The sequence below is a fragment of the Myotis yumanensis genome, unplaced genomic scaffold (assembly GCF_028538775.1).
Source record: "Myotis yumanensis isolate MYYU_CA2020_CCGP unplaced genomic scaffold, mMyoYum1.0.hap1 SCAF_2, whole genome shotgun sequence".
In the NCBI taxonomy this organism is placed as follows: Eukaryota; Metazoa; Chordata; class Mammalia; order Chiroptera; family Vespertilionidae; genus Myotis; species Myotis yumanensis.
The window spans coordinates 48,978,708-49,267,065 of record NW_027223753.1 but is presented as its reverse complement, the minus strand read 5'-3'; the positions used below and the strand labels follow the sequence as shown (position 1 = coordinate 49,267,065).

Here is a 288,358-nt window from a genome sequence, read left to right as displayed (position 1 = left end):
GAATCAATTTACATTCCTACCAACAGGGTACAAAGGGTTCCCTTTTCTCCGAATCTCTGCCATCTTATTTCTTGCCTTTTTCATAACAGCCATTCTAACAGGTGTGAGGTGATATTTCACTGTGTGTTTGATTTATATTTCCCTGATGATTAGTTATGCTAGACAGTGAACCTTGAATTTGACCAGAACTTTGGAACTCAAGGATGTAAAGAGACCTATTCTTTGAGGAGTCACTCAAAGGAGTTCAACCCTTGCAGGTTCTAAGGAGCTGCTCTCTTATGGAACCTACAGCAAATCTGTTAGGAAGGCAGTGACCTTGGGACCATGGCTTTGCCCACATCGGGCCCTATCCTTCTTGTTGCCCTCCATTTTGCTTGCTTCTAGTTTATAGATGAAGAAACTGAGGCATGGTGGGTTTTTAACATCTGTTTAAAGTCACACAACTAATAAAAGGTGGAGCCAGGATGCAAAGCCAGGTCTGTGGAATTCAGCTCCTTCTCATCATTCATTTTGCCAAGACTAAGTGTGTAGGAGGGGAAAGGCCAGCAAGGGGAGCAGAGAACATGTGAGGTCTCCCTCTACCCCTCTCCCTCGCCTCATCCTCACCTCTGGGAAGGCCTGTTGGGTCCTGGCCAGGACTGTAGGAGAAGGTGTACCTGGCATCCCAGCCAGAGCATCGTGACGTGGGGAAGCCCCAGTCTCTCTCTGATACAGAGATTTCAGGCATCTTTCCAGGGAATAGTCACCAAGACTCAGAGGCCACCCTGATGTCATGCTTAATTACAATAGCAAATGCGCATGGAGTGCTTCCTGCATGCTGGGCCCTGAGTGCTCCGCGGGCACTCACCTGCACATCCTCTGGCAGTTCTGTGAGGGTGGCAGTGCTGTCATTATCCCCATGATTACAGATGGGGAAACGGAGGTACAGAAAGAACGACGAACTTACTGCTCAAGCCATAAGTGGAGGATCCAGGTTTCGCACTGCGGTCATTCATCTGCAAGGCCCCGCTCTCTTCATCCGGCCTCTCCACCCTGAGGGGCACACCCTCGGCAGTTACCCTGATAGGTTCAAATCCTGGCTTTGCTGCGCATCTCCAAGCATCTTACTCAAGTTCTCTGGACATGTTTTCTCCATCACAATAAAGAAGCACTTCCTAGAATTGCTAGGGCACTGATGACATAAAGCATCTGAGGCACCTGCCGAGATTCCTGACACTTAGTAAATATCCAATACATGCGGGTAGGTTTTGGTATTGGATGGACTGAAGCACCCAGTAAGCCCATAGCTGATGGCTTCTTCCATGGCGTATAGACTCAACCCAAGTGCCCATGTGTGACCTAGAGAGTGACTGGGTAGGGTGAAAGGAAAGGGTGTAAGGATAGGGAGGAGGTGCAGGGGTGGGAGGGAGAAGGAAGCTTCCACTTGGAGCTTTGAAGCTTGACGCTGGTGAGCCGCCAGAGGATGAAAGAGGCCAGCAGACCCCACCTCTCAGCTTCTTCATAAACAAATGGGGTGCTTGATTTGGAAGGGAGGGAAGGAGAGAGAAACGGGACTGAGTTTGCAGAGGGGAGAAGCCAGCTGCTTTCATGCACCCATGGCTGGGCAATCCTGAACTCTCCACGCCTGGCTGCTTCCTTCCAGAGCCTGGCCCTGCTTACCAATGAGGCTACTTTCTACTCCCATCACGCTGGCCTGATGGCTGGAACCTCCTGAGTCTGGGCCAGGCTGATCTGAGCCCTTCCTTCCCCCTCCCTGTCAGGTCCCCGGCCTTAGGAACCTCTCTAGGCTCTGCCTTTTGCTCTCCCTCCATGTCCCTCTGCCTCTGGAAGCCTCGGGCACCTGTAACTATTGACGGGAACCCACAGATGGCCTGGGAGAGTGTGCAGGTCTGTGGTCTGTGCACACCTGCCCCTGGACCTGAGAGAGAGAGAACGTCTTCTGCAGGTTAGAAATCTGGAAGCAGGTGCCCGACCTCGCAGCACTGGGGATGGAGCCCAGTGAAAACCTGGGAGAGTGTTGTAGTCACAGCCAGAGCGTTAGCAGCCAGCTGAGCACACCAGCGGGCCTTTACCTGCACCCCCTCTGGTAACCCTCATAAGCAGCCCAGGAAGCAGGTCTGATTATTGAGGACAATGAAAGTGGCTGGGGAAGTGGTCTCTGACCCCCAAGTCACACAAGGAGTTGGGTGCAGACCCAGGATGAAACACGGGTCCGACCAAGTCCTGAGCCCTTGCTCTCCACCCCGTCTGTGCACTAGGTTCCTGGCAGCAGCCTCTGTCCTCTGCTCGCACCCCTCAGTCTGCTGCAGCTGCCACTCAAACATCGGAGCTTGCAGCTGTAATCAACTCTGCCCTCCCAGCGAAATTAATTGTCAGTGCTTTTTAAAATCAGAAGCAAACATGAAAACAGAATATCTCCAAAGGTTAACTGACTCAACTCCACCTGATAAATACTTTTAGAGCATCAGCTCAGTGACACACAGGTTTAAATGCTATGGGGAATGTCAGGGGCGAGGGAAGAAGGGGAGAGGCTAGGAAGATGAAATAAAATGGGGAAATGCTTAGTCCTTGTTCTCCAAGAGTCTTTTATCTGAAGGTGAAAACACCCAGTGATTAGAACGGGACCTAAACAAGTTTTGAGTGTTTTTTAATGACTTAGCTGGAAGGAGAAAAAAAGTGGATAAAAATATTGTCAACATGAACACAAGCCAGGCTGACATTGCGCTGGGCTCAAGTATCAGACAGGGACACACACCCCAGTCTCCGGCTCTGCTCCACGTCACCATGGTAACCGCCAGAGCTCTTGCTGCCAGATGGTTTTTTATATCTTCTGTGTGTAGCTGGAAAGGAGAATATGCAGAGATGGCTGGCTGAAGTACCTTCATTCTCAGCAGCCCAGAGACCCTCAGCTTCTTCATAAACAGCATGCCTCTCAAAATGCATCTCCTTAGCAGCAGCATCTTGAGGAAATCCTACTGTGTCTGAGGAGACAGGTGTCTGAAACCAGTGCAGACCGAATCCCAAGTACTCCAGCCTGCGGATGGCGTATCTGTTTGCCATGACAAAGCATCACAAATTGATGGCGTAAACAACTCTTTCTTTTCTCACAGTTCTGGAGGCTGGGAGTCCAAGATCAAAGCATCCAGCAGGTTTAAATTCTCCTGACCTCTCTCTTTTGCTTTCAGATGTCCACCTTCATGTTATGACCTCAGTTGGCCCTCTCTCTGTCATGCATCCATGATGTCCCTTCATGGGTCCAAATTTCCTTCTCTTCTAAGAACACCAGTCAGATTGGATCAGGGCCCACCCCATTGGCCTCGTTTGAACATAGTCACCTCTTTAAAGGCCATATCTTCAAATACAGTCACATCCTGAGGTACAGATGATGAGGCCTCCAACACATGAATGTGGGGGGAGGGGACACAATTCAAACATTGCTCTAATCACTTCATTTCTATTCCTTCAGTTATTCCTCACAATGAGCCAAGGGTTAAGTACTATTATTATTATGAATTGAGGAAACCTGTTCAGAGAGTCTAAGGAACTAACTTTAAGGCTCTATGGCTAGAAAGGGGTTGTGTTCATTTTCCATTGCTGCTGTGACAAATGACCACAAACCCCGTTGCTTAAAACTGCACGTGTGTATCGCTGGGTTCGAGTCAAGGTGTCAATGGGCTGCATTCCTTGCTGGAGGCTCCAGGAGAGAATGTTGCCAGGGACTATATCTTTTATCCCTACCTTCCCAGTGCCTAGCACAGTGCTTGCATATTGTAGGAGCTTGAAAATTAGATGAGAAAATAAATATTAAAGGATGAATGAAGAAAGCAGGCAGAGGTCAAGAAACTTAGGTTCTTTCTGCTCAACCACCATGGCTTGGAGAATGAGCTTCAACCTATGAACCAGGAGGTCACGTTTCGATTCCCAGTCAGGGCACATACCTGGGTTGTGGGCTCAGTCCCCATTGTGGGGTCTTTGAAAGGCAGTCAATCAATGATTTTCTCTCATCATTGTTTCTATCTCTCTCTCCCCCTCCCTTCCCCTCTGAAATCAATAAAAATATTTTTAAAAGAAACTTAGGTTCTTCCTGGTTCTACCACTATTCTACCATGGGAGCTGGAGAGATTTATCTGAGGACTCTGGAGTCCATCTTTTTCATCTGCATTATGAAGGCGTTTGCCTAATATTGAATGTCCATGTCAAGTCTAACATCTCATGATTCTCAGCCAGGGCACCAGCAGCTCCTGGTTTGTTTTTATTTTTTGTTTTCCTATTTCACAAAGCCTCCAGCTTCCCACAACTCCAGGGAGCCTAATCCTTATCATTTGTCAGTCATGTCTGTCATCACATTGCCACAGTCCATCCCATACTTTCTCGTCTTTCCCAGATTGCCTCCTGGCCTGTTCTCAAGCCATTAGCTCTGCCTTTCTCAATAAGCCTTTTTCATCCTCAGAGCCTCACAGCAATTTTCTTCCTTTGTGAAATGCTCCCAGGCACTCCAGCCCCAGAGCTCCCGCCTGTCTTTGACATCATCACTGATCACAGTAGGGCTCAGAGCAAAAAGCTTTAATGTCACTGCTTCTGGAGGAAAGGAACAAAGGGGTGATTCATTCATTGAACACATATTTGGGGAGCACCTCCTGGTTTTCCTGTAGTCCTCCAGTTGCTGGAGTATAATCATGAGCAAGACACACATAGTCCCTGCCCTGAGGGAACCCGTGTGTCTACATATTCTGGATAACAAAAAATGCCGAATATGGGGACATCTCAAACATCATATAGTTAGAGGTTAGGGTTGACCCCTTTGGCGGTCGAACAACCCTTTCACAGGGGTCGCCTAAGGACCATCCTGCATATCAGATATTTACATTACGATTCATAACAGTAGCAACATTACAGTTATGAAGTAGCAACGAAAATAATTTTATGGTTGGGTCACAACATGAGGAACTGTATTTAAAGGGCCAGAAGGTTGAGAACTACTGGGTTAGGAGGATAGGAGAGAAGATTATAAAGGGGCAACAGGAAACTTTTGAGGATACAGCAGCATCCTGATCATGGTGAAGATTTCAGGAGTGTATACATAGGTCAAAACGTATCAAACTGTACACTTAAAATATGTGCAGTTTATTGCACATATTTGTGTAGTTTATTGCCCAACCACTGTGGCTTGGAGAATGAGCTTCAACCTATGAACCAGGAGGTCACATTTCGATTCCCAGTTAAGGCACATACCTGGGTTGTGGGCTCAGTCCCCATTGTGGGGTCTTTGAAAGGCAGCCAATCAATGATTTCTCTCATCATTGTTTCTATCTCTCTCTCCTCCTCCCTTCCTGTCTGAAATCAATAAAAATATTTTTTAAAGAAACTTAGGTTCTTCCTGGTTCTACCACTATTCTACCATGCCTCAATAAAGCTGTTAACAATTAACTTTTTCTGATCAAGATGAGAAATTCAATATGTGTGTGTCCAGGTGAGAAGGAAAGTGGCAGGTTTTAAAGAGGGGGAAGAAGGATAGATCGCTTAAATATTTGTCATCTTACAGATCAGAGCTTAGAAATTATTCAGACCCACAATTAAAGTTTCCACCTGGGAGGCTGAGGCTCTGAGGGTTATGATAATTTTCCTAAGGTCCTATAGCTCTTGTCTGATCATTAATACTCTGAATAACAACCACCATCATTTAGGCAACCGCTGAGAACCATGCCCTATAAGAGGTGCTTGAAGTCCATTATGGCACCCATCCTCATAGTTTCCCCTCTAAGTAGACATCATTCTTCCCTTTGTGATGAATGAGGAAACAGGCTCAGTTAAATGCCTTTCTGAAGCCCGCCTGGCTAGAAAATCGATGGGCTGTGATTTAAGTTCAGGTCAGTCTGAGTCCAAAGACAGAGCAGTTTTCATTTTGATAAAGCCTAGCATTACCTACAGAGCACTTTGATTTCAAGTATAAGGAAAAATGATCATATAAATAGTAAATTATAAAACACAGGGCCCGGAAAATGTTTTGGGGACTGGATAGAGGAGATGGTTGTACAACGTTTTGAATATACTAAATGCCACCAAATTGTATACTTCAAAATGGTTACTTTTATGTAATGTGAATTTCACCTCAATAAAAAAATTAACAAATATTTAACGTTAGTTAAGGTAAAACACAGAACTTGCTGCATCATTAAATTTGATAAAATTGAGCTTTTTCCAGCCCAGTATTTTAACAGAGCTATTAGTTTGAAAGCCTTGGAAAATGTTTTTAAGCTGCAGAATAATAATATATGAAAAATGAGAGCACATTAACAGTGCAGGGGGCACGGCAGAAAAAGCTGTTGACGTGGGCAGGGGCTGTGTGGGGTTGGGTGGGCCGGGAGTTTACCCGCCCTAGATCTTGGGTGAGCCTCTTTGCTTCTTGAAAGCTTTGTTTCTTAAAACCAGGATAGTACAATCTGCACCTGCTTACCTCCAAGCCTTATTGTGAGGCTCAACTAAGAGATTCAGTGGAGGCTTTTTTGTAAAATCTAAAGAGCTAATCAAAATGGAGGCCTGATGATCACCGTGTCATTAGGGGAGCGAGCTCCTCTGTTGCACAGCTGCCGGTCAGGAGCAGAGATGATGTGCGCGAAGCATCTAATGAGGTGGCGGTGAGTCTGCACAGGCTCGGTGACTCACGGGGCTGGTATATTATGGCAGAAGTCACACCGAGTCAGTTTCTGGGCTTAACGCTTAAAGACCCGGCAGCTTCTATTTCCTGTCTCTTCCTGTCGTTCTCTGAGAAGCCAGTCACGTATAAAAAGTGTGACTATCCCGACACTGACATGCTATGTGGAAGGCTGAGCCAGCCACACGGAGAGGCTGGCTGGAGAGGGATAGGCAATCCACTGATGCCCAGCCGTCTAAACCCAAGCACCAGATCTGTGAGTGAAGACACTATTTTCGACGTTAGTAGATGTGGAGAAAGGCCAAGGGACCCACTGGAAAGTCAGGGCTAAGGCCCCAAAAATACAAGGGACCCACTGGAAAGTCAGGGCTAAGGCCTCCATAGAGCCATCTGAGCTCTCTCCTGTTCTTGGGGTCACCCCAGCTGAGACCTTAGTCAGTGAGGGGCAGAGATGAGCCATTCCTACTGTGCCCTGAGTGCTTCCCCACAGAATCATATCTGTGATAAAATGGTGGTGGTTTTTACTCCACTGCCTTGTGGGGTGGCTTGTTCTGCGGCAAAAGATAACAGGAGCGTCAAGAGAGGGGAAAGATCGTGGGCCATGGAAACAGGCTGAACTTGATTCCGGGTCCCCCCACTTACCTCCACGTGGTGTGATCTTGGACATTTTGATGAGCATCTCTGAGCCTAAGTTTCCTTATCTATCCAGAGGGAACAGTCACACCTACATTGTGGGGTTATTGTAAGGAGTGTACACATGGCATGCAGACTTGCAGGCATGGATTGGCCTTCATGAATGGTGCCTGCAATAGTTATTTTAATTCTTGCTGGGCTTTCAGTCCTCATACCTAAGAAAAATGGAAACATTTCTGCAATGAATCTGTAGTTTAATTCCGCTGAATCCAGATAAGCTACCAGATTGCTTTCCTCACCAGAGGCCCTTTCCCAGGGCTGTGCCGTCTGGGAGCTGCTTTTCCCCGGGGGGTGCCACCGCCCATCCTGCCCGCACCCCTTCCAAACGCCCATGTTTTGTTGCCCTTTGAACCTGGACCTCTGTGTTGGGTACCCAGGGGCTCAGTGCCACAAAAGGCTTCCAGAATTAGGAACTATAGGTCAGGATTACAGTGTGGGGCTTCTGTCCTTTAGACCTTTCAAGCTAGTTAAACTCCTGGCTGAGGGTCTGGCAGAGGGCACGAGTTTATGGTTTGCAGCCGACTTTAGAAGGGGCACACTGGGCAGTCAGTCCCTGAGCTGCCACAACCAGTCCTGGCCCGGGTCTGTTTGGGTCTTTGGCAGTGATGTGAATCCCAAATACCCCTCACTCTCCTGGCTCACCTCTTTCATTCGCTTTCTCCTATCATAGCCACTAGCAGGCGGGGGAGGGAGAGAGGGGTGTGCTGACAGCCCCCCTCCCCACGCTATTTAATTTCCTGTCCCTCCAAATCTAAGCAGCCTCCCTTCGGACCTGTTTAGAAAGGCTGATTTATCAGTTGCAAATCCCAACAGTGGGATTGCAGGGGATCATGAGCAGCCGGGCTAGCGTTCAGAAACATGACTTCTTTATAAATGTTTCCATTAACGAGGCAATTTTCCCTGCTCCTTTTTTCTCCCTCCCATAACAAAGTACATGTGAGGGAAAGATGAGGGGCTGAGAGGACGGAGATCGAGAGAGACCGCCCCCTTGGGCACCAGGCCCTGTATGCCTTGGCCACATGAGGAGCCTGGATGGCCCTGAGCAGCAGGCAAACCACCTCTCAGATAAAAGGTGTCAGAGTTGCCTCTGTCCTATGAAACAGCAGCCAGAACACGTGGAAGTCTTGACATTTATTTTCTCATCTTCCTGGAAACAGTAATCAGTGCCCAGCGGTCTCTGACGTCAGACGGCAGCCCTCCTGTGGGCAGCAGCTCACTGATCACCAGCTGAAACCAGTCTGGCTTCCAGGAGCAATTAATTGGTGCCCCCAGTTTCCTCTGCCTGGAAAGAAAGAGCCAGAAGGGAGTCCCGGCCATGAAAAGAGGAAAGTGCTCCCACCAACCCGATCAGAGCTGGTTTTCTCAGGAGCTGCTGACTGCTCACACGGTCTCCATAGCAGCCGAGGGTTGCCATGGCAACTCTTCCCTCAGTATCTTCCGGATGAGAACTCACATATACTGAGCCTGGGGCTTTAGAAAACCCTATTGTATATGCCTGCTCTTATCCCCGGTTCCTAGAGGAAGAAACTAAAGCTCCTTGAAGTTTTAATCACATCGTTGTTCATTTCAGTATAAAAACTACCCTAAAACAATTCCCTCAGACTTTGTGGCTGAAAACAACGGGAATTATTCTCTCACAGTTTTGAAAGCTAGACGTTCAAAACCAAGGTGTCAGCAGGGCCATGCTCTCTGTGAAGGCTATAAGGCAAAATCAGTAAATATGTAACAGGTGCTGTTGGTACCCCCACCACTTCAATGCACTTCAGCCTGACTTCCTCCCACCAGCACCTGGCTTCCTCCTGCTGCTGGAGCCTCCATTGCTACCCAGGAGGCAAGTCTGGAGAGCCAGGGAATGAATACTCCCTAGGGGTAGCTGTCAGGGGGTAGCTGCTCTCTTGTCCCCTGGGAGGAATGGCTTTGAGCTGCATGCTTTGCATTGCTTCCAGAAGTTCCCCAGCCTGATTAATCTCCAGTTGTCCACAGTGGTGGGTGGCTTGATAAAATGCCCTTTCGTGGCTACCTATAACCTCTGTCACACTTCCCTACCTCTCTCCCCATGATCCCCCTTTACTTCCCAAATAAACTACGGGCACCCAAATCCTTGCCTCAGAGTTGGCTTCTGGGGAACTTCAAACTAAGACAAAAGTAAAGCTGTTATTATTATAATGATACACATCATGTCGGTAAGACTCTGTAATTGCTAAAAAGACTTATTATATTGAGCTGAAATCTGCATCCAAGTAGGTTTCTACCGTTGGTCTTGATCTTGCCTCCTAAGCAATATGAATTGCTTTCTTTTCTGTTTCTACTCCAGAGATCTTCCCATCAGCCACCCATCTTGCCTTTTCCCCATCATTAAGTCTTTCATTCTCCATTGTTAAATTTCCTGTGTTGTACCCTCATTCTTTCATTAGAAGTCTTTTATCATTAGTCTCCTGGTCTAGCTCCCTCCTCCTTCTGCAGGAACCAGATCTATCTCCTTTTGGGACATTCTCCACCTTGTTTCCAAGAATTTTATTTGCTTAATCCATTATCCAGACCTACTTTTGTCATTGGAGCCAATGAAAGATGGTACTCCTTACACACCCGAGGTTATAAACTGAGTTTTGTTCTTACACAACACTGGAGTGTTGTGGGTTTGAATTCATCTCCTCCGCTTACTATTTGCCTTATATTATTATAGCCACTCAGCTTTCTTGTGCTTAGTATTTGCATTACATACCTTTTCCCACTCTTAATGCTTTTTACAAAAATGAATCATATTTTTTCGTGCTTAGAAATGTCAGTCATTTCCCACTGTCAACTCGCTGTCTAAAACCCTCAGCATTGTAGAAAAGACTTTGTTATTCAACTGCAACCTTCCCAGCGTCATCTGGGATTTTTGACATCCTTATGTGATGTTATACGGAGTAAAAGACTAAGGGAAAAAGTGGATGTAGGAAAAGTTTTCTAAGTCCTAGTGAGGCCATGAACTATTATTAAACTTAAGTCAAACAAACAAGCAAACAAACAAAAACTACTTCATATTTTTTGTTCTCAACTTCATAAAGAGAAGGTTGTAATAAATGGTCTCTAATGTATACATCACACATCACTAGAACACGTCAACTGCTATATCCTGTGATTCTAGCAGAAACAACTTTAGTTTTACAAGTTACCAACATGATATTCCAGTACCTTAGTTGGATCTTAAAAAAATTAAAAAAAAGTGCTTCACTTTCTACCCCTCTGAAATTTGCAGGAACTTATTACTCTGAAAAGAGACCCATGATCTAATAATCAGTTGGTCCCTCTCAAGGTCTCTCCAATCTTTGACCTAACCTCCTTCCTCTGCCCCTCTCCATTCCTATAATCTCTCAGCTAGAGTAGTTGGATTGTCATCCAAGCACTGGTCATGAGCTTTGCTGCATGGAAACAACTCATGAGTATCTTTCTTGACTGAACCCCTTCGTCTAAAAATATAAGGTTAACTTTAGATTCGCCTGGAGCCACGTTTCTCTGCTCTCCCTAACATTTTACTTGTTTTAAAAGAGACCTTCCGGTAAGCCAAGCATATGATTATTTTTAAATTGAAAAAAGCTAAATAACAAGAAACCCATTAAAAAAAGTCTTGTAAGATTTCCAGTCTCTTAGATTTTAGCTTTAAATAAGTCAAAAGTCAAAGAAGTCTGCAAAAGTAGTTCCTACGTGGACACATTCCTCTTCTGCTTAATTTAGACCAGCATCACCAATTCCAATGGTTTCAGAAGCCCCCCAGATTGACATTTCACAAAGAATATTCCATGAAACACTAATAAAAGAGTTATTTGATGAAAGGCTTCTGAGGTTAAAACAGTCTGGGAAACATTAAGTCAAATAGGTTTCTTTATTGCAAAGACTGGAGATAGGAATGCGCTAATGAGGAACATGGATCTCTAAGAGAAGGGACAGTGTGTGGACAGCTCAGGCCTGGTTTTCTGTTAAAGACACTGGGAAATCTTCCAGATGATTCTTTGACCTTGGCCAGGATCACCTGTCAATACATAGATCAATGGTGGAGGGTGGGGATATAAAAGTGGCATTAAGTAAACTGGTCCCTCGGGGAAAAAGTAAACTTGAACTTTATTGTATTCTGTGGCACTGACTTTCAAAGCCGATGAGTAAGCCCAGACACAGAGCTCCCTGATGGCAAGGATCAGGTCCACCTCCTCGGTGTCTGGGGCAATACCCAGCATTGGTATTCAAGAAGTGTTTGTTGAAATAAATTTAATGTGCAGGTTTGCATACACATTGCTGCCTTCCCATGGGTATGTATGGGTTTATATGCGTGAGCAACTGCATTCACTTAATTCACCATAAACGTTTTGCTTCCCACTAGTATTCCCAGCACTGCATATATGAAAAACAACACAAAGAATATTGTACTCTTTGGTTCTAATTTCCTCTGGAAGCCAGTAACACTGAAATTAGAAGAAAATCGGCACTGCTGCTGCGGCTGAGAGCCACTTTCAGGTGACCTTTCAGCATGGAAATTGTTGCCCTCTTAGCTCTGCCTCCCAGAAACTTCCCGGCACCACAAAACAGAGTGGCAGTAATGTCCTCTTCACCCTGGCTGATTGTGGAGTAGCCTGCAGCAGCCCCAGAAGCAAGTAACTATCACTTCCCCTATCCCTTTAGGAAGACAACTCAGCAGCCATGTTGTGCTGTGGGTCACATTTCCCCCAGACGATCTTCTTTTGCTTCTGGATTTTTTTAAAAAAAATATATTTTATTGATTTTTTTACAGAGAGGAAGGGAGAGGGATAGAGAGTTAGAAACATCGATGAGAGAGAAACATCGATCAGCTGCCTCTTGCACACCCCCTCCTGGGGATGTGCCCACAACCAAGGTACATGCCCTTGACCAGAATCGAACCCCGGACCCTTCAGTCCACAGGCCGACGCTCTATCCACTGAGCCAAACCGGTTAGGGCTTGCTTCTGGATTTTAGATAATTTCCATTTCTAAGGAGAAAGGAGAAGCACCTCCCAGAGAAAGCTATGCCTGAGTTTTCCTGACTCTCTGTGTGCCAACAACATGTCCAGCAGGATAAGTATTTTGAGGGGCCATTTCCCCCTAGAACACCGGAAAGAAGAACCATGCCCCCGGGGAGCATTTGGAGAGAGGCTTAGTATAAGGACACGGTACTGATTTTACCCACCATCTCCTGAGCTCTGCGAGGACCTGGGACTTACTTATCACCTCTACCTTTAGACTGAAATCTTTCCACTGACAGGGCTGAGCTAGTTGGGGCGGGCGGGGGAAGGAGGGTAATTCTCTTACTGTAAAAAAAAAAAATAATATACCTCAAAGTCAGATAATTCAATAACCATCAAGGCTTTGTCAGGTTGTTTCTTCTTTCCCCGCTCCCTTCTCTCACTGGAGTAGTTTAAAGCAAATCCCGAACGTCATGTCATTTAATGCCTACATACTTGAAGATGTATCTCTGAAAAAGAATAATAATAACTGAAATACTATTATCCCATCCAAGTATGACATCATAACTCATGTGGGTTATCATATTTGCAATATCAGGATATTTCCAATTCCCCAGCTGTCCTCTTTATGGTTGTTTTATTCAAATAAGGATCTAAAGAAAATCACACATTTCGTTTAGTTGTATGCCTCTTATATTTCTTTTAATTTAGAGCAGTTACCCTCTCCCCTGATTTTTTCATGCCAGGAAAAGGGGTGCTTTAATATCCATGGAAGAGACCACTAATTACCAGTTTGTTTCTCTACTTTTTCAAAGGAATGAAATTTTAAGTTGGGTCCATGACTGCCCAATATAAAGACCATACATCCCAGTCACCTTAGACATAGCCATGTGTGCAACAGTGACAGTGAACTTTACAAGTGCCAGGTGGTATCCTTCAAGGAGAGGCACGCTCTCTCCTTACTCATTCTTCCTCCCCACTGCCTGCACTGTAGGCATGGTGTGACCCGCCCTGGACCAGCAAACATCACAGTGCCTGGGACTGGCAGAGCGCAGAGTGGAAGGCATCCGGGCCCCTGCCGGTTCTGTGGAGCTTCTCTTCTGGCTCTGTCTGTTACATGAGAGATGTATGTCTACCTCCCTTAAGCCACTGTTGCTTTGGGATTTCGTCACGTGCAGCTACACACTTATGCTTACAAATTTAGTATCTAAATTTCATATGTCTTCAACCTAATTTTCTGTTCCTGTACTTTTGGGAAAATGTTTCATCACAGAAATTCTGGGTTTCTTCAATTATTAAACGGCATGATATTGATACCGATATCATAGCGTTGTTGTAAGAATTAATTCATCCATATCAACAGATAGATATTACCACGTGTCAGTTAATGTACTGTGTGCTTACTGGGTATGTGTAGTGTCACATAAGACACTTTTCCTAACAATCTATCAAGGGAGGTAACAAAGAAACAGATAATCACCTTAAAGTGCAATAATTTTTACAGTAAGAAATTAGGCAGAGTGTGCTATGGAAACACAAGTGAGGAGCACCCAGCTCTGCCGGGTGGGGGCTATCTGAGGCAGAATGAGATCAAAGGAGCTGATGTTCGATCAAGAACTCCCACACTGCCAGGAGCTTGTACACCACTGGGAGCGATGCAAACCATCTGTTGTCTTTCCTACTTACTCAGTTGATAACGTATGTTGGTGTCCTGCTTTGTATGAGGCACTGTGCTGATGGCTACACATACAGCAGTGACTCAAACATGGTCTGTGCTCTGCGTGGGGGAAGTACACGGTCTAGTAAGGGAGACAGACATTACGAGGTAAATTATAAAACACAGTGAGAAGTACTTCAAGGGAACCCTGAAAGCATCAGTAGAAAAACAGAGCACAAGTAAAAATAATAGTAATGAACTCTTACTGAGCTCTCCCCATGAGCTCAGCACTATGCTCAACATTTTATACACATAGGTGATTTTTAATGATGAGAGCAATGGCACAGGGTTTGAGCCAGGTGCTCTTCAACATGCTTTGTACGCATTAATTTATTTATTCTTTCCAATAATAACCCTAAAAGGTAAATAATGTTATCCTCATTTTCAGGTGAGAAAACTCAGGCACAGAGAGCTTAAAGGACTTAATTGCTCAAGGTCATGTGGCTGATGAGTGGTACAACCAGGACATGAACTTTGGGCTTCAACCCTGCATTCTCAGTCACTCTGCTGGAGCTGCCCCAGAGCAACTAAGACATGTGGAGACAAAGAGAAGGCTTTGGGGGAGATGAAAGTTGATATGGCCCCGAGCTAAAGTAGATCAATAATTACAGTAAGAAGATTGTAGCTATCTGAGGGAGACTTGACAGGATTTGGTTTACTATATATTAGTGATGGGTGGAGGAGAGGCAGAGAGAGCTAGAAAGCTGATGAGAGACCTTGGGACGCTCTAGCATAAAAGGATGGGGAAATGTTAATGCCATTCATCAAGAAAATGAGAGGAGGACAGATAAAGGGAAATATAAAGAACCTTGTTTTGATTATGTTCTTGAAAGGCCTGATGGATGTCCAAAGGCAGGTTAGGAGCTGGAGCTCAGGGAAGAGGAGAAGGCCAGAAATAGATTGCTCAATTATCAACATGTTGTGGCTGGTCATAGAAGCCATGAGATGGTATCACACATGGAGTGTATGTGTATGACAAGAATATAAGATAACCAAGAAGAGAACCAGGGTAAACCCTAATGTTTAAGGGTGGACTGAGTTGGTGAGACAATAAAAAAGATGGTGTCAGGTGAAAGTTTTCCCCTTCTTATTGCCATGAACAAGGAAATAAATTCTGGAGCCTTAGCAGCCATCTTGTAACAGTGAGGTAACAAGAGGAGGAAAAATCAAGAGAATCACTGATTTGGCTTCCTAAGACTTCTGAGTAGGTATTCATGAAACAGTAGAGATTATTCTGAGCTATAAAGTGAGAATAGCTGTCACAAAGGACAACTGTGAAAGCTAAGCCTAGAACAGCGTTTGTTGCATATTCTACACTTTTTAAGTAGATGTGGCGCAAAAGATATGTGGTGGCAACATTTTCTTAAGTGTTTTTCTGACAATCTGGGAGCAAAGTCAAGGAAAGCAAAAGGTTGAATATCTCTAGAGTTGGGGACCAATTGCAAGGGGTAAAGAGAATGGGTTACAGAGAGTAGATGGTGGAAATATGTTGCTATGACCATTGAGTTTGAGTTGGGTAAAGAAGAAGATAAATCCAGGTACCTGTTGACATCTTGGATCTTCCCATCTTGTGGAGAGGTTGAGTCTTCAGTGAGGACTAACTGCAAGACTAGTAGTTGAAAAGAGATAAAGGGATAGATATGGCGATCAGAGAAAGGGATTCCCAGAATTTAATATTTCAGAGTAAAGTGATTTCAAGTAGTGACAAGTATAAAAGTAAAAAGTTGTAATGCAGCGGAAGTGAAGTCTATTGTCAAAATAATTAATATTTATAGTCAACATTGTATTTTAGTCCTTGTCTATTAGATTCCAGATGTATTGTTTTACCAAGGCTGCCATAACAAATCACCACAGACTGGGTGGCTTAAACAACAGAAATTTGTTTCTCATGATTCTGGAGGCTAGGTCTTCAAGATCAAGGTGCTGCCAGCCTCAGTCTCTTCTGAGGCCTCTTTCCTGGGCTTATAGATAACTGTCTTCTCGCTGTGTCTTTACATGGTCTTCCTTCTATACCTCTGTGTCCTAATCTCTTCTTTTTATAAGGACACCAGACATATTGAATTAGGTCTCACCCTAATGATTTAATTTTACTGAATTAAGACCTTATCTTCAAATAGTCACATTCTGAGGTACTAGGGATTAGGACTTCAGTATATGAGTATGATAGGAGGAGAGACATAATTTAGCCCATAACACAAGCAATGTGCTAATTTTCCTATATCTGAGTGCTAAATGTCTCTATGTAGCATGTAATCCTCACAAAAGCCTTTTGAGAACAAAGGTACTTTTTTCAATTTTACAAATAAAAAAAAAACTAATACTCAAGAGATTAAGTAACTTGGCCAGTGTCTTATTTAGTTTGGGCTGCTATAACAAAATATCATAGTGGATGGCTTAAACATCAATTTATTTATCACAGTTCTGGAGGCTGGAAGTCCAAGATCCAGATTCAGTGTCCAGTGAGAACCCTCTTCCTGGTTTGCAGATGGTGACCTTCTCACATTATCCTCACACGGCAAGAGAAAGAGAACTCCTGCCTCTTCCTCTTTTTATAAGGACTTTTATCCCATCATAAGGATCCCACCCTCGTGGCCTAATCTAACCTTAATTACTTCCCAATGGCCCCACCTCTAATACTATCACACTGGAGATTAGAGCTTCAACATATGATTTGGGAGGGCAGAGTCACAAATGTTCAGTTTACAGTGTCCAAGTACACCCTGCTGTTATCTGGTGGTGCTTGTGTCCGAGCTCAGATCTGATTCCCAAGCCCAGGTGACTTCTTTATATCTTGCTTCTTCCTCTAAATTGCACACACTATCTTCTTCCACAATGTATTAGAAGAGGCATCTTACATCTAACATAGCTCAAAAATATTTTTTAGTCCCAAGTTCTGTACTGTGATAGGTAACAAAAATAAATAAATAAAAAGGAGGTACCAACAATCATGAAAGGAAATCATGAGGCAGTTTTGAAGGAGACCAGTATGGGGAGAAGAACTAAGTGACCTAAGGGTGGCTATGAATGAGGCATAACTCCAGGATGCTGATTTCTGTTTGTCTACAGTGTTAATTTCCTATTGTTATATCAAACTAGAGGCCCAGTGCATGAAAATTCATGCACTGGAGGGGGGTCCCTCAGCCTGGCCTGCCCCCTCTCACAGTCCGGCAGCCCTCAGGGGATGTACTCTGGGGAGCGGGCCTAAGCTGCAGTCTGGCCTCCCTCTGCAGGAGGCGACCAGGTGATCAGGGGAAGGCATGGCCCCCATCACCCACTGATGTAGCCACTGCTGGCTGCTGCCCCTACGAGGCCTGAGCTCCGGGCCTCGCAGTCGCCGGGGCTCACAGCTGCCTGAGCCATGAACCCTGGGCCTCGCAGCCATGAGGCTTTGTCTGGAAGGACATCCGGTCTAATTAGCATATTACCCTTTTATTAGTATAGATGACCACAAACTCAGTGGCTAAACATACCACAAATGCCTTACAGTCTTGGAAGTTTAAATCTGAAACAAGTCCTATGGAACTAAAATCAAGGTGTTGGCAGGGCTGTGTTCCTTCTGGAGGTCCCAGGAGGGAATTCATTTCCTTGACTTGTCCATCTTTGTCGGCATTCCTTGGCAAATGGGTCCTCCCTCCATCTCCAAAATGCATCCCTCCAAGCTCTGCTTCTTTTTTTTTCACTGTGACCCTTCTGCCTCCCTCTTATAAGGACCCTTGTGATTACATCAAACCTACCCAGATAACCCAGGATAATCTTCCCTAGTTGAGACCCTTAATCATATCTGCAAAGTCCCTTTTTCCATGCAAGCAACATATTCACAGGCTCCCCGGGGATTTAGGGCAAGGACATCTCTGAGGGGGGAGCATTACTGAGCCTACCATACCCACTAATGGTTGTCCATTAGTGAATAGTTGAACTAGGAGGGAAAGTACATTTCAAAGTATTATAAATTATAGGCACCTTCCCCTTCTCTTCCCAGAGGGGATGTGTTTACATCAGAGAGCAAGTCTTTCCCTCCCTCTCTGCAGAGGGAGGGTGGCCGCTGTGCAGCAGCTATGATGTAACTCTGACATTCATCATTTCAGGGTCCCCCTCCTGAGGACAGACTCCATCCGTACATGCAGGGTGAACATCTGTCCTTATTACATCCCCTAAGAGAAAATAGAGCCAGGGCACCTGATATTGCTTTGATCTTAGATCTAGAAACCGGGGGTTTGCTATCAAGATAGAATAACTGTAGACAGATTACAAACTCATCACCACCTGAGTGGGCGGGGGAGGGGCTGATTTATTTATGGTCACCCTTACATTAGAGCTGCAGAATTTTGAGATCCTAGGCTTATACATGGGATCTCCTATTATACTTACCAGTTTGGGCTTTTTCTCCTTTTCCCCTCACCCTGTGAGACTGTGCAAGAGAAACTCAAGATCACCAGTTTGGTGTATGCCCTCTGGGTAAAAACTATTTCACACCTAAAGTTTAAGTTTGAGATCCTGATATCATTTGTTTTTTGTTATTTAGTTAGGGATTTTTGGTTTTGTTTTGTTTTGTTTTACCTTCTATACAGGGATGGGCAAAAGTGGGCTTACAGTTGTGAGTACACAGAACAGTTTATTCTTATATTGTTATTTCTTAATTATTGTATTATTTTCCATATGAACAACTATAAGCCTACTTTTGCCCACCTTGTATAATTGAAGTGCCATAAACTACATATCTGATGAATTTTAGCAGTATGCACTCCTGTACCATCACTGTACCCAAGATAACGAACATTTTCGTCAGCCCCAGCATTTCCTCCTGCCCGTCTGTAACACATTCCCCCACCTACCCTCCAAGCAACCACTTTCTATCCCTATTCCATCACCATCACTATAGAACTACTTGCTATTTCTATAGATTCACTTGCACTTTCTGGAATTTTATTAAATTATACAGTATGCACTCTCTTTTGCCTGTCTCCTTTCACTTAGCATAATAGTGATGGAATCAAACCACTTTGCGCCGCCCCCCGCCCCACTTTTAGTTTTAGACTGTATTCTCTATGTTGTTTCTAACTTATGCTTACACTTAATTTTTAAAAAATATTTTATCCAGACTTTTCAATAGTTTTTCACAGGAAGGTCAGTTGGAGTATATAGTTTGCCATACTTCCAGAAGCAGATATTTCATCTTAATGTCCAACGGAAACGTCCCTTCTGAGGTCTTTTGATAGCCATTGCTGGGGAGTGAATGGGTTGTGCATAATAACATTCACTCCAGGATTCCTATCTTCCCAAGAATTTCATTTCTTTGGCTACATGATGCCAATGTGTTTCTAGCATCTCAGCTTCATATAGATAGCAGAAGCTACCTAAAGAAGGACTTACTACTGCGTAGTTTGAGGCAGGTTTTAGCTTCCTTCCAAGTTTCTGTCTGCCCTTTACACTTTGATGTGAACAGTCGGTATTTTCCATTCTTAGGTAGTGCCAGGCAAATGCAGTTTGCCATGCATCCTTTCCCTTCCAATGTGATTACACCTCGTAATTCCCTCCCACATTGACACTCTAAATTACATTTGTATGAAGGGGAAAGTTATGAGGCTATTTAATGAAAAATCAATGTGTATTGTGTCAGCAGACAGGATCCAGGACACTACACAAGCTACAGACATGACAGGGGGGGCTGAGAAATGTCAGAGGACAATGGCTACCTCTAAGGCAATGGGATAGCTATACACAGGGCAATCCCTAGGGGGCTGCAGTCCTACAGTTTATCCCATGAATTATACCTTTGCCACCTCCCAACATGTTTAGGAAGATAAAAGGAGGTTAAAATTAAGCCTATGGCAACTCAAAGGTGGGAAAAGAAGTCAAAGGCATCCTATGTCAAACTGTCTCCCAAGCCCAGCCCAGGTCTTAGCATACAGTAAGTGCATAAAAAAAGTATCAATTCAAGTGACCTATTCAGGTTAAATACTTCAAGTACTGAAGAGACCCTCTTTTTTTTACTATTTGCCAAATTTAATCCAAACTCAAAATAAATAATTTTATTGTTCAGCATGGGCTAGACAAGAAAGGGTTGCCAATATGGGTATTGTGGAGAGATGGGCACTGCGGATCTGGGTTCAAATCCAAGTTCTTCCACTTATTCACTGTATGGACATGTCACTTGGGAGGAAGGGAAGATGTGTCTCAGTCTCTTCATCTTTAAATGGAACAAAACAACAACCTGCCCTGACCTCCTTACCACTTGTTCCAATCCAGAAATGAGAGAATTAGAGATGGAATTTCTTTGGAAAATATATGGTGGTAAATCAGTAAAAAGAGCAATCGTCACCATTTTTGTTGTTGATAATAATACTAACAACTCAACCTACTTACTCTTCCATTTGAATGGGTGCTTTAGCACAGGAATCCTAGGCAGGAAAATCTGTTTATTGCTTTTTAAAAAATATATATATATAGTTTTTTAAAATCATTTCAGAGAGGAAGGGAGAGGGAGAGAGGGATAGAAACATCAATGATGAGAGAGAATCATTGGCTGCCTCCTGCATGACCCCTATTGGGGATTGAGCCCACAAGCTGGGCATGTGCCCTGACCAGGAATAGAACTGTGACCTCCTGGTTCATAAATCGATGCTCAACCATTGAGCCACACCGGCTGGGCATGTTTATTGCTTTTTCAAGCAACTACAGGCCACATTCATGAGGTTTGTCTGATTTCCCATTGCCTCATGAGTCACTTGAGTGCTGTGTTTACGTTCATCTGCTCAGTTACCATAACAACACCAGCTGTGCAGTGTTACGTATCTTGGGAGAAATGCCAACATGTGATGAATGAAGAGTTTATTATTTCAAATGCCTTGCTTCCTTCTCTCCAACTTCATGGCAGACTGGAAAAAATATTAAGTTGGATGAAGATAAAAACCTCATTCAATGGCAACCATGTGGGCCAGGCATTCGAAGGAGATTTTGCATAGGTTGCACCATGTAGGGCAGCGGTTCTCAACCTGTAGGTCGAGACCCCTTTGGGGGTTGAACGACCCTTTCACTATTATTAAATCCAATGGACAGACCTACCTAAGACCATCGGAAAACACATATATAATTACATATTGTTTTTGTGATTAATCACTATGCTTTAATTATGTTCAATTTGTAACAATGAAAATACATCCTGCACATCAGATATTTACATTACAATTCATAACAGTAGCAAAATTACAGTTATGAAGTAGCAACGAAAGTAATTTTATGGTTGGGTCACCACAACATGAGGAACTGTATTAAAGGGTCGCGGCATTAGGAAGGTTGAGAACCACTGATGTAGGGCATGATTCCCTCAGTGCCAAGAGTTGTGTTGACCCCCATTAAGATCGAGTCCACAGGAATTTATTTAGAGCCAGGAAGCTCCAAACATAGGCAACCACCTCATCCTGACTCACAAAGATGATTCTCCACTCCAGAGTCATCTCTCATCCTCCTGGCAAACAGGCCTTGCATTTTGTTCTAGTGTTTAATCCTAACTCAGAAGGAAAATCCTGATTACTTCAAGTTAGCCCTGGTGGTCCCAATTCCCTGCCATCATATATTTATTGAGCACCTACTACATGTCAGACACATTCTAGGTTCTGGGGAATCAGCAGTGAACAAAACATAATCCCTTTCCTCAATCTAGAGGTTAGATAAATTAAAAAAATAATAAAACAGTATAATGTTATACCATATGGAAAGAAGTGCTTTGAACAATAATGAAGTAGAATAAAGATTCAAAGAGAGTCACGGAGGGTACTATTTTAGAAAGCATGATCAGGGAAGAACTTTTGGAGATTATATTTTAGCAGAAACTTAAAGACAGGCGAAAATTTAATTATAAACACACCTTGGTATATCAGTACCTAAAGCACCTTTGAGTAGGTATACCGGCTATTTAAGCTTTTTTAGTAATACTAGTCGTTCAGTATTCAGAATGGTGTGGCCCAGGAGTAGACAAGCTCCACAGGTTACTGTTACAGACCACAGGACCAGCATGGAGAGCCATAGCCAGACATCAGCCCGTCGCTGGTTTCCCACTGCTTCATGAGTCACTGAGTGCTATGTTTACGTTCATCTGCTCAGTTACCATAACAACACCAGCCTTGCAGTGTTACGTATCTTCGGAGAAATGCCAACATGTGATGAATAAAGAGTTTATTATTTCAAATGCCTCTAAAGTAAAGGAAAAGCATCCTAAGGGCGGTCTTCACAGACATTACTTTTTGACAAATGGGGAGGCCAGTTCACCCTCCCATCATCACCAAAGCTGTGTTTCTGTAATTTGTCTGACCCCTGGCAAGTTTAGTAAGGAGCAAACATGTGACTTGGCTCTTCCCAGTGAGATGTGAGCAAAGGTATCTGGCCATGTTTTTCTTGGTCTTAAAAAGACACACTTACCTGAAAAGGCCACATACTGTGTGATTCCAATCATCACAGTCTGGAAAAAGCAAAACTATGGAGTAAGTAAAAAGATCAGTAGTTTCCAGGGGTTAGAGAGGAGGCAGGGATGAATAGGTGGAGCACCTATATGAATCCTAATGGAGGATTACTATTCTGTATTCTGTATGTATGATGGATACGTGTCATTATACATTTGTCAAAACCTGTAGAATGTACAACACCAAAAAAGAATCTTAATGTAAACTATGGACTTTGGGTGATAACGATGTGACAGGTAGATTCATCAGTTGTAACACATGTACTCCTCTGGTTAGGATGATAATAGTCAGGGAGAGGAAATAGCTATATGGGAGCTCTGTATTATTTGCTCAATTTTGCTGTGAATCTAAAACTACTCTTAAAAAATAGTCGAGAGAGAGAGAGAGAGAGCCATCTCTCTTCTCCATTAAGCTGTGTCATGGTAGCAGCCCATCTTATAAAATACAAAGGCAGCCAGATGAGGATAAATGAATAGGAAATTAGGAAGAACTTGAAGTTGTTGAATTTCTGAATTAACCAACTCTAGTGCCACCCTAAATTTCCTTATAGTTTAAGACTGTTGACTTGGGATTTTCTATAACTGGCAACCAAAAGCATACTAATTAATACAAAGTTATCTAGGGCTATCGACTTGTCTTGGTTTGCCCAGAATTCCCCTGGTTTTAGCACTGCGAAACCCACATCCTGGGAACCCCCTCAGCCCCAGGCATCACGACTTCATAGACTTTACTAGACAAACATCATCATGTCTTCTCTGTTATTAAATCCAATGGACACTTTTCAAACATTCTCTTATTTGAGGTTTCCGAATTTTGACACTGTTCACCACTCCCTGCTGGCTCAAAGTGCGCAACAAGTGGGTGAGGTTTTAGGTTAGTGGCAAGATTTACTGGGGGTAAAGGGAAATAATAAGGAGGTAGAGAGCAGGCAGGTAGAGAGCAGGCAGCTCTAGTAGCACCTGTTTCCTGAGACCCTTGATAATCCTCCATATGTTTTCTTGGTGTTTTGGGAATGAGCAGGCTTTCTTTCAAACTACCCAACCCATTTCCTGGGTTTTCCCAGGCTAGCCTCCGTGTCTTAATGTTGCCATTTGGGCTCCTACTGTGCTTGCCTTGAAGTTCTGCTTCCTCATCCGGTTTCTACTGCAGCACACACTTCCCTTCCCCCGTGCCATCTTGGTTTCTCCTGGGCGTGTGCCTAGCAAAAGAATTTCTCCTGCTGTTTTATCCCCCTCTCTCTAATCCCACTTGTCCCCAGGGGAGGTTGGAGAGTGATTCATTCCTTCCAGTTGAGGACTGCTAGGGAATTAAGTCCCTTCATGAGGCAGTCCCCTGGGGAGCCTGTGAATGTTACAGCTTCCTAGTAACTCAGGCGTGATGTCTAATTCAGCTCCCCAGTTTATTAGGCTTCGTGCCTGATCCCATTTGCTCCCTTCCTTAACTAACTAGCTACCTACACTATGAGCTACTCTATCCCAATTCTCCTTCTGAATCCTGGTTATGCCTTTTCAGAGGCTCCTCCTTTTCTTTTTTTCTCCTTAAATGTTTGCTTAAGGTTGTGTCCTCAGTCTGTTTCACTTCCTACTAATCCTCAGTCTCCCAAAATAATTTCATTCGCTCCTGACTTTATTTCTCATCTCTATGACTGCAGTTCACCCATCTTTATATTAGAACCTCCCGTGAGCCCTAAACCCCTGTAGTTAGCCCTTCTGGATGCCTCAAGACAAGACTGGGTGTGCAGAAGCTGTACACGTTCCTTTCCAGACTCTGTACAGCACACCTGACAACTAAGAAAATGAGAACTATAGCTGTTTTTTTACACAATGGGGAGCTCTCCACTTTAATCTTAAAAAACAACAAACAAGCAAATGAAATCATCACTTTCTTTTGTTCCATCCAACTAGTGACATCAATATTTGTGGCTGAAGCATCCACATGGATGAGCCAGCCCACACTCCGGCCTCTCAATTCCAATGTCATTTTCTTCACACCCCCTCAAACACCTACTCCATGGTGTTTTCTGCTCCTTGTCATCACCAGAAAGTGATTAAAGGTAGTAGAAAATGAATCACATTTTCAAATATTTTTTAAAGACTGACCCCAGCCCTTGTCAATATGGTTCAATGCATAAAGTGTCAGACTGCAGACTGAAGCGTCCCAGGTTCGATTCCAGTCAAGGGCACATGCCTGGGTTGCGGCACAATCCCCAGTACAGGAGGCAGCCAATCAATGATTCTCTCACATCATTGATGTTTCAGTTCTCTCTCCCTTTCCCTTCCTCTCTGAAATCAATAAAACAATTTTTTAAAGAAGGAACCCCAAATGATAAGCTTCTAGCCCCACAAAACCAAATCCACCTCTGCCAGGTGTTGAGTATTTTGAATATTACCCCTGGCTATCATCCAAGCAGCTGGACACTGCTGTGTAATGTGTGATCACACCTATCCATGGCTACTATGACCTGCTCCCTGCCCGTGTCCCCACCTGTATCTGCTCATCTGCCATGGTCCTCTTCACTCTGCCCTCAGCCACACTGGTCATCCTCCACTTCCTGGGTTGTGCCAAGTCTGTCCCCCTATGTCCTTCACACATGCCTTCTCTCTGCTGGAAATGCTCCTCTCTTACTTTCCCATCAGGTCTCCACTCCTGACCATCCTTGCTAAAGCAGGTGCCCCGTCCATCAATCTTTTTCTAGCCCTTCCTTCATAACACTGCAAAAGTAAATTATTATTATTTATTTTTGTGAATTTGCTGTTTTGTCCATATCCTCCATGCAACTATATTCTCCACAAGTACAAGGATGGGATCTGTTTGTCCACTGCTGTGTCCCCAGCACCTAGCATGTAAATATTTTGGATTAATTAGGAATGACACAGACTATCTGGGGTTGTTAGTGAGGGTCTACAGAGGAAAGAAAAGTCTGTCATGACCAGTAAAGGTGACAGAGCAGGTGCCTCTGTCTATCAATCTTTTTGTGTGAGAAGCAACCCATCAGACTTCTCCAAGTTCTTTCTGTGGTTAAGAATTGAGCTCTTCTCCCAGGCACATCGCCTTTTGCAGGCTGGCTTTCCATTTTCCTACCGAAAACCCTAAATGCTTCCAAACCCTCTGCAGGAAAGCAGGACAGTTTCATGATGCTCTAGGTAAGCCACAGTATTCCATTGACTCCTTTGCTGTAGCAAGAGTGAGGCCTCCCTTTTGGGCACCTGGGTGCCTCCTCTTTTGCCTGCAACTTCTCCTAGCTCCCTCCCTTTGGCCAGTATCTCTGGGCTGTGACAACTGTCCTCTGCATTAGGGGATGGCTCAGGGAAAAGGATATCCCCAGCATGACCACCACGGGGTATAAATTGAAGACTATTGAACACAGCATGCAAAATTATACAAATGTTCATGCATATTCATGTGAGTGGCAATTATATGAAATGTATGTTCTGACTGCCTGGGGCTGGAAATATGGTAACTTTAATCAATGATTTCCTGAGGGAGGGAACGCTGACAACTTGCCTGGGATGTGAGGGATTCCAGGTGTGCTTGTGAAGAAACTGTTCTGTGAGAGCAGCTGCTTTTTATTCCCACCATCACTGACTATTAACAAACATCCCCTGAACGCCTTTTATGAACAGGGCACTGTGTTAGGCACTATTACCTGTCTTTGCTGCCCACTCTCATCTTTCCCATTGGTACAATGTACATTTTCAAAAAACTTTGAATTGAGGTAATATGCAGTAGTTCATGCACTTCTCAGACTAACTCTGAAGTGAGGGAGATGAGGCATTATTATGCCCCTTTTATAGATAAGGAAACTGAGGACATTCAGAAGCAATAAGCCCTACAAGAAAGCATGTGATAGACGCCAGAGCCGAGGCCTGCGATATGTGCTCCAGGTGAGACCCTACACACCTAATGGTGTGTTGGCAGCACAGTGTGGAGGAAAGGCCAGGCCCAGGCTTCCAAACATCTGTGTCTGGTCCCAGCTTGCCCCATACTAGCTTGTGATGCTTTACGACCCTTTAGACATGTGTTTATCTGACTGCTAAATGAAGCCATTGGACTCACCAGTGGTTGTCCACCTGAGTTGTACATCAGGATATCAGAGGAGTTTTTAAAAATCCCATTCCAGACCAATAAAATCTAATCTCTGGGGCTGAGAGTCTCGGATTCACCCATGTTTGACTAATACTCGCCTGGTTATTCCAAAATGCAACCAAGGTTGAAAACATTAGCTTTGAACTAAACAATCCATTGGATTTTACAACACACTGCAAACTTCCATCTGAAGACAACCTGCAGCGTTGGTCAATATAACTGTTCACCAATTGAGTTGTCCCCAGAGAAACTGACTTAAATTGTTTAGCCAAGCCTCTCACAATCATACATGACCACAAAAAGCTTTCTTCATGTGATAATTATTAATACCCTATTACTGTCCCAGAGATATGTATTCTGGAAAACATGCCAAGGTCCATCTTGAATAAAAAACAAAACAATTTGGAAGAGTTTCATTCTCTGAGTTATTTGGGGTTGTACATATGTGCCTTAGGAAACACTTTTTTGCAGACTGCCAGCACATCCACTTCTACTTATTGCTCTTGTGCTTGGGTTCAGCTCTCTTCAGCATGTTCTGTGTTTAGAGCAATAAGAAGGAACCTTCTGCATTTATTTAATACTAGAGGCTCAGTGCACAAAAATTTGTGCACTCAGGGGGGGAGGGGGGGTCCCTAAGCCTGGCCTGTGCCCTCTTGCAGTCTGGGACCACTCGGGAGATAACGACCTGCTGGCTTAGGCCCGCTCCCGGGTGGCAGAGGGCACACCCAATACCTAGGTGCAGCCCCTGGTCAGGCTCAGAGCAGGGCCGATTGGGGAGTTGGGGCGCCGCCCCCTATCATGCACAGAGCAGGGCGGATCGGGAGGTTGCGATGCCACTCTCAGTCACGCTCAGGGTAGGGCCGATTGGGGGGTTGGGGCACCACCCCCTGTCACACTCAAGGCAGGGTCGATGGGGAGGTTGCGGCGCCACCCCCTGTCACACACAGAGCAGGGCCGATCAGGGGTTGGGGCGCTGCCCCCTGTCACTCACAGAGCAGGGCCCATCAGGGGGGTTGGGGCTCCGTACCCTGTCACACACAGAGCAGGGTCAATCAGGGGGTTGGGGAGCTCCCCCCTGTCACGCACAGAGCAGGGCCAATCAGGGGGTTGGGGCGCTGCCCCCTGTCACTCACAGAACAGGGCCGATCAGGGGGTTGGGGCGCTGCCCCCTCTCACTCACAGAGCAGGGTCGATCAGGGGTTGGGGCACTACCCCCTGTCATGCACAGAGCAGGGCCCATCAGTGGGGTTGGGGCTCCGTACCCTGTCACACACAGAGCAGGGTTGATCAGGTTGTTGGGGAGCTCCCCCCTGTCACGCACAGAGCAGGGCCCAACAGGGGGTTGAGGAGCTCCCCCCTGTTACTCACTGAGTAGGGGCAATAGGGGAGTTGGGGCACCGCCACCTGTCACCCACAGAGCAGGGCTGATCAGGGGGTTGGGGTGCCACCACTGTCACACTCAGGGCAGGGCCGATGGAGAGGTTATGGCTCTACCCCGTCTCACACAGAGCAAGGCCCGTGGGGCGGGGGGCTTGGGGCACTGCACCCTGTCACACACAGAGCTGCAGGGCGATCAGGGGATTGGGGAGCTCCCCCTATCAGGCACAGAGCAGGGCTGATCAGGGGTTTGGGGCACCTTCCCCTGTCAGGAACAGAGCAGGGCGGATAGGGAGGTTGTGGCCCCGCCCCCTGTCACACACAAAGCCGCAGGGCAAACAGGGGGCTTGGTCGCTGCCCCCTGTCACGCTGATCCCGGTCCCGGGAGGCCTCACTGCTCTGCTGATCCCGGTGCCAGGAGGCATATTACCCTTTTACTATATAGGATAGAGGCCTGGTGCATGGGTGGGGGCCGGCTGGTTTGCCCTGAAGGGTGTCTTGGATCAGGGTGGGGGTCCCCACTGGGGTGCCTGGCCAGGCTGGCTGAGGGGCTGAGGGCCATTTTCCGGCTGGCGGGTGACTGAAGCCCCTAACTGCTCCTTTTTTTCTTTTCTTTTTTTTAATTCTGGGCCAGCTTTAGCTCTGAGGCCTCGCTGCTGAAAACATTGATACAATGTTGCGGTCAGGCTGGCTGAAGCCCGGCTGACTGAAAGCTGGTTTCTGGGGTTTTGTTTAGCTTCTATATTTGCAACATAGTTGCTTAGAGTTGCAGCTGAGAGGCCGGCAAGTCAGGCGGGGAACGTTGGAGTCTGCTGTCACTGGAGCAAGCAAGCCTCCCTGTTCGCTTCAGTGCATGGCTGCCAGCCGCCATCTTGGCTGACAGTTAATTTGCATAAGGACATGCTGATTAGCCAATGGGAAGGGTAGCAGTCGTATGCTAATTACCATGTTTCTCTTTTATTAGTGTAGACTAGAGGCCCGGTGCACAAAAATTTGTGCACTCAGGGGGGAAGGGGGGTCCCTCAGCCCGGCCTGTGCCCTCTCGCAATCTGGGACCCCTCAGGAGATAACGACCTGCTGGCTTAGGCCTGCTCCTGGGTGGCAGAGGGCAGGCCCAATCCCTAGGTGCAGCCCCTGGTCGGGCTCAGAGCAGGGCTGATTGGGGAGTTGGGGCGCCGCCCCCTGTCATGCACAGAGCAGGGCGGATTGGGAGGTTGTGATGCCACCCTCAGTCACGCTCAGGGTAGGGCTGATTGGGGGGTTAGGGCACCGCCCCCTGTCACACTCAAGGCAGGGTCGATGGGGAGGTTGCGGCGCCACCCCCTGTCACGCACAGAGCAGGGCCCATCAGGGGGTAGGGCGCTGCCCCCTGTCACGCACAGAGCAGGGCCAATCAGGGGGTTGGGGAGCTCCCCCCTGTCATGCACAGAGCAGAGCCGATCAGGGGGTTGAGGAGCTCCCCCCTGTCACGCACAGAGCAGGGCCGATCAGGGGGTTGTGGAGCTCCCCCCTGTCACTCACAGAGTAGGGCTGATAGGGGAGTTAGGGCACCGCCCCCTGTCACACACAGAGCAGGGCGGATCAGGGGGTTGGGGCGTTGCCCTCTATCACCCACAGAGCAGGGCCGATCAGGGGGTTGGGGTGCCGCCACTGTCACACTCAGGGCAGGGCCGATGGAGAGGTTATGGCTCTACCCTGTCACACACAGAGCAAGGCCAATCAGGGGGTTGGTGCGCCGCACCCTGTCACACACAGAGCTGCAGGGCGATCAGGGGGTTGGGGAGCTCCCCCATATCAGGCACAGAGCAGGGCTGATCAGGGGTTTGGGGCACCTTCCCCTGTCAGGAACAGAGCAGGGCGGATAGGGAGGTTGTGGCCCCACCCCCTGTCACACACAGAGCCGCAGGGCGATCAGGGGGTTTGGGCACTGCCCCCTGTCATGCTGATCCCGGTGCCGGGAGGCATATTACCCTTTTACTATATAGGACAGAGGCCTGGTGCACGGGTGGGGGCCGGCTGGTTTGCCCTGAAGGGTGTATTGGATCAGGGTGGGGGTCCCCACTGGGGTGCCTGGCCAGGCTGGCTGAGGGGCTGAGGGCCGTTTTCCAGCTGGCGGGTGACTGAAGCTGCCAACCGCTCCTTTTTTTCTTTTCTTTTTTTTAATTCTGGGCCAGCTTTAGCTCTGAGGCCTCGCTGCTGAAAACATTGATACAATGTTGCGGTCAGGCTGGCTGAAGCCTGGCTGACTAAGGCAGGTTTCTGGGGTTTTGTTTAGCTTCTGTATTTGCAACATAGTTGCTTAGAGTTGCAGCTGAGAGGCCGGCAAGTCAGGCGGGGAACGTTGGAGTCTGCTGTCACTGGAGCAAGCAAGCCTCCCTGTTCGCTTCAGTGCATGGCTGCCAGCCGCCATCTTCGCTGGCAGTTAATTTGCATAAGGATATGCTGATTAGCCAATCGAAAGGGTAGCGGTTGTATGCTAATTACCATGTTTCTCTTTTATTAGTGTAGATTAGGGGCCCAGTGCACAAAATTCGGGCATAGGTAGGGTCCCTAGCGGCTGCTGGATGCAGGCCGGGGCCTTCCTTAATTCTACGCCCCCCCTGTTGGTCAGCGCACATCATAGCGCGCGATTGAACTCCCGGTGGGTCGAACTCCCAAGGGGATACTTTACATATTAGGCTTTTATATATATAGATGTTTCATATGGTTTGAAGAGCCAACTATGAAATCAAAACCATAAAAGTATAAACTACAGCAGAATACATGAAGAACAAAATGAAAAAGCAAGAAAGAAAAATAAAGTTGAGTATATCAGACTTTTAAGTGGCAGAGGAATTCACAGACTAAAAATGAAAGCAATTATAGACTGGGAGGAGATACCTTCCCCATACATAACAAACCACAGACCTGTGTACCTGTGTAATATGTAAGAGTGTTGGCCTGTAGACTGAAGGGTCCTGGGTTCAATAAAACAAAGACAGATAGCCCCAAATAAAAATACTTGAAGATATGTGGAGATAACCTGCAGAAGAAAGACAAATAGCCAAAGTGAAAAGATGCCCAGCCTCACTAGTGATCAAGGGAAAACAGACTGAAATCAGAACAGGACCTCATTTCTCACCCATGAGATTGGCACAAAATGTAGAAGATTGATAACAGCAGGTTTTCCTGAAGAATATCAGAAGGTATGTTCTTGCACACTGTTGGGGAGAAAATAAATCAAAAAGGCCTTTCTGGAGGACAATTTGGAGTAGCTAATAAATTTTTAAATTCTCATTCCCTCCCACCCGGCAATGCCACTTCTTGGTCTCTACCCTGAAGAATGACTTGCAAGTAGACAGGGTGACAGATACCGCTATGGCCAATGCCATGCTGTTTATAATGGGAAAACAACTGGGCAAAGTCTAAATAGCCATCACATATATTTACATCAAATATATGTAAATATTTGCATATATATATATATGTATATGTATATATATATATGCAAATATATTTACCTCTATGTAAATGCAAAGAAAAACATCTGGAGCTCCAGGGAAACTAGTATTGGTGGTCAGAGTGCACGGCTTTTATCTGCATTATTTCAACTTTCTTCCTTTCTCTCTCTCTTTCTTTTTGTCTTAATGACAGTGCTCAAATCATAAGTTTATAAGTACTAGTTAAGTGAATATATGTAAACATTCAGTGCCTGTCCCATAGTTAAGTATTCAAACATGTTAACACGGGAACCAGCAGGCAGGAATTTTTCCTGGGGTCCTGTCTCACCGAATGGAAGCATGAAGCCAGGGACCAGAGGAGTTCAAACAAGGCAGGAGTTTATTACAAACAAACACAGGCTCCCTGCTTGGGAGGTGATTCAAATGGGTTGCCCTCGAAGCATTCTCCTCTTCCTCTTGTATCTGCTAAAGGCTCGCTCTTTATCTGTGCCGCTCTCTGATTGGTTCCTGGCCTTTTGCAACATTTTATTTTGTACTTGCAAGAAAAACATCCTTGTTTCAAAACACCCTGTTTTTCTGCAAAACATGTTGTGGTTTCAGCTAGCTCTATGATTCCTCCTTATTCCACCCCTTACTCTACTTAATTCTGCTTTCACTCCTTGCAATGTCATTGGAAGTATTTTCATCATCTTTAGCAACAGAGAGTGATATTTAATAACTGCCTGTGACTCAGGAATGCCTTCTTGCCTCTGCTCTGCCAGTGCTGTGGACGGGCTTATGTCACCTAACCTGGCTTTGGGGAAGTTGTATCTTTAAAAGTCCCTTTCTCCTCCATTCATGCAGCGATCCCTGCAGTGATCAATAAATTTAGTGTTCCTGAGTGAAGATGACAGCACGCATTGCTTTCTCCAGCCTCTGAGGTGAAGCCTGCCACAGGCATCATGGGAAATACGCCCACACCGTGCTTAGTAATTGTGCTTGTTGACTGCCCACGCACTTCTCCCAAAAAGCCCGTTTTCCCTTTCTTCAGGGAAGATGCCCGCCTCCGCCTCCGCCTCCGCAGCATGTGGGAGGAGAGCTGGGAAGGCCAGAGGAAACAGGGAAAGGACATCACAAATCCTTAGTCAGACTCTGGAGACAAACTTGCGCAGCTTCTCTAAAACGCATGGACATTTAGCCCTGGGAGAATTTAACCAGTAACCGCAAAGAAAAGGCATTTCAATAAATTAATTTTTTCTCACAGCACTAATGAAGCAACAGCAGAGGGTGAGGGAAGGGCTCGTTTCAGAGCTTGTTAAGTTGGCGATGCTCCAAGAAAGAAATGAGCCTCGGGTGGTGAATCTGCTCAGGGAAGCATGACCAAGCAAAGAAGCCGACCAGGGAAAGTGCGGCGCCTTGCTGCAGATCTGTTTATTTCTGTCTGTTTCTCTTCAGTTGCTCCCACAAACATACTTCTTTCTTTTTTTAACTTTAGCTTTGCAAATAAGAAGACCAGACATTCCAAGTCAGCCCTACCAGCTTTCCTCCTGCTCACTTGAAAACCTGCTTCCTTTTTACCTCCTTAACCAGAGTACAGCCTGGGCCTGCATGAGGCTTTGTCCCACCCACCTCTTTCTGAAGTTGACTTGGTTGACTTCTCCTCACTTTATTTTTTATTTTTTGTAAATTTGTGTTGATTTCAGAGGAAAGGAGAGGGATAGAGAGATATAAACATCAATGATGAGAGAGAATCATTGATCGGCTGCCTCCTACACATCCCACACTGGGGATCAAACCTGCTACCCAGGCATGTGGCCCAACCGGAATTTGAACCATGACCCCCTGGTCCATAGGTCAACACTCAACCACTGAACCACGAGGTGACTTCTCTTCACTTTAGAGAGGTTTTATCCAGAGATGGGTCCTATTCCCTGCCTTTCTTCTCTTCCTCTTCTTGAGGGAATGTCTCCATGATCAAATTTCCATTTCCATTCAGAGGCAAATGGTCTTAAAGATATAGATTTCCTTGAAGACTCTCCAGTTCTGATGCACAGCTATTGCTTCCAAAGCTTTCATTCTGCTCCATCTCCCTGAGCTCCCACCAAAGTCCCAGCTACGTCTGCACCCTGGTTAGGGAACATCCTTGTTTCCTTACCCAATGTAAACTTCACCAAGTCTAATGCAAGTCCCACCTCTCCTAAGAAGCCTTTCAGGACCTCCCCAGCCACAAGAGATCTCCCCTAGTCTGAATTCCTATAACACAATGTCTCTCTCACTTAAACACCCCATCATCTATATAGTCTGTGAAGAACTGTGAGGAATATACAAGGTTCTGACAGGTGAAGCTGTGTGCGAATATTCAGAGAAACATCTCTACCTTCTGGGTATAGCACTGGGCATAGGGAATGCAGAGGTGATCAAAAAAGGGAACCTCCCTTCATCAACTCTTATAGCCTAGGAAGGACAACATATTTTCCCTGTATACAAACCCGCTGGTTGAATGAGAGGATTGAAAGTATTACCATTTGTCCTTTTTGGGGTCCATTGTGCCTATTCTTACACTCCTCAGTAGGACTCAGGATCTTTGATGGGACAATATGTACACAATACCTTAATAAGGAAAATTTTTTTATTAATTCCTTGAGGCAATTAGTTTTATGGCATTATTTCTCATTGGTTTATTTTTCTACTTTCTTTTCTTACCACTCTAGGAAATATCAGATATATAGGGCATACAGCCATTAAAAAATCATACAAAATGCATATATTTAAGAGGAAACGCTATATAAAAGACATATTTCACATCCTACATGCAGATTATGTCTATACCCTGAGAATCCCTGGGTGATCAAGTTTCTAATACTCATTCACGTTGCCGACACATCTGCTACCCTAACTCTCCTAACAGACTCATTTCCAAAACCTCAAATTTCCAATTTTCTTAGCTGTCCTACCTCAACTATAATTGGTAATTTAGATTCTATCCAAACCTGCTCTTAGAAGGAGCTAGATATGGTTTTATGCTGCCCTTTCCCATGGGATGCTCCAAATAGTAAGACTGAGCAGAAAATGCTCCCTGAATTTAGGAGCATTATTTCTCTGTACCTCCCAGATGTTACTGGCCACTTTTCAGGCTCTTTTACTTTGGCTCACAACTTTCAAAACCATGTATATTCTTTTTAAGAAGTTCATTTCACTGTCAGGAAACCTTCTATTTCTGTTCCCTCTCAGATATGTTCACTTTCTCTCTCTTTTTTTAAGTTACCTCTGTACTTGCTGCCCTAAGTCATTTCAGGACCCCCTTGGACCATTCCCTCAGCGAATTTCGAAGGTTTCTCTCTACACATAGAATTCCTATACTGTGGCTTCCTTCCATGCCAATCACTTCTTGTTAACATCCTTTATTACTTTGTCTCCTAGTGTTGTTATCTTCCTGCATCAGAACCCCTGTAGGACATTCTGATTCTATGTAGCTGATATACCTAGTGGATTATAAATTCCTTGAGAAGCTGACTCGTATTTCTATTTGCACAGTACCTGGTACAATGACTGGCTCATGATGGGCACTCAAAACTTTTTGTTGAATGAATTGATGATGAATGGTTGGAGGGATGAATGGATAGACATGGGATGAAATGGAAAACTCTGGCCTTCAGTTAAAGAGAATGGAGTTCAGTTCCAGTTCTTCCTCTCCTCCTTGTGTCCCTGGCCACACCATCACACCTCTTTGGGTCTTATATTCTCCAAGAGAAATGTGAACTGCCTTACCTGAGGTTGTTCTAAAAGTCAAATGAGATATTTTATGTGAAAGTGTTCTCTGAGCTATAAAGAACCTACAAAAGAGAAGGAGTCAAATGGTGATTTGAAGGCTTTCCATCTTGTATTTAAAGGCATCCAGATAATTTCTTTCTCTGGTACCATCACAAGAACACTAGCATTGTATAAATACAGTAAGATAGGCCCCCAAACCCAAAATACAAAGACAATTAAGTATATTGGCATCAACTAGCCTTTTATTTTTTTAAATATATTTTTATTGATTTCAGAGAGGAAGGGAGAAGGAGAGAGAAATAGAAACATTAATGATGAGAGAGAGTCATTGATCGGCTGCCTCCTGAACATGAGCCTGCAACCAGGGCATATGGCCTGACCAGGAATCAAACTATGACTTCCTGGTTCATAGGTGGATGCTCAACTACTGAGCCAGGCCAGCCAGCCTCAACCAGCCTTTTAAACTGTTCTCCCAGTAGTAAGTAGGAATGAATTTTGATAATTATGTGAGCTTTCAGCACTGTAATCTTCTATTACAAATAAATGACAAAACCTGACACAAATTTGTGTCAAAAGCATGAAATGTCTCCCATGTGTGTTATAAACACTGCATTGCTTTAATCCTTCCACCTCGGGGATAGTTGCACACTGTATTTCCCAGACCTTGGCTGCCGAGAGGGAAGGTAGGGGCCTGTAACCAAGCAGTAAGACTCTGGCTCTACCTGTGATTTCTGAGCAGAGGAGACTGCAGTAGTCACCCTGACCTGCTCAGACACTATTTCTGAAAAGTAGAACTCACAGACTGGAGGTCCTGAGGGGTGGGGAGCAGAGCCGGGGGGAGAAGAGGGGGAGTGATACTAGATGACTCACTGGTGTAGTTAGAGGACTGTGTCAGTTTTCCAGCTTGCTAAACAACTTGTACTGGGCTGGGACAGGGATTTTTTAAAAAATATATTTTATTGATTTCAGGGAGGAATTAAGAGGGAAAGAGAGATAGAAACATCAATGATGAGAGAGAATCATTGACTGGCTGCCTCCTGCACGGCCCCCACTGGGGATCAAGCCCGCAACCCAGGCATGTGCCCTTGACCAGAATCGAACCTGGGACCCTTCAGTCCACAGGCCGACGCTCTATCCACCAAGCCAAACCGGCTAGGGTGAGGGATATTTTGTGTTTGCACTCATGCCTAGTATTTCCATCAGCATATGTGCAAAGGTTATATTTCCCAGGAAATATGAGGGATTAATGATAAAAATGTGAATCATTATCCAGGGTTATGAATTAACCAATTCTATTTCCCTGAACAAATATTTGTGGAGCAACTACAGTTAGTTAGACACTGGGTAGGACAATAGTGCCACTAAAATGCGAACATCCAGATGGACTGGTTAGAGAGAAAGCATTGAATCTCAGTTCAGTTTCAGAAGGGCTGGTCTAAGAAATGAACAATGAACGGTGGGAGTTTTGTATCCTAGTCCTAACTCTGACCCCTTTTCACTGTGTGTCAGCAAGTGAGTGTATTAACCGTGCCTACTGTCACACAGCAAAGAAAGAGTTAATCAGTCACAAATAAGGCAAGGAAGGTGGAAGCTTCCATTTTTGTAAAAACAGAAAGAAAAAAAAAAACACATGCATGGACTGTTAGAGGCACAGACCACCTTTGGAGGTGTGCACAAAAACCAGTAATATCGCCCACCTCCGGGGAGGGTTACCGTGTGGATTGTTGAAAGGACCAAGAAGGAAAATTCTTAAGGTAAGGAAATCAAAACATGTAGAGGTTAAATAACTTTCCCAAGGACGCCTAGATAATATCTAAAAAAAACACTCAGGGGTTCAATCTTAGCCTAATCACAGCACTCACTCTGCCACCCTCAGGCCCCGCGGCCTCCTGATGCTCTGAGGAGGGGTGTCCATGCTGGAAAGCTTGATAACTGCTCTGACAGCACAGCTCACACACACAGCCATCATCTGGAGAATTCAGTCTATCGACCATTTTCCCCTCATTTCCAGGCTGATGTGCGACCCTGGCTGAGAACATTATGTATTTCATTCAATGCCTTTCTTTCTCTGGCACAAATCAATACAAAGCCACAATGATTTCTCAGAAAACATGCACAGATTTCCTTCCCCAGGTCTGTTCTCCAACATTAGGTCCCTGAGAGCTGGAGAAGAAGCCCTCATTTTATCAGGAAGGATCCTCCCCGTATGACACTAATTGAAATGTTGTTGTGTTCAGGAGATGTTTGAACAGAAAATGTCTCATTTAATATGTTGGTGCCTTTCCAAAAGTCACTGTCCACCTCAGGGATCTCTGGCCAGGCGTCCCTGGCTCTTTTCACCTAATTGGAGACGTATGCCTTGCATTCTGACTGCAGTCGTGGTTTTTGTAGGCTCCTCACATGCCTCTCCAGCTGCCCTGTTTTAATCACTCCTTGGCCCAGAGACTTTCAATGTGACCTGCCTGCTTTAAGACTGACACTGAAGCTGTTATTCCTCTTGGACTCGGATATGTTAGCAGACTTCAAACTGATAACCCGAGGGCTCACTTCAGTGAACAAAGTCGTTTCCCATTCACACAAGGCCCACATTTCCTGACCCTCCTTCAAGCTGGTAACTTGATTTCCATTCTGCTGCAGCAAACTCCTCAATTCCAGAGCCAGACCAGGCCTCAGCACTATCTTTCCCTTCCACTGCAGAAATATTAGACTTAGAAATCCCACTGCCTGATCACAGCTTCCTGAGCCTCTACCCTTCAAACCATCCCCAAATCCTCTCCAAGAATCCAGTACCCTCATCACCCATTCTCACCTGGCTTCACTTTCTCTCCTGTTCAATCTGGATGATCCCAAGGTCAAATGCTTCACACCCAATAGCAATATCCTCCTTTCCTCACCAGACTATTGTTCTGCTCTATCTGCTAGAATGGCTCCCAACTCTAGTAGAGTTTATCAAGTTTGTGCCTCTGCTTCTGCCCTCGGGCTTCCAGGCATAAAAAAAAGCAAGCACACAGCCTTGCAGGTTGATGACGCCCTCCACTGAGGCCCAGCTCCAGAACCCCTTTACTAGGCCCTTGTAAAGTCCCATTCCACTCACCATAAAACTATACTAAGGCTTTCATACCCTCCTCGTTCAGTTAGCATTGTATTTGGGTGTGTAAAACTAAAACACAAGATAACAGTGGCCTAAACTTGATACAAGTTTGTTTCTCAACTAAGTAAACAACAACAAAAATATCAGACATTGGCAAGCCAAGTGTGAGATGTGCAATGGACACACCACAGTCATGAAAACCTAGATATCTTTCTGCTCTGCCATCTTCAGCAGACAGCTTCTAGCCTCGAGATTGCCTCATGACCCAGAAGGGCTGCTGGAGCACCATTCATCATGTTCACATTCTAGAGAGCAGAAACGTGAAAGGAAGGAAGGGCAAAAGCATGTTCCTCAAAGCTGAGTTATCTCACTTTAAAAAACCTTCATAGACACCCCATACAACACTCTATTGATATCTTGCTGGCTATAACTTAATCAAATGAGCACGCTTAGTTGTAAGAGAAACTAAGAAATGCAGTCTTTTATTTTTTTAATATTCTTTTAAATTTTTCAGTTACAGTTGGCATTCAATATTATATTAGTTTCGGGTGTACAGCACAGTGGTCAGTTGTTTATATAATTTACAAAGTGATCCCACGAGTAACTCCAATACCCACCTAGCACCATATGTAGTTATTACAATATTATTGGCTATATTCCCTATGCTGTACTTTACGTCTCTGTGACTATTCTGTAACTACAAATTTGTACTTCTTAATCCCTTCATCATTTTCACCCCCACTTCCAACCCCAACTCCCATCTGGCAGCCATCAGTCTGTTCTCTGTTTCTATGAGTTCATTTCTGTTTTGTTTGTTTATTTATATTGTTCTTTAGATTTGTTTGTTCATTTATATTCTTCTTCACATATAGGTGAAATGATATGGTATTTCTTTTTCTCTGTCTTATTTCACTTAGCATAATACCCTCCATATCCATCCATGTTGTTGCAAATGGTAAGATGTTATTTTTTTAAGGCTGAGTAATATTCCATTGTTTATATGTATCACATTTTCTTTATTCAATCACCTATTAATGGGCCCTTAGGTTGCTTGCATATCTTTGCTTCTATAAGGCTGCAACGAACATAGGGATGCATATATCTTTTCTAATTAGTGTTCTGGATTTCTTCAAGTAAATACCCAAAAGTGGAATTGCTGGATCATAAGGTAGTTTTATTTTTAATTTTTAATTTTTAATTTTTTTAGCCATATTGTTTTCCATAGTGACTGCAGCAAATTGCAATCTCTCCAACAATGCACAAGGGTTCCCTTTTCTCCACATCCTTGCCAACTCTTGTCATTTGTTAATTTGTTGATGATAGCCATTCTGACAGGTGTGAGGTGATACCTCATTCTGGTTTTAATTTGTAGAGAAATGCAATCTTTTAGCTGTCTGTATCACCAACCTAAATAAAACCAAGGCTCCATTACTAAGAAAGAGGGGAGGATGGATTTTGGGTAAGCATTTAACTGTTACTATCACACTTCCTAACCCCTTTATTCCCACACTTACCTTTCTCATTTCAATAAGGCAACTCAACTCTTTTACTGGGGAAAGAGACCATCAGGTATCAAATACCTTAATATCTTTCCTCATCCATTTTTAACTTATTAGTTTATAAAACCCACTCTTATTTTATTCCTATCTCAGAGGAAGAAGGGCCCCTACTTCTCCTCAAGGCAAAAAACTGTGCTTTTAATATGTAAAGTTTATCATATGCCAAGCACACATCAATAAAGCTGTTCAAGATTTTTAAATTTTAAATTCATTCACTTCTTAATCTCTTACCATCTGTTTTTCACAGTCATTATTCTCCTGAACCTCTTCCAGCTAGGCTCAACAATTAATATCAAGTTGCCAAAACAAAAGTAAGTTTTCAAAACACAGTTTGGTGGTTCCTCAAAAAAGTTAATCATAGAATGATCATATAACCCCACTATTCTATTTCTACATATAAACTCTAAAAACTTGAAAACAGATATTTAAAAAGTACATGTACATGGTCACAGCAACACTATTCACAATAGCCAATAGGTAGAAACAGCTCAAACACCTATCAGAGGATAAATGGATATAATATTTGTAATATATATGGAATCCTATCCTATCTAATAATAGACAAACATGGTAATTGACTGTACCTTCGCTATGCCTTCCATTGGCTAATCAGCATGATATGCAAATTAACCGCCAACAAAGATGGCGGCTAATTTGCATACTGCAGGCAGGGCGGGACAGTGTGAGTGCGAGCCGCCATCCAGGCCCCCGTGTGCGACCCCAGAAGCTGCCTGCCTGCCGCCCGTGATGGATCCGATCCGGATTGCAGGCGGGCCCCAGAAGCCCCAGAAGCCACCTGCCTGCCGCCCGTGATGGATCCGATCTGGATCGCAGGCGGGCCCCAGAAACCCCAGAAGCTGCCTGCCTGCCGCCCATGATCGGATCTGATCCCAGGCCGCAGGCAGGCCCCAGAAGCCCCAGAAGCCACCTGATATGGCAGTAACTCTATCAGTAAGCACTCTGAAAGTCAGTGGCATAAATGCACCAATTAAAAGACATTGTGAGGGTGAATCAAAAACAAAACCCACTTTAAATATAAAGACACATATAGATTAAAAGTAAATTAACTAAGCTGCAGCCTGTTTTGCTCAGTGGATAGAGCATTAGCCCATGGACTGAAGGGTCCCAGGTTCGATTCCAGTCAAGGGCATGTACCTCAGTTGCTGGCTTGATACCCAGTCCCTATCAAAGCATGTGCAGGAGGCAACCAATCAATGTGTCTCTCCCTTTCCCTTCACTCTCTCTAAAATTCAATGGAAAAATATCCTTGGGTGAAGATTAACAAAAACAAAGTAAATGCAGTAAGTAACATTAAAGACATTATAAGAAAAATATATTCCAAATTTTGTTAGTTGTATAATGGTTATGTTTAAATTATTAACACCTAAGAAATTGGGTGAAGGGTGCATATAATATGCTGTAGTGTTTTATAGTTTTTTTACATGTATGAGATTATTTCAAATTAAAATATTAAAAAATTAAAACTTAATAAAATATTAATTGAAATGTATCTGCATTACATGAAAAATCTCCTAATTGCTTCTAGCATAATTTACTAAATTGTGCTAAAATTTACAAGGGTTCAATTAAAAAATATCTTAATTCTAAATGATATAATAGAAAATATATAATAGTGCAGTTATAAGCACTTATCTGAAAATAAAAATTTAAAGAAGTGAATTTAAAGAAGGGATTAGCCAAAGAAAATATATGCACAACCCATGGACACAGACAACAGTATGGTGATGGCCAGAGAGAAGTGGGGGGCAAGAGCTGGGTAGAGGGGGCAAAAGGGGGGAAATAGGGACATCCTATATAATACAGTAATAATAAAAGGCTAATATGCAAATTGACTGAACAGCAGAATGACCGGTTGCTATGATGCGCACTGGCCACCAGGGGGCAGACGCTCAATGCAGGAGCTGCCCCCTGGTGGTCAGTGCACTTCCATATGGGGAGTGCCACTCAGCCAGAAGCTGGCTCATGGCTGGCCAGCGCAGAGGTGGTGGCAGGAGCCTCTCCCACCTCCGTGGCAGCACTAAGAATGTCCAACTAATGGTTTAGACCCGATCCCTTGGGGGCCTAAGCCTTTAGTCAGACATCGCCCGAGGGCTCCCTGGCTGCCAGAAGGATGTGGGACTGCAAGCTTAGGTCTGATCCCCCAGGGAGTGGGCCTAAGTCAACAGGTGGACATCCCCCAAGGGGTCCTGGACTGCAAATGGGCGCAGGCTGGGCTGAGGGACCAACCCCCCCCCCCCCCCCCAGTGCATAAATTTTTGTGCACCAGGCCTCTAGTATTATTATAATAATACTAGAGGCCCGGTGCACAAAATCTATGCATGGACCTGCACCCTCTCACAATCAGGGATCTTTCGGGGGATGTCTGACTGCCGGTTTAGGCCCGATCCCGCTGCAGATCGGGCCTAAACTGGGAGTCAGACATCCCTCTTGCAATCTGGGACTGCTGGCTCCTAATTGCTCGCCTGCCTGCCTGATTGCCCCAACCACCTCTGCCTGCCTGCCTGATCACCCCTAACCACTCGCCTGTCTGCCTCATCGCCCCTAACCACTCTGCCAGCCTGCCTCATCACCCCTAACTACTCACCTGCCTGCCTCATTGCCCCTAACCACTCTGCTTGCCTGCCTGATTGCCCCTAACTGCTCCCTGGGGGGCGGGGCCAGCCGGGGCAAGGGGCTGTGGTGTTCTGGTCTCTGGTTGTTCTGGTTGTTCCACTGTTTCAGTCACTGGGCTTTTATTATATAGGATATGGAATATTATTCAGCCGTAAAAAGCAACAAAGTACTGATAAATGCTACACTATAGACAAACCTTGAAATCATTATTCTACATGAAAGAAGCCAGACTCACAAAAGGTCACATGTTGTATGTTCCATTTATATAAAATATTCAGAATAGGAGGCCTCCTGCCTCCTACTTATAATCACATTGGGGGTGTAGATTTCAATATATAAATTTTGGTGGGTGGAGACACAAATTTTGTCACTCTGACAAAAATCTGACACCCATTTTACACAGTCCTTCATAGGGAGACGTTAAGATGATGAAACCCATGGTTGCTGTTCAGAACACCACAATACTCTTCATTTGCTCCCTGTGGTGGACTAATGGCCTGACCGCCCACTGAGCCTCCTTTCTTTCCCGCTCCAGTGTGCCTGTTTACACTGTGAAAGCTGGAAGGCTTAAAAGCTGCCTTCCCAGACTCCTTTGCATCTAGGAGAAGGATACAGATTATGTCCCACCAATTAGATGCACTTGTGCAAGGCAGAAATGGGGCAGAGGACTTCCTTACCCTCTTTGGACTTTTTTTTTTTTTCTCCTGGAAAACATTATCTTGGATATAGGAGATCTTTCTAAGGCAGGGTTCCAGTGTCTATTGGAGAAGCAGTTGTGATGGAGGCAGTGGGAGGTAGTAACCTCCTTGTTCTGGCTTCCTGATCCTTTGAAAGTACCATGAAAATCATGCAATGCAGGGTCCTTGGCCACAGGGTGGTGAATTCTTCTACTCAAAATTTCTGCCTCTTAGGTGGTAACTCTCCAGGAGTTGGTCCTACTGTTACCTTTTTGTTCTTCCCACACTTCCAATGATTTTTACTAGCACCAGATTTTCTTCATTAAATCCCTTCTTCTGTAAAATAGCTAACATGGCTTCTCTTTCCTGTACTGGACCCTAATAAATACACTATTCTACTTTCTACTCCCAGGAGTTAGAGTGAAATATTAATGATTTTATGCCCCAGGAATGCCCAAATCCTACTATATATATATTCCCTTGCATTGGAGTTTCTGAAGGAGCCATCTAAAAATAGACTAATAAATTCAAATGAAAGTACCACTTTATTACAAGTTGTGCACAAGCTTCAAATGCAAATATGATGCCTCAGAAAAGGTTACAGTGGAGCTTGGGGCATCCTGCCCCAAGCCTTCATCTGGACATCCTAACACTTAGGCAGGAAGGAAGTTGAAGAGTGCGTCAACAGAGTCATCTAGAATCCACTTATTCATCCGCCTATGGAACTAGGAGAAGAAAAGAAGAGGTTTATGCATCTTAAAATATAGTAGCCTTGCCCACTAATCAGCATGGCCTAATCAATTGTCCTCAGCCCTGACCACTCAAACTAATAATTCTTCCCAGGGGAAAATTAGGGAAGGGACCGAGAAAACTGGGCAGGTCATGGGAAGAGGGGTGGGTGCACAGGAAGGGGCCGGCCAGGCAGAGCAGAGGGGCAAGGACTGTTGCACATCCCTTGGTGAGTGTTATGGTCTCCTCTTCTGCTCCATGCAAATGCTCTAATGTGTGTTTACATCTTGTCTGTCCCTCTGAAGTCACTTGCAGAACTAAACCCTTCCAAGTTGCCTGAACTTGTGATAGATGAGAGTGTTTGTGTGAAGGAAAAGAGGATAAGAGAGGTGGGGAAGATGGTGTGTGGGTTGTGGTATGAATAAGGTGGGAGGTGTTGATCACCATCATGAATTCTGAGTGAATTTTTAAGATTAATTGGCCTTAATGGAAATACTAGCAGAGACAGTACCAGAATATACTGATTTTCTGGGAGGGAGAGACCACCAGCAGAAATCCTGGATGCACCTCTAACAGGCTGTTGGACTTAACCAATCAGGGAGGGAATGGGTGATACGAACTTTAAAGTTCTTTCTAACTACTCTGTACTCCAGACTGGAAACACCTCAGAGTCTTTTCATTCTCCAAAAAGCTTCTCACTCAAATACATCAACAAACACTTCCCTCAATGCTGGTAATAACTAGCTTCTGAAAGACACCTACCCATTCCCTTTATTTTTGCTTATGCTAAAGAACAGAAATACAGCCTGGCTGATGTGGCCCAGTGGTTGAATGTTGACCCACAAGCCAGGAAGTCAGGGTTTGATTCCCTATCAGGGCACATGCCCAGGTTGTGGGCTCAATACCCAGTAGGGGACGTGCAGGAAGCAGCTGATCAATGATTCTCTCTCATCATTGATAGTTCTAGCTCTCTCTCCCTCTCCCTTCCTCTCTCTGAAATCAATAAAAACATATATTTTTAAAAAGAACAGAAATACATCTTTCTGAAAGCAAAAAAAGGAAGACTTCAGAATTTATTTTTTTTTAATTCAAATTGATCCTTTGTGAAAACAGGCCAGAGAAAGTCAGAAAAGTTAAAATATCTAGAAAACAAAATCCTATTTTGTTTGTATTGTTGAAAGTATTGTTTATATTGTTGAATAATCTGACCATGGATGACTCAAGTTTATAGCCATGTCCTTAGCTATTACTCTCACAAACTTTAGAGCTTTGTGTTAATACTGTCCTTGAGAATATATTCCAAGAATTATGTCATCTCCACCAGAGATGAAATTTCTTAGAGGCAAAAACTGCCTCATTAACACCTACATCCTTCATAGCATAGATGCTCCATAATGGATTCTAGGAAACATTGGATGAATGGAGAGATGGCAGGATGGGTGGTTAGACAGATGGTTGCACAGATGGCAGGATGGATAAATATGATGAGTTAGTTTTGTTATCTCAATCAATACACTCCTTTGGAAATGCTTCAAGATGACTCTGTGTAATGTTGAATTCTGTTGAAAGAGATTCAGGAGGAGCCAGAAATTATAGTAAAACCCAGACAAAACACAACAAAACTTAGTATTAAAGGTTTTTTAAAAAAATGTTACATTCTAAAGTCAATAGCCCTGATTAAATATTTTTCTTTTTCTATTTTAAGACCCTATTTTTCATTTCTTATATTTCAGTACTCTCAAAATAATGCTGTCTATATTAGCTCCAAGAAGGGTGTTAGAACACCACTATGCTCTAGTCTAGATCCTAACTACTCTAAGTATAGTCCGCCAAACAGCAGCATCCCCATCTCCTGGGACTGTGTTATAAACACAGAATCTCAGGCTCCTCCCTAGAGCATTAAACCAGAATGTGCATGGTAACAAGTTCCCCAGATGATTCGACACACCAGGGATTTTCAACTGGTGTGCAGCAAGAGGCACACAAGTGTGCCACAAGAATTTTTATAACATGCAATACCTGACTATTTGGTCAGGGGCACTGACCGCTTTACCCTTAGATTGTCAAATAAAAAGATGACAACAGCCAACATAACAATAAGCCATCTGGTGAGAATGTCTGATTGGCAAAAAATATACTTTCTGGCATTTGCTTTCTAATGAGTTTTCTAATTTCACTGACAGTGTCCTCCACTCTACATCAGGTCAGTCCCCACTGGCAGCTAAGCTGCTGGTTTTCTCAGGCAGCCCCACCCTGGTGGCAGTGTTGAGCTAAGGGATCTCGGGTAGGGATACTCAGCAGCCCCAGGCAAGAAAGCCATAGACTCCCATTGTTCTTACCCAAAGTTCAACAGCCTTTCATGAATAAATGTTTCTCAATTTTTCCTTTGCCTTTGTCAGTTCCCAGAGCCCTCTGGTAGGTTTTTGGATCATTTTCTCCAGTTGTTTTCTTTTGTTTTTTAAAAATATATTTTTATTGATTTCAGAGAGGAAGGGAGAGAGAGATATAGAAACATCAATGAAGAGAAAGAATCATTAATTGGCTGCCTCCTGTACACCCCCTACTGGGGATCAAGCCCACAACCCAGGCACATTGTGCCCTGATTAGGAATCGAACCATGGCCTCCTGGTTCATAGGTCGATGCTCAACCACTGAGCCACATCAGCTGGGCCCCAGTTGTTTTTGAGGGAGAGGATTTGTCATCTCCTCCACTCTGCATTGCCCGAAGTCCTGCCTCCTATTCGCTTCCATAGGTTTTGAGTTTCTCATCAGTAAACTAGGTCTTCCTCCAAAATCCTGTGCTATTTCCACTGGACCAGGATTTCCAATGGTCTCGAGGAAATAGAGGAGTGTTAGAAGATGATCCAGTATGTGTCACCTGAGGTTCGGGTATTAGCAACCTCACCCTACACTGAGTATTTTAGAAGGATATGGGGTGGCTCAGAGATAAAACTGCCACTAGCACAAATTTAAAAGGATGCTCCTTCCCCAAATAGAAAATTATTATGTTAATTATTGTACAACTAAGCACCATACTCAGGCCAGCCAGGGGAAGTAGGCAGGTAACTATCTCACCTGTACAGGAAGGAGAAAAGAAGGGGGAGAGTAAGGAGTGAAGGAATAAAATGAAGGGTAGGAGAGGTATTGACATAAGAAATGGTCAAACCTGTGGAGAATTTTTATGAGTTTATTTGAGCCAAACTGACAATTGCCAGGAAGCAAAATCTCAATGGATGAAGAAAATGCACTGGAGAATGGCAGTTTTGCAGCTTATTTTATACATTAAAATTAAAGGAAGAGACATAAGGAGGGTTACATCAACTCCATTGGTGGTAAATTAAGGGAGAGGGAGAAAGTAAAGTGGGAAAATCACTGGAATTGGATAGAAAGTAAAATGGAGAGACACATACTTCTTTCACAGTGGTGGGTGCAGGATACTTAATAATTAACATTTACAGCACCTAGGGATGGCATGGGGGATAAAATAATGAGTGGTTCTGTGTCTTATGCTCTGCTGCAGCCCTTGTATAGTGAGGGGTGTGGGAAACAATTATTCTGACATTTCAAGATATTTATCTTATATGTAAAGAGACAGTAGACAGGTTTACGTAAAATAAAGGTTGATATTTGTCAAGGAAACTACAGGCCTAGGATGTAACTACCTATAATTCCTTCTCTCTTTTCTCTGTCCAGTGCGGCTAGAGAGTGGTCCGGTTCCTGAGTAGGGGCCACAGGAGATTGAGAAAATGAAAGAGACAGACACAAATACAGTAGGGAAAGCTGGGACTGGGTGGGACCACTGTCCTCTGATGGAGAGACAGGGACCCAGAGCCAATACAGCGAGTTTATTTTATACAGCAAAAACCAGGAAGTTTTACTAAAGGTCAAGACAAAGGAAATTATGTGCATTCTTGGGTGGGCCCGTGTCGTATTCATTCCTGGTGTTTGGCTGGATTTAGATAACAAAACCCACTTCCTGGCGCCTGGGCTGAAGGTCAGGCTGACAACCCTCCTGCCTCTGGCAAGGTGTGTTTCCAGGATGTGGCTCTGCCAACACCACTGGATTCAGCTGACAATAATTAAAGAAATGCTCATGTTCCTTCCCAGGTGCTCTCTACAACTACTCACCATGAGTTTGTAGGGCCTGCCATGGAGCCTCCCCTGAGCTTGTCAGGATTAGCATGTGATCCCTTTTTCATCCACAAAGGAATGGATAGATTCCATAAATCAAGCTTATTTTTAAAATTGGTGGCTCAAGTATATGAGTCCCACTCAAAATGAATTAAAACTAAAGCTTCTTCCTTCACCTGACCAGCGTGGCTCAGTGGTTGAGCATCAACCTATGAACCAGGAAGTCATATTTCAATTCCTGGTCAGGGCACATGCCTTTGTTGAAGCTCAATCCCCAGTAGGGGGTGTGCAGGAGGCAGCTGATCAATGATTCTCTCTCATCATTGATGTTTCTATCTCCCTCCCTCTTCCTTCCTCTCTGAAATCAACAAACATATATATTTTTAAAAAATAAATAAAGCTTCTTGCTTCAATACTGTTATAGTCAGAATGTTTCTATCTCTCTCAAAATTCATATATTGGAATCCTACTGTACAATATGATGGTGTTAGGAAGTAGAATTTGGGGGGTGATTGGGTGATTAGGGTGAAGCTTTCATGAAGGGGATTAGTGTTCTTTTTCTTTTTTAATTTTGGACATTTTAATGAGTTAAAGGGAAATGGGAGAAACCACACTATTTTGTTGTTGTTGTTGTTCTCAAGATATTTCTCTTCTCAAGATCTTCTATTGTTTTTTTTATTGTTTAAAGTATTACATATGTCTCCTTTTCCCCCAATTGCCCCCCACCAGCGACTCCCACCCCCAAGGACAAGCCTCCACCGCTTCAGTGTCCATGTCCATTGGTTATGCTACTATGCATGCATACAAGTCCTTTAGTTGATCCCCCTCCCCTGCCTTCTCTCTGAGGTTGGATGGTCTGTTCAGTGTTTCTTTGTCTCTGGATCTATTTTTGTTCATCAGTATATGTTATTCATTATATGAGTGAGATCATGTGATATTTGTCTTTCTCCAACTGGCTTATTTTGCTTAGCATAATGCTCTCCAGTTCTATCCATGCTGTTGCAAATGGTAAAAGTTCCTTCTTTTTTATAGCAGTGTAGTATTCCATTGTGTAGATGCACCACAGTTTTTTAATCCACTCATCTGCTGATGGGCATTTAGGCTGTTTCCAAATCTTAGCTATGGTAAATTGTGCTGCTATGTGTGGACGAAAGCGACCACATGCTGACCTGACAAGCTCAGGGGAGGCCTGCATGGCAGTCTTGCAAACTCGGAGACCTAAAGTAACCACAAAGGATGGTCTGAAATTAAACTTTAACTAAAAACAGTTATGGTGGGCAGTTATGTCCTTGGCCAGTATCTTCACTGACAAGGTCAACTTTTACCTTAACTGAGCCTGTCTGTCTTTTTGCATCTATGATAACATACCCTTGAAATGTCTGGGTAACTTGTGACTCCCTTTTATCTGGAGCCCCTGGGGCACAACCAAATGTGCTGGGTCCCAGGACAGATACCACAAATTCCTTCATCATCATGTTAATTGTTCCTTCACCCACCTTAGTATGTGTCCATCATTTTACTTTTTATCCAATCCCAGGGTTTTCCCTGCTTTGCTTATCCCTCCTCCTTAATCTGTCACCAGTGAATTTCATGTAACCCACCTATGTTCCTCCTTTGATTGCAATGTATAAATACGGATGTAACCCCGCCATTCTCCGGAGCATTATCTCAGTTCGTTGAGGTTCTGCTTCCCGGCATAGGTCGACAGTTTGGCTCAAATAAACTCACAAAAATTCTTTACAGGTTTCAATGGGTTTTTTACCTTAAAATATGGGATTAGTGTTCTTATAAAAGAGACCTCACAGAAATCCCTCTCCACTCCACCACGTGAAGGCACAGAGAGAAGCTGGTAGTGTGCAATCTCTCAGAGGGCCTCCTCTGGAACCTGACTATGCTGGCACCCGGATCTTGGACTTCCAGCCTCCAGAACTGTAAGGATATATTTTTTGTTAATAAGCTGCCATGTTAAAGAGAAAATTGCAGGCCCAAATGGCATCACTTGTGCTAAAGCCCACGATAACAAACCTAGACATAACACTTGATCTAATTGCAGTTTTGGCCTTCAGCAGAAATGTAATCTCAAGCAACCAGTCAGGAATTCTCTGGTCAGCACCAAGGAGGTGATCTGTAATGTCGGCCCTCTCTACCCCAGCCTCCCACCCCCTATAGGAAGAAGAGGCAATCTGCAAGATAAAACCATTGCTCATCCCTTACCCTCCCATAAAGGAAGATGTCCTGGTCTAAAACTAATGCTTTCTTTTCCTTTGCTACTAATTCCCCTGCCACACCCTTCTTCCTGTAAAAAACTTCCATTTTGTAAAATCTCTCAGGGTCTCTCTCTGCTTGCAGATGAGATGCTGCTCAATTCATGAATCATTTAAGAAAGCCAATTAGATCTTTAATTTTTTTTTAAAAACCAGACGGTGGTGTTTTGTTACAGCAGCTGGAATGAACTAATACATAAACACACCTCCATCTTTTAGGTCCTTCTAAAGGAAGTTTGCAAAGGCTGTGGCTACATGCTCACATGTACCTACATTCCTGGCTGCTCAGCCACATCCTGATACTGGAGCATACACAACTTGGCAGTAGGCACACTTCTTGTCCTCAACCCTACTCCCCAGCCAAGGCGATTGTCTGGATGAGTTTTCTCTCAGACGCTCTCTCAGAAGCAGAAGAATGAAAGAAGCAACCTCAGCAAATACCTGGAGTTGCACAGAAACGGGACCAGGTTGTGCACGTGCAGGCATCAATGAGATAAAGTGCATGTGCATGCCAATCTCCAAAATGAATGTTTCTGGATGCTGATACAAGTCCGCTTCATCGAGAGCTTTCTGCCGCTTTAAGATGCAGCCAGAAGTCAGAGACTCTCCATGCTCTACCCCCATTTTCATAGGACTCAGGTACACAGCATGAATGCACCACCTGAACAGCTACACAAGGGAAAGCTTTAATCAGTGAAGCTCAAACTGCTCACTGCACAACAGCCAGTAAGTCATGTGACAAGGAGTTGGAACAAGGAAAGCAACTATATTCGGAAAGCCAGCAAGCCAAGAAGATGGCAGACTAGCACCTTAAAAAACCATCTTAAGAAAGTAAAGAATTCTGTCTTCTTTAGTGTCAGAGGAAAGAAGAAACAGAGGGGTTTGAGGTCAGGAGGGGATTGATGACTGCAGACATCTGGACATCAGCAAGGGCCCAAGGGGGATGGTGAAACTTTTTTTTAGTCAACAAACTCGGGTTACTGTGGTATCAGTCACGAGGCTCCTATAAATCCTTTTAATAAACAATCATTATTTTTGTACATACCTTTCTTATCTCCTTGGGGAGGTTGTTTCAGTAATTCCTAGGCTATAAGTTAGATTCCTTTAATGATTTGTGTATCAATGTGCAGGACTCAGCAAAAGTTGCTAAGCAACAGGTTATGGGAAACGAGTGGGCTCCAGCAAGAGGGAGTCTAGAAGACTGATTATTCTATTACAGCAGTGGTTCTCAACCTTCTGGCCCTTTAAATACAGTTCCTCATGTTGTGACCCCCCAACCATAAAATTATTTTCATTGCCACTTCATAACTGTAATGTTGCTACTGTTCTGAATCGTAATGTAAATATCTGATATGCAGGATGGTCTTAGGCGACCCCTGTGAAAGGGTCGTTCGCCCACCAAAGGGGTCGTGACCCACAGGTTGAGAACCGCTGTATTACAGGCTGGATAACCACAAATTTAAAGCACAGGAAAAAGAGCAGTTTGAAAGATAAGAGAAAGAGGGTACCCCTCTGGGATAAATGGACTTAACCCATATTTAATCACTGCAGTCATGGGAGGAAGAGGCAAATTTATTTCCAATTTCTTAGAAAGGTATCTGATTTCACATGTGTTAGGAGGAATGTAGGGGCCCTCCAGGATCCCTAAGAACATGATAAGAGTCATGTGTCAGGTGCGGGACCAGCAGTCTCCTTGCTTCCCCTTTTCATATGGACCATCCTGCAACATTAGAGCCGAATGTTTCGGCGCCCAGGCTCTGGGGCCAGAGCAGTGCAGGGAACCATCTCTCCCTGGCTCTGTCACCTACTGGTTGTGTCTTGCACACGTTTCTTAATTTCTCTGCAACTCAGCCTTCTCATCCATAAATGGGAGTTCATTCATGCCATCAAAATTTATTGAGCACTTACTATGTGCCAGATGATTCTAGGCACTGGGAATTCAGCCAGGACACACACGCACAGCATCACAGGTTATTAAGAAACTCACCCCCAACTTCATGTCTGCCCCAACCTTTACCTCAGGACCCTCTGCCACAACATAGCAACAAAGGGGGTGAAACCTGGCAGAGGAGGGGCCTCCGGAAGCCTGCCACAGTGCCCTGCCTGTGTCTGTGGGTGCCTGTGCTGAAACAATTGGTAATTGGGTTTTTATATGGCCTTTAGATACAATAAAAATAAACAGGCAAAAATCCCCTTTAGATCCTGATAAAGGAGACAGACAATAAACAATTATGCATTATGGATTTTACAGTGTAATAAATGCTACGGAGAGAAACAGGAAGGAGGACCTAGAGCAGTGGTTCTCAACCTTCTGGCTCTTTAAAAACAGTTCCTCATGTTGTGACCCAACCATAAAATTATTTTCGTTGCCACTTCATAACTGTAATGTTGCTACTGTTATGAATCGTAATGTAAATATCTGATATGCAGGATGGTCTTAGGCGACCCCTGTGAAAGGGTTGTTCGACCACCAAAGGGGTCGCCACCCACAGGTTGAGAACCGCTGACCTAGAGTGTCAGGTTTAAATAAGATGGTCAGAGAAGGCCCACTGAGAAGGAAACATTGGGGAAGAGACCTGAAGAAGGGGAGGGAACATGAGGGCGTGTCGGAGGAGCAGCAGAGCACAGACCTGGGAACCCCAAGGAGCATAAGTGAGCCTGGCGTGGAGGGAGATGATGAAACACAGTACTAGGACCTGCCTAGGACAGTTGTAAAGATGACATGGACTGCGTTTAGTTAATTGAATGATCCTAACTCTAACCTTTAGAATAAGGTCTGACTATGTTAAATTTTAAATTATATGTTTTTTAAAAATTTAGTATGTTAACCATTGCTTCAGAAGTATGCCCCATTGAACAAAGTTCAGATGTTTTCCCCAGGGCTATAATTTCATTCCTCAAAACACCCTCTGAGGATGCTTTGGTATCTCATGAGTTTCATCACGACCTGCGTGATCCAGCTCTTGGGGTAACAGGGCTCTTTCCATATCCCAGGACCCCGACCACATCACATCCTGTGTGCTTCTCCTCCAAGGAAAGATCCCATAATATTTAGAAGTGCAGAGTTTGAGTTGTAATCCTTAATAATCACTCTCCACATCTTGCCTTAGAGATTCAAGATAAAGTAACATCTCTTACCACTCTAATATTGTTGCCTTCATCCCTTCTTCCCTAAATATCTTTCCCACTCCTCTGTATTTGCCCAAGGGCTTTAAAGGCTGCCCTTGGGCTGTTTCTAGCCTGTGCTCAGCACATCTCCCTGGTATACCCCCAATCAGCAGTGACCTACCCATGACAAGGGTGGTGGCCCTTATATCCATCACTGAGGGTCTCCAATTCTAAGGGAGGGTGTAGTCTGTGAGGCAGATGTGGGTGTCCAAAGAGTTGTAAAATCCCAGATGAATACACACACACACACACACACACACACACACTGTAACCATTAAGTCCTGTCCCACAGATTCAGAGTACGAATGTACTTTCTTTTTTGCTTGAATACTCAAACACTCTTCATTAGCAAGAGATGGTATCTTGGCTTGTTTTCCATTCTAAGTAGTCCAGCCATCTCCCAAGACCTTATATGATCTTCAGACCTGCCCCTCTGCACCAAGCTGAAAAAGAAGTGGATGGATGGGTCCAGAACCACCATGTCTTCTACCTGGTGTCACTTTGGGGGCTTGTTTGGACAAGTCTTTGTTTCAGATGACACCGCATTCTCAGAAACTCTTCCTTTCATTCTTTTTACTGTGCCAGGATAGCTGGCCCAGAAGAGCAACTAGTATGAATGATGCAGGAACCAGCCCAAAATAATAAACTTTAAGGTCTTGACCCAGGTCATCAGCGTAGACATCCCTCATCTGTAAGTTGAGTTTATGATAGGAACTGCATAGTCCCTCCCTGCCTTGGGTCTACTGGGAGCCCTCACCCTCCCTCAGCCAGTCCAGGGAGCAGAGTTTGGAACCTTGGCCCCTTGGGTCTCAGGCAAATCATTTGTTATCTCCCCCGAAAATCAGTTTCCCCAGGTAGTAGCCTTGCTGGATGACAGAATTCAGGTATGCCCCAAGCCCAGAACAACAGGTGCCCATAAAGCCTACCTTAAATGACTAAAGGGACCCCTGAAGAAACAGCATGGCGGACAGATGAGCCTCTTTGATAGTACATATGCCCAGACATTTCAGACGAAAAACGAAAGGCTGGTGGCCAAAATCAGAGCCCTTTGCATCTGCCACATTTTTATTTGATCTGTTCAAACATCACAATACATTGCATTAATTCCCCTTTTTGGTCTGATTTGAGTGAGCCAAAGACTTGAGTAATGAAGAAGTGCAGCCCTTAGTACAGATAGTGTAACTCTTCTTTAAACATGTCAGTTACTGACAGCTTTCAGAAAGCTATTTTGATAGAGAAACTCCATTCTCTCCTCAGTTGAACATGTTTGTTAAAAGCAAATGGCTACCAGCTAGAAGCCGCCAAGACCCTGGGCTGCAAGAGGAAAGTGTGGCTGCTGTGCTAAGGGATGCCCACGGTGCACAGACATTAACTTGTTTCCCCTCCTGCGGAAGGGATAGAGGGATGCGTCCTTCACTCGTGATTGTGCATTCTAGCCTACAGACATAAGGCTCTCAGACGCATGGCGTGAATAAGCTGAGAGAAACACATTCTGCTCACCAGAATTGTTAAACAGCTTAGGAAACAGCCCTTGGGGAGGGGCTGATCCCTGGCCAGCAGCATCGGCAGTCATCTTAATCTCCAGATCCGCCTCCACACGTCTTTTTGTCTGCAGCTTATTGAAAACCTCAATTTCCTCTCCAAGGGAAAACTGATTAAAAGTCGGCTTTCTCAGACTCTGACTCATGCACTCCTAAACCAGGGATAACAAACAGATTTTCATCTTCAGGGCCAACTCTGATCAATAATGGATTCTGCATCTTCATGCGGCTGACAGCCAAGAATAATATCTGCTTAGTCACACAGGGGGGCGGGGGCGGAGTGAGGAGCTTGTCTCATTCGCCTGTGTTCTCAGCACCTCAAACAGTGCTCAGCTCACAGAAGGCACTCAGTCAACGTGGGTGGGATGAAGGAGTGAATGAATAAATGAGTCTATCACCTCCAGCTTATATCATTGAAAAAGTTCAGGGTTAATAGAAATCACACTAAACTAGGAGATGTTAGTCCCAGGGCTGCCAACTACCTGGTTAAGTCTCTTTACTATTGAGTCTCAATTTCCCTGTCTTTAAAATGAACACAGTAATATTCTCCCTGATCGATCAGGAGTTGAAACCCTGCATTTTACCGGAAATGGCCCAGTTTCATAATATTTTTCTGTACTGAGTCCATCAGTTCGACTTTCCCATCAGCCTTGCAGAATAAGCCTGCTTCCTGTAGCCTGTCAGACCCTCAGGACTTCCTAGAGACACACCTGTTCTTTTTCAGGTGCAGCCTTCTCCTAAAAGCAGCCTCAGAAGGACCAAGAAAGACCAACAGTCAGAATGTCAGAAAAGGTAGTTTGCAATGCATAGACTCTTCGGTAGTGAAATTGTTAACTCCTGAGTGAACTTTACAATAAGGTAACAAAAAGAAAGCATGAATAATCTGAGTCCTATGCAGTGACATTTAGATACAAGAGGTTTGCTGAGCTGTCTCCATGACAACCAGAGGCAGAGTGGCAGGAGCATAACCATCTGCAGCCCGTTTCTGTCAAAACAAGCTCTAGCTTCAGTACATCTGTTCTGGATGGGGCTCTCTGGGTTCCACAAAAAAAATCATATTTACTTTATTAGAGTCGTAAATGGCTTAAATGAATTCAAAAATAAAATAAAAATCCCAGGGACTTTAGAGAATCACATTCAAAATGGTCGAGCAGCATGCCAGCTCTTCAATGATCAGAGCCCATTCATCGCTTCATTCTCTGTCCTCGGCTCGGATCTTGCCAAAGGCTTTCCATTCACTTGGAATATCACACAGACAACGTCTGCACAACCTGGTCCCACATTAGCTCCCCCATGCATCTGCTACCACACTGCCCTCACCCCCTCTGCTGTAGGCATGTTATTCTCTTCTTAAAAAATATTTTTTTATTGATTTCAGAGAGGAAGGGAGAATGAGAGAGATAGAAACATCAATGATGAGAGAGAATCGTTGATCGGCTGCCTCCTGCACACCCCACACTAGGAACTGAGCACACAACCCTGGCATGTGCCCTTTACCGGAATCAAACCCGGGACCCTTCAGTCCACAGGCCGATGCTCTATCCCCTGAGCCAAACCAGCTAGGGCGGCATGTTATCCCTTGAACAGGGATCCCCCACTCCAGACCTTTGCACGTGCTGTGCCTCATCCTGGAACACTTTTCACTAGACATGCATGAGAATCTCTCCTTCCCTTCTGTCAGGGCCCTGCTGACATATTAGCTTATCAAAGAGGACTTCCCTGGCCATTCTGTTTGAATGGGTACCTCCAACCCCATCATTCTCAATTTTCTAAGCCTTTTAACATTTTTCTTCATTGATCTTATACCATCTGACATTTTTATATGTGTGTGAATATATATATATATGCACATATTTGTTTACTTACTTTTGGTGTATCTTTTCTTATCAGAATGTAAGCCCCTGAAGGCACGCACTTTGCTTGGATTTCACTGCTATACCCAATGCCTAGAGTAGTACCAGGTGTGTGCTGAATAAAAATGTGTTGAATAAATGACTAAACCTCTCTACCCAGCCACTCTCCCATCACGCTCATCCACTCTCATTCCCCACAAGCCATGACACACCACATCTCCAAACCTGGGCCCATTGTTGTCCCTCCACCGAGAACACCTTTTCCTTTGTTCATGGTTCCCAGAGGGAATCTGTCTACCACACACAAGAGTGGAACTGAATGGGAGGAAAGGAAAGGCGGGGGAAACGGGGAGCTTGCCAGAAAAAAAGGGTGCAGCAGAAAGGAACTATGGGACAAACAACAGGAGAATTGGATGAAAACGTTACTTCAGGGAATGAGAAGGGAAAGGATGAGGGGCGATCTGGAGCGACCGTCCTCACTACCCTCAGCCCTGCGCCTCAGACATGCATTTAAGTGTGTGCTTTGTTGCAGCATTGAGGACGAAGTCCTCACTTCTCTCTTCTCAGATTTTCAGCCATCAGAATGTTTCTTATCTATTAGATGCCCACCCAGAGGCCCCCCAGCCAAACCTTCTGAGTTCATGTCCCCCTGCAACCCTGGGGAGGTCCTCTGTCCAGCATTAGAGAGAAGTGGGTTCCCTCCCCACACTTTTTTCTCCCAACTCAATGTAAACTTTCTGGGGAACAAAGGTGTATAGACTTTTGAGACATAGCTGAATCCTCACTCCAATATTTAGTATTTTATTTCATTGAATATAATCTGATGGAAGACATAGCATTATTTTCTCCACCGCTAACACCAGAAAAATACTGCCAAGTAACTGAAGACACTATCAGTTGTTTAATGCATCCTGACTGCAGAGATCTGAGGATGTGAAAAAGGTGCCACAAAGAATTGGTGAAATATGGAAGGTGTGTGGACTCAGACGAGTGGCTAAAGCTCTTTGAACTTCAGACTTTCCGTTTGTAAAATGAAAAAACATACTTTTTAATTCACTGAACAAATATTTATTGGGTGTTAAAGTATCGGGTTGTTTTGTTTGTGTGTTTTCTTTTTTTCATTGAATGGAATAGGAACTGGTTCTGATTGACTTAAGCAGAATGATATTTACCAGAAGGATTTTGGGAGCTCAGAGAATTAAAAAGAGGCTAGAGAAGCTAGGAAACCATGGCAACAGTATCCCACCAGGAAGGATCCTGGCAAGACAGAGATGCTGGTATTCTAGGCTTCTCCTTGCTCCTGGGTGAACTCAGAAGCCTCTGATGGATGGAGTCTGCCCCCTGGTGTAGGGGTCTGGGTCAGCATCTGCCCCCTCTGGATTCCAAATTAGGAGTTCAGCACTTGAATTTGCCATCTATACATAACAAGAGAGAGATAATCCCCTAAGGCAGTGGTTCTCAATCTTCCTAATGCTGTGACCCTTTAATACAGTTCCTCATGTTGTGGTGACCCCCAACCATAAAATTATTTTTGTTGCTACTTCATAACTGTAATTTTGCTACTGTTATGAATCATCATGTAAATATCTGATCTGCAGGATGTATTTTCATTGTTACAAATTGAACATAATTAAAGCATAGTGATTAATCACAGAAACAATATGTAATTATAGATGTGTTTTCCGATGGTCTTAGGCGACCCCTGTGAAAGGGTCGTTCGACCCCCAAAGGGGGCTCGACCCGCAGGTTGAGAACCGCTGCCCTAAAGTGATTTGAGACACTTTTAGGAAGGTAAGAAAGGGAGATAGAATACTATATGGCAAAACAAAGATAGTTCTTAATAGGTGCCTGGCAATGCCCTCAAACAATCATGTTCCCTGCTTCCTTAGGTGTTACTCTCAGTGGAAAAGGCAGATATTGCAAAATAACGATGATAATAATAGTAACAACAACAATTGGATACTTTCCATGAAGAAAACGGACTGCTATGGGACAGAATAGCTGGGGAGACCTGCTACTTGGCTAAACTCAGTGACCTATTTCCAGCCTCATTTTTCACTCACTGTCAACAGCTTTTGACACAGTTGATCACCCCCTCTCTGCGAAACACCGTCTTCGTGGAGATCATGGCCTCGTGGTTTTCCTCCTCCTTCACTAGCTGTCCCTTTTCCTTTGCTGGATCCTTCATCTTCCCAACCGTTAAATGCTGGCAGACCTCAGGGCTCAGGCCCCTACTCTGTCTATACTCACTCCCCTGGTGGGGCCACCCAATTTTAAGGTTTTAAATAACACCTATCCTCTGAAGACTGACTAATTTATTTCTCATGCCAGAACCTCTGCACTGAACCCCAGACTCATATATCCAATGTCTAATCAGAGGTGCAAATTAATCATATCTAATTCTGACTCCTTGTTTTGCCTTTACCAAGCCTGCCCCATAGTCTTCCTTCCAGGCAAGGCAACGCCATCCTTCCACCAACCTGATGCCACCTTTGACTCCTGTCTTTTTCTCACACTGCACAGCTAATCCATTGGCAAACTCTGATGGCTCCAGATCTGACCAAACCTCACATCTCCAGCACCTTGGTCCACGCCCACCTCATCTAACCTGGGCTATGATACAGCCCCTAAACTGTTCCATCTATCTCTGCCCTTGTGCCCCATACATTTGAGGATCAGCACAATGCCTTAGGTAATCCTTTAAAAATCTAACTGGAATCATTCACCGCCTCCCCTCAAAACCTTGTGATGGCCCACAAGTCCTCTCACAGTCTTCCTCCTAACCTCTCCACACTTTGTCTCCTGGCTCTTTTATTCATTCACTCTGCCCTGGCATGGTTTCCTCTTTCAAGTTTTTGCAATCGCTCTTGACTCCTCCCAGAATGTTCTTTCCTCCAGGTTTCCACATGGTGTTCTCCCTCAGCTTTTCAGGTCTTTATCAAAATGTCATTGTCTCAGGTAGGCACTCTCTCACTGCCACATTTAAAATGGTGCCACCACCACCCCAAAAACACCCCCACTACTTTCTCCACACCACTCATCACTCGCTGGCATAGTATATATTTTACCTATCTGTGTGTTCCCCACTAGCATGTAAATTGCATGAGGTCAGGGCTTACAACAATGCCTGGCACAGACAACGCTCTCAATAAATGTTTGCTGACTGAACTAGGTTGTCTAATATTTCTGAATATCAGTAAAGAAGATGTGAGAAATAACCCATGCCTACCATATAAGATTCACATAGGGCGCCACTGAAGTACTGCGACTTACAGTCTGAGCTGCACTGTTTGCACGCGAGGAAGTATGAGAATCTTCACTCCACGGGGCATATTTTGACACTCTGCCCATTTAGCAATCATTTATATGGACTAAAAAAGAAAAAAAATTGTCTTGCTACCTGCAAAACAGGTTAAAGACCCAAAAATCTTTTCCTTCTCTCTATATCAAAGGTACATTTCCTATCCTCTTCTCACTCACCTCATTACCCACCCATCCCCAAATCCCACATGAAATAAAATCTGAAAACACCTATAAAGTAATGTCACTGAATAATATAGTAATTATTGGCAGCATTTCTGAAAACATGTTTTTAAAGCACCCAGATATTTTAGGAAAATGGAGCATCTGGTGAACTGAGCTAGTAGGAAGGAAGGAAGATAAATGTGGAGGTGGGGGGAGAGCTGGCTGACCCCTGCTGTAGCATCAAGCCCACCTCTTCCCAAGACAAAGCCGAGCTGTATCCACACTGCGTCAACCTCCAAACAAAGCAAGCTTGCACCTCTCCCACCTGGCAGGCTGGGAATATCTCATTATGAGCCCACAGACAGCAATTGCACATCTTTCAGCAGCTTAGGAAAGGCAACCAAACAGAAGGTAATTGGATTCAGTGCAGTGTGTTAGGCAGGGGCTGATTTTCCAGCATTTGCGTTTCATCAGGCGCTTCCTCTCTCTCCTGCTTCATGGCTTGCCTGTCCAATTAGACAAGTCAATTGCAGAAGGGCTCCATCTTCCTGAAAATGCAGTTGGGAGGAAGGACCATTACGGAGGAGCGCCTGCCATGAACCAAGGCTTTAGAGCAGTGGTTCTCACTGCACATTAGAATCACCTGGGAATCTTTTGAAAATCCTGATTTCTGGGCCTCATCCTCCGGAAATTCTGTTTCTTTGTTACTAATGTTGTGGCCCCACCCCATAACAAAGAAACAGAATTTCCGGAGGATGAGGCCCAGAAATCAGGATTTTCAAAAGATTCCCAGGTGATTCTAATGTGCAGCCAAGGTTGAGAACCATTGCGGTAGAGGACCAGGAAGAGAGTCTGCCATCTTGCTGCGACTTGTGTCCTTCAATCATGAGGTCATGCCTGGAACCCACAGCAACCAAGGCTGCCGTAGAATGAAGCCTTGAGGGAGGGAGCCTGGGCATCAGGGCCACTGTGGGGATAATGTGATAATGGAGGAAGTGCTTGCTTTGTACCAGGACTGTGCTAGGCACCTTATCGACATGCATTACCTAATTTTCTACTCACACTAACCCTGTGAGGTTGTACTAATATGCTTACCATTCTACAGGTGAAGAAAGAGGCTCAGAGAGGTTAGGTGAGGCTTTAGTGTTACTCATGTGCTCGCACTATCAGCACTTAGGATTAAGGGCTTTTCATGAAATGAAGCACCCAGATCCAACACACACACACACACACACACACACACACACACACCTTTGTCTCCTTGTAAAGAGCCGCAGAGGATCTTGCTCTTATAGCTATTGCTGCCTGTGCACATGACTAGAGGTCAGCCGGCTGGGTTGCACTTTCAGGGCTTTTGACTGCACTCTGGCTGTGTGCCCCACAAGAATCCATCTTGATGTAGCTGAGAAGGTATGGTTTCTAAATCTGGGCTTTTACAAAGAAATATTGCCATCTAGTGGACACCTGCCCACACTATTTAAAATCTCTGAAAAATCCAAAAAGCCAGGGGGAGATGTACTTTGGATTTTAGTTGTGTTCTTTTAGCCTCAACTCTTTCAGCCTTGGTTGGAGGTCCCTTGTATGTATTACACCACTAAATAGACTTACTTTTTTTGCCCTAGTCAGGTTGGCACAGTGGATAGAATATCAGCCTGGGGACTGACGGGTCCTGGGTTCGATTCCAGTCAAGGGCATAAGCCTGGGTTATGGCTTCAATCCTCAATAGGAGGCATGCAGGAGGCAGCCAATCAATGATTCTCTGTCAATCTCTCTCTTTCTCTCTAAAATATATTTTTTTAAAAAATAGAAATCTTTTTGTAGATACACATCAGTCCTCAAAATTTATATACATCTAAAAACATGACCACTGCCTACCACCCTCCTTACAAATCAAGACCTCTTCTTGTTTTCACCTTCTTGATAAAGTCACCTCCATCAACCCAGTTGTTCAATCAAGCAACTTGGGATTTATTTTTACTACCTTCTTCCTCACCTGCCCTCCCTGCCCCCAGCATACAGTCCCTCACCATATCTTGTCAATCTTAACTCCAAAGCATACCTTAAAACTACCCACTCCTCTCTTTATTGCCTTGGTTATAATGCCAATTAAAACTAGCTGGCTTTATACAGTAGCCTCCTGGCTGACTACCTTCTTCTTATCTGGGTCCTGCCTAGATCACTAAACTCATCTCACATCACTCTTCCACGTTGCTCTGCGTTCCTGCTACACTAGCCTGCTTTGGGATTTACAGGTCTCAAGCTCTTTTCTGCCTGGGACCTTTGATACATGCTGTTCCCATTGGCTGAGTTGCTCCTGGCCCTGCAGCGCCTGCATAGCACCTCTTCATTTTTCAGGTCTGAACTGAAAGTACTTGACTCTCAATGGAAATGAAGTCTCCAGTCTTCTTTTTCATGCCATTTGGTTTGGTCCTTTTGGGACACATCACTTTTTATAATTATACATATGTGTATTTGTTCTATAAAAATGTTTTTCGAATCCTCGCCTACCTCATGACTATAAGTTCCACGAGGGGAAGAGCCATATCTGTTGAGTTAACCTCTGTATCCCTGCTTCCTGGCACAGAGTTTTCTGTGCCAGAGATTAAAAAATTAGAAAGATTGAAAGCTTACTGTTACGGCACTTATTACTACCTTTGTTGATAATAATGCTCTACTTTCTTTTAACACTTGGTTTATTAGAAATGCTGCTGTCCTTTCACTAAAGAGGATATACCAAAGATGGTGCTATAGATTATATGTTTGTACCCCCACCCCCCCACCCCCGTATATGTTAAATCCTAAGGCCCAATGTGATGGTATCAGGAGGTTGGCCCTTTAGGGGGTAATTAGGTCATCAAGGGGGAGCCCCAATGATGAGTGTCCTTAGAAGAAGAAGAGGAGAGCTAGCCCTTTATCTCCCTCTGCCGCATGAGTCTTGAGAAGACAGGAGGTGGGTCTTCACCAAGCACCCAATCAGGGGCACCCTGATCCTAGACCTCCAGCCTCCAGAACTGTGAGAAATAAATGTTGTTGTCTGAGCCACCCCGGCCGTGTTAGTCTGGCCTAGCAGCTCACACTGACTAAGACAAATGGCAAATGAGCACATGAAAAGATGTTTGACCTTATCAGGTGTTCATCTCTCTACTCATTTTTACCATATTATTTTAATTATATTATCCTTCGCAGTTATACCAAATTGCTTGTCTTGGTTACCACTCCTGTCCAATTTAGTCCCTAATTCTCATTTCCTGCATTACCAAACAGTCCACTGAAGTGTTTTACAAACAAGAGCAGTTCTTTCCTCCAAACTTGTGGATAAGGTTTTCCACTCCTAGAATAAGGTTTTCAAGTTGAGGGTCCAGACTCATTAGTGAGTTAAGAAACCCATTGAGTGGGTTGCAACCAGCATTGATTTAAGTTAGAAAATAAAAGACGCTAGCTGCAAGCAGTGTTTAAAATATTGACATTTTTTATCTCCATGAAATAGAAATATGAAGAAGGGAAGTTGTGTTTTTCTTCTCCCCATGTTTCCATCTCAACTGAAAAGAGAGCGCGCCTGCCCAGCTTCCAGGAGGGAGACTATTCCTACCCACACTCTCAGCCCCTCTCTAGGCCCCTCCTCAGTTGCCCCAAGGAGGGAGCCAGCAGGCGCTAATCCAAGAAATTAGAGCCGAATTTGAATTGGGCCACTTCTTTTTTTTTTTTTTTAATTCTCACCAGAGGAGTTTTTATTGATTTGAGAGAGAGAAAGGGGGCGGGGATGGAGAGAGAGAAACATTGATGTGAGAGAGGAACATTGACTGGTTGCCTCCGGTACAAGCCCTGACCGGGAATCAAACCCGCAACCTTTTGGTATATGGGGTGACTCTCCAATCAACTGAGCCACTTCTAATGCCAGGTCAGTTATTTGCTTCCTCCTCTACTTCATGGTCCTGTCTCCCTTCTTGTCCCTTTATGGAGATCACACCCAGGGCACAGCTGTCTCTTGGAGCTAGGCTTAGCAATCCTCCTGCTCTCTGACCAGCTTTTTGGTCTACAAGGTGGGGGTGAGGTGGCTCGCCTTTCTCTCCGGCACAGCGGGTTGGGTGAGTGGATTAGAACCTGCTGCATAGACCTCGCCCTTCTAGACTCAGCCAGTCTCCACTTAAGGGAGCAGGAAACCCCATGTTGGCTTCCAGACCCAATCCTCAGGCACAGCTAGCCAGACCTCCCTGCTATTGGATCAAATAAATCTGGTTTATTTTCTAATTGGCTGTTGATCTTTAGATATGTGGCTCCCTCAGCAGGGAGCCTTGGAGGTTTGGGGAGCCAAAACCCTGCTTCAAAGTTCTAACAAAAAATATCGGTGACTTTGATAATATATAAAGCAGTTGCATTTCATGAATATTTTAAAACTTCACTCAATTGCTGTAAGACTTTAGGCAAGTTTTTAATCTTTCAGTGTTGCCCTTACTAAATAAGGTGATAGGACCTCATATCTCATCCATAAAGTGGATTGATAATAATACCTACCTCAGAGGAAGATAGTAGAATTTCGTAAGATAATGCATGCAAAGCTCTTAGGACAGTGTCTTGCACACAGTAAGTGCTTAATAAGTGTTAGCTACTAGTCCTACTATTTCTCTCCAACTTAAAACACAGACACTGTTTTACTGTATTTCAACACATGTATGCAATGACGAGGAATTTTAGTCTAAAATATTCTGTCATCATGGACATGAAAGCAAGGAAAACATGAAGGTCAATAATAGAAACAAAAGAAAAATAAGACTCAAGGGAGAAGCAAGTTAAGTAAAACATTCTCTAAGGTGCAAGAGAAAGAAAAGGCAAAGCCTTGATATCAGAGGCCTAGAAACATTAAGCTTATGTACCTTTTATGTGATCACATTTAAATTCAGGCAGCACAGCTTCACAGAGATGTGACTATCAGAAAATCAGAGCCTGCTGCCACCACCAACCAGCTGGCACCATTTTTACCTGGAAAGCCAGCAACTTTGTGCCTGTATAGAGAGTTACTGGTAGGTGATCAAACATAGTTGATTGAACACAAAATTATCTCTACCCTCCATCCCACTGAAATAATATTAAATGAAAACAACAAGGTGCACTAAGTCACACGAATAAGGACAATGGGAGAGAAGACTAAAGCAGGTCTGGAGTAGAAAGCGGATGAACAAGTGGCAAGGCAACTGACGGCAGAACCAAGGAAGCTGACATTCAAAGGTCTGGAAGGGTAGAGGGATGCTAACATAAAGCAAGCGGGTTCCTTCCGCCCTAACCCACAAAGGCTCTGGGATTGGAGGCGCTGAGCACTTTTGAAGATAGGATATGAGGTGGGGCTGAATATAGGAGGACTGAATGAAAGTCTGTTAGACCTCCAAACCCCTGCCACTTCCATTTTCTGTCAGCCATCTCATGGCACGCCCCGCCCCCCCCCACCCCCCACCCCCACCCCCGCCTGGGCTCGCCCCGACATATACTTTGGCTGAGGACAGGAAATGTATTCCTCTCAGAATGTAAAGCTCTGTGTGGGCAGGATTTCATCTGTTTGAATCACTGGCAGATTCCCAAGCTCCTAGAATTCTGCCTGGCATAAAATGCTAAGGGGAGACTGGTAAATATTTGTTGGCTAAATTTTTGAATGAATAGATGGTTCAGGTAGTATGGCCATGAGCCACAGTTTAAGTGTGGGGTACTCGAAAAACAAGATTAAGTGAGAATCTAGATTTTAAAAAAATAATAAAAAAATAAAAAACCACCATGGGACTTCCAGGCTGCTGGGATACAGGCAGCCAGACTTAAAGTTTCCCCACCTCCCAAGTAGAGTGCCTGACCCTTTTCTGCTATATCTGACTAGCCCAAGAAGAGACCTACAGAAGCCAACAGAGGTGTGCAGGCTGACAAAGAGCCAGATCTCTGCCACATCACCCACCCCCAGCATTCAAACCCTGCGCGCGCGCGCACACACACACACACACACACACACACACAGGCATCAATCAGTCAAAGATCAGTTGATAGTTGAGGACAGCTGCTAAGATGAAAAACACAGATTAAAAACAAGAAAACATATTTTTTAAAATATAAAGAAAAGAAACCCAAAGGAAATAGGGACAATAAAAAAGAGAAAAATATCTCCTATATACATTAATATATACATATTAAATATACATATATAATTAATACTCTTGAAGAGATGAGAAGAATCACATCCATATAGCCAGAACATTTGTTATTAAAAAATAAAGTGTGTATGCAGGGGAGAGAGGTGAGAAAAGAGGCATTTAGAGAATAAAAGAGGTTGTGTGTTTTGTTATTGCCAAGAAGACAAAAATAATTGTCAGTAACAATACATATCATTAGAATGTATATCTCTTAGAGGCAAAGTTTATAGCAAGTGATGCAGTTTTGGAGGAAAATGTGGACCACCATAATATTAACTTGAAAAATTCTTACGTATTTAAGAATACTTAAGAAGAGTATACCATTAATATAACACTAAAATACATGTGCACAAAGTAACAATATATATTTTATAGGGACACAAACAATTAAAAAGATACAGATCAGAATTATATTTGTCTATGAGTAGGAAGGGAATGAGAGAAGAAATAGGGTAAAAAGGTATGAATGAAAATCCAATCAATCAAACCAGAGAAGGTTCTTGCACCAATGAACAATGAGGGTAAGTGAGGAACTGAGAAGCGATTGGCTGGAGCTTTTGCGCCCAAGCTAAAAGAGTCTCACTGCATTCTTCACAACTCTTTTGGTTGGAAATGACAGAAACCCAACTTGCATGAGGAAAAACAGATACACGAAAAGGTATGTCCTGACCCACTGAAAAAGCCAGGGTAGTACTGCTTCAGGCAGTTAGATCCAGGTACTCAAATGACATCTACAACTCTCAGCTCTGCTATCCCAAAACTTAATGGTATGAAATAACCAGTTCACTTTGTTTGTGAACTTGTGTATCAGGAATTCAGGAAAAGTTCAACTGAATGTTCATTTTCAATTCACTTGGCACAGGTGGTATCTGGCCAGGGCCAAAGGTTCCTCTTTTACAATCGCTTCTACATTCACATGCCTGGTACCTTGGGTGCCCCTTGTCCCCACTCCTACACACACACACACACACACACACACACACACACTCACTGTGTGCTGTAGTTTAGTTTTTACTCAATTGCTATTTCTGTAAACTACCCTAATAACTTAGCACATGTAAAGTTCCTTATTTCCATAATTTCTTCAGTAATGCAGTCTGTTAACATGTGTACTGACGGAGCCCAGGCAAATATCCATGGCCTTGCAGTCCTTGTTCTGGGTCCATAGTTTAGCCTCTAAGTGGGCTAACAGGCTGCATAGAGTATCCTAAATACACACACAGCTTGGGAGAGAGCAGACCCGCGTTCTGAAACCAGAAGGCCTGTAGGCAGAGCTCAGTGCACTGTAGAAGTGTAACACGTCATAGAAATGTGGGGCTGATTGCCAGTTATGGAGCGAATACTGTGTCTGCATAGAAAAACTCCCTTCAACTTCAGCTTACTGCAAAAGTTGTTTTAGACCGAAACCTTAGGTTTGGGGTTTTGCTTTTTTGTTTGTTTTGGCAAGGGAAGGGGGCACACATAGAGATACCTTCTAGGAAGAGCAATCTGACCTCACTAAGGGGGGGTTGGGACAGAGCCTAGACCTGTGACCACTAAATATTTTTTATTGGGCATTTCGTCAGGAAAGACTGTGACAATGAAGCTCCAATATATGTGTTTTTATTTATAGATTATATACTGTACTAACAAAAGGAAGAGGCACAAAATAAATGAGGCTGTGGTTTCCAATATTTACTTCCTCATGTAATCTAATATTATACCCCAGAAGACTGCCGTGGAGACTAGAGTCAGACCGTGGAGAGGCTTTTGCAATGATCACATGAGGTTTTTAGGAAAATTACTCAATCATCAAGTTCACCAATAAAACACTAATTTACGAATGTCGGTAAAGATAACACACTAACCTTTCTGGTTTAGGAAGAAGGAATACACTTGCTATCATGGGACAGGAGTGCTGAACACTGGTCCCAGTGTTACGAGGCTAAGAAAAGAGGTCAGGGTGGCAACCCCACTGTGAGACATAATTAATATTTGTAAAGGGCTTAGAGCCAATCAGATTAAGATGCAGGGTCAAAGGCAAGATTCATTATTGCTGCCAGGTTTCTGAATTCCAAGCAGATTCCAAAAATGTGACCTAATCCACCAAGAGCTTGGCAGACACACCGGCAGAGGAGCTTGCATCCCACAACATTCTCAAATGGCAAATGGGTAGAATGTGACCTTCTAGTCTCTGAGCAGGAGGCTTTGCTCTCAGCAAAACTTGTTTAATTTCCTTGCTTGGCATTCAAGCCTCCCATGATCGGGCCCTGGTCTAGCTCTCATCCATCCATTCATTCATTCATTCATTCATCCATTCATCATTCCTTCATCCATTCCATATTTAATGAGCACTACTATGTGTCAAGCAATGTTATAAGAACTGAGGATACAACAGTAAGCCAAACAGACAGAGCAAGAGCCCTCATGGAGCTTCCAGCCTGAGAAGGGAGACGATATTTTTAAATGTACAAAATCATGTTAAGCATTGATAAGTGGGAAAGAATTGTAATAAATGATTTAGAGTGCTAGGGGAGACTGCTGCTGACAGTCAAGATGGAGAAAAGAAACTGGTTTTACCCTCCTGTGTGAAACAACCTAAAAACAGACAAAACATATGAAATAACAGTTTGCAAAGCACCATATATCAGGTGACAAAAGGATAGGGATCCCTGAGAGATGGGGAGAATCCTACAAGTCTCCGTTTACTGCCCTGAGGGAGCTTCCAGGCCACAGCAGAGAGAGGAGGGATTTACAAAGAGCCTGGGGGATTCCGAGAGGAAATGGGGATGAGAGTTCAGGAAGATCAAGGCAACTGGAAGTCACAGGACAGAGACCCAGAGAGAAGAGCGCCAAACAGAAAGAGAACCCTGAGACGAGCAGTAGGTCCCCCTCATGCAGGATGATGCCTGTGATGAGTAGGAGGAGGGATGATGAACTCATGCAGGCAACGCAGCTGCCCAAGGCCAGGGGAAGAAGCATCTGTCAGGGTTGGAGGTACCTGTGCCTGGTGTCACTCAGGGTCCAGAATGATGCCTCTTCCCACCAGACCACAAAACCTTAAGGTTTATGGAGCAGTGAGTAGACATGCGGGTCTTGCTTCAATAGGGGGGAAATTAGCCCTAGAGTGATAACTGTTCCAATTCTGCTGAATCAATCCTAAGAGCAAGATCTAAAAGGATAAATCTGTTTCCAAGTAACTTAACTATATTCCAGAACAGAGCTCAGGGCTATATATAGGAACACAAAAATATCCAGAACGACCCATTAGAGACCGCTGGAAGGAGATCCGTGCCCAGTTGGGTACAGAGACCACACATGACTAATAATTATATGAAAAGGTGCCCAACCTTCCTAGAAACCAAGGAAGTAGCAAAGAAAACAACTAGGCTGCTGGGGAGTGTTTACATGGGAGAGGAATGTGGTCAGAATACGCTAAAATAAGGCATCTCTTTTACCCCTGAACTTTTAAGGTGGTATCTAATCTCAGGGTAGTTTCAAGGCCGAAATAGGCCATGTTTTGATTTTTTTAAATGCTAAGATAATAGAGTAAAAGCAGCAAGAACAAGTCCTGGCATTGTTGTTGGTATCACTCTTATCTCAGTATTTCTAGGGTAATGCTGGAATACTAACACAAAACAAATCAAAACACATTTTAATCACATTTCCTGAGATTCCCTCACACTCTGGAAAAACATTTTAGATATTTTTGAGAGCCACGCAGTGTCAATTGCAGTCACAGAGGTTTCAGACTTGGCATTTTCCATTCTCACCAGATTATAGAGCTAAATGAGATTACTCTCAGAGGGCCAGAGAAAATATTTCCAACCTCTATCACAACTTAGCTCACAGGTCCTCCCCGTCTACCGGGCTGCTTTGCTTCCCTTCCTGTCACTGCAGGGGCCTTATATTTTCTTCAGGGAAGATCTGGGGTAAGTGGTTGACAAAGAGAACATTTCTGTTGAACCATTTAATTACGTAGCATCTGAGTGCATTCCACATCAGGGCCATCATCCAGCTCCTCTGGCCAAGTTCTGGACATGAGCACGGGCCTGGCATGGCTCGGGCTGGCATGGCTTATCCTTGCTTCAGTGGTTTCTGTAAGTGAGACCGTTCCTGGTACCACTGACAGTGAAGGAGAAATATCCCACCCCTATTCTGTGCACCTGGAGGCCAGGTGGATTATGCGGGAGGGGAAGCTTGAAGGAAAACTGGAGGAAAGTGTGATGGAGGAATGAGGGATGAGTAGGGATTTGTCCCACCCAGTTCCCGCCTTTTCCCCTGAGAACCTGACACCTTCCTTGTCTCCACAGCTCCCCTGGCTTTGGGACCTCTCCCTCCTGCCCCACGATGATTTATTTTGTCCAGGATTTCCTCAATCATTCTTTCTTAGAGAGACCGAGCCAGACGGAGAGAGAAACCTCAGTCTACCACCTGACCAGGGCATATACCTGGGTTGCGGGCTCAATCCCCAGTTTGAGGCGTGCAGGAGGCAGCCATATTTTAGGCTTTTCAGGCCATAAGAGCTCTGTCACAACTATTCCACTCAACCATTGTAAAGCAAAGGTTGCCAAACACAATAGATAAATGAATGGGTGTAGTTGTGTTCCAATAAAACTTTATTTATAAAAAACAAATGGCCAGTGGCACCAATTGCTTATCTACACAATGCCCTTTCCCCTCTTTATATAATATGAAAAAAAGACACTTATAATGTAAAAAAAAAACAACCATTATTCAGGGTAAAATTATACATTCACTGTAAAAAAATAAATAAATTTGTGCTGTATAAAAAAAAGTGTAGGTTACCCCAAATCCCGCCATCCTGAGAAATTCACTGTTAACATTTGACAAAAGAATTGCAGATAGCCCAGCCAGTGTGGCTCAGTGGTTGAGCGTCTACCATGAACCAAGAGGTTGCCAGTTTGGGTTCCATTCCTGGTCAGGGCACATACCTGGGTTGTGGGCTCGATCAGGAGGCAGCCAGTCGATATTTCTCTCTCATCAATGTTTCTATCTCTCTATTCTCTCTTCCTCTCTCTCTAAAATCAATAAAAACATATTTTTTAAATAAATCGCAGATATATGGACATTTGTGTATGTGTGTGTGTGCTTTTTTTGTACATGAGTAGGAAATTCTATACATGCTCTTTCATAACCTGAAATGCTCAAAAATACATTTAGAGCATCTTTAGATGGAGGTGCCATGTCTTGTTGGTAGATATTGGGTTACTTCCCCAGATATCCTCTACATCTCCACTTCCTAGTTGGCTACTGGTTGAACTCCTCCAATAATGGGAAATTCACTAATTCGGGAGCTCAAGTATTTGACTTCTAGGCAACAGTGTTTGGGGACATACCTTCTCTAAAATTAGAGGGCCTGGCTCTGTCACAAGCCAGAAAGCTCATATTGAGTTAGTAATCATCTAACTAGAGTTAGTGCCTCAGTTTGGGGCTAATCCCATCCAGACCGCCGAAGGCTCCCACACATTTGAGGATGGAACTGTGTTAAATCGCCTACTGATCTGTAGTCACTGTTTGGGCCATAGCTGCTGCCTGTGGGAATACACGTTTCAACAAGTCACTTGGGAATTTCCAGGATGTGGATACTTCTCTCTGACCTAACTTCTACATGAGAATATGGCAGCCTCTGACTGAGCAGAAAAACCAGTTTGTGAAACACTTACCCGGGTAATCTATTCAAAAGGACAGGTCCAGACAAAGAATGAATAAAACCCTGAAGAAGCAAAGCTGATATCCCAGAATATTGCTCTGAAGCCTGTGAAGACCTGGTCACCTACAGACAGACTGATTTGCCTAATTTTTCATCTTTTTCATGCATATCTGATTGATGCTTTAGTGTTGTTATTGCTTATTACAGTGGTTCTCAACCTTCTGGCCCTTTAAATACAGTTCCTCATGTTGTGACCCAACCATAAAATTATTTTCGTTGCTACTTCATAACTGTAATGTTGCTACTGTTATGAATTGTAATGTAAATATCTGATATGCATGATGGTCTTAGGCGACCCCTGTAAAAGGGTTGTTCAACCACCAAAGGGGTCGCGACCCACAGGTTGAGAACCGCTGGACTAGAAGTTCACAAAAGTAGAGCTTCGCATGTGAATTGCAGCTAATTTTAAAAATCTGTTGTCCTGAGTTAGAAAAGCATTTCTCTTGTTTGCTTTGTGAGGGATTGTGCAGCAAAGAACGCCATCTCTTTTAAAATTGTAATTTTCATAGAATTCAGACGTTAGAGACCATTCACAATCTCTTTATTTTAAAGACAAGAAAAGGCCCGGCTAAGTTATTAACGAGGGTAGGTAATTGCCCAAAATTCACAGAGTCTGTGAGTGGCCAAGTCAGAACCTAATTCCAAAAGCTACACCTCATAATGGGTAATATTTTACTTCATTTACTATACTGCTACTCTCTCATAGGCAACTGTTTTGTTTGTTTGTCTTGAGTGCCATTGGAGGGGTGGAAAATAGTTGGGCCAGGCATAAACAGAGAAGGAAAAATTTTTTAAGATAAGTCTGGGAGGGCAGGGGAAGGAAATTAAATAGGCTCAGGATGAGAAAAGTAAAAGTACAACCAAAAATTGCCCAGGTGCTACATGGAGGAGCAAGAGGTCAAGCCCTGGGCTAGGTTCCTGTTATGACTGACTGCAAACCCAAGAGAGATCTCAGAGATAACCAATAGAATGCACACTGTGGAGCTACTCCCAGACCCCCTGTTCAAGGCTAACAACATATTTCTGGGATGCTGGGAATATTAGTTCCTGGCCACTCACATCTGTGTCAATCAGCAGGCACTGCCCTCAGTGAACTGCTTTGAACATGACTACACCTCTTCCCAGGAATGCAGAATATGGAGATACAAAGGCCAAGTCCCCTGGAGTCAATTTGGTCTAACTCTGAAGAGCCACCCAACTTCAGTCCCCACTGACTACAGGGCCAGCTATAAGCTTGTTGAGTGGCAGCTTCTCCCTCTGCCCTTGCCAGTCTCACTTCCTTATGAGTTTATCTTTCTAACCACTTGCCCAAAAACTTTCCTCTTGCAGTCTGTTTCTAGGTAACTCAATCCAAGATACCATCCATATTCACATGTTGTGGGTATCACTCAGAATTGGGACTAAAACCCAGGTTTCCTACATCATCATCTCGTTAACCCAAACCATTCTCAACTGCTATACCTCTTTCTATGGCCAAAGCTCTTTTTACATACAACTTGACATAACCCAGCCCTCTACGAGGGGTGACCTCCCAAGATGTGGGATACTGACCATCAGTGTGTTATACAAGTTGATTTGATGGTACTTGGATGGGCTGGTGTTTACTCTACTAGTTATCTTAGCTTGGGATTTCCCAGAAGCAGACCCTGAGATAAGGACTCACGAGAAAATCATTTATTAGCATCCAGGCCAGCTTCATTGACGTACAGCCTATAGAGCAGTGGTTCTCAACCTTCCTAATGCCGAGACCCTTTAATACAATTCCTCATGTTGTGGTGACCCCCAACCATAAAATTATTTTTGTTGCTACTTCATAACTGTAATTTTGCTACTGTTATGAATCGTAATGTAAATATCTGATATGCAGGATGTATTTTCATTGTTACAAATTGAACATAATTAAAGCATAGTGATTAATCACAAAACAATATGTAATTATATATGTGTTTTCCGATGGTCTTAGGCGACCCCTGTGAAAGGGTCGTTCGACCCCCAAAGAGGTTGCGACCCACAGGTTGAGAAGCGCTGCTATAGAGTCTCCCACACACACCTGTGAGGTCACACAGAGCCCAGTACGTGTTTTAATACCCTTGAAATTCTTAATTTATTAAATTTTTAAAATCTTGTATTCGGCCCTGCAGATCATATAGTTGATCCTGATTAGGACATGTTCCTAGGAAACAGTGATAGGGGAGTGGGAAGTGGGACCGGGAAAGGTAAGAAAGGCAAGCAAGAATAGGTAAATGGAATCAAATATATGGTGACCCACGGATATTTAGTGGTGAACATGCTATAATGTATACAGTTATCTATATATTTAAAAGCCTAAGCAACAGGCAAACGGTCCGACCGTTTGACCGTCTGACTGGTAGCTATGATGTGCACTGACCACCAGAAGGCAGATGCTCAACTCAGGAGCTGCCGAGCTGCGGTGACTTGTCAGCTGTGGTTCTCAGGTGACGCACCTGGAACCAGAGAGGAGGGAGCCCGATTCTGGGGTGCATCACCTGAGAACCACCCTCTCATAATCTGGGACCCCTCGGGGTATGTTGGAGAGCCGATTTCAGCCTGATCCCCGCAGGCCAGGCCGAAGGACCCCACTGGGGCACGAATTCGTGCACCAGGCCTCTAGTTGAATTATAATGTTGCACACCTGAAACTTATATGTTGTTTATCAATGTTACCTTAATAATAATAAAAATAATGTGATATCCAGCCAGGTTTCATAAGGGAAGGGAGAGAATTTGGCCCAGTCTTGTAGGGAGCTCTGTAAACAGTGGAGATGCAACCTAGAGAATTGGAGTATTTATGCCCTCATGTCCCTTACTCATCGGAAAAAGGCTGGGCTAGCGGCAGGGACACATTACTTCCTAGTTACTTCCAGCTGTCCCATGAGCAGGCAAAGCAAACCCTGCAAGCTAAGGGTGGTGCTCTGACAAGGAGATGCAGGTCCTAGTGATGAGAATGAAAGCACACCTAAAACCAGTGTGCACAAAATCAACAAGGGTCAGAGGGAGGGAGTATGGCAGAACACTGACAGTAATTGCTAGAGTTAGGCTGTATTTTAATGTGATTCAGGGTAAGAGACACGCTTGCCTATCAAACTCAAGATTTCATGGGTGAAATTACTAATAGCAAGACAATATATGTAAGAAATAACAAAAGTAAGTCAATCAAAAATGTAAGTGAAAAAATCATATAGGAGGTACCATGATATGAAGGTGAAATATGAGAGGCTGAAGTTTGGACACATTGGCAGATTGGAAAGAACAGTGGATGCAGGGCCGTGGGTAAAAGCATAGAGTCTGGAGCCAGGTGCCTAGGGTTTGAATTCTGGTTCTGCTACTTTTGGATACATGTCCTACCATCCCTGTGTCTACCTGCTAGGGTTAGGAGGATTAAAAGAGTTAATATATATATATTTAAAGCAACATCTGCCAAGTAAGTATTAGCTCTTGTTACCCCTGCCTACTCCGTGCCTCTCAAACTATCTGTGGTATTTCTTTCATTTTAAATCTGTTACAGTTGATGCTTTTATACAACATGATAGATCACAAAATGGATAATGAGAAAATGAAATAAAAGACATACAAAACCCAAGGCCATATTTTTAGTTATTAAAGTCAACAGGCAGAAAATTACTCAGTCAAATTGCTATAAAAGTTTCTATTTGCTCATCTTCAACTCCTATGCTCATCCTATTACAGACAGGTAACAGGTCCCAGACTGTCCCTGTTCTATGGACCAGTGGACTTTGAATAGCACTGGATTAGAAAACCTTCAGTAAGCCACTTAAGTTTTTGATGTCTCAGTTTTTAGGTTTTTGCAAGAGATAAATGAGGTTATGCACTGATGAAACTATAAAGTGCCTCATAAATGGAAATTACTGGTAGGACTGTAGGAGTAGATTCTGTAATCTGTGGCCAAAATTCTGTATCTATACCCTGGATAGAAACTCCAGGGTATGATAGTATCAGTCCCTGTTGGCATCACACTGTTCTGTAGAGGTATATGCTTGGAAGTGTCGGTGTCTGTAAATCAGTCAAGCATTTTCTACCACTGTACGAAGCAGGAAATAAAGGGCTCTCCTGGCAGGCTGTGGCTTGCACCCCCACAACTACTGCCATCCACAGGTGGCTACAGCCACACTCCTGGGGCAAGGCATCCAAACAGAAACTTCCTCTACCTGCAGCATCCCTTCTGCAGCCTGGCCAAGTGATTTTACCAGAATGATATGTGAGTAACGATCAGAAAGAAAGAGTGAAGATAATGTCCTTACTACAGTAGGCCTCACTTCCCTTCAGTGGGTGCAACTCAACTCACAGACATCCCTCACCAACGCTCTGAGACTCCATTTCAAGCATGGACTCTGCCCACACTGGTTCTAAGTGACCTACTTTGGCCTCACCTTCTCTTTTACCTCCACCCTGTCAAATGAGAAAGCAGATATTTAGGTATATATGGGGAGTTGTCTGAGTAATAAGATTTCTGAACATCTGTCTTTTTTACTTTTTCTGGACACCCCATCTGATTCAACTTGGTTTCTCCCCATCATCTTTAAGGCAATGTGTGGCCCGTAGCAGGTGCTCAATGAATGTTCACGGAATGACTCTATGTACCAATCATTTGAAGTCTGTGCAAACAGAAGTGGCTCTTCAAACTACGGACCCTGAATCCATCCAGAAGAAAACCCAGCCAAATCCAATGAATCCATGACACAGAACTCTGCCAGGTGCTGGGCATTAGGAAACACATATTTCATGGGGGAGAGATGGAGGTGAAGCTCATAATGGGTGCATGTACTGCAAATACAACAATCCACAGTTGCATCTCCACTTTCTGGGAAACGAAATCTCTCCGTGGCCCCGGGGCCCTTTAAATTTTACTGTGACTGTTTTCTTAAGAAATTCCTGGAGCGGAGCCTAACTTTGGTGTAGGGGGTTGGCAGCGCGCATATTGGTGGCCCAGGGGACTGTTGGCATCGGGGTTGGCGAGGAGTTCGCACGCGAAAGAAACTCCCGAGAAGTCAGAGCAGCCCCCTGGAAGGCAGCGAAGTGGGGGGGCCCCGAGAATCCTTGAACTCCGGGGCTTCCGTGAATTCGGGAAAGGACAAAGGAGAACGGCCACAGCGGCCAGATGTTGGCGGAGTTTCACAGCTCCGGACCTACCCCCTCTGCCCGCCGGGACGCCACAGGGGTCGGAGTCCGAACCTGGAACGATCAGGGCGTCTGGGGCAGAGGGAGGGCTCGGGCCGCAGGAAGGAGTCCCGGCCGCCACCGCCCCGCCCGTCGGGCTGTCTGCCCCGCCTACCCCGAGCGAGGCGGGGCCAGGGCGGGAGAAGAAGACGGAGGAGGAGGAGAGGTCGGAGCCGTCTCCAGGAGCCCTTAGAGACCGAGTCCCGGCGGCGGCGGCGGGGCAGCCACCGGCAGACGAGGGAGCACCCGGCGGTGGACGCAGGTGGTGAGTAGGGCGCCCGCGGGGACAGGGGCGCAGCGCGGGGCGTCGGCTGGCCAGCTCGGGGGCCGCCTCCTGGTTCCCGGTGCTGGGAAGCGAGATGGAGGGAGGGGACGGAGGAAGGGAGGAAGGAGGGAAGAGTGTCCCGGAGGGCGGGGACTGGTCGGGGCCCTGGTCGCCAGAGAAGGGGATGGGGGAGGGAGGGCGAGGGACGCCTAGAGCGGGGACCGACGGCGCGCTCGCCTCGACCAGCGCAGCCGGAGGCGCGGGGAGCCAGTGGCCCTTCGGGGCTGGGGCTGGGGTAGCGGCGCCTCGGGGCGGGGTGGGGGGGGGAGGGGGGCGGGAGCCGGGGGAAGGTCTCCCGGCTCGCTTCCTCGCCCGCCCCGGGCCGTGCGCCCCGAGCCCGGTCGGGGCTGGGAGGCTCCCGTGTTCCCAGCACAGGCTTGGCGGTGGTGCCAGGTTTGGGAGGAGGGCCAGCGTCTGGGGGCGACCTGGCGCCACGCCCCTCTTCCCTACTTTCTTCCGCTCTTTCTGGGGAGTCGCCCGCGGGTGCGCAGCCCTAGAACCCGCTGGGCGCGGGGGGTCTGGCGGAGAGATAGCGGGTCACAGGGAGGAAGACTCGGAGCGCACACCTCCCGCCAGGGACCCCGAACAGGTGGCGACCCGAGAGGGTATTGGCAGGTGATAGATACATGGGGAAGGCAAGACTCGGACATGAATCTAGCGTGGTTAAAAATAAAAAATACAAGTATTGCGGGGACACTTATTGCGTGGATCAGGGCTACTTTTTTTCATTTTATGATTTTTTAAGTGTTAACTAGGGCATATCAATGAACGCTAATTTCCAAACGCTGTAGCTCACTTCTCGGACACTCACTTGTCCCTCGCCGTACGTTTGTGTCTGGTAAACTTGACTTACATCATTCATAACTTTCGAAAAGGAACTCGTGATTCTCGATAAATCACTGCCGTGGAGTCAGACTTGGGGCATCGGGGAATCTAAGGGGAGCAATTGACGAGGCCTGTCATCTTGTGGTCACCCCTGTCCCCGGGCGTGGTTGTCTGTATACAAACAAGTGCAGAGAGAAGGAAATGGACAAAACCGGAGAAAAGGGAGGTCCCCTGTACCCACGTGTCAGGGCACGTTTAATGGCTGCTCCGAGTGGAAACAAACCGGGAATTTATGAGACCTTGTGGAGTTGGAGAAACTTCACATGACCAGCTTCCTTCCCATCAGTTATCCGCCCCCCCCCCCCCAACCCCACCCCCGCCTATCCCCGTTGTCTTTGCGGACCGACGCTGTTTATATTTCCTGGGGCTGTTGTAGCTTCGTCTGAATAGATTGTCTATAATGAATCTTTCGGATGTTGTCAGAGGCAGGGTCTGTATCTGTGTGTTCTCTCCTTGAAAAACGGAGTTTGCTGTGGTTTTTAAAGCGCTAATCCTTGTACTGCACCGTCTCTGCTGCTTCTCAGCTCTCCCCACTCCAGGATGGCGGCCCTCACCTAGAACCAGGAAGGCAGGCAGCGCTGGAGTGAAGGGTTGGGTATTACTATTGCCAAAACAATCATATTCAAGTCTGGAGCTGGTGTGTTGTTTTTTGTTGTTGTTGTTTTTTCAAATCAAATTGTTTGTATTAGCAAGTCCCCTTCCCAATAAACACAAATGATTCACACATCTCATGATTTTTCACAGTAATCAAACGTTTTATAGAGACTTCAATGATAAAAGGACTTGAGGATCAAATGTTCAGTCCCTTTAAATTCCCTAACAGTTAACTAGCATCATAAAACCTTGGGTTAGATCCAAAAAAATACTGCACGGCCCATAAGAACTGCGACTTTAAACCTTATGAAAAATGCAGTCATATATTTTTTTTGCAGTCGTGTTTTTTACCGTGTTTAACGCAGGTAATTCACTAGGTATTGAACCCTGATAGCATTTAGATTTGTGTAGAAATACACAAATACGTGCATCTGTGCTTCCCAAGAGACTGGAAAGATTAATATTATAGAAATTTTCTGTGTAGCATGCTCCAGGCTGGTTTGAAAGACTAGGTCCCTAACAATAAAATTTGAGGTGTTAGGCTTGTGTTGTTGTCACTTGTTGAAGGAGGAGTGGTTTGTCAGGTGTGACAGCTAAGAGCTTCATAGTGAAAACACTTGAGGAAATGGTTAGCTAATTCAAGATTAGTTCTTGTTTTTTATGTTGAAAACCTCTGAGAAAAAGAACATTCATGGCCGGGGGGGGGGGGGGGGGGGGGAGGTAAATGGTGATGAAAGACTTGACTTGGGGTGGTGAATGCACAATACAATACACAGATGATGTGATGTATTATAGAATTGTACACCTGAAATCTATATAATGTTATTAACCAATGTTAGCCCAAATAAACTCAAGAAAAACGAAAGTTCACATTTAGAATTATGTCATTTATTGTGTTGGATTTGTAATTGGGTGTGTTGTTTTCTCTTTTAATTTTATATGTCAGTTTAAGCTTAGGCTTAAGCTAGGGAGGTAGATTGTGGAAGTCAAATAAAATTTTTCTGAGGCCTGATTCAGAAGAGAAGCAGTTTAACAGTGGTTTGTGGTGTGGGTTTTGGTTTATGCGGACAGACCTGGATCCAAATCTCAGTTATTTAACCTTTTTCAGTTTGCATTGTAAAATGGGGATGACCGTGGTCTCTATTTCTAGGGTTTTTATGAAAGTATATGAAACAATCTTTGGAAAACACTTTGCACCTAACACACAGTTAATGTCTGAAATTATTAGATATTTTCTGATCCAGCTGACTTTGGCAGCAGGCTCTTGGATAAATTATGAGATGGCAGCTAGAACCTTTAGGAAATGCTGGATAGTGTAATTTTAAATTTTAAAGAAGGTACCTGATGTTACAGATAGGTAGGTAGATAGATAGATGTAAGCTATTTGTGTACATATGTGTGTCATGTTTCTCCCACAGTGATATGAATAATTATGATTAATGGATTAACAGTTTCTGTATGCTTTTAGTGTTCAAGTTACAGATGTATAATATTTTTTAGAACTAGGCAGTCAGAAACATTTCATTAATCATATTTAAATTTAAAGAGAATTTATATTTCAAATAGTCCTGTGTATTAGCCCTGTATAGGAAATTAAACCAGGAACAGAAGTATTTGTCTTGAACCAAGTATGACTTTTAGTTAAAATATGAAGAAATGTGACCCAAGGGTATCCAGCTATTTACTTTCTCATGCACCGATGTCCAGTGCCAACAGATAAGCCACAAGTAGTGTTTAGGGTTGATTGGGAATGTTTAGTAAACGTTTTGTAAAAGCCTTAGGACTGATTATAAACTTCCAGGGGAATGCATGTTCAGTTAATTCAGGAAATCGACTCATCATTGAAACATTTGCAAAATTTTAAAAAATGCTTTCATCTTTAAAAACAAACCCTTTTATAAGCGCCTGTTGTTTTTCTTAATGTACATTGGGTGCAAAGGATTGCACTGACTGGGATCAGCTTATGCCACACATGGCTTCTCATTTTACTAATTGTTCCACAGGGACACAGAGATGGTGCTTTATAATATTTTAAAATAGCTGTAAAGGGTGTAATGTAGCTATGAATCATTTCTTGCCTATCACATTGTACTCTGAAGCAGTGGAGGACTTGACTGAATAAATTATTGATTCTTTTTACTCCTAGAACATCGTAGCATAGTGATGGATTCCTGGCTCCTGCCTCTAGGTGTGTAGAGTGTGGCAAGTTACTTAATATCTCTGGGCTTCAAGGAGGTGTTGTGAGGAAGTCATGAATCAATCTGTCTAAAGCACTCAGACCAGTGCCTGATACATAGACTATGTTCAACAAGTATTACTGTTAAACTATTACTTACTGAAATTTTCTTTCTAAATGTTATATAATGAGCATGTATTATTTTTGTAACAGAAAAACAACTGTACAAAATTTCAGTGTTTCCCAAAAATCTAACAAAGCTCAGTATTTTTAAAAAATCCTGCCAAGCAGTACTTATGAAGTAAGAGAATATACTTAGGCAATTGTCATTGCATCTTTTAAATGTGAAATGTGACACAATATAATCCTCCTAGACCTCAATCTTATTTTCCTTTCTTATTAGAAACTTAAAAGAAATCAATAATCCATGAAGTCCATGTTTTCTAGGTTAAGTAGGGAAAGGGCAGTGTGCACAGTTATAGTGCATTATTACAATTACAACCAGGTTTTAAAAAGCGTGTGCCCTCTCACAATCCGAAACCCCTTGGGGGATATCAGAGAGCCTGTTTTGGCCCAATCCCGCAGGCCAGGCCAAGGGACCACACTGGTGCAGGAATTTGTGCACCGGCCTCTAGTATATATTAAAAGTAATCCATTTGTGTAACAGTTACTTAGTGAAAGTTCTGATTTATTAGCTACAAATAGCAGGATTTTGTTACTGTTTTAGAAAAAAAACACCAGCCCACATAGCAGTTAAATGTCAAAACCTTGGTAGTGGGAACTGTTTAGCAGTACAAGAAAGGTTCTTTCAGAAGTTTGCAGGTTTATCTTTTACGAGATGTTTGCAATTAGGCTCCGTATACAGACCTAGTCCAACAACCTTGACTATGGAAGTTGTCACTGCATTAACGAGCTACATGCACACAGCACCTTCAGCGTGTCAGATGCCTGCCAGACAGTCACGAAGAAGACACAGTGCACTTAATTTAACAGGAAAGTTCGATAGCCAAAAAATACTTCCGGCAGAATTGTGTGACTCCGTTTATTGAGCTTTTCTACATTCTGGGCCCAGGTCTGAGCCCTTTACATGCATGGTCTTGCTCAGTCTTCTCAACTGAGAAGGAGGGAGCCAAGGCTCCCGCAGTGGCCAGACCAGAAGTCGACCCCGAGTTGTTCCACTCCACGCCCCACTCACTGAGCACTGTGCTAAGAGCTGAAGTGGAGGTGCGTCCAGCTTCTCTTAGGGTTGGGATGACCCGCTTGAGAATTATCATTGCCTTTTGTTGGTCTCACCCTTCTTCAGACGTAGATGTTGACATTTCTAGAATTGTGTCAGAGATCCAGCAGGCCTGAAGCGATCTGTGAAATCAGCCTCTCCCTCCCCTGCATTCCCAAAGAGGGCTTGAGAGTCCAGATGAAGGAACTGGCCTGCTAAGTCCTATTCTAGAACCAGCTCATACCAATAGGTCCTCACCCCTTTTACTCTTTTAGGAATGAAAGGTGAATAATGAGCAGTGGCTTGGATCCCGGGCAGAGAGTGGAGGTGATTTGACTGAGGGTTACTTCTGGCTGAATTATTCCACTTATTCTCTTGAAAATCATTTCTCGTGTCACTTAAATGTTTGGTTTATCATGTCAGGCTTTATTGGGTGTCGTAAAAGTGCTTAGCTGTGAATGTCTGGTTGCCATCCTCTGACAGGGAGGGTTTTTGTCTTCTTTTAATGGGCCTGCATTTCAAAGGATTACTGTATAATAAAAACCAGGGTGTTGCAAACTCTTAAGACTGTTCATACTTTCAACTCTGCTGGAGAATTAATAGCTGAAAGAAGAATTTCTTAGTAAATCAGTGGCTAACAATCTTTTGCAGTTTTCCTCCTTCACTGATTGTAAGCAGGTGGCTTTGGACCCGTGTGCTTTCTTACGGAGCAGACTACCATTCATTCCCCTTGCAGTCAGCGTCATGTAATTGATGAAGATCCCGTTTGGTTGACTCAGGAGAAAGGGTAACTTTTGATTTGACTTGGGTTGGCGTCCTCACAAATGCTCACTGAAGTGGGTTCTGAATCAGCCTTCCTCTCTGCGCTTGCATTCTGTATATAGAGAGTTGCCTTCATTCCGATAGCTCAGTGGTTCCCAACCTTCTGGCCCTTTAAATACAGTTCCTCATGTTGTGACCCAACCATAAAATTATTTTCGTTGCTACTTCAAAACTGTAATGTTGGTACTGTTATGAATCGTAATGTAAATATCTGATATGCAGGATGGTCTTAGGCGACCCCTGTGAAAGGGTCGTTCGACTGCCAAAGGGATCGCGACCCACGGGTTGAGAACCACTGCGGATAGCTGAATGCAAACCAGCATGAGCCCTGTGGGGTGGAATTTTGACTTTACTGGTGTGTGGGGAGCCTGCACGGCCATAGCATACTCATGCCAGCTCAGCCTGGTTCAGTGACCCTGAGTGGGGGCGATGAAAGGCTTAGAAAAGACAGACATGAGAATGAAAGCTGGGTCTCGGTGGGACACTGCCCCTATGATGGACAGCGCCAGCGCCCACAAGCCCTGTCTTTATTTTATAGCAGACGCCACGAGGCAAAGTAAGGGCGTGACCAAGATGTTTACAAACATTCTTCTGTGTTTCAATCCTTACTCAACTACATGCACCTGAACTATATCAAGCCCACATCACTCAGGCACGTGGGGCCACGTGTTCGGACCACAGGTTCAAGCTTACAACTATAGCTGTTGGCTATAATTGTGCTGGGAGGGCTCTGCCCTCCAAGCTGGGACTTGCACGTGGCAATGAGAGGACTGTGCCCTCTCCTCAGTCCAAGGCTTGAACCTGTCCAAAACACTGTAGCCGTGCCCCATACTTTTGTAGAATAATCAGGCTTTTATTTAGCTGCAGATTACCAGCCAAGATGTCCCTGAGCACTGGATAGTAAACCCTCAGCTCCACTGGGGACCCTTTGACTAAGGCCTCAACCTTGCAGGGACCTCAAATTTTGTCTGCTTTTCAGGGAGAAATTACTGCAGAGGAACATGGTTTAGCTCTCAACACGAGCTAAATAAACCTAAGGATGGAAAGAGGATTGATATAAAACCATCACACCAGTTTAGTCAACCCGAATCTCAGGCAAATTGGACAAGTGTTGAAACCAGCAGACTTGGTGCCTGACCTGTACCGAAACCTTTGAGTTATTAGTCTGTTGCTGGTACATGAGACCATCTTCACATGGGTGTATAAGGTCATGATCGGCTGCTTTGACAAATTGTTAGGGAGGGTTGGATGTCTGGCCAAGGAGCAGAAGGCTTGGATTGTGACTTCTTGACAGGACTGTCTTGAACCCATGTACAGGGTATTCACTGCCCAAGAGTGCTGGCCAAGGGAACAAGTGGTAACGCAAATCTTCTTAAGGAAGTCGTGTGTTCTGGCTCAGACTGCCTCTGCCAGAGGAAGGGACACTTCTTTCTGATGCCATCAAGCCTGCGAGGCCAGGTCCACTGGGAGGGGTTGCCTCTCTAACGCAACAAAGTTGTGATGTGGTCAGCAGTCGCATTGCCTCTCACAGCCCCTCCAGCCCTTGAATGCCATGAGCCAGCAGAGTCTGACACATGTGGATGCTTAATAAATACCAGTGGAACGAAGGAATAAAGCATGTTTTCTACAGCGTGTGCCAGCCACGTGCATGAGCCACTGTTCTTTTTAAATCAAAAAAGAAAAATTGATTGTATTGGCTAGGAATGCCCATTCAGTGGTTCATGGTCTCTGTGACAGGCTTCAATTCATCATTTCCTAAGACTTGCACTTGGGGTGGTGTTGACATTGCTGACTGTCGGTCTAATGCCAACAACATGCTTAGTGTTGCCTGACACATGCCTGGGTCCCCGCACCCCTTTTGTAGTCCACCTGATGAAAGGAATGCAGTCCTGGGAATGGGCACAGGGGTTCATGTTATTTATTGACCAGCGGCGGGCTCTCCCCTTTGGGACAGGATGCAAAGGACAGTGGCCTTAGGAGCCTTTGGAACTTACGAGCGCTGCTTCTTGTGTAAAAAGACTTTTCTGGGTTAGGGGGTAACAAGTAGGGAGCCTTGTTGCTAAAGCTACCAAAAACTAAGAAAGGGAGTGTGTTTGTGTGTGTGTCCGTCTAGGTCCATATCCCCAGTGCCAGCTGGTGCTTCTTGCGGGCCTTCTCTTTTAAGTTGATCCCTTAGAAAACCTACTCTCAGAATGAACTTCCCTCTCCTGGGAGGTGATCTGCACAGCAGGTAGGATCAGCCATGTTTAGTGGGTCAAACTGCTAAGACAGTGGTTCTGAGGATGAAGGTTTGTACTTCGGACCTTGGTCTTCTACTGTTTCATGGAGAGGCTGTACCTTGTGGGAAAAGCCCACAGGCATAGGAAGGTGAATGCCTTTCACATTTAATCTGGTTAAATGCAGCTTTCTTCAGGCAAACTCTGATTCCCAAAACAGAAATAGCAGAAGATAACAATCCCTAACGAGGATTCCCTATAGGTTTTTTTTTAGATTGCAAACTTAACCTGTTGCATTTATAGTATGATTTGATTTTACACAATTCCAGGAGTCTCAACTTTTCAGGAATATTTCTCTGTCGAATTAAGAAGAATATTCCTATTCCGGCACATGCTTTGCCCTCTTTTTTTTTTTTTTTAACATAAATATTTGATGAGCGGTGTGCTTCAGCCATTACTGTCCACATCCAGAGAGCAAATAAATGCTCCTGGCATGCTGCCTAGGAGGCAACCCCAGTGCCTCCCATTCACCCACCGGTCTCTGACTTCCTTCTGGCTGTAATGAACATCAGAGGGCCCAGGGACACCCACACCCAGCAGGTAACATAAAACAGGGCAGAGATCAACTCTCCATGTTCACTCTGCTCACCTCCTGAACTCTGGACCCAGCTTCCTCTGATTTGCTGACTTGAGAACTCACCTGCCTTCACCCAGGTTTCCCAGATCCCTGAGCTAATCTCCATAGCCTTGTTCTTTCAAGTTGGTCTTGTCTTGTTCTTCACACTCGTATGAAAAATGGCTTATACCACCTCTTCATTTTTTAAAATAGGCAATATATTTATATTGTCCCCAAGAACCTTACAACCCTATCGAAAGGTTCACACTGAGACAGCTTGCTCCCCTCTCAGCCACGCCTTTCCCACACTCTCTACATAGCAATCTGTAAGTACAATCAAATAAGAATATGTATTTTTATTCTCCCTCCTTTCACAAAAGACAGCGTATTATGTATACTCTTCCGACGTATTATAAATACTCTTCTGTGCCTTGCTTTCTAAAATTAGCCGTACGTCCTGGAAGTCTCAGCTCAGCACATAGAGGTCTCTCTCAGTCCCGCTCTCGCTCTGTTCTCTCTCTCTCTCTCTCAGCATAATAGTCTTCCATTGTGTGGATGGACCATAATTTATTTGGCCAATCTCTATTACTGGGCCTTTGGAGTATTTCCAGTCTTTTGCTATTACAAACTGTGCTGCAACAAATAAAGGTGTAATAAGTCATTTTGCCCTTGTGCAGGTGTACATAAAGCCGGATTCCCAGAAGTGGGCTGCTGAATCACAGGGCTCATTTATCCCCCTCTGGAAGGGCTGACTCATATTGCCCTCCCACAGGCGATGTGCTACTGGCTGCCCTGTCTCCCCACAGCCCCACCAGCAAGAAGCGTGTCATCTCATTTTTCTTAATCTGCTTAGGAGGAAATGGTAACTTTGGTAACATTTTCAAATTGATGAGTAGGTGGGGGTTGGGGGCCACTTGTACATCTTTTCTTGTGTGCTGTTCACACCTGTTGATCCTCCTGTGGGCATTTGTTGGCCTTTCTTCCTGAAGCAAGACTCTTGCCTACACTGCTGTCAAAATCTCTTAAATACTGACTTCAGAGTGTGATGGCTCTTTTGGGCCTAAGGGTAGGAGTTGGCTGCCGGATTGTCAGCGCAAAATTGAGAGAAGTGGAAAGCAGGGTTTTCTGCCAGTCGCTAATGTCTGATTTATAAATAGTTTTCAGCTAATGGTATTATTAAACTGAGGCTTCTCCAAAACCTTTCTGAGGATGATCTTCTAGTCTAGAATTTCTCCCTCTCCAACAAAAACAAGAGAGAGGGGTTGAGACTCTGTAAATGCCAATGGTACTTTCTGCAAAATCTCTTAAGAGATGTGGAGTTTTCCATTTCCATGCCTCTCCGGAAAGGTTACACACGCCGCAGTTTTAATCTGCTGGAGTGGGCTCCTCTCTCCCTTTGATCTCACAGAGAGCTTTTACTCCATTTCCAAGGTGAAAGAGAAGAGAAAGTAAAAGTACAATGTGAGGAGACCGGCCAAAGTTCAGGGTTTGAACAACAGGTGTGGCGTTGGAGTTGCACACAATCGTCTTTCTTTTTGAGATGTTCTTTCAGGCAGCTGTTGGGATGCTAGTGTAATGTACATTAATTTTCCTCTGTTTAAAAATGAAATCCATCGAGAGAGAACTTACAGGTTAGGACATAGACTGTGCTTTTGTTTGTTTGCATTCAGAAATTCATAAAGTTAGCTGACTTCTCCATCAAAACAAACAAACAACAAGAAAACTTCACAACAGTGATAACGAAAACCTCTCCTCAGAGTGCCTACACTTAGCTCCGGAAAGGAGGACCTGGTCTCCCAGGCCCAGTGCTCCCTTGCCAGCTTCTGAATATGTGGCTTCTGATTTTGGTGGAAGTTGCTTTTCAGCTCTCTGGAGGCTTATTGTTTTCTCCTGGTGCTTCTCTTTCCCTGTCACTGAGTGTTGCTCTCCCCGCTATAGTGTCAGCTCCATAGGACAGGCTCGTGGTCTGTTGCTCTGTCGCCAATATGTTGACCTAGTACCTTGAAGTGCTCCATTGATAGTGGATGGACGAATGCTACTACAGGTACCTAACGTGCCGTACTGTTTGTTTGTTTTTGTTTAACTGCTAAATTGGGCTCTTGGCCAGGTCTTCGTGATCAACATTTTAGAGATCTTATGTCGGACACAGACCTGATTGGGGCTGGGGTGGGGGGAGAATCATGTTAGCCTTTCCTTGGCCTGTCAGCAGGATTCTCTAGCCCAGTGGTCGGCAAACTGCGGCCCGTGAGCCACATGCAGCTCTTTGGTCCCTTGAGTGTGGCTCTTCCACAAAATACCACATGCGGGCGCGCACGTACAGTGCGATGGAAACATGCGCAGAAGTCGGTTTTTGGCCTGGGCGAGTCTATTTTGAAGAAGTACTGTTGATATTTGGCTCTGTTGACTAATGAGTTTGCCGACCACTGCTCTAGCCCAGTGGTTCTCAACCTTGGCTGCACATTAGAATCACCTGGGAATCTTTTTAAAATCCTGATTTCTGGGCCCCATCCTCCGGAAATTCTGTTTCTTTGTTACTAAATGTTGTGGCCTCACCCCATAACAAAGAAACAGAATTTCCGGAGGATGGGGCCCAGAAATCAGGATTTTAAAAAGATTCCCAGGTGATTCTAATGTGCAGCCAAGGTTGAGAACCACTGGTTTAGAGCTTATGCTTGCAGCCCGAATCACCTGGGCAAGTCACCTGACCTCTCGGATAATTTGGCCCATTTTCAAAATAGTTAATATCACCGTATTTCAACAAATCTAAGATGCCATCCATTATGAGACGTGACATTATTCTGTGTGCCACAAAAAGAAAAAATTGCCCATTCAGCTATAACCCACATCATCCCTAAGAGTGTGTTAGTTTTCTGTGGCTGCCGTAACGCATTACCAGAAATGTAGCAGCTTAAAACAAGACCTGTGTGTTATCTCACAGCCTTTAGAAGTCGGCATGGGTTCGGCCGGCTTCTCTGCTCTGGGTTTGGTTTTACACAGCCGAAATCACACTGGGAATCTTCGGGAAGAATCCTTTCGGGGGTCATTTAGGTTGTTGGAAGAATCCAGTTCCTTGCTTTGTGGGACTGAGGTCTGCCTCTTGGCTGGCTGTCAGCTTGAGGCCACCTTCAGCTCTTAGAAGCCTCTCCCTGGTCCTTGCACTTGGACCCTACAATCTCAGAGCCAACAGTAGCATAAGTCCTTCTCGTGCCTGGAATGTCTTTTGAGGGGCCCTTCTGCTCCTTTTCTCTGCCTCCAGCGCCAGAGAAAATTCTCTCCTGTAAAAAAAAAAAAAAAAAAAAAAACTCATTTGATTCGATTGGGCCCACCTGGATCATCCAGGCTACTCCCCCTGCGTTAAGATCTGTAACCTTAATTACACTGCGAAGTCCCTTTTGCCTCCTTACAGAACGTACGCACGGGTTCCAGGGATTAGAACATAGACATCTTGCGGGGGACATTCTGCCTATCACAAAGAATTGTCCCCATATCAGGGATGTTAAAATGTGAACAGAATATGCTTCTTAGAATTGATAAAATACCATCTTTGTCTTGGGTTTAGGAATAAAGGAGCTACTACTGTATATAAAGCATTCAGCCTGTTAATAGTAAGTGCTCAGGTGTTAACTATTATTATTGTAATTACTTATCATGGGGCTCACAGAATACCCATCACCTTGCATTTCGATCGAAGTTATCCTCACAGTTAAATGTGTTTGGCCAACCCTGAGAGAAAACAGTGTGGCAGCAGTTCATTTGATGACAAGCGAGGGTGATAGTTACTCCTTGAGTGACAGCTGCATACCACGTGCTAGGAGCTTCACATACACTTTCTCTCACCTTGCGGTAGTCCTCCAGGTAGGGAATACGTTTACAGGTGAGGAAGCAGGTTCTGAAAGGGTGTACACTGCTTCACAGCAGGCAGTAAACAGTGGTGGCACCTTTCTCTCAACCCAGGTCTGTCTGCCTCTGCAGTCATCAGTCTTCGTGGCGCCAGGTTACCTGTCCCACAGTCCCTGGGGGTACTGTGTGAGAAGTGCAGGAGGAAGAGGTGTCCACCAGGTGTATGGGCTGGAGGAGGTGGCCTCCTGGAAGGGGAAGGGACACAGAGAGCAGACATTGCTCTGTGAGGTGTCTCTCTTGTACTCTTATTTGTACTCTTTGCTAATAATTGTTTAGCTCATTGAATACTAAGGGCCTGTTTTGTCATCTTTTCTCCAGTTTAAATAAGCACAAAAATGATCTTTTTTTCATTGATATTATCAGTTATCTACGCTACGGGGAGACAGCTACGAACAGTGTTGTGATATTTTGATTTATACTAAGATATATATGTGTGTGTGTGTGTGTGTGTGTGTGTGTATGTGTGTATGTGTGAACTTCCTCCCTTTCCTGGCACAGAACTCCTAAAAACCTTGGAATTTCTTAAGTGATGAGATAAAGGTATCTTGCTTATGTTAATGAGGTGACTTTTGGACTTCACCTAAGGATGGGGGATGTTTGCGAGGAAAACCAACCCGGTGATTAGAAGGTTGGAACTTTCAGCCCCACTCTTCAGACTTCCTGGAAGCGGAGAAGGTGGGAGTTTGAATCAGTCAGCAGTGGCTGGTGGCTTAATCCATCATGCCTACATAATAAAGCCTCCGTGAAAACCCAAAAGGATGAGGTTCAGAAAGTTGCTGGGTTGGTGAACAGGTGGAGATGCGGGGACATGGAAACTCAGTGCCCTTTCCCCATTTTTTGCCCTCTGCATCTCTTCCATCTAGATGTTCATCTGTTTCATTTAACATCCTTTGCAATAAATCGGTAATCTAGTGAGTAAATGAGCCACTCTAGCAAATTAATCAAACACAGGGAGGGGGTCCTGGGAAGAACCTCTGATCTATGGCTGGTGGGTGAGAAGCACAGGTGAAGTTGTAGGGCTGATCCCTTAGCCTGTGGAATCTGATGGTATCTTTCGGTAGATAATGTCAGAATTGAGTTCAATTTTAGACACCCTGCTGGTGTCCATTCCTGAGGGTGTGGAAACACCCCCCTTTCTCTCCTCAATGAAAATTGGGATTGTTGACCAGACCCTTTTATATATTGTGTGTGATTTTTAGCAGTAGGGAATTTCTTCTTTTTAAACCATTGTAAGTGTAACCTGGACAAATGGTCAAGGAGAAACGGAGGAGAGCAGTTTAGCAGAACTGGAGTAAAAATAGTAGTTGTTGGAATTCAATAAACTACTCTAAGGTCACAGTTTCTAGAGTTTTCCTAAGACATAACTACAGATTGTCTGTCTTAGACTCTTCAAATTCAGACAGACATTGTTGGAAACCATCTAATTATCTTCCCCTCAAAACGTGCTTTTCTTCCTGCTTCTTCTGAAAAAGTCGGTGCAAAACATCTCCATCCCCCCCAGGAAGCCCAGCTCTGAACCCCTGAGTCATCTGGAACCCCTCCCTGCTCTCCACCGCCCTCCAGCTCAGACACCTCTCACTCCCCACCAATGCCTGCACATCTACTTCCGAACTAGCCCACATGCCTGCTCTTTACCCTTACTGCCTCTCACCTGTATTGTCGCCATGGCTTCCTAGCTGACCTCTGCCCTCCAAACTGCCACCAGGGTCATTTTTCTAAAACATAAATCTGAATGTCACTTCCTGTCTCCCAGCTGCCTGAAGGCATTATAGTTAGTGATGAGTTTCACACTGTCCGGGTTTAAGGCCCACCTATGCTTTTTATGAACTCTGAAATCTTGAAAGAGTTATTCAGTTGCTCTGTCTCAGTTTCCCCATCTGTAAAATGGGAGTGATAATAACACCTACCTCACAGGTTTTGGAATTTAAGTGAGTTAATATGCATGGAGCACTTAGGACAGTGCCTGGCACACAGAAAGCCCTGAGGAAACATTATTATCCCATAGTCCTTGAGAACACAACCAGAGCTCATCTTTCCTACTGCTTCCCACACCATCCCTCCCCCCTCCCGGTGCCGTGCAAAGCATGATCTACAGACAGAACTGTTTGTTAATGATCTGCAGCTAGGTAAGTGCACACACAGAGAGTCCATAGTGAGAGATTTTCATAGCAATTAAACAGTCATTTTACATCTCTTGAATCTAATAAAACACTAGACTTGCATTTTATATTTCATTTTTCTAACGGTTTGCTTTTATTGCATTTTATAAAAGTATTGGTCCATGATGAATTGGAAATAAAACCAGAAAGCTGACTGATCTTTCACCATGGATAGTTTGGGAAGCATTTCTGCTTTCCCACACACCTTTCTATTGATTCACACTGGCCAGGTTACCCATACTCACCATGTAACATTAAATCTCTCTGGATTTTTGTTACACCGTTTCCCCTGCCTAGAGATTATTTCATATTAAGCACCTGTAATAAGTGCCAGACTCTGGGGACATAGGCTGACTAAGGTACAACCTCACTTTTGAGAAAGTTTCACTCAAACTACCCAGCGAGTTCCTGATTGTCTTTTGAAACCTAGCATAATTTCATTCTTTCATCCATTAAGAAATCATTTATTAAATGCCAACTGTTTACTAAGTACTCGCTGCATTCTGTTCCTGCCTTTAAGGGCCACCAAGCTAATGGGGGTGACAGACACGTAATGATAGTAGACTAGAGTGTTAAACAGCAACGTGAGAAGGGAAGTGTGGCGGTACAGAGGAAGGTGTGCCTGGCTTTGCCTCGGCTGGGGCAAGGGCATGGGGAGGTCAGAATGGTTTCACAGTTAAAGTAGATGCAGTGTCATCAAAAGATGAAGACCCAGATATTGAGGGCAAGCCCAAGGCCAAAGCCCAGCTCTGTCACTTGCCAGCCATGTGACTTTGAGTGAGTGGCTGCCTCTCTGTTTTATTCCGTCCAGGCCACATAACAGAAGACCACAGACAGAGTGGCATATCAGTGATAGCAATTTGTGTCTCCACTTCTGGAGGCTGGGAAGTCCAAGATCATGACACTGTAGGTTCAGCGTCTGTGAGAGCCCCCTTTCTGGTTCCTAAACAACTGTCTTCTCTTCTCACTGAGTTCTTACCTGGGGAAGGTGAGGAGCTCTGTGCGGTCTCTTGTATAAAGGTACTAATCTTACTCATGAGGGCTCCACTCTCATGGCCTAATCACCTCCCAAAGGCCTCACCTCCTAGTACCATCACAGTTGGGTTTAGGATTTCAACATGAATTTTGAGAGGACACACACATTCAAGACCATAGTACTCTCTGAATTTCAGAGTCCTCCTCTGTAAAAACGGGGATAACTATCTCACAAGGCTATTTTGAGGCTCACCTGAAATTATTATATACACACTAGAGGCCCAGTGCACGAAATTCGTGCATGGGGGGGCGGGGGGGGAAGGGAGGCTCCCCTTAGCCCGGCCTGCACCCTCTCGCAATCCGGGACTGCTGGCTCCTAACTGCTCGCCTGCCTGGCTGATCACCCCTAATCACCTCTGCCTGCCGGCCTGATCACCCCCTAACTGATCTCCCTTGCCAGCTTGATCGCTCCCTAACCGCTCTCCCCTGCCAGCCTGATTGCCCCTAATCGTCTCTGCCTCAGCCCCACCACCATGGCTTTGTCTGAAAAGACGTCTGGAAGATGTCTGGTCTAATTAGCATATTACCCTTTTATTAGTATAGATGGGTCTAGAACAGTGCCTGACATCTACAGCTCCATAAATGTTAGGGGATATTACAGTTGCTGGCACCTTTTTAATCTCTTCTTTACCCCCATCACTGGACCTCTTTAGATTTCCCCTTGTCTGGGTTTCCAGGGGTATGCTGTTCAACCAATTATCACACCGAATTGTACAGTTTTACCTGCCATATTTCTGGCTGCCCTCCAGAATATATTGTGTCCCTTGGAGTCAGTGACCTTCTTTCATAGTTATATTGCCAGTGACGGGCAGTGTCCAGTGCAGAGAACACTCAATGACTGTTTAGAGAATTTATATTTTATTAAAGTAATCCAACTTTGAGCACTTTTGAGAAAGCTTTGTGAGGAGTCTGGTTGTCATGGACTGAATGTTTATGTTCCTCCAAATTCATGTGTTGAGGTGCTAACCTCGAATAGAAGGGTGTTAGGAGGTGAGGCCTTTGGGGAGTGAGTGGGGCTCTCATGAATAGGACGACTGTCCCTTATAACAGGACCCTTGAGACCGGTCTTGCCCCGTCCACCCTGTGAGGACACAGTGAGAAATCAGCCACCTCTGAACCGAGAAGCAGGCTCTCACTGAGTCTGCCGGTGCCTTGATCTTGGACTTCCAGCTCCGTGACTGTGAGAAATACCTGTTTGTTGTTTAAGTCACCCAGTCCATGGTATTTTTGTGATAGCAGCCCGAATGGACTAAAACGCTGGTCAAACATTTTTTTCCATTTTACAGATGGAGAAACTGAGGCTCTTTCTAGACAGTTTCTGTTACTTATCCAAGGGCATGGAGCTAGCAAATGGCAGAGGTGAGAGCAGAACCCCACGCCTCTTGTTTTCCTGTTTGGTGTAGCCTTGTCCAATGCACCCTGTGAGTTGGGGGTCTACCTGGGTGCCGGCCGGGCTCTGAACCTCTTATCACCCAGCCCCGCCTATACCAGAATGGCTGAGTGGGCAGGAACCAGACTTGGAGAAACCTTGCGACACACCCTCTCCCCACCCATCTCACCCTCTGCTGCCCCACTGGTATTTATAGGTCACACCCTCCTTGATGAGGGCCCACCTGGAAACCTGGGGTGCAGGTGGGGACAGAGGCGGCCTGAGCTGGAGGCAGGAGGCCTCAAGAGAATGGAGGGAGGAGAGTGGACCTTACCTCAGAGTGAATAATTTATAATGAAAACTATTGGGCTCAGTGAGTGGACGAGGAGCCACCCAGTGAAGGTTGGAGACTTAAGGAAGCTCTTGTAAAGAGATCCAAAGGGCAGTGAAGCTGTTCCTTGGACTTCTTTTCCCTCCAGAAATGTCTTGATGCATTTTCCCTCCCACCCTCTTTGAAAGGGGGTAGATAGCCTTTACATTCAGGAATATATTCTGTGTTCTTCTCACTTATTAAGGGGTAGGGCACACCAAGGACTCTGACCTCAAACTTTCTCCCTGAGAAAAGTTTAAAATTTAGGACTTTGTATCTTTTTAAAAATCTTTTATTAGAAAAACAAAACAAAACATTTCTTAAAGGGAATAGAATTTAGTGGCCCAGGCAGCCTTGATAACAGGAGGCCAAGGTAGTGGTTTGGAAACTCATCTGCACATTAGAGTCAGCTGGGGAGTGATATTTGAAAACCCCGAAGGCCTGGCTGCACCCCAGACCTGTGAAGTCAGCCCCTCTGGCGTGGGGCCCAGAGGGCAGCATCTCTCAGGAAGCTCCCAGGCCGTTGGAGATCCCAGCCAAGGGTTGGGCGTGCCGGGAGGGTGGCCTTCTTGCTGCCCAGTTACCTCGGAGTCTCTGCAGTGCAGATCTTGGCTGCCGATGAGTCTTAAGGATTCTGGCTCATTTTCCCCATGTGTTTATGGGGTCTGGGAGCAGCCTTTTGAGCACAAATCCTGTCTGCCTGCAGCTCACAGAGCCCCTTCCTTGAAAGACAGTGAACCCTACCTTTAGGCTGTCTAACCCAGCTCTTCTACTTGGGAACACATTATCGGTGTTTCCTGTAAGGTGAAAAAAACAAACAAAAAGGAGTGTCCTTGAAGGGAGTGTCACTGTTCATTCCATTTTGACACTCACCCATAGTGTAACTCTGGGGACAAGCTCCATGTGTGGGAAGGGGGCCCTGGCCGAGGCCCCTCTCGCTGTGGCAAGTCGTACCATCTCCTGGACAGTTTTCTTGAGAAAGCTGAATTGGGATTCTGTGACATAGTGTCACGTATGGCCAGGACAGTCCTGTGGAGCCTAAGAGCAAAGAATTGTTTTTGAGGGGTCTGTTAGGCTCTTGAATTTTTACTAGAAATGGTTTTAGTGGCCAGTGTTCATTTTGTTCTATGTCCAATAGAATATTTTATTTTTATCAGACAGTAAAGGAAACATTGTGAGGGAAGGTGACACGCAAAATTCACATTCGTGGAATTGATTATTTGTTTTGCTGGATACAAATACTTTTTTTTTTTTTTGGCAAGATTTTGTTTGGATTGAATGTCTGCTTCACCAGGATTTTCCCTTGAGAGCTAGAAGCCTTATGTATGGTAACACTTTCCAGAAACATCAGAAAGTGAGAGTCCCTGGGGAACTCTTATGGTCATAAACTGAATGAAAATGAAATGTCAAGAATGCAACCTGGTTTTCAAACTAGCTTTACTTTTTACAACTTTGATGATGAGGGTGAGAGGGAAGTAACTTCTTTGTGTGCCTGCTCTTCACTAGGCATTACGATCCCATAAAGTATATAATTAGTTCATGTTACCAAAGGGGAAACTACAACTCAGAGAGGCTTAGTCACTTGCCCAAGGCTGCACAGCTCATGAGTTGCAGAGGCAAAGTTGAAACCTGAGCCCTCTTGACTAGACCAAGCAGCCCTCTAGTTCTAAAACATACACACACACTTAACTCAATAACTGTTTGTTTTCTAGTCCCTTTAAGAGACTTTTATTGTCCTCAGAAGATTGTCCTAATAAGCATATAAAGCATAAAAGCACAGTAAAACCTGAGGTTTTACAGAGTCAGCATCTGTGTGAGGACAGAAAGTCCAGAGAAGAGGAAGTGGAACTGCTTCCTGGCAGGTACCCTGTTTCTAAAGAGCCGAGCAATTGCTCATGCAGATTTGTTAAACTGACTCACAACAGCTGCGACACTGGGATTATCAAGTTCCTTGCTCAATTGTCTGTGCCTTGCCCTTGCTCAGTATGGAGTTTTGTCATAGGTGGGAACCGTTTCGTTAGGAGTTAATATGCCTTCAGTTGATGGTTGCACGGAATGCAGGCTTTTTGGTTATTTCACCAGAAAACAGTGTTGAGGAACTTTTGAGCAATTGTTGGGAAAGTGACAGAATTAAAGGGTTGGTGCTCTCCAGAATTTCTAAACAGGAAGGGCTCAGGGTTGGCAGCCTGAAAGGGGTGTTTACTTAATTAGCAAATACAACATTTTTTAAAACTTTGCAAGTTTTTGTCATGTTTTCTAAAGGTGTTTTTAAATTTATACTTTATAAGGTGAAACAGTGCTCTGTCATGGCAGGAAGCAGGAGCCTGGCTGACAGAGACTAATCCCAGCTCTGCCACTTGCTGCTATGTGACCTTGAACAAGCTGGAACTTAACCTTTCAAGGCCTCAGTTCTGTCTCCTGGAAAATGGAGAAGATAATGCACCTTCTTCCTGGAGTTACTGTGGCGCATAAGTTACAATACATAAAGTGCTTAGAACTGTGCCTGACACGAAGGGAACTAAGGCACTCAATAAGTGTTTGCCTTTGTTGTTTTAATTAATTGGAATTTAATTGGAGAGGCCCATAGGTGGGGAGGAGGATGCCCAAGTCCCCCCAAGCCAGTCTTTTGCGAATTCTGCCAGGATCAGTAAGTGATTCTGTTCAGCTCGATGATCTGAGGTTCATGTTGTTTTTATTCTCACTGCACTCCACATTTATATTTCTGCAGTGTGGTGTACTGGGAAGGTCATTGAACTATTTAATTTTTAAACATGTTATCATTCTAGCGGTACTTTGAAAAAGTGTTAGATGTAGATGTGGCCTCTGCTGAAAATATATAGGGTGTCCCCCCGAATGTATACATACACTTTGAATAATTATAAAGGCAGTGTTTATTAAAATGCATCTCATTTTAAAAATTAAGCTGTCGGCTGTTAAAGTGTGTATACATTTTGGGGGAATGCCCTGTCTATTCAGTGGGGTGGAGCTCCAGCCTCGGAAGCCATCAGGAGCTCTGTAGGCGACCCATCCGTGTTCCGGGTGCGGGTGCGGTGGAGATGGGGCCTGCGCTTAGGCACTGACTGACGCATAGCCATCCCATCCTCTGGGAATCCAGTGCCCGCTCCCCACTCCAAATTCAGAGCGAACAATGAAGTTTCCTTCTGTGGTGAAGGGAAGTATATCAGCTTTCTGGAGAAATACACCGTTGTTCTGGCCCTAAACTCCAACCAAGTGGTCATGTAGGAGGTCCTTATGTGAAGGACACTGGGGACAGGTCCCTTAGTATCTTCAGAAGTTCTTCCTGGGGAATATTTGGAGAGATTGTCCTGTGGCCGTTTCTTATGTTAACCTTGAAATAATGAGAAAGATGCTCCTTACTTCATTCTCATTCAGTGACTGTGTTTCTACAGGAAATATTAAAGACCTCGTGCATTCTGTGGATCTAATCTGACAAGGGGTCAGCAGGGACGTCCTAGGATAGAAAAGCGGGTGGAGTCAGGAATCTGCCATCTGGAGTTTTAGGTACAGATTATGGGGCCCAGCTTCTGCTTTTGATAGATGAGGGAATTGAGGCTCAGAGATTTGCCTGAATTCATAGAACTAATTACTAGTACTGCCCCCGTGATTCCAATTCCAGGTCCCACTTCTCTTTCCCACCAACGCCGTCCTGTCATGAAGCCTGTGCTGTAGAGCAGCTCTGAGCCCTAGAGCTCCCCGGAGTGATGGCAGTGCTCAGTCTGGCCAGTGTGGTAGTCACCAGCCACATGTGGCTCCCAAGCACTTGAAACGTGGCTAGTTAACTAAGAAGTATTATTTTGCTTTATTTAATTGTAATTAAAATTTAAGCCCGGCCCGTGTTGCTCAGTGGTTGAGTGTTGACCTCTGAGCCAGGAGATCACAGTTTGATTCCCAGTCAGGGCACATGCCCAGGTTACGGGCTCGATCCCCAGTAGGGAACATGCAGGAGGCAGCTGATCGATGATTCTCATCATTGATGTTTCTATCTCTCTCTGCCTCTCCCTTCCTCTCTGCAATCAATAAAAATATATTTCAAACAATTTAAATTTGTATAGTGATATGTGGCTAGTGGTTGTCATGTTAGAGAACCCAACTTTAGAGACATTGAGAAGGAGCAAAGTCCTGTCCTTACCTCCTGCCTCATTCTCACCAGGTGGGAGGCTCCCTTTTCCAGTGGCTCAGGTACAGCCGGTCTGTGCCAAAGCAGGAGAATCACCCTGGGCCAGTCACCGCCCCTTTCTGGATGAAGGGTGGCTCCTCTACAAAATAAGGGTGTTGGACCAGATCTCTCGCCAAGACCTCATGATGACTATGGACCTGACTCTCCATGGATCAGCAGTGTGATCTTCAACAGAGCACCTAGCCTGCCTGTGCCTCAGTTTCCTCATCTGTCACCTGAAATTAACACCTGTCTGTCATCCTCCCTTCCTGCCCCCTCTCCCCGATGATATTGGGAGAGGCTCAAATCAGGAAATCAGTGAGAAGAGCTCCTTGTGGCAACTTTTTAAAAAATAGTCTTCGGTGTCTCAGAATATTGTTGGTTTTGATACAAGTGGTGGGTGGGTTTTCTTTTCTCTTAGATGCTGCAGTTGGTGAACTTACCATGTCAAGGTTATCCTCATTGTCAGAGTAGAGACAATAATAACACAGTCCGTATGAAACAGGAGCTGGAAGTCATGGTACTGATGACAGATAACTGATTTGATCAGTGGAAGCTAGTTTTTCACAATAATCTTGCTTAACTAGGCATTCTTTACCTATCACTTCACACTCTGCTGTTTTCATCTGAGAAGCCAAAACAGATCTTTCTGCACCCCCACCCCCCCCCCCAAAAAAGAATTAAGGCTCTCCTTACTGGCTTTTCTCTCTTTTGCTTATTTTCTCACATCAGCCTGCATAAGTCCCATGTGGAATACACAGTACTGTGTATTCTTCAATAAACAAATACACCCCCTCAGGATGGTTTCCTTGGTTATTCCTCTGCCTCCTAAGTTCTCAAACCTTATTCCCAGGTAGTGATTCTCCACTGTGTACCCACAGCTCACTGGCGGGCAGTCTCCTGATCAAAAAGATCAAGGCATAGAATGTATTTTTGCTGCCACAGATGAAATGGGTCTTCTGACCTGATGTGAGTGGGGTACAACTTGCTCTGGGCTGCGGCCAAAGAAGATAGTTGCTAGGTTGGCACTTGTTAGAAGTTGGCCCCCAAGCGTGTAAGTGGAGTGGGGCCAGCAGCGTGGTCTGGCGGGTGACCCAGTGCAGATCGGCTTAGCTGCAGATGCCCTTTCACACCCAGGGAAGCGTTCTTTTACCTCAGCAGCATTTGCCCTGTAATTATGGTCGCATGGTTCAGTGTTGTGTTGAGGCTTTTAATTCTTTTCACGGTGCCACCCAAAATTGTAGCGTCTGTAACTATGCCGAAGACCACTGTTTCCTGCCCCTGAGGTCCCTGGGGATGGCTGCGGGGAATGAGGCAGGACCCGGGGTACATGTGGAGCTCTCTCCCTACCCAGTGCCATCAGAGCTGTTTCAAGTTTACATGCTTCACAAATCAGCCCTCTGGAGATCCCCTTTGAAGAAAGGATTCCTCTGCTTACAAGATGAAAATGTTGAAAGCCACTACTCTAAAGCAGTGCCTCTCAAATTTTAGTGAATCACCCGGAGGGCTTGTTAAAACAAAGATTGCTAGGCCCACCCTCTGGGGTGTTGGTGAGTCTAAATTGAGGCCTGAAAATTTGTATTTTAACCACTTCCCAGATGCTGCTGCTGCTGCTGGCCCAGGATCGCACTTGGAATACTGAACCACTGATTTTAGAGAACAGAAATAATATTATGAATGACCTATTGTGTATTGGGTACTGTGTTAGATGTGATCAATTCCGTCTCATCTGAAGCTAAAAACCTTGTATTGCCATTTACATTTCATAAAGGAGAAAACTGAAGCATACTGGGTTTCAGTAACTCACTTGTCTTTAAATTGCTGATCATCAGAGAACTGGAATTTGAGCAGAGGTCTGGGCCAGATCCCTTTAATCTAGGACATTACTTGCCTTTCTTCTGTACATCAATTGTCCCCAAGTTATGGTCCAAGGTGGGGACGGGGGCGGATTTATTGCAAGGGGATTGCCAATCTGCATGTAAAGCAAGCCTGGACCTCAGACTGAATGCCTCACCTGTAGGGTGGCTGCTGAGCAAATGTATTTTTGTGATAAAGACACCATGAAGTCAGATTACGTGTCTCAGCTTAATACAACTTCACGTGCACCGAGCATCTTCTCACACAACGGATACTAAACTGACAGCTACGATTCCTGAGTGTCTGGAAAGTTGTGTTTTTGTTTTTGGTGCTAAGAACTTGTCTTCATACTAAAAAAAAAAGTTAGGAATTTCACTAAGGCACAGCGTCTGGTTGCCTTGTCTAAGTCTGGGCTTAGGGAAGGAGGGAGACATAATAGTCATTAACTGGTTCTCATTCAAGAAGGTTGCTGGAGAAAGTAATGCCGTCCTGTTGATGGATTCCATCAGGAATCCTGCCTTCAGCGGCTGGACGGCCAGCATCACCTGCCCACAGCCCTGAGCCGCTTTCTCAGATTCCTCCCTGTCTCTCCTGCCCTGCTGCTTTCCAAGGCCAGCCCTTCCTCCTGGAACCTATCATGTCCCCTGCCTGGATTCCTTCCCCATTAATTGTCTTCTCTCCCAGTTGCATTTTTGCTTTCCTACTCTCTCATTCAGATAACTTTTTTTCCTTTTTTTTGGTATACTCACCACGTACCAGCAGCTTCCTCCCCTCTCCCACGAGTGTGCTCAGGCCTGCCAGCTCTGCTCCTAGTTGCGGTGATTACACTCCTACAAGTGTCCGGCTTGGGCGAAGTACTAAACTTGCCTCAGGTACCGCTGACCACTTGTGGGTTCTTGGATAAGCTACCTCCATTCTCCAAGCATCTCTAAGAAGGGAACAAACTTCAAAAGGTTGTTGTGAGGATAAAAGCAAAATAAGACATGTAAAGCACTGAACGCGGTGAGTGCTCAATGAAGTTATGGCTCAGGGAAGGGAAGGAGGAAAAGTCATTATCACTGCTGTTTCCTCCACCCACGTCTCCTGCATTCAGTCCTGGCGAGCGCAGAACCACCTTGTAATAAATCAGTGCTTCCCTTCTCATCTTTTTTTTTTTTTTCATTATCACCCCATAGAAGAAAAGGTAAACTGTGTTTAAGTTAATTAGTTAGCTTAAATTTAAATTAACTTGAATTTCTCCCTAATGAAGAGAAACAAAATATTAAGGGAAATATTATTAAATATTAAGGCATAAGATTTGTATGGGGTTAGGGTTATACATTAGAGGGCCATACATTATTGTAATATCTAAGAATGTTTTCACTCCTCTCACCCCAAAACCCCTCCCAATGCGACTGCTCGTATTAGAGCTGTAACAGTCTTCTATTTGTGAAATCCTCTAGCTTCTCTACCTGCATCCTTGGCCTCTCCTTATCCTGCCAGCCAGTGGTACCCCATCCTCTGCCTGCCGCTCCTCTTATGGCTCTTTCTCTGTCTGCTTTCCTGGTCCACTCAGTCACACTGGGACTGAGATGTCCAGGACAAGGTCACATCTTAGTAGAGAGAGACACACTTCATTTTCTAACAGCAGGACACAGACCAAAGAGTGGAGGGCAGAAGGAAGCCAGTGGTAGCTTGGGTGTGGAGTCAGGGAGAGGCGAGTGTGGTGGGGCGTGGAGGACACAGCGGGCAGGGCAGGGAGAGGTAGCAGACAGGACAACCCTGGGGCAGCGTGGGAACCAGGGCTTCAAATGTCCCACTTTGAACACTTGATTGTGGCCCTAATGATGGCTTAGTTTTATTTTGTCACCATCTTAATATATGGCCTTCAAAATAATAAGTGCCACAAGTGCCACTTTTCAAGACACTGTGCTTCTGGGAAGCAGTGAGTGCCTCGCGGGCGGTGAGAACAGAGTATGTGGAGTCTGGTGCCGCGAGAGCATCAAATGTCGGGTTTGGCAGAGCAGCAGGAGTGGCTGGCTGGCTGGGGACTGGAGACAGAGCCTGAATGTGCCTTGCAGACAAGGGTTTGGAGCCAGCAAATGGCTTTAGACAGGTGCTTCCTTTTCGTGTCCCTGATCCCGTTTTCTTTTTCCCATTTGCCCTCGTTTACATGCCACATGCCCCATAGACATGAATCGATCCTTTACTTTGTGCCTTTCCCTGATTGTCCGTTCCCTCTCCGCAAAGGATCTCCAGATCCTTGTTGGAAGTCTGATTCTTTGGCATCTGCAGGACCAGCCTTCTGGGCACCTCCATTAGGATGCCCTGTGAGCACCTGCATATCAGTTCATTCTTCTGGGCACCCAGGCTTGAAACCTTAGAATAATCTGATGTGTTCGCCTTCTTTTCTCCGTCAGAAACCACAAGAACGGCTTATAGATTAGCTCTCTAGCACCGCCCAGGTTCACTCAGGCATTCAACAGATATTTCCCTCTCCTCCCCCTTCGTTTCCGCCCCCTTTCCTTCCTCCCTCTCACCGTTCCTCCTTTTTTCTTTTGTTGTTAATATTTATTGAGCCAAGAACTGTGCTGCTGCTTTGTGTGCATATTTTCCATTTTGCGTTCACAGCAACTTGATGAAATGACATTGTCTGATTCTGCAGACGAGGAAAATAAGGGTCAAACAGGAAGAGTAACTTGTCCCAATTCGCACAGTTAAATGCCAGAATTGGGGGGAAATCTGGGAGGGGTGTCTGACACCCCCACCACCCACGGCAAGCCTTTCACCTAGAGCAGTGGTCGGCAAACTGCGGCTCTCGAGCCACATGCGGCTCTTTGGCCCCTTGAGTGTGGCTCTTCCACAAAATACCACGTGCGAGCGCGCACGTACAGTGCACAGTGTGATTGAAACTTTGTGGCCCGTGCGCAGAAGTCAGTATTTTGTGGAAGAGCCACTCTCAAGGGGCCAAAGAGCCGCATGTGGCTCGAGAGCGGCAGTTTGCCGACCACTGACCTAGACCCCTGAAAGAATCCAGATCAGTCTCTGCTCCTCTTCTCCCCACTTCAAGCCTTCCCAGACCTGCTCGGTTTAATCCTCTACAGCACGGATGTGATCGTGTAACTCCCTCACTACAAATTCCTTGGGTCATAAACCACTTGTACTGACATCCAGGCCCCTCAGAGCATGGCCCTGGTTTCTGTCACTTTGGACATCAGGGTATGCAGGGTGGGAACAACGTGGGATTTGGTGCCGCAAGACCTGCGTTCAGCCCTGGGGCCGCCACTTCCCAAGTGCGTGATCTTGAGCAGATCATTAATTTGTCAGAACCTTATTTGTTTGCTTATTCAGAGAGTATTGATTGTGTGCCTTATGGGTGCGAGTCACTGTGTGAGGGTTTTGAATATTCATTTGCGAAGAAAACAGGCAGGGTTTCTGCCTTCACAGAGCCCCAGGCAGACCTCAGTGTCCGTTTCTGTACAAGAGGGGTGCTCATCGTCGCCCTTTCACTGGGCGATTGCAGGGAATTGATAGAGATGGTGGGCGTGACTGTGCTCTGCTGTGTGCAAGGTGCTGGTCACCTGAAGTTGTATTTTCTTATGCTTCTGCTCCGGGCAAGCTCCTGGTGCATTTCTAGCTCCTCAGCTTTGCGTGTGCTCCTCCCAGCATTCCCTGCCTTAAATATCCTATGTCAGTGGTTCTCAACCTTCCTAATGCCGCGACCCTTTAATACAGTTCCTCATGTTGTGGTGACCCCCAATTTCATTGTTACAAATTGAACATAATTAAAGCATAGTGAGTAATCACAAAAACAATATGTAATTATATATGTGTTTTCCAATGGTCTTAGGCGACCCCTGTGAAAGGGTCGTTTGACCCCCAAAGGGGTCGCGACCCACAGGTTGAGAACCGCTGTCCTATGTGGTCTTGGTGGCCCAACTGAAGACATATCTTATCCAGAACCTCCCTGCTTACTATGAAGTTTTATTCATTCGTTAAGGGATCCAAGAACACTTATTAAACACTTTTTAGAACAGTGTTTTTCATGGTGTGGTTCATAGACTGAGGGACTCAAGATCCTTTCAGGGAGTCCACAAGGTCAAATTTATTTTTATAACATTACGATATTACTAGTATTCGACTGCTTCATATTGACAATTGGAAAGATGCTGCAAAAAGCAGTGGGAGCTAAAACTCCTGGTGCCTGCTCATTCATAGGGCCGTGCTGCACCAGTGCCCACGTTCCTCACCAACACACTCACAGGAGGAAAACAATATGAAGTGCCATGTTCACTTAAGAATGTCCTTGAAGCAGTACAAATTATTAACTTTATTAAGTCTCAACCCTTGACCACACATCTGTTTAATATTCTGGATGACTGAATGGGGAGAATGAAGCTCTACTGCTAATAATTTAGTGTGATGATTGTCTCGAGGAGAAACACTTGTGCGATGGAGTTGCAAGCTGAATTAGCCACTTTTTCACCTAACCCCATTTTTACTTGCAAGAATGTCTCACAGACAAACTATGATTATTCAGACTTGGACATTTGGTTTAAAAAAAAAAAAGAACAAAGCCAGCCCATCACTTCAAGGAAAACACCTGTCAGTATTTGTTGCCAATGGTAAAAGCCTGGCTTTCAAGCAAAAATTAGAATTTTGAAAAACTTGTGTCTGCCACTGTAAGCTTGACAGATTTCTAATACGTAGAGACTTTCCTGATGAGATCACTGCTGACGTTGACGAGTGTGCTTTTTTGATATTGTGTGATGAACTGTGTCAACGTTTGAAAAACCTGCATAACTCAGTGAACCGGCATTTCTCAATGACCAGTGTGTGATGTTACAAGCCCTGCATGGGTAAAAGGTATATTCAAATGAAGATAGACTAATCCATTTTAATACTGTAGCAGAGTATGAAAAGTTCATTGAAAGGTTTTCAGCTATCCTTTTAAAAAACTGTCCCTTACTTAAGGTGTTGTATCAGAAGAATATACATAGTTATCTGAAAAGGTTTTTCATCTATATCTGTGTGAGGCCAGCCTTTCTTTATATACTACTAAAGGCCTGGTGCATGAAATTCATGCACTCAGGGGGTGTCCCCTCCACCCAGCCTGCACCCTCTCGCAGTCCGAGAGCCTTCGGGGGATATCCGACTGGTGGCTTAGGCCCGCTCCCTATGGGGAGCGGGCCTAAGCTGTCAGTCAGACATCCTTAGTGCTGCCGCGGAGGCAGGAGAGGCTCCTGCCACCACCACTGCGCTCGCCAGTCGTGAGCCCCGCTAATGGCTGAGCGGTGCTCCCCCTGTGGGAGTGCACTGACCACCAGGGGGCAGATCCTGCATTGAGCATCTGCTCCCTGGTGGTCAGTGTGCGTCATAGTGACCAGTTCCTCCGTTTGGTCAATTTGCATATTAGCTGTTTATTATATAGGATAACCAAAACAACATATCCCAAAAAATAAAACTTAGAAACAGAAATGAGAATCCAGCTATCTTCTATTAAAGAGAATTGCAGCCCCAGCTGGCATGGCTCAGTGGTTGAGCATCAACCTATGAACCAGGTGGTCATGGTTCAATTTCCAGTCAGGGCACATGCCCAGGTTGTGGGCTTGGTTCCCAGGGGAGGGGGGATGTGCAGGAGGCAGGTGATCAGTGATTCTCTCTCATCATTGATGTTTCTATCTCTCTCTCTCTCTCCCTCTCCCTTCCGCTCTGAAATCAATCTACACTAATAAAAGACAAACATGCAAATTGACAGTACCTTCGCTACGCCTTAAGCCATGCCCACCAGCCAATCAGAGTGACTATATGCAAATTAATCCAACCAAGATGGCGGCTGGCAGCCATGGAGCTAGAACAAGCAGGAGGCATGGTTGTTCCAGTGATGGAGGAAGCAAAGCTTCCCGCCTGCCGTGCCCAACTCTGAGCTCCACTCAAGGCAACAAAATTTCAATTATAGAAGATAAATAAACCCCAGATACCTGCTTTCAGCCAGCCGTGGCCACGGAGCTGGAGTGAGCAGGAGTCTTGGGTTGCCCCTGGCGATTGAGGAAGCCAAGCTTCCCGCCCGCCCTGGCCGGCTCTGAGCTCCACTCAAGGCTACAAAGTTTCAATTATAGATGGTAAATAAATCCCAGAATTAAAAAGAAAAAAAGGAGAGGCTGGGAGCTTCCGTCACTAGGGGGCTTGGCCAGCCTGAAAACGGCCCTCAGCCCTTCACCTAGACTGGCCAGGCTCCCCAGTGGGGACCCCCCACCCTAAAGGGGGTGTGGCCAGCCTGAAAACAGCCATCAACCCCTCACCCAGGCTGGCCAAACCTCCATGGGTTGAGGGTCCCCACTGGAGGGAGGTTGACCAGCCTGAAAACAGCCATTAGCCCCTCACCCAGGCTGACCAGGCACCCAAGCGGGACCCCCACCCTGATCCTGGACACCCTTCAGGGCAAACCAGCTGGCCCCCACCCATGCATCAGGCCTCTATCCTATATAATAAAAGGGTAATATGCAAATTGACCCTAACAGCAGAAAGACTGGGAATGACTGGTCACTGTGACACACACTGACCACCAGGGGGCAGATGCTCAATGCAGGAGCTGTCCCCTGGTGGTCAGTGCGCTCCCACAGCGGGAGCTCTGCTCAGCCACAAGCCAGGCTGACGGCTGCCAGCACAGCGGTGGTGACGGGAGCCTCTCCCTGCTCCTCAGCAGCACAAGGGATGTCCGACTGCAGCTTAGGTCTGCTCCCTGCTGGTAAGTGGACATCCCCCGAGGGCTGCCGGGCTGCCAGAGGGATGTCTGACTGCCAGCTTGGGCCTGATCCCCCAGGGAGTGGGCCTAAGCCAGCAGGTAGACATCCTCCGAGGGGTCCCAGACTGCAAGAGGGCATAGGCCGGGCTGAGGGACCCCCGAGTGCACAAATTTTTGTGGACCGGGCCTCTAGTCTATATATATAAAAACCTAAATGACTGTTTGACCGTTCAACCGGTAGCTATGACATGCACTGACCATCGGGGGCAGACGCTCAATGCACAGGCATGGAAACATGGAACAGACTGATGAATCTCAGAGGAAAGGGTGGAGGGTGGGAAGAGATTAACCAAAGATCTTATATGCATACTAGAGGCCCTGTGCACGGATTAATGCACCAGTGGGGTCCCTCGGCCTGGCCTGCGGAGATTGGCTCTCCGACATCTACCGAGGGTGCAGGCCAGGCCAAGGGACCCCACTGGTGCATGAATCTGTGCACTGGGCCTCTACTAAAAATATATTTTAAAAAAGAGAGATTTGCAGAGACTTGACATTGAAGAGACTTAAAAAATGTAAAAACAGTTCTTTTTTCAGTAAGTTTTCTTCTGTTTCGGAAAACATAGTTTTTCATAAAATGTTGTTTTTGTTAAGATCTAATAGATTTATCATTGTTATAATTTTTAATGCATTGGTAAATATTTTTTAAATTTCTCTTTTAGTTCCTAACTATGAATAACTATATATTAAATCAATAGGTTAAGCCTGATAAACAAAAACTCTTTGTGGCCCTCAATTTCAAAGACTGTAAAGGGGCCCAAAACCAAAAAGTTTGAGAGCTGCTGTGTTAGAATTGTGTGTAAACAGTTCTAGTCGCTGGTCTACATCAGTGAAACTTTAAATCCCTCCTCAAATGAAGTTTATCCATGAATAGCACTGTGGTTCTGGGTTCTCTGACATGACCTAGTTAGATACAAAGTTAGGACAAAGAGGCGTGAACTGATTATAGAATAGTATACAGTACTCTGTCATCCATGGCCATGCCTAGGGATGCATTATATTATAAGTCCATTAAAGATGGGAAGAAGAACAGTTCACTGGAAAGACTAAGGAACATGTCTGCCATGCCTAAAGCCCCTTCTAAAAAGGTCCAGTTTCTGCTGAGGGAAGCAGCCTGAACTATTTGTTAAAAATGAGTGGCCATGTTCCTAAGTGTGGCTTCTTCTCCCCCTTCCCTTCCCCTATATCCTGTGTGAGGGTTCAAAGCTGAGGAGCTAGAAATGCCCTTGACTCATAGTTGATTGGGTCAAGAAGAGCCCCTGACCCTAATGCAGCCAGAGTCTGACAAGCAACCTCGTCTGCTGTGAGAACCTCAGCCCAGTTTAGAGACACCATGTGCCCAGATCGGATTCTTTATAAGAATTTGTGAATGAAAGATACCTGGGACTGGGAAAGCTGGCAAGTGACATTCTTATCTGTGGCTGGGAAGACGATTTACAGAGAGCCCATGAGGCAAACTGAGTCAGCAGAACTGTGAGGAAGCAGAAGCAGAGGGGAGGACCCAAGTTGTATGGCAGGAGGAATAGAAGCAGAGAAAAAAAGGAGTCATTATTGGTGTGGAGGATCCCACACTCGGGCTGTGATGGGAGACCAGAGAATCCAATCCCTAAAGCTTCCGTGCTCCCCTCAGTTCTTGAACTACTTTTTATGATCTCAGGAAGACCTGTCCCTATGGCCCTTATTGTCTTTTGTGTCCTTACAATAAGCTCGTAACATTTGAGGTCACCTGAGAGAGTCTGTTTCTTTTTTTTTTTTTTTAAAAGGAGCTTAACATACAGGAAGGTGATTGGAAGATTGGAAGTCAGTTGGGGAGGTGGTGTGGGAAGTGGGGGAGTCACCTTGGAGGAGATGCTGTTAGCAAGACCTAACAGGACATGAGTAGACAGAGGGCATTCCAGAATGTGACCATAACTTGGCTATGACATGTGTGTGAGAAGAGGATGAGAGGGGAGGTCACCCAAGTAGAGTAAGGAAGAGATTGCTTAGCTCAAGTGGCCTTATGCTGTGTAGGACATTGAAAGCAATTAGAGTAGGGTGGACTGTAACAGGTAAAAGGGACCTTCTGTAGATTGATGTGTGTGTGTGTGTGTGTGTGTGTGTGTGTGTGTGTGTGTGTGTGTACTAGAGGCCTGGTGCACGAAATTCTTGCATGGGTAGGGTCACTAGGCCTGGCCGGCGATCAGGGCTGATCCGTGGGGTGACCAGCGGGGCGATCATGGGGCCCCCACTGGCACCCGCCTTGGCTGGCCTGGGGCCTGTGGGCTGGGGGCAGCTCCTGCATTGAGCGTCTGCCCCCTGGTGATCAGTGCACATCATAGCAACCAGTTCCACTGGTCATTCTGCCGTTCGGTAAGTTTGCATATTAGGCTTTTATTATGTAGGATACATGTATGTATATATACATATTCTTAAACAGAAGACTGGAAATGGAATTTGGGGAAGAATAGACTGGCTTGGTGAATAGAAAGGATCTGAGGGGAGAGCATTTGAGCCAGAGAAGTGGGTTTTGAAGCCATTGTGGCGATCCTGTAGTCAGTGGGGGCACTGGTTGCCTCAGGCCTGCTTTCTATTGAACTTGAAGAGCCTGAGAGAGGTCTTGGCTCTGAGGAAATGGTTTTCTTGTTGGGGACATCTCAGAGGCAGTAACCATGTTGACCCGAATTGGACTGGTCCTTCTTTTTTCCTTCTCCAACCCCATTTTCTAGGTCAGATCTGAAAAGTTTAATGAGAAGTATTTGAATAAAATCAATTAGAGGTTTTTCCAAAAGTTAGAAATACCACAGTAAGGGCCCTTTTCTTTAAGCCAGATAACCCTGGTTGGTCTTGTTGAGATTTCAGGGGTAGAGTGTTACGTTTTATTTTTGTGTTATCCATACTTGGGTTTTTTTCTTCTTCACAGTTGGTTTAATTTATGGTTTACAGCTGCCTGACTCAACTGTGCTTATGGTTCTAAGTGCTCAGCAAGCAGCAGGACTGCCTTTCTCTATAGGCTCTTGGCTTGCACTTGGTGACACATCCACTGAAGTGGGGGTTCCCTGCCTTTCAAAGGCCTTTATGTTAATGGGAGAACAAGTTAGGTATGAATAGAAAAATAATCTGAAATATTATTTTGGCAAGGATGCCTTTCTGTGTGTTTTAACTCCTAAAAATATAAAATTCCAAGTTAGAATGAGCCAGGCATTAAAGTGGGGTGAGCTGAGGTAGGAAGCTAACTAATCCATTTCTATTGACCTTAAAATGTTTGCTCGTAAGCCATTGCCTTGATTCTCTATATCCCATCTATAACATGTAAATAATCATAACAATCTCTTTCTTAGTGTGGACACAAGAGTTAAAGGAACTAAAGTGTAACTTGACCGGTAAACATGTATTATTGAGCATCTGCTGTATGTCATATACTCTGTGTCTGGCATTATGGGAAACAAGATTGAAATGGGCTCACAGGAAAGTGCTTACAACTGTATTGAGTATATAGTAAGATATTCAATAAAGGGTACCATTTATTGTGTCCTTACATAAGCTGGTAACAGGACCTGCTACAATAAATGAAAATATTATTTTCATTTGAGGGATTATCAAGTTGAGGGATTATTGAGCAAGCCAGAATTAGCCACGGGAAGGGTGTGGAAATGCAGGCCTCAAGAAAAAAGCATCCTGAGCGTGCCAGTCTCAGCAAGGAATGACGCCCCTGCAGAGCACAGACTGGCTTATCTGAATTTACAGTTTGGAAAGAGTCACGTATTGTGCTTTTCACACACGCACACACACAGAGCATTCATTACCATGTGGCCTCAGGCACTGAGAACAATGTATATGTTTAGCCTGGCAAATAAATGGGTGTCTTTTTTCAGTAGGGCATTCATTTTCATCATAGGCACCTAGAAGGCATGCTTTTCAAAATTGGTCACGTGTTCAATTATGAACATGCATTTTGTAAGAATTGTGTAATATTGATCATAAGAAGGGCCATGCAGATAAGAGAATAGAAATAAGAGCCGATTGTGAGTGATTTTATTAAATTCTGAATTCTTATTGGAATTTTAAGATAAAAACAATGCTTTTGAGTCCAGACTCACATTCTGATGCCAGGCAGTGTTCACATGCATATTTTTGTGTAGCTGGGGTCAGGGCGTACATCCTTTTTGTTGCTCTACTTTTGCATCTGACCTTGGTTCGTGTTCCCTTATATATCCTCACCCTCCTCGTCTTTCTCCTTGTGATGGCAATGAAATGATCCCCTGCACTGATAAGCAGCCATTGGCTTAACTTTTCATTCAAGACTGGACATTTAGGTTGTTTCCAGAGTTTCACAGTGAGGAACATATTTGCTGAAAACATTGTGTTCAGATTGCTTAGTTATCGACTTATGCACCTTCTAGAATGGCTCTCTCTGCCAAAGTCTTGGAAGTGATATCAACTCATTATACTAAGAGACTTAAGAACTGGCCGTCAGGGTTTCCTGAGACAGCATCTGATTCTTTGGCTTATGCTTATTCATTTATTAGCAGATAGGTAGGGAGGACCTATCATGTGCCAGAGAGTACCAGGCACTTTGGTGAGCAAAGTAGAAAAGGTCTCTGACTGAAGGTGCATATAGTGGCTAATAGAGGCAAGGTGAGAAGCAGAAGTCACTGGCGACATTGCCATCCTTTGAGCACAGAGTCAGCTTTCCAGTTGAAAGGGGGACATTTGGTCTGAGTGCTGCAAATGTCTGGGTACAGGACAGTGTCACTACTTTAGATTATCTGTAGATGGTGGGGGTGGGGTGCTCAATATTGTAGACTATTAAAAGCTTACGGTTTCTGTTATTTCTAAATTCGGCTAATAAAGTGATGGCTAGGTTTGAAGCTGCATGGTATAGTGAAAAGATAGTGAATTCAGATAGTCCTAGATTTGACTCTAACCTCTGCTACCTGTAGAATAGTGGTTTGGGGATAAACATTTAAAACTAATGAACTTCAGTGTCCTTATCTCTAAAAGGGGCATAGTATCATCTACCCTTGGTTTGTTTATATCCTCAGTGCCTAGTGCAGTGCCCAACACTGGGTAAGAGCTCAGCAATTGATAGTTGGCAGAAAAAAAGAAAGGATGGGTGCATGGATAGATGGATGAATGGATAGATGATTGTTTAGATGGATAGATAAATGGATAGAGAGATTACTCTGGATTGAGAAGACCAAGGGCCTCTGTGCTAAACAATATACATTAATAGTAAGATTTTACATATATAGTATGTGTGCATATATACATAAGATAAATGATTTATGCAAGTTATATTTGCCCTATTAGCTTGAGATTTGCTAAGCAAATTCTTTCACTGCTAATTTAGTTGAGACCAAATTAAGACTCCATGAATCTCTTTTTGTCATATCATGTATATCAGGCTATAAGTGACAGAAATCATGACTAATTGTGGCCATACCAAGTAGGGGGTTAGTTTCCACATTCTTAGAAAGTCGGAAGGAGGCAGCTGCTTCTCCCATTTGCCACTGATCTTTGCTCTTTTCATGCCTTTGGTCCACCCTCTTTGCTATGTTGAGTTTTTATTTTTTTTACTACCTATATTTCTTTTGATTAGCATTAACATGGTACATTGTTTTTCAATCTTTGGCTTTTATTTGCCTTTATATTTAAAGTGATTTTTTATAGGTGGCATATAGTTGGTTCTTGCTTTTTTTTCTCCATTCTGACCATCTGCTCTTTAGTGATTACTTATATGCTTGGATTTAAATCTACCATCTATGTTGATTTTTTACAAATTTAGACTTGCTTTCTCGTGGTCACCAAGTGGCTGTCACAGTTCTGTGCTTCGTGACCAGTTTCAAAGTGGAGAACTAAGGAGGAGCCTGTTACACAGCTCCTGGCAAAAGCCTTTCCCAGAATCCTCACAAAATTTCCCCTCAGGTCTCGCTTGATTGGCAGGCCACACACGTGGCCACCCTTAGAGCAGGGCTCCCACCTTTTCTGAGCTCACGGCTTCTCTTCCCAGACAATTGGGATTCTGTTAGAAGGGAACTCTGGAGAGGGAGCCATCTTAGTGTCAGTCACATTTTCACCCATGTAAACTAGTTTTTGGTGTTTTTTTTAAAAAAGGCAGAAATTTCAGTTTAGTGGATATGGTTTACTTGTAAGACTGACATGTTAGCAGATTCAGGATTTGCAAGCCTCCCAGTTGGGATGTTAACATATTGCGGTCGGATCACGAGAATTCTCGTGTTTTCTGTTCTAAGGCTTGTGGCCAATCATACTTTAAAAAGATGTTAGCTTGTAAGAACATATAAGTAACTTCAAAATGCAATGGGTATTTAATTTAAAGTGTGCCTTTAACGTTTATGTAAAACATTTTCTGTACTCGTTCAATAGAAACTTATCTGGCCACTGGGTAAAGCTAGCAATGAAACTACTGGTCCGCAGTGCGTTAAGATCGTGTTGGTTTTAAGCTGAGCAGAAATGTTTTTGTGACTATATGTCTCTTTGTTGTGTGTGTGAGGGTTTTCTTTTTCTTCTTCCTTTTTGAGTAACAGAAGAAAAAGAGGAGTAAAAAGTTAAAATAGTCAAATATTTCCTGGAGTTAGTGGTAGGCCTCTGAAATGCTGCAGCCCTGACAGCCCTATGCGGAAACTGGCCAAAGGACTGCTGACAAAATACTTCCCCCACCAGGCCAAGTGAAGAGAAGAAAATGTAAAACAGCCTTTGAGGGAGGCTGGGGTGGGGTGGGGAGAGGGGCTGAAAGGAGGGCTGGCAGTGAAGCTTTGCAGAGGAGTGTAGGAATTTGAGGGTCGGTCATGGTATCACCAGGGTGGTTTATGTTGGCTCTGCCCCTGCTCACTGTTCAGAGGACAGAGGAAGAGAGGAAGCCCCTTGCACAGCCTAAGCAGGATGCAAAGGCTACAGTGGAATCAAGCCCAGAGTTAAATTGCGTGCACACATATTCTAGGAATCCAGATTTGTGGTCAAAAACAAAAAAATCAAAGTGTTTTGTGGAAGTTTTGGACTTGGATGGCAAAATGCTTAATAATCAGAATCCATCATTCTCCTTTTCTGGACAAGCCACCTAACAACTTCCTTTCCTAGATGATTAAATAAATAGGATTCTGTGTAATAAACATCAAAATTTTAAGCTTGAAAGAAAGACAACATGTAAATAAAAGTTCACTAAGATTTGTTTATGATTCATTGCATTTTATTTATTGAGGATGTACAAGGGCAGAGCTGATATTGATCAAAGTTTTCTAGTTATGTTATTTCTTTTCATATATATATATATATATATATATATATATATATATATATATATAATTTCAGAGAGGGAGGGAAGAGAGAGAGAGAGAAACATCAATGATGAGAGAGAATCCTGCACGCCCCCTACTGGGGATGGTGCCCGCAACCCAGGCCTGACCCAGAATAGAACCATGATCTCCTGGTTCATAGGTCGACACTCAGCTACTGAGCCACACGAGCTGGGCTTAGTTATGTTATTTCTAATGTTAGCATTTGAGCATATCCTCAAGTGACTGGAGGTTAATATTATGTTGTTTTTATATAAGAATTTCAAAATCTCCCGTATAAAAGCTCCAGAAATTCGATGTTTTAAGGAACGGAGAAAAGACACAGAGACCAAAATGCCAGTGGACCGAACTCTTTGAAGCTGAGGTTTGCTAAGAGGCCAAGAAAAGGAGAGAAAGGTGGAATTCACAGAGGAGATAGCAGTCCCTGCGGGGCGGCATTCACTGCCACGCTGGGAAAATGCCAGGGGACTGGGAGAATGTAGGGAACACTGACCACTTGGTGCATCGTGATAAATGAGGCTCATTCATGGAGGAAAACACTGCGCTTCTGAAAAGCATCCATATTGGAGAAGCAGCCTGAAAACCCAAATGTATTGGGGATGGCTGGCAGGAGGCATCTCTGCTTCCTTCTTCCTTCTGTCTCTTCCCAAGGGTTTTCTTAATATTACACAACATTTTCTGTGGCCACCGGGCCCAAGCTGCCTGGGAGGATACAACAAAAGTAGTGCAGCAAGCCACTTGGCATGGATATCGGAGCCAGCAGCATTCAGAATTAACTGAAAGAAACCCTGATTCTGCCATAAATAAGGCAGACAGTCTCTTTATTGAATTCTCTGAGGGTGGTTTTTTTTTTTGTTGTTTTTTTTTTTAAGGCAGTAAAGCTTTAAGGCTTTAGCATGAGGCAAAAGATTGTAAAACACGTCAGATGCTTAGTAAAAACCCAGGGTAAAGCCATGAGTTTGTATACATTGATCTTAGCTACCACAATATTGATCCCCAATGGAATAGCACCCTAACACTCCCCAGTGGGGTGTCTCAGGACAGACATATCAGAATTCGGGGGGGGGGGGGGGGGTTGGGCGGGGAGAGGCATGTGTCACCTAAAAATCATCTATTATCTTATGATTCACTTGGGAAGAGGGGAAGTACTTATTTCATAATACAAACATCCGAAAATGAAGTTCAACAAAACATTTCTGGCTGGGTGAGACCATGCATTCATTCAGTAACAAGAAAAATTTTTTATTGAATGCCTAGTCTGTGTCAGGCGGCGCCTCGGGCCCGGGGGGTACAGCAGGGAACACACAGCATCCTTTTTTTGTGGAGTTTACATTCCAGGGAAGGAGAGGGCTCATAAGTCATAGCATAGAAAATAGAACGTTAAGTGCTGTGGAGAAAACAGCAGGGTAAGGGCGGAGAGAGTGGGCCTTTCCGAGGAGGTGATTCTTGTCCCCGAGACCTGAAGGATGTGCGGCTGTGAAGAGTGCAGGCTAGGGTATCTGTGAGAAGCTCGGGTGGAAGGAAGAATCCGTGCTATGACCTGAGGCAGGAGACTGCTTGGAATACTTGAGGATTAGGATGGTCAGTTGGCTGGATAGAAAGAGCCAGGGCCGGTTCATGTTTAGCCCGGTAGGCCAAAGGGTGGGCTTTAGTATGTGTGCTCAGCATGCTAGGAGGCCCCCGGAGAGTTGAACAGGGGAATAAAGTGATCTGATGACACTTTATTATACTAAGTGTATGTTGTATACACTGCTGCCGGGAGACTGGACTTGGCGGTGGGGGGGGGGGGGGGGGGGGAGGGGGCAGGCCAGAGTGAAGTCAGAGCTCAGTATGGAGGCTGCTGAAGTCATCCGGGTGAGACAAGCTGTCATTTTGGATCATCGCGGTGGGGATGGGGGGAGCAGGTGGAGGAGATGCTGAGGTGTGATTGGATTCAGGAGATGCATTGTGAAGGCAGGGCTTGCAGGATTTTCTGATGGACCGAGTGGATGCGGAGTAGGTGAGAATGGAGACAAAGATGGATGAGGATTTGGGCTTGAACAAGGGCAGAAATGATGGTTTCCCACTTTCAGCACCTGTAGCCCCAGGGGAGGACTGGTGTGAGGAGATTATTAATTTGGTGGTAGCTGTGGTTACGTTTGAGATGCCTAACAAGGCATCTTGGGGGGGGGGGGGTGTTATGATAAATAACTCTGGAGTTCAGAGAAAAGGCTGGGATTGGAGGTGTAGATTTGACAGTTATTAGATTTAGGGAAGAGGAGAGCATCCAGCAGAGGCAGCTAGCAACGTATATTGTAGTTTCCGAAAACAGCTAAGAAAGGGCACATCAGAAGCTAGTTGAGGAAGGGAAGGTTTCTGTCCTTATCAAAGATGAGTGTGAGTTTTAAAAGGTTAAGAAAGTCTGTCCTACATTATCAGTACCCACAACTGTGCATAAAATTTGGACAGACATGTTCACAGGGTCAAAAGTTATCTTTGTCAATAGAAGATAAATAAGGACTTAATGTATGAATTAGTTTTTCCATTCCTTTTCCACTAGGGCCACTGTGAGCATTTCAGGTGTAGATAATTAGGCATAAACTTGTACATCCAGAGCTTTTTTTCCTTCCATTTATTGGAATCCCAGTGTGTGTTAGGTGGAGTTCACTTTTGTGGGCAGGAAAGCAAATACATAGAAGTATAAAGTATAGACTATGCAGCCAAAGGACCTCAGAGTCAAGTTGTCCATGCAGATATGTAAACAAAGGAGGAACAAGAGGGCCCAAGAAAAGGGGCTGAGCGTGGGAATGGCTAGTTCCATGGTTAGAACATTGTTGAATGTCCTGAATGCCTCTAACTGCCCTCCCAGTGTCTGATGAACTACGGGCATTTTTTTATTGGTTATTTTTCTGGCGCAGCGAGTATGTGCTGGTGTACTTCCCCAAAGGGTAAGCGGATTGCCTGTGTGGTTCAGAACACATGTAAATGGGAAGGTCTATCAATGTCTGGAAAACTGTCGAAATTGAGGCAGCGAAGGGGGCTTTGCCCAGGAAGCAATGGGAGGTGTAAGAACAGGTAGGCCCTTCTACTTCCTGTTGAATTGTGTGGATTTCATTTTTGTTGTTGTTAATTGAGATTTAACCAGATTATCTTTTAACATTTAATATGGAAAATCTTCCTTAAAAAATTAGTCTTACTTAGCCACACAGAGTAGTAAACATATTTTCAGTTTAAATTTAAAAAATTGAATCCACACAATTCCACAGGAAGTAGGAAGTGCCTACCTGTTCTTACCCCTCTCGTGTGAGTGGATTATGTTGAGCACAGTTGGCTTTGTTGCTTTCTTGGTGATAAAGGAAAAGAGGAACAAGTCCTTAGAATCTCAATATCCTTTCTACTCCTTTGATTGGTTTTCAATGACCAAGATTCTCAATGCCCAGCCATGTTTTGGTTGCTACAATTTAAGACTGAACCATTCAGTGGAGTCAAAACCCCCAAACCGGGAAGGTATTTCACGGAATCCCCACTCCACCCATCTATGAAGTTGGAGTCTGGGATGTGGCGGGAGCCACAGCCTCACTGAGGAGCACTCTCATTTCCTTCTTCTGAGTCCAAGGAGCGGAGAACAGAAAGTGTGTCAATCGAAAGGAATGATGCGATTAGAGAGCTATGCCTCGTGGACAAAATGATTATTTTCAACATACAGCAGGCTCTCGATTTACCCACGATGATCCCCTAAAACTAAAAATTTTAGAGGGAAATGTAGGTCTAATATACATTACTAGTAATAAATGCTGCTAAATTTTACTTTTTTTAAAAAAGTTTCCTGAGGCTAATAAAAATTTAATTCTATGAATAGTTATTTTTTTCCTTGAATAGCTTTATTCAAGCATGGTCGGATTTTAAACATATTTTTGCATTGAAAACTAACCAGAAATATGTTGGAGGTCATTGTTTGTTGCCAGAATGGGTCTGAGGCTCATACTCTCACCCAGTTCTGTCAGGAGTTCTCACAAGGAGTACTGAGCCTGCTGAGGTTAGCTGAGCTTCCTGGGGCTGGGCGTGGGGGAGGGACAGGAGAGGGTGCCTTTGAAGCGGGATTTAATAGTGGGCCCTTGGCTCTGGCCATGTTGAAGCCCTTCTGCATCTTCCTCAGGGGCTGTTCCCACGGCCCCCTTGCAAGGAAAGGAGTGCCCTTGTAGGGCTTAGGGTCCCTTTTATCAGACGGACTGTGTGCAGCAGCTGCCTGAGTCAAAGCACTGTAGCCAAAGAGCAAGAGTCGCCGTCACCTCACCCACAATCCCTGGCACTTGTCTGTAGCTCTGCATGGCTCAGTGTTTCACTTGCATCCTGCAAAGATTTATCAGCCACTGTCTGCCTGTCAAATACAGCCATAAAGCATTATCCCAGGTGGCTATGTTTATGGAAACTGTGTTGTGTTGTTTTTCTTTGTCTTCTAAACATCCTTAACTGTGTCAACAGTAAGAATGTAAGCCATCGCAACGGGGGAGGCACTGGAAGAGCCCCAGTTAACAAAGATATACTAAAGTATGTGCACTACTCTGTGTGGCTAAGTAGACTAATTTTTAAGGATGATTTTCCATATTAAAAGTTAAAAGATATCTGGTTGATTCTCAATTAACAACAACAATTAAATTCAGTCTTTTTGGCTAATTATTGTTTTCCATAAGCATCAAGTAAGCGATTCCCTTGAGCTAGTGATCACTAGCTCACTAGGCTCTAAGCCTAGTGCTTTGTGCTTTGCAAATATTATTCCATATGAGTTATTGCAAGTGGTCTAGGATCCCCAGACATCCCCCAAGATATCCATCGGCTCCCATCGCTCAAAGGGTCCAGGTTAGCTTCCAGGGGGTTAGATCACATTTAACTTTGCACCAGTTCCAATATAAAAACCTGGGGCATAAACCCTATCGTCTGCTTCATGCAAACCCTACCGTTTGCTTCACAAACTCTGAGTGGGTGACCAGCCATCTTGCTTTGTGTAGCACTGAGGGGATTCCTGAGACCTAGGACTTTCAGTGCTAAACCTGGGCAGTCCCACTCATGCCAACATGAGTTAGTTTCCCTAGACCAGGGGTGGGCAAACTTTTTGACTCGAGGGCCACAATGGGTTCTTAAACTGGACCGGAGGGCCGGAACAAAAGCATGGATGGAGTGTTTGTGTGAACTAATATAAATTCAAAGTAAACATCATTACATAAAAGGGTACGGTCTTTTTTTTTTTTAGTTTTATTCATTTCAAACGGGCCGGATCCGGCCCGCGGGCCGTAGTTTGCCCACAGCTGCCCTAGACAGAAGTAGGATCAGTGGCCAGAAGGGAATATCATTAAATATTTCTTCTACAGCCAGCAACTAAACTGCAACGTGGAGATCATTCTGTCTTCCTCATGGGGTTGTGATAGGCCTGCTCACTATTCCTTTCTGTGGGGTTGGGTAGCGGCTGTCGGCTTTTCTTTGGAATTGGGGACCGGCCTCATCTCTGATGGGGCAGTCTGTCTCCTTGCCCTTCAGAGGCCTGTCACCTAAAAGGGCCTTGGCTGTTCCCTCTGGGTGAGTCAGTGCCAGCTCTTTCTGATGTGAGGGTGCTAGTTCCGGGGTGGTTTCCATTGGCCCCATGGTCACTTACTCGGTGGTTACTTACCCACTTTGGGTTCGCCTGCTCCTGCCCCTTAGGCAGTGAGCCTTCTCTCCATTTGAAACTCCTTTACTACAGTGCCCTGAGCTGCTTGCAGCCCTCAGCAAGCACATGCTTCCTCTTGGGCATTTGTACAAGCTGTTCCCTCTTCCTTGCTCACACCTCCTTCCTTTCATCTTCTGGCTGACCGTACTTTAGCGTTCATACCACTTCCTCCTGGAAGCCTCCATGATCATCCCAGACGGCTCTGGGTGCCTCTCCTGTGTGATCTCAGAGCTCCTTTTACTTCCTGCAGTTCAGCTACGTGCTGTTGGAGCTGTAGCTGCCCGATCAGTTTTCTGCATTCCTGGTTGTGGGCTCTTTGAGGAGAGGGACTATGTTTTGCTCTTTGTTATGTCCCCAGCACCTTCCACTTTGCTGGGGACGTGGTAGGTAGAGAGGCTCACAAGGAGCAGATGGTAGAAGAGCCACCAAACAAACCACCTTCCCCTACAATTTGCTTTGGCCTTGCTGTGGCCCTGGCAGCCGCTGGCCTTCCTGTTCTCCATGGGAGGCAGAAGCCACTCTAGAACTTTCTCAAACGAACCACATCCTCTCCATGGAGGGACCACCACCCGGTTTAGTTAGGTCTTCATTTGCCCTGTAAGGCACTGAGCATGTAGGAAAATGCACACACAGTAGCCAACCTAACGTGCCAGGGGTTACATAAATAGCAGTAGGACCTGAGGGTATTGTGTAGGGTGGGGGCATACATTTTATGTGTGTTTCTAGATACAAATGTGCAGAATAAAGATAGTTCTACTATGACAGGTTTCAATAAAGTGTGAGATCTCCTCCTCAGTTCTGAAGATCTGGTGACTCACAGGCTGTCGAGTATCATATTGTGAATGTTGGGCACCTCATTTCACAATCTGATCCAGGTTATTTTCCCTAGTGAACATTAATAGTTTCCTGTGAATTTTCCTGATATTAGGAAACAGATGTTCTGTATTTTTTTTAAACTTTAGTTTTGTTGTTGACGCTATAGATGTTTCATATTTTTAACAGTTTTTCAACATGCTGAACCAGGACTTTTGTGCTCAAGTGGTGTGTGTGTGTGTGTGTGTGTGTGTGTGTGTTGAGAAACGAGTTATATTAGAATTTGCAAAGAAAAGCATAACAGACATATCTACAGAATGATTTATCCAAGGCTGGATATATTTTTGGACAATCTGTTTAATGTAGTTCAGTATTGTTTAACTAATGTAGACTTTTGACCTAAGAATGTGTTAGACCTGTCTTATGATAGAATGCTTGCAAGAATAAGGCATGGTGCAACAATAAGCACACAATTAATGCAGCCTATACTTTAATGCTCTAATCTTTAACCAAAGTGTAATTTTTTTATGTTACTGTTGTCTCTTAACTATATAAAATTCTTCCCCCATCTCTGCATAAATGATTGCCACCTTAGTGCAGAGCAGGGTGCTGGGCTCTTGGGGAGAGGCAAACATAAACAAGATATGGACTCTTGATACCTCATCCAGTAGAAGAGATGAAGCATATTTTGAAGTACCTATAATAAAATGTAGAAAGTGGTGTAAAGGTGTCAAAACTCAAGGGAGGAGCAGTTTCTTTGAGTCAAAGTGTGAGGGAATACTCGGGGAGGAAGTAATATTTATACTGGGTTAAAAAGAGTAAAAAGCAACACTTAATTTAGGTCTAAGTTATTTAAATTATTTTAACTGCTTTATGCCCGGTGGCATGGCTCAATGATTGAGCATCGACCGACAAACCAGGAGGTCTCAGTTGGATTCTGGTCAGGGCACAAGCCTGGGTTGCAGGCTCCATCCCCAGTGTCGGGCAAGCAGGAGGCAGCCAGTCAATGATTCTCTGTCATCATTGATGTTTCTATCTCTCCCTCTCCCTATCCCTCTCCCTTCCTCTCTGAAATCAATAAAAATATATATATTTTAAAACACAAAAAAATCCCTGCTAAAGATGGTTTGTTATGTAAGCCATTGTTTTGGTGGTTTTGCTAAAATGATAGTAACATTTCTAGAGCACCTCCATGTAGCAGGCACAGTTCTCTGATGTTTTGTATGAAAGTTTTTTAACAGAAAATGATGTAGAAATGGTGCTTTGGATAATTATGCATTTCGCACAAAATACATGTCTTTGTTTTACCTCCCAAGCTTCATTTCAACAAGGAGTCCTTTGGTTCAGAAAAAGGACATGGAATCCAGATTTCACCAATTTCAGGATTCAGTGACTGTCAAGTCACCTGGCCTGTCTAGGGCTCAGCTTTTGCCACTGTACAGTGGGAATTGTCAGACTCACCGACTCACTCACAAGGTTGCTGTGAAAATCAAAGTGGGTGTAAATGGACATTAAAAAGCAATCAAAAGCCAAAAATTTGCCAAGAGGCAATATCCTAGCTGGTGAGGTTTATATAAAATATGGCTGTTGCTTATTGTTTATTAAAGCTTATTGTGTAAATGAAAAGATTATCTCAAAATTATAAACTATATCTGAAGTATTTTCATAGCAAACGCATATGTAAACTCGATTATCATCACTATAAAGAACTCATTCAGCCCAGCCAGTGTGGCTCAGTGGTTGAGCATCAGCCCATGAACCAAGAGATCATCGGTTCAATTCCGGGTCAGGGCACATAACTGGGTGCAGGCTCTATCCCCAGTAGGGGGCGTGCAAGAGGCAGCCAGTTGATGTTTCTCTCTCATCAACGTTTCTATCTCTCTATCCCTCGCCCTTCCTCTCTCTAAAAATCAGTAAAAAACATATTTAAAAAATAACTCATTCAAATTCAAAAGAAAATTATCAAGATCCTACTACATAAATAAGCAAAGAATATAAACTTACTATTTTTCAAGGTGACAAATCATTAATGAACAAACAGGAAAATCTGTCTCTCCTCCCTAATGATCTTAGAAGCACAAATTAAAACAGCATTAGGAATAGCATTTTGTGGACAAAATGTCAGGGTTTCAGAAATTCTCTATTATTTTATTAGTGGTATTGTTGTTTGTTAATAAAAGATCCTTTAAAAGCAAAAAAACTACTAATTCTAGTGTAGGAATTTAGAGTAGGGAAGTAAGTTAAAGGAATGAAAAGAGCTAAAAGCATGAAGATATCTGATGTAATCTTATAATTGACTGTAACTTAAATACTTAGCATTAGGGGAATGATTTAGTAAATTAAAATTTTTCAGCATGAAGGACTATTATTAGGCCCTTTAGTAAAAGTAAGACAATCATTATGAAGATGCATAGAAACACACAACAAATATTTAAAATTTAAAGTAAAACGGAAGAAGAAAATAATAGCCATCCTTTGTGGAGTTTTCTCCTGGTGGCACTGCACTGATGCGCTCCCTTGTGCAAAAGGTATTTTACACTTTAGAGGTCTGTTGTCCAAAACCTTGTAGCTCATTCATTGAGGAGCCAACTTTCAAACCCAGATCTGTCCAGCTCCAGGGCCTTCACTAGGCTTACTACCAATAGCACATAACTATGGCCATAGTCATATAAAAACATATGGCTATGGAGGGCTAGCAGGCACAAATAGATAGTTGCACTAGTATGGTGGGAATATGGGTCAATTCCAGAGAAGCTTGCTATCCATTTAAAACTTTCATTGACAACAACAAAACCCAACTGTTGTTGCCCTTTCAAGAGAAAAATAGAAAAATATGCTGTGTGTAATATTTCAATTTATTGTGTACTCTTTTTATGTATTCTCTTAAACATTGGCAAAATAGAAATACATGTGTGTGTTTTTAGATTTCTCACCAACTTTGGCATAATCAGGATTACCCCCACACAAACCCCCAACCTATCTATAAATTGCTTGAGGACATATGCCACTAGCTCCTCAATTAAAAAACAAAACTTGAGGTCTCTGGAGCTCTCTGTGGATTGAGGACAGTGACAGATGGAAGAGTTTCTCCAGGTGAACAGCCCAGACCAGCTCTTCCTGACAGAGTCAATGTCAAGGCAGAGATAATGGGGTGGCACCGTTTGGGTAAAGTAGGCCAGTTCACCCACTCAGGGTGTGTCCCTCCCTGGGACAGAAGCCCTTGCACAATGGGGCAAATGTCCTACTGTCTCTTAGCTTTTGGGCCTCAAGACTTGATTTCTGATTCTTGAGTACATACATATATCATTACTTTATAAAGTCAGTATCCCTGCCAGCATCTAATACCAGGCAAATTTCTCTGTTGGACTCAACGCATAGGAGGGTGTCTTTCATTCAATTTAGCCTCACCTTTGCAGAACATGTACCCTTTATGCCTACAATAGGGTCTTTTATATGTTTCAAAGGCCCTTTTATATCTCTTTTGCCCTTTGAGATAACATCATGTCAGAATTTGCAAGTGAAAGCATAATAGACCTGCCTAGAGCACAGCAGAGATGGCTCCAGTGCTGGAAACATTCTGCCTCATACTTCTCAGTGCAGCCCATTCGGGGTCGCACCCTGTTCTGTAGGTGGGGAAATTGAGGCACAGCTTAGTTAAGTGACGTACTGGAAGTCACTGGTAGTGAAGACCCTGGAAGCTAAGCCTATGCGTCTAGTCCTCGGTCTGCTCTCCTACAGTGTCTATGCTGTGTTAGTTTCTAGAGCAGCGGTTCTCAACCTGTGGGTCGCGACCCCTTTGGCGGTCAAACGACCCTTTCACAGGGGTTGCCTAAGACCATCCTGCATCTCAGATATTTACATTATGATTCATAACAGTAGCAACATTACAGTTATGAAGTAGCAACGAAAATAACTGTATAGTTGGGTCACAACATGAGGAACTGTATTTAAAGGGCCAGAAGGTTGAGAACCACTGTTCTAGAGGATTAAAATGAGACTGGAAACCAATATGTTCACACAGATCATAATCCAATCACCGTTCAAAGCTAAAGACCTCCCAGGGCTATACAGTAGTCCCTTTACCCACAGTTTCACTTTCTGCAGTTTGTCACCTGTAGTCAAGTTAAGTCTGAAAATATTAAATGGAGAATTCCAGAAATAAGCAATTCCTAAATTTTAAATTGAGCTTCGTTCTGAGCAGTGTGGTGAAATCTTGCACCGCCCAGGCTTGGGATGTGAATTGTCCCTTTGTCCAGCATATCCATGTTGCACACGCCCCATCTGTTAGTCACTTAGGAGCCATCTTAGTTATCAGATCAACTGTCTCAGTATTGCAGTGCTTCAAGTAACTTATTTTACTTAATAATGTCTCATTTACCTCACTTCATCTCATCACGTCAAGATTTTATCATCTCACCTCACAAGAGGAAGGCTGAGTATAATTCAGTAAGCTACGAGGGGCGGGGGGGCGGGGGCGGGGAGAAAGGGAGAGAGAAGCCACATTCACATAATTTTTATAATAATATAATTGTTCTATTTTATTAGTTATTGTTGTCAATCTTTTACTGTGCCAAATTTATAAATTTAACTTTGTCATTTGTGTGTGTATGTATAGGGAAAAAAGCATAGTATGTATAGGGTTCAGTACTATACCCAATTTCAGGTGTCCACTGGAAGTCTTGGAATATATCTCCTGCAGATGAGGGGGAACTACTGTAATTTTATATTCTATAATTGCAATTACGTTTACAGTAATGAAAGGAGTCTAGCAAGTTCTCATGTATGTTCTAGACAAGTCCTGCCCAATAGACTTTTTGGTGATGGAAATATTCTGTATTCATGCTGTTCAAAAAAGTAGTGGCTTTTGTTCACTTGAAATGTGGCTCATGCAACTGGGGGGAATGAGTTTTTAATTGTATTTAAATTCTCATATGTGCTGGTGGCTACTGTATTGGACAGCACAGTTCAACACTTAAATGCTTTCTTGACATTTCTTGACATTTCATCAGAATTCTTTATATATATATTTTTTTGTCCTCAACCTGTTTCTCCCCAAAGCCATCATCGACCCAGTTGCTTGAGCCAAAACCTTGGTGTTGTCTCGACCTCTTTCTCTCCTCATTTCCTGCATCTATTTTATCAGCAGGTCCTGATTATTTTACCTTCAGAACCTCTACTGAATCCACCCACTTCTCTCCATCTCTACTGGTGAACCAAGGCATCACCATATCTCACCTGAACAATTGAATGGCCTCCAGTGGTTGTTGGTTACCAGTGATCCATTCATTCACTGCTGCCTCTTCCAGACTCCTCCATACAGCTACCAAAGACACTATCAAACACTTCAGTAGGTTGTGTCACTCCCTGCTTGTATGGAAACATTTGTGGGACTTTGAATACTTATTTTCTGTCCCCCATTACAATGGGAGTTCCCCTATATCAGGAACCTTGTTTACCTCCTTCAATATTGTCTCTCTAGCACCTACAACTCTGCTCAGCACACAGTTTGCACTCAGCAAACCTCTCAATAGCAATTCAGTGAATATTTATTGTGGAAGAAGAGATAGCAAGAGTCAAAATGTGATCTGTAACTTGGTTGTTAATAGCTGAGATGATGCTGACATCCATATACATGGAAGTTGATGGTTTCTTTTGCATTCTGGATGTAAAAGGAAGGGTGGGCATTGTGACTAGTTGCATGTATCTGTGAATGGGGAAGGTGGTCTACAGAACTGATGTAATCTCTGCCATGAACTAGAAAGAGCTTTTTTTCTCTCTAGACGTCTGTGTATGTCCCAGATCTTGAGACTTTTGTCTTTCCCACTGTGAGAGAAAGAGGAGAGTGTCCTCCTACATGGTCACTTTTTATATTCATCCAAGAGGAGTTTAGATAATAATGGGAAGAAACGTGTTATGGAACTCAGGTGTAGTGAATGGCAAAGTCCTGTCTGGTCAGCAAAAGGAGATTTTCAACACGAGGCTGTTCTTTAAAAACAGTATTTGGCATATGCTCATCACTGAGTTATTTGAAACCAAGAAAACCTTAGGAAGCAGGGGTTTGTGTCCTTTTTTCCTTGACTATTGCATTTTTTAAGGAAATATCTTTTCTAACATTCCTTTATAATGACCAACCAAGGCATTCAGAAGGGATGGTATTACTTAGATCCATTGATCCATGTGCAAAGCTACATGAAGCTGATGAACTAGTTGGAGATATGTTAGACTTGGTCAAGCTCTGAGTTGCATTTATTTCCCCTAGTACTGAACAGGCCTGGGAAATGACCATCCCCTCAGCACTGACTGGATTTAGAAGATGAAGCTAAAGCTAGCTTTGCTAAAGTTCATATCAGGCTCTTAATCCCAGTGGGTTTTTATCAGGCACGAGTTTATAGCCCTGTCCCCATCCTTCCAATGGCAGTCCCAGTGTTTTCCTGTGTGTGCCTTTATTGAGCAACTACTATGTGCCAAAAACCTTGCTAGGTCCTGGAAAAACAAAGATGAGTTAAACATATTCTCAAGCTTCAGATATTCTGCAAAGAAGTGGGCGGAGACCAAGAAACAAACAAACAAACAAAAACGAAACAGAAGCCACTTGCAGTAACAGAGGAAAATGCAGTGACAGTGAGAGTAGAAGGCAGTGGGCAGTGAAGAGTGCAGGCTCTGGAACCACATTGTCTGGCTTCACAATCTCACTCTGCGATTATAAACCGACTTGTAAACCGTGTGACCTGAGGCTACTGACAACCTCTGTGCCTCAGTTTGCTCACCTGTTTAATGGGGTAATAAAAGCACCTACCCATATGGTTACTAAGTGGGTTAAAGAAGCACACTAAGCACTTGGAACACAGCTCCATAAAAACCAGCCTTTGTTATCATCAGTAGCGGCAGTACGTAATTATCGATTGAATTGAGTGAATACCATTGCTGCGGAGAAGTTGTCTGTAAGCCAGCCAGGGGAGTTGACAAAGGCTTCCCAGAGAGGGTGACTTTTGAACTGAAATTTGAAGATAGGCTAATATTGTCAGGAAAGGACAGGTTTGATAGAAAGAACAGAATCTGCAAAGGCTTAGAGGAGTGAGAGTGTGGGGTGTTTATGGTCCTGTGAATAGGTCTGTGTGGATACAAGACAGGGTGCCTGGGAAGAGTGCCCCGGAAGGGAGCAGGCCTGAGATCACTGGGGCTTTGGAGACTGGGCTAAGGAACTTGGACTTGATCCTAAAACCTAGAGGAAGCACTGAGGGACGTTCAGCAGGTTCGGCGCTCAGCTTGCAAGACTGGGCAGCAGCGTCTCTCAATGGCCTCGGCCTGTGGCCTGTTGATTCTAAGTGTCACTGACCAACCTCCTTCCCTATGATTTGGATAGGGCCGTGGTCGGCACACTGCGGCTCTCGAGCCACATGCGGCTCTTTGGCCCCTTGAGTGTAGCTCTTCCTAAGCCTTAGGAGTACCCTAATTAAGTTAATAACAATGTACCTACCTATATAGTTTAAGTTTAAAAAATTTGGCTGTCAAAAGAAATTTCAATCGTTGTACTGTTGATATTTGGTTCTGTTGACTAATGAGTTTGCCGACCACTCAGATGTGATTTCTTTGGGACCACAGGTTAATAAAGTGGAAAGGATGTGTTTTCTTGATTCCTTTCTACCCGATACTTCCTCTCTTACTCCCTACCCTTGCTAAGACAGATATGGGGATGGCTGTCTTACCCCTTTGAGAATCGGATGAAAGTGATAGATCCTTCTCTTGGAAAAATCATGAAGACAAGATTTTCCAGAGCCTTCACATTTCCCTTCCCCTGCACCCCACCTTGGTCATCCAAATAGGCTCCCAGACCCAGTGCCACCTTTTGACCCCAGGCCTGCTTGTGGTTTTTGTGTTCTTACCCCAAATTGTTAACTTGCTAGCACATCCACTCTTCCATCTGCCATCACTGCTATTATCTGACCGTGTATCATGAGAGCAGCCTTGGATCACTTGGGGGTTATAATTAAAACTGAAAGCAATTATCTTATATAGAGCTGTTCAAATTTAATTGCGAGTATAGTGGCTGAGGACATGGCTCTAGGGGGAGAAGGGGGAGGGCGGGGCAGGCTGTGTGGATTAGAATCCCAGCTCTGTCACGGTCTTATAACCTTGAGTAAGTTACTCAATCTCCCTGTGCCTCAGTTTACTCATTACAAAATGGGTATGCTATCATATGCTTCCCTCATGAAGTTATTGTGAGGATTAATTTAGGTGAAATAGGAACATGCCAAGAACAGTTCCTGGCACAGAGTAAGTGCTATATAAGCATTATTACATTATTATTTCTACTGAAATGACATCATGAATGGGATAATGTGGATTACTAAGAACAGGAAAATAGATGAGTAAAATCTCCATATGCATTTGACTCAGTTTGGAGCCTTGCCAGTACCTGATGGCCAGGATTAGATTCTCTATGTCTGTACTGTCTGGTGGGTAATCACTGGCCCCCGTGACCGTTGAGTACTGGAAGTGTGACTAGCCTGAGTTGAGATGTACTGGGTCTTGAAGATTTAGCATGAAAAAAACAAAGTGTCTCATGAATAATTTTTATACTGGTTACGATGAGATAATATTTTTAATAAATTCGGTTAAATGAAATGTATTATTAAAATTAATTTTGTCGGTTTCTTTTGCTTGCTTCTTGTGGCTACTAGAAAATATAAAGTTATATACGTGGCTTGTTTTATATTTCTACTGAGCAGCATTGCCTTAGGCCAGTGATTCCCAAAGTGGGGGCGGTAGCAATCCAGGGCGGCGGTGATGGCCACAGGTGCATTTGTTTTAACTTTTTTTGTATTACCTTTCTATTCTGAGTTCAAGAAATAGTTTCATAATTTCAAACTTCAATGTTTCTAATTTACACCTTTCTTAACTATATTTTACGAAAAAGGTAGAAACATTAATACCTATATCTTTCTGTTTAATTGCTATTAAAATTTTAAAAAAATTAATTTCCAGGGGGCGCTGAGTAATATTTTTTCCGGAAAGGGGGCGGTAGGCCAAATAAGTTTGGGAACCACTGCCATAGGCTCACCATGATCACGAAAACAACATTTTGTGGTTGCGATAAGGTGGCCACTATTGGAAAGCCTTGTACATGCTTCCCATTGTCATTCAGGTTCTATTGGACCGGCCATTTTTTAAATTAGTTCCTTCGAGGAGCCATGGCTTGGTCCTAGCAGAAGGGGATTGAGGGTTGAAGGCAAGAGCAATAACGAGGGAGGCTTCTGCTGACTTGGAGGGGTTTGGGATGAAAACACTACCATTTATAGTTATACTGGGCTCAGCCTTTCAGCACTCCCTGAAGTGGATGAGAGATTGCTTTCTCTTCAGGAAGTTGAAATATGTCGGCGAAAAACTCCCCCTATCCCATCAGGAGCCAGAAAAGGCTTTGCTCATCTTTAAACTAAAAGAATAACCACTCAACATTATGTCAGTCACTTGGGACCGAAAGCACACCCTTTCCAAATGTGATTTACTTAGGGAGTGTTTTGTTTAATTCTGTTTCAGATTCACTCCTCCACTTGAAACCTGAAAACGGTGGGCCACACACAGTCTGACTGGTAAGTTCTCTTTCACTTTTAAAACAAAGTGACTGTTTGACATTATTTTTGAAATGACATTCACACTTCTAAATTAGATGCATCTCTACCAGTACTATGATTAGATGTCTATTTATTCACACTATTTTTCCTCTCCCTGAAATGATTTAAGAAGTTTTCATGCCTTAAAAAGAAAAAAATCAACCCATTTTTCTTTTGCTAGGATCATGGTCAGGGAACAGATCTGGGATTATATGCCAAATACTATTAAAATAAAAAGGTTTTTTTTTCTTTTGTAATGGAACTATTTCCAGGCCCCTGTTGATGGTCTGCTTGTTTCGAGCAGTATCCACAACAACAGTGTCACTTCAGCCAAGGAATGCAGACAGTCCCTTGCAGTGTGTTGTAATGAAAATTGGCTCACAGCTATAACATATTAGCTTTCTTATTGCTCTATTTTTTCTCTCATCTCTCTTTGAACCTGAATGTGATTGTTGTGAGAGAGAAGAGTTCTGGGGTAGAAAACTGTCTTTAGATCTAGGAAAGTAATATACTTTATAAGTGAAAAAGCTTTGGGGGCTTTCATGTGATATCACTCCCTGATATTGTGGCAATACTGTTATTTGCAGTGTGTAGCAGATAGCTTTTTGCCGCATAACATACCATTCCCAAATTCACAGCCAAAAATTTGAGCTGAAATTTACTGATGCAAAATGACAATCATTTCTTCATCCCACAATTCTGCGGATTGGCGATTTGGGCTGGGCTCAGCTGTGTGATTCTTTTGGTTTCAGTTGGGACTTACTTATATGTCTGTCCATGACCAGAATTGAATCCGAGGACCCTTCAGTCCGCCAGCCGATGCTCTATCCACTGAGCCAAACTGGCTAGGGCCCAAGGAGCATTCAAAATTGGCTCAGTTCTGATTTCTTGCTTGAATCAACTTAGCCAGAAGTAGGTAGTAGACAATAAGCAATACCTGTTGGCCATGCCTTGTTCATGTGTTCCTTGAGAGAAGGTGAATACCACCAGAATCACAGGGAATGGGGTCCCTTATGTAAAAAGGTGGATTTTTAAAAAAAATTTTTTTTTTTACCAGAAGAAGGAAGAAAAGATAAAATTTCTAGGTACCAGAGTCTACTGATTTAGAAATTCTTAATTTGGGGTCCACTAACCTTGAAAGGTTTAAACTTAGATTCAGCATCAATTACATTGACTACCCATTGCAGATTCGGTGTCATGATCAGACTAGCCACAGTGAGCATTCGGAGAGGATGAGGATAAATGGCTCCATTGCGGGTAGATAGCTTTCGACCTGAGGACCTCAGGACCCATAGGAGTGAATATTAACCTGGAGACAATGAATGGTCTTCAGTGGATCTATAATCCATGGAAGGAGTCAACGAATGGGCTTCTATAATTATTATTATTTACTTTTTTACTGGAGAAAAGGATCATGCTTCCGTCATTTCTCATAGGATTCCATGGTCCCTTGCTGCTTAAGAGCCATGGCTTCAGACTTATTTGAATTGTTTTAGATTTGGCTGGTGTAATTTTATGTGTTCATTTCTTGTCCTGGCTCCGCTAGTGAAGTTTAGCGTCCATGATAAACATAGCTCCTTATGGAGCGGAGACAGTGATGTCAGTGGCTGAGTATGTTGCATTAAATTACATGTTGAGGTTTTTAGGCATATATGTCAACTCTTCAGAGTTGTAGTTGCCATGTACCTAATGCTTACTTTGGTGGCAGCCTCGGTGCTAAGTGCTTTACATGCATTATGGAACTATATACTTAACACACATGACTATAATTCTGCGAACTTCGGGTCTGTGTATAGTCCCACCTGCTGGAACTAACTCCTTCCAGCTGTCTCCCTGGAAACACCGGATACAGACTCTAAGTTTCTCTTTTTCTTTATGTCTGCTGTTGTGGGTCCACCTCTCTCCACCTTCCCACCTCCAGATGATAGAGTCATAGAATCTCAGAGTTGGGAGTGACCACTAAGATCACAAAATGCAGTGGTTTTTGGACTCTGCCCTTTGGTTTTCTAGCTCAAGGACACCTGAGAAAGAGGAGCAGGACCCAAGTCCCTGTCCTGCTTCAGTCACAACTATCTGCTGAAATCCACTCACCTGGGACGATAAAAGAGTTCAGGGTTAGAGGTCAGACATGAGGCTGAGTCCAGGCTACTACTTTACTTATCTTCCTGTGTGACTCAGGGAAAACTGCCTAACCTCTCTGAAGGGGAAATTTACAAGTCCCCTTCATTTGAAAAGGGGATAATAATACCAGCCTCATGGAGTTGTTAGGGGGACTGAATGATGTAAGAAGCTCTGTAAAGATCTTGACCTGTGCCTCGCACATAGTCAGTGCTAGTGAAGGTTAGCTGTCACTAGCACATGGCACAGTGTGACTTGTGGCACATAACTAAGACGCAGCTTTATTCTCGTCTCCCACTGTTCCTCTAAAGTTTATTCAATGGGCTGTGTTTTCCCCGGATTCCTGATAAAAACTTGGTCAGGCCTATGACTTTTCTGGTTACTCTTAGGTAATGAAAAGTCCTCAGGCCACCTTAAGTGACACACACACACACACACACACACACACACACACACACACACACTTACTTTGGAACCTGGAAATGCTCACTGTGCTCTAGGGACAGTCAGTATTCGTTCCAAGAGGAGACTTTCCTCCATCTTGCCAGTGAGGTCCCCCTCCTCCAGCTGCCCACCCACCGCCCCAGGCCTCCCCAGCTGCTGCAGACGGGGGGAGAGAGACAAAGTTCTTACCTGACTGCTCCTGTCCCGCCTTACACTGGGTTCTCTGAGCCTGGCTAACAGGGAAGGGACTCTGCGCTCTTGGCTGCTTCTGTGGCTTTCTCAAGGACCCCACTGGAACTTTCCGTCCGGGATCTCCCAGGACTCGGCAGTGCCTCTCCTTCTGCAGCTGCTACGTCTGCCAGCAGCTTTTGGCTTCCATTCAGATGTTCTCTTTGGGGGCCTCTCACCCTCAGGATGAAGCCCTCTTGGGTAGAACCTGTTTTTAAAGATCCCCAGGCTGGCATTCCTGGTGCCCAGAGTTCATATTCCTTTAACCGCCCCCCCCCCACCCCCACCCCAACTCATACTTGGTTTCTCAGGCAGGTGTCACATACCAGTCCCCACACTCCAGGAGGCGCATACCAAGCCTTCCAGATGTTGCCTTTGCAACCCTCTCTCCAGGCTTGAGCGGAAAGGCTGGCCTCCTCCACCTACCCACCTTCGGGAGGCCAGAATCTGAGCATTTCTGAGGAATCTGCCTCAAAATGCCCCATCACTTTCCACTGTCCTGAGCCCGTTTATGTTCTCATATGTTCTCCTTCTGGGTCTTTCTGCCAGTGAGGCCAACTGCTTTAAGATTTACACATAATGGCCTGGCCCCTCGCTCTGGAATTTCCCATCTGTTGAATCTTGATGCGGCAGTGGAAACGTCCACTTTAGGCTCTTGTTATAGTCACTGTAATTCCCCAGTGCAAGGCACTCCTCTTCAGCTCCCGTACAAGCTGTCCATCATCCTGCGCTTGAAGCCTGTCCAGGCGGGGCACGCCCTCCTGAGCATCCTATTTGGATATCCGGATAACTTGGAATTGTTGGAAAGGTGTTGCTGCTGTGAAGCTAGGCCTGGCTCCCAGTAACGCCCCCATGAATGGGGCCTGAGGAAATCTGCCTGGGTGGGAGAGATTCTGAGTGGCAGCCAGGCTTTCGCTGACACCCTGGTCTCCAAAACCACAGAGAGGCCTTGGGCCTCGTCTCTGGGTGGGTTTTCTCCACCGTCACACCGAAGTTCACTTGACAATAACCCCAAGAGGAAGCTGGTATTTGGAAACACTGTGCTCAGTGGCCATTTTTCATGCTCATGACATAGTGTCTCTTGATCTGAGAGCTGATTTCCGGTGCTTCATGGGGGCATGTTAATCAGGGCTCCATCCAGAGTTTATGAACTCTGCAAAGTCAAGCCTTGTAGCATGTGCCCCTCTGACCTCCAAAGACACCCCGGCTGGCTCGGTTGGTTGGAGCGTCATCCCATACACCAAAAAGATTGTGGGTTTGATTCCTGGTCAGGGCACATACCTAGGTTGCAGGTTCGATCCCTGGTCAGGGTGCTTATGGGAGGCAACTGATCGATGTTTCTCTCTCACATTGATGTTTCTCTCTCTCTCTCTCTCAAATCAATAAACATGTCCTCAGGTGAGGATTTAAAAATGTATATGTGTTTTTTGTTTTTTTGTTTTTTTTTTTAAAGGCAGTGCAGCCACTCCCATTGGTTGGTCAGCAAGTGTTTATTGAGCATCTGCTATGTGCTTGGGGCAGGGTGAGAGGGAGCAGAACCGAAGGGAGACTCCAGGCCACCGACCACCTGCATGGCTCCCCAGCTCCTCAGCTGAGCCTCAGGACCTCACGCTGGCATTGTGTGGACAAGGGAAACCTCTCACCAACACGCTCCTCTACCCACAGGGCCAACGGCAGAGCAGTGCCAGCATGGAGCTTAGGCTTCAGGGCCTTGCGGTGCCAAGGACCCCTCCGGAGCCCTGTAGCTAATGTTATAGTCCTAACGTTTGCATTCGTTTTCTAAAGCATTACATAAGGCTCAGGACCCACAAACACTGCATCTGTCCCTGGGCCAGGGAGAACTGTCACCCTCTTTGGGTCTTCCCCTCAGCTCTGTTTCACCATCACCAAGACACTAAATCTCCAGTTGCCTTCTCCCTCGGGAACAGGCCTTGCCCCGTGTGTGTCCTCTTCTGCACCTGAACCTGAGTTCCCCTGGGAGCTCCTAACCCTTTACGTAAGTGAGGGGGAGGGGGGCGCATTGAGGAATTGCTGTCTGGGGTCCTTCCTGGCCACCAGACACCCTCCACGGAGTGGAAAGGTCCCACCATCCCTGCAGGAAGGCAGGGGAGGTGTTCTCAGACCTCCAGACTTTGCGGTTGATACAAGGGAGCCCCTGCAGAGGAGGGAGCCAGGCCTGCCTGCATGAGGGCGGTATCAGCTGTCCAATAGAGGCCCAGCGAAAACTTCTCCAAAGAAAGAAAAAAGAAGAGGCGTATCCTTGAAGCGATGTCAGTTTTGGCAAAACCATAATCCTGATCTCAAGCTGTAGGAGAATGGGCCAGCCAATCTAGAACTGTGCTGATGAAGTGTTCTGCTCACTCTTGGCCCTTAATCATGGCCCTTCCCGCTCATTCCACAAAAGGCCTGGAGTGCTTTTCTAGTCTGCCAGGATTCAGTGTATTGAGAAGGAGTGGGAGGAGGGAAAGGCCCTTTTATATGCGAGCATCTTTCTAACACTACGTGAAAATCCAAGTTTGAAATAAGTTCCCTTTTCAGCAAAATGCTGGCCAACTTCGCCCCCTGGAGGAAAAATAGAGAATTGCTTAAAATGAGCCCCATAGGGCAAGCATTGCAAACTCAAAGGCTAACACGGGCCAAATAAACAAGGTTTAAGTTTAAGTGGGCCACAAAAAACCAAACGCTTCAACTTGCATAGAAACATAAGTTTATTTCAATAGAGACATGACCCGAATATGTAGCTTGTATTGTGTTTTCTATATTAAGTGCTTTCATATTGAAAATCTGTCTTTTGTTCACCAAGTGGTCGTTCATTTGTGTCCCTGGATGAATGTCACCCTCATTGTTTCCGATCTCCCAAGTGGAGGGACAATCCTGGCATTTATATTAGTGATGCTCATAATAGTGTTTTGTTGTGTGTGTTTTTTTTTGTTTTTTTTTTTTTTTTACCTTTCTCTGCTTGGCAACCCTGAGCTGCACTACAGGAAATAGCATGTTAAGAGGGTGCCTATTTGGGGCTGTATTTCCTCAAAAGAAGGATGTGAAAAGAAAATAGTGTACAAACACCTTCTGAGTTACTGTGATTTCTTTTTTAATATTTGGCAGAGGTGTCTAATGCTTATTGGTCATATTTTTATATATTTGTGTCTAATTTGTCATTTCATGTAATTTTTATGTAAGAAAAAACTTTTGACAGTTCTGTTTGCTTTTTCCCCTGGTGCGTAGAAATAAACTGTCCTAAACACTAAACAGGCATTATTAAGGGGGAAGGGTGCATATATTTCCCTCAGGATTCCTTCCTGGGAGAGTTCTCTGGTATCTGGCATCCTGACTCACTCTGACAAAGCCCAGAATGGGCCAGGGGACCTGGCATTCCTGCTGATCCGGTCTCAGTCCATGGCACAGGCTGGTTCCTCTTCTTTCCAAACATCCACCCTCCTTGCCCGTGGCTGCAGCCACCACCCCTGTTATTTGGAGGAGAAAACACACATGGACCTCCCTCTCTTCTGGGGCATCTGTCCCCTTTCCTGTTGAAAGTGGTCACGAATCTAATGGGAGACGGGCTGGTTCATTAATGATTCCTTGATGTTCAGGTAATTGCCAGGCTGAGCAACACAGAATGGTTTGTGAGTTCCCTCTAATTTCAGAGCATTTGCAAGCTTTGGTTACTATTCACAAATTGCAACACGCTGGAGTTCAGACTGCTGACTGGACAGACAGACAGGGAGGAGAAGGGCGGGCTTTAGAAATGGTTGTTGAGATAGGGCAGGATAGGGGTTTGTATTTTTAGCAAAGGGCAATGTGCTGTAGACATTTTGATGGAATTTCATGGTAAACACTGTGAGATGGAACTGCAGATGCTCCGTGATTTCTCCCCTGCCCCCCAGCTGCAGCCACCTCTGTCCTGTTTCGCAAAGTACCAGGCTCTCGTCGTCTGTCTCCACCTGGAGCGCTCCCTCCAGTGACTTGTCACCGGAATATTTCATAGCCATTAGCACCAACTGCATTGTATTGTTTATTTCTTTACATGAGAGCTTGATGTCAGCATCCAGAAAAATACTGGTGCAAAGCAGATTCTCAGTGGGTATTTGCTGAATGAATGAAAGTCCGAACACAAGAACGAATATATGCCGTGTCGTGGGAGGGACAATGACCTTCATAACCATGCTTTAAACTGGGGTGGGGAACCTTTTTTCTTCCAAGGGCCACTTGGATATTTATAACATCATTCGGGGGCCATACAAAATTATAAACTTAAAAATTAGCCTTCTATATTTGGTCAAACTTTTAAAAAATTTTAATATATATTTTTTTACTTCAGAGAGGAAGGGAGCAGGAGAGAGAGATAGACACATCAATGATGAGAGAATCATTGATCAGCTGCATCCTGCATGCCCCCTACTGGGGATTGAGCATGTGCCCTGACCGGGAACTGAACTGTGACCTCCTGGTTTATAAGGCAATGCTCAACCACTGAGCCACGCCAGCTGGGCTTTGGTCAAACATTTAATTAACTCACCCTAATGCCTTGGCAGGGCCAGTCCAAAGGATTGCATGGGCATTATACAGCTCTTGGGCTGGACATTTCTGCCTCTGCTTTAAGATGAAGTTGACTAATACAGCAATGCAGTATTATTTTTTGTCTTTCTGAGTCAAAATATATCTTACAACATGCCAGTCTGCAAGGCCAGTTAGCCTGAGGTGGAGTAGACACATCAGTGTGGGAGCACAAATAGACAGGAGCGTTTTTGTTTTTGTTTTTTTGGTAATCATAATGGAGAACATTTTCCCATTGATTTTTAGAGATAGTAGAAGAAAGGGGGAGAGACAAAGAGAGAGGGAAACATCGATGTGAGAGAGACTCATGCATATCAGTTGGTTGTCTCCCACAAGTACCTGGACCAGGGCCAGGGATGGAGCCTGCAACCAAGGTACATGCCCTCGGCCGGAATCGAACCTGCAACCCTTCAATCCAAGGGCCGCTACTCTGTCCACTGAGCCAAACTGGCTAGGGCTGGACAGGAGCTTTTTTGAAAAAAAGTTATTTAGCCCTAGCCGGTTTGGCTCAGTGGATACAGCATCGGCCTGCAGATCAAAGGGTCCCGGGTTCAATTCCGGTCAAGGGCACGTACCTTGGTTGCAGGCTCCTCCCCAGCCCGGGCCCTGGTTAGGGCTCATGCAGGAGCCAACCAATCGGTGTGTTTCTCTCACATTGATGTTTCTCTCTGACTTTCCCTCTCTCTTCCATTCTCACTAAAAGTCAATGGAAAAATATCCTCGGATGAGGATTAACAATAACAAAAAAAGTTATTTATCTATCAACAGCCTTAAAATATTAATTTCTAATGCCACAAATAAATCATTAATGTAGAAATTAATAAAAGCCAATAGATAGTTGGTAAGAAGAGAGAGAAAGCTTCATTTTGGAATTATAGCAAAATGATAAAACAGCCCACGATTTTACATTAAGGGAATGTTCATGTAAAATAATCTTACTACAATCGTTAAAAACCATGCAAATTCACTTTTGTGGATCCAAAGTGAATAACCTGAACCTGATCAGGAAGAAACAGCTGACAAACCCAAATTGAGGGGCAGGCCACAAAATAATTGATCTTTACTCTTTAAAAAATCGATGTCATGAAATACAAAGAAAGACTCAAGAACCGTCCCCGATGAACGGAAACTAAAGAGATGATAGGACAATGAAATGCAGTGTAGAACTTTGGGTTTTCTTTTGCTGTAAAGGACGTTCTGCAAGCAGTAGGAGGTGCTTCCTATGGCTCTGGAGCTGAAATTCCTTGCTTTACTTGCCAGTTCTTTGGATAGTTGCTGAAATTTGAATAAGGTTGTTGATTAGATAATAGTAGTGTGTTGATTGTAGTGTGGTTGTGTAAGGAACTCCTTATTTATAGAAAATACATTGAAGTATTTAGGGATAAAGCAACATATTCATTCCTCTCTCTCGCTTTCTTTCTCTTTCTCTCTCTCTCTCTCCCTCCTGCAGGGAGCATACAGGATATAAAATGTTGGCATTTCAGGAATCCAAATCTGGGTGAAGGGTATCAGAGAATTCTTTGTATTATTCCTGTAACTTCTCTCAAAAGTCTGAGATTATGTAAAACATGGTGCTTATGAAGAGTGTGTAATCACATAGAGAAGGAGAAGAATATAAAATGGTATAATAGTGTGTGATTTCAGTGACTTTAAAAAAATTCATGGACAAAAAGAGTAGGTACAATATGATGCTTTTTAATTGATATTAATATGTGGTTTTTTTTTATAGATATAAGTGTGTGTGTGTTCTTAGTATGTTCTATAAAAAGAGGGACCTTTTTAGGGCAAGATCAAACAGGACTTTAGTCTCACTTCTAATGTTTCACTATTAACAAAGAACAGGTATTTATATTATTAGTCTAATGTTCTAATTAAAAATATTAAACAAAAATAAAAAGAACAAAAACTCATGGACAAAAGATTAGAAGAAAATATAGCAACATGTTAACTTTTATCTCTTATCTGAGTTAATGTATTTTATGCATTTTCTCTAAATAACATATTTCTTGAAAAATTAGGAGGAAAACAATCCAAATGAAGATGCAGCTTTCTCTCAAAGAAGATCTGAGTGAAATTGCTCTTTGTGTCTTTACAGTCATGCACCTCATTCTGTTAAAAAGATATGTGCATACACACAACACACACATACATACACATGCACATGCATACACACATACTAGATATACATATGCACACATGCACATATACACACACATACAAACTTTTTAAAACATTTGCTTTCTTTAATGGTATTTTGAGGGAAATCCTATATTGGGCAGGAGTTTAAACCAGGTGACCTCGTAAGCTGAAATTCCTTGCTTTACTTGCCAGTTCTTTGGAAGTCAGCACCTTGCAGTCCGTACACGGTGCTGGGTACTGAATACATAAGGATGGAGGAGCCACCCGCTCCATTTTCTAAAGACGTTCCTTGTGCACAGATAAGTGTGATGACCATCCTGTGCTAGGTACTAGGAGAGTGTAGATGTTCCTATGAAGACTAGCTCGACTGGGTGGCCAGGGTGACAGTCAGGCAAGGCGAGCATTGACCTCTAGACCTAGAAAGCCAAGTGAAATCTGGCCAGTCAGAGAAGGGTAGCATAGCTTGCTGGGCTGAGTGTTCCAATGTATCTGACAGATGTTCTCACTGTGGCCCACACAGTATCATCCTGGAGACCTGGCTTGGAGGCCAGTTTGCACAAGACGTGGGGGACTTCAGGCCCTGCTTTCCCAGAAGGAGAGGGCGTTGGGTACGTGGTCTTGCCGCGAGCAGTAGGAGGTGCTTCTGTGGCTCTGGAGCAAGGACTCCAGCCCTGAACTCAATCCTCCGTTTGCAGAATCACTTGGGGAGTTTGCCTGAAGGCGCACACCATGCAAAGGGACGTTGCCTGGATATCCCCAGGGAGGACAGAATGAAGAGTGATGTACTCAGTGGAACTGCTGGAACGTGCTTTATTCATTTGGAATAAAAAATAAAACCAAAGGGTTGGGTTTGGCACTGGGCCTTGCAGGCTCTGTCGCTGTGTCTGGAGTCCCAACATTACCCCAAAGCAGTGTTGCTGTTAAGAAATGTGCTCCCTCTTTTCCTGGACAGTAACTCATCTTTTTCCATCGTTTGCCTGGGCCCATCCTCCATTCAGGTCAGGAGAGCCCCAGGACACCAATGTGTAAGTATTTGTGACCCACCACATAGCTAAGTAAGCAGACGTAAAACGGTGGTTAGGAATCCTACAGCTGGGTTCCAGTTGAAAGCGTCTCCATTTACCTTGGGACCTTTTTCTTTTTTTGTTTTAACCATTTTAGAGCTTGATATTTCGCTCAGGTATTATTTCTATTTTGAAGATACCGCATAGGTTGTTAGGAGCATTGCAGGAGCTGATATAAATTCAGGGCATGGCGCCTAGTGAGCGTTCGCTAACTCCCAGTTAATAATTACCGAAGACCAGCACAGTGTATGAGGGAAGAGCACCGGGCTCTTGGTCAGGAGGCCTGGCTTCTAGTTCCAGCTCTGCCTCCAAATCCTTGAAGTAAAGAGAAGCTGAGCTGGGAAGAGGCCTGAGAAATCTCTCAGCATCTAATCCAACCACCTCCTTCTCAGAAACTCAGAAAAGTATGAATTTATTACTTACAGCTTAAATGTTTTCCAACTCATTTCTCGGGCTGGAGTAATAACCACATCCCCATCCTATGATTGTTGCAAGGATGACAAGCCAGTGTCCCTCACACTCTTGGCACAGTAAGTATCTGGCAGCAGAGTGCGAGTGCGTCCTTAATTCGTATTAAGTAGTGTTGTTATTGTGGACTCCCTGTAATTATCTCCATCACCCATTTGACGGTGAAGAGAGAGACTTGCTCTCCTTGCTTATCATTATGTCCCCGCCACCCGGCACAGTGACTGGATCGCAGGAGGTGCGCAGTCAGTGTTTTTTGAATGGCTGGAGGAAGTGTCTTGCTGAGGGTGGTATTTCAAATCCTAACCCAAGTCCTAACTCTGAGGTCCAGGTTTTCCACACTGTTGCACATCAGCTTCCTTCTCTCCCTGACTTTAGGGAACTTGCTTCATTTCCCTGGACTTCAGTTTCTTTACTTTGAACGTGATCCATCAGGTGCCTTCCTGTGCTGAGCACTGTGTGCTTTGGCTCACCAGCTTTTTGAGAAGACACATGTGTGTGCTTTGCTGGCCACTAGGTGGCAGAGTTGGCCACATATCAGAGAAAGTAAAATAAAAAATAAAAAAGGGGGGGGCGGTGTGCATAGCATTGAACTAACAGCCCCACAGAGAGTATAGTGGGAGTGGCCTTATCCTTGGAAGCTCGTTGCACTTGGAGTTCACCGTGGGGAGGCAGCGCTCCCAGGATTTGTGTGCATGTTCTTTGGAGCCAAGTGTGGGGTTAGATCCCATAGCTCTAGGACCTTGAACACCTTGGAACTTCCCAGGGGCCTTGTTACAGTGATGTCAGGCATTAGTGATGTCAGGCATTGAACATGCTCAGCACTTGGCCAGGATGGAGGAAGAGCTCTCTCGGGCTAGCAGCTATGAGAGCTGCTTCTGGTATAAAATGAAATGCCACACTTTTGTTCCCTGCCAAGTCAAGTGGACTTGCTCCCTGTTTCATAAAGCCAGAATGCAAGTATTGCCGAAGTGAGCACTACATAAAGCTAGAATTTTAAATAGCCCCTTAAATGGCAGAATGGATGACATTTCAGTAGCAGGTTGGAGGGAAGCCTGGACTACTTGGAGGGACAGCAGAACTCTTGGGAGAGTCACTGTGGAGTTTTATGAGCCCATAGCAGGGTGTTTTGTGCATAACTGGGTGGCAGGGGGTGATGAGAGCATAGTCACAAAATGGCCTTTGTTGAAATTGTTTAAAGAAAGAATTTCTTTGTTGCACGAACCATCATTCAGATCAGAGTGTCTTATTTTAAAGTAATTTGGGGAGAATCTAGGAATAAAATAATTAGCATTTATTGCATATTTACTATGTGTAACTTATGCTAAACATACACATGCATTATTCTATGTAATCCTCACAACAACCCTATGAGGTAGGTTTGATTGTTATGCCCATTTTATAGATGAGGAAATTGAGGTACGGAAAGATTACTAGTATAATAACAGCCAACAAATACTGCCTGCTTACTAAAAGTCAGGCATCATTTATTCTAAGATGTTTAAGTATCATTCTCACAATCACCCTATAAGGTAGATACTATTATTACTTTCATTTGACAGATGAGGAAACTGAGCCACAGAGAGGTTATGTAGCTTTGTTAAGGTCACACGAGGACTGATTAGAATAGTCGGGACACTCACTCTGGCCCACTTGATTTCAAAGTTCCTTTTTGTTTTTCACCACTGTACTATGCTGCCTCCCACAATACTTTGCACGTATACTCTAGGTACATGATAAGAGTTTATTGAATTGAGTAGTTCTCACACTATAAGCAACATGGAGAAGAATCTGTAAGGAAGAACAATACAGGTCTTCATAGCCCTGCACTGGCCTGGCCTTCGTTAATGTTACGGGATACATATGCTGCTCCCCATGCGAACGTTTTGTTGCAATAAGATATTCTTCCATTGGAACAGTCAGAAAAAGGCTGTCACCGTGGCAGATATTTTGAAGAAACACTTCCACGGGGAGGAGCCAGCTAATTTTATTTGTTTCACATTTTTCTGGCAGACATGTCTTGGGTTTGTTTGTTATGGGATAGTGGTGTCCGGCCCCGTCTCTTATCCTCTAAAAGCCAGGCCCGGAGGGTTGCCAGGGTGTCTGTCCAGCCAGACCTCAGTGTTGCGCCATCAGTGTGTGCTCTGACACGCACAGGGCACACCCCAAGCCTCAGGTGAGCACGCTCCCCAGCCCTGAGGCCAGGCCGATGCCAGGGGACGTGTAGAGCTGAGGGCACCTGCTACCCCGTAAGCGAGCTGGCCGTCGCTACCAAACAATTTTTAGTCGTCATGGTGCCGACGGGGTGTGAGGAAGGAAGGAAGGGCCCGGGCCACATTAATCATTCTGCAGGTGTAATAATTCGGCCCCAGGGGTTGGTTCCTTGTGTTTTCATGTGTCACTGCATTAGGAGACCCAAATGAAGTTAGACACAGACTTTATCCTCAGACCTGTGTCTGGGACTTGCTTTCATGACCATCTGTCCCTTGCTGCTCTTTCTCTCCAAGTGCACTGAGCCGCCTTGATCTTCCTCAAGTAGGAAAGGCTCCTACTTGCCATTGCATCTTTAGTCCTATTGCCTGTCACCTTCCGGCCTGCTGGTCCTGTGCTCACTTCCCAGGACGCAGCGGGAGGTGGGTTAGTGTTTGCTCTGTCAGCGAGAGAGCTAGTAGGCACCTGAGAGAACTACGAGAGGTGTACACGATAGGCCAGGGGAGATTCTGGCCCGTGGGGTTTTCCTCTCTCCCACCTAGAACAGGGCTTCCTACCTGTTTCCTCATAAGAGCACACGTAGAGCCTTGGAACGCTCAGACCACAGTACGGGGGGCCAGTGCCTGGGGCCTGAGGCTTCGGACAGCCAGTTCCTGCCTGGCCACCTGGGGCTGAGGCAAACCTCCACCTCAGCCAGGGGAACTGGTTGAGAAGCTCTGAACCTCAGAGAATCACGAACCTCAAAGTGGAGATGCCCCCTGCAGTCGGTTATCCGGCACCCTTTTCACCAAACCCTTCTGTTGCCCAAAGTTGGAACTTCCGAGTAGGTGTTGATTTTGGAGATTTTAAGATTCAGATTGTTTGTGGGACTTGTGGGGAAAACTGAGGGTTGAGCGGGGTCACAAAGGAAGCAGTGGCCGTGTTGGGACCAGAACTGTCCTTGTGCTCACATAACTGTGGGAAAGGAGTGGATAAGGAAGCAGGACTTCATATCACACACGTGCACGTGTGCACACACATACACACATGCAAACACACACACACTCTGGGTTCAACAGACCCATTCTGCTTCTCTTAAAGTATCGGATTTTCATATTTCATTCTAACAACCAAATAGAATTTTTAAAGCACTGCACTGGACCTTGCGGCCTCCCACTCCCCATCCCGAACCCAGAAGGTGGGAGGCTGATGTCCAGAGCTGCCGTCCTTTGAGCTACAGCCGCAGCACCATGAGCTCTTGGGGACCCACGCTCGACCTGTTCTGTCCCGAGAAGCCTCTGGTTCTCCGCAGTGAATGACTGCAGTAGCCTCCCGGCCGGTGCTCCTGGCTCCACGCTGGTCGCTGCCACCCCAGAATGCAGCCTGAGTGGGCTTGTTACAAACAAGCCTGATCGCGCTACAGCTTTTCTGCTTTCTTTTTTAAAATATGTTTTTTGTTGATTTCAGAGATGAAGGGAGAGTGAGAGAGAGAAACATCAATGACGAGAGAGAATCATTGATCGGCTGCCTCCTGCACGCCCTCTGCTGGGGATCAAGCTCACAACCTGGGCATGTGCCCTGACCGGGAATTGAACTGTGACCTCCTGGTATATGAGTCAATGCTCAACTAACTGAGCCACACTAGCCGGGCATCCTTTTTCATCTTTCTTTGTTCCCTTCGCCCCGGATTAATTAACTTCGCCTCTGCATTCAGATACAGCATAGATGTTCCTCTGGGAGGTCTTCCCAACTCACCGACAGCAGCTTGGGCCTCCTTTTGCACCCTCCACTTAGTTCTTATAACACCACACTGTTTTGAAATTGTCTGTTTTTCTCCTCCCCTTCCCCCACGCCTAGCCTCCCCAGATGCTAAGCCCCTTGAGGACAGTGGGCCTGTCTTATCTGGTTGTAGCCCCAGGGCCTGGCGCAAGCAGGATGGACGCGGCATTGCACACTCACCAGGCACCTGTGCTGCTCGGCCTTTAGATTTGGCCTCTTTCTGCAATGTCTTGCTCTGCTTGTTGTTCTGTTGCAAAGCCTTCACATCGTGTCCGTATCAAGGCTCTCGTATAAACAAACAAAACTTAACCACTAGTGATGTCCCAAGACCAAGATATATTTAGCACAATTTGCTGATAATTACTGTTCATCATCATGACCCAAGGACACTATAAAAGTCTTAAGTGCCTTTGACTCATCAGAGGCTAAATTATTCATTTAGCAAACACATTGAGTATCACTCTGTGCAAAGCATGTGGTCGGTACTATAAGGAGCAGAGAGGAAGGGGGAGGGGGCTACTAAGAGGTAGGCTAGAGCACCTGCCACTGAGGGAAACATTAAAAAAACCTTACATTGCTCAGAGGAGAGCAACCCTCTCGGAGTTTGCTTGTAATGGAGAAGGCCCACAGCACAGTCATTGTTCTAATGGAAGAAATACAGGTGCTATGGGAGCACAGCAGGAAGGCTTCTTGGAGGAAGTGACATAAATTGTGGAAGAAGTCAGGTGTTGTTTTTTTATCAGAAAGTCACTCCGGCTGCGAATGAGGGACTGGCAGGGATTCTGACAGAAGGTAGACCAGCTAGGAAGCTGTCGCAATGTTGCATTAGTAAGTGGGGAGCTGCTTATAGTCCCAAGTAGGGTGGTGGCAAGCACTGCAGGTGGTGGCAAGTCTGTGGGTAAAAATATAGACTCATTTGAGAAATATTGCGGAGGTAGAGGGAGCAGGACTAGGAGGCAAAAAAGGAGGTGCAGTGGGAGAGAGGGGAGGCCAGGGTGACTCCAGAGTGTCTGGCTTGGGCAGCTGCCCAGGCAGAGATGCCACTCCCTGAACTGGAGACCACAGCAGTAGGCGGAGGCTTGTGGTGGGGACGGGAATGGTGAGTTCAGGTATGGCTGGCGCTCAGTGTGTGGGAGGCGGGTGGGGTCAGAAACGAGCTGGAGAGAGAATCAGGAGCCAGAACACGCAGGGCCTCTGGGCCATGCTGGCGGGTTGGTTACACTTGATCCTCCTAAGAATTTGTGCAGACAATGGTGACGAGAATTGGAGGCCAGAATATGCCCTGAGCTACATTAGAAAGGTCACAACTCTGCAGGCCTGGGCACGGGCTGGGGACTGCAGGGTCCTCGTGGGTGGCAGGAAAGCCAGCTGCACGAAGTGGGCCAGAAGAAAGTGTGAGGTGGCCACAGAGGGACGGGGATTTGCTAGAGTGACCGCTGTCCCTTCACATGGCAGCGTCACGACAAGGAGAGGTGATAACCTGCTTTTAACTTGGCAGAGCCCTCGATACAGTCACACGCAGGGCGCACCGCCTGTGCTGCTGGGCAGGGCTTCTCCTGTCAACCGGCACAGAGCGAAACCACCCGAGGGACAGGGCTGTTCTGGACGCAGGTTCCTGCTCTCCCTACTCCGGACGGTGCTCCTTTTACTACCGATCCCGTCCAAGAATCTTTATTCACCGCTTTACTGAGAGCTAGGATTATGGCGCTGAGGGCAGCATGGGGAGCAGGGAAAGGCAAAAGAAGAGGAAGAAAGAAAATAGCAGTGAAGCGTGAGGGCAGCACCGGAGCATGAGTGATCATGGTGCCTTCAGTGCGCCGGGGGGGGGGGGGGGGGGGGGGGGGGCGCGGGGCCGGGCAGTGGTGGTGAGGGTTAGGGTTAGATGCCTGCCTGCCTGCCTCAGCTCCAGTTTATCTGAGCCAGCACCTTGCTTGATGAGGTAAACGTCCTCCTGCAGTTGCAATTGTTTTGGATCATGTGTTCATTGTAGAGCGTGAGCTGAAGCCCTGAGAGTATTTTTTAAAAAGGAGGGTGTGTGTGTGTGTGTGTGTGTGTGTGTGTGTGTGTGTGTGTGTGTCTGTTTTATGCATTCGATTTATTTACGGAACACCCACTGTGTACTCAGTCAGGTCCCAGGTGCTGGGCGTTTAGAGGTGAGTGAGACATGGGTCTTGCCTTAATGCAGTTAGTAGGGAGGACAGTTGCATGGACTGGCCACTGTAGGACAGTGAGGTCAGTGCACACAGTGAGGACGGCGGTGGCACTGTAGGAGGCCACCAATCCAGCCTGGGAGTGGCCAGGAAGAGAGTGGAAGCTGTGGTTTAATCAGATTTGGGATTTTTGTAGAGACACGGGGACATAAATGAGCATTTCATGTCTAACAGTGTCTGGCACGTAGCAAACATGGGATGGGTGGCAGCTCACGTTATTTGTAGCTCAGACTAGTGAGGGATTCGCTGAGAATAGAGAGGATGTTGCTGAAATAAAGTAATGATACCTTAGCCAGCTGTCAGTTGCATCAAGGTAAGAATTGACAGTGTACAAAATCAACTAGAACAGGAATAGCTCATTGTCTTCAACATGGGTGCCACCTACAGTGGATTGGAGCCAGGTGTTGAAACGAAGTGGTCGTTAACTCATGTCTGGGTCCAACAAGAAAGAGCACTGATCCATTAGGGATGTCTGCCGTGGGTGCAGGAGAGGGAAGGGACAGTGTACATCTGCCATCCTAAAATTAGAATCATTCAAATAACTGGGATCTGACCACATAAAACCTGTGATCCCCACCCCTGCACACTTGGCATTTTTCAGACAAACAGCAGTGCCTGTTGGTGTGTGAAATGTTTTAAAGTAAGCAGTCATCCTTTCAAAGGGTCTGTTGAATCCAGGTACATTCAGACCAATCTCCCATACCGGCTACCGCCAGGCAGCTGCCCTCTTGTCGCTGCTCAGAGCTGGAAGCAGGAATTCTGTTTCTCCCAATGGTAAGGGAGAAAAGGAATATATGTTAGGTTTTCTCCACGAGCTGGTATAAAGAAAGGGCAGGCAATGAGAATATCCAGTGATTCAGGGCTTCCCATGAGGGGGCCCACCGCATCCTTCAAGGTGGAGGGGAGACGGCAGTTCTTGTGTCTTGGTAGTAATTCTTGCTGAAAGACACTTGTGACACCAGTGCACCGGTACTTGTCACGCTTCACGGTCATTAACCTGACATCTCTGTTGTGCTGCGTTACATGTTGATTTGGGCTAGAAAAGCAGCCGTGAACTCCAAAAGGTGGGGAGAGGCACGTTTGGTACCCGGGTTCAGCATGCTAGGTTTGGGAGAGCGTCCTGTCTGCTTGTTATTTTGGTTTGGCTCTTCTAGAATATCCACAGGATAATCCTTTCTGCCAATCTTAGAAATACACGAGACATCATGCTTTTCATACTGGAAAATTATATGGATGCATCTTTTCAAGATGCTATTGCACGGGAACAAGAGCTAAGGGATGGCCTTTTAGGTTCCTACGTGTCCAGGGAGCTATTACAAGGAGAAGTACAAAGACAGGCACCTGGGTGCATGTATTTTGTACTAATGGTCCCAAACACGGCAACCCTGACCTTCTGGAAGGCCCCGCCCTGGACAGTGGACAGTGTTCTCACAGAGCTGCCACTCTGCGGGCTCTGACGGAGCCTGGGCCCTGGAGCCCCAGACTGTCCTCACCACACAGGGCCTGGCTGGTAGTGTTTGTCCTCCCCGAGCCATGGAAAGCTTTTCTCCACACATGCAGTCACTCCCAGAGGCAGACCATTAAATGGTCTCTCTGTGCCCCAGCAAGCAAGTGTCTTACCGACTCTGCCTTATTTTGGAACTATAGCTTTTACTTTTAAAGCGAATGTCATTCATTTATTTAGTGGCTAAAAAAATATTTTAATGGCCCAAAATAAATATATATATGCAATATATGTGCACAAAAATACAAATGGCCAGTCCTGGACGTTGTGATTTTTTTTTCTACATATCTTTTTTTGGAAACAGGTAGAATATAAATGGATATATAGGAGTGTGTAACAAAAGCAGATGCATCTTTTTCAATGATGAGCAAAAAGAATTTCTTAATTTTATTTTGGAAGTATCAAATCATTACCTACATAAAGTATCATAAAATATGAAAATACATCCAAGAAGAGGGTGGGAAATCTGTGCAAGTCACTGATGTAACTAAACGAAATCATGACATCGAAAGAACATACTCCACACACGCACGGCCAGTCTGATTGTGAACCTGAGAAAATGAAATGGCTCCATTAGGAGGGTATATACATATGAATAGGATATTCTGAGAAATGAACAGGCTTGGAAACCTAACCCCCAGTTATACCACTGTTTCTATGGGAAAATATGCTTTATAAGTACCTTCTTTGAAGCCAACTTTTGAAACCCTGCCGGTTTATAAGTTGGGGGTTCATGGTATAAAGGAATCACCTACTGCTCTGTAAAATTCCCAGCACTAGTCCACCATCAAGCATTTATTAACTGCTGGGTGGATTACGCAGTGATAAGCATAGCAGGGCGAGACCAAAGAAATAAAGGAGCGTTTCTGCCCTCAAGAAGCTTGTACCTAGCTGGAGAGAGAAGGCATGCGTGCAAAGCCACCGGAGAGTTTTCACAGTGCTGGGCCTGCAAAGCAATAGTCCTGCAGGCAGCGGTGCAGGAGGCCGTGAGGCCAGTGTGGTTAATCAGGAAAATGTGGGGCTCCACCGGCAAAGCATGTTCCCCATTCATTTGTAATCCCCTCGGGCACACCAAAGGCTCTCTCTCATTCTTCCTGCAGAGCCTGGCACAAGCGTGAAGGGATGGCGGCTGTGAATGTCACGTGATCCTTCAGTGCTGAGCAATTCAAAACCACAAATGGCATGTGGCATTCCCTTATTAGGAAAGGTTCGCCTTTTTTCTTCCTTTCTTTCCTCTCTTTTCTTTTCTTTTCTCTTTTCTTTCTTTCTTTTTTTTTTTTTTTTTTTTTGAGTGTGTGTGTTAAAGGAGGATTGGCTTTTGGCAGGCTGGTAGTGGTGTACCTCCCATCCCCAAAGTTCCAGCCCTGAAGTACGCCCTGGTGAATCAGAGCTGTCTGAGATTTGGAGCCTGCCTTTTTGAGTTTTGTGTCATGGTCTGGGAAAATCTACAAATGGAACAGGCCTTAGCCAGTGACTTGGTTACCAGCAGGCAGGGTCCTTGCTATATTTGTGAGGAGGAGCCGTTGTTTTTCATTCCCCTCAAGCCTTGAGGTCACCAAAAGGGAGAAGAGACATGGGGGGGAGGGGCGTGGAGGGAGTTGGCTGTAAATTCCTGCGTCCAGGGCTGTGTCGCATCTCCCTGGGAAGGCTGACAGCCTGTGGAGAGGGGGACGGGGCTGAGGCTGGTCCGCCAGGTAAGGCATGCAGATCAACCACTGTGTCCTCACTGGAAACGCCTACAATTGGACACTTGGCTCTGTTCCGCATATTGCCTCTGAGAAGTGCTTCCCAGGGGCTTTGGTCAGCAAATAATTGCACCGAGCATTCCTTATGCTATTGTTCTTTAGCTTTTAGAAGCACTGATTCTGGTTACTCTTTATGCATTGGGGGGAGAAGGGGACGGTGTAATGTAAACCCTTCCTATCCAAAGGGTTTACATTAAAATAATAATAGTAATAATAATAATAATAAAGCAAACATTTGTCTAATGTTTACTATATTTTAGCAACTAGAAGTACTTCATATGCTTTGTCTCAGTTACTTCCCCTTACATCCCTGGAAGGGTTTTATTATTTTCCCCCCCATAGGATAGTTTGTTTGTTTTTATTTATTTATTTATTTGTTTGTTTATTTACTTTAAATTGATCTTTATTGTTGAAAATATTACAGATCCGCCCTAACCGGTTTGGCTCAGTGGATAGAGCGTCGGCCTGCAGACTCAAGGGTCCCAGGTTCGATTCCGGTCAAGGGCATGTACCTTGGTTGCAGGCACATCCCCAGTGGGGGGTGTGCAGGAGGCAGCTGATCGATGTTTCTCTCTCATCGATGTTTCTAGCTCTCTATCCCTCTCCCTTCCTCTCTGTAAAAAATCAATAAAATATTTAAAAAAAGAAAATATTACAGATCCCCCCATTAATCCCTTCTACCCTGTTCTCACACCCCCTCCCCCAAGGCCTTCCCTATATGTAGGTCCATGGGCTATTCATATATATGCATATGCATCATTGGTTAATCTTTTTCCTTCCCCCTCCTTCCCTCTGAAATACTTCAGTCTGTTTAGAAGGGTTTTCTTATTATCCCCATTTTGCAGATGAGAAAACTGAGGCTTCGGGAGATTAAGTAACCAATCCAAAGCCTCACTGCTAGTAAATGCAAAGCCAGGATGCAAACCCAGAGCTGTCTGTGTCCACCTTTAATTACCGGACTAGTCTTTCTCTGACACCTTTTTGAAATTTACAGTTTCTTACGGATCTTATTACCTCTTCTTTATTCTCCTGCATTATTTAGGGAGGAGGGAGCTTCCCTCCAGCAGAGTGAGAAGAGGGAGAGGTCTTGGAAAAATAAGTCAGTGATGAATTTATTTTGAAAAATGAGGGCTTGTGAGGGAAGTGTTGAGCTGGCCTGCAGAGAGGGAGGCTATTCGGGGCCTCGCATGTGTTTCAGAAGAATCCCTGGAAACGAGGGGGAGAAACAGAAAGTAAACCAGGACAGGGCCGGTTCCAACGGAAGGAATTGTTACCATCAGCAAAGAAAGGGGAAGCTCTACCTTCAAAAGTGGCGTGTTAATGATTAGCGCTCTGCAAACGTTTCAGAGCTCACATGCCCTCAGCGGTATGCAGAACTCCCTCGTTTGGGGGGAGCTTTGCTTTCCAAAGAACAAAACCATGACATTTAATTCCGAGTTTCTGCATGGACTGGATGAAATCACGACTGGAAAAACAAGAATGGCGGTGCATGTTAATTATTTCAGGAACTCCTAGAGGGTGCAAATAAACCACCTGCCATCCAGGGAGACACTGCGGGCCTTCTCTCCTAGCTGCCCCAGACCCCTGTTCCCTTCCTCTCCCCTTGTTTCTGTCTTGATTGAAGATCCCACATCCCCTGTGTTTCTCTGAAGGGAAAAAAAAAATGCATAAAGCAGATTTTTGTAAAGCAAACTGCCTCTTCCCAGAAGCCCACAGGTTCCTTCCTGTGCTTCTCTGACCTTCCTATGGAATTGATCTTTGATGGGCAGCCTGCCTCCTAACACGTTAGCCTTTCTGCCACCAGCATTTGAAAAGCCAGGGTATTTTTTGTCTGATCTTTAACCAAACTCTTAAATACCCAGGATTTCCCTCTTTAAAAGAACCATTTTGAAGAAGAATCCTTTTAAAAGTGAACTGTAGTCCACTTTGTAGGTTCTCTCCCCTTTTTTCATCCCTAAAAGGAGGGATCTTTATTCCTGCCCTCCTCTTCCCCCCTCCCCTCCTCCCCTACGCAGACTAACAGTCTCTGGTTCTAATATAGCAAGTTTTGTAATGATTTGTCCTTGGCAGATTAGCATGCTGACACGTCACAACCACTCTCTGAGAGTTCCCACTTTGCCCCAGTGAGTAGAACTACATGCTCCACCATCCTTCTGCTCGTGGCCAGCAGCCTCAAGTCCCACAGTATCTGTGCCTTGGCACAGGGAGCCGACATTGTTTGCATAGCGTACATTCCTGGACAACTAAACTAACCAATTTAACCTTCAGAGCATCCCATCGGTTTGTGGGTGTTTGTTCCGGGGAGAGGGGGGGGAAACGGTGGCTCCCATGGTTCACACATGATGCTACCCACACACGCACACGACATTCCAAATCTCTAGTGATCAGCTGAAGATTGCATTGCTAAAATTCACGAGGGAAATCAAGTATTTAAGGTACTTCAGTGTTTTTGTCCAAAAGCCCATAGCTTCTTATAACACTTCCCACTCCCCCCACTCCCATTATTCGAGAACTTTTTAAAAATAGCCCCTATGTCATGTGAAATTAATCTTCATTCATTAAGATGCTATAATAGCACATCTTTCTTGAAATGCATTCTGATTATGGAGACTTTAAAATTCTTATCTCAAAGACCAAGTCTTGGACCACCCAACACTCAGAAAATTCTTAATGCTTTTAAAGCTGCCCATTAGGAGTTGGTTCCAGAAACGACATCAGGAAAGATATGAGTAGTTGAAACTTACCAGTTTCTCTTCCATTTTGAGTAAGTTTTAGCCCCTGGCTCTTCCCTCTCCCCCTTGCCCCCAAAATAAGACTTTTAAAATATGCTATTTGTTTTAGGGATGTCTAGCTGCCTTTTGCTTTCAAACTGGAAGTTAAGCCTTCTGCATCATCAGCATCACCCACCTTCCTTTTATCTCCTTTCACCTTTCCCCACATTCAAAGAGAACAAATGTTTTAGAACCTTGACATCAAAATAAAATTGCAACCTCCCTGGATCGCTTACCGGTACATAATTTAAAAATCAAAACACCAACTGGTGGGTTTCAGCCAAACTCCCTATTTTTAGAACAAGCATTTAAAAATTGCAGATTTTATTTTAGGCCACACAGATGAACAGTGATGGGGGAGGCTCCTGGGCATGCCTCCATCCCTCCGCCCGGAGCTGGTGTGGCCACCTCCCGGCCTGGGTAGCTGCCTCCCTCCAGTTGCTTTTTCCAGCAACAGCGACGTCTGAGCCTCTGACGGATTGGTAACTGGGAAGAAAGGGTATTGCAGGCTTCATTTTAAAAAGAAAAGAAAAACCCCCAAAAGTGTAGTTCCTTTCAGTTCTAGTGAATTTGAGTGCTCATTGAGCTTGGGGGCAAAGTGGGGACTTACATTTTTAATTAAGAATGGAGGAGAAAAGTTGTCTTCTGTTTCTTACAAGAGTCAACTTAATTATGCCTTTGTCAGCAGGTAGTTTATAGGGGAGTCGATTTTAAAAAAGGCAAAGGCTCTGGCCTTTAATTATCTCAGTTGGTATTCAGCTCTGGAAAGTTGGTGTACCTGCTGAGTATGTTAATTTAACCACTTTATAGTATCTGAACTCGCCATTCCCCACCCAAACCACCTCCCCAGAGAAAAGAATTTAGAGGAGGCGGGTAATACAGAAGAACTTTATACCTGCATATCTTCCCTTCTGTTTCTCAGTACTTTGGACATTAATTAAAATCTTTAGGTCAGGGTGGTTTTGTTTTTTTTGTTTTTTTTGTTGGGGGGGTGGCTTCTTATGCAACTTCAAAGTCATTTATTCATTGGTTCGCGTATTCCTACTTCCCACAAATTCAATCAATAGATTTTTCTTAAGTACTTACTTTTTTATCAAGTGCAGGAATATAGACAGAGATGCCCTGCCTTTGAGGACCTTAGATTCTAGGAGGACAGAAAGACAAGTAAATAAGACTGTGCTAAGATTTACTAAGTGCACACCTGTTACCCAGAAACGGGAGATGCTCATACAGATCTGTCTCTGCCAAGGGTTTCTCAGATGCGCTTCCTTATTTGCCCCAAACCCTGTGAGATTGGGAGTGGGGGGGAGCATTTTCTTCAGTTTAGAGAATAGGAGGAAATAGAAATTCAAAGAAATGAAGCCATTTGTCGAAAGTCATAAAATTCCTGTGGAACCAGAACTCAGGGCACTTGGACCCCATGTCTGTCTGTCCTCTCCTTCCCTGTGCCATGCCACCTGGTCACGCTGGGACCTGGCAGCTTTTAACGTGGGAGGAACCGAGGCCCAGACGATGAAATGCCTTCTCCAAGTCACGCAGCTAATTCACATTGGATCTGGGACTAACGCCTGGGACTTGGTTCGTAGTGTATCCTTCAGTTCAGAAGTTCAGAGCGAAGCCTCCTGGGTCCCACGGCCAGTGCTGGTGGTGGGCTTGCTCTGTTGGCCTCTGCGGGAGCTGATTAGATGCATTTTCCATTGATAATGTATCCACTAGCGCTTGGTTTGTCAGCTGCCTGTAAAAGCCTCTGTGAGACAAAGTTTGTATTTATTTCACAAACACGTATGTGCGTAAACAGTTTACAAATATTAACTTCTGCGTTCTTCAATATAACCTGAGAGGAAAGGTACTATTATATTCCTACCTTATGGGTGAGGAAGGAGGCACGGAGAACAGGAGTGATTGGCCCTCAGTCACACAGCTGGTAAGTGGCTGAGCTGGTCCAGCCCAGGCACCACGCTGGCCGGTGTTTTAAATGGGCTGACATACGCCCTTGATGATATGCGAGGAGAGAGGGTTCGAAGCTAGAGAGGCCCGGGTTCAAAAGGCCCCTTCCTAGGTGTGTGCTTTGGCACAAATGATTGAAGTCCTCTGGGCCTCACTCTTCCCATCTCTAACACGGGCCCAATGCACATGTTGTAGGGTTACAGTGAGGAGGATGAAATGGATAGCGTTTACATAGCCCGTCACAAAGACACCTGCGTCCTCCTAGCAGCTCCGTGGTTATACATTCTTGATTCTGGACCCGTTCCTGTTCCTATCTGTTTACATAAAGATATGTGGGCTCTCTCCAGAGACTACGAATCGGCACCCCTTCTCATGAATGTTCTTTATATACTGAAAGCCAGTGATTTAGAGAGGTGCCCGATGGTGTGGGACACAGCGAAGAACACCACCCACCGGTAGCCTCTGTCTTTCCTCGGACTCCCTGAGAGTCGCAGCTCAGGCTCGGGCTCACTTATAGCAAGCAGTCGGGAGTCACACATCTCTGCTGCTGAGCCTGGAACCATCTTGCTTAGAAGGCAACTGAGAGACCAGCGTCTAAAAGCAAAGGTTTGGAGTCAGTCTACTGATCCCAGCACTGATTTGCTAGCTCCAATTTACTTAATTTTTTCACGCCTTACTTTGAAGTGGGGATGATAGGGTTAGTGTGAGGAAAGATAAAGTGGTCCTTGCATAGCCCTCAGCACAGTGCCTGCTATATAGTAAGAACCCAGTTAATACTGTTTCTTATTGTCAGTATTATCATCATTCTAAAGCAGTGCCTTTGAGAATTCTCTTTCTCTCTTCCTCTCCCCATCTCTCTCCTTCCTTTTCTTTCTGCCTCCCTCCTTCTGTCTCTCCCACCCCTCTCTCACATACCCAAAGTGGCTTATTATTATATTAGTTTATATTATTATTATTAAGATTGACCATTTTCAGTAGTCTACATATCAGTCCCCTTTTCTCCATCTTCAGAAAATTATTTAGCATCCGACTGATGTTCCCAAGTCTCTTAGGGACCAATCCCTTTGAAAAAAAAAAAGGCTTGATGGAAAAAAGGGGGTTCAATGGAAAGTAACCTCACAGGGAGATCTGATCATAAATTCCTAACTAGGCACCTCACGGTGGATAGTCACACCCCGGGCATATAAAGTCTGTAGTAAAAGGTTTATCGTCGCCTTAAGCAAGCCCAGTGTTTCTGTGCATCAGGTTAGCACACCTAGGAAACACACCGTAACCACCCCCAGGAGAGCCACCATCTTGACTGGCCTGCAAGCTGATTCCTCCCACTTTCATGTAGTCTTCCTTGCAGGTCTCCTTCATCTCACATGCATAAAAGAAACTGCAAACGGTTACTCTCTGACACATTTTTCTCAGTCTGTTGAGGTCTCACTTCCAGGTGTATCCTGTTTGGCTCAAACAAATTTTTATAAAAATTCTCTACAGGTTTGGACATTTCTGACGCAGACATGCCCTGCCTCATAACTTAGCTCCTATTTCCAGAGACAAAAAGACTCCGTTTACTGATGAGCAGAAATATAGAAATAGCTTAAGCATTACAGCAGCCTTTATTACTCGCCCTTTTGAGTTTGCTGAAGCTTTAAAAATATATGTCAAATTTAAATAGGGCTTCTTTGTGCATGTGGGACAAGGTTAAGGAGCAAATTTACACCAAGGCAGGCGAGTAAACCTAAACTGTCCGCTCACCGTGGGGCCTCACCCACTGTGCAAAGGGTCCTCCTCTCCAAAGGGCCTCCTCCTTATCTAACCCGGCCCTATCCAGGTTTCACTCCTGTCCTGTTGCTTGAGGCCAGCGATGGCGAACCTTTTGAGCTCGGCGTGTCAGCATTTTGAAAAACCCTAACTTAACTCTGGTGCCGTGTCACATAATAGAAATTTTTTGATCTTTGCAACCATAGTAAAACAAAGATGTATATTTCTGATATTTATTTTATATATCTAAATGCCATTTAACAAAGAAAAATCAACCAAAAAAATGAGTTCGCGTGTCACCTCTGACACGCGTGTCATAGGTTCGCCATCACTGCTTTAGGCTGTATCTGCAGCAAATACAGGACACATTGGTGCCGTGGAATTAGGTGCAGTTTTTATTACTTACTAACAAGCATGCGTTGCATTTTGTTTCATTTAACTGGGCTGTGATGTTGTTTTACCTACCCCGGGCTGACAATGGCAAGAAGAACCTTGCTTCTGCTTCGGGTACGAGGTACAATGCGTACTAAACCTTGATGCTGAGAATCCAAGATTTAAATTCCTAAAATACTAGAGGGCATTTTGTTTTCACCCAGCTTCCCACTCCTTCCTTACTTCAGATTCCGGGAAGGTGACTTGGTGATAACGCTCCACCCAGAGACACTATTGTTAGCAAACCCAGTGTTACTGAGAGTTTTATAATAAACAATCAGAGACTTTTGTTCCTGTATCTTTACTCTTCTAATGAGTAAAACACCAGCGTTCTACATGCCATCATCAGAATATTTATGGTACCAACTTGCCATCTAATACATGTTTATTGTTTTTCTTTAAATCTATTTCAAATGAACCCATTTGTTAATTTAGCCATTTCTCAAACAATGCCATCCTTAAAACCATTGGTCTAGTATGTCATTATCGTCTCCTAATAAACATTAAGATAAACATTAGTTATTATTAAAATAAAGAATGTATGACTGTGTACTAGTACCACCAAAAGTCACTTTCTGTTCCAAAGACTGGAAAATCGCATTTTGATGCAGAGACCCATCAGAGGGTATAATTTGCTGTTTCTTTTTTGAGGTAATATGTGTCACTTTGAACACACTGTTCTGCACTAGTTTTCTTCATCTTCTTTGGACTCTTCCTATCATTTGGGCCCCACTGACCATTCTTTGTATTCCTCTGTTGAGATAATAGTCACACTGGCCTCAGAGAGCCATGGTGGGGATGGAAGCTCTGTGCTCGGTGCCTGGCACAGAGTGAGGGGCTGTCTCTCCTCTTTGCTCTGTGTGGGAGTTTGCTTCCCAGCTCAGTTTGTCAAATTCTTGGGATCAGAGAATTCCTGAATTCTTTCGTGAACATATTGTAATAGTGGCTTGTCTTCAGAAGATGCCCAGCACGTATCTATGTAAATGATTAAACATGTGGTGGTTGTAGAAGGCGGGGAAATGGCAGAGACTGGGGTCATGAGGATAACACGTATCTTGGTGGCAGTGTATTCATGCACGTTGCTGTGGATGAGTCCCTTTGGTGACTCCCTTCTTCAAGGCATTCCTGAAAGGCTATGGGAGACTCTCTCTGCCTAGTTCCCCCTCATTCATGCTGCCTCTAGGTGGAAAAGGAAAAAGAACTGAAGTTCAGTCTCAGGAATTTGGGAGTTCTTTTATATATATATATTTGACTTAAAGAGGAAGGGAGAGGGAGAGAGAGATAGAAACATCACTGATGAGAGATAATCGTCCATCGGCTGCCTCCTGCATGCCCCTCACTGGGGATTGAGCCTGCACCCTGGGCATGTGCTCTGACCAGGAATCAAACCTTGACCTCCTGGTTCATAGGTCAACACTCAACCACTGAGCCACACAGGTCGGGCAGGACTTTGAGGTTTTTAATACCTAAACTTATCATTGGTCCCATCACCTGCCTGAAACATTGGAACAACTTTCCCAAAGATGGCTTACCCTGGGGTCGGACTCGGATGCTCGAGGACCCAGGCCAGGACAGCAGAGCTGTGAGTGAGGCTGGTCCACCTGGGATCGGCAGCCTCAAGGGAGTGTGCCTCTGGAAAGAAGCCAGAAACCTGGACTTTTAAGTGAAAAAGCCCAATTTCTAAATGTTGGCTTCATTTGTTGTTGTTGTCTAAATAATTCTCTGCGGGCCAAGTAAAACAAGCCTGTAGGCCAGCTTCTACCTACCAGCTGCCAGTTTGTGACTTTTGACTTAGATTTTGCTTCCTTGATGGATTTTAGAGTTTGCCCTTAGACATTTTCTCAATAATGTATTCCAATGTCAAACAGCTATTCTAATTGTTGTAAACTCTAAGAATGCTGGAATGGAGGAGTGATTTGTAACTTTGGTGGCCAGCTCCTCCAAAATCTGAGATTGCGCTCTTGGACCTAAAGCAGAGGCTGAAATTTTGTCCCTCTTTGCAAACAAAGGAAACGGGTGCCAGGTAACTTGGTAGGGACTTTGGTTTAGGATATGGTGAACTTTCTTCCAGGAACTTTAAGAACAGCTTGAAAGAAAAGTTCATGTTGGCTATACTTGTCAATGACATTATACAAGAAGATCATGACCTTAAAGTCCAGGTGTGCAATCAGTCAAATAGCCAGGAACTCTCATTTGTTTATTCTTCCCAAAGGTCAAAGAAGCTTTAAAAAGCAAATCAAAAAAATGTAAATTGTAAGAAATGCTTTTTAATTCTCAGAACTACTCTTTAAGAAGTATTTCTCTGTCTCCTTTCCCCACTATCTACACTAATAAAAGAGAAAGATGCAAAGTGACTGTACCATCGCAACGCCCACCAGCCAATCAGGAGTAAGCATGCAAATTAACCCAACAAAGATGGCGGGTTAATTTGCATACGAGGCGCTGAGTGGCCGGGGGCGGGGCCTCTGGGCAGCGTGGGAAGGCAGAAAGGCTGCTCCAACAGGAGCAAAGGCGGTGCCAGCAACCAGGGGAAGGAAGGCCCATTCTTGCATGGATTTTTGTGCATTGGGCCTCTAGTATATTTTATAAAAATGAACTGAGGTCAAATTAGCTAAGCTATATGATTAATGAATGACTTACATACCCAAGTTGAAGTGGAAATAAACAACATGGAGATGTATTTGAAGGAGTCATTTGTTTAAAAAAAAATTTCTTTTAAAAACTAGTGGATGGCCCGGCTGGTGTGGCTTAGTGGTAGAGCGTAAATCCATGAACTAGGAGATCATGATTTGATTCCCAGTCAGGGCACATGTCCAGTTGCACGCTTAATCCCTAGTAGGGGGCATGCAGGAGGCAGCTGATCAATGATTCGCTCTCATCATTGATGTTTCTATCTCTCTCTCCCCTCTTCCTTCCTCTTCTGAAATGAATAAAAAGACATATATTTTTAAATAATCACAAGAAAATCATCATTTGGAAAAAAAAAGAGCTAGTGGATGAAAGTATAAAACAGGTGATTTCCTATTTATTCATGGACTACTATTTAGGTTATAGATGAGGTGGACTTCTGAGTGAAGTCAGGAGCTTTCTTGACTCTAATTCAGAGGTTGGCACACTTCTCTCTGAGAGCCAGCTGGTAACTATTATAGGCTGTTTGAACCATACAGGCTCTGTCACAACTACTCAGTTCTGCCAGCAAAGTGGATAATACATAAGCAAGTGGGCATTCTATGTTTCAATAAAACTTTATTTGCCAATAATATGACTGAAGACAGGATTTGGCCCATAGGCTGTAACTTGCAGACCCTTGCTCTAGGTAGGTGAAAAAGAACTACAGAAAACTTAATTATATTTGTTTATGTGTTATATTCTTACTAGAGCCCCAGTGCATGAATTCGTGCACGGGTGGGGTCCCTTGGCCTGGCTGGCGATCAGGACCATCTCACTCAGTCCCACTTGGGGCCGGCCGGAAGGGGGAGCAGGAGGTTGGCTGTGGGAGCACACCGACCACCTAGCTGGCTGGGGGGGAGGGACCACGGAGATTGGCTGTGGGAGTACACTGACCTCCAGAGGGCAGCTCCTGCATTGAGCATCTGTCCCCTGGTGGTCAGTGCACATCAGAGTGACTGGTCCACAGATTGTTTGGTCAACTGGTCATAACGGTCGCTTAGGCTTTTATATATACAGTGGGGCCTTGACTTACGAGTTTAATTCATTCCGTGACGGAGCTTGTAACTCAAATTACTCGTATGTCAAATCATAAAGTGAACGAGTGAGACACGTGATGCTGGACTGATGTTGTAGCGTTCACTGTGATGTTCGCTGTGCCATCTAGTGGTGGGGTATCTGAAGCTGGCTCATAACCCGAATTTTAGCTCGCAACTCAAAGCAAAAAGTCGGCCAAGAGACGGCTCGTATCTCGAAAAACTCGTTAGTCGGGACACTCGTAAGTCAAGGCCCCACTGTATATAGGTTTTTCTCACTCAAAACAATAATAACAAAAGAATATTTATAGTCCTATTTAGCAAATTAACTTTGCTTTCTATGTTCTGACCACTCTGTCCATTTGCATGTATAATTTTTATGTAGCTTAGAACAGCATGGGTAAAACTTTTTATTTAATGTAATAACTTAAATATTTTAATATAGCAGTACAACCTCCATAACATATACTTTCAAGTGGCATAGGATTCTCCATCTGGCTGACATGCTGTAATTTATCCATTTCTACATGTTGTAAATTTTTATTTTCTTCATTTTAAATATTTTAATCAATATGCCACAGTGAATATCTCTATACATATGCCTTTTACTTTGGATTTTTTTCCTAAGGATAAATACCCTGGGTTGGGATTATTGGTTCAAAAGATATGAACGTTTTTTTGCCCAGCCTAGTGGCTCAGTGGTTGAGCATCGACCTATGAGCCAGGAGGTCACAGTTTGATTCCTGGGCACATGCCTGAGTTGTGGGCTCAACCCCCAGTAGGGGGCATGAAGGAGACAGCCAATCAATGATTCTCTCTCATCCCTCTTCAAAATCAATCAAAAAAATATATATATATATATATTTTAAATATATTTCTTTATTGATTTCAGAGAGGGAGGGAGAAGGAGAGAGAGAGAGAAACATCAACGATGAGAGAGAATCACCGATCGGCCGCCTCCCGCACACCCCCCACCGGGGATCGAACCCACAACCCAGGTATGTGCCCCTGGCCGGAATCAAACCTGGGACCCATCGGTCCGCAGGCCAACGCTCTATCCACTGACCCAAGCCGGCCAGGGCAATAAAAAAATATTTTTTTTAAATATATGAACATTTTTTTCTCTTTGAAAAGTATTGAAAAGTGGTTTTAAAAGAGTTGTGACTACTGACAAGCCCACAGCAGTTTGGTTTCACAGGGGCCTTCACGGCCACATTAGACTCAGATTAAGCATGTCCTTTGGTCTCTGAATATGTGGCCTCACTGTGTCTGTTCGAGCCCAGCTCTGGTTTGCTCTAGCCTGCCGGAGTGGAAACACACTTCCCTCCCTCACCCCCGGGGCTCATCTGCCTCAGTAATGGGAGGGACATGAGGAGTAAATCTCTAACTTTCCAAGTAGACAACTCTGAAGCAGGCTCTTCCTTGGAAGTCATAGGCCTTGAACACCATTTCCAAAAGGCCAGCCCTGGTGCCCTGGGCCAGCCAGAGCCCCTCTGCTCTGAGATTACCTGGCATGGAGCACACATGCCCATACAACACCCATAACAAGTTTTATCACCTTTATAAGGTTGGCCTTGCCTCCCTGCCGTATCCCTGGAGCTTCACGTGGGGCCTGGCATGCGATGGGTGCCCAGTAAACTTAGGTTGTATTGCGATCTTGCCCCTGCATGGAAAAGCTGCCGGGCGTTGGTGGTCAGTAGATACAAAGAAGGTTGTAAGGACTCGCTCTGTTCTCCAGCAGAGACTGGAATTAAGGTGGTCTTCTGAGCCTGGAACTGGTGAAAAGCCAAACACAATGGAAGAGATGGTATTTCTGGGGCAGCGGCAGACAAAAAACACATAGAATATGTCAGGGAGTGATCCATGTTCAGAAGGAAATGAAGCAAAGTTAGAGGAAACAAAGTGACAGGTAAGGTAGCGTGAAAGGCCTTCCTGGGAAGGTGATGTGAGCAGAAAACGGAAAAAACAAAGAGGGTAACCCATGCACATAGCTAAGAAAAGAGCATTCCAGGCAGGGGAACAGCATATGCTAAGGCCCTGTGGCGGGAGTAGGCCTTGCGCATTTATGGGAAAGCTAGTAGACCACAAGAATTAGGAGAGTGGGAGACAAGACTGGAGTAGTGGCCACAGGCCAGATCTAAGGTCTCATAAACCATGTAAGGAACTTGGAATTATTCTAGGAATGATGGGAAACCACTGAAGAATTTGAGAAAAAAAGAATAATGTGATCAGATTGGATTTAGAAAGCTTCCCTCCAGCTGCTGATTGTGAAATAAACTGTAGGGCAGAGGGAGAGAAATGGGAAAGGCCAACTAAAAGGCCATCGCAGGAGTCTAGGAGAGAGATGAGGGTGGCCTGGACCACGCTAGGAGCAGGGAGTTGCTATATAGAAGCCTCGGTTCAGGATGTGTTTTTGTAGGTGGTGCCAGCAGAGCTACCTCTGGGGTTAAGAGGAAGAAAGGAATCAAAATGACTCCAAGTATGTGGGGCCTGAGCATTTGGGCGTGTGGTGTTGCCATTTTAGAAATGGGGAATGCCAAGGGAGGAAAGATTTTGGCCGACATGGGGGGAAGAATTGGAGGTGGTTTACACATGTTAAGCTTGAGGTGTGTTTTACTTTTTATTTTAATTTTTTAAAATATGGAACATTTCACGAATTTGCGTGTCATCCTTGCACAGGGGCCATGCCAGTCTTCTCTGTATCTTCTCTGCCGGAGTGAGCACTGAGGTGTGTTTCAGAGACAGCCAAGTGGAGTGTTAAGCAGGCGGATGGATATTAGAAGCCAGAGCTCCAAGGGGAGGTGGAGGCTGGAGGTAACCAGAGAGAGGGCTCAGGATCATGGGAAAGACTTGGCGTGGACCAGGGCGAGCGCTGTGTGGACAGTGACCACGCCGGTGGTATTCACCTCTGTGTGCCCAGCACGACCGTTCGGTCTGTGTCTGATGTGTCAGTTAATCTGTGGCTATTCAGCTGTTGCATGATGAATGTGGTTTAGTGCAAAACAAAAATCATTAACTGAAAAGTGGCTTTATTATTCCAAACAAAAAATAGAAACCTGGTATGTAGTTTCTTAAGAAATGATTGGCATATGGTAAAATCAGAGCTTGAAGCCATTTAATGGAAAAGTTCAAAGTGTGTGGACAGAGGGTGGTAAGGGGAGCAGACAGGGTATTGCCAAGGCTGAGAGAACGTCCCTAGGGGCCGCACATCGACTGTAACCTGAATAAGTAAGGCCTTGAACGTCAGCGCTCTTGTTCAAGTATATGGAGATGTTGCCGTTAATAAAATAAAAGAGAACAACATTTCTGTTAATATTTTGTCATTGTGTATTTTTGTAACAGGAGGTTCCCAAAGAACAACTGTCTTTGGAGGGCAGAGAGTTTAGTGCGTGCTTGTACATTCAGAAGAGTCTTCATAAGGAAATGGGTGACAGACATGGATCTAATCTGGGCCCCTTGCTCTATGATACAGAAAGGGAAACGGAGCGGGATTAAGGGATTTGCTTAATTATGCAGCTAATTAACGATTGGGCTTGGACTGACCCTAGGTCTCCTTAACCTGGGCCCAAAGCTCTTTCCACCACCCAGAGGCCTGTTCTGTCTTTCAGAACCAACTTTCTTCAGACCAATTAACAAGGCGTTGCCTTAGAACAGAAACCATTCATATTTGGCTGTGGAACTATTTTAGTGATTTATTTATGCTAATGATTTGATGTGAGAATTATAATTAAATTTTGCTTTTAGCTAATTTCGAAACCCATGTACAATTCCTGAAGCACATTCCATTTGACAATACAAAAGAAGGATCCCTGAAAGTAAGATTTTTAATTTTCAGTAGATAATTTGCCAGCACCTGTTCAGACCTTGGCCATGCTAACTCACTCCTCCAAGCCTCAGTTTTTGCATCTGCAAACTGGGGAGTGAGCTGCTTACCCTCCAGGGTTATCATGGACATTAGAAGGCACACACACACATTTGATGCCTGCCCAGACAAGGCCTTGGGGAAAGAGATGAGACCACGTCATCTTACATATGAAGAAACTGAGGCTGATTGGAAGGGACCCAAAGAAACCATCCTGAGTCTAGCCTGGAGTCCAGTCCCCTAGGTTTTAATTACCCGCCAACTCATTCCCTATCTCCCGATGTTCCTGGCTCCTGTCTTCCCCAGGCTCTGCTTGCCAGGAAGTTGGCGGTCCATTACCACACGGACCGTTTCCCTGGCAGAGAAGGTGGCCCCGTGAGGGGCCCCTGTCCCGGGGGCAGGCGTCAGGAGTCTGAGCCTGTGGGCTGCCTGCGCAAGTTTCGCTGAAGCTGCCCCAGTGGCTCCATTACTCACACATCCCTGCCACACTGCAGCTGGCCCTGGCCCAAGCACAAGTTCATTTACATAGTTGCACAACAGGAAGCTGGTCCAGCACTAAGAGCCACTCTGGCCCACTGAGAGCAAATTGCCTCAGGTGCCCCGGGTGCTGGAGCCCTGGGTTGTCCCGTCAGCTTCCCCTTCTGCATCAGGGAGCAGCAGCCTTCTCCTGCAGCTGGGAGGAGGGCTTGACATTTTGACGTGTGTTGTTGTTGATGTTTTATGGGGGTTTTTTGGAGGGTGGGGAGTTGCTTTTGTCAACTGTCACATGTTTGGCAGGCATGACCGGAAAGGGGGGTGGGGGCTGCTGCATCAGGCAGGAAGGGGGTGCCTTTTGTGGAGTCAGTTCCTGCACAGCTCTCCCACAGTGGCTGCAAGTGAAACGGCAGATGCGTGAGTCACTCCGTAAGATGGGAACAGGAAGGCGTCCTGTTAATGCCAAGCCATTTTCAGTTCACGTATGAGAATCTATCCCCATAAAAAGTCAGCCGTGTGCAACTCCCTCCTTTCCCTGAGCGCGGTGGGTCCAGCACCTGGATCTGTCCCTCGGGGAGGAAGTCTCAGCTTGGGTTGGTGATCTGGAAATGGGCTCTGGTGTCCTCAGGCTGCTTCTGTTACTGAATCAGAAAACCTTCTTGGCCAAAGAAACTTTCTGTCTGAGCTACTTTTTAAAAATATTTCCCCTTGTTTCTCCATCCCTTGGAATGGTAATGCACTTTATGGTGTTTTAGAATTTCCTTTTTTGTAAACTTCTTCATGTTATTCTGACAGGAACTGTCAGCGAAGTTCACTCCAGAGTGTTAATATTTACCGGGACTCTCTGCTTCTTTTAATGCATTCTCATAATTCCTTTGTTCTTAAATTGTTCAGGATTCTTGATAATCATTATTACATCTCCCATTCATTGAATGCTTAGAGCCAAGCACCATTTTAAGAACGTCACATGTGCACTTAATTCTCACAACAGCTCCTTGAGGTACAGGGACTATTGTTCCCATTTTGCAGATGAAGAGATTGAGTCTCAGGTTAAGCAATTTCCAAAGTTACAAAATGAGTTAAATGGCAAGAGCCAAAACTTAAGCCCTACTCCTAACCACTCCCTTTGCCCACATTTACTCAATGTGTGGCCAGCAGAGCATTGTTCTCACAAGCTGTTTCTAGAAAAACATATCTGTGTTCAAATAATTGGGGGAAATGCTACAAGCCATATGCCTGTTGCAGTAAGTGCATCTTAATGCAAAAAGACCTTGAGAAGCCTTGCATGAAGGAAGCCCACTATCTTTGTTTGAACTAGGGCTTTCCGAAATACATGTGCCATGGGACTGTTTTTCCACGCACAGTACACCTCGTCAGTTGTAATGCGTCTTGAGAAAAACCACACTAGCGTAGGAAGGCATGTAACCTGTTGCTTAAGTGTGTGGGCTTTGGAGCCAAAGACCCTGGATTTAAACCCTCTATCTGCTACTACCTAGTAAATTATTTAGCTTCCACTGCCTCACTTTCCCCATCCGTGTAATGGGGAACTATAACGGCGCTCTCCCCCTGGGAGAACTGTATTGGTCAGTGTGTCTGAAGCACCTAGAAGAGTGTCGTGCACATAGAGAAGTGCTGGGAATCAAAACATTGGCTGCCTCTTGGGTCTGGCCACAACCAAAATGCTGTTTCACGGTGCTCAGTAAACATCGCTGAGGAAGCTTGCCCTCCCTCGGACTTAAGGGCAGAGACCTGCTCTTTTCCGAGGTGTTCTCTGTAGCTGCTCTGGATTCTTTCGGCCTCTCACCATCTGGTTGGTCCAGATAGCAGCTCAGACCTGGGCTCGGTCTCTGCCCTGGAGTCAGGATTAGCTTACTCTCCTCCTGGGACAGGGGATAGCTATCAGGGTTAGCCACACGCTTGTGGGTGGCCCAGGCAGAATCTGCAGAGAGAATGTGCTGGTGAGAAAGGAACTCAAGTTCCCTATGTTTAAACAAAGCAGCTGCCCTTGCAAACCGTGGGCCCCTGGATTTCCAGAAGGGGAAACAGTTGCAAAGCATTGTACTTCCACTGAACTTGCCTCTCCCCCTTATCACCTGCCACTGTCCAGAACAGATCCTCCCAGGGGAGTGGGCGCTGGGGGAGGAGCCTTGCAGCTCTGCAGGCTCAGCTTCCAGGTACTCCTGGTGTCTCAGCACCCAGCCGGCCTGAACCACCTCTTGGAATGTCCTGCAACAGGCAGATATCACTTGTGTGGTCTTGCTCCTCCCCTCCCTGCATGGTCTGAGGTTGGTCTGGCAAAGACTCCCAGGATGATTGGGGGGAAAGAAAGCAGTTGCAGGAATTAACTAATTTTTAAAATGAATCCTACATAATTATATTCCCTTTGTGTGTTTTATTCTATAAATGTTAAATGTCTCAAGATAAAAATGTAAAATTAGAAAATGCGCCAACCCCCTGTAAGAGCAAAGCTGATTGCTCATGATACATTTATTGTTGGGTGAAAAATGAAATTTGCAGAACTATATGTAAATATTATCATGTTTATTTTAAAAAACCACGTACACATGTATGATGTATGTGTTTGCGACAGCCAAAAGAAGGGGCGGGAGGAAGGAAAAAGACTATGAACAGTAGTTACCCCCTTGGAGTGGAACCAGAAGGGAAGAGCTTCTATTCTAGACACATGCAATATAGTTTGAATTTTTTTTCAGCATATTCCTATTGTTATTTTTTTAAAAGAAAATAATAAAAGGCTAACACCCCGATCTAGCTCCAAAAATAGGGCTAGACTAAATAGTAGTGGCCAATAATGGGTGTTGCCTGACTGAGCTGGAGGCTTTGCAGGGAGAAGGAAGGAAACTCAGACCAGAAAACAGACCAGTTCTTGTCGCAGTCAGCACAGCGCACACTCAGCCTGACCTTGCAGTGTGCGGCTTTGGGCCTGTGCAGTTGCAAACGGTGCTACGTTTTGCTTTTGCTTTCCCAGGACTTCCCTCAGGGAAGCCACCCAGGCTGCTCCGATCCTCAGGGGTTCGGTTCTGCGTGTATTGCCCTTGGCCGTGATACAGCACTTTAATCACCCAGGCCCTGACCAAGCGGAGGGGCCCACCCTAAGCTCAAACACAAGTGGGAACAACTGTTGTGAAGGCAGTTGTTATCACTGGGTCACCTCTGCGGAGTCCTGGCCCCCGTGAAAGTTCCTCCCCAAAACCCTGGAGCCCTGCCAAGGCGGAAGAGATCAGAGAGTGTGAGGCGGAGTGGGGAAAGCCTGTCTGGAAGTGGGGAACTGGCGTTCTTTCCCAGTGCAGAGAGGCCTGGGTAGGGCGTCCGATTTCCTTCTGCCTCTGTTTTCTCATGCACTGGATGTACAAAGTGATTTAATTACAGGGTGATTCTGAAGAGTGATAATAGAAGTGGAAGAGCTTCAAAAGGGAAGAGGTGGTGATGTACAAAGAGAAACCGGCCCAGTGGACATTATTATTAACTAGTGGCCTGGTGCACAAAATTCGTGCACGGAGGGGGGGTTCCCTCAGCCCAGCCTGCATCCTCTCCATTCGGGGACCCCTTGGGGGATGGATGTCTGACTGCCAGTTTAGGCCCGATGTCTGGCAGCCGGACATCCCTCTCGCAATCCGGGACCGCTGGCTCCTAACCACTCACCTGCCTGCCTGCCTGATCGCCCCTAACTGCCTCTGCCTGATCACCCCCAACTGCCCCCGCTGCCTGCCTGCTCACCCCCACTGCCCCCCCCCCCCCGCCAGCCTGCTCGCCCCCACTGTCCCCCCCCCCCGCCAGCCTGCTCACCCCCACTGTCCCCCCCGCCGGCCTGCTCGCCCCCACTGTCCCCCCCCCGCTGGCCTGCTCGCCCCCAACTGCCCACCCCCCGCCAGCCTGCTCGTCCCTAACCACCTCTGCCTCGGCCCTGCCACCATGGCTTTGTCTGGAAGGACACCCGGTCTCCCGGTCTAGTTAGCATATTGCCCTTTTATTAGTGTAGATGGTACTGAGCTAGGGGGCCGCTGCTCAGTGCCTGAGCTGATTGCTCTCCGATGAAGTTTTGCTCATTTGCAGGCAGAGCCACCTTCTCTGCAGCGAAGTACTTGCTGTCATAGAAATCCCATGTTTGTAGATAAGAAACCCAAGGGCCTGAGAGGTCGCACAGTCCGTCTTTTTCCCCCACCTTCCCAGATCCCAGCAGGAGTCAGGAAACAGCGCCCCAGGTGAGGCTGGACTCCCAGATTCCATGTTCTGGGTGCTCATCGGCATTTAAGCGGACTCTTCTGAAATAATGGCCCCTTTATCCTGAGGGCGCCCCTGAAACTGAGAGTGTTCGCTGAGAACATAGGCTGGGACAGCGCTCCTCACACATACTTCCTGGGACAGGACCTTAACCGTTTGAGTCCCAGGGGGTATTGAAAAAACACTGTCGAAGAATCCCAAACAGCGCAACCGCGCTTTCTCTAAATGAGTAAGAAAAGACCCAAACAGCGTGATAGCACTTGTTTTATTTTATGTCGAGAAATACCAAGCAGCGCAATTGCACTGCTTGGGACTCAAACGGATATTAATTAAAAGGAGCTGTGTGATGTACTTGCATCAGTAAATCTGAGCACGCGACTTCGACAATCGGTAACGCACTGTCAGCTGTCCACAATGTTCGAAATGTGCTGGGTTTTCTCGACATAAAATCTCAGCAGCGCAATCGCGCTGTTTGGGACTCAAACGGTTAAGTAACTGAAGGCTGCCGATTTTTCCTCTGGCTGCCATTCAACACAGGGGACATTTAGGCAGAGACACTGAATTTTAAGGTAGAATGGAGTACCTGAACCTGCCCAGCTCATTTATGTTGCACCCTGTGTTTTTTCTTTCTCACCTTTCCACTCTCCCCATTTGTTCAAAACCCATTTTAAGCAGACACTGCACCTTCATTGAAGTAAATATTTATTGAGTGCCACCGTGCATAAGACAGAATGTTGGCACTTAAACCGTTTTTGTCTTTCATTAGCTCAAGCCCAGCGGTGGTGGGGAGCACAAAAAGATAAGCACACAGATAAGCAAGAGGCAGTTAAGTGCCATAGAGGCAGAACAGTGTGTTTTAGACCCGCAAAGGAGGGATAGATCATCTCCATCCGTTTGACTTTCCAAGAAGGCACATTTCTGATCATAATCATTCCCTGTTTAACATTTTTCAGTGGTTCTCAGTTGCCTGCAACCTAAAAATTCAAAGTTCTGAGCCTGGCGACCAACATTTTGATGCCAACCCACACCCCTTCAAAGCTTTTCTTCATGGTCTCTGTTCTGGATGAACCCAGCTACCTGCCTTTCCCTGCACAGCACCAGGACTTTCATGGCACTAGCCTTTGTCCCTCTGTTTAGAATGCCCGCCCCTCCCAGCTACAAGCCCTGCAGTGCAGTGCCACCTCCTCCGTGAAGCCTGCCCAGATTTCCCCCTGCCAAAAGGAATCATTCTCTCCTCTAAACTCCTCTTGGACTGACCTCTCTTTCTTTTATGCTTCTTTTCTGCCCAAAGTTATTTATGGGTGCATCTTGTTTTCCCTCTACTGGATTGAAAGTGCTTTGAGGGTTTGTTTATTTGTATATGCTCAGGGCCTACCAAAGGATAGGAGCCAACCCCTGATAAATAGCTATGGGAGGAAGGCAGGGAGTAGTCTCCGGTTGGAGGATCAGCAGGGACTTGGTAGAAGAGGTAACCTGACTTGACCTGGAAACAAGGGTGGAATCTCACTTGCGGGAGTTGGGAGGGACCAGGGCTTTCTGGGGAAAAATCATAGAGCAAGTCCAGAGTTCAATTCCAGGAACCATTTGAGTTACTGCAGGTAGGATGATTTTTCTTTATCCCTTTAGTTTTTCGGGTCTCTTTGATTAATGTTTTGGACCCTCTCCCCAGAAAGGGTACATACCCACAGCATTTCACAATTTCTCTCAGAAGGTATCTGGACCCTTAAGGGATAAAGAATCCCCCAAAACAAACAAACAAAAATAGTTGAGAGAAGACTGAAAAGGTATGTTACAGCCACATTATAAAGGGCTTCTGGGCCAAATTTGCACTTATTTGGGAGCAGTTGGTGGTTTTGTTTTGTTTTTGTGACTGTGTGTGTGTGTGTGTGTGTGTGTAGTATATTTTTATTAATTTCAGAGAGGAAGGGAGAGGGAAGAGAATTGAAACATCAATGATGAAAGAGAATCATTGATCGGCTGCCGCCTGCACGCCCCAACTGGTGATCAAGCGTGCAACCTGGGCATGTGTCCTTGACCGTAATCGAACCCGAGACCCTTCAGTCCTCAGGTTGACGTTCTATCTAGCCACTGAGCCAAACCGGCTAGGGCTGTTTTTGTGACTTTTAATTGAAGTATAATATCATACAACACCTTACCCAAATCATAAGTGTAATCACTTTTTTACAAGCTAAACACACATGCATATATGTCACCAGCACTGGGAAAAGTCCCCTGGTGCCCCCTCAGCCACCTCCCCCTTCTAAAGTAACCCTAGCCTGATGCCTGACAGCATAGTTTCACCTGTTTTTGTACTTAATGAACTCCTATGGTATATACTCCTTTTTTTACTTTTTTGTGTGGCTTTTTTCACTCAACTTTATGTTTGTGAGGTTCATCCACATTGCTGCATGTATTTGAAGTTCGTTCGTTGTCATTGCAGTGGAGTATTTCATTGCGTGAGTTATTCTTCTGTGTGGGTCATTGGGGGCTGTTATGAATGATGCTGCTCTGAACATCGAAATGCATGTGTTCTGGTGAACATGTGTACACCTCTCTGTCAGATACACACCTGGGATTAGAATGGCAATAAGGGAATACATCGCCACCAACAGTTGATTTTTGAGGGGCAGCATATGATTAGAGGTGAATTTTAAGAAGATATATCTGGCTGTGGCAGCCAGGATGGCTCAGAGCAGGAGTTTCCAATTGTTTCCAGGAGCCCTGGGGCTCTGAGCATCCTCTCGGCGCTGCTACCAGGGAGAGAGAAGGGGAAGCTGTGCTGGTGGTCGTGCTCCAGGTCCCTCCTTCCCAGCCACCCCCCAACAGCGCAGGCGTGCTCATGTCTGTTTAATGAGCTTTGGCCATTATCTAGGATTACTGGTCCATGGCCAGCAATGTGACAGATTGACAGGGTTGGGGGAGAGCACAGGGATACCAAGGAAATGAAGGCCGTTGCGGTCATCTCCCAGCACAGATCAAGGGAGGGCCTGACCCAGAGGTTGATGACAAAGGCACCAGGGAGTAAGGTTCGGATGGGACAGTAGAACCTGTAGGACTAGTCACAACCTCTTTGGATATCAAGGAACAAGGGGGTGGTCTCAGAAACAGAACTAAAGTTTGGAGTTGACAGAACTATGATAGAAGTTGTTTCATTAGCAGAGAGGTTGAGAAGCCCAGTCCAGAGAAGGGCCTCCTGGGTCAAGGAGGGGGGGTTCCAGCTGCTGTCGAGTTTGAGGCAGGAGGGTCTCCTAGACAGCCAGGGCCAGATATAAATGTCAGAGTCCTCTGCGAGCCCTTGGGGGTGAATGAAAGGGAGGACAGAGAGGAAAAACAGGAACTTGGGCAAAATCCTCAAGGACAGCTGAACTTAGAGGATTTAGAGAGAGAAAGTTGTCAGCCCAGGACACAGAGCCATATGGTCAGAGACGGGTCCAGGGAGGGCACAGCCCAGAGAGCAAGGACAGAGTCCAGAGGGTGGGACAGCCCAGCAGGCTCAGTGCTGAACAAAAATGAACTTGTATCTGGACTGATGAAATGTCCCGAAGTGCCTTCTTAACCAGCAGCTACGCTCAGGGTTATGTGTGTATTTTGCTGTTATCTTTGAAAACTGGCAACAGTGTGCCCTTGCACATGGTAACTCAACCAGAAATTTCAATTTGCTCTAACACCCTTTCCCAGAACATTCTGGCTAAAAAAGAGCTTACCGTATTTGTGGGCACGGCTTATTTTTAAACAACCATAAACACTATTTTCTGTCCTGTATGCTTGATTGCTTTAGAACCCACTTGGTGAGGAAAGACGCCCTGCCTATTTGGGCTGGTCCCCAGTTTAAAGTCTTCTGAGTCTTCTGAAGCAGCCCATACTTCTCTCAGGGCACTAGATGTTTGTGTCACCTACAGGTTTACTTTAGTGACAGCCCCTGCCTTGATCATTATGATAGTATACAAACATTAAGAGCTTAAACCAACGGTCTGAATATTTCCCAGGAGCAGGAAAGAGAGGACCATTCAGGGAGAAGCAGAGAAGAGGCACCGAGCATCTATGTTGTTCTTTGTTCAGGGTGAGTAATCTGGAGTTCAGAAAGAAGTGACTAGCCCAAGTCCCCTGCTTACTCCGGCAGAGCAGTCAGAGAGACCTGGGTATTTATTGTGCCTGAGCAATCCTGATGCGTTCAAGTCCCGTGGCTCTTGCCCCAGAGTGCATGTGCAAATCGCCAGGAGCGGGTTCAGAATGTACTTGTCCTGGGACTGACCTCTGATACCCTGATTCTGAGGTTTTGGGGTGAGGTTTGGACTTGGGTGCGTTGCAAGAGCTGCCAAGGTGATTCTGAAAGGCAGCCCTGTGAGGAACCCAACTTCTAGTCACCTTGTGGTTTCTGTCTTTCACTGGACATATCTCTTAAGTGTAAGTCTAATCTACTTCTAAGAAAACGTCATTAAGTGGGTTGTATTTCAGAGAGGAAACACCCGTACTTTCCTCCATTTAAAAAGCATGTGGAATTGCTTGAAATATTAAAAGTACAAATACACTAAATATTAAGAAGGGAAGCACCAAAGGCTACTAAGATAAAGAATTCGCAGGAGACAAAAGGATTCTGATACTTTTCCAATTCCCCGCAAAAGTATCTGATTTATTGATAATATAAATTTGCATGCTAAATTTAAGTTTCAACACATAAGTAAAAATTAAAATAAAATTCATTGGCCCTGTCAAATATAGATGGTATATGAGAAAGCACTTCATAAACGGTTTTGTATGGCATTATCATTGTACCAGACTGAGCACATTAGAAATAGAATGCCAGATTTCTACATTGAGTAAAAGCAGAAGTGACAAGTATGTGGTAGCCTCTGCATGTGGCACTTAGGTATGATTCCCCAGAATTTAGCTGGGGATTGTTTTCATTTATAAATGAAGGCACAGGCATCCAGCAGTATGTCATCGCCTGGACCGTGCGTTTATACGTGGCTGTTTAGCAGACTTGTATGCATTTATTTTCTCAATCTAGTAAAGTCAGTCTCATAATTTTGACATGTAACATAAGCATGTGTCATTTATTTTGACTTATATTGTGCATTCAAGTGTTCCAAAGAATTCATGCTCAGCTGAAAATATCCCAGGGACAACTTTTGGGAGGGTCGGCTCCAAGCTTCCGAAACTCATATTTGGTCACAGTCAACCCAATGCTGTTCCCGGTGATCTCTCTCAGGAGTTTAATCTCTGGGCTCATTAAGTGGTAGGAAAGTTTAATTACCTGAATTAAGTACACGAATAAATAAAATACACTAATATGGTTGTATTAGCTACTAAGATTTGCTTGAAAGTATATGCTATGCCCAGTGCCATTCATAAGAGGATTAGCCTTGGGAAGTAGCCCTTTTCCTCCACTTGCACTACCTCACCTGCACAGGAAGATCTGAGCAATGGAGGCATCCAGGGGAACTTCTTTCTTTCCAGAGCTTGCAGCATCAGAATTGGGCTTTCCTGTCTCTGTGCTTAATACATGGGGCAAAGTGCCACCAAAGATAGAGGCCAGATAAGGAGGTGCTTTGGAAACCAAGGATAGCGGGTAGCCTAACACCAGCGTCTGTATCACCCTCTCTTTCCTAAGTGCAGTTGAGGAAAATATACACACTAGCATTAGACTTTGAAAGTGCCAGTAGGACCATGCTGAAGATACAAGGAGCTGTGCAAAATGTCATGTCATAATTTAGATCTTTATTATGTTTCCTACTTGATATGTAATCAGAATCAGAGCTAAACTGTGAGTTTCTTTGACTTCCCTTCTTTGTTCTCTAGACAGTGCATCAGGAAAGTATTATCTGAAGGAGTCCTTTAGTAATGTGACAGGATTGATCCCCATTTGTCTCATAAATTCTGATTTTTATGCATTGGGTTCAGGCCCTTACCAGTCACCTAAAATACTGCCCCAGGTCTTTGGGCCATCATTTCATTGGATGTTTATTGATGTCCTGCCCTGTGTCTAGCCCCAGGAATATACTGTTCCTTCTCTTTCCTAATATATGATGAGGAAGACTTGCAAGGCTGTTGCTTCCTGCCAAGGCCATTCACCTGACTCGTAACAAGTCAAATCAGTATGTCTTCATTCTTTGTGTATTGCATGTGGAAGAGATAAAGAACCATGTAATACGGGGTGCTTGGTCTCAAGGGACCCACCACCAGATAGAGGATTAGACTTAAAGAAAGGCTCTGTTAGGTAAAGGAGATGTCAGTATTTGTGAGAGAAGTGTGACGACTGTCGTTTTAAAGCCAGCTCTTGGGATGTGTGGTCTGGTAGGTGACTAGCACATCAAGAGCCGCAGAACCATTGAAGTGGTTCTAGCCCAGAAAGCCTGGGCCTGAGAGTAGCCATAGAAATTCTTCTTTGGGGCTTACAAGCAGAAATCTTTCCCACTACATTCCATTTGATGAGCTTGTTTTATGAAATTCTTGAGTTTTAAGAGACTAAAACTTAATAAGCAAATTGTTGATAGTAAGTAATGTGCTGTGTATTTAAATTGGTGTCATCTTTCCCATTTGTTTAAGTGATGTTGTGTCACAATTTGTTTTGTTTGACTCAACCCTCTTTGTCAAAAGTTCTCTAATATATATATATATATATATATATATATATATATGAATTTGAATTACTTCATCTTGCTGGAATATTTTATATCACTCCTTGAGACGAACTGGAGACATTTCTGAAATTTTACAAAACTCAGTGGGCTGAAGTGGAAGTTTGCCTTTTGGGTGCTAAATTCTTTAAATTGCATTGATGTTGCTGATGAGGTTTGGACCTGAAATGACTTGGCTTCATGTTCCATGTTTTCCCTCAAGTAACTTTTATTTTAAAAAAGGAATGAGTCCACAGGTTTGCAATTAGAGGGAGAATTCTAATCAGTTTACATAGAGAATTAGAACTGCAAGAAGCTAACATGAGGATTCCTTGTATCTTCAGTACTTTTCCTTTGGAAATATATAAACATTTAGGTATGGAAGGGCTCAAAACAACAAGTGCTTTAACTGTGAGGGCCCACATGTTATGTTCATTTTGCTGGTCAGGTCAGGAATTTGATAGACTTTGCTTTTCCTCGAAGCAGTTACCAAGTCCAGACATGTTTGAAGGGACTAGGGGCATGTTTCTTGCGAGAAGGTGCGATGAAGGAAGAAAAATGAAGTATCCCATTTTGTGATCTTTTGGCACATACAAGGTATGGGTGTCTGAACCACAGTGTTGGGCCTTTTGTGTGCGAGTCTGAGGGGAGGGGGGTGGGGAATGCAAGAAGAGATGCTTGCTGGCCAGTTACACGTTGGCCTCAGTGGCCCAGGGCCTGAGCACTGTGTAAAGTGGGCAGAGGGCCCAGATCCTGACTGTTTTAATCCCACCTGTGCCTCCTCCAAAGGCAATTACTTCCTCTGCACTGTGGACATTGGACATCCTTGCCAGATCACGATCCGGCGGAGGAAACGGTAGATAATAATTAACGTAACTTCTATGCCTTAATGACAGAGTTCATCTTATAGTGTTAATAATTATCATGTCATAGGTTCCGAAGGGTTTAGAATCATAGAATTTTACTTTGAGTTTTTTATGCCTGAAATTTTCAAACGTGCAGACATAGAAGGCATCCCATGTACCCTTCACTCTCTTGCAACAATGAGCAGCTAACTCAGTGATGGCGAACCTTTTGAGCTCGGCGTGTCAGCATTTTGAAAAACCCTAACAAGTCTGGTGCCGTGTCACATATAGAAATTTTTTGATATTTGCAACCATAGTAAAAAAAGACTTATATTTTTGATATTTCTTTTATATATTTAAATGCCATTTAACAAAGAAAAATCAACCAAAAAAATGAGTTCGCGTGTCACCTCTGACACACGTCATAGGTTCGCCATCACTGAACTAACTCATGGCCAGTCTTGCTTCACCTGTCTGTCTCCTTACCTACTCTCTCCACTCCTAGTATCTGTCACCATGCATTAGTTTTCTCTTGAACTTTATATAAATGGGATTAGATAGTATGTGCTCTTTGGGGACTGGCTTTCTGAGCTCAGGGTGATGTCTGATTCGCCCGTATTGTTGCATGCACTGTCGGTCGGTTTCCCTTGTCCCCTCACCTTTCAGAGAATGTCCAGCTGAGCCTCGTGGTGCCCTGCTCCCCTGCTTTCCCACCTCTGTGTCGTTCAGGTCTCCGTCTCCCAGCCCCTGCTGTCCACCTGTCCAAGCTCAGTCCGAGCCCATGCTGTCTGCCTCTCTCAGTGACCCTCTCTCTCTCTCTCTCCAGCATCTTCACTCTCTCCCTAGTTGCTCAACACTCCTCCTCTGCTTTTGAACATGCTCAGAAGACAACCATCTCTTAAAGCCTCTTCCTAAAAATGTCCATTCAATTCCTTGTCTTCACCACACTGCCACACTTCTCTAAATATTCCTACACTCACTGCCTTATTTCCTGAAGTAATAGTTCTCTTCAACCCCTTATCATTTGACCTCCATGCCCTTCACACTGTGAAAGCCACTAGCGCCGAGGTCCCCAGGAAGTCCCACTCACCGAGTCCCATGAGCTGTGCTTGTTCTCTCTCCTTCCTTTACCCCTGAAAAGTGACTAAGAACTTTTCTTCCTCCTGGTTTTGTGAATAACAATTACTGGGATTTTTTTTTTTTTTTAATCATAAAAGTATCCCATGTGGTTAAGAGCACAGACTGGAGCCAGGCTGCCGGGATCAGAGTGCTGCCTCCTCCACTTACCTTTGCTCTGTCTGACCTTGGCTCTGACCTTAGCTATGTTCTAAACTGCTGCTCTCACTTCCTTTAGTTCTAAATTGGGAAAGCCATAGTAACAACCTCATAGCATCATTATGTGAACTGTTAGAATAGTGCTTAGCAATTGTAAGTACTATGTAAGCATTAGCTATTAAGACCAGAAAAAAATAAAAATTTAAAAACTGTTAGAATGCATAAAAACACTATAAATCTCCTAAAATTCTCACCATCTAGCAATAGCTACATTTTGGAGTATATTCTCCCAATATGTTTTCTGGATTAAAGTATATTTTCAATTAAACATAATCTATACAGCACTGACTTTTGCCTTTCCTCTCCAAATTCCCTCTCTTACCCCAGCTGTTGTGACAAAGTTACTTTGTCCCTTCACAAATGCTTAGCCACTCAACCAGAGTGGAACTCTATCTTCGATATGTTCTTCTGTTCTTTGGAAATCATTCTCTCACTTCATATAGCATTGTTTTCCCCCGAAAGCAATGAGCCCTTTGAGGGCAGGAATTTAGACTTCTGCTTCTCTGATCCGTCCCACTTCCTCTGCTCAGCCCCAGCGAGCTCCTAATATGGGACCTGCAGGCAGATGCAGTGCAGTGATGACTAGGAGCACCAGGGCTGGTGTCAGCCCCGGCTCTTACTCATGACTCACTGGGTATCCTTGAGAGCTTCAATGTCCTTATTTGGAAAGTGGGTTAATGATACCTTTATCGTGCTCTCCAGAATATAATGTTAATTAAAATTTTTATAAAGGGTGCAGTGCAATGCATACAACATACTTTCGTTTATATTTTTTAAGACAGATTATGAATAATCATATTTGTGTATGCATAGGATGTCTTCAGAAAGAAATATGATAAATTGATTACAGTGATTCCCCTGGGGAAGTCTAGAGTAGGACAATTCGTTTTTGTTTATACACTTTAGAATTGTTTATAATTTTTACATATGCATATATTCTTTTAAAACTATTCAGGGATGTTATGAAGAGTAAATTAATTTTATATAAACTTTTACCACAGTGCATGACACAGAGAAAGCACTCTGTAAATGTTAGCCTTTGTGTTCAATATTAAATGGTTGTTGCATTCATTAAATTCATTTATGTATTCATTTATGAATAATCAAAATGAAACATCCAGCCATCCTAAGTCAGCCAGGCAGATATGAGCAAATCATTTCTCAGCCAGACTTGCTACTCTAGGTAGAGCATGTAATGTGTTTGTAAAGGTCACTCTCAGTGTTGGCTATAAACATAGGTTTCTGCATGGCTGGGCCCAGTATACCACATAAGGGGCTGGCTGCTGCGCCTCTGTGGGTCACCGTCAGAGCTGCTCCCCGTGCCCACCTTCACCGGAGGAACCTGTTTGGGGCACAGTATGGGGGTGCAAAGCAGCGTTGTCCTTGGAATCTGGGTGCCACACATGTGGTCAGCCTGTGCTGGAGGTGAAAGTTCATGGCACCAGCAACTGACCTTAAGTGCATGAGAGTCCCAGAGACTCCACCCCGGCCTCTCGGAGCTGTGTAGGAAATCAAGCAGGTGGGTAACCTTTGGCTTGGAACACTCAGTATTTGCAGGATACCTGTGGAAAGGTGAGCAGGGTGTATCCTGTTTCTAAGAAAACAAACACTGTGTACATAAACACCCCAGGGTGAGAGGTTCGAGCTGGCCCCATGTGTTGGTTGCTACATCGTGTGTCCTAATCTACTTATGGAGGCCCCATTCTCTGCATTAGTCAATACGAGAAAGAGACGATGGAATGGAATAACTTACTGGCCTGGTTAAGGGCATGGCTTTGAAGTAGGAGAGATCTGGGTTTAAGTCCTATTTCTACCACTTACTAGCTGTCTGATCTTATGCCAATTATTTCACTTTTCTGAGCTTCAATGGATGTGATAAATCCAGCCTCTGTGGTTGTAGGTAATATTAAAGGAACTAATGTATGTAGAAAGTACTTGGTAAAGTAGCTCGCACATAGTAAGTAGTGGAAAAAAAATGCAATTGCTCTGCTATTATGATTGAGCTAGACTTCCCACAGTTTGGTGGGAAAACAGCATTCACACACAGTCCGTTACATAAAAATAAGCATTAGATAACATACAATTAAGCACCGAAAGAAATGGGTACGGACCCTTTTGAGAGCTTGGTGATAGCTATAAATCATCAATTTGGAAAGAACAAAATAGGCACTCACAGTGAATTTTGCATACAATTTTAGGAAATTCATGCACCCCCTGCCCCTGCCTGCTCTTCTCATGCATGAACCAGCCCCTTCGAGGTCCTTGAACCCCTGAGCATATAGCAGGAGTCCACAAAGGGAATTAATCAGTGTAAGCAAAAGTAGTTAGGGAGGCTCTTCCTGGAAGAGGTTAAACTGGGAACTAAGGCCTAAAAGGAAAAGAGAATGTAAGTAGCCAGGAGAAGCAGGCGGAGAACCTGGCGGAGACTTGCAGGTGGCGCCTGTGAAGGCAGCAGAGGTACACATCGCAGTCCAGGCTTGGGGCCAGGTCTCTGGTTCAGACGACCTCGGCCAAGCAGCCGGCCCTTTGACATTAGGCACATAAGTCACTTCTCTGTGCCGTGGTTTGTTCATTTGTAATGGGGATGGAAATAGAACCTACCTCACAGGGTCAGCGTGGGTATTCAGTAGGATAATGTCCTGACAGTGATTGGCACATAGCCTGGTGTCCGGCGTACAGTGAGCCCCATGTGGTCACACACTGCTTTTATGAGTAGGGTTTCTATTATGGTAGCAGAAGTATTAGAGAGGACTTTGACTGCAAAGCCAACCCCTTTGGACTTTTCCTGGGGGCACCAGGGAATCCCTTTTTTTTTTTTTTCTTTTTTTGAGACAGAAATAAGCTGGAAGTGCTGCTATATCAGAGCACAGGGGTCAGGAGAGGTTGGATTGGGGAAGATAAGAGGTATGCGTCCTGTTCCAAAGCTGATGCAGTAGCTGTAGTGGTTCAGGGAGCCAACGCTGAGGTAAAATAGAAGTCAGGGGAATGGGCAAAAATAAAAATGGGGGGTTGTCCAAGTAAGAATCAAGATAATTTGGAAAGTACCAGGGTGTGAGGTTGCACTGTCGAATCAGGCAGTCACGTGAGGTGACTGTCGAGCACTTGAAATGTGGCTCATCCAAATCAACGTCACTTTTTTAATGTGGCCACTGCAGAATTTAAAATTTCACATTTCTATTGGACAGCACCGGGTCTAAGGAATCAGTAGGAGGGCTGGGGCAGGATGCGCGATGACCAGGGCCGTGATGGTGTCACTCACTGAGGAAGGGACATCGGAAAGGTCGGGACCGGGCAGCGATGTTTCCTTGCTTTCGGTGTGTTATTTTTGAAGCAGCTGTGCACTGTTCAGGTGTAAATTTAAATAGGCTTTCATTTAGACGTTGGGATTAGGGTAAAAGGTCAGCGCTGTATGCGGTCATAGCTAAAGTCAGAAGGGGAGAGCATCATCTACCGTAACTGAGGGCCAGTGTGGGTCAGGCAGGTGCTGAGTAATTTACATATTGTTCTCTCGTTTCCTCCCGCTAACAAGCCTGTGAGGGAGACACTATTATTATCCCCATTTCAAAGATGAGGGAACTGAAAATCAGAGAACTGAAGCCACTTGAGGTAGTGAGTGATGAGCCAGGATTCGAACTGCATCTGATTGTAAAAGCCCTTGTTCACTCTGCCACACCGGGCCCCCGCCATGGAGCCCCTAAGAAACCAAGTCAGAAGGAGAGATGCGGAATGTCATTGCACAGGCAAGGACAGGAGAGTCCGGCACCACTGAAGCCAGGGAGGAGACATTGTCCAGGAGGACGCAGCTGTTAAGAAAAAGTTAGACTTTGGTAGCAAAGAAAGATAGTAAGTGCTAAGAGCCATCTCAAACGGAAGGAGTCTTAATCCCATAGGGTAAGAACATTTTTCAAAATGAGACTTTTCCAGGGTTTGTTCAGAGCTTTGCAAAGGTAAACATAGATAGGAAGGGGCATTCTTTTAAATCAGTAAGTTCTCGTAGCCAGGCGGAAGGAAACACGGGTCCGACTAAGAGGCGGAGACTCTGATAGTCATTATTAGCCCTTCTCATGAGGATCTACATCAGAATCGCTTTGGGGCCTGTCCCAAGAGACGAGGCTGTTTGCCATGCGGTCTCCCTCCGACCCTCTGGGCTCAGGTCTGGCAAATTTTCCTGCCCAGATCCCTGGTTTTTAACCTTTCCAGGGGAGCTCTGCCCTTCCCGGCTGCAAACCATCTCACCAGCTGAGTAAATTCGCCAATTCGAGGTGGGTGTTATTAGTTTAAGCTGCTTACTCTGTTTGCTCCGGGACAAGACCTGGGACGCGTCTGCCTATATCGCCGCCATCTTCCGGACTCCTCATTGCCTTTCAATGTGCATGAATCCATGCACTGGGCCACTAGTTTAAATATAATTGACAAACCCTAGCTAGACCGACCGGGAGCATAATCAAATTACTAAAATCAGGGATGAAACAGAGGTCATTACTACTGACCTTACAGAAATAAAACTGATGGTAAGAAAATAGAATAAATAACTCTATGCCAACAAATTAGATAACCTTGATGAAATCAGCACATTCCTAGAAAGATTTAAACTACTAAAAGTCATGGAATAGTACATGTGAATGGACCTATAAAAAAATAAAGACACTGAATTTGTAATTTAAAAAATTTCCCACAAAAATGACCAGATATGGATGATTTTACTGGTGAATTCTACCAAATATTTAAAGGATTTAACACTATCCCATCTCAAATACTTAAAAAAAAAAAAAAAAAAAGAATCACTTTGGAAGCTCTTAAATACAGATTCTTGGGCCTTGCCCCAGGCCGACTGAAGCAGATTTTTTTTTAACAGGTGCCCCAAGTGTTCTAGATACACCGTGAAGTGAGGAACCCGCTGCTCAGGCTCGGCAGCTCTCTCCTCCGGATTTATTACCCAGGATTGGCTCATCCTTGTGGTTCCCTGCCAGGTTTGCTAAAGATGGGAGGAGGATGGGATCATCCTGTTCTTTAGCAACAGTCTTACCTGGAATCTGGGGCAGTTTTCCTTTCAATAAGAACAGCCAATTCTTCTCACTTAGGTCTTTTTTCCACGGCCCCTTCCCTCCGCACTTTGTGCTGTTATAGAGACCACCTATCAGAATGAGCAGCAGGCCCGTGCTCCTGGCCACACTTGCCCCTGCTTTCCTCCCACTCCTTCCTTGTATCCGTGATGTTCAGGGCAAGCAGTGTAGAGGGGTGACTGAGAGGATGACCTTGAGAGTCAGGTGGCCCGAGTCCCAGCTCTGCTTCGTTAAGTCACCGTAATCTTGACAAGACCTTTTTGACCACTCTGTGCTTCATCTATCAAGTAGAAATGATAAAAGAATTCATCTCTAAGAGGATTAAATGAAATGCTACATGGAACTGACTTACTTGACACATACTAAGTACTCAATAAGTGGTGGTAGTTATCCACTTCCTTTTTAAAATATATATATTTTTATTGATTTCAGAGAGAAAGGGAGGGAGAGATAGAAACATCAATGATGAGAATCATTGATCGGCTGCTTCCTGCACACCCCCTTCTGGGGATCGAGCCCACAACCTGGGCATGTACCCTTGACTGGAATCGAACCCTGGACCCTTCAGTCCACAGGCCAACGCTCTATCCACTGAGCCAGACCAGCTAGGGCGGTAGTTACCCACTTTCATCATTACAACAGCAACTTCATCATCATCATTGTTATTCAGGGACATGTGTCCTAGATGGAGGGTAAAATCAACTAATGAAAAATGAGGACCTCAGAAGGGTTTGCAAATAGAGAAACACAACTTCTAGCAGCCAAGCTCTATTGAGGTCGAGAGAGAGAGAGAGCTGCCCGTGTTCTTTTTCACTCTGCTGATCCTGAGCCTCTATAAACTTCTTAGAAGAGCTCTGATCACTGTCTCCTCCCCATTTCCAATCACCATTCCCACCGCTCCCAGCAGCCTCTCCTCATATCTTCCCCATTTCCCTCCCCCCACAGGCACTTTGTTCTTTTTGCTCTTTGCTCTCAGTGCTGGACAGGAGCAGGATCGCACAGGTCACAGTTTCAACCACCCTTGGCCTCATGGCCTGCGGGCTTTGGTCGGGGAGAAGGAGAAAAAGAATTTTGTCTTACCTTTCCCTCTTTTCAAAGGCACATGCCCTGGTTGCAGGCTCGATCCCCAGTGAGGGGCTTGCAGGAGGCAGCTAGCTGATCAGTGATTCTCTCTCATTGTTGATGTTTCTCTCCATCTACCATCCTCTCTGAAATCAATAAAAATATATTTTTTAAAAAAAGGTTTAGGATTTAGTGTATTCAGCAATAGTGGCCTGATACTAATAGGAATCATAGCTGACCTTTGCACATTATTTACGGATCACAAAACGGCACATTAACAATTGTGTGTCAGTGGGATTCAGCTACTGCAAACAGAAATGTTCTCAGAAACAGCAAAATGGGCTTTAATTCAGGGGATGGGGCGCTCACATAATCAAAGGAAGGCCTGGAGGGCTCTGCATGGAGCCCCCCACCGATTTCCAGGCTTCACCACAGAACTGGCCCCAGGCCCGGGCAGGAAGTGAAGAGTTGGGAGGCTGCTGCAGCCACACAGCTCTTAGCACCATACTGCTAGCGACTGGACACCAGAGCCACCACCTCCATAAAGAGCAACTTGCCCACCACCCCGCTCGCCAGCAGAAAGGAGCCAACAGCAGGAGAGTGGCCTTCTCCCTTGGGTCACCCAGAGCCCTAGCTGCTGGGGAACCTGGTGTCTGAGTTGGCTCAGGCTGCCATAACAAGGCACCACCGACTGGGTGGCTTAAACAACAGAAATGAATTTTCTCAGTGTTTTGGAGGGTGGAAGTCTGTGAACAAGGTGTCGGCAGGGTGTCTTCCGAGGCCTCTTTCTTTGGCTGGTTGATGATGGCTTTCTTCTCCCTGTGTCTTCACATGGTTATCCCTCTATAACCATCTGTATCTGCATTCTCTCTTCTTATGAGGCCACCAATAATACTGGATTAGGGCCCATTCTAAGGATCTCCTTTTAAGTTGATCACCACCTTAAGCGCTCTGTCTCCAAATACAGTTCATTCTGAAGTACTGGGGGTTAGGACTTCAACATATGAAATGGGGAGAAGGGAGCACAATCAGCTGATACCACTAGGAGACTTAGAGTCTTACTTCCCAACCCTGCAGTACAGCAAGGCGCCCAGGAGGGCAGGGTAGCTGCCCAGCGCCACCCATCAGGGACTGTGGAGTGCTTCGAGCACTTTGCATGGGATGTGATCAGAGGGTGCACATACTTAATGCTCAGCCAAAGTACTCTTTATACTTATTACACTCACATGCTTATTTTATCTGATCTTAACAGTCCTTTGAGATACAAAAGTATTATTATCCCCCATTTTTCCCATGAGAAAATTGAGGCTTAGAGAGGTGACAAGTCCTTCCCAGGGCCCCAAAGCTGGGAAGGGGCAGGAGTGAGCTCAAGTCCCTTAGCCTAATCCTTGAGTACGCCTGGAACTAGAGAGCCAAGGCATAGTACAAAGGAAGGCCACATCATACGTTCAACTAGAGGCAGCCACTACGCAGATCCAGCCCAGATTATAAGGTTTCTCAGACTTTTCCAGAAATCTTTCATTTTCAAACTTTGACAATCGTTGTAATGTTAAAACACAGATACTTTTGAGTTAACCTTTCATGGGCCCCAACCAAACACATCTGCGGGGTGGATTCAGCCCGTAGGCCCTGACAGAAAATAAGTGTGCATGAAAATAGTCAGACCCAAGGGTCTGACTCTGCACTCCCCACACTTCCTGCCGTATTAGAAAGATGTTGCTACCTGGTCATATGACCTTGAAATTCTTCCTGTGCTGTCTGAATTTTCCTCTTGTGTCTCGCCACATACATGGTTTCTGCCTTGTTAGCGAGCCGAGGGGCCCAGCATTCATTGAGCATGCGTATGTACAGGGTGCATTACTGATAGGCACTCCCAACAACCCTAAGGGGTAGGGAGTGTGCCCCCTTTAACAAATGAGAGGACAGGCAGGAGCTGGAGTAATACCCTGATAGCTGAAGGCAAGATCAGAGGGTAAGTGGAAACCTGTTTTTTGTTTTGCCTGCTCTTTTCTAACAGCCACAAGGGGTGTGTTTGCTCATGAGCATCGGGCGTCACTCCAGTGATTCAATTCCTGACCAGGCCACGGTGACTTGTGATGCAGATCCTGTGGCTGCCTGGTGTCTTCCTTCCAGAGTGTGATATTCTTCCCACCTCTCCCTGCTTCAGGTCTCTCTAGACAAAGATTAAAATGTCCGTATTTCCCTAAGGGGACATTCTGTTCCCAGGAATTCCTAGGACCCTGGGAATTCAGATGAACAACAGCATTAAAACCAATGCAAATTATCTGAATAGCTAACTGCTACACATATGTTTATTCAAATCTGTTAGCCACATGCAAAAATGAAAACAAGGCTACTGGAGGTCTGCACAGGCATGCACAGGCCTTGGCCTTTCTGAGTGGCCCGAGATCTCCAGATGCCGACCTCAGTCCTTGCCTAGAAGCAGCAGCAAGAACATTCTTGCTTAGCTTGCGGATGGGGGGAGGAAGGGCGAGGGGGACCAGTCCTCCAGGGCATTAGACAGATAAACAGATAGATACCTTCTGCACCAGAACAGGTATTGCACAAACATGAGGCAGTCGGCAAGCTCGTAACTCCAGGTCTTGGAGCGTCAAGGTCACCCTTGATGAAGAACCACATCGTGGACTGTTCAGTGATGACCCGAGTGTTTGTGCATCAAATCTATTGGCATTGCATCCTTTGCGGGGTACCGTGGGAAGCGTGGCTTCTGGGGTGAAAAGGCTTACAAACTAGGTTAGCTTGGAGCAAGTTTTTCTCATCTGAGTTGTCTCATCTTTGAAACAAGGATGAAATCCTAATATACCTTTTGGAATTAGAGCCAGGCTTCATGGACTAATGCATATGAAAGCACCGTGTGCAGTCTACAGTTCCATACAAAGAGCAGGTATTGTTTGCCTTGGAAGCTATTCTTGGAGTAAGAATTAAGCATGCTTTTCATCCACCTAGTAGCACAAACAAACAGCTAGATATCCTTGCCATGAAGGGAAGACCAAAGAAAACCCTCTGAAGGTGTAGAGGTGTTTGTTTCCCAGCCTCTTGCTCTGATTCTGCTCAGGCCCAGCTGTTGAGATGCGAAGCCGCAGATGCAGCTTGGGAGGAATCCTCAGCGGGCCCTCCAGCCCCTGTGCACAGCCCCCACTCCCCAAGAATTAACAGCAGTGGCCCTCCTTGCACAGACAAGAGGCAACTCAGCTTCTTAAGTTGAAACAATATAATCTTGATCTGATTTCTCCACAGGAAGAATGTTAAAAGATTTTATTCTTGGAAAAGAGAAATTGTATTTGAGTTGGGAGCCCGAGAGAGGCTGGCAGGGCAGAAGGGATGGCAGGCTACCTGAGCAGTGGAGAAGCTGTCTGGTGACAGGGGAGGCTGTCTGGGAGGGGGCAGGTCAGAACACAGACTTCAGCATAGGGGAAAGCTGCAAGGAGCCATGCTGGCGGGTGTGCATTGTGAATTGCTGGCTGTTTTCAATCGTGACTATAATAGAGTCAGGAAGTAAGAAAGTCCTTCATGTACTAGATGCAAAGTTTCTGGCCAGTGTTCGGGAGGCCTACCCAAGCATTTTATAAATAGAACCTGACTGCGGACTATTTGCTTATGGCCATGCGGGTGGGAGCAATGACTGATCTGGTCCCGATTTGTGTGAACTGCTCTGCAGTTACAGGAAAGCTTGCTCAGGCCTTGGAAACTCTAGCCCTGGAGGCTGAGAAGAGGAGGAGAATGCTTGGCGCTATTCTCATGCCAGGGGAACATTTAGAAAGTCCTTAGGGTGCAGCCTGGAAACCACAGGCCGTCAGAAAGGGTGTCATGTTCGCTTTCTGGAGGCTGGGGGGCCAGTGCTCAGAACCAGGGCCAGCTGGCAGGGGAGCCCGGGGTAACGTGCCACAGGGAACAAAATATGGAAGCAGCGTGCTGTGAACCAGGGCACTTCATACTTTTCACAGTGAGCCTGCCTGCTGCCTGGGTCCCATTTCAAAGACTGTTCATAAGCTCGTGCCTGGGAGCACAGGAATGGGCTGGGCCAGGCCAGTGGGTGTGAGCAAAATCCCCGGAGGACCTCCTAGGCCTGCTAGGGTTGGGGCAGGACAACTGAAGAATCTGAGGAAGAGGCAGCTGGTCAGGGAGTGCATTGAAACGAGGTCACCCTAAGCCACCAGCCCCACCCCAGCATTCCTCCTCCCAGCTTCCTGCACTGCTAGAGCTTCCTTATTTCAGGGGATTCCTCTGTTGCATGTCACGAACCATTCCATTCTGTCCTGACACTAGCGTGCAGCGGAACTGCCTGCGGATGCTAAAAAAACGGGGGGGGGGGGGGGGGGGCGGGGGTGGGGGGCTGATGCCCCATGGACCACCCAGACCTAGTCAGTCCACATCCTTGAGGCTCATTGACCAGGGGAGGCAGACAGGTACACAGGGAATTTCGGTTCCCTGTGCTGGGTGTGACCCCCGAGGAGAAATATAATAGCAGCTGCTGTTCGTAGAGTGCCTTGGTCCTATGCGAAACACTACGTGTGCGTCAGCAAATTGAATCCTCAAAAATAATTGTATCCTTATATTACAACTGAGAAAACCGGGGCTCGTGGAGGTTCAGTAACCTGTTTCAGGAACCAGTTTCGTCCAGCTAGTGTGAGGCAGAGGGAGGGTCCAAACCCAGGAATGTGACACTTGCTGATTAGGCTGGATTTTCAGAGTTTTGCCCACAGTTTTGCCCACAGTTGGTGCATTTGACCCAAGGCTGCCTATGACCTCAGAGGGCAGTAGCCCTACCCAAGGCCTTGAACTTAGCCACTGGGAGCATTCTAAGTGTGGAACTCGGGTGGACACGGTGGAGCACACAGGTCACCTGTGTTTTGCAGCCTTGTCTGGTCCAAACCTTTATGGCAGATATGCTTTGTGCAGCTGCGGCCCCTCCACAAAGTTGAGACAACCTGGGTTTGCTACTGGTGCCACCGTGCCCTAAGACTGCTCAGCCCTCGCACAGCACCCAGGCGGCACACCTACCGTCCGTCATCCACCTGCTCCTATGAGTCATAGAACTGCCACACGGCTGCCAGCTCTGCATTTCCCTGCAGATGCCACCAGGCCCAGAGAGAACTTAGCCATATATGGCAGGGCTCCAGCCTGCCCTCCCCTTAGAATATACCACTGGACAACCAGATAGGTTGAAGCTCAAGGTCCAGGAGGCTTCCTTTGATTTTCACTGGGTGGCCGGGGAAAGGGAGGAAGAGGCAGCCTAGAACCCAAGGGCTGAGGCCCGAGAGGAGAGTTACCCCGGGAACATGTAGTAGGTGTAGGATTAGCAAGTGCCCTGGCTGCCAGGGTGAGGCCCGAGAGGTCAAAGGAGGGAATGATTAAGTTTCATTAAATATGTCGGGCCGTTCAGTTTACCCCACTTGCTATTTGCTGTGGATCTGTCTGTCACTGGGATAAAGACGTCCTTATCTGCCTAACCAATGTTCTCCAACGGTTGCAAATCCTGGTGGCACCTAAAACTGCACCCTTTGTGCAGAGTTCTCCAGGGACACTGCCTTTTGCCATTTTCTGTTGCCAGAACTTGCATCCACGTGATAGTTGGGTAAGAGATCCAGAATGAAATGAAACCAAGCCTTCCATTGAAGCACAGAGCAGTGGTACTAACTGCACGTGTACCGTGGCTCGGGTTGCACATGATCACGCTTGCCGGGGGCCCTCTACCTACTGCAGAAGTTTATGTATATTTGTTCCCCTTTAGAAAATCCTAGAACAGGCTACTTTGTGCTGTATATGGGGTGCGTGGATTACTAGTAAACTACTAACTAGTACTGGGTTCCTGCAGACTGAAGATTTATGAAGGTGCTCAAATGGGTAGCAAGCTTAGACACCCAGGCTACCACTCACTGCCGAGGGGTATTTCAGTACCTCACAGATGTTGTTGACTGGGGAAAATGCATCCTTTCCCCCTAAGGTAACACAAAGCATTAAAAATGTTTAAATAACATAGAGATGATTGTTGTTGACCTTTTAAAAAATTCTCTCCAGCTTTCAGGTAAAAACAATAATTGAAGATGTCAAGCAAAACAGCAAGCACCAACAACATCACCCAGGCAAGGAGAACTGTGCAGCAGTTAAGACTAGAAGCTTCCATCGAGAGAATAAAGGTAAGATGATTTGATGGGATGTGTTGCTACTTAATGCAGCTTGGTGCCGGGATTCTCCTAGAACAAGCTGAAAGCCTTAGACTCTCTAATTTTCATTTCTACTAAGCACAGGCCTCATTTCAAAAGCACTGGGGAGCCAGAGTGTCTGAGTTAGCCTCTCTATTGGGACAGAAAACCTAAAACCTATGGCGCGATTTCCTGAGGGCCTACCTTCCCTGAGCCAACACGGTCAGGTCCTGGGATTGCTGGGTTTTATGTTGGCACAGGGATTCCTCGTCATCCCCCTGGAATTTATTAAGTGTTCTGATTTACCCGTGCAGCTGAGGCAGCCCTGCATCACAAGTTGGCAATCGGGGTCTCCTTTTTAGGAGAATGCAGCTTTGTAACTGTGTGTGGGCTTTAGTGGCCATGTTCTGCAGCTGGGTGAGCCATGCCAGCCCTGGTAGAAACCGGAAGGTATGTGCTAGGTCACCTGACTTAGGAGTGACACCCCGCCCCCCCCCCCCCCCCCCCCCCCCCGACAAATCCCAAGGAAGGACTAGGGGGTGAGTGCCCTGGAATGTTGTGAGTAATGCTGTTTCCTAGAAACTCAAGCCGTCACCTGATAAATTCCTCTGGGCCTGGAGATGGTCACCTGTCTTTAAAACACGGGGCCTGCTGTGCTGAGGTTGACAGGGTTCAGCTGAGGACACTGGTCTGAGCATTCGCAGGGATCTCCCACCAGCCTCTGAACCGGGCCTGGCATTTTCCATTTTTAACTCGAGCCAGAGCGAGGCCCTGCATCTTCCCATGCTGGCTTTGTCTCTTTTTACTTTCCCAAGCCCAATCAGGAAATCTTGAAACTCCAGTAGTATTTGGCTCTAAACCCATAATTTGGTTTTTTAACTGTGTCCTGCATCCTAATCGATTTTTGGGGTGTGGAGGGGGGAAAGATAGAAACTAAGATACAATCTTCCATTGATTCATTTTTTTTCTTACCTCCCCCAACTTTTTATTTTGAGAAACGTCAAATCTATGGAAGAGTTTTAATAGCAAACACCCATGTACTCTTTACCAGGATTCATCCATTGTTAGCATTTGCCCTCTCTTTTTCTGTCCCTGCACACACATACTCACAAAATACATATAATTTTTTTCTTTGAACTACTTAAAAGTTATTGGCAGACATCGTGACTCATCACCCCTAAATACTTCACCAAAGTACAAGAGCATTGACATAAATGCTCTGGAGTCCCTCAGCTCCAGAAGTTATCCCTTTATCTTAAGCTACGTGCGAGTAGAATAAGAAATTCTTTTTATATAGTTATTGTGCAAAAACTAAAGGCCATCATCCTAAAGGTTGTATTCATTGCCATCAAGTAATGAAGTCATCTCTTGCTGACCCTCTTCGGCTACAATACACTGCGCCCTATTTTGTGTATAAATCCTACACGACGGCCATACAGTGACAACATTCAGGATCCGCTGAGAATATTATCTAACACACAGTTCATTCATGAAGAATCCAGGCCACTCTCTCTGCAGAGTGGCCCTCATTCGAGATGGAATTGCTTGCTGATGATTAGATTCCACTTAAATGTTTTGGCAGAACACTAGCTAGCTGGTGATGTGTCAGTGTTCACTGTAGGAGATAGATGATGTTAGTTTTATTTTTTGATTAAGGAAGGCCTTATCTGCCAGATTTCGCCATGTAAACGTACCTTTCCCCCTTTTAACAAGGAATCTGCGACCGACATTGTTCTCTGACAGTTCCACCCAATGCATGAGCATTCAAACACTTTTTTTTTCCAGTTTGTAAATAAAGCATTCCCTTTCTTGTTTGTCTGCATGTTAGGTATCAAAGGCATCAGCCGATCTCATGTCCTACTGTGAGGAGCATGCCAGGAGTGACCCTCTGCTGATGGGGATACCAACCTCAGAAAACCCTTTCAAGGACAAGAAAACGTGCATCATCTTATAGAGGAGAGTGAACCAGTTCCTCGTGTCTCTTCAACAAATCAAATTATGAGCAGCTCCTTGAAGAGAAGTACCTTCAGCTTATTTGGTAACCACTGCTAATAACTAAAAAAAAATGCTCTTAATATGGAATAATAGACTCTGAAGTCTTTATTTTCCAAGTTGTCCTTTCTCTGAAATACCCTTTACTGATCTAATACAAAGTAACAATCTTGTTTTCCATTTGGTAACCGTGGTGTCATATTGGGTTGCTGCTTAACGCAAGTCATTCTGGGCCTTTTAAAAAACACAAAGATAGGCTTTCAACTATATAAATGATCCATTTATGTCAAGACCTAAATTACCTAAGCCCCTGTCTAGATTAAAATGCCAAGAATAACTTAAGTCCTTAAACCATTATATTATAATGTGTTCTTAATAGGGTTGCACTAACCTGTACAGTATATACGGATGAGGAGTGTTTTGTGTATATAGATATATATATACATGTCTTTGTATATACACATATCAAAGCTTATTTGCTTAATAAAATGCTCTCCATACCATCAGTCCCTCAGCTCCAGAAGTTATCCCTTTATCTTAAGCTATGTGCGAGTAGAATAAGAAATTCTTTTTATATAGTTATTGTGCAAAAACTAAAGGCCATCATCCTAAAGGTTGTATTCATTGCCATCAAGTAATGAAGTCATCTCTTGCTTACCCTCTTCGGCTACAATACACTGTGCCAATTAAAGTTTTTAAAGTGACCTGAATGCCCTTTCATAATGTGAGGTAGTCATTCACAAGAGGCCTTTCCCGCTTCAGTGATCCTGAGTCGAGAGAAGGGGAGGACACCAGGCAGGTGTGCCGGGGGCTCACAGTCTCTGGATCAGGGTAGACACCTCTGAAATTTCCACCCTACTGATGGGAATGGGGAAGACAGGGTGCTCAGGAGCCTGGCAGGGAGAGGAGCAGGGATGTTTGAAAGCCAGCTGCTATTCCCGATCAGACTTTGTGACAGCTCCTCTTTTTCTCGCTGCCTTGCCTTTTATCTTCCTTCCTGCCAGAACATCTCTTTGCAGAGGTAATGTTCACCTCCCCGGCCCAAGTGGGTGGAACATGGTGGGAACTGAACATACAAAAAACATAAAGGTATTAAGACACAGGCTCTTCTCACACATCTGCAGTGTCAGTGTCATCCCTACCTTGTCCACAGACCATCCGAGAGATGTGGATTCAGTGGCATATGACCCGGGACCAAGGGTTCCAGTCGCTGGGCGTTGGGCTCCTTGATTTTCCTCTGGGCACAAGTGCAGCCCTCACATCCTCACAGTGTCCAGTGGGGATCCCACAAGAAGGAACCTCCTATAACCAGAGAGTAGGTTAACTTTGTCAAAGGGGAGGAGAGGTTCTTTTTTTTTACTAAATGCTCACTTAAGGGCCCAAACCATACCCTTGGCCTTTGATATTTTAATTCATCTTTAGTTCATTCAAAATAACTACTAATGAAGGATTACAAACATATTCTCAAAAAGGACTCAACCCCAAGAAGGAATTATTTACAACGGATTTTTCCTAGATCTGTGCAATCTTGCCCTACAATGCAAGCCCCTTTCAAAATTGAATGTCTGGGCTTGGAGTATTATGGTAATTGTGGATAAACAAACGCAGGACTATTTTTTAAACTGCTCAAATATGTTCAGTATTTCTCCACGCCACCCATCTATTCAGCATTATAAACTGCCCTCGTTTTTCCAACCATGTGAATCTCGCCACTGCCCTACACCTCCTGTCATCTGGAGCTTGGTTCTGCAACATGGCCAATTCCCAAGTGAGTGATAGCCACCTGTCCAGGGGGGAGAACGGTCCACCTTCCCAACGGTGAACTTTGAAATGTACACTAAAAAGACAACTTTACATTAAATGCTTCACTTAAGGAGATACTCTTTTTTAAAATAGGTATATTTTTCTGGTAGTTTCAGAACACTAATGTTTCCTTAAATATTTATAATACGTCTTGTTAAAGTATTTTCATGCAATTATGTTTATTATACAGGTATGTGCACAATTTTGGTAGCAGGCATAGTTTATTCTTCAATACTCAAACATGTTCTTTTACCTAACAGAAAACAAATATATTTTGCTATATACTTATTCATATGCTTGTAGTGATAAGGAATGGAAGTGAGGTCCCAGGAGATTTTATTTTTGCTGGCCAGGCATAAGGGCCATAAGTATAATTGTCACATAACTTCCTAACTAGGTAGAGGGCCTGTTCAAGAAAAGTGAAATCAAATCCTTCGATGCTGGACCCAAGGGGTGGTGGGGGAATTGTAGCTAAATGCTGAATTGCTTATAGCTAGATGTCTATGTGAGAAAATATAATATATGTATACATATATATGATATGCAGAAGTCACTTTTATTTATCAGGCTTCATTCTACTTATGAAGCCACAGTTCACCTCTTCTGCAGCAGCTGGTTTATGATGATGGACAAATGCCCAGTGTGTGTTATTTTTCCGACTACCACTATAATGACACACAATCACATATATACATGCAGCTTTTTTGGCTTCCTACCTATGAAGCCATTTAAATATGTTCACTGTGCTTTGTCTCTGATGCAGCTTCTGTTAACAGTGATCTTTTTTTTATTCTTATATCTTCATTCATTCATCATAAATCTGTCCAGTTGAGGCCTCAGGATCATGGCAAGGCATGCTAGACAAAATGTCATGACTCCAAAGAATTTTCTAGAGAGAAAACACTGTATACCAGGTGATTCCCCAGTTATAGATTGTAAGTACTTTTTTTCTAAAAAGAATCAGGTTTTTATATTTCCTTACTTTATTAAAATAAAAAGTGCCATACTTACCTTTTAAAGGAAAGGTGTGATTTGCTTTCTCTTTATTTGGACTGTTTTTGTACTTGACTGATTTTTAAACTACCAGAAAAAGAATTGTACCGATGATTTTGAGACATAGGTTAGTTTAGGTAATGGGGGATGTGCCAAATTTTCTCTTCACATGACTCTTTTCAACCGATTTCCAACCATAAAAGTGTCGTCTGAGTGACTCCACCCAATTTTAAGAATGAATCGGTCTAAGAAGTGAATTACACTACATGCCAGTCCTTTCTCAATAAAATAAACAGAATACAGACTATGTTATGAATTGTATTGGTTTCTTTTATGGTGTATCTGTTAATAGGAAAAAGTGCATTAAATCAATAGAATTACATGTATGTTAAAATAGAGCACTTACCTAAGTTGGGTGGCTTAGATCGTTTTCTAGCCAGTCCTGTGTCCCTGTGTTCTATGGCTTTGGACAAGGCACTTCATCTCCCCGGGCCTCCACTTCACCGTCTGTAAAACAAGGGGCTTGAAGGAGATGGTGGCTGAGATCCCTTCCCGCCCTCAGATGCCTCGGTCCAAGGGCCCACCCCAATCCTTGTCTGCCAACGTGTTGGTGCTATAAGCTGCTTCAAATATAAAATCGGTTTGTCTATCATGTATGCTCATTTAATAGCTTATGAAAAGCTGTTTTGTCATACAGCCTTTTTTCCCTCAGTTTTGTGGACTTGATTGCTGTAATAATGTCTTGTTTTTAGCTGTGTAACTATAAACATATATTCTCTTAATGTCTCGTTAAAATTTGATATGTAGTTGATGGGATCTTGTTATTTTATAAAAATTTTTGGCTACTCATCTGTCCAGCATCTGATTAACCTAAACACTGTGATCATTGTTTGGAAATCTGTCCTATGGAAAGAATAAAAACATTTGTTTTGCAGCTAACATGTTCACAGATTTGAAAGACGTTTCATTAAAGCACCATTGATCTATGTCCTGGGTCAGTGCCTCATTGTGTCATCCTACGCGTGTTTGGCTGAACAAATGAAAAGTAGACCAGTTCTCTTCCCCTTTTCCTTCAGTTAACACTTTCTGAGCACCTGCTGAGAGCCAGGTGTTGAATGCAGATTCTGATGACACTCAAATCAGACACACATCAGCCCATGAGAAGCTGACAGTCTAGAGTGAGGAGGGTAGGAATCACAGACATACAGAGAATAATTACATCACCATGTGAAACGTGCCATAATTCAGGGGAATGCCCAGTGCTATGAGAGCCCAGAAGAAAGAGGTTCCACATGAGAAGGCTTATCAGGGAGGTGTTGTTTGAGCTGGGTCTTCAGAGAAGAAACCCTTTAAGCATTGGAATGAAGTCTTAGGAGGAAATGACAGAGGAGAAAAGGGAGCTCAAAAGCTCGTGTGCAGAGCGTCTCCGGTACTACCTGTTTGTCCCACAAGAAACAGGAAGTCAGTGGAGGTTGTCAGGGAGTGACAAGGATTCCCAGTGTGTGGAGGTCTGTTTTCCATGCTGAGACCCAGCAGTGACCATGGCAACAGATAACAAATGGGAAGGTCATTAGACTTGCAGTGACTCATAGTCACCAAGCATTTGCTGAAGGTGCCCAGCCTTCTCCCCAACCCCTTTCCCTAGGGCTAGGATTCCCACAGAGATGAAGGAAAGACAACTTCATCCAAAAAGGGAAAAACAGCCAGTGAGCACCTGGTTATGGACTGGGCAGAGGTGGCCTCTGCTTCTGAGAACCAGTACTCAACACACTACAAAGGATAGGAGCAAGTGATAGTCACTTCTTCCTTTCTAGGAAACGACTGAAGAATTTAGACACTTTCACCATGAAAAATAGGCAACAACTGACAAACACTTTCTCTGGCACAGGCCAAATTACCAGAAGTTCTTGTGACTTTCGATGGAAGACAATTGCATGGGGGATGGTAGATGGGGTTGGGTAGCATTGAGCTTAAAACAAGGTGAAGAGAGGAAGGTTAATGAGGCCAAAATGGGTAGACTATGTAAGCAATCATGGCAGATGATATGTTACACTTAATGTCATGAACAAGGAGCTCAGACCTGCAGGTAAAGATGGAGCATGTCACATGGCCTTTCAGCTCTCCTGGTTATGAGCAGTGATCAGCTTCTCATTGGCAAAATACACATAACATATGGATACTCATTATAAGCCACCTTATAATGACAGTCGACATTATAAGCTAGGTAGACAGTCGAGTATTTCTCCCTCCTTCCTTCCCTATGCCCAAGTTTGCAAACATTTAGCTTACAGCTCTGACTGTAGAACCTGGTCCCACGATCAGCTCTATCCGTCTCTGCACAACCTGGTGTGACTATCGCCTTTAGCTTGTTTTTCAGAGTACAGTTCTATTCTCCTTGCGCCTCTACCCCTTTTACCACTGCCAACCCCTAGTAACCTCTGTCTTCAGAAGAGCCCTTTTGTTTCTCCAGTGACTATCTCCTTATCTGAGTCATTCACATCTATTAAAGGTTGTTCAGCTGCAGGCTACCCCTGGGCAAACATGTACAGTTGGTCTCAGGAACCCTCACCTCCACTATCAGTTTTTAAAGAAACTAGTATTTTCTCTGCCCTGGAGGAAAATGAAAGTTCAAAAAACGTTCATCCTAAAAATGCTAATGGCTTAATATACAAGTCCATAGAAAACCATTGGGCCTATAAAATAGAACTATGGAGAGAGCAATGCTTAGCAAAAGGAATGGAAATTAAAGTTTTAGGTATGGGGGGGGAGGCAATGGGGGGAGTAAGGACACATGTAATACCTTAATCAATAAAGAAAAAAATTAAGTTTTAGGTATCACTGAGAATTAATTTTACATATGAAACATTTCTATACTCCTAGATAATCCATTCCATCATGAAAGCAAGTAATTTAAGTGGTTGAGTTACTTAATGGTAAGATCATGAGTTTGGGAATCTAAGAAATGTGCAGCTGAGACAGCTATGTGCCAGTTGTTACTTCTGGCCTCTGGGTCCACCTCCTCCCCCTGCCTATTCTACACACACACTGCTTAGTGACAGAAGTGAGAGCTCCCTCCTATAAAAGACCTCCTATTAAATCTGATATAGGACATTCACCATGTGATATCTCAAGGACACTGGATCCACACATTGCTATGTTGGGGCAGGTCTAAGGCAGTCACTCACTGAACAGATGTGGCCAGTGGTACCTACTCTGTGCCAGGTGCTGATAGACCTGATTATTAATGTCCCTAAGGTCAGGGTAAGGATAACCTTAAAAATTGGCAAGTGAGATTTAGATAGCACACACATTTATGTACCATTGACTCTGAACAACACAGGTTTGAACGGTGCGGGTCCACGTACACGGGGATTATTTTTCAATAAATGCCTGTACTGTTTTGAGCTGTGGTTGGGAGTCTGCAGATGCAGAGAGCTGACTGTATACATTGATGTACTCCATTTTATATAGGGAACTTGGGCATCCACGGATTTGGGTATCCATAGTAGGTTCAGGAACCAATCCTCCCATGCAAACCAAGGTACAACGAAGTTTTTGAGGAGTCAAAAGTCATGCACAACTGCTGGGGTGTCAGCACCCCTAACTCCCCTGTTATTCAAGGGCCAACTGTATTAGGAAATCTAGAACTAGCATTAGTTATGATATAAAGTTTCCTTCTAAAATAGATGTCAATAAAGAGTAAGCCAATTTGTATTTTTAACATATGTTGTATATAACTTGTACTTGGATATGTTAAATTCATAAAGGAGCCTTACAGTGTGTCAGGAAACAAACATCCATTTGGAGAACTGCACTCCGAGCATCCTGCATGTGTGCAACAGAGCATTGCTACCTTTAACCTTCAAAAGGCCAATGTATTTTTTCCCACTGGCCAAAGCATTAGATGGATTGGTTCTAAATAGACCCCTGTAGATCTGACATCAATATGGGCCATATAACATCTGTCAATATTACCAGACATCTGTGTGAGGCATTGGGGAAAGGAAGGACTGAACAATGACACTAGGCTGGCACTCTGCATCTGTTCTCCCATTCTAAGCCTCACAACAACTCTTAAAAGGACAGTAGATGTTATTTTACCCTATCCTCCAGATGAGGAACTGCAGCTCAGATAAGTTAAGAAAGTTATCCAGGATCCTACAATTAGAAAGTACAGTTGCTAATTTCATACACGGAGGTCATTCAGACACCACAGCAAATGGCTGTCTTTATACTTGTAGCATTGTTTGAATAGGGTAGTGATGGCAAACCTTTTGAGCTCGGCGTGTCAGCATTTTGAAAAACCCTAACTTAACTCTGGTGCAGTGTCACATATAGAAATTTTTTGATATTTGCAACCATAGTAAAACAAAGACTTATATTTTTGATATTTATTTTATACTAGAGGCCCAGTGCACAAAAATTTATGCACTCAGGGGGGAGGGGGGTCCCTCAGCCCGGCCTGTGCCCTCTAGCAGTCTGGGACCCCTCGGGAGATAACGACCTGCTGGCTTAGGCCTGCTCCCGGGGGGCAGAGGGCAGGCCCAATCCCTAGGTGCAGCCCCTGGTCGGGCTCAGAGCAGGGCTGATTGGGGAGTTGGGGTGCCGCCCCCTGTCATGCACAGAGCAGGGCGGATCAGGAGGTTGTGATGCCACCCCTAGTCACACTCAGGGTAGGGCTGATTGGGGGGTTGGGGCACCGCCCCCTGTCACACTCAAGGCAGGGTCAATGGGGAGGTTGCGGCACCACACCCTGTCACTCACAGAGCAGGGCCCATCAGGGGGGTTGGGTCTCCGTACCCTGTCACACACAGAGCAGGGCCGATCAGGGGGTTTGGGTGCTGCCCCCTGTCATGCTGATCCCGGTGCCAGGAGGCCTCATGGCTCCGCTGATCCCAGTGCTGGGAGGCATATTACCCTTTTACTATATAGGATAGAGGCCTGGTGCACGGGTGGGGGCCAGCTGGTTTGCCCTGAAGGGTGTCCTGGATCAGGGTGGGGGTCCCCACTGGGGTGCCTGGCCAGCTTGGGTGAGGGTCTGATGGCTGTTTGCAGCGGGTCACACACCCCTCAGGGTGGGGGTCCCCACTGGGGTGCCTGGCCAGTCTGGGTGAGGGGCTGAGGGCTGTTTTCAGGCTGGAGGGTGACTGAAGCTCCCAACTGCTCCTTTTTTTCTTTTCTTTTTTTTTTATTCTGGGCCAGCTTTAGCTCTGAGGCTTGGCTCCAGCTCTGAGGCCTCCGCTGCTGAAAGCAGGTATCTGGTTTGTTTGGGTTCTATAATCAAAACACTGTTTCAACTCCAGCTCTGAAGCCCGGCTGGCTGAAAGCAGGTTTCTGGGGTTTTGTTTAGCTTCTATATTTGTAACAATGTTTCAAACTGCAAGCTCAGAGGCCGGCAGCGGCAGGCGGGGAACGTTGGCTTCCTCCGTCACTGAAGCAAGCAAGCCTCATGTTCGCTTCAAGCTGCCTGGCTGCCGGCCGCCATCTTGGCTGGCAGTTAATTTGCATATCGCCCTGATTAGCCAATGGGAAGGGTAGCGGAGGTACGGCTAATTACCATGTTTCTCTTTTATTAGATATGATATTTAAATGCCATTTAACAAAGAAAAATCAACCAAAAAAATGAGTTCGCATGTCACCTTTGACATGCGTGTCATAGGTTCACCATCACTGGAATAGGGGGAGAAAAACAAAATAACATTGGGGAAATTTAAAATTAATCCAGTAAGACAAGTAAGTCCTTCAATAATCAAGAGTGTCATGGCCTAAATCTTAACTAAGGATAAACAATAATAAATTGTAGTCACTTACTTTGGTCAGGTATTGTTCTCAGTATTTTGTACCTATTAATTCTTATAACCAACCATCCATGAGGTTGCTATTATTATTATCCCCATTTTACATATACGGAAATGGAAGCTTGCAGAAATCCAAAGCATATTTGATAGACTTTAAAAAAAACCACCTGCGTTTTTCATAAATAGTCAGTATGAAGTGAGAGAAAGAACACATGCCTTGGACTCAGGAAAGGTAGGTTCTAGTCCAGTGATGGTGAACCTATGACACGCGTGTCAGAGGTGACACGCGAACTCATTTTTTTGGTTGATTTTTCTTTGTTAAATGGCATTTAAATATATAAAATAAATATCAGAAATATACATCTTTGTTTTACTATGGTTGCAAATATCAAAAAATTTCTATATGTGACATGGCACCAGAGTTAAGTTAGGGTTTTTCAAAATGCTGACATGCTGAGCTCAAAAGGTTCACCATCCCTGTTCTAGTCTGACTACCATTAATTTGCTGTACAACCTGAGGACATTTATGACTTCTGGTCATGTTTCCAGAAAAAAAAATAATAATCTATTCTTTAAAAAAGATTTAGACTAGTAATTGTTAACATCTCTTCTAGCTTTACATGTTATACAAATTTGAGAAAGGAGAGCATTTCACTTCTGGTTGTTTTTTGCCATCTCCACCCCACGTCATTCTACATTTTCCTTCTTGAATTGAAAATCAGGAGGAAAAGAACCAAAGTCTAGAGTATGGGGTCAGAGAAGGGTATGTGGGTTTGCTGTGTATAATTATAGGTATTTAAAAGATATTTAAAGATTCACTTCCTGATACTTCAGCTGCTGACTCATCAGCAGGACTGGGAAGAATTTTTAAGGAAAAGTGAATATAGAAAGGTATTTTGTATATAGGCAATTAATAGAATTAAATGAGCAAAGTTCTTCAACAAAGAAGATCTCAATGCCCTATTAGAAGATCTCATAAAACATAATACAAAAAATTAAACTAGTCCACTCAAACATTCCATTTCAATAATAGAACATTTGCTTTTTTAGAAGCAGGACAGACGAATTTATTCATTTGTTTAGCTTCAACTCCGAATATTGTAGCTCCTGTTCGCACTATGTGTGTCCTAGGATAAACCCAGAAAAGACAAGGATCTCCCAGGATAGTTGGAGTGGGGGTGGGGCAATAAGAGGTAAACAGATAAATCACTATACAATGTGGTAAGTGCTATTATAAGAAGTTGCTCTAACTTAATGAGTCAGAAAAGGTTGCACAGAGGAAGCAATAGATCAGTTGGGCCTTGAAGGATGAGTAGGAGTTTGTTCATAAGAATAGGGAAAGATCTTCTCAGCAGCAAAAACAACAGTGGATCCAAATTCTAAGTTCTAAAGATTTCTGAGATATCACAGATCTTAGTGGTGGGAGTATGGGAAGGAGAATGTTAAGGAGGCTAGAAAGGAAGTTTGGGTCCAAAGTGTAAGAGTTTGTATTGATTATATAAACAAAGGAAGGGAGTTGGTAGAAATTTTAAAATAAGGTCTTGACATGATAATCTTTGTTTTCATAAAGATAATTAGATTGAACAAGGAGAATAAATTAGTGGAGACAAACTGGCAGTAGTAGTATTTCTTTTTTTTAACAAATTTTATTCTAAGGTATTTTTTGGCAATAGTATTTCTAATCTTTGTTGAGCCCCAATGGTATTTCACAATCCTTTTATTAGGATTACTCAACTCCCCCATTCCAAGCCTTTATCACCCTCCTCAAACCCTCCTATTTATCTCCTTTCCATCATGCAAAAAAAAAAAATCCTGCTTTCTCCATAAAATAAAATGTTGGGACCATTTGTCCTGAATTCTTAAAACTTCCCACATCCAAATGTCTCCATCATACTCATCTGAGTATCTTCCATCAGATGCTCAGGCTGAGAAGCAACCTATGGTTCAAGGCCAAGTCTTCCAGCTATTCCCCAAGTCTCTAATCCTCTTCTCTCCTTTATTAAAATGTTCCAAAGAGTGGTCCACCTTGCCTGTATTCTTTTCCACATCTCCCATCTTCTCAATTGGCTGCAATCTGGCTTTTCCTCCCACCTATGTAATGAAACTGATTTTTCTCAATAGAATGGCCAGTGACTACCTAGTTTCCAAGTTTAGTAGAGTCCTTTAGTCTCTGCCTCCAGATCCCCTCTAACATGTGAATCATTCTGTTCTGTAAACTCTCCTGTCTGTACTACCATCTTTTTGTTTGTCTTTGTTTGTTTGTTTTTTGTTAATCCTCACCTGAGGATATCTTTCCATTGATTTTTTCTTTTTTTTTTTTTTTAGGGAGAGTGAAAGACAGAAGGAAACATAGAGACAGACATTGATGTGAGAGAAACACATCGATTAGTTGCCTCCTGCACACCAAGGTACGTGGCCTGGACCAGAATCAAACCCGGGACACTTTGGTCTGCAGGCCAATGCTCCATCCACTGAGAAAACCAGCGTGGGCTGTACTACCATCTTTATGACATCACTCTCATTTTTCCCCTCTGTCTCCTCTGCTTATGTCTACCTCCTAAAATCCTCCCATCCTTAGTCTCAAGTTTCTATCTTAGCCCACTGCTGCTCTTCTCATTGTACCCATTCTTAAAGATCTCACCCATTCTTATCATTGTTGTATGCTCAGAACAAAACAAAACCAAATCAAAACATCCAGCCTATATTTTGTCCAATCATCAGACTTGCCTATCCTCCTGGACATTTTGATAGATGGTCACCCAAGGACCAGAAACACAACCCATTTCCCCTCCCCAAAATTTCATTGGTGGCACTATCATCACTAAATTGCCCTTGCTGGAAACCTGAGGGGCATTCAAGAATTCTCATTTCTTACCCAGTCTTGCCTATTCTATTTCCCAAGTACTTCTGAAATCCATCCCTGATTTTTCTCATCAACTACAAGTTCAGGCCCGTTTCATCTCTTGACTGAATTACTCTAAAAGCCTCCGTCTAGACTGCAGCCTCTGTGGTTGCCCCTGGTATTAGGGTAATCAACTGCCTGGGTTCACTTGGGACTGTCCAGGTGTTAGCCCAGAAAATCTTGCATCCCAGAAATCCTTCAGCCTCTATTGTTCACCCTGCTTTTAGTTGCAAAAGAAACTAGCTTAAGGCCATTATTTTTCTTCTCTTGGTTCCAGTGGGGAGAGGAGGAGGAAGCAGGGAGCGTGCAGTGGGGGTTGACCTGCTATGTGTGTAGCTTGGAAATGGGGGCATGAGTCGAGCGGAGCCCAGAGGGTCAAGAGGGTCAGCGGTGGGAAAGGGATGGTGGATACAGAAAAACTCAATAAAGCATCATCCAAAGGCTGCTGGAGTAAGAAGGTCCAAGCCTAGTAAGACTGTCCAACTACCAGAGAATGAAACCAGAGGACTGCGCTTAAAATCCCAAGAGATCTTTCTCAGTCAGCCTATCCTGCTGGAACTTGAAGCACCACTCAAAATATGCAGTGATATCCTTGGGCAATACTACTATTTGCTTAGACTTTTTGAGGACGGTGGTTTCCCGCCGGAAAGCAACTACCTGTTGAGGGACTATGTGGATGGGGGAAGTGGCCACTAGAGACTATCTGCCTCTTCCTCGCATACGAAGTCAACTACCCCAAGACCACGAGTGCACCAGCATCAATAGAATTTATGGATTTTATGATGAATGTAAAAGAAGATATAACATTGAACTATGGAAAACTTTCACAGACTGCTTTAACTGTTTACTGACAGCACCCATTGTGGATAAGAAACTATTTGCTATCATGGAGGCTTACCACCAGATCTGCAATCTATGGAGCAGGCTTGGTGAATCGTGTGACCAACTGATGGACAAGATCAAGGTCTTCTTTGTGATCTTTTGTGGTCTGCCCCCAACTATGAGATCTTAGGCTGGGGTGAACAGGACAGGCATGTCCTTGACATTTGGTGCAGAGGTGGTTGCAGAATTTCTCCATAAGCTTGATTTGGATCTTATAATGTAAAGCCCATCCGGTGGTTGGAGATGGATAGGAATTTTTTGCAAAGAGGCAGTTGGTCACTGTTTTCTGCACCCCATTACTGTGGAGAGTTTGGCGATGCAGGTGCCATGATGAGTGTGGACGAAACACAGAGGTGATCCTTTCAGATTTTAAAAGCTGCAGAGAAAAGGAAGCCGAGCGCCACGAGATCTTACCACTTCCAAGGGGTATGATCACAAAGCAAGCAAAGAAAGAGCTGTCTTTTGACACTGCCTAGTCAAGACTTTGTAATATATAATACATAACCTTCAGTTTTAAAACTGTAATGTGTTTCGGTCGGCTTGCTCAAACAGTGTGTTTGTGCCTCCCTTCCATTTTTGAGTTAATTAATGAATGGCATCTGCTGGTTATGATAGCAAATGAAACAGTTCACTCCCAAGGGGGAAAAATGTTTTATTTCATTCTCTCTTCCTTTTGCAAGCAGTTTTAATGGGGGTGTTAAATCTGTACACCCCCGGATAGTTTATCCTAAGAGGTAAGTGAATAATTGACCTTTTTTTTTTTAAGCTCATTACAGCCATGAATACATAAATGCTCATTTTCTTTAGGCTCATAAAGAGAGCCCTTGGAGGCTCAATCTGTGCATGTTTTTGTCATAAAATGCATACTGTTGGTACGATCCACTGAACATTTTTTTTTGAATTTTAAGAATTCGTTTCAAAGGGATTGCTTATTTCTCTCATTGTCTTGTCATGTACAAACTGATTTTTATAGTTATCAACATTAGGAGTAACTTTCAACCTTGCCAGCATCACTGGTATAATGTGTATTTAATTAAAGTACACTTTCCACTACCGTATACTTAAAATGATGATGAAAGCCATTATTTTAAATGCTTGTGACTCATTCCTAAAGCCAAAGTTTCTGTTGAAATATGTACCGACACACCCCTAAGTACAAGAAGGCATGGTTGTGTGCCCGTGCCACCTTCTTGAGGATTCAGAACCAGGTTTTTGAGTTTGAATAGCAATTAGTAACATAGTGCAGTTTAAGCTATAAACGTTAACAACATTTTGTACAATTTCCATAGTTGATTCATTAAGTAATCTTTTTACAGCTGCATCAGGCCTGAACCTGTCCTTGCAGAAAGCTCCAAATTACAGAAACAACACTGTGCTATATGAGTGACCCATTATGCTTTCTTTGACCTATATTCTTTATTTTGCATAAAGTTGAGACTTCTAAGTCAAAACAAAGGCACTAACATGCTACCCACCAGTTTATACAGAACGTATATAACCTATGACTTTTTAAAACTAAAATCTGTTAAAGAGAAATCTGTTTCAACAGATGACTGTGTACAATACCATGTAATAAAAGTGAACTCAGACTTATTAAATGACGAACTTGTTAAATCCTCTCAGTGTCTAGTTATCAGCACAATACACACAGGAGCATGGTTGGTGGCATATTAATAGATTTGAATGAATAAATTGCTCTGGAAACAAACAAAAACAAGCTCAAGCATATTACAAAAAAGCCATGGGCCTCGCCTCAGGTACAGCTGGATGCAGGCGCTCTGCTTTCAGGTTCCACCTTCTGTTCTTCGCTCTGTAATAAACTTGTTTTCTGTGGCAGGCAAGCGGGCCAGCAATCGACCAGCTGGGCAACACCAGAGGGAGATTCTCTACTTGGGCAGAAAAGTCTCGGGAAGACCCGATTGGCCTAGCTGAAGTCACAGATCGATCCCCAACCAATCATCATGGCCAGGAGGGTTGGCCAGGCCTATATTACAAATTTACCATTGAGGCTGGGGTGAGGGGTGCTAAGAGGAAAGAAAGTTCACTGGAGGAAAAGGGGGATGGGCAGGACAGACAAGAACATTAACCCCACCCCCACCCCGAGATCCCACTTGGCACACTGTGGCTGGGCAGTTGAAACACCTGGGAAGAGTGAGCCATAGAACACTCCAATTGGACCATTTTCATTTTCTACATAAAATCCTCAGAGCCCTCATACTGCTTGCAGGACAAGCCCATGCTCCTTAGAAGGGCAAACAAGGTTCTCTATGATCTGCTGTCTGTTTACCTTTCAGCCTCTCTCTCTCCGCTCCCTTCCTAACACTTAATTTTCTAGCAAACACTGCAGACTAAAAAAAAAAGTCCCTTATTCATCACACTGTTCTCCCCTGACCAGCTCCTAATCCTGCTTCAAGACTCAGGTCAAGCATCTCCTTTGCCTGGAAGTCTTACACCACCACCAGCTTACACACACACACACACACACACACAGCACATGCCCAAACTTGCCATGGCACCACACCGACTTGAAAATTATGTTTGTCAGATTCCTCTTCTAGACTGCAGGTAGAAGAAATTGTACCACAATCACCTTTGTGTAGCAAGTTCTAGCATAGTACTTGGCACACAGTACATGCTCAACCTTTGATTTTGAACAGAAACTGTTCTGATAATCCAAATGAGTGAGAAAGAGCCAAATTAAGTTAATAGAAACAGAATTAGATTAGTGGAAATTAACAAAACTTAATTGGATGGTGTCTTTCCATATTCAGTTCTGTTGGGCTATGTAGTTTACCGGGGTTTTTTTTTTTTACTAAGATCACCCTCTAATTTACCAACATCACATAATTCCCTAGAAAACATACATAACACACGTACACAGAAAACTACCGACTCATGAGAGATGTCATTGTTATTGGGTTACATATGTTGACCGCTTCCAGAAACTGAGCTAAGTGCTCTCTGCATTGTTTCCTTTAATTCTCACAACAAACCTATGATATAAGCCTTGTTCGTTTTTCCTTTTTATTTTATTGTAAATATATTTTTATTGATTTCAGAGAGGAAAGGAGAGGGAGAGAGATAGAAACATCAATAATGAGAGAGAATCATTGATCGGCTGCCTCCCACACACCCCACACTGGGGATCGAGCCCACAACCTGGGCTTGTGCCCTGACCGGGAATTGAACTGTGACCTCCTGGTTCCACCTCCTGGTGCTCAACCATTGAGCCACGCCAGTCAGGCGTTTTCCCTGTTTATAGGGGAAATAACTGAGGCTTAGAGACATTACACTAACTTTCCCAAGTTCTAGCTAGGATCCAAAATCCAAGCCCAGCTTTTTCTGGCTCTACAGCCCATTGTCTCAAAGGCTATACTCTTACTCTCTATCTTTGGCCAGCTCTGTCTTTATTAGTTACACAAAGAAACAAAAGAAGTCAGAAGGTTCTTCTCCAGGTGAGCCATTTCTTGTCAAGGGATTATTTTGATGATGGTAATATGACTACAATATGGGGATATAATCAGGTGTTAAGTGGGGATACTAAGAAAGCTTGCAGCTTCTCTGCATTAAGTTCTTTCTCAGCACTTAATTGCAGAAAATCTGTTAGCATAAGAGCACCCAGGGACACAAAAATCACTTCTGCCTTAAAGGTTCTGAGATGAAAAAGAACAATTCTTAGAATTCACTCCTCCTGCTGTTTGTCTCCTTTGGTTTTCCTGAGGCTCGGTCCCACTTACTGGATAAGTCGGAAGTCTAGACCCAGTTAGTTCCACCCTCCCCCAGGCTGACCTCTGCTGTCTGGTTGGCCTCTGAGAGACAGGTTCACAGAGGACTGAGCTCAAGGTGCAATTCTGAATTGTTCCCCTTCCTTGCCATGTGACCTTGGAGGTGTCTCTTGACTTCACTGAGCTTCAGTTGCTTTAGCAAGAAACTGAATTAATCAATGTGACAACATGTAATAAGCCAGAAAGTACTAATGGACATAAGAAAAGTGGGAATGCCACTCGCTTCCCAAGCTCCCACCTTGTTCCTGACATTGCACAGTAAGCTGTGCAAAAACAGGTTTTTATCATGCTGATCAGCGTCTTCCTTGCCTTGTCTGAAGTGCCTGCGCTGTGTCTGGCACATAAGGTCGGCTCATCGGTCAGTTCAAGGCAGTGCTAAGAGCCATTCTGTGTGAGGACGGTCCCACCTTTTGTGGTTCTTGTGCAGTAATCACTTTAGTAAACTGGTGACTTCTCTGTCCCAGGGAGCAAATTGTTTTAGTTAAAACTCTTCCTTGGAAATCTCTTCAGCCCTTGCAAAGAGATGTGTATTCCTCAGCTCCTCGTTGGCTGACAGCCCGGAGACTGGAAGCCAATCAAGTGAAAGCCTCTGCCTCCCACTCCGACTCCCTGAGACGGTGGAGTGGCTCTGCGGAGCTGCAGCTGGGAGAACTCCGAGAGAGCGTGGAGAGCGTGCAGCATTCCTCAGAGTTCCCTGATAATAAGAATTACCTGAAGCCCTTGTGAAAAAAACAAATTCTCAACCTATCCCAACCCCCTTAATCTGAAGCTCCTGGAAAGAGGTCTTGAAGCTGTCTTTTAAATAAACACCTCCAGGTCTTTGTTATCATCAGAACAATTTGAGAAATTCTGACAGTGCAAACAGCTTGTCTTTTACACAGAAAGACTCTGAGCCCCAGATTGAGAGATACTAGTTGTTGGGGGTGAAGGGTGAACCTCACATCCCCAAGTGAATTAGAAAGAGAAACCTACGTCAGTCCAATAGGATTGAGTTTACAGTAAGAAGGGTGAGGTCTGTGGCAAACTGGAAATCCTTTTATCTTAAAGGGAGGCACCTGCCCTGGCCAGTTTAGTGGTGAGAGCGTCAGCCTGCAGACCAAAGGGTCTCCTGTTTGATTCCTGGTCAAGGGCATATACCTCTGTTGCAGGTTCTCCAGCCCTGGTAGGGGCGAGTGTGGGAGGCAAGCAATCAACGTGTCTCTCTCAGGTTAATGCTTCTCTCTCCCCCACCCCTCCCTAACACTCTCTATAGAAATCAATGGTGAGGATTAACAAATAATAAAATAAATAAAAGTGAGGTGCTCCTCTCAGCTCTAGCCAATTGCTGCCATGCAGAATGTGGAACCATTGTTGCCACAGATAACAAATTTTCAATAGACAATAGAAATCAGGATTTTTCTAGGAAATTTCTCCATGTTTATTCTTAAAAAAAAAAAAATCCTCACCCAAGGATATTTTTCCACTGATTTTAGAGACTAGAAGGGAAGGGGAGAAACAGAGAGAGAAAAACATCAATGTGAAAGAGACACATCAATTGGTTGCCTCCCACATGGGCTTGACCGGGGCCAGGGATTAACCTTGCAACCCAGGTACATGCCCTTGACCAAAATCGAACCCGGGACCCTTTAGTCCATAGGCTGATGCTCTATCCACTGAACCAAACCAGCTGTCAATTTAAAAATTGACAACTAATAAAAAAAATTTTTTTTTCTGAACATTGTGTAAGCCATATTTATCTTGGCTACCAGTTTCCAAGATACACTTTATGGGCCATAGTTTCGTCCTTTCCTTACCTCTCTCATGTTTTAAGTTATTTTTAAATGAATGGCTTTTTATCACCTAGTGAGAAGAGCCTGGCTTGCAAGGCCGATCATGGTCTGGTTCATACCACCTTTCCCACACCACCTGTCATTAGAGAACATAGGTTCTAGAGCCAGACTGCCTAGGTTTGCATCCCAGATGGATTTGCCACTTACTAATGATTCTGAGCAAATTAATCTCTGCATATCAATCCCTCCACCTTCAAAATGGTGATGATAATAATAGTACCTACTTCTATTTGGTTGTAGTGAGTGCTAATAAGTTACTATAAATAAAGTGCACAGAACAGGGCTTGGCATGTAGCCTCCAGAAGCTAGCCCCAAACGTGTTGAATTCATACCCCCCAAAAGTTGCAATTCCCCTTCCTGGAACACATGCTCCTCATAGTCCTTGGCAGGTCTCTTCGTCCCTCGGGTCTCACTGATCTGGCAAAGCTTCCCTGCCCCCAGGAACACCTAGGCCTTGAGTCTACCCCGACATTGCTTCACACCCAGGATTGCAGGTATCGGGCATCTCCACAACTGTGCACATCCTTGAGGGCAGAGACCTTGCCTTCTCACTTCTGTAATCCCAGGACCTACCACAGTGCCAGGTACGTGATGGGCTTTCAATAACCAGTGTTAAAGGAATGAAGGTGCCCTTGATTTCCCTATTTGATTATAAACTTCTTAGGGACAGGCACTGCTATAGGTTATGTCTGTGTCTCCTTCATGGGACCTCGCAGGATTATCAATTATATACAGACAGTTCCCGACTTACAGTGATTCAACTGACAATTTTTCAACTTCCTGGTGGCATGAAAACAGTACTCATTCAGTAGAAACGGCACTTTGAAATCTGAATTTCATCTTTTCCTGGGCTAGCGATATGCAATGCTCTCTTGTGACGCTGGGCAGTGGCAACAGCCGCAGCTCCAGGTCAGCCCTGGGATCATGAGGGTAAACAGCTGAAACTCCAGAGTGCAGTTATTAAATGCATTTTCCACCTTCTGCGGGACTATCCTGATGTAACGTGACTGTAACTTGAGGAGCTATCGTAATTTGTGCTGTTTGCCAAATATAATGCTAGCTTCTGAACAAACAGCTTACAACCTTTCCCCCATTTCATCCCCATATGCCATCCAGAGATGTCTACCCTTTGAACTCCCACAGCAATTCTCTGGGCCTTTCTTATGGTACCGAGCACTTCTTTTGCTTTGGATTACATCTATCGATGTACATGTCTTATTGCTTCACTAGACTACAAACTCCCTGAGGCCAGGGTGTGTGTCTGACTTCAAAATCACCACCATAGTCCCTTGCCCACAGTAAGCATTTCTTAAGTATTTCTTGGTAGTCTTCATGAATACAACCTTTTCACTGAATTTCTTATATTTATCTAAGGATTGTTAGAGAGGAAAAACAAAGATTCAACTCAGTCTGCATGGTGTTAAATCATGCCATTGCGAGTTTTGTTCATTTGAAGAAAACATTCGTTACCATTTGAAGCCTTGTACCACGAATCAAAGAACAAAATTTAACCCACACGGTTGAAAATTGAGGAAGCAGTGATTTCACAAAGGTTACAGTAAGGTAGCTCAAAACATGCTTTGGAAATGCTTCCAACTGACAGTATAAAAACAGCTCTTTCCTAGAAATGACCATTTTTTCTTTAGCTGGAAAATAATATGTCTTATAGGAGATTAGTTACCTTCATGAGTCTATTCATTATAGAAGTTTAACCTCCTGAGAGCCTTGGTTAATTGTAGAAAGGTGGAGGCAATGCTATTTTATGATGCTGAGGTGAAGTCGACAGTGGAAAAATAGGTATTTTCCACATACAGCACTAAGGGGATTTTCGTTCCTGTTGTAACATTTCCACCAACTTTCAATAAGTAGGTTTAATGGCATTTAAGGCGACAACAGAATAAATATTAGCATCAATTTGAGGTAGAAGCCGTGCAGGTAATTCCACACGTTTACAATTAGCTTATGTTTCATGATTGGATTTTTTCAATGCCATGTTAACTTTACATAATGTTCAATCAGAAAAGAATAACAACAGTTAAAACTTAAAAATCAAAACAACAGCTTTGCATTTATTGTTGAGATTTTATTGAAACAAAACAACCTGCAGAATGTATACTATCACTTCATATCTTTAAGTGCTATTATGATTTAGAATAGAGATTACAAACTCCTCTCCTAAAATACATGTTATAAGCAACATTTCTCTGGTGCCGTAAGGTTTCCCATTGCTATCCGCGTGGGTTTTAGTAATAGTCACACTATAGTGAGCACCTATCACACGCCATGTAGTCTGCATTGATTAGTATTTCTAAATCATTCATTTAGTCAACAAATATTAACTCAACACTTACTGCTCACTGAGAAGTGTGCTAAGTACTGGGCTATAATTATGAACCAGACATTAGCTCTTACCTTCAGGGAAGGTACAGTCTTGTAGGAAGCAACAGCTCTGCAAGATGGGTAATTTTATCTCAATTTCACAGATGAAGAAAACAGGATGGGGAGGGACTAATACTGGCCAATCCCCATGCTCTTTACACCCGCAACCCTGCTTGCCTCCCTTCTGTTTTCCTAGTTTAATTCAACTCACCTTTGCAGGAGTGTTTTCAATCAAGTAATTTGGCAAATAATTGAAAACGCTTACTCTAGTGGGAAGGTAAGAAAAAAAAAAATTAAAACTTAACTGCCCTCAATCTTTTGGTAACATAAAAAACAAATATTAAATACCAGTTATATTTTGGATTGGGGGCTGGCTTACATAAAATACAAGCCTTAACAAGGCCCAAAACCCCACATTTTTCACAGATGTGGAAAAACAGCAACTTAATGGCAAGGTGAAGGGCTCCTGGGCCTATGCTATGCATACGCTATGCAGAAACTTGGAGCTTTTTATTAGTTGGTTTATTTTTCTCTACTCTGATTTCTACTTTTTCCTGATTGCATGTAGTCATGACAAAGATGGGAGGCAGATGGCAGGGGAGCCATGGAGGGTATGGTTTGAGAAGTAGGCAAAAATCCTGTGGACTAACGCGACGTTTTAGTTTTTGCCTCAGAAGCGTTTTTGCTTTCTTTGGCTGTATCTACATGAGATTGTTGCAGTAAATTATCGAGTGATTGTTCCAACTAAAAGATGACTGTTGTGTGGAAGCCTTTATTTCTTTTGCTCTTTTCTTCCATCTCTCCCATCTGACATCATTTAACCCGACTCCTCAGAACCATAGCAGAAATGTCCAGCTGGAAGGCACACAGCTCTCGAAAGAGAAGAAAGAAAGGCACCCGAACTCTTGGCCAAGCCACGTCCCTGTTTATTCCCCAAGTATGGTTCTGCAAAAGGCACAGCCCTGACTGTTACAGCCACTTCCTAACTGGCCTTCTTACCTACGGCCGCTTATCCCAATAAGCCGTCTTTCTGAGTCCCCAGCGTTATCTTCCTAGAACACTGATCGCGTCACTCCTGCATGAAGGCCTCTGCTGACTGCCCAAAGTTTATAGAAGGAAGCCCAAATGCCTAAGGGTGACACAGAATGCCCTTCAGTCTCAGCCTAATCCCCCCCCTACTTGTTCACCCTTATCTCTCCCTATCTTTCTACACCAGAGGCACTCACAGAATCATTCTTTGTTCCTGGAACAGGTTTTGTTTGGTCTTTCAGGCTCCACACATTTGCACAAACTAGCGCCATTACCAGCTATATCCTTTTCCCCTCTCTAGCTAGGGAAATAAAACTCATGTTTTAAGATCCACACAGAATGATCTTTCTCCAGTAAAAACTTCACTTGCCTTGCAGGTAACTCTCCTCTCTTTGAATCCTTAGCATTTTGCATGTAATCCAATTGTAGCACTTAAATCTTTGAACAAGCTTTAATACTCCCTTTTTCCTAACTGCAAACCCAACTCCTCTTAAGTCACCTTCATTTTCTGACTGTGCATAGTGTAGAGGAGGGCATCAGAAAAATGTCTGTTAAATAAAGAATAAAAAATAAAAGGACGCTCCCATGTCCAGCCCAAATGTTTAAAAAGTAGAAAAAAAAAACATATACATGCATATATACACAGATACTGGCCTTCTATATATAGACACACACATATTATACATATGATTTCAGAAATTTTAATTTTTTTCATATTAAAAAGCTTTTTAAAAATAAAGTCCAAGTTAAAAGAAACAAAAGCACACCTTAAGGAATAATGCAATTATTCCATACCAGTTTATTGTAGGTATTGTTTCAAAAATTTTATAGCATAAATAACCTTTCATGTCAAAATAACTTAGTACAATTTATAATAAAACTTTGAGAATTTAACATCTCATCAAAATACAATAAAATATGGTTTTAAAATATGATTAACCCTTTCTGCTTTTCTTTTACTTGCAGGCATATAAACCCAAAATACCCAAACAACTGCTGCACATTTAAAGTTTAACAAAGCATATTTGGTTTAATTAAATGTAACTCAACCATCCTAAATTAATACATAGTTTGTTTTCCTTCCTGCGTGGTTCTTTGCAATTTTTGTTCCTTTTGACTTGCATTTCTGTTTCAACACAGTTTCCTTCTTCATTTTCACCTCTTTCCATCTGCAAAGTCATCTAACTCTGGGCCCCCAGAGCTTGTAGTTGAACTCAGCCCCTTGACATCAGTTTCTGTAATCCTTGCATCAGTGTAGGGAGTAACTGCTTGAGTAACTACAAAGGTATTTCAAAACTTCAGTGCAATTTGGTTCAGTTATTTTCATTCAGATGCCATCACCGTTCAGGAAGATTAATTACTGGAACCCACTGATCCATGTAGCGACTTTCCCGGCAAAAGCAAATAAGTTGACTTAAGGCGGGATCCTTCCATTGCGATGAATGTGGATTCTAGGAACAAATTTAGAAAAATAAATTTACTATTAAAGATTCAGCATTTGCTAATAATTACACTACTGTTGAGGGGAAGACACGTGAACATTCTATACTTTGGCTGTGTGACATGAAGACCAGTTACAACCATAAAAAACAAAATTTCTTCCAAGTCATTGCGTTTCCTGCAAAATCACTAAGGGTAATTGTGTACTAAACTATACTCTGCAAAGTTTGAACTAATGCAATCCATTGAGCCATATGCATATGTTTGCATGGCAATATTTATTCAGTTTTGCATGCGAGTATCATTCACAGGTCTGTCTTACCAAACTTGTACTGTGGCAGAGACCTGAATGAAACAACTGAGAAATATTTCCATGCTGTGCTCACAGTGAGATGAGAGTTGCATAGCAGTTCACTAGAATTGCCACCTGTTATCCTACCAAAAGACAGAGTAGTATTTTTCAGTAGCAAAATGAGGCAGCCAAAAAGTAGTAAAATGTAGGAGGCAAAGCTATCACATGGACTTCTGCAACCACAAGCTATCTACCTACCAAAGGTTTATTTTTATCAGGAAAACAAAAGCTCCATAAAAAAAAAAAAATGCAAGATTGCAAAGAAAAAATTTCCACTATCCTCTTCATGCATTTCTAGGGAATTAATTAGGTCTGTCTCCTACACCATTTCTATTTTTAGCTTTGACTGGTAGAGAATGAAGCTGACTCCTTAATGAGAGTGAGCCAGGAATTTATTTGGCTTTATCTAATCTGCCCTGCTAAAGGAATTAGTCACGGGAGGTGGTGCAGATGTAGGTAGGGAGTAGCTGGGCTGACAGTGCTGACTCACAAGGATCTCTTCCGCTGCTGGCAGCCTTCAACGTGCTTAGACATGTTCTGTACCAGAGAAAATCCTGATGATGAAACTGGCACATCTCGGCTGAAAGTCCAGCCACACGCTAATGGGGCAAAGGCAGTCACGCTCTTGACCCTCACCCATTCCACTCTGCAGTCTGGCCACTCTCAGGCCTGGCGCCCTGAGTTCCAGGACGCTAACCCCGACCAGCGCGGAGACCCCTTCTCCCTCACCGTCACCAGCACGCAGTGCAGGTCCGGGGGCTGCTCGGCGCCCTCGCTGGCCCCCGGGCTGGCGTCGGTCTCCAGCAGCAGGAGCTTGGCCAGGCGGCCCGGGTTGCTGACGCGCAGGATGTTGATGTCGTTCTCGCAGCAGAACGCCTGGATTAGGGTGAAGTGGATCTGCAGTGCCACATCCCTGTCGTCGTCCTCGTCGGCGGCCAGCAGGCAAAGCACCACGTTGTCCGGGTCGCTGCGGGCAGCGGGTGGGGCAGGTGAGCGCAGAGGCACCACCACCCCTGGGGGGTGCCCGCAACACCCGCCCAGGTCCCGGGGGTCACGCCCCGATCCGCTCGCTCCCCCTGGGGCAGACACCCACCCGCAGATGAAAAACAGCAGGAAGCGACGCTGCAGGGCGAGGGCCGGCCCGCGCGCGCGACCTCCCGGGGTCGGGTGGGAGGGGGTGCCAGGAAGGACGCGCGAGGGCCCCACTTACACATTGAGCAGCTTAGCCGCCTCGTACACCCCGACCGTGATGGTGCGCTGACTCAGGGCTTTGCTCAGCACTTCCTCCAGGGCATCCCCCACCTTATCCATCCTGCAATGCCGGCCGGAGAAAGGGGCCCCGTCAGTCCCGGTCCCTCGGGGCTGTGGCCGCCCGCTCTCCCTGCACCGCGACCCACCCTCGCGAGTGCATGAGCCACTGCGCACCTCAGCTTTCTGCAAACCCCCGACCCCCTCACCATTCATGGCCCCTAGAAGCTGGGAGTCCCGGGAGAAGCCCCAAGAGTGCCACCCGCCACCCTCCCCCGAGGGCGCAGCCAGTCCCTGGCGGCGGGCGCTGACACAGGATGTCAGCTGCAGGCGCCGCACGGGCAAGGAGGGTCCTTCTACCCTTTGCAAGGGCTCGGAAGGGCTCAGCCGGGTTGGGGAGGGGCACGCTCTTTTCGTCCGCGGGCACCCCTGGGAGGGTCCCCGAGGAAGAAAGACGAGAGGTACCCTCTGCAAACTTTTGCACGCTCACTCCACCCCAAGCCTCCCACAGCCCGGCAGCACTGGGGTGCACCGCGGGCCAGAGTTCCGGGAGAGGCTCCGGCCGCCTTACCTTTCGGTCTTTTGCTCTCCAGCAGAGAATTCCTCCAAAGTCATATTGCAACTGCAGGTCCCCCACAGAGAGAGAGCGGCGGGGCAGCTCTTGCACCCTAGGGCGCGCGGGCGCCGGCTCGGTACTCCCTCACAGGCTCCTCCAGCGCCCGCCGCCACCGCGCAGTCCGCCCCTCCCGCCTGGATCGTTCGCCCGTCACCTCCGGGCTCCACACTCAGCGCCACCACGAGCCGCGCAACCTACACCTCAGCTGCCTCACAGCCACTGAAGGACAAAGGCCCCCGCGTACGAGAGTTATCCTGCCAACCCCCAGCCAACCACCTCCAGCCTCATTTACATACGCGCAGCCATTGGGCTATGCAAATGAGCATTGGAGACAATTTGACCCCAGCTCCTGGAACAAGGCTGAGGAGCGGAAGGGGGAGGAGCTGCGCGGAAGCTAGCCCGGGGTGCGGGGCGGGGCTGGGATGCGGAGGGCGGGGCCTGGAGCTGACTCTTATCCCTTTGGCCGGTTTTGCAGGACAGGAGTTCTTTGCCTTGGAGGGGAGTGGGGAGGGGTTGTTGTCTTCAGCTTGGGCTGGAGCAGCCTGCCAAGTGTTTTTCTAGTTGGTGCACATTTTTTTTATTGTAGTTTCATGTCTTTTGTTTTGAGGGGTTGCTATTAAAATCTATTTTCAGGGTTAATGCACCCAAGTCTAGTAATTATTAGTAAGCAGGTTACATAAAAAGAATGTGTCCAGACCTCTGGGGCAAAGTTTACCTCAGAAGTGTTGTTTATGAAAGCCTAGGCAAAGCTGCTTACTACCAGTAGTATTATTTTGGTGCCCTGATGGCTGGTTTGATTTATTTTTGGAAGGTTGCAAGGGTTGGGAGCTCAAAAAAGAAAAATCAACACATTTGTGTTTGATGGTGGCCGGGAACCAAGTTGGAATCTTTTCCACAGAAAGCAGAAGGGCTTCCCACCTGCCCAGGGTAACTCTGGAAAACCATGCTCAGGAGGAGTTGGTTACCACACGTGTGTATCCTAGCCTTACAACCCAAATTCACCTCTCAGAGAGCCTTTCCCAAGGTGGGATCCTTCTACACCCCCACTAGCTACGAGACAAATGTCTAACACCCACACAAGCCACAGTCTAAATTCAAAATGCCCTAAGCTTTCTTGCATCAGGCAAGTATGTCACTACCTTCCACAGCGAGCCTGTGATCTCACTCTGAAATATTGATGTTAGATGCTGAATCATGAAGCTGCAGCTATAGGACCTTTTAGTCATATGCTAAAATTTCACCTTTGAGATAATGGCAACCTGTGGGTGGAAAGTAAGCAGTAGTGGCATATTTTCGAAAAGCAAACTTTAATGTACAGACTTTCACTGACTAGGCTGAAAGTTCTTTCCTTTGTTTTATGAGTTTATGCAATAAATGAAAAAACATGTCTTAAACCTCCTGAAGTCACCAAAAGTGGTGAAAATGCCCTCCTTTGTTTGCATTCAAAACAGTGCTTGCATTACTAAGGTTATTCTATAGTCAAAGGTCACAGAAGTCATTTTTTGCAAAGGTACATGGGAGTTTTTATATCATTCTAAACAAAATATTCTCCAGGTCTCTTGATCTTAATTTAATGGAAAAGAAAATGATAGGTCGGTTTTCTGGCTCATTTATTTGAGCTGTTATTTTGTACTTAATCACTAACTGCATTGTCAGCAAGGGACAATGCTTGAGTAAAGGAATGGTAGTGGCTAATTCATCATTTTATCCAAGGGTTCTTGTGTATTTCATATCTATATCTTAAATCCTAACATGTAATGTCTTTGTTTAAAAATTACTTAAACTTGAAATTTAGGTAAGTGCTGAGCGCTTTCAGTTTTGCAAACAAAACCTGAATTACACAATCTGGCCTGAGTCATCATTTGGAGATTGTTGAATTGTGTTCTGTGGAACTCCAAGGTTCTATCCACAAGGCATTTCTTTGAGGTTCTTTGGAAGAAAATGTGATCACAGCAAACTGACAAAGAATGAGGAAATCTGTTAGTTTCTTGATAGCAGGGCCTGTGACTTTACCAACCGGGTGTTCTCAGCACCTCGCACAATTTCTGCATTTCATAGAAGCACAGTCAGTGTTTATGGAGTTGAATAGTATCTGAGAGTTAAACAAGATCTCAGAATTCCGCCTCCCTGTGCATTGCATGAATTCTAATATATTTCATATTTAAAATAAGTCTGAAAAACCTTTGATGTCTTCCTATATACCAAGAACTGTGCAATTCCTGGACCTCTGCCTTTAAAGAGCTTATCATCCGATTGGTATGTCTATGCTCGAACTGGATTTTGGGACAAAACAGTATGCAATGTCATCAGCTAGCTATGCTGAAAGCCCCATGACTTTAGTCATCTGAACAGAAACTGTAGGAGAGTAAAACCCCACATATTGTTTATGGCAATTCAAATGAACCACAGTTCTAATAATGCTCCACCCAAGTAAAATAATATGCAATAAACATGTGGCATAAAATGGTTACTTCTAATATAGGCCTAGTCTTTCACTCAAAAAAGTATACTGCATGTTATATTTGGGTTCCTGTGAAAATGATTTGTTCAAGAGTTGTTCTCTGTGAGATAAGCCTAGTCTTCCAGTATTCACAGTCACTTGTTATACTTTCTGACTCAGATAGCTTACATCATTTTGCCACATTGCTGAGTCTATCTAGGATGTTTCATCAGTGATTATCTGCAAAGTTGGTCCTCATAGCTGGGAGTAGAAGCTGCATTTAGCTACAGTTACATTGCATTACACATTAGGATGATCAGAGATGATCATTTCATAAATGCTTATTAGTCCTAGGGGAAGTTGGGATCTAATGATAAATCAGAGGAACTTCCCTAGATCAGTGTTTTATAGACACATATAAAATAACTCTAATATGTGAAATTATTTTTAAAACTACCCCAGGTAGCTCCTAGGAACTTCAAGTGCACAGGACTTGAATGACCTTCTAAGGATATTTGTAAGGATGCCAAATAGTTATTGGAAGTGAGATGGAAATATGTACTCAAGATTGTTAAACTATTTTAGCACTGCTACTCTCTTTGAATATTTTCTTCACTTGTAGCATACATATATTCTTATGTATTGTATAGTATTGAATGGCAACTTTTCTCTCTTTCAAAAATTAGTCAATCCTTTAACATCTGAAAGAAATTTTATGCTTATTATTTCAATACTAGAAGCCTGGTGCATGAAAATTCATGCATGGGGAGGGGGGTCCCTCAGCCTGGCCTGCCCCCTCTCACAGTCTGGGAGCCCTCAGGGGCGGGAGGTGACCCAACAATCAGGGGAAGGTGACACCCCATCACACCTCTGCTGCTGCCACTACCAGCAGTGTAAGCCTCGGCCGGCCCTGGTTACCTGAGCCTTGGGTGGCCCTGGGAGGCTGGGCAGCCGCCATCTGAGGCTTGCTTGTGACTCGGGCCAGCCCTGGGAGGCTGGGGGGCTGAGGGGACTGGGCACCGCCATCTTTGAGGGTGGGGCAGTCAATTAGCATATTCCCTCCTTATTGACTGTGGGTGCTGCCATCTTTGCAATGGTGTGAGGGTCAATTAGCATATTCCCTCTTTATTAGATAAGATTAGACCATTGTTCACATGCAAGGAAATGAGACTATGACAGATTCATCTACTACCTACTGTATTATATTGTATTTTATTGTTAAAAACCATAAGGTTCCTGATGTAATTTTTTTGTGTGTGTAAGTCTGGTGAAGTTATTTTCTAAAGGCCAGCTCTGATTTTCCCTCTTTTTTCTTTTTTTTTTCTTTTCCCCAGAGAAGATTATTCAGACAAGATTTACCATCACTTAAAAATGTGTCATTTCTTAGGATCAATATTTCTATTTGAATTTAACATAAATGTTTAGTTTCTTGGACCATACTGGGGTAGGCAAATTCTAGGATGACCTCAATGATCTGTAACAACTGGTATTAAACTCTGCATAATCTTCTTCCCTTGGGTGTGGGCAGAACCCATGCCTACATCTAAGACAGTGGTTGGCAAACCGTGGCTCGCGAGCCACATGTGGCTCTTTGGCCCCGTGGCATGGGCCACGAAGTTTCAATCGCACTGTATGTTCGCGCCTGCACCTGGTATTTTGTGGAAGAGCTACACTCAAGGGGCCAGTTTGCCGACCACTGGTCTAAGAGAATATGCAAATGATGTTGGGCTATCACATTTATGGCAAAGGTTAAAAAATTTTGCAGATGTGATTAAGGTCCCTAATCAGTTGACTTTGAGTTAATCCAGAGGGGGATTATGCTAGGTTGGCCTGACCTAATCAGATGAACCCTTTAGAAAAAAGTGTAGGCCTTCTCTGAAAAGAGACTATAGGCATCAGAGAGCCTCTCCATTGGTGGCTTTCAAGAAGCAAACTTCAAATAATTCTACAGCTGCAAGGAATTAATTTTCTAACAACACAAGGGAACTTAGGAATAGTTCCTTCCCAAGTCAAGCCTTCAGATGAGCCTGGGCAACATTGATTTTAGCCTTGTGAAGACCTGAGAAGAGAACCCAGCTAAGTCATGCCTGGATTTCTGACCTGCAGAAACTGTGAGATAATACATGAGTGTTGTTTATATATATATATATATATATATATATATATGATTTTTAGAGAGAGAAACTTCGATGTGAGAGGGTAACATCAATCAGCTGCCTCCTACATGCCCCCTATTGAGCCCACAACCCAGGCATGTGCCCTGATCAGGAATTGAACCAGCAACCTTTCAGTGCAAAGGATGACACCCAACCAACTGGAGCCATACCCGGCCATGGCCTACTGTTGTTTTAAACCACTAAATTTGTAGTGACTTTTTTGGAACATCCAAAACCTAATATAGTCCCCTTAATACCATTTTGTTGTGTGTTCAATAAAACCTTACTCTATGGAAATTTTCTTCAGCTATTAATATTCATAGCAGTGGAGTCATGGTATTGCATTGAGCTTTAGGCTAGCCACCTGTGTTTCCATCAGCTGCTTACATTTCACCAGTTATTCAGGGGCCAGCCAGTGGAGATTTCAAATAAAGAGACTCACTAGGACATTTTTCAAAGACCTCCTCTTCCCATTCTTCCCCTCCACCCCCTGAGTTCAGTGTGTGTCAGAAGCCTTGTACATAGTTCTTTCTGTGAATGTCTCTACTTGGTGGGTTAATCACTGATGAAGAAGGCAGGTAGTCTGAGTTGGTAATTGGTCATTGGTAGTTTGTTCTGGGACCTTGAATAGATCTTTCAAGTTTCTATCTCTGAAACAGCAGACTTGATTCTTTTTAGTCATGTATTACAACGTTTTCTTTTTCTCAACTTTCAGCAGCTCAGTCCTTGGACTTCTTCTCTATCTATACTCACTCTCTAGGTGACCTCATCCAGTCTCATGGCCTTGAATATTTTTTATATGCTGATGACTCCCAAGTATATTTCTAATCTTGTCAGTCATCTCTTCTGAAGCAGAGGCTTACTCGTCATCTCTGTCTCAATGTACAATAAACATCTCAAACTTGAAATGACAAAGGTTGACCTCCTTGCTGTCCTCTTGTAGGTCAATGGCAACTCCATTCTTCCCATCGCTCAGTCCCCAAACCATGGTGTCTTCCTTTACTTCTTTCCTTCACAACCCACATCCAGTCCATCAGCAAATCCTATCAGTTTACTTCAAAATGTAAAATAATTCAACCATTTCTCAGGGCTGCCACCACCACCATCATCTCCCCCTGGATAACTGCAACAACTGGTTTCTCTCTCTCTGCTTCTGCCCTTTCTCTCCTCACCTCCAGCAGCCAAAATGACTATGAATAGTAAGTCAGATCACAGTCCATTCTCTGACCCAAATTTATCAAACTTACCAAAAAATGCAGCCAACAGAAGTAGGATGCAATCAAAATACCTTTCCTTTCTAATATACAAGAAGAGATCACTTTTTTTTACTTAGTGTAAAAGCCAAAGTTCTTACTGTGGCTCAAAAGACACCACAAAAACCTCTTGACCATGATGAAAACATCCTAATATGGATGCTGATGATAATGCACAACTCTTATTAATATATTAAATGCAATTGAATAATATGTGCAGGGTGAATTGTATAAAATATGAATTATATCTTAAAAATGTGTTATTAAAAAATATTGATCCTACTGCAATCTTGTCTTTTACTACTATGCCCCATGCGCATTCCTCTGTAGCCATATTGGTCTTCCTTTTATCTTAGGGCCTTTGTACTGACTATATGTCCAGATTATTCTTTTTCTTAATAACCATTGCTCACTCCCTTCAAGTTCCCTTCTCAATGAGGCCTACCCTGTCCACTCTTCTTAAATTGCAATGCCTCTATTCTTGGCATTATTTATCCCCTAAACCCTGTTCTCTCAAAAAACAACAACAAACAAACAAAAACTTACATCACTGATCACTTTCTAACACATTTTACTTCTATATATTGTCTATTATCTGGCTCCCTTCTCCTGCCCGCTCTATTCCCCAAGTATAAGTTTAACGGAGTAATATTTGTTTTGTTTACTGGTTGACCCCAAATGGTTAGAAGAGTGCCTTGCACAGAGTGGATCCTCAGTAAACATTTATTAAATCAGATATTGTTGAATGAATAAATTATACAGATTTCAAGATGTAATTAATGAACTAAAACATAAAGCTTCTGGTCTTTTATGTATTAGAAAGGAAGATGTCCTGATTGAATCCTACTTTGGTTGTTTGTATTATTTTTTTAATTACAGATGTTTGTGCACCCTTATCTGCATTTTAAATTCTTCTTCATACTTTCTCTACCCCCACCCCCAATAATTTTTAAAATATTATTTTCTGGAACTGGCCCATTTTATAAACTAAGGATTGTGACCTCAACCAGTTTGTATTGTATACACATAAAACCCATTAGATTAAAAGGTGCTTAATTGCCAAGCTTCAAGGCTTGCTCTTCCAATGTAGTATAAGAGATTATAATGATGAGGAAAACAACCTTGAAAGGTTTTATGAAGGTGAGTTTTGAAGTGGAAGATTTAAAAGAGCAGAGATGGTGTGTTTTGTTATAAAAGCAAATGACAAGAAACACAAATGGAGATGAGATTAAAGAAACTGAAATATTTAGGAGGCTGCAAACAAAAGAGATAAGGGGTAAAGGAAAATTAGAGCATTCATTACTACTATTTGAATTTTTACCTCTTACTCTGGCTTCCATGCTTGTAAGCACTTAATTTCTATTCACTGGAAATTTCTGCCAGTAGAGCTCACACTTTGAAATTGGATGTAAGGTCTGTTCTGTGAGTAATAGTCATTCTTATTTCCCTTTGGTCCTCTTTTACTTTGGCCATGAAATGTCAGCCTCAAAAACTGAAAGATATTAAGTATAAAAACAGGATAATTTATTATTAAATCCTATAAGACTGATCTTTTAAAGAAGGTCTAAGACACAGTCTTTTGAAGCGCCCGTTTCTGGATGGCTGGTCTTAGAGGTGGACTAACACCACTCTGTCTGGCTACTGTTTGACTTTATATTGTAAAAGTCCAAAGTGGCCTCATTTTTAGTAACCAAAGAATGCAGTGAGCAGACTGTTATCTGGTTGTCCATTATGAACACTTTACTCCTGTGCTCCATGGACCATATCAGTTTGTGGCAAAGTGATGGATTGCATTTAACATTCGGTTGTTGACCTATAAGGATTTTTGCCATATGTTCTAGCTCATCCCCTAAAGATACAGCCGGGGGAGGGCACATTAGTATCACTGGCCACTAAGCAGAAATGCGTCAGGGATTTTGCTTTTTCAGTTGGAACATCACCCTTGTCAAGCCATCCATCCTTTGTTTAAGAACGCTTCACCACCAAATACAAGAAGGCCTGTTTATAGATGCATTTGACTTTATATTTTATCTTTGTCTTTTAAAGAAGTTTTGAAATGATGTAAAATAAAGATCTATGGGGTTACTTTGCATGCACAGCCAACATGATAAATCCAATTTGATGTTCTTCCAAGAATGGTGCTGGAATGATGCATACTCTTTGGCAGTACTTTCCTCAGTTTCCCCATTTGTCAAATATTTTTAAATTTTTTTGGAAGAGTACTTTTTTTTCCCTCAAAAGAAATAGTAGGCATAATCCTCACATTCAGAGAGATAAAAGCAAAAGTGTTCTGGCTGAAGCAGCCAAATGGAAGTGGGGCTGAGGGATAGAGGTCTGTAAATTCAGGCCTTCTCTCAGCCCCCTTCCAACTCAACCCATGGTTTTAGACACACATTGGTCCCAGTTGGAAACTGAAAAGTTTGTTCTATAAGGCTCTTCTAGCTCTAGCATTTCTTGCCTAAAATTTTATGCTAATAATTATTCCATAATTTTCAGCAGCCACTGAAGTACTTCTAGTAGCTTATTTTATCACACACAAAAAAAGTTATTTTTCTAGGCCTTAAAATTTTAATCACCAGATAATTTGCCTAAAGAATTAAAAAGACATCCATATTCCTCTGCTGTGATACCAATTTCCAACAATGCCAATCCACTTTATAGGCTAGTTGAGCTTATGTTACAACTTGCCTTATTAACCTTAAGACATTGCCTGGTTAGCAAACTCTATGGAGCATGATTTGGCACTGCGTCTTAATAAACAGGTCGCACCTGGGAGCTAGTGGGAACTCTCCCCTCTGAGAAGAAACAGCTACAACAGATGGTAAAACGACTGAAAACCAGGTGGGGTCATTGTTTAATGACCATCTGAATTAAGTTTGGTTAATTTGGTGTGTCTCTCATTATCCCTGGCAACTGGACCCTCCACTCCTTTTATAAGTTTGGGTTTATGTCTTTCTCATAAACAAGTCCATCTGTGATCCTGAAGCTATTCTCACCTTAAATTGAACCACAATGTAAATCCCAATTTATTCGTTTAGAGCTGTGAGGAGCCCTTAAATGTGGGGCTTTGGCAGAACTCTGCAGTTAGCTTTTTTCTCAGGTTACTGCTTATCAACCTTGACATGGACATTTCCCCTCACTCTTTTTCTAATTTTTATTCATAAAAATTACTCCCTTTTAACCTAAAACACTTATTAGCATAGTTTCCAAGAATCTGATCTATCAAAATTTCTACCTGTGTGCACCCCTTTTAAAAGAATTTCTTCTCAACTCTGTCAGCAACAGGGAGTTGTCTTCCAGAGATGTTTCAGAAAATTTAAGACTAGGTTTGTGATTTATTTATAAAAACAGCTAATTTGTTTAGTGCTTATCATATGCTTAGCACTATGATACATTCTTATTTATAAGGCATCACTTGACTTACAGCCATCTTTGAGGTCAATACTGTTATCTTCATTTTCCTGTTGAAGAAGTTCTGGCCTATTGGAAAGGTTAAGCTGTTACGAGCTCAAACGATCCATCTTTAAGTGGCAGAGCCAGGATGCAAATGCACATCTGCGTGACTCCAGATCTCACCTTCTTAGCCATGGGTTACCTTCTTCTAGAACAGCTGTAATTCACCCAGCATCTGAGCAGAGCATTCAGAACGCAGACTCTGTGCAGTCAGGCTTGGGCAAGTTGCCTAACCTCTGATGTCTCTTTCCTGAGTAATGATAGTACCTGTCTCATACGTTTATTATAACGATTACATGAGATAACATATGTACAACACTTACATTGCATGACACACGGAATGCCATAAATGTCAATTATATGGCGCCCATTTTCCAATTCCCACTCTAATTTTCCTTGCTGTAAATTCCTTCATCTAAGTACAATATTGTATTTCCATTTTCTCTAAATTTGGGACATCTTTGCTGATGGTGAACGTGCAAGACTTCCCTGTCCCTGCCTAATACTGTAAAAAAAAAAAATCCACAGAATTTGAATATAGCCACCAAAGAAGCCAAATCTGTGTTGCCTCTCTAACTACCCAGCTTGCCCTATTTGTGCACTTTAGATCTTTATATTGTTTTGATAGCCTGAATGATGTACTTCTGCATGCTAAAGAAAGGGCCTGGTGTGTATGCGTGTGTGTGTGTGTGTGTGTGTGTGTGTGTGTGTTTAATACAGAACAATGGGTTTCTCAAACTGTAGAATGGCCTTACATTTCTTTTATCCTCTGAGAGCTTCCTGTATTTGTGAAGTCCTTTCAAATCAGCAACTGCAGCCTCAACATCTGGACCCTCCCTGCTGTAGGGAACATAAATTAACTGGCAGAGTCCTATAAATGTATTGGGCGGGAGCTCCGGGAGTGCACAGAGGCGGCCAGGGTGCGTTCAGTATCTAGCAGCTGGTCCCGCTGCAATGCCTCAGAACTGGTTTTAGCTGACGTCAGATAACGCTGATGTGCACCAGATTGGCTTGTAGTACCAGTAAAGCTGACCCCTCCCACTTCCCCTCCTGCCCCTGGTGCTTGCCAGAATGCTGGAGACCATTATGAACTCACAGTTGTCATTTGATCTCCATCTGGCTGCTGTCACTAAAGCTGCCTTTTATCACTTGCCAAAAGTGTAAAGCTGAAGACACTCCTTTTTCTCACAGATCTTTGCTTCTGGTTCTTACTTTTCTAATTTTCTGGGTAGTTTCAAATAATTCTCCTTCTGTCTAAATCTATGCACTACCATCAGGAAACTTAACAAAGGACCCACTCGAATATTGACCCACATGCAAGCCTTCTGGGTGAACTAGATTTAGCAATAGATTTTTAGGAAGTGTTAGAGGTGGGCTGTGGCTGCATTGACTTCAAATAGTATGTCTTCAGTTTAATGTGGTTTGAATTTCTGATAAAAATGTAAGATTTGCGTGTCTGATCTCATGCTGTGGTAAATTTTATGGAGCTGTTGATCACAACAGTCTAGCCATACAATTACATGAGTCCCTGTATTGAATTAGAATCTCCCAAGTTAAACAATAAATATAAGGGCAGCATGCCATAAGTTGGATTTTATAACAGCTTCATAATCTGAGGAGGACAGAAGAATTAATTCTGAGGTGATATTGATTATACTTAGTCACTAGAATGTTCTTTGTTAAATCTGACTGTAAATCTGGTGCCAGCTTAAAGATTTACTGTTAGTGATTGATTGTTCAGTTTAGCAGTCTTAATGCTGCAGTCTGAAGATTATTCATAGTCAAGAAATCTCTATAGAGATGACATTTCACATTCAATAAGTGTTACTGATGGTGATGATGATGAACTATCCTAGGCTCAAAAAAATTTGAAACAAATTTAGAATCCTTATTTTTACTAGTTTAGCAAATTAATCCTGCGAAGTAGTAATTATAAGAAAAGATGAAATACTGCCATTTGCGACAACATGAATGGTCCTTGAGAATATTATGTTAAGCAAAATAAGTCAGAAAAAACCAAGAACCATATTTCACTCAGATGTGGGATATAAAATTGAACCTCATAGACACAGATAACAGTATAGTGGTTACCAGAGGGAAAGAGATGGAGGGACAGTAAAGGGCAAAGGGGCCAAATATATTGTCACAGAAGATGATTTGACTTTGGATGGTGGGCACACAATGTAATATACAGACCATGTATCATAGAAATGTACATTTGAAACCTATATGACCTTATTAACCAATGTCACCCCAATAAGTTTAATAAAAAATAAAATAACCTTTTATGTATGCTCTTTGCATACTACTTATAAAAAAAAGCAAATTAGGAGGCACTACATTCTATATAAATACATATTGTGATGTACGCCGTTCCAAATTACTTCATTATGTATTAAAAATGAAATAATTTGGAAGGACACACATCACAATGTAAACCATGTTCCTCTTTGAGTAATGGCATTAGAGTCATTTTGGGTTTCTTATTGTTTACTTTTATTTGATAATGTTTCATATAATAAGCATATGTTCCTTTTTAAAAGGAGTATTTTTTATTGTTGACTGCACTTAAAGTAATATTTTTAAGAGGTAAATTTACCTTCAGTGAAAGACACAGATCATATGTGTACAATCTGATGAATTTTGACAAATGTATACACTTATTAACCCAATCAAGACATGTAGTCCAATCAAGTTATAACCCCAAAAATGATATAATCCCAATCAAGATATATAACATTTCCATTGTCCCAGAAAGCTCCCTTATATCCCCTTTCAATCAATCCATACATCCCATAAGCAGCCACTGTTCTGGTTTCTATCACTATAGGTGAGCAAGTTACTTTTTAATTAAAAAATGTAGTACTGCCCAGCTGGTGTGGCTCAGTGGTTGAATGTTGACCTATGAACCAGGAGGTTTCAGTTTGATTCCCAGTCAGGGCACATGCTGGGAGTCTGAGCTCAATCCCCAGTAGCAGGTGTGCAGGAGGCAGCCGATCAATGAGTCTCTCTCATCATTGATGTTTCTATCACTCTCTTCCTCTCCCTTCATCTCTGAAATTAATAAAATCAATTAAATATATATTATTAAAAAAACAGAGTACAGTTTTTTTAAAAGAAATTTCTGTGTAGACTGAGATAGGAACAAAAAAAATGTTGAAATAGTTCCCTTGTCAGTGAAGAGATGAGAAAAATAACAGAGCTTAGGAAAGAGTATTTAAGAGCTAAATCATATAACTCAAGAAAACTCAGAGAAGAGCAAAGTAGTCACATAAGATTTTATAAATCCTTGGATCCATTTAGCTTCAATAGAAAAGAAAAAGGGGGAAATGTAAGAAAGGAAAAGAAAAGAAAGGAAAGGAAAAGAAGAGGAAAGAAAAGAAAAAACAGAAGAAAAGGGGTAAAGTCTACTAGAATATAAGCTCTAAGAGGTCAGGGACTACATTTATTTTGTTCACTCCATCCTCAATGCCTTACACATTATGTGGCAGAGATACTGACTCAAGAAATATTTGTGGACTGAATAAGTATATACTATTATTCAGTTACTCAGTCAACAGAAATTTATTCACTATTTCAACAAATATTTATTGACTGTTACTGTGTGATATGGATTATGCTAACTCCTGGATATAGAATGGTAGCCAATGGTCCCTAAAAATGATAGACAAGGTCCTTAACTTCAAGGAGCTTATATTGCATCTTGTCAGGAAGACTGATATTAACATTGTTTTAGAGGCAGGTAGAATGGCACTAGTGAGGGATGAAAGAGGAAGGAGCTTGGTGAGTCTGAGGAAGTGAGAGAAGGCCAGTGCAATGAGTAGGGATAAGGAAGCAGGAGATGGGGCTGCTGAGTTAGTCAAAGACTAGATGATACAGATGGGACCTTGTTGGTTGTCAGATGGGCTTGGGATTTTATCCCAAGAACAACAGAAAGCTATTGAAGGATTTTAAGCAGGGGAAGGAGACAATCAATTTTGTGTTTTTTAAAATATCTTTCTGGCTGGTGGACAGAGAGAGAATGGTTTGGATGAAGGCAAGGGTAGACACAGGAAGATGTCAAGAGACTGTTGTAGTAAGGGGGAGTTGGGGATCTTGAAGAGTGTCCCAGCAGGAGAATTAAAAGTAGAAGTGAGCCTTGGCGAATGATTGGCTCTGTTGAATACATGAGTAGAAGTGGCAAGAATGACTCCAGGTCCTGACATGAGCAAATTGGTTGATGGTGGGACCACTTCATTTTTTTCTCTCATATTATAAGCAAAAGAAGCCAAGCTCATAGATTGACCATGTTGAGGGCCATACCTCTGTTGGGCAGAGACCAAACCACAGACCTATCATGTGTCCATTGCATTCTTGAGATGCAAAGGTGGTGATTTGGAATGGGTGGTATAGGGGACAATGGTGATGGTGGAAGGAATTTTATGCCCACCACCTGTTCTTGCTGTTGCGCATGCTCCTCCCTTTCTTTCTTTTGGATATCTGAGAACTCATCCTTACTAAAATAATTACTGATAATTACAGGTCTAAAAATGGGGCTGCCTTTTCCCACCCTCACCCCCAAACCCCACACACCTTGAGTCTTTGCCTTTTAATAGGAATTGGATGGATATTACAGAGATAGAATGGGTCACAGAGACAGTTGTAGTTTCTTAGACAAATGAGGCTGTCCTCAGCCTGTGTAGACTGGGATCATCTTATGGTTTTCTATTTACCCTGTTATTTTCTTATTTGCCCCTTTTCAGTATTTTCTTTGCACTCTCTGCCTGCCAGTTGTCTTTATTTTGGATCCAAGCTCTGTTAGCATAGAAATTTTACTTAAGATCTCTGAGCCTTAGTTTCCTCAATTATAGTTGGGGGAGAACATTGATGTCAGTGGATTCAATGTCTTCTACATGGTAGTTTCTCACTGTTAATTGCTCCGCCACACCTACTCATTCATTAGCTCCATTGTCTGGAGTTGTTGGGAAATAGATTCAGGAAGTCACTCTCAGGCATACTCAGCATCTCTAGGCAGGCTTAAAGGTACCACCGCAGCAGATTTTGGAAGTGTTTCTCTCATCTCTATTCCCCTCCTTACTTGCCCACTACAACAGGACATGTCATCTTTGAGTAATGGTCATTTGCCTCACCAAGTTGTAAGTATATGCCACTGGATACAATAGGAGAGAGAATTAGGTTAGTCTGCACAAATCCATCTCTACTATGAGAAAAGCATTCAATAAGTGTACATATACATTCTTGTGTATGAAGACTAGTTCTCTCTATGATGAATACACATATGAATCAAGCAAGCTCACCCATATCATTTATATCTATTAATAATATATGTATTTCCATAGATTTTTTTGGAACAAAAAAGAGAGCCCAGAAATAAACCCATATTTCATCAATTATATAGTCAATTAATCTATAATAAAGGAGGCAAGAATATACAATGGGAAATGACAGTCTTTTCAATAAGTGGTGTTGGGAACTCTGGTGTTGGAAAATACATGCAAAAAAAAAAGAAACTGAACCACTCTCTAATACCATATACAAAAATAAACTCAAAATAGATTAAAGACTTAAGTGTAAGTCTTGAAACCATAAAACTTCTAGAAGAAAACATGGGCAGTAAACTCTTTGACATTGATCTCAGTGATATATTTTTGGATATGTTTCCCTGGGCAGTGGCAACAAAAGCAAAAATGGATAAATGGAACTACATCAAAATAAAAAACTTTTGCACAGAAAAGGAAACCAAAAACAAAATGAAAAATATAGCTTATAAGATAAGGGGTCAATAGTTAAAATATATAAAGAAATCATACAACTTATATTTAAAAAACAAAAAATTGATTTAAAATGAGTAGAAAACTTAGACATTTCTCTAAAGAAGACATACAGATGGCCAACAGACATATGAAAAGATGCTTAACACTAATCACCAGGGAATTTCAAATCAAAACCACACTGAGATATCACCTGACACCTGTCAAAATAGCTGCTATCAATAAGTCAACAAAGAATAAGTGTTGGAGAGGTTGTGGAGAAAAGGTAACCCTCGTGCACTGTTGGTAGGATTGTAAATTGGTGCAGCCACTATGGAAGTTCCTCTAAAAATTAAAAATTAAACTACTATACAACCTAGCAATTCCACTTTTAGGTATTTATCTGAGGAAAACAAAAACACTAAGTTGAAAAGATTTATGTACCCTATGTTCATTGCAGCATTATTTACAGAAGCCAAGATATGGAAGCAACCTAAGTATTCATCAATAGATGAATGGATAAAGAAGATGTGGTATATATACTAGTATATAATGGATTATTATTCAGCAATAAAAGAGAATAAAATCTTGCTATTTGTGACAACATGGATGGAACTAGAGTGTATTATGCTAAGTGAAGTAAGTCAGAGAAAGACAAATACCATATGATTTCACTTATATGTGGAATCTAAAAAAGCAAAATAAGCAAACAAAACAGAAACAGACTCAGACATACAGAAAACAAACTGATGATTGCCAGAGGGGAGGGAATTGAGGGGTGAGTAAAATCATGAAGGGGAATAAGAGAAACAAACTTCCAGTTATAAAATAAATACATCATGGGGATATAATGTACAGCACAGGGAATGAATTCAATAATATGGTAATAACTTTGTACAGTGACAGATGGTTACTAGATTTATCATGGTGATCACATCATAAGGTATATAAATGTCTAATCACTATGTTGTATACCTGAAACTAACATAATAGTTTATGTCAACTGTTCTTTAACTAAAAATAATGTGTTTATCCAAATTAATTAGTAAGGGACAAGTATCCACTCATTCAGTTATACATGGTTAAGCACCTACTATGTGCAAGAGCATGCACCAGGCACTGAGTCCCCAGTGATGAACATGACAGTTTCAGTGGAGTTCATATTCTGTTGAAGAAAATGCATTTGAAACAACTAGTTACATAATTTATCAATTATAGTTGTGGTAAGTTCTACAAAGAAACAATTACAGGTTGTTAAGAGAACTTACAGCAGGGAGGACTGATCAAGTGGGGAGGTCAGGGAGGTTGGGGAGACTTCTGAGGGATTACTAATAAGCACTGAATATGAAGGCAAAAAGCAGTTCCTGGAAGGAAAGAGAAGAGCTGCCCAGGTGTTTGGCAGGTGAAGAGTTTGAGTTTCCCAATGCGGTGGTACAATCTCAGGCTATGACCTTTGGTGACTTGGTGTTCTGAAGCTGGATTCTGTAAGGATCCTCCCACTTGGTTACAACCAAAGGAAAGAAACCCATTCAGGCACCCCCAGTACCAGTGAATTAAAATTGGGTGGAGAGTATAAAGCTATTCAGTATCACTTAATTTCCCTCACCAAACACACACACAGGTGCCTCAGGAACCTCACTTTATTGGAGGTCTGCTTTGGGACAACTGTTTTACACACCTGTGAACTCACTCCATCCTCCACTAACTTTGCAATGCAGATATAAACCCTCACACCCAGGGTCGCTGAGGGTGAGGGAGATTAAATAACCTGCCGAAGATCACAGCTGTACCAACCTTTGTCCCATGAAAGCTCATGAGCTTTCACCTACACCGAGCTACATTCTTATTGTTTGAAGAATGCTATCCTCCTTAGGGGCACTTTGAAAATTTTTTTTTTAAAGTTTTTTAAAGTGACAGGGAGCCCCAGAACTACAGAGTAAACCCAAGTACAATCTGCAATGTTCCCATTTTTTTAAAAAAATTGTCATTTGACAAAGATAATTATGACTGGTGAGCAGGTCCATGCTTTGACTATTTAAGTTTGTGCACACTGATATTCTGGCTCCCTGAGTTTTATTGGCAAAGGGGTGGAAGGGTAATCAGCACTGTTAGGAGAGGTTCTACAGATGGGCCGAGCTTTGAAAACCACGATGGAAGCTCGCATTAGAGTGATGAGGAGAAATAACTGAGTTGTGTGAACCCATTGTCAGACTCCCAGGATTCCAGGATGAAACTAATACTGCTGTATTTGTATTGAACTTCCATTTCCAAAGCACTAATGCGTAATTTAGTTTTATCCTGACTGTACTGAAGATCACATTCAAATAGCACCAGAGAACCAACGAGAAGTCAGGGAGCTTCTCGGGAACAGTTTGGCAATTGAGAAATCACATCAGAAGGGTTTAAGGACCATTTCTTTTTCTGTTTCATGGGAAAAAGTCAAGTGACCCCAAGAGCCATGGTTCTTTGGAAGGAGATCAAGAAACAAATAAATAGACTCTTCATGTGCCGCTTTGCTTGTGGGAGTTGCACACATGGAAATCTGCACAAGGGCTTTATTTTCTTGCAGTCTGTGCATTGACCTTCTCCGGGATCGGGGGTGTCCCTGATATAAATGATGCTAAATAATTACATAAATTCATTTTATAGCACTGCTTTAAATCTGTCTGGCAGGCCTAAGCAAAATGGTGAGGTGTTCTCTTGAACCCCACAACCCTGTTTGAGCCTGTGGTCCTTTCCTCTTTCCTCCCGGGTTCCTTATGCACCTTGAGTGTAAATTCCTGTAATCTGTGCCTCATACTCATTTCTCAGATCTACCCTTCCCAGACATCCCCTGGAAAGGGTCAAGTTCAAGATCTGAGCCTCTTGGGCCCGTGTAATTGCTGCTGCTGCCCTGCCTTCCTCTGGTAACCTCCCTCCTTCTACTCCCTGTGGGAGTCCCGGAAGTATCTTTTTGCAAATGATCCAACCAGACTGCAAAGTCCAGGCTACTCACATGGCATATGATCTGACCTCTGCTGTCCTCGCTAGTGTCATTTCCTGCCTCATAAAGTACTTCTGCCCCAGGTACTTCTTGTTCCAGCAATGCTGAAGCATTTATGGTGCCCTATAGGTCTGGCTTTATGGACACGAAACCTGTACCTTTGTATATGGGGCTCTGCGTTTAGAAGGTCCGTTTGATTTCATGCTCTGCTATAACTGTGTTGAAATTCTTAATAATTTATGAACAAGGGGCCCTGAGTTTTCATTTTGCTCTGGGCTCTGCAAATTATGTAGCTGGTCTTGGTGCCCAAATAGCATGTTGCTTACTTCCTCTTGTCTTGTATGTACTCTGCTTTCTGCCTAGCATGTATTTCCCTTCATCTCCATCTCATGTGCTCTTCTTAGTCTTCCAAGCCTAATTTGAATGCCACTTCTTTAGTGAAACCTTCCCTGAACACTTGGCTTCCACTCTGACTACATTAATCACTCCCTCTTCTGTGCTATCCCTTTATATTGCTCACACATCTATTATAGTCCTTCCAGGATGTGTGGTGATTAGTCACGTACCTGCCTGTCTCCTTCTACCTACCTTTGATCTCCTCAAGGACAAGGGTCCACACCAGGCCAGGAAGTGCAGCATAATGGTTAGGGACTCTGGAACCAGACTATCTGGCTGGGTGTGATTCTAGAGAAGTCACCGGGCTTCTTTCTGTTTTAGTTTCCTCACTTGTTAAAAGAAGGACAATCATGAAATCTACCTTGAAGGGCTGTTGTGAGATTTGAATAAGATAAGCTATGCAAAGTGCTTGCAACAGAGCCTGGCACACAGTAAGTGCTCAATAAATATGTCTCATCTTATACATTATTCTCTTTTGTGGTCCTGAAACCTAATATAGTGGCTAGAACATTTGTTTCTGAGAATTTATTGAATACCTACTGCATAACAGGCTCTGTGCTGGCTGTCTGAGATACAAAGGGGAATAAAACACGGCCTCTGCTCTCAAAGAATTTAACTTTAGTCAGGGAGAGAGATAAGCCATGAACGATCATGGTCCAGCTGATAAAACACTCAGTGCAAGTTAGTTTGAGAGCACAGAATAAAGGCATACGAATCAGACTGTGGAGGCGAAACCTGATCTGAATTGTGCAGAATAAACAGGAGTTGGCTAAGCACGGAAAAGGGACAAGGTTAGTCTACAGAGACAGAACAGCACATGTAAAAGCATGTAAGTGTGACAAGTCTCACATGTTAAGGAAAATATATGACATGTGGCTAAAGCAAATGGTGTTTGGTGACATTGAGGGACATGAGAGATAGACTGGCCGGATTGGCAAATAGATTGTAACTCTGGTCTATTAGTGGTCGCTGCCTGGAACATTGTACAGAGAAGGATTCTGAAGCCATGTCCAGTCTCTGTGGGAAAGAACGGTGGGACACATTAGTTCCATTTGTTCTGGGAGGAGAAGAGGGGAGTGGGAGCCTGCATGTCACATATCTGCCATTATTGATAGATTATGTGAAGTCTCATATGCTGTATTAGGAGGCTGTATTTTATCCTGGAAACCATAGGGAATAATTGAACCGTTTTCAGTATGGCAGTGACACGATCAGATTACATAATAGGTGTCCCATAAATGCTTGCCAGATTGAGCTAACTATGAGCCCCACTTCACCTATTAATGATTTAGTGTGTCAAATGCACCCAAATAATGTGAACCCAGCAAATAAAACATGCCTAGCGGAGCCGATCATGCTCAGAGCACTGTGCTGAGTGCTGGAAGCATTAGAGCCGCCTCTAAAGGTGCTTAACATGCTCCTGGGTGTCATTTACACAGTAAAATAGTCTGATTCACACTGCAGTTTCGAACATAGGATTGAAGTGGCATTAATAATTGATGCAGCTATAACATTTCATGCTATGAGCTGGGTGTATCTCGAAAGAAAGACTTCCAGGGGGCTTTTTGAACCTTTAATCATCTTGTTGATTATAAATCAAGCAGCAAGAAATGGACCAGAAGAAACAGATTGTAATGTTTTAAAAGAGAAATATATCAATATGTTTTTATAAATATTGCTAACAGGTATTTCATTGGTACCTAAGTAGAGACAGCTCTGAGATTTTGGCTATTTCAAAAAGTAATAAATACCCAGACTTATTATTCTTACTATGAAAACACTATAAAATTGTCACTTATTATTGCATTAAAACATATTTTGTGAGAAGCTGTTCTGAAAGGATACACAAAGGGAGGCTGTCCTCAATAAATTTAGTATAATAGCCACAGGCATATATTTCTATTGATTTTTTTCCCTTGATTTGAAATAGTATAGAACAGTGTAAGCAATATAGCAAGAAAAAATAATTTAAAATAACTACAAATGATGGGGCAGAGGGAATTGGAATGTAAGGAAACCCAATGGAGCTCATATGTGGGATTAGTGCACAACATATGAGAAAGTGTATGTATCTCAAGACACTCAGGCCAAGCAACACTTGAGTTCTTATCACATATCAAGAAGAAAACTGAAATAAATGACATTTCTGATTTAATTATTATCAATGAAAAGACTAAGAGCAGATTTTTCAGATGCTGCCTAGAACTGATGAAAAGAATCAGTGAAGACACAGAGATGAAGATGAAACGTTGTACCACATTGACCAACTGTTTTCACTCTTTCTTGTGTGTCTGTTTTGTCTTTGTGGCTTTCTGGCATTTCCTCCCTTGAACTTCCTACTATTATAAAGACTGACATCGGTCATAGATCAGAATGGAAGAGTCTTGTCTTTGTAAAAATATTCTTGTTTGCAGTCACATTTCAGGGGTGGGGGGTAAGAAGAAAGGATGTGGAATACAAACAACTTGCACAGTGTTATGTCTGTGTTACTAGGTTCTAGCACAGTTCCTAATGTACAATTATGGGTTGAAAGGAGAGAACTTCACAGAATTATGAATTCTTATAAAAATGTGTAGCCACTAAAGGTGTATGCCTATGTGGTACCTTGGTCATAGCTTCCAAAACTCAATTCTTAATTTATAAGGTCATGTTACCTGGACATTCAGCTCTAGAATCATCTCGGCTGCAGTGCAGCCCTCAGAAGAAGGTCCATGAGGGAGACAAGGAATGGAAGTCAAAGGAAGATCAAAGAGAGGGCACAGAGCAACTCCTCTTCTTTTGCTGCTCAATTATTTGCTGTTTCCTTAATTCAGGCTTTTGTGAAAACAGGAAGACCTCCAGGGCCTCAAACAAGACCCTCCCACCCAGCTGCCCCTTGGTTCTCAGAAAGGGTTTTGTTTTGTTTTAAGCTTCCTTCCATCGAGACTAGAACAATTAAGAGATTTGGCAAGTAAAGAGGGTCTCTCTCTCTCTCTCTCTCTCTCTCTCTCTCTCTCTCTCTCTTTGTATCTAATTTGTGCCAGGTGCTTTGTTAACTAATTTAGCAGAGATTATATTATTTAATTCTCGTAGAAATTGTGACAGACAGGTATAGTCACTCTTTATAAATTAAGAAACTACTGCTCACAGTAATATCCAGCTTCAACAAGCATAAGTAATGGGATGGAGCCAGGACATGTCTCCCCAGCTTCTTTCCCCCTTAGCGTGCAAGAGAGGTACTTCCGCTCAAGCCTTTCTCGGGGCCTTCCTTGTTTTAATTGTTGGTCAAGACCCTCTTTGCTCATGAGGCATAGTAGTCTTCCCCTGGAATGGGCATTAATATTGTTTATAGTTCTAATACTACATTTGTCATTAACTGTTATAACAGATCAGTCCAGTTGGCCAGGTACTTTACAATGATCTATTGTTTGAGCAGAAAAAGGTCATGGCAAGAGTTTCTGTACTGTCACAAACACAATAGATCTCCAGCTCCACGAGTTAACCACTAAAGTGTGTTGTTCAAGTTACCAATATGATACAATGATGATGATGAAAATGGTGATGACGGTGGTAACATTCTCATGTAGTGAACTTTCGCATGTGCCAGGGATTGCTGTAAACACTCCTGTTGTGTCATTTAACCTTAGCAGTAATTCAACGAAGTAGGTGCTATTGTCATCATTTTACAGATGAGAAAACTGAAGCTCAGAGTTATGACTTGCTGGGTTCTTAGAGGACTGCATGGCAGAGCTGATTTTGAACCCAGATTTGATGCTTATGCACCTATTTTTAGCCATGATGCCACATAACCTTCGACAATAATAATCGGCATTAACATGTTGCTTTCCCTTAGATTTTAATTTTGCTTTCATGTCTCTACCAGAATTGCATTTGTTAGTTTTTTCCCTAGGATACTCGCGTGCATGCACGCGCGCGCGCGCGCGCGCGCGCGCGCGCGTGTGTGTGTGTGTGTGTGTGTGTAATATGTGGTGGTAGTTAATTCTGCCATGACGGAGAATTCTATCAACAATTTCACAGATCCAAGTGTCTTCTTGGTCAGAATATATTGGTTTGTTATGTAACTTAATTTTACTGTTACTTATAATGCTTATCTACACTAATAAAAGGGTAATATGCTAATTAGACCAGGAAACCTTCCAGACGTCCTTCTAGACAAAGTCATGGTGGTGGGGTCAAGGCCGAGGCGGTTAGGGGTGATCAGGCCAGGAGGGGGGGAGTTAGGGGCCAGCAGGTCGGCAGGCAGAGTGGTTAGGGGCAATCAGGCAGGCAGGCAGATGAGTGGTTAGGAGCCAGCGGTCCTGGATTGCAAGAGAGATGTATGACTGTTGGTTTAGGCCCGTGGATCGGGCCTAAACCAGCAGTCAGACATCCCCTGAGGGGTCCCAGATTGGAGAGGGTGCAGGCCCAGCTGAGGGACAATCATGCCCTGCATGAATTTTGTGCACTGGGCCACTAGTTTTCTATAATAGTCTTCAGAACATGCTACTATATTATTTTACTTAATCCATATTATGTATATGCACATATAATATGAAGAACTGGTGGCTATAATCTCAGTTGCATTATTTCACCATTTCAGGTGAAATGGTGTCCATCTCAGGACCTACCTTCTGCCACTGTTCATTCCTGTAGTATGTACTGAGTGCCCACTGCAGGTGAGATACTCTGTGAGCCATCCGGGACACAAAGACATAAGGACATGGCTTGAGTACTCAAGGAATACATAGCAACTTATTCTAGTGTATGTTTAAAGCACAGATAAGATTGATCTTAAATTAGTGGAATAGTCCAAGTATAATTAGAAAAATATAGCTCACTAATCCTATTCCCCACTTTCTGTAGAAAGGTAGCAGTGAGTTATGAAGTACCTATGTTTAGTGTGCAGAATATGAAATACCCAGTGGCCTGTGAATGGATTCTAGTCAGTTCCTGCTCAAGGAGTTGCCCAAAGTCCTGGAACACAAGATACTAAAGGGGTCCCAGAAACAACGGGAGATCATCTTCGTGACTATTAGAAGATTATACTATTTTAACTGTGTAATCCAAAGCCTTGAGAAAAACATGCTCTATAGTCAAATCCTGGCTTCTTCAGCCACTATCTATAGCCTATTACTGTATTACATAACTTTTCCTGAGCTTTGATAACCTTCTTTGTAAACTAAAAATAATGTCTTTTATTGGTTTGCTTATATATCCATTCATCTAGAAAACAGTTTTAAAATACCTACTACATCCCAGACCTTGAGCTAGGCAGTAGATGAACAATGTTTAATAAGATAGACATTGTTCCTGCCCCCATGAAACTTACAGCCTGGTGAGGGAGAGAGGCACTAAATGAACATGAACGGGGGCTCTGATAGAGAATACTAGTAGAGGGAGCTAACTGCTTTCAAGTGGGTGGTCAGGGAAGGCCTCTCTGCAGAGGTGACACTTAGACTGACATCGAAAGAACGCAAAGGTACACTTTGTAAAGAGCAAATGAGAGAAGGGTTTCAAATATGCGAAGTGGTTTGTGCAAAGGCCCTGGTTTGATAAAGAGGAGTTGAGACACTGAAAGTAGCCTCATAGATTGAAAAATAAAAAAGAGGTCATTATCCCAAAAAGTGAATATTGTCTCTATCCCAAACCCCAATAATTCCATTCCTGAGTATACGTCTGAAAAATTCTTGCCTGTGTCTATTATAAGAACACTCCTAGTAGCACCAAGCTTTGTTCATGATAGCACAAAACTAAAACAACAAACATTGACAGAAGAAAAGAGAAGCATTCACACAGTAGTGAAAATGAATGAATCATGGCTCCTCAGACCACCAAAGATGCCTCTTATAAACATTATTTTGAGTGGGAAAAAAATCATTAAAAAACAACTTACAGTATTATTTACTATGTGTTTTAAATGATCTTAGAGTACCCAAAATTTTAAAATATTAATTGTTGTGGATACATAGTATACTGTAAAAGGTCTTTGTTTGTTTGTTTTGTTTTATAAAAGCATTTTTTAAAAGCAAGGGGATTGAAACGTCTTTTTCTGGCCAACAAGATGTTGGACTGGAGAGTAAATTTACCCTTCTGCTTTAAACAACTAGGAAACTAGCAAATTACAGTATGAAACAATGGTTTTCAGAACTGTACGGCAGCCAAGCAGGACTGTCATGCCTGAGCGAAGAAAAACAAACAAAAACAAACAAGGTGAGCTGATTGCACCATCTTACCCCCTGGAATGAGTTTCCAGTTGCTAGCATAGGAAGGGGAAAGCCCACATCCATTGGTCTTGCTGAGTGGAGGAAACAGACTGGAATTGGGGAAGAATCAGGCAGCCGCAATTTGCTGGGCAGTGTAGGGAGAGGAGGGAGCTGCAGGGAATGAGAACTCCAGAGATCTGCAGGAGGATTGCCCCTGGCTGATTACCTGTCTATGCTTGAGTGACACTGACATACTGGGGGCCAGGGAAGGACCTGTAGGAAAGAAATAAGCAGAACAATCCCTGGGCCTCACACAGCACTGGGAAAAGTTCTTGTTCCCACACATCAACAATCTCACAATATATGGAGTATCAGGTAAGAATCTTAGAAGTCAAACTTTGCTAGTGGGCCTGAAACCTTACTAAAGGCTGCTGTGGACCCAACATAAAAAGCTTAAAAGCAAGCTTCAAATGATCCAAGTATGATCCAAATAATTTAACTGAGTGTCAGGGGAAATAAAACAGCAACATGATTTAAAGAAATACAAGAAAATCTAGCAACCAGCAATATAGTTTCACAATGGCCAGTGTCTGATTTAAAAAATGATAATAACTATGAGGACAGTGATGATGGCAGTGACTGGCATCTTGGGATGAAAGCGCGTAACAGGATCATCTGATTCTTCAGGAACTCCTCAGGTTTCCTCTGTCCCTCAGTCTGCAGTCTCAGTCCATTTGAGCAGGGATACTGGTGGTACAGACGTGGCACTTAATAAGGAACTTGGACAAAATTAGAGAATACAGAACTAAGCGACCGTCATCTGGAGGGCCTGTTGGTACTGGCCCAGAGTATCAAGCTCGAGTTGGAGAGAGAGCTTTTTAAGCTTAAGCAAATGTATGGTAAAGCAGGCATGACTTCAAATTTGAGTATACCAAATTTGAAAATACCAAATTTGAAGTCATCGAAAAACATCAGTCCTGAAGAAATAATGTAAAATTTAACTGGTAATCTGTCCTAGATAAGTGGTACAACTGGTCAGAAGTATCAGAATAAACATACATTTCACAACTGTCCATTGTTCTTTTAATTCTGATTCCAAATAAATTATTTGGTGATGTTGGGTGAAAAACAAAATAACCGAGGCATGCAAAGAAGCAGGAAAATGACCCAGAACCTAGACAAAAACCAAGCAATAGAAACAGGCACAGAAATAATACTGATGATTGAACTAGTAGATAAGGACATTAAAACAGTTATTATAAATATGTTCAAAAGGTAGAATAAAATATAGCAATAATAAAGAGAGAATTTAAAGATGTGGAAAAGACCCAAGTGGATGTCTAGAGATAAAAATACAATATCCAAAGTAAAAAATACACTGGATAGCACTTGTGCCACTGAATTTTTTTTTTTTAATCCTCACCCAATGATATTTTTTCCATTGTTTTTTCTGCAAGAGTGGAAAGGAGAAGGGGTAGGGGACAGAGAGAGAGAGAGAAATATTGATGTGAGAGAGACACATTGATTGTTTGCCTCCCACACGATCCCCGACCTGGGGCCAGGGATGGAACCTGCAACCCAGGTAGGTGCCCTTGCAGGGAATCAAACACATGACCCTTCAGTGCACAGGCCAACACTCTAACCCAGTGGTTCTCAACTTTGGCTGCACATTAGAATCACCTGGGAATCTTTTTAAAATCCTGATTTCTGGGCCTCATCCTCCGGAAATTCTGTTTCTTTGTTATGGGGTGGGGCCACAACATTAGTAACAAAGAAACAATTTATGGAGGATGAGGCCCAGAAATCAGGATTTTAAAAAGATTCCCAGGTGATTCTAATGTGCAGCCAAGGTTAAGAACCACTGCTCTAACCACTAAGCCATGCCAACCAGGGCTGTGCCACTGAATTTAAAGTGCATCTCTGGTAAAAAAAACATATACTGAATCTTGATTTTAAAAATCCAATCTAATAATCTCTGACTTTTGATTGGCGTGTTTAGCCCATTCACATAAATGTAACTATTAATATAGTTTGTTGAAGTAGGCCATTTTGCTCTTTTATTTTTATCTCATCTTTTTTGTGGTTGTTGCTCTCTGTTCCTCCTTTACTACTTTCTGTGCTTAGAAAATTATATTTTGCATTCCATCTTATCCCCTCTGTGAATTTGATAACTATATTTCTTTGCCTTATTTTTTAGTAGTCCCTCTAAAGATGCAGTATGCATCCTTAACTTATCCCAGTCTACCTCAAGTAAACACTAATGTACTTCTGACAAAATACAGGAACTTATCAACAGTCTAGTAGCATTTCCCTTCCTTTTGTGCTATCACTGCCATATACTAGTATGTATGTTGTAAACCTCATGATAAAGTGTATAATGTTTGCTTTAAAGATTCATGTACCTTTTAAAGAAATTAAGATAATAAAAGAGAAAATATATAAGTAAGTATAATTTTTCACATTTATACAGATATTTACCAATTCCAGTGTTTTCCCTTTCTCCCTCTGCATCTGAATTACCATCTGGTGTCATTTTCCTTTAGCCCGATGGACTTCCTTTAGCATTTCTTATAATGCAGATATGCTAGCAACAGATTCCCTCAGTTTGTTATTTTGAATTATCTCTATTTTGTCTTCATTTTTAAGAATAGTTTAGATATATAATTCTTGGTTGACAATTTTTTCTTTTAACATCTGAATCACCATTGCAATGTTGTCAGGCTTCTATTGTTTCTGACAAGAAGTCAAGCATTATTTGTATTGTTTTTACCCTTTATTCATTCAAATATATTTTCTGCCCCTTCTGCTTTCCTCCCTTTTGGAATTTCAACTAGATGTGGAATAGACTGTTTCATATGATCCCACACAGGTCTCTGAGTTTCTGTTTATTTTTCTTTATCTTTTTTCCCTCCCAACTCCACAGATTTTTAATTTCTATTGACCTATCTTTAAGCTCCCTGACTTTCTTTTTTCAAGTCGAATCTTCTGATGGGCTCCTCTAATAAACTTTCATTTCAGTATGGTACTTTTCAACACTAGAATTTCCACTGGATTTTTTATAGGGTCTGTTTTTTTCTGGTAGAGTCTCCAAGCAGGCATTTTTTGTAGAATTTTACAAATTGATTCAAGAGTCATAGAAAATGAATCTTAGAATAGTCAAATAAGTTTGAAAAAGTAAAAGAAACTTATTCTACATCCCCAAGACTTACTGTATAACTAATGTGATATTAGCATAAGGAGAGACACATAGGCCAATGGAAACAAGTAGAAACAGGCCCAATCATATATGGTCAATTTATTTTTGACAACAGTGCTGAGGAATTTCAATGGGGAAAGGATAGTTTTTTGAACAAATGGTGCTACAATTGACCCTTACCTTACAACACACACACACAAATTAACTTTGAAATGTATCATACACCTAGATGTAAGAGCTAAGACTATTAAAAATATAGAGAACAAAACTTAGAAGATCTTTATGACTTTGAAGTAAGCAGATATTTTTTTGTTGGGGCACAAAAAGTATAAACTATAAAAGAAAAATCAATAAATTAGATTGTATCAAAATTAAACTCATTTTTTCTTGGGAAGCCTTTGTTAAAAAAATGGAAAGGCAAGCCACCAACTGGGATAAAAGTTTGCAAAACATGTATCTGGTAAAAGACTTGTATTCAGTTTTTCTCTGACTGGCATATATTTCACTTAGCACGACACTCTCCAGCGTCCATCATTCTATACTGTTGCAAAAGGAGTTCAAGTTCCTCATAATTTTCGCTTGTTGGAGGAGCTTGAAGAAGGACAAAAAGTAGGCAATGGTACGGTTAGCTGGGACCTTGAAGATGATAAAGTTATGACACTTATACGGTGCACAGGCATGATTATTGGGCCACCAAAGCTGGGGATAATTGAGGAAGGCTGAACAGTGGAGGAAGTTGCCTTTACAATGAGCCTTGAAGAACTGACAGGTAGAATTTCAGAAAGTGGTAACAGGGATGGAGAAAATTTAGACAGAGAGGAGAAAAGACACATTATGAAAACAGAATTATAGCCTGAAAATAGCATATGGACTGAAATTCCCAGACGCCCCTCCATCAGTTAGATTTGTAACCAAAATTAATATGAATGGAATAAGTAATTCCAGTGGAATGACAGATGCAGGGAGCATAGCAGTGTTAGCAAAATGGTAAAATTCACATAGCATTAAACTTGTACTTTAAGAACTAAGATATCTAATGATGTCCAATGAAAATATGAATTCCACAGCCACCAGAAGGACAAACATACAACAATTAATTTTAGTGGAGCTCAAACTTGTCTTAAATCAATAGTCTTCTACTCCCGTTAATGTCTTAATTAAATGTCACAATACAAAATACCCACACTTTAAGTAAAGGAATTCCAGCTGGTAAACATGACCTGGGCATTTGTAAGAACATGTTTAATATATATACACACATTATGTTTTCAGGTAACAGGAAGAAAAATGCAGCACACTTTTGTAAGGAGCTGTCATTTAAACATAAACCTGGCCCAACCTGCATGGCTCAGTGAGCGTCAACCTATGAACCAGGAGGTCACAGTTTAATTCCCATTCAGGGCACATGCCCAGGTTGCGGACTCGATCCCCAGTGTGGGGTGTGCAGGAGGCAGCTGATCAATGGTTCTCTCTCATCATTGATGGTTCTCTCTCATCATTGATGTCTCTCTCTCTCTCTCCCTCCCTCCCTCCCTCCTTCCCTCCCTCCCTCTCCCTTCCTCTCTAAAATCAATACAAATATTTTAAAAAATAAAATTAACTTAAACCTGGAGATGAATGTATGGTGAGAAGTGTCATGTGTGTTTCTAAAAAGTAAAAATCTCAAAAAGGAGAAAGAGAAATGGCATGCTTTATCCATCTTGTTTAGTGAAAGAGCTTCTTTCTTTTTATTAAATTTTTTAATTGCTTAAAGCATTACAAAGGGTATTACATATGTGTCCTTTTTTTTTCCCCACCCTTGACAATACCCCGGCTTCCCCTACCCCCCAGTGTCTTATGTTCATTGGTTATGCTCATATGCATGCATACAAGTCCTTCAGTTGATCTCTTACCCCCCTCCCTCCTTCCCCCCAACCCTCCCCGGCCTTCCCGCTGCAGTTTGACAATCTGTGTGAGGCAGCTCTGCCTCTGTAACTATTATTGTTCAAAAGTTTATAATGGTCTCTATTATCCATGAATGAGTGAGATCATGTGGTATTTTTCCTTCATTGACTGGCTTATTTCACTTAGCATAATGCTCTCCAGCTCCATCCATGCCGTTGCAAATTGTAAGAGTTCCTTCTTTCTTACAGCAGCATAGTATTCCATCGTGTAGATGTACCACAGTTTTCTAATCCATTCATCTACTGATGGGCATTTAGGCTGTTTCCAGATCTTAGCTATGGTGAATTGTGCTGCTATGAACATAGGGGGGCATAGATCCTTTCTGATTGGTGTTTCTGGTTTCTTGGGATATATTCCTAGAAGTGGGATCACAGGGTCAAATGGGAGTTCCATTTCCAGTTTTTTGAGGAAACTCCATACTGTCTTCCATAGTGGCTGCACCAGTCTGCATTCCCACCAGCAGTGCAGGAGGGTTCCCTTTTCTCCACATCCTCTCCAGCACTTGTCGTTTGTTGATTTGTTGATGATAGCCAGTCTGACAGGTGTGAGATGGTACCTCATTGCTGTTTTGATTTGCATGTCTCAGATGATTAGTGACTTTGAGCATGTTTTCATATGTCTCTTCGCCTTTCTGAATGTCCTCTTTTGAAAGGTGTCTATTTAGCTCCTTTGCCCATTTTTTGATTGGATTGTTTATCTTCTTTTTGTTAAGTTGTATGAGTTCCCTATAAATTTTGGAGATTAGGCCCTTATCAGATATGACGTTGGCAAATATGTTTTCCCACGCAGTGGGTTTTCTTGTTGTTTTGTTGATGGTTTCTTTTGTTGTACAGAAGCTTTTTATTTTGATGTAGTCCCATTTGTTCATTTTCTCTTTAGTTTCAACTGCTCTAGGAGCTGTATCAGTGAAGAAATTGCTTCGGCATATGTCTGAGATTTTGTTGCCCTTGGATTCTTCTAGAATTTTTATGGTTTCCTGTCGTACTTTTAAGTCCTTTATCCATTTTGAGTTTATTTTTGTGTATGGTGTAAGTTGGTGGTCTAGTTTCATTTTCTTGCATATACATGTCCAATTTTCCCAAAACCATTTATTGAAGAGACTATCTTGGCTCCAGTGTATGTTCTTGCCTCCTTTGTCAAATATTAATTGAGCATATTGGTTCGGGCCGATTTCTGGGGTCTCTATTCTATTCCATTGATCTATATGTCTGTTCTTGTGCCAGTACCAGGCAGTTTTGAGAACAGTGGCTTTGTAATACAGCTTGATATCTGGTATTGAGATCCCACCTACTTTGCTCTTTCTCAGGATTGCTGCAGCTATTCGGGGTCTTTTTTTATTCCAGATGAATTTTTGGAGAGTTCGTTCTAGATCTGTGAAGTATGCCGTTGGTATTTTAATGGGAAGTGCGTTGAATTTATAGATTGCTTTGGGTAGTATGGACATTTTAATGATGTTGATTCTACCAATCCATGAACACAGTATGTTCTTCCATCTGTTTATGTCTTCCTCTATCTCTTTTTTCAATGTCCTGTAGTTTTCTGAGTAGAGGTCTTTTACCTCTTTAGTTAAGTTTATTCCTAGGTAGCTTAATTTTTTTGGTGCGATGGTAAATGGGATTGTTTTTATAATCTCTCTTTCTGCAAGTTCACTATTGGTGTATAGAAATGCCTCAGATTTCTTGGCATTAATTTTGTATCCTGCTACTTTGCCAAATTCATGTATTAAGTCTAGTAGTTTTTTGACGGAGTCTCTAGGGTTTTGTATGTATAATATCATGTCGTCTGCAAATAAGGACAGTTTTACTTCCACTTTTCCAATTTGGATGCCTTTTATTTCTTCTTCTTGTCTAATTGCAATGGCTAATACTTCCAGGACTATGTTGAACAGGAGTGGTGAGAGTGGGCATCCTTGCCTTGTTCCTGTTCTTAGGGGAAATGGTGTTAGTGAAAGAGCTTCTATTTAAATTGTTTCATGTAGCAGGTGCAATGAATATTACTACAAATTGTTTTAATTTTTGAAGTGGTGTGAGTGCTCACTACCCCAGTAGTATAAAAAATATGTTCAGGATTGTTTGAATACCTGTATTTATAATTTTTAAATGTCATGAGAAAGGTTGATGAATTTCTATTAAAAGCTGTTTCTATATGTTACATGTAACAGACATGGTAAATAATTGTTTACAGTCTTTGTTTGACAAACCATGCATATAAGTTTAAGTGAAATCAGCAAAAAGGAAATAGGTGTATGAAGGTATGATTTAGGGATTAAAGTTAGTCTTAAAAGAATTTTTATTTTTTATTATTTTACATTTAGTATTGTTTGAGAGACTTCAATAAAAATTTAAAATTTTCTTCAATTAAAAAAATGTAAATAAAATGTGGATTGTGTCCTCACAAACTGTGCCATTTCTATTTTGTTGATGTGGAATATGTACAATACCTTGCCAAGGCAGCAAAAATTGGAATTATTATAGCTTTTCATCCATACACACTTGTTTATCCTATTTTGTATACTTCTTGTAAATTGGAATTTGCAGAATATTTCAGAGAACAAATTACCTGATTATTTTAATTTCTTCTTTGGAGAAGGAGGAATCCCAGGTATTACATTTTGACTTTGATTTCACCAGAAATATGTGAGAACGATGTTTGAATTATAGCAATTTTTATATAATTACAGACTGTAAATTATCCAAATGTACATTCTATTTTTTTCATAGCATCTTTTCTTCTTTATTTTTCCGTGACATTTCTTCTTCCAATGCTTTTAATACCAACTGGGATTAATTTTATCCATTCCACTTTGGCATATGTAATTCTGAACTGATGTTCTGCTTTACCAAAGTGATGTGAGGTTTCAAGTTATTGTTTTTCATTTCAAAGCACTATGTATATTACTTTGTTGAATGTATTCTTTTCTTACAGAATTCACTGATCAAAATAGAAAGGTGGTCAGATAACAAGGACAAATTTCTTAAACATGCCTTGACATGTTTTTATCAAGTTCATTCAAATGTAAAGCTTTGAACTACCTTTTTGTGGTCAATAATGTATTCAAGCACAGCCAGCATGGCTCAGTGGTTAAGTGTTGACCTGTGAACCAGGAGGTCACGGTTCAATTCCTAATCAGGGCACATGCCTGGGTTGCAGACTCTATCCCCAGTGTGGGGCCTGCAGGAGGCAGCCGATCAATGATTCTCATTATTGATGTTTCTGTCTCTCCCTCTTTCTTCCTCTCTGAAATCAATAAAAATATATTTTCATAAAAATAATATATTCAAGTCAATGACAGTTTGTCTAAACTTTTAAATTCAACTGGCTATTCAATTTTAATTATCAAAGATGTTTGAGATGCTTTAAAATGACACATAGAGAATATATAGATACAAATTAGTGCATGTGACTTTATGAAAATTGGTTTGAAATGAATTATGACCTTGAAATACATTCTTAAAACTTTTAAATTGTTAAGGGAGGTTGAGTTGAATTACACTGATGTCATACATAGGAGTCTGATGGTTACTGATGGTCTAAATCAATCTCTTTAATGACTTATTTCCCACTTTGGAAAAAAAGTCTTGTATCCAGAATATATAAAAAAGTCCTATAACTTAATAAGGGGACAAAAATCTAATTTAAAAGATGGGCAAACAATATGCAAAGATACTTCACCAAAGAAAATATTTAGATGACAAACACATAAAAGGATGCTCAACATCATTAGTCAGTAGAGAAATGCAAATTGAAACCACAATGAGCTATTACTATATTCTCACTAGAATGGTTACTGTTAAAAAGATCATCCAGACCAAGAGCCAATGAGAATATGATGAAACAGCTGGCCCTCTTACACATTACCAGTGGGGATGAAAAAATGGTGTAATCACTTTGCAAAAAGCTTGGCAATTTCTTATAAAAGTTAAACATAGAACCCAGCAATCCCATCCTTGGGTGCTTACTCAAGAGAAATGAAAACATATGTTTACCTAAAGACCTGCACCTGAATATTCAAGGCAGCTCAACCCTGGAAACAATCCAAATGTCCCTCAACTGGTGGAATAGATAAATACATTGTGGTATATTCGTACAATGGACGATTATTCAGCATAAGGAATTATACTATATATACACTGAGTGCTTACAAACGTCAGGTGGCCATAATAATCTGGCCACTCAGTGTATATGTATATATCCTATGTTCAAAGGCTGTTAAATCATGTTGTTTACCCATATCTTCAGAAAAAAATCACTTCTACTGTCGTGGTAAACAACCTGCTTCCCTATTTATAATGGTCTGGCCCTCTAGCAACTTTAGCGCGAAATTATAGCTAATTTGCCCACAAATGTCAGGTGGTCATAATAATCTGGCCACTCAGTATGTATATATATATATATATATATATATATATATACTAGTGGCCTGGTGCACAAAATTCGTGCACGGGGGGAGGGGGGGAGGGGGGGGGCGGGGAGGGTGTCCCTCAGCCCGGCCTGCACCCTCTCCAATCTGGGACCCGTCAGGGGATGTCCAACTGCTGGATTAGGCCACACCCCACAGTGATCGGGCCTAAACCAGCAGTCGGACATCCCTCTCACAATCCGGGACCTCTGGCTCCTAACTGCTCACCTGCTTGCCTGCCTGCATGATCACCCCTTAACCACTCTGGCTGCTGGCCTGATTGCCCCCAACTGCCCTCCCCTGCTGGCCTGATCTCCCCTAACCGCCTCTGCCTCGTCCCTGCCACCATGGCTTTGTCCGGAAGGATGTCCAGAAGGTCTCCTGGTCTAATTAGCATATTACCCTCTTATTAGTATAGATATATATAATTTAACAACATGGGTGAATCTCAAAATTATTATTCTAACTGCAAGAAGTCAAGCACAAAGGGTTACATATTGTATGATCCAGTTTTTACAAAATTCTAGAAAAGGCAAGACTGTACTTACAGAAATAAGTGGTTGTTAGGGGCTGAGGGTGGAGAGAGAAATTATCTGCAAAGAAACAAGAGAGAACATTTTGAGGTAAAAAAAATGTGGTAGATTATGATTATGATGATGGTTACATAATGGTATATATTTAGCAAAATTCATTGAATTGTACTCTTAAATTATGTGAATTTTATTGCATGTACATTATTTGATAGTACATGTGATTAAGAAAAAAGCCAGGGAATGGTAAAAACAAAATTCATATAGTGGTTACCTTTGGCTGAGTTGCAGGGAGCTGGAATATGAAATATGCACATAAGAATACTGGTGTTGGTTTTCATAGTTTTTTTTCTGTACATTAAGTTAAAATTTACAGTAGTAGAGGGAAATGAGTCAGTAGGGGAGAAGAAATGTGCACACATGCAGATAACCTTGGCGAATTAAGGAAGAGGCTAAAAATGTGATGGCAAAGCTTTTGTCTGCTTGTAAATTTCAGAGATGCTCAAGCCTGTTATACCAATGTGAATGACTCCCTAGAAACGGGGGGGAATAAAGATGGAAGAAAAAGTCCTTGGGATGACAAGAGGAGATGGCTTCTGAAGTCAAGTGGAGAGACTGGCCTTGGTCATGGGAAGATTTCTTCCTTTCTGGTAACAAGAAGGAATAAGGAGATGGGTACAGATTCATTTAGGCTTAGGAACGTAGTGGTGGGAAAATGAAGCAATTTCCTTCTGAGTCAAGGCCATAAGTGTGAGTTAAGGCCATAAATAGAAGTGGGGAGGACTAGGCGATTTGAGGAGAGTGTTAGAAATGACCATTTGGAGAGTGCAGCAAAGATCCCAACAGGAAGTGTATGCCTATTGCCTGTACACAGCACCCTGCCTTCCACATCAGCTAAACTCGGTGCCTTTGTGGCTGAGGGTTACTTACTCTCGTGGCTGTGGTCTGGAGGGGAGAAGTGCTCACTATGAGTAAGAGTCAGCAGAGGAGACAGCTGTCTTCCTGGCAGTCTCCTCGTCCTAGATCTGCCGTCAAAAACATTGCTAGAGACCTGTTTACAGCATTTTGTAATCCATGGAGAGTTTGCTTGCTAATCTAATGTTTCCAGCTAAGCCACTGCTAAACAGAATGTTTTCTCAGGTTGTTTCAGTTTGGAGCATTTGTACATGGTGGCTTTTTTTTAAAAAAACAAAAGCTTCTTTTAAAAAAAGTTTTCTATTGATTTTAGGAAGAGGAAGGGAAAGGGAGAGAGTGAGATAGAAACATCGATGACGGAGAAACATCCATCAGCTATCTCCTGCACACCCCCTCTTGGGGATGGAACCCATAACCCGAGCATGTGCCCTGACTGGGAATCGAACCAGTGACCTCTTGGTACATGTGTCGATGCTCAACCACTGAGCCACACTGGCTGGGCTGTACATGCTGTTTTTGATATGCACTGAATTGATCAGTTGATTGCTCCATCTGTTGTACTCCCCATCTCTGTGCTATACTATCATTTGGATTATACTACCTATGTGTGTGCATATATACAGGGTGTCCCAAAAATTGTGTATACATACTTTAACAGCTAATAGCTCAATTGACATTTCTTTCTTTTCAGATTTAACCCACTGGAATTAGTAATTATTCAAAGTGTGTATACATTTTTTGGACAATATGCATATATATAAAATATATATGTATATACACACACAATAATATATGATATACTATAATAGTATTTCCTACTTACAATATAATTTGTGCTTTACCTTTCTGTCTATCTGAGATTGTAGGCATTCATAAATGCAGAATGAAGTAATCAATCACTCAAAATGTATTTATTGAATCGTTATCATAGAGCTTGGGAGAGAGGCTTTAGCAAGAAGTGCAGACAGACACTGCCCTCAGGTCATTGACAATCTGGTTGGTATGACTATATATATATGTGTGGTGTAATATCAACATACAGAATTTGGAGTTGAATTGGAAATCTATAGAAACTAATTATATTTATGACCTTGGACAGCTTGCTTTACTTTTCTGTGCCTCAGTTTCCTTATTTATTAAAAAATGGGGGCTTGGATTATTGTGAGAAATAAGTAATATAGGTATCATTGTACTCGAACATAATCAGAGCTCCATAAAGTTGACCCGGCTGCATGAAAATACCTTGTCAGTGAAGTGCCACATTCGACGTGCAGACAGCTGTTCTCTCATCTGTAAATGGAGACCAGAGCAGCACCTTCTTCTTAGGGTCACTATGGGAATTTTGCTATGACAATGCTACGCTGATGACCTGTATTATTTCACTTGGTTTCCGCAGTAACCCTGAGGTGGGAGGATTCTTATGCCCATTTCACAGATGAATTAATTTTTCCCAAGTCACACAACTAGTACATGGTAGAATCAAGGTTTATGAACCTGGGCAGTTTTTTAACTAGATGTTAATAATAGCAGTGGTATTAGTAGTACCAGCAGTACTACTAATAGGTATAGGAATCAAGAGTAAAGAGAGATCATTTGGGTGGAAGTGGGCACAACAACTTCTTGGCCAGAAGTATAGGCCACTTTTACCCCTGCAAAAGTTCTACCTTATGGAAAAGCAGTGTAAATGAGGCCAAAAAAGATGGTTAGGGCTGATAGAGAACTAAATACTGGAATAAGACAAGTTTGTTGTGAGCCAGGAGAGTTTTTGATCTGCTGTGACAGCCTGGAACTCGAGATACAGGTGGGGTAGAAATAAAGATTTGGGATTCATGTGCAGAGAGGTGGTAAAAAAAATATAATGCCTTACATTCTACAGAGCCTTTGAGTTTGCCTAGAGCTTTTACATCCAAGGTTTTTGCTGATGCTCACAATAACCCAGTCATTAGGGTAGACAGGTAACTCCCACTGATTATCACATGTGAGATGCCTACTCTCAAGTGGATACTTAATCAAAGTCACTTTCTTTTTTGTAGACAAGACAATGAGAGTCAGAGATGTTAAGTAACTTGCCCGAGTTCACAGAGCCAGTAAGTGTTGGAGCGAGGACTTGGACACAACTCCTTTGCTCCCAGCTTTTTCTGTTCTCCACACTCCACATTATCAGCCCGATAATTAGTTCTACATAATTCATCCAACAAGCACTTGAGCCCCCACTGTCCGTCTCATATAGTATCAAGCTATGGGAATGCGGAGATAACTATGTGTAATGCCCGCACACCATTGGGGAAAATAAACTTTTCTTTAAGAACCGAATTTGGCAAGTGCTGAGACAGCGGTGGGAGCACGAGTGTTCCAGAGCAGGGATGTGTGGGGGGAACAAGGGCTTCACAGGGAAGGTGAAGTTTGAGCTGAGGCACCATCCAAAGCTCTCCCAGATGGTCTAGTCTTGCACTTCACCTCCCAGGAAGTGTCAGCGGACACGCGGGAAACAGGGAGCTTCTAAGAGGAGGAACAGCTTAGTAAGCAAGAGACAGAGGGAGCCGAGAGACGTGGCAGCCAGGGCGTTGCACCCCGGGATCTCCCTCCGAAAGAACCGGATGTGAGGGGTGTGGGCGGGGACATCCTCCAGCCGCTGCCCCTCCAGGGTCCACCTCAAAGGTCAAGCGGAGGGGACACTTCCGGAGCTGCTCCTGGCCTTGTCAGGGCATGGAAAGGTCCACGTCATTCATGCCCCCCAGGGGAGTCTGGAACCAGCACTCGCAGAGCCGCAGTCGGGCAGCCCAGCGACTCCTGCCGGACCCTCCTTCCTCCCCCTCCTTTTGCAGGTGTCAGATCCACATCACCTCAGGGTGCAAGGCTCTGCCCACCGACTCTGCTACCCTCTCCGTGACACACAGTGAGACAGGGGGAGACACCAAGGGGAACATATTTGGAAATGCAGTACCGTTGTTTTGTAAGTGAGAAGAGGACCATGCAGAACGCCATCGTGTTAGGAGGAAACTCAGCAGAAGCCCTGTCGCCGCAACGTGGAGAGAACCAATCTCAGGAGGATGGTCTCCGGTTGGATTCCGGAGAGGAAATGGTAGTGAGAATCCTCGCGGCTACATGCCAGGCATAACAGTCGGTGCTACAACAGTGCTGACTGAACGAATAAACAGGAATGGAGAACTAGTAGGGCATGTAAAGCCAGCGGCTGCAACAGAAAACCCCCAGATTCTCAGTTGGTTTTATCCTGCGAAGGTTTGTTTTTTCACTCGCAGCAAGACCAGTGCTGGTCAGGAGACCTCGCTCTGTGGCTGTCCACATAAAGCAGGCGTTGCTTTCGGTGCCAAGAGAGGGAGGCGGGAGCATGGAGTTGGAGGATTTTTAAAGGTCTGACTTGGGAGTAGTCTGCATCACTTCTTCTCACACCCCATTTGCCAGAAACCCAGACACATGGCCTCAATCTAACAGGGAGGGAGGGGAAAGGAAAGATCTGTTCCTGGGAGAAACAAGGCTGGGCAAACCCATTGTCTCTGCCACACGTACTATGCCATAGTGCTTGGCAACGAGGAACTAACTACACACCTTCAAAAAGATGAGTGTATACATGAAGGGCTGGAGAAAGGATGGGGACATTAAATTGAAAAAAAAAATTTTTTTTAATCCTCACTGAGCCAGTCTGGCCGGGCAGGGACAGAGACGGGGAAGTTTAAACTCATCCAGTATTTTTGTAGAGTGAGCAGACAGTCCAAATGCAACAAGTGAGTAAGCGGGGGCGGGGGGGGGGGAAGGGGTGTTTGCAAGGAAGTGGAGGTAACTCAACTCTGCCTCCAGGAAGGAATCCTTCCGTGCTGCCCACATCCACCCTCTGACCCCAGGGTTGGAAGTTGCCCTCTCGGCTCCCACCCACCCTTTGCATTTGCGCACCCTGCTCCTGTGTGGAAAGCGCCGGTTCCCCTCACTAGGCCACGCGCTCTGTAAGGAAGGGGTGGGGTATATATGCCTGCATCCCAGCCCCGTGCACAGTGCCTGGCACAAAATCACTATCTGTTGTGTGAATGAAAAGCATTCTCTTCCACTTTGGAGACTCTGGGGTAGGGGACCTGGGGTGGAGAAGGAGCATCCCTCCTTTTGTAATATATTTTTTTAAAAAAAAATCTGTGGTGAAATATACATAATAACCATTTTAACTGTTTTTAAGTGTACAGCTCTGTGGCATAAAGTACATTCACATTGTTGTGCATCTATCACCACCATCCGCCTCCAGAACTTTTTTCGTCTTGCAAAACTAAAACTCAATACTCATGAAACAACTCCCCATGACCCCCTCCGCCCAGCCCCTGGCAACCCCCATTCTATTTTCTGTCTCTATGAGTTTGACTACCCTAAGGGCCTCCCATAAGCAGAATCATATAGTATTTGTCTTTTTGTGACTGACTTATTTCACTTAGAATAATGTCCTCAAGGTCCACCGACGTTGTAGCATGTGCTAGAATTCCCTTCCTTTTTAAGGCTGAGTAATATTCCATTGCATGTATATGTTGCATTTTGTTTATTCATCTGTAGATAGACACTCCGAGTGTGCTCAGGCACTTGGGTTGCTTCCACCTTTTGACTGTTGTGAATAATCTGCTTCGAACATGGGTGTATGAATATCTCTCCACAATTCTATTTTCAATTATTTGGGATACATCTACGCTTTTTTAAGGTGCTTCAGGTGATTTGACGCACAGCTAGGGTTGAAAACCTTCTTTCATACAAAAGAGAAGAAGAGAGTTGAAGGGAATGATGAGGAATGCAGGAGTTGGGGGAATGAGTGACAGTCTATGGGGCAGGAGGCAGGTGCGGGCGAGATGCTGAGAAGAGTTTATTATGGCCAGAAACCAAGGAGATGTGACAAGGAGAAAAGTCACAGGATTCTGAAAAAGAGAGGATGTCAGATGACCTAATTTCTTAAGTAAAGGTGATGTCACTGCTGACCGGTGCAGGAACTGGGGTGAAAGTGAGGTTGCAATTGAGGAAAGAGAGGGTTGATTCATAGTAGTGGCAAGAGGAATGCAATTGGGAGATGATGGGAAGATAAATGATCAAAGGACAGAGACAAAGAAAGGACGCAGTGGAATATGTGTGAGGAGTGGGGGTCAGAGCGGAAGAATTCCTTTTTATTAAAATCAAACTCACAGGAGGGCAGAGAGTGAAGAAAGTTTGTGGCAAGTGTGCTGAGAAATGGCTAAGAAATCACGAGAAGGCTAAGCAGGATGTTTGCGGGGTCAGGTCACTCGGTGGGCTTCAGGGCTCCAGGGCCAGGTGGAGAAAATGGATCATGGAAATGATCCAGGTTTGGAAATGGGCCAGAGGATGTGGCAGAAGGTCAAGGGAGGGGAGGGAGGCTAGATGCCGGAGTGCTGAGCATTGCATACCTAAACAAACCCATGGCCTCGCAGAGCTCTGCCGGTTCAAATAAGGAGCGTTGCTGTCGAGGACTTAGACCCTATTATCTTATCCCGTCCAATCAATCGCAATGTTCCTCTGCGCCTGCCCTTGCCCAGAGCCCTCTCTGTCTCTAGACTGTCTTCCTAGCCAGGGAAAACTGACCTTCTAGATCAAGGTCATCCTGGCTGCATTCAGGAACCAGAATTCTCCCTGGGTGCCTGCCTCATTGCTCAGTGGCTGCAGTCTGCAGCCCAGCCCAGGGCCATCAGTAGCAGATGGCTAACACCTCAGGGACCCCCTCAGTGAGTCAAGGCAGTGACTTTGCACTTCTAGAAAGCCTTGCCCTTTCTACTCTGCAATGGCAGCTGTGGGCTGCAGTGACAAAGTCCCCAGTGATCTCATTTTGAGCTCATCTTTGTAAATAGAAAATAATCAGAAGTTTTCTAAGCAATTGTACTGGAAAATCCATCCCCAGCCTCCTCCCTTCCTCCTTGATGACCCACTCTATCTTTTTGATCTGGAACTTTCTTTATCTGGTATCTGATAGCAAATATGAAGCTCTGCTCCGACTTCCCGTGATGCCCCATTTACCCGGAGCCTTTGTTGGCATTGTCCCACCGCTCTTCCCTGCTCTGCGGGTCTCCGCTCCCTCCCTGTGTAATTGCTCAGCCGGCCTCCTGCCTGCTCTGAGAAATCTGTCAGCTGCTGCCTGCTGCTTGTTGTCTGTTATCTTTTTCTTGCTCCACTGGGTTTTTGGCTGCCCTGTGGACATTGCTGCTGTTCTAGGACTAGATATAGATCTGTTTGTTTTTCAAAGTAGCTTCTTACACTAGCATTTTGCTGTCCGTGTTTTATTGCTTTTCTCTCTGAGTTTTTCCTCCTTGTCTACTTCCAGTTGAGAACAGGAGTTATCAAAAGCGCCCCAGAAGGCGGGCAGCCTCGGGGAACCACTATCTTAGAAGAGTCCTTGGAAGTGTTCAAAGTGACAGTGTCCTTCAATTGCAAATGTGCAGGCCTGGCAACTGGCAAGCTGACTCTGGGACAACCCAATCCTGAGAAGATACGGAGAAAAGGAACTCCGTTTAACAGATAAAATAGCCAGACAAAGTTAACTATAAAATCTGTGGGGCGGGGAAAAGAAGAAAATGTAACAGGAGATGTCCTCCTGTTCTTTGTTTTGCATGTGGTTTCTGACAATGGGGAGTGAGGCCACTCCAGGGCTCTTCTTAGAAATTGCCCATGACCATCCTTGCTCCATTTCTTAGCCCACTTCCACTTCATTCCAGCTCAGCAGAGCTGCTGACCTTTGACCCTCTGTTTGCTTCTAGAAACTGCTGTTGGCCCTTGATTTTTCTGTGTTTGCACTGTCAGCACTCCCTGGGGACTAAGCTGTTTGGATTCTTGGCTGCACCAGGTACAACACCCCACAACTAGTTTTGGTCCCATTTTGAGCTCACTCTAGGTGCTACCCTCAGGCTCTCCGTCTCTGCCCAGCCTTCAGAAGTGGTAGGGTTTGGGAGATGGGGGTGGGTGGACCATGGTGCAACACAGTTTACAGGGAGTATTGGAAAGATGCTTGTCCTTGGGTGGCAGAAATGAGAGAAGAGAGAATATAAAAGAAAGAAGTGGAAAGAGGTTTAGAATAAGTTTTTTGCACCCGGCTGGCATTGCTCAGTGGTTGAGCATGGACCTATGAACCAGGAAGTCACAGTTCGTGCAGGAGGTAACTGATTGATGATTCTCTCTCATCATTGATGTTTCTATACCTCTCTCCCTCTCCCTTCCTCTCTGAAGCAAATAAAAATATGTTTAAAAAAATTTTTTTAAATAAAGGTGAAAAAATTAGAGTATCAGTCAAGCAGCTAAGAAAATCATGGGGAGGGGTGGGGAGAATATCATGAATCCAAAATTTGTAAAAGTTCTAAGAAATAGGAACAAATATTAGAGTTGAACTTGAGAATCTGTGTAAGAATCAGATCCATGGTGAAACGTAATAATAATAATCCAGACCCATTCACAATTGGCTTAAAGGTAAATACCCCTTCATGATCAAAAGAGTGAGGCTGTCTGGCCTCACTCTTTCTTTTTTTGAAATAATTTTTATTTTATTTTTTCGATCACCATTTATCCCCTCTATGCCTTCTTCCACTTCCCCCCACTCCTGTCCCCGACCATCGCTACACTGTTGTTCATGTCCATGAGTTCTCTCTCTCTCTTTTTTCCCTCAATCCCTCCACGCCTGGCCTTACTCTTTCATTCTTTCACAGACCTATTTTACAGATATTTTTAACACCAGCCAAGTACCTGCCTCGTTCTCGATGCGGTGGGAACTATAAAGAAGTAGAACACTTCATGCATGCCCTCAAGATAGCCAGACCCATGAAAGTTAAGTTAGGAGAAAGAAACAAAGGCTACTGCAAGAGAACTTGACTAAGTATTGATTAAAAAGGTACCATGTGTCTTCATGAGGAAGTACCCTGGGGACTGGAGGGGATCGAGAGGGTCTATGGAGAAGGGGAGCCTGGAAGGGACCTGATGCATAGGTCAGACTGAAAGGGAAACGAGGAATCCTCGTGCTTAGTGAAGGTTTCCCGAGTTCTCGTTGTACATGACAAACTGTAGAAGAACTGTCTCAAGTTAAAATCAACACAGGATACCTTTGCTGGCTTCCAAAACCTTGGCAAACATCTGGTAGCTGGCTCTTGGGCTAAGTGCTCAGGTGTCCCGAGTTTCAGATGTTTTATCACGTTACACCTCAGGAAGGCGTGTTCTGTGACCTGGAGAGCAGATAGAGGTTCCCGATGCATTCAGCACCAATAGAATGCTTGCTTAACAGCAGGCTAATCAATAAAGATGTTTAATTATCTTGCTAAACAAGAAGCCCACGGTTGCTATAGCTGCCCACATATATCATGAATCGCTGCCCAAGCTATTTCTTTCACTGCCACCTTCAATGGAAGGGTTTCACATGCCTTTAGGCTTATGTCCCCCCCATCGGCACAAGAATGGCAGCTGCAGCTCCACAGAACTGGACCTAAGCCTGCAGAAAGGGGCAGGGCCCACCAGCGTCCTTCTCCCGTGGCTGTCTTTCCACCCAAGAGGAAAGTCTTTGACGGGGTTCTCCAGCAGATTTCCCCTAAAACCTCACGAGCCAGAACTGAATCAGATGCTTATGTCTAGCCAATTACTGGCAAAGCCACTTATGATTCATCCCCTTGGACTGGGGTAGACGCCCAGCTTTCATGAGATCAAGGGATCTCTACTCACCTTCTGAATAAAACCAGAGCTCTCTTTGGCAGAGAAGACAGCGGGCATGATGGGTGAACACACAGTGAACAAAGTCTGCCACCTTCACCAGAGCTAAGTCCCTGCCAGTGAGGCTCCTTTAAAGGCCGCCGCCTGCATCTTCCTGAGCTACAGCAGCCCCTGACCCTGGCCTTCAGTTACAACTCACTTTCCCACTTCTTAAAACGTATTGTTCCTGATTTATGCAGGAGAGGTAGCTGAAAACTCCAATCAGCCAGCCCTTATTCAGAGAAAACGCCTTGGCCATACCTCATAAAATTGGTGAATGAATGTGCTTTTGTATGTTTTTAAGTTTAAAAACTGTTAAAGTTAGGAGTCATTTTTACAACTCCCCTCCTTAACTAAACTGGCTAAAAATGAACCAACTAATCTCTAGATAACTGCTTTTAGATAACAGGGCTCCTTATTTTATAAACTTTAGGGTTTTTCTGTTTGTTTGTGTTTAGGTTATTTTGCCCTAAATTCCCTACTGCAGCAATTTTCAGCCTTTTTCATCTCATGGCACACCAAAATAGTATAGTTTTTGCCGATCTGACAAAACAAATAGGTATCATTTTTATTCCTTCACACTGTAAGGCTATTGCTGTGTTAGCCATTGCCTTTTTTTTTTTCTTTTTTTTTTTTTTTTTTTTTTTTTTTTTTACTTTGACAATCTAAGGGAAAAGAGGTCAGTGCTCCTGACTAAATAGTCAGGTACTTCATGTTTTAAAAATTCTTGTGGCCCATTGCGTGAAAACTGCTGTCCTACTGGATTGAAATCTAGTGGACGGAGCTCATGTCTTAAACAAGTCTGTGCCCGGAACGCTAGAACTGTGCATTCCATATAGTAGCTACTGGTCATACATAAGGCTACTGAGCATTTGAAATGTGGCTAATAAGACTGGGGAACTGAATTGATTGTATTAAGTTTTAATTAATTTAAAATTTTAAATCTGATTCAGTTATTGGAAAACTTTCAAGAATTCTTGAAACAACTCAGGTATGGCAATCTACTTTTCCCACTATAGATTTTATTGTGGGGAGGCACGGGACTTGGTTGGAAGGTCTGTAAGGAGGAATCTCTGAAAGGTTGGAGGCCTCTGGGGGACCTTGCCAAAGGCGGCAGCCCCTGCTTGACTTTCCCAAACAAGTCTGCTCCCCCCGCCCCAGGTGTTTGACTAGAATCTTTATGTTTAGACTTCAAAATGTCTTTGTTTGAAAGAAACTACAGATGCAGGTGTTTTCTCAAGAATGCTTACCCTGTTGATAGTATCTAATAGTTAAATTTTAGTTCAAGCTGTAGCTGTTGTGACAATAAAAGCCTAAGGAGGCAGGAGAACAGGGCTTTTTGCTCCTAAAGCAAAACAGCCCCTTAGCCTCTTTTTCACAGAAATGTGCCTGTCAGAGTAATCTATCCATCTGTTGCTCAGGGTCTGCAGGTCAGGCCAGGCATTTTATGAAATCTAGATATAGACTGACTGTTTCTGATGAAATCTCAGCATCTGAGTTTAGATGTGCCATAAGTGTAAAAGATTGGATTTTGAAGCCTTAGCATGGAAAAAGAGTGTAAACAAAAAAATCTCAAATAAGTTTTTATATTGCTTACATTATGCAAAGATAATATTTGGAACATATTGGGTTAAATGAAATATATTAAAATTAATCTCACTTGTTTCTTTTTACTCTTTCAAAGTCACTGCTAGAAAATCTTAAGTTATCCACGTGGCTTGCATTGTGTTTCTCTTAGACAGTGCTGAACTGGTAAACAGTGAGCGCTCAATTGTTCACTGACTGAATGAATGCACGAGCTCAGTGACTTGACCAAGGTCACTTAGAAAAGCCGAGTCTCGGGTGCCTTCGATCCCCACTCCCTCTTTCTTTCCATCATGCCTTGTAGTCTCCTCTAGGCCACACTATGCTTCCTGGTCACGTTCTCATGTCCACCTGCAGGACAGAGACCTACCCCATGGAGGGGAGGGAAGAGCCTGTGTTGAGGTTCTATAAAGGCAGAGGCTTAGAGAAAACGGAGCCCTTTCTGGAGGCGAGGAGGAAATGATTTAGGATGCCAAATCTCAGAGGGCATTTGTGTTTCATATTTTACCGTTTCTGGGTGTCTTTCCTGAGCTCTCCAGTCATTTCATTGTACGTTCTCATTCTGAAAGTTCTTTCAGTAAAAGGGTGGTTTTACACTTCCGGGCAGATTTCTTGCTATTCCCAGGGCTCTGGTGACACAAAACAGACAGGAGTAACGTAGGCTGTGTGCGCACACTGGAGGAAAGGCGAGAAACGGGCCACCCACACTGCTTGCTGCTCGCCGGAGAGGCTTGGCACTCTGGTGGCTCAGAGAGCAATGCCTTTGTTAGACCCTGACCCAGAAGGCTTGCTGGAACTGCACTGAGACCATTCCCCAGACTGTAATCATTACAGAGCTGAGCCTCTCCCGGAAAACACGCACAAAACCATCTGTGCCTGCGAATCACACGCTCAAGTGAAAGCACTGCCATTCCATATTTGCCATTTTACATCCTCCTGTTCACACTGAAAGTGTCTTCATTTATGCAGGATTTCATTCAGTAGACATTCATTCAACAAATACTTATTGAATACCGTATTGCTGTGTGCCAAGCAATGGGAGTGCCCGAGATAACACATACTGACTTACTGGTCTGAACCAAACATAAATTACTTCTGTAGCTGAACTACAAGTACAATATGTCTAAATGTATCTGAACTATCAGAGGCGAAGAGCGGCACAGATAATAACTTTTAAGAGTATAAGCCAAAGCTGCATCTTTGCATAAATAGTATACTATTTATGTATACTATAGTATACTCGCCATCCTGGTTCAAAACTAGGGTTTCTCTGAACCAATTGTTTCATCTCTGCCAGTGGTATTAAAAATTTTGGTGTAACTCCAGGAATCAATTTTAAGGAAATAATCAGATAAATGGTCAAAGCACTGCACATATGGGTGGTCACTGCAATGTTAGGGAGCAAAACCATGGAAACCCTCTAAATGTTGAATAAGAGAGGTTTGATAAAATTGGGGCCAGTCTATATGATGGCAAATCATTACAAATCAAGTTCTAAAAAATATATAGTGATGTGAGGAAATGTTTTGCTTATATATTAAGATTTAAAACTTGGGCTATTAAAACATACATGGTATATGTTGTCAATTTGGGGGAATATCGACATATGCAGAGAAAATAAGACTAGATGGCTATATAATCAATTAACAATGTACCTCTGGGGGTGAAATTATGCATGCTTTTAAAGTTTTTCTTCTTTACACTGAATATTTTTAAATGTTCTGCATAATTGTTTACTGTTTTTGTAATAAGAAAAGAATAATTTTTCTTTTGTAATTGTGATTTTATTGATTGTTTTGAGGATAAGTACACAGACATTCAAGTTCTACACAATTCTTAACGTACAAACCAAAAACCTAGATTCGTGTAGTTGTGATTCCTTTCTAAACAGTTATTCCAGTGACTTTCCAGCTTAAAATCTGAAGGCTAATTTTCTTTCATAGAGTATCAAGTACCAATATCTTCAAATGTTGATACGCTGTTATATCAAGGTCCCACTAATTCACAATTTAATATCATATGCACTACATAATCTCATTTTCAATTTTTCACGGCACATTAACAAAGTTACTAGGAAAACTGGACTACCACACCAAAGATGTTACAGAGTGCACAAAATTCTAACAGGGAGAGCCAAGATCAAGAGAACAATTCTACCAAAAATATGAGACTGGAAGTAACTGAAAATGTTCAGGACATATTAAATGCATGACTGACTCCAAATGGCCATTTAATATGCTTTGTATTATAGGATATAAATACTACCCCCATCTGTGGAATGTTAAGCTGCCACCAAAGACAATCAAAGTCTCCCATATTCGATATGTCATTATTTTCTGGTTGTACCAAAAAATGAACAACCAGCAAATGATTTTACCTCTCTCTCTCTCTTTTTTTTTAAAAAGCATTTGCATTTAAAAAATAGGGTGGGGTACAATCCTACCCCTCTTAACAGTGTTTATAGAGCTATTAAAAACTTTGCATTTACAAAACAGTTGATAAAAAATATCCCTTAGGATTGTACAAGAAGGAAGACAGGATCCCCTGACAGGACGTGGTATGTGATATTAATCAGACTTGGCTTCTTGCTCTCCTGCTTCATCTGAGTCTGGACTGGCCTTGTTTTTAGTTTCTCCATTTTCTGCAGGTAGATAGATCCTTGTTAGCCACTTCCAGCTGTTTTCCCTTTGCTTCCCCGAACCCCCTTTTCTTTTCTTTCTTTTTTTTTTTTTTTTTTTTGCACTTCTTCTGTCTGCAGATTTATCCTTTCCTGATGCCTTTTTTGGATTCGTTTCCACTTTTGCAGGAGCAGGTTTAGCTGACAACCTTGCAGATTTCCTCTTAGGCTCCTCCTTCAACACCCCCTTGGCGGAGCTAGCCTTCCTCTTGGGCATTCTGAGCTGCTGGGGCCCGTGATGCAGGCAGTGGGAAAACCCAATAATAAAAATTTAAAAGAGATCTGGTGCAGTGACATTGCTCTCCTCTATGGAATTATAAATATTTTTTTTTAACCAGTCACCCCCTAACATCTCTTCATTTCTTTAAATACTCACTCTGGATCTTCACACCTAACTTTATTTAAAACTTTTGAACCAATTTGTAACATTGTGACAAATGATGTTTATGGCACATTGCAATTAAATCCATAAACTTACTTCCTGATATCACATGAGGTAATACTACTTACCTCCCCAGGCTACTGGGAAGACTGCATGATACAAAGAATGCCGGTGCTTGGCCCATAATGATTCCCTCCCCCTCTACCTAGATTTATTCCCCTCACCACTCTGCTTTGCATATTGGTAAATTTTTTTATAAGTAATTCATTTCTTTTTTTATTGTGGTAATATATATACATATAGCATAAAATAACCACTTTAACCATTTTTAAGTGTACGGCTCTTGGTATTTAGTGCATTCGCATTGTTGGGCAACAGTCACCATCATTTATCTCCAGGACTTCTCATATTCCCAAGCTGTAACTCTGCGCCCCTTAAACACAAACTCCACATTCCTTTCTCTTCCCAGCCCCTGGAAATCCCCATTCTACTTTCTGTCTGAATGAATTTGATTACTCAAGGTACCTCATATAAGCATAATCAGACAATATTTGTCCTTCTGTAACTGGCTTATTTCACTTCGCATGACTTCAAAGTCTGTCCATGTTGTAGCATGTGTCAGAATTTCCTTCCTTTTTAAGTCTAATATTCCATTGTACGTGCCTAACACATTTCATTTATCTATTTATCTGTTGATGGACACTTGGGTTACTTCTACCTTTTGACTATTGTGAATAATACTGCTATGAGCATGGGTGTACAAATATCTGCTTGAGCAATTATTTTCCTTGAAGTAGAGATGGCTGGATCATATGGTAGTTCTATTTTTAACATTGCAAGGATCTTCCAAACTGTTTTTTGTTCGTGGCTGCACCAGTTTGCATTTTACAGTGTTGTTTTTTACTCACTTGTTTTCTCCTTCATTAAGTTATCATCTTAAGATCCAGTGCATCCACTTCTGAATTCCTCAGAGCAACTAGAAAATTGCCTCAATAAACACTTGATGAACCCAAGTTTCCTTTTCCCTAGCGTTTAGAAGCTCATTTCCACTCATGGTGTGTTCCTTCTTCTCTTCCCCGCTCTTCCCTCAGCTCTCATAGACTGTGGTTTCACGGACCTCTGCTAGTCATTTCCTTATCTTTAATCACTTCTAACCTTTGGTCAGGCAACTCCTTCTTTCCGTGCCATGCAGCTGTCAAGAGCATGGCACTGGAGTCAGAAAGACTGGCCTCAAGCCCTGGCTCTGCCACTTACAAGTTATATGGCCCCGGACAAGATTCTAACCTCTTCTTTCAGATGTTATTGCTGCATAACAGGACACTTCAAAACTTAGTTGCTTGCCCTGGCTGGCTTGGCTCAGTGGATGGGAGGGGGGGGTTTGTCCCAGGTTCGATTCCGGTCAGGGGCATATGCCTGGGTTGCGGGCTCAATCCCCAGTGGGGGGTGTGCGGGAAGCAGGCCAGTGGTCAGCAAACTGCGGCTCTGCAAACCGAGGCTCGCGAGCTACATGCGGTACAAAATACCACGTGTGGGCGTGCATGTACAGTGCGATTGAAACTTCGTGGCCCATGTGCAGAAGTCGGTATTTTGTGGAAGAGCCGGCATTTTGTGGAAGAGCCACACTCAAGGGGCCAAAGAGACACATGTGGCTCGCGAGCCGCCAATGATTCTCTCTCATCATTAATGAGACTATCTCTCTCTCCCTCTCCCTTCCTCTCTGAAGTCAATAAAAATATATATTTTTTAAAAAACTTAGTTGCTTAAAACAATAATCATTTTATTACTCCTTACTATTCTGTGGGACTACTGGGTCAATTCTTTCCCCCACGTGGTATCTTCTGGGATCACTCACAGGGTTGCACTCATCAGCGAGCGTGGCTAGGGGTCACATGACTATGAGGGCATCAGTCCCACATCTGGTGCCTCAGTAGGGTAGCTAGCACCACTGGGGGACAACTAGGTCTTTCCCTCTTTCTTCTTAGTCTTTCATAAAAACTGGGCCCCTTTTTCTGTGAAGACTCCGTCTCTCACAACAGGTTATTAAGATATTTCCAGAACCCACCTGACACCATTCATAGTTATTACAATATTATTGATTATATTCTGTATGCAGTACCTTACATCCCTGTGACTGTTTTGTAACTACCCATTTGTACTTCTGAGTTTTTCGCCTTTCTCAGCTAGCACCCACACCCCTCCCATCTGACCACCTCAGTTTTTTTCTTCATGTCTATGATTCTTTGTTTTGTTAATTTGCATTATTCTTTAGATTCCACATGAGTGAAATCAAATGGTATTTGTTTTTCTCTGACTATCTTATTTCACTTAGCATAATACCCTCTAGGTTCATCCATGTTGTTGTAAATGGTAAGATTTCATTCTTTTTTATGGCCATGTAACATTCCATTGTATATATACACCACCATGTTTTTATACACTTGTCTATTGATGGACACTTGGGTTGCTTCCATATCTTGGCTATAGTAAATAACACTGCAATAAATATAGGAGTGCATATATCTTTTTGAATTAGTTTTCTTTCAGAAGTGGAATTGCTGGGTCATAAGGTAGTTCTATTTTTAATTTTTTTAGGAACCTTCATCCTGTGTTCTATAGTGGCTGCACCAATTTGCAACTTCACCCAAAGTGCCTGAGGGCCCCTTTGCTCCACATCCTCACTGACACTCGTTTTTTGATTTACTGATAATAGCCATCCTGACTGGTGTGTGGTGGTACCTCATTGTGCTTTTAATTTGCATTTCTCTCATGATTAGTGACAATGAACATCTTTTCAGATGCCCACTGGCTATCTGTGTATCCTCTTTGGAGAAGTATCTGTTCAGATCCTCTGTCTTTTAATTAATTGTTTGGGAGAAATTGATGTTGAGTAGTATCAGTTCTTTATAAATTTGTGGATATTAACACCTCATCAGGGATATCATTGGCAAATATCTTCCATATTCAATAGGTTGTCGTTTCTTTTTGTTGATGGTCTCCTTTGCTGTGAAAAACTTGTTAGTTAGATGTAGTCCCATTTGTTTTTTGTTTTTTCTTTTTTCTTTTGTTTCTTTTGCCCAAGGAGCTATATCAGAAAAAAATAATACTAAGAGAAACTTCAGATAGTTTACTGTCTATCTTTTCATCTATGAGTTTTATGGTTTCGGGTCTTACATTTGGTTCTAATCCATTTTGAGTTTATCTTATATATGGTATAAAAGGTGATCTAGTATTTATTTGTTGTTTTTTGTTTGTTTGTTTTTTATGTATCTGCCCAATTTTCTCAACACTATTTATTGAGTAGACTGTCTTTACCCCATTGTTTTTGCTTTCTTTGTCACAAATTAATTGATCATATAGGCATGGGTTTATTCCTGGGCTCTTTATTCTGTACTATTGATCACTGTGTCTTCTTTTTGTGAATATCTTGCTGTTTTGAATGTTATAGCTCTGTAGTATAGTTTGATATCAGGTAGCATGTTACCTCTAACTTTGTTCTTCTTTCTCAAGATTGCTATGGCTATTTGGGATCTTTTGTGAGTCTATATAAATTTTAGGGCTATTGTTCTAGATATGTGAGAAATGCCATTAGTATTTTGGTAGAGATTGCATTACATCCATAGATTGCTTTGGGTAGTAGGGACATTTTAATGGTTTTAATTCTTCCTAATTGTGAACATGGTATATGCTTTCACTTATTTCCATCTTTTTCAATTTCTTTCTTCAATGTCTTATAATTTTTTTAGTACAGGTCTTTTCCCTTCTAGGTAAATTTATTCCTAGGTATTTTTTTTTATGTAATTCTAAACTGGAATGTTTTCTTAATTTTCTTTCTGATAGTCTATTATTGATATACAAAAATGCAACTGATTTCTAAATATTAGTTTTGTACCCTGCTACTTTTCTGAACTAATTTATCAGTTCTAGTCATTTTTTGGTGGAATATTTAGGGTTCCCTATATATAGTATTATGTCATCTTCAAATAGTAACAGTTTTACTTTTTCCTTTCCAATTTGGATGCCTTTTATTTCTTTTTCTTATCTGATTGCTATGGCTAGAATTCCAATATGATATAGAACAAAAGTGGTGAAAGTGGATAATCCTGTCTTATTCTTGATCTTAAAGAAAACACTTTTAGCTTTTCCCCATTAAGTATGATGTTAGCTGTGGGTTTGTCATATATGGCCTTTATTATTCTGAGTATGCTCCCTCTATTCCCACTTTGCTGAGAGTTTTTATTATAAATGGATGCTGGATTTTGTCAAATGCTTTTTCTGCATTTATTGATATGATCATATGATTTTTATTCTTCATTTGGACTATGTGGTGTATCATATTAATTTGCAGATATTGGACCAACCTTACATTCCAGGAATAAATCCTACTTGTTCATAGTGAATGACCTTTTTAATGTGTTGATGAATTTGGTTTACTGATATTTTGTTGAGGATTTTTGCAACTACCTTTATCAGGGACATTGGCCTATAATATTCTTTTTTGTCGTGTCTTTGTCTGGTTTTGAAATCAGGATAATGCTGGCCTGGAAAAATGAGCTTGGGAGTTTTCCCTCCTCTTGAATTTCTTGGAATAGTTTGAGAAGGATAGGTGTTAATTCTTCTTTGAATATTTGGTAAAATTCACCTGCGAAGCCATTTGGTTCAAGACTTTTGTTTGTTGGGAGTTTTTTTATCACTGATTAGATTCATTGGTAGTAATCAGTCTGTTCGAGTTTTCTGTTTCTTCTTCATTCAGTCTTAGAAAATTGTATGTTTCTAGGAATGTATCCTTTTCTTCCAGATTGTCCAATTTGTTGGCTTGTAATTATTCATAGTATTGTCTTACAAACCTTTGCATTTGTGTGGTATCAGCTGTCACTTCTCTTTTATTTCTGATTTTATTTATTTGGGTCCTCTCATAGACAGACTTCTTTACATGGTAATTGGCTTCCATATTTTGGAGAACAAAAATGGAAACTGATAGTCATCTTAGGACATAGGCCAGAAGGAGCTCAGCAGCTCTTTCAATCTACTGTATTGTTGAAAGCAGCCACAGGCCAGTTGAGACTTAACAGGAGTGGAAATAGATTTAACACTTGGTGGGAGGAAGGGCATGTGCACTCTGGAGTGGGAAGAATTGGTGGCCATCTTAGCAGGCAACCCATCATCTCTAAGCCTCTGTTTCCTCATTTGTAAAAGAGGGGTAATAACAGTGGCTATCTTTATAATATTGGAGTGAAGATTCAATGTGATAATGCATGAAAGATGTGGATTAATTAATTATGATTGCAATTATTATTATTATTATTATTGCTATTTTATTCCAATCAGGGTGGAAGTTGTTCAAGTTCCTTCTAAAATTCACTTCTCTTCTCTTTCTTTATTTCATAAAATCAATAACATGCTAATCATCACCCAAGGAGTACTGGAATCAACACAAAAATCCCTATTCTCCCTGGCACAAGCCAGGGCGGGCCTCCCCGGGGAATCCTCAGGGCTTTCCAGTCTACACGCCTGCTTTCCGCTTCCCTCTTGAGGTGTGGCTCTTGGAGTGAAAGGTCATCACTGTCTCTGGAGTTCACCTTCAAAAAGCCAAGAGCTTTCTGATATATGTTTTTTGTGAAATCAGGATTGTGCTTCTGGAAAATTTTAATGCCTTCTCTCTTTGACATTTCATTACATACTTTCATGAAAGAAAAATAAAAAGCATAGGATAGCACACAATGCACTGTTTCTTAACTCTGTTATTCAAATACAATGTCATTGCTGTGCTGTTCTGGCCTTCCTCACCAAATCGTATTCATTGGTGAGTTGGAGAAAAGGTCTGCTCAAGAGTCAATCTGATTTAAAGAGTAGTTTAATCTTATCATTTAAGCAGTTCCTTTTAGAGGGCATCATGTCTCAGATAAAATGCTCTGTCTCTTAGACAGTCTTTCCTCCTCCTGGTTTCCTCACTAAGATGGTCTCTGGATGTCAAGGGGGGGGGGGGGGAGGGGGAGGCGCTATGGCTATTGATGCTTCCTGGACTAATGGAAGAGCTAGAGTCCTTGGGGCCATCTCCTATCACTCCTTTGATCTCCACGGTAGTGCCGTACTCCACCTGCTTGCTGCTTGTCCTACCGACATTGGCAGCTGACATCTGAGGCTGATAGCTAGTCATTTTATCACTCTGGTGGTAGCACTCCTGGTGGTGCTGCCGTTCTGATTCCATGTCAGCTGAGTTCCTGTGGGTGCTGTGGCCACTCTGAGGCCTGGCCATGATTCCCAGGCTATGCTAACTCAGGCAATCAGCTCTGCAGCCCTCTCTCTCTGGAACTTTACCTGAATACAGCAACCTTTCTGGCATTCTGCACGGCTCAGTCCTCAGCCCCTTCTGGATCCTGCCTCGCTCTGGTCGACCACACTGCCAGCACCATCACATCATCCTTTAGAAGTTTGCTCTCACAAATAAAGCCTTGTGGGGTGGGGGGATGCTTTCCAGGAACAGATACACAGGAATGGAATTGTGGGATTACAGGTTATATTTTAAGATGGTCCCTTATTTACCTCCAAAGTCACTATTACCAATTTATACTTTATTGTTGCACACCCAGGTTAATTCTAAAGATGATCAAACGTTATCAAGTTGGCCAATCTGATGGTTGTGAAACAGATATTTTAGTATTGCTAAGCATTTTTCTTGCTTATTGACCATATCTATTCTGTGAATTTCCTGTTCATATCTTTGACTTCTTTTTCATCAATTTTTTTCTTTTGGATTTATATATCTAAATGTCTAGTCAGTTTGGGCTGCCATAACAAAACACCTTCTACTGGGTGGTTTACACAAGAGAAATTTATTTTCTCCCAGTTCGGGAGTCAGGAAAGACCAAGATCAAGGTGCCCACCAGAGGGGTGTCTGGTGAGAGCTCTTCCCTGGAGTTGCAGACAGAGTCCTGCTGTGTCTTCACATGGCCTTTCCTCGATGTGTCCATGTGGAGAGTGAAAGACCTCCCTCTTATTCTCCTTATGAGTCCACCAATCCTATCTGACTATGATCATTTAACCTAACTACCTCCTCAAAGCTTTCTCTTCAAATAGCATCACATGGGGGTTAGAGCTTCAGCATAGCAATTTTGGTGGAGACACAATGCAGTCCATAGCACCAGGATAATACTATTCTTTTGCTTGTTGTTTAAGTTTGCATACATGTGTATGTGTTTATACACACACACACACACACACACACACACACACACACACATATTGCATTTTCTCCTAAACCATAAATTGCCTTTTAATTTTGTTAATCATATCTTTGGTCATAGAGAAATTTTTAGTTTAGTTCAGTCAAATTTACTCATCTTTTCTTCTATGGCTTTTTATTTTTATGATTTATTTAAGAAGGCCTCTATACCCCAGAGGTCACAAACATACTATTTGTTCTTTCAGATTTTAGTAGAAAAACTTGCTTATACGCCTTTTGACTTTGATGCCCTTTTCAGGGGAAGAAAGGAGATACATTTTAAATTAATAGTTCAATTTCTTTAATGGTTGTTGAACAAATTTTGTTGGTTTTTTATATTTTCCTTGAAAATCATTAATTTCATCTGGGTCTCAAATTCATTGGTGTAAAGTTGTTCATACTGTTTTCTTTTAAAAGTGTTCTTTACATATGTACATCTGTCCCTCTTCATGCCTGATATTGCCTAGCATTTTCTCTTTTTTATTAGTTGTTCTAGCCAAATATTTTTTTACCTTAAAAAAGTGAGCCTGTAGCCCTGGCCTGTGTTAGAGCATCAGCCTGTGCACCAAAGAGTCTCGGGTTTGATTCCTGTCTAGAGCACATACCTGGATTGCAGGTTCGCTCCCCGACCCCAGTTGGGGCACCTGTGGAAGGCAGCCAGTAGCAACCAGTCAATGGATGTGTCTCTCTCACATGGATGTTTCTCTCTCTCTTCACCTCCCTCCCTCCCTTCTACACTCTCTGAAAAGCAATGGAAAATGTATCCTCAGGTGAGGATTAACAACAACGCAAAGCAAACCCATGGTTTTAATTTTGCTGAGTTTTTTCTCTACCTCATTCATTTCTGTTTCTACACTAATTAATTCATTTCTTACTATTTACTTTGGCTTCATTTGTTCCTTTTCAATCATTCTTATGATCTAATAAACAAATGCAAGGCTAGAGTTTTTGTTTTGTTTTGTTTTTTTCTGAAAATTGCTTTGGCCAAATCCCATTGGTTTTGATGTGTGCTGTTTTCATTGTGGTTCGGTTCCAAGTAGTTTACTTCCTCTTTAAACCAAGAGAGCTTCAGAAGTGTGTGTTTATATTTTAGAAGTATAGACTGTTTTTGGCTCCCTGTTTGCTAATTTCTAAATTTATTGCATTCCGGTCAATGAATGCAGCCTGTATAATACCAGTTTTTTAACATGTGTTGCTATTTCCTTTGGGCATAGAACAGAGCAAATTTGGTGAGCTCTGCATGTGTGCTTTCATTTTTTTAAAAAAAGGCTTAATATTGCATTATTCTTACCTGCTGGTATTGTCATAGCTTCTGATAGGCAATAATTTAGTTGCAGTCAGTAGCAAAACAATTAATGACGCATTTACTCAACAGATATTTAGTGAGTGCCCATGTGTTCTAAGCACCGTCAGCCTTGGGGGACACAAAGGTGAGCAAAAACAGACATTACCTGCCCTTGTGGGTTTATAGTCTAGTGGGAGAAGCAGACCGAATCACACCATCCCCTTAGTGAAACAATGGGCCGAAGAAAAAAGAATGCATACTACAAAAGATCCTGTCCCAGAGGAAACAGAGACCAGAAAGGGGAGGAAAGAATAAGTAGGAAAGGGCTGGGAAGGGAGGAGAAGAGCCTGGTAGGAAGAGCCGCATGTTGGGAGGCGCTCTGTGCACTGTGAACAGGTGTCCCCGGGGCCTGGTGGCAGCCAGTGTGGCTGCAGCGCCCCAAGCAGCTTGTGCATCGGGCCAGCCACAGCTGGGAAGCGGGGGTGTGTGTGGTGGGGGGAGAGGGATGAAGACATACAAGGCCTTCTAGAAAATTTTTGTCTCTATTTAAGAAAAATGGGAAGCCATTACAAGAAGTTAGGTAGGCTTACAGAATCACATTTGTGGTTTTAAACGAAAAGAAACTTGTAATATTTGTTCCAGGGAGTATTTTTAACCCTTGATGTTGTACACACGATGTTGTACACATAGAGAGCCTACTTCCCTTCTTGCTCCCTTGCTTTAGTGAAGTTGGACTAAATATGTTCAAGAAAAATAATCACCCTGTGTATTTTCTATTAGAGGGCTGCAAGCCACCCTTTACATTTAGAACCAAGCCTGTTGGTGGTAGATTATTATAATAACAACAATAATCCCATAGTGAGAATGACAGCTACTCCCCTGGCCAGGTTGCTCAGTTGGTTGGAGCGTCATCCCGTACATCAAAAAAGTTATGAGTTCGATTCCCAGTCAGGGCACATACCTAGGTTGCAGGTTTGATCCCCAGTCAGGGTGCATACAGGAGGCAACTGATTGATGTTTCTTTTTCACATCAATAAAAAAAATATATCATCAGGTGAAGGTAAAAAAAAATAAGAATAAAGAACAACAGCTATCATTTTTTGAGCATTTACTATGAGTCTAGCTCTGTGCTAAACCCTCTATAACTCTCACTTAATTTTCACAACAAACTTATGAGGTGTGTGGGGTTTTTTTTAACCACACGTGTCAATTATTATGTCTGTCACCCCTTCTAAGGGAAACTCCTATGCCTATCACCTCTGCTGCATGGGGGCTGCTTCCAGTGGCTTTGATTTGTCTAATGTGATCATCCTCAAACACACACACACACACACACCACCCACTCTGATTAGATCAGGGGTGGTATCAGCAACCAATCCACTGGCCAACCAGCAGTTTTTAGGGCATCATAATACAAAAAGCCTCATCCAAATAGATTCTTAGTTTTAAAAATTTCAAGTTGGGATATAGAAAGGAAATGCGTTAATTGCAGAAATGAAAGTTGAAAGCTCAGAGGCTAGAGAAAGAAGCAATGACATGGCTGAGTGAGTTGAGGGTAAAAGTAAGTCAAAGTGTAAGCAAGCAGAAGCAGCGAGCAGAGAGACAAGACACTTGGGGGAGGATGGAGAAGCTGGTGCAGAGAGGGACGAGAAGCAGACTCAAGAAGCCAACTCTTGGAGTGTAGCGGATGGGCACCAGAGTGAAGTCCACACTTTCATGCCCTGGGCCCAATTCCAGCCTCTGAAAGTCCAGCCACTGCGTGTTTCCTGCTTTGCATGAGATGCCTGCCCCCCTCACCAGGCTTTGCCAGAAGCTCATTACAGAGTGTGTCTGAAGGAGTTGCTGCTCCATGCCACGCAGCTTTCCCATGTGCACACGAAGACACAGAGGCTCAGCGAGGTTAAGTAACTTGCCCAAACTGCCACAGCAAACGGAACGGACATTCACACTCATATTTGTTTGGCTCTGAAGCCCTCATCCACAGGCATACTGTGACTATTACAGCAGCAGAAATTATATGCTCAGAAATATCTGCTCAGACTGTTAGCTTTTTCTACCTTGAAAACAAACATAAGGGGCACACAACTTTCAAATTAGTCAACCAAGTGACTTGCCATTATTGGCCCGTTGGTAAGTATTATGGGTTAACCATATTCAGCATAAGGGGATCGTTGCTTCTGAGTATACTGAAGGAAAGCAGTGCTTTGACCTAGTCAGCTATGTGTGTGTGTGTGGGGGGGGGGGGGGCGGGGAGAGGAGGGGATGGGGGGGCAGGATTGGGAACAGGGACATGTCAAGAGATAGATTCATAATTACTCTTCCAGTCACTGGTTAGAGCCTTGCAGTTCTGGGACCTGGTTATCCATTCACCCAGGGAATGGCCCTGGGAGAACGGGGTCAGGCAAGAAATTTCCAGCAATCATTAGATTGCAGCTAATGCCGTTTTTGGTTGTGGAGAAACAGAGTGAGGTGCCAAATCAGTCCTAACGGTGGTTCTCCATGTAGAACGTCCTCTTCCTTGTAGAAAGGTTTCCCGGTGAAGTGGCAAGGGGAGTGAATCTAGAACAAATTCTGTGAGTGTCTAGTCCAGAGGTGGGCAACCTTTTTGTGAGTGCATGCCAAAACCAGCAAAATCTCTGACTCAAAATTCTTCTGCGTGCCAACCCTAATTTTTTGAGAACATGTTACGCCTCTTGATATCTCTTAAGGTGTACGTATGTGAAGAACCTTGAAGAAATAATAAAATTCATTCGAGCAACAAAAACACAGTATATGATGATGAAAAATACATTTATTTTTTAATGTATACATGTACACTGATAGTCCGACAGAAAACTTTATGACTCCGTTTGATATTATCAGTGGGACTTTTGCTGCTGCATCACTGATGACAGAGATTTTACATCAGGTTTATATTTCGTGACCTTCAGAGATATGCACGAGCTACTACTTTCATCCGTCAGGCTACTCCTATTATGAGGCTTAACAAAATTCATCACGGAGAACAAAGATTCACAAGCGTATGTGGATGAAACCAACACACTGGTCGGATCTAGGAAGGCAGGGAGAGTTAAGGCAGAGGCATAGAAATTGCTCTTCCCCTCTCTCATCAATCCATGTCTATGGTCTTTAAGATAACTTGTTATGTAAAATTATTTATTTATCTAAGATGCACCTACACTGAATTTATCTGAAAGATAAAAAAGGCGATATTAAAAAAAATTGTAAATGGAAGATTATAAGAGAGGGTTTTGTGTGCCAGCAAAAGTTACTGGCGTGCCATGTTTGGCACACGTGCCAGGGGTTGCCCACCCCTGGTCTAGTCAGTATGAGGCCTCGTGCCAGGGAGAGCATACAGGTCTGAGTCACATGTCCTCCAGGCCTGTCATAGGTTGCCTTCACTGTGGTGCAGCAGGAAAGCTCTGAGGCTGCAGCCTTCTGGTCAACCAACAACCCCTTCTCTCCCGAGACCCTTCTCACAGCCCTGCACCAGCCAATCACCTCTCCAGATTGTTCCAAATCCTGTGACGAGGGCAGTAGGGATCCTTCTCTTTGGTGTCCCTTCCCCCAAAGCCCTTATGTGTCCTGACCAAATTGCAGCCGAAGGCATTTCTTTTCTTGACCTTTGCCAAACCACCTTTTACCTAATTCCTGGTGTTTTACTCTGTCAGAGGGGGTGTGGCTATGACCCAGAGAACAGACAGACCCACAGAAGCGAGACAGATTGGGAAAGTCCCTGGGGACACAGCAAGCGTCAGTTGCGTGTCCTCTGAGGGTTGGCCAACGAACAGAGTCAGAGTCCAGTGAGAAAGATCAAAACCGAGCCTTGCAGGCCCTGGGTCCATCTTCACTCTTCTTCCTTATCCATATCCCACTGCACTATCACTTAATTTTTTTTAATTTACTTACTAACTTAATTAAATAAAACCTCCTATCAGTATAGTAAATAATAAGGATCACTTGTCAAAAATAAAGCAGGAACTCATAAAAATAGCTTTAACTATTAACCTATTTGTTCATGTTCACCTAAAATTGTAGCTCACTGCCATCAGAGGTGCCTGGCTCCCCCTTGGCCTGCCTTCTGCTGGAGTATCCGGGCCTGACCAGAGTTAGCCCTGCATGTGGGTCCTATTTCCACCAGCTGCGCTTGAGAGACCCACAGGGAGGTGGCAAGCTGTCTGAGCCTGTTTCCTTCCTGTCAGCTGAAGACAACAATAGTGCCTGCTTCGTATGGGGTGTTGCAAAGATCCGAGGAAATACTGCAATGAAAGTACACAGCACAAGACCTGGCACATATTATACACTCCATAAAAGTCTGTCTCTTTTTTTCTAGAGTTCTCCCCACAAGTGAACTTGTGCTTTTCAGATCATCCATCACATGTTTATTTGGGAAATAAGGTTGTCATGGGTAAGACCAAACTTCAACTTGAAATAGAAGGCATCTAAATTAAAAACTGTGAGAAAGGTATAATTACAGTACTATTATTGCTAAGGACGAGAAACAGTAAACTAGAACAGGGGTTCATGAGGTCCAATTAGCCAAGATCAAGGGGGCCTCAGGGGGCCTCCAACAGAAGGTGTTGTCCCCATCCTCCTTAGCACAACCTCCCGCACTCAAACAACCCTATAGGGGAAACTACTGCTAGACTCTTGGCAGCTCCGGCTACAAGCAAATCAGGTCTGTCTGAGTCCAGAGTCCAGTGTCCTCAGCCCCATTTGGCACAGCCTCAGTCACAGGTCTGGGCTTCCTGGTCAGCCCCAGCCAGGCCCGAGGCGGTCAGGATGCCTCTCAGCCCAGGTCAGGGGGGCACACTGTGGCCAGTCCCCAGCCTCCAGCACAGCAGCTTCCAGACATTCTGCCACAGAATTTTCCCAAGTGAAACAACCCCTTCCTGTACAGCTTAGTTCCGGCCGCCTCAACCTCCTCTCACTTTCAACCACTTCCTTTCTTTCTCAACACCAGCTTCCCTTTACAGGCCCGAGCATCTTCACAAGGTCACTTCACCCATCTTCCAGGGTCCTAATCTACCCATCTCCTCTCCTCTCCTTCCTCTCTCATCCTGTCTTTCTTTTTCTTTCCATTTCATCCTACCTTCTCCTTCCCTTCCGCCATCTTGTCCTCCCTCCCTCTCTTCTTTCTTTCTTTTTTTCTTCTTCCTTTCTTTCACAAATGTTTATGGAGCATTTACTAATGGGCTAGGTATTGTGCTAATGGTTACATGTATGTGTTTTTATGGGATGTTTACTTTAAAAGGAAAGACTAACACTCACCAATAATTCCTCAGATAATTACTTAATTATGCTGGCAATAACGCTGTAAGTAAGGGATTCAAGTTAGTCAGACTCTACAGCACTCATCTGACATTTTCCACGTCCAGTTGGCATATCTAATGCATTAGATTGTGGACTATCCTAAGGAGGGATTATGTCTGCTTTCATCATATCGCCAGCATCTAGTACAGAGCCTGGCATATATATACACAGTATATGCTCAGTAATTACTTGTGGAATAAATGAACAAAACACTTTTAAATATATCCTGTGAGTGCTCATGTTTACATGGGAGTCTTGAGGGAAAGTCAGAGGTAGCCAATCTCCCCTTTCCCAGCCCCATCCTCTCCTCCCCCACCCTACCAACAGTCAGGCAATTCATAGCCAACTAGATGCCAAAGATAGGAGGTGTCAAGGGATACATGAAGTTAAGCGTCATTCTACATTCCCTGTCCTCAGCTCTCCCACCGGTGAAAACCTACCCAGGAACCCGCTTCCCGGAACCACCAGCTTTGGGGACCAAAGAAGGACACTCATTCTGCCTGGCTTTGCGGCTTCCTTGGGATGGAGGCATTTTGACTACTCTCTCCATGGCCAAATAAGCGCCTTCCAGTTTACATCCACTTTGGGACGTTCTATTCTGACTCCCTCAATTATGTAGGAAGCAGTGAGTTACTGAAAATTGCATTAATATGATCAGCTATGAAAAGAAACGAATCCAAAAGTGTGTGTGTGTGTGTGTGTGTGTGTGTGTGTGACTTTCAGTAAGAACTGCAAGGAGAAAATATCCAGAATATATTTACCCATCACATTTTCACTTCAAACTGGAAACTACAAATGAGGTATTGAAGGATGGGAAAAAGTCAACTGAGAAAAAACACAAAATCTTCCATTTCAGCAAAGCCCCCATTGAGAGGCAGGTGGGGAGGGACTAGGGAAAAGACTAAGAGTTCTGGTTTAGAAAGTTTGAGATAGAGTCAGAGGAGGAGTACCACCTTCAGGAAGAGGGTGGCGGTGACGCGGGGGGCGGGGGAGGAGGCTGGGCATTGTGAGGAGGACAACCAGCCTTGGGCTCCACCTGGACCTGACCAGGCTCTGATAAGAATCTGTCCAGCTGGGCAGCGAAGTGACAGTAAATTTTGTGAATTTGAACAACACAATTCATGCCAAAAAAAACAGGATTGCTTTTTTGGACAGAATTATCCTCATTGTTACTGAGGCTGATGTAAGGGCTGGTGAGGTCACCTTCAGCGTGCTGTGTGTGTCCCGGCAGGCACAGCAGAGCAAAAGAGATGGATGTCCAGCCCGCTTTGGGACAGCAATAGCTCCAAGTTCTTGCTTTATAAATGCAGAATTTTATATCTGGGAAGGATATTAGTGACCACCCAGTCCAACATCCCTGAACTAGTTCAACCCATTGTTTCCCATGTGCTACTGAGGTCAAGGCCTGGGAATGACTTACTCAGAGAACATGGCCAAGTTAGCAGAGCCGAGACCTGCTCACAAGGTGTCTCCTACTTTCATTGCCTCAAATGGTAAGTACTCAGTAAGTGTTAGCCATCATCATCATCCTCACTTACTATTACATGCACTTCATACACCCTGTAGCAATTAGATTGTCTTCCCACTTTGTGGATGATGCAGAAACCAGGTAATTTACTGAGGGCCACACAGCTCAACAGCAGAACGGGCCTGGAACCCAGGTCCGGTTCTCCCCACAGAGTTCTTTCAGTCCACACACTGTCTGTCCTGTGATCTGTATATGGTGAAGCTATGGGCCTGAAGGGCCCCGTGATCACTGACTCTAGAGAATAACTGCTGACGTTGTCTCCAGAGCCGCAGGGCTATTGGGATGCTCCTCCTGGGGACAAAATAAATAATATCCTCAGGATGGGCACTTTCTTTCTCTCTAGTGAACAACTGGGAACATGCTGTAAAACATAAGCAGCTCAGATATGATGCTGGAGAGGTAGGCAAGGGGAGATCACAGAGGGCCCCTGTCCACATTAGGATACTTAGATTTGGGGTGACCTGTGGAGACTTTAATGGGGTCTAAGCAAAGAAATGCCACGGTAAGATTTGTGCTTGAGGTATTTCATGCAGGCAGTTGAGTGAGGGTGGATCTGAGAGGGTTGGAGGAGAGGCAGGAAGAAGTGAGAGGAGGCAGCTGCTTAGGTGAGATGATGGGGGCTTATGCAATGGTTTTAGGACAGCAGTGGAGGGGCAGATTGAGGTCAAGATGAGGAAGAGGGAGGATCCAGGATGAGTCTCATTTTGAGCTTTGATGGCTGAATGGAATAGAGGAGAGGAAGACGCTGGACTAAGGGAAAGATTGCGAGTTTTGGTTTAGAGAGTTTGAGATAGAGATGCCTAAGGGGTATTTTAGCCTGGATGTCCCCCAATGCAAGACCTGGGCAAAGATTTACATGCTGGCTATTTGAGAAATGGTCCCAGGGAACAGGAGTGAGGGATATAAGGCAGGATAGAAAGTCAATCAAGAAAGGTGAACACACAGTACAATATACAGAGGATGTTTTATAGAACCGTACATCTGAAATCTATATAATTTTATTAACCAATTCACCCCAATAAATTCAATTTAAAAAAGCAGTCTTCCCAGTTAGCTAAACATTTCTCACAGATGTAAGTTCAAGGGAAAAGCAACTCCATAGTCCAAAGGTGTAACCAAAGCTTTCCCCTGGGGGCATCGTTCCATTGTCTTTGTATGTATACATGGAAGTGTGTGCTGAGTCTTTAGTACAAATAGTAAATATCTACTTTAAAATACAATACTTGGTCAATAAATTATATGTTTAAAAAAGAATGTGTATCAGGTTGGCCACCCTTATGGGACCTGGCACTGGATCCCTCTGGGGCCTCCTGGGGAGCCTTCACACTGCAACTCAGGATTGCCCACCCAAGAGACAAAAGGGAGAATGCTATGTGCTGGTTCTTATACCTCATTGGTCCAGGGCTTCCCATGGAGTGCTATGCCCACCTCCCGATCCTCCCCATCCCCCATCTGGGTTGCACATGCATAAATGTCAGCTACTTCTGCAGGCATCTTGTATAAATCAATATGTGTCCAGGGGCATCAGAGAAACCCCAAGTCATGAAGCAAAGTATAAAGTCACTTGCCAAGGTAAGTGACTGTCTACACTGAATCAAAGCCAGCACAGAGCTGCTTCTAGATCAGGGGTGGGCAAACTTTTTGACTTGAGGGCCACAATGGGTTCTTAAACTGGACCGGAGGGCCGGAACAAAAGCATGAATGGAGTGTTTGTGTGAACTAATATAAATTCAAAGTAAACATCATTACATAAAAGGGTACGGTCTTTTTTTTTTTTTTTTTTTAGTTTTATTCATTTCAAACTGGCCGTATCCGGCCCGCGGGCCGTAGTTTGCCCACGGCTGTTCTAGATTCAGGGGTGAGGCCAAGAGGCTGCAAGATGATGTACAAGAGGCGTCCCATTCATGGGATCTAGGTGGGGCTGTTCATTTGACAGGTATATAAATAATCTAAAGCTCTGGAGGGAGGTCAGGGCTGGAGATAAAGGTTTGGGAATCGTCAGAGTACAGGTGGTGGCTAAAGCCACAGGGAGAGTTGAGTTGAGTGCAAAGAGCAGTAAGCTGAGAAGCTTATAAGGAGTGGGTAGAGGAAGAGGAGCCTATCAAAGAGCAGGAAAGGCCAGGGAGATACAAGAAAAACCTGGCAAGTGTGGTTCCATAGGACCAAAGGGGTAGCAAGTGCCAAGGAGATTGGATTTAATGTTCACAATGTGTCACATGCCATAAAAAAAATCACATGCCTCCAGGCTTGACAATCAGGGGGCCTTGGATGCCATAACAAGAGGAATTTCAGTAGAATTGTGGTGTTGGAGGCCAGAAAACAGTAGGCTCAGGTATGAGCAGGAGGTAAGAAACTGGGAAGAATAGGACAACCTGCATAGTCACAAGGATTGTCCTCAAAGAGGGCAAGGACAACAAAGAGGTGAGAACAGAATTTATGTCAGAGGGTGAGGAGCTGAAGGAAAGCAAACAAAACAGCTTTAATGTTCTTGATGAAACAAGATTATGTGATGAGACTATGGGGGATACGTTCCCTAGAGCTGGTCGTCCTCCTTCTTCCACAGGGAGCTTTGTATTTGAGGGTCACAGGATGAGTTTGATCCAGCATTTAGTCATTGCTATTAGTAAGTCAATAAGTATGGACTGAGCAAGAACAATGTACAAGGCCTTAGTCAAGTAACTGAGGACAATACAAGGATGACTTTAATTTAGCCCCTACTCATAAGGACCTGGCAAACTTAGAGCCTGGGAATTAGCTACATTCCAGAGGAAGTTAGAAACTGGTCTCGGTCAGCAATACCGATCTGGTGTCCATGAGCCTATTCCTTGATTTGACAAATTCACTGAGGGGTTGTTATATGCCAGGCACTGATCCCAGTGCTGAGAATACATCAGAGAACAAAACAGACCAAAACCCTGCTCTCATGGACCTTGTATTCTAAGGGGGGTGACAGACAGGAGCGTCCAAGTTATCTGTAAAACAATGCTTCATTTAATTCTCCTTCACACAAAGTCCAGTGTGATTCTCCAGGGCAACTGTCCTCCATGCAGTGACCCAGGAGTCCGGAGGGCTTCTCCACCTCCGCCTGAGGTTCCTTGGTTGCTCTGACAAAGGAAAAGAAAGAGGGGAGAACTTGTCCTGGGCTTGTCAGGACTGCAGCTTGGAAATGACCCACCACACTTTCTCTCTACTAGTCATGTGAACTCACCTAATGACAAAGAGGCAAGGAAATCAGAGCGGGGGAGCAAATGGAGTATTTGGTGAGCATATCTGTTATGTGGGGGCAAATCTTCTATAGATTTAATGAGTAGATGTTAGGTGCTATGGAAGGAAGTGGGAAGTGCCACAGGAAGAGAGTAGAGCAGGGCAAGGAGCACAGGTAGTGTGGGGAGGAAGGGAGGGAGTATAGGCAACATTTTAAAAATCTATTTGTATTGATTTCAGAGAGGAACGGAGAGGGAGAGAGAGATAGAGACATCACTGATGAGAGAGAATCATTGCTAGGCTGCTTCCTACACACCCCACACTGCGGATCGAGCCCGCAACTAGGGCATATGGCTTGACTGGGAATCGAACCGTGACTTTTGGTTCATAGATTGACGCTCAACCATTGAGTCACTCCGGCCGGCTTAGGCAGCATTTTTAAACAGGGCAGTCACAGTGGGCCTCGCTGAGAAGGTGGCATTTGAACAAAGCCCTAAAGGAGATGAGGGTGCTTTTGAAATACCTGGGAGAAGAGTGGTCTCAGCACAGGAACAGTCTGTACAAAGGCCCTGAGGCAGGAAGATGTTGTGAGAAGAGAGTGGCAGGAAGTGAGGTTGGAGAGATGGGGTGAAGGGAGAGAAACAGGGTGCAGATAGAGTAGGGCCTGCAGGCCATTTGTCAACATGCTCACTCTAAGAGGAAAGAAACGGCTGTAGAATTGGAGCAGAATAGTGTGAGCTTTAATCTGACTAGTCTGGCTCTTCTGTAGAGAATAGACTGTAGGGGAAGGGAGATCAGATAGAAGACCATTATAGTCACCCAAGTGGGAGGTGATGGTGGCTTGGACCAGGATGGGAGTGCTGGTGAGAAGCACTTGAATTCTGGAAGTTTTAGGAACTCTGTGCCATGGGGTGAAGTTTCCGGAGCTTCCATGCTTCAATGACTCTGCAGCCCAGAGTCCTGGGTGGGGTGGGGGTTGGGGGAAGAGACAGTGGGGTATCCAGTGCCAGGGCTGAGAAATAGGCAGATTCTGAGTTAGGCCCTGCACATAGAGCCTGCTGACGAATGTGCCTCCAGAGCACGGAACCTCCCCAGGAGTGATCGTGATGCTGCAGCCTGGCCACCTGTCTTCCATCAGACAAATCACTCAAATACACACTGAAAAGCCAGGTGAAGCGACTGAGGCCTGCAGAGTCAAGATGACCTAAAAAGCCAGAGTCAGAGTCAGAAAGGGAACCCCAGTGTCCTGCCTCCTAGCTTAGAGCTGCTGCTTCTTTCTCCTGCTCCTCTGCCTCTCTCTTTTTAAAAAGACATTTTCATTGATGTCAGAAAGGAGAGAGAGATAGAAACATCAATGTTGAGAGAGAATCATTAATCGGCTGCCTTCTGAATGCACCCTACTGAGGACCGAGCCCACAACCTGGGCATATACCCTGACCAGGAATCCAACAGTGACCTCCTGGTTCATAATTTGATGCTTAACCACTGAGCACACCAGCCAGGACTCCTCTCAATTTTCACCCATTCTTACCAAGATCAAGAGAATTGGGGCAGGGGTCTGAGATGGGAAGGTGAGGCCTTCTTATTTATTCCCGCTCCTCCACCCCACTCCTTTGCACTTGCCCCAGGCTTTGGGCATCTCCACACCCGCAGATGGGTTAGGTCCAATGCTATGAGGTCGATGGAATATCAGGTGGTATTGCCAAACAGCTGCAGTCTGTATCGACTCCGGCATTAGAACTGTTTCCAGTCCCAGTTTTGTCACAAATTAGCCATGGTCCTTTGTAAAGTCACTTTAACCTCAATAAGCCTCAGTTCCCTCATCTGAAGAAATGGAGATAGTGATCCTACCTGGTAGGATCGTTGTGACAGATGTAATATATGTAAAATGCCTGGCTCAGAATA

The 288,358-nt window shown here is 43.8% G+C and overlaps 2 protein-coding genes, 1 non-coding gene and 4 pseudogenes across 4 annotated transcripts; 4 read left to right on the top strand and 3 right to left on the bottom strand.

Annotated features, from left to right (window-relative positions):
• Window positions 1–77,381: 77,381 nt before the first annotated feature.
• On the top strand, window positions 77,382–197,681 carry GNG12 (G protein subunit gamma 12). 2 transcript variants are annotated; one of them, XM_070405350.1, is made up of 5 exons: window positions 77,382–77,574; window positions 131,127–131,179; window positions 174,808–174,881; window positions 191,783–191,901; window positions 193,736–197,681. In XM_070405350.1, the coding sequence occupies exons 4-5, from the start codon at window positions 191,809–191,811 to the stop codon at window positions 193,859–193,861; spliced, it is 219 nt and encodes a 72-aa protein (XP_070261451.1). In that variant the 5' UTR covers window positions 77,382–77,574; window positions 131,127–131,179; window positions 174,808–174,881; window positions 191,783–191,808; the 3' UTR covers window positions 193,862–197,681. The 2 variants fall into 2 exon arrangements, with proteins under 2 accessions (XP_070261451.1, XP_070261450.1); XM_070405349.1 differs by lacking the exon at window positions 174,808–174,881 and having other exon boundaries at window positions 77,392–77,574.
• Window positions 164,881–164,986, bottom strand: LOC139004593 (U6 spliceosomal RNA). The gene has a single exon (XR_011470463.1). It is a non-coding gene; the product is annotated as a U6 spliceosomal RNA (small nuclear RNA).
• A 7,143-nt stretch (window positions 197,682–204,824) lies between the features above and the next one.
• LOC139001836 (serine/threonine-protein phosphatase PP1-gamma catalytic subunit pseudogene) lies at window positions 204,825–207,601 on the top strand (annotated as a pseudogene).
• Window positions 207,602–216,007: 8,406 nt separating this feature from the next.
• GADD45A (growth arrest and DNA damage inducible alpha) lies at window positions 216,008–219,203 on the bottom strand. The gene is made up of 4 exons (XM_070405348.1): window positions 218,911–219,203; window positions 218,302–218,403; window positions 217,821–218,058; window positions 216,008–216,750 (listed from the first exon to the last, which is right to left on the bottom strand). The coding sequence occupies exons 1-4, from the start codon at window positions 218,952–218,954 to the stop codon at window positions 216,637–216,639; spliced, it is 498 nt and encodes a 165-aa protein (XP_070261449.1). The 5' UTR covers window positions 218,955–219,203; the 3' UTR covers window positions 216,008–216,636.
• A 22,169-nt stretch (window positions 219,204–241,372) lies between these two features.
• Window positions 241,373–247,861, top strand: LOC139001835 (ubiquitin-conjugating enzyme E2 variant 2-like; annotated as a pseudogene).
• On the top strand, window positions 243,932–244,549 carry LOC139004385 (ATP synthase-coupling factor 6, mitochondrial-like; annotated as a pseudogene).
• Window positions 247,862–267,412: 19,551 nt separating the features above from the next.
• On the bottom strand, window positions 267,413–267,739 carry LOC139001834 (non-histone chromosomal protein HMG-14 pseudogene; annotated as a pseudogene).
• Window positions 267,740–288,358: the final 20,619 nt, after the last annotated feature.

Coding starts and splice junctions, on each gene's coding strand:
- GNG12 (XM_070405350.1), top strand. CDS start 191,809: ATGTCAAGCAAAACAGCAAGCACCAACAACATCACCCAGGCAAGGAGA. Junction 191,902..193,735: donor CTTCCATCGAGAGAATAAAG/GTAAGATGATTT, acceptor TCTGCATGTTAG/GTATCAAAGGCATCAGCCGA.
- GADD45A (XM_070405348.1), bottom strand. CDS start 218,954: ATGACTTTGGAGGAATTCTCTGCTGGAGAGCAAAAGACCGAAAG. Junction 218,059..218,301: donor GCGGCTAAGCTGCTCAATGT/GTAAGTGGGGCC, acceptor CGCTGCCCGCAG/CGACCCGGACAACGTGGTGC. Junction 216,751..217,820: donor TGCACTGCGTGCTGGTGACG/GTGAGGGAGAAG, acceptor ATTTGTTCCTAG/AATCCACATTCATCGCAATG.